General features: G+C 33.2%; 1 protein-coding gene across 3 annotated transcripts; it reads right to left on the reverse strand.

Moving 5' to 3' along the window:
- Nucleotides 1-25801: 25801 nt before the first annotated feature.
- Nucleotides 25802-243499, reverse strand: KCNJ3 (potassium inwardly rectifying channel subfamily J member 3). Of its 3 annotated transcripts, none has more exons than XM_051986369.1 (3): nt 241594-243490; nt 231248-231464; nt 25802-27322 (listed from the first exon to the last, which is right to left on the reverse strand). In XM_051986369.1, exons 1-3 carry the CDS (start codon nt 242302-242304, stop codon nt 26736-26738), a joined length of 1515 nt encoding a protein of 504 aa, XP_051842329.1. In that variant the 5' UTR covers nt 242305-243490; the 3' UTR covers nt 25802-26735. The 3 variants fall into 3 exon arrangements, with proteins under 3 accessions (XP_051842329.1, XP_051842331.1, XP_051842330.1); XM_051986370.1 differs by lacking the exon at nt 25802-27322 and adding an exon at nt 157815-158078 and having other exon boundaries at nt 241594-243492; XM_051986371.1 differs by lacking the exon at nt 231248-231464 and having other exon boundaries at nt 27237-27322; nt 241594-243499.
- Between the last annotated feature and the right edge of the window lie 16586 nt (nt 243500-260085).

Raw genomic sequence — 260085 nt, forward strand, 5'->3', positions numbered from 1 at the left:
AGGATAATTACCCCTCCTAAGTAGATATATTGTATTGTTCACCATAGCTTTTTATAATACCTCATTTTGGAACTTAATTACTTAGTTTCACAATTCTAGTTCCCACATCATTGTGCAATTTCCTTGCAGTTTTTCTTCCAGATGTGCAGAAGATGGAAGAGCAGGAATAACAGAGTTTTGATTTAGCTCACCTAAGAAAAAAATGACATACTTTGAAAAATGATGTGTCTGGAAATACCTGCAGTCCCAATTGTCATTTTTCCCCTTCCTGAGCCATCACATATTTCTCTCAAAATTTATAGTTTTTAAATCTTGTACCTTAGCCTCTCTCTCTCCCTCCCTCCCTCCTTCTTTCTCTCTCTCCCTCTCCTCCCCCATCTCTCTCTCTTCTCTCTCTCTCTCTCTCTCTCTCTCTCTCTCTCTCTGCCTCTCTCCTCTCTCTTCTCTCTTTCTCTTTCTCTCTCTGTGTCTGTCTCTCTGTTTCTCACTAGGTCTCTCTCCATCTCTTTGGGTCTATTTGTCTCTGTCTTTTAGTTATGGGATTTGCTCATGGCCACACCAACCATAAATATTAGAGGCAGGATATGAACCTAAATATTCCTGATTCCAAGTCCAGAAGACTAATATTATACTAGGATTTTCAAAAATGTAATATAGCAGCCAAAAAAGGCATTATGGTTTTAACTGAATTATTAGAAATATAGGTTGTTCCATTCAAATTTATTCAAAGCCTTAATAGCTTAAAAATGCTCTAGGAAAATCTGGATAGCATTAAAAACACTGGACTTTATATTCCTGCCCATAGTAGAGGACATATGGATTAGAACAGGACTTCTTTATGTCATCATCCAGTCAGTTGCAAATCCCATTGATTCCATCTCTGTAACATTACCCCTCAAATCAATCCTCACTATCCATACCATAATACAGAACTCCCTTATTTTTCCCATGAATGATTGTAATACCCAGGTCTTCTGGATCTTTCTAACTCCACTCTTTCTAATCTTATCCATGTATTATGCATTAGAATATCTTTTAGATATAATTGGCCATGTTATTACTCTGCCTAAATGTCTTTAGTCATTTTATAATGATTTCCAGATAAAGATCAAAATCCACTGAATAACTTTATAGGAGCTTTATCACTTAGCACTGCTTGAGCTTTTCATTCATTTCAAATTCAGTCATTCTGTGTCCTAGAAAATAAGACACCTCTATGTCATACAAGGATGCTCAGTGCTTTGCCTTCCTACCCTTGCTTAGATGATTTTCCTATGCCCAAAATCTTGTTGATTCTCATTTTTGTTCCTTCAACTTCTCATTCTCTAAATCTTACTTCAAATACTACTTCCTCCAGAAAGCCTTTCTTACAAATCTTCTTCTCTATTGATCATAACCTTTTTACTTAAATTTCAAGAGTAATTTTGTCTTGTTTTTTATCTTGAAAAATGTGTATAATAACCAGCTTTGTTGGGATCTGATCTCATAATTTTTATAGGAGGACATGATCCCTTGAGAGATCTATTTTATCTAAGCTTCATATATATATTTTAATCTAAGTTATATATCTCCAACATCCAATCATTGAGTAACAAACAATAATTTAACATGATTTTTGTATTTGCAGCCTCAGTCCCAGAGTCCACTGGTATGAAACTTTCTCCTTAAGAGTGTAAATCACTGTCCTATGCTTGTGTCAGAATTGTGGTGATATTGGAAAATCAGGATAGAATTCTTCAATTCTTACCAAATCACTTCTAGTACCCTTCAACCTTCAAGTCACTTCTGACATTTCTGGCTAACCGTTTCAAGACAGAATATAGACAAGATCAACCTCATTTTAGTATGCTGAAGGTAAAGAGTCTAGAAAGATATAAGAGAAACTTGCAGTACCTATTTCCAGTTTATAACACTACAGATTTCAGGGAACTTTCCCTTGGCTCATATATGGGACTCTCTCGATTGAACTAAGTTAACTTGCTCCCAGTTGGATATATTCTCTTTTACATACTCTCTGTTTGGTTTTCTGGACTTTAGGTAAATAAATTTTCTTGGGTAAATGTTATGTGTATTCCTTATAGAATTGGTATTTGATGGGAAAATGGTCAAGATTTGGATATAGAGCTCAGTGTCCTTACTGCCCTCCACTCACAACAATGAAACAGTAATCAGAAGTTAGCTTGAACCAAATCCTCTAGACCAATCATTATTTAAGGAAGCAAATAAATATAATTCTAGCCCAGCACCCCATCTCTCTGAGGAGAGCAAGATTTCCTGTTTCTCTTCCTGATTGAATTAAAATCTCCCTTGGAAAAGGATAAGGGAAGAAGAGAATAGTGATGTTTATGGTGTCTCCATTTGGGCCAAATAGTGACAATCCCATGATACATATAAAGGACAGACATGGATGCATATGAACCTTGGCACAGTAGTACACTGAAACAATTAGAACTTTCAAAAAAAGAGAAAGAGTTTTCTCAAAAGATAGTGAGTTTTCCATCACTGTTGTCTAAATAATGCTTGTCAGGGAGATTGTAGAAGAAAATCATGTTTAAGGTAGCATTTGGGTTAAATGTGACATTTCTAATACATACATACATACATATATACATGTGTGTATCTGCCTTGGAAGAGAAAAGTCAGCTTGGTCAGATTTAGACATATAACTTAAAAAATTAAAAACAAAATTACACTACCCCCAGGCCTTTGGGGTGTAGATAATAGAATTCATATTAATCTGAAACAGACTCATTAACTTTGAAATTTATTTTTAATGCTCTGACTGCCTCTGCTCCTGAAAACAGCATTTTACTCTTAAATTTTCATTTCCTTCTCTATCTCCGATTTTACATTGCTTATTATCCCGCATCTTTCTCCTCCACATCTGATATCAATGAACCATGTTTACTGGAACAAAGGACACAACCTGTCACATGGATCTCATTAGCCAAGCACTCCAAATCAATACCTATATGAATACATCTGCCCCTTTTCAAGCCCTTTATTCTCTAAACACCACCATGCCCTTCCCATCATTATTACATGCTTGCTTTTTTAATACAATGCAATCTTACTCTGCCACTCTTATTACATTTTCTTCTGTTTGAGCTGAATAACAAACATTTCCCCTCTATATTATTGAACCACTTCTTATCTCAACCTGTAGTTTTATTTTTGCCATATCTAGCTTTCTGCTTTTAACTTTCTTCTGTGTTGTGCAAATTTCTCTTCCTTTAGAGAACTAGAAACACCTATATCAGACTTTCTCTTTTACATAGGTAATAAAGTATTCTTTTCTTTGCCATTTAGATGAAAGCACTGGCAACTCAACATAATTAAGTACTGCTTAGTATTCTAAAAAACAGCATTAAACACTACAGGAAATGAATTTTAAGCCATTTCTTAAATGATTTGTAATTAAAGACAAAGCTCAATAATAAACCCTTGCCATTCTTCCTACAATTAAAGTGATCATCTTTAGGATCTGATAGAAAAACTAATCCCGGAGACTGAGCTATTTGTTAAACATTTACACTTGAGAATAACTTGAATCTATAAAAGGTTTGCATTATTTTCTTCAGTCAGGATATCAGGATGAGAAATAAAGCAAAAATTTGTGATTTCTCAACTGAGTGAAATGCACACTGGACATAATTTTTTATTGGACTGCACTCTTCCATAATAGTAGGGAAATAATCAGCAAGTCACTTGTAAAAAAGCTGCCAGAGTGAGAACTATTAAAAAATCAATAATAGAATCCATTACCCTGGATGGGACCAATTATAGTGCTTGGAATTTTCTACAGAAAAAAAAAAAAACATAGGAAGTTGAAATGGAAAGCTTGTGAATATGCAAAGGAATAATTTTCTGATGGAAATATTTCCATTTAATAAGCATACATTTTTTGCTCCTAATTCCTACATAGATGAATAATTAGAAGCAGAAAAAAGAAACAAAGTGGTATCTGTATTGAAATTAGTATACTGGTTATTGTATGAATATGTGTAAAAACTGATATGATTTCATTAGTTTTCTATTTTGTTTTATATTTTGTGCATAATTTCAGCTATTAATAATTCCCCAAAAGTTGGTTGATTTATAATAAGTTCAATTTTATTCCTATATGCATCATATAGTTTATCACAAGATTGGCTACATGCCAAAGGTATTTGTGAAGAAGTTTGGCTATGTAGCTATGTATAGGGTAGAGTTTAGAATCAAGAAAACATAGATTAAAACCTTGGACTATTGACACCTCTTAGTTGTAGCACTATAGGAAAACCACTTAAATTCTCAGTGTCCTGAAACAGTTTAGGACTCAAAGTAACAGGCATGTTACTGGATCTGCATCATTGAAGATAATTTCCCTGCCAATAGTTCCCTAAATTAATGAAATCACAGGTACAAACCATGACAATGACTTTTACTCAAGTATTTTATATTTTACATATGCACATATCTAACATATATACATATATATTTTTTAAATAAACATATATATTCATGTATGTATGTATACAATGGTTTGGTATAGACCTGTAATTTCACCACCCACTTAGGTATCTTCTGGTATGAAAATTCCCTCCACCAGAAGGAAGGAATTTGTGGCCAAAGAAGAACTGGAGTACTTTATTGAATACAAAATGGATAATTTTGATTATATTAAGTTAAATACTTTTTGTACAAACAAAACCAATGCAAGTAAGATTAGAAGAAAAGCAATAAACTGAATAATTTTTTTTATTCAAGGGTTCTAAAATATATAGAAAACTGACTCAAATTTATAAGAATTCAAGCCATTCTTCCACTGATAAATGGTCAAAGGATATGAACAGACAATTTTCTGATGAAGAAATTGAAACCATTTCAAATCATATCAAAAAGTACTCTAGATCTCTACTGCAAATTAAGATAACTCTGAGGAACTACTAGATACCTCTCAGATTGGATAAAGTGACAAGAAAAGATAATGATGAATGTTGTAGGGGATGTGGGAAAACTGGGACACTAATATATTGTTCGTGGAGTTGTGAAAGTGGTTGCATCCAACCATTTTAGAGAGCAATTTGGAGCTATCCTCAAAGGGCTATCAAATTGTCCATACCCTTTAATCCAGCAGTGTTTCTACTGGGCTTATATCCCAAAGAGATCATAAAGGAAGAAAAGGAACATGTGCAAAAATATTTGTGGCAGACCTCTTTGTAGTGTCAAGAAACTAGAAACTGAATGAATGCCCATAGTTGGAGAACACTTGAGTAAGTTATGATATATGAATATTATGAAATATTGTTCTATAAGAAACAATCAGCAGGATGATTTCAGAGACTTACATGAACTGATGCTAAATGAAGTGAGCAGAACCAGGAGATTATATGATGATCAATTCTGATGGACATGGCTCTTTTCAGCAATGAGATGATTCAGGCCAATTCCAATGATCTTCTGATAAAGAGAGTCATCTGCACTCAGAGGACTGTGGGAATTGAGTGTGGATCACAATATAGCATTTTCATCTTTTTGTTGTTGTTTGCTTGTGTTTAGTTTTCTTTCTTAATTTTTTTTTCCTTTTTGACCTGATTTTTTAATGCACCTTGATAATTGTAGAAATATGTATAGAAGAATTGTGTGTGTTTAACAAACATTGGAATACTTGCTATCTAGGGGAGTGGATGGGAGGAAAGGGAGGGAAATTTTTGAAACACAAGGTTTTGCAAGGGTGAATATTGAAAATTATCCATGCATATGTTTTGAAAATAAAAAGCTTTAATAAAAAAATAAAATTTCCTCTATCTACACAATGACAATTCTTTTACTTAGACTGAAGTGTAGGTGCTTGAGACACTACTAATAAGTTAAGTCACTTACTGTTATCTGAGTCTAGGTTTGAACTCAGGATTCCTGCTCCACAATATATTACATAGCACTTCATTTCATCAAAATGTACATGTTGGGGGAAAAAAATTAATTATTCTTTGGGTTAAGTCTTTGGTATGCTCTCTGTTATAAGACAGAATTATTCTATCAACAATTATCAATAATATCAACCAAGAATGTATTTCCTCTAGTGCAGAGTCTGGTACATAGTAGTTGATATATAAACATTAGGCATTATTTTATTATGACTATGGAAAATGTCACCATCACCATCATCATAGTATATCCCAGGTATAATTTCAAAAAAATTCTGCCCAGATTTAGGTATATGTCATTTCTCAGAAAATAATTTACACATCTGAAAAAAGCTGAACTAACTCAGAGGACAATGATGTATCTTCTGGATCATTTATGAGGCATCTTCTTCTTTTGGTACTTTTTTAAATTGTATAAGAGAAACAGAAGGCAGCATGCCTTGATAACTTTACTGAATAACACTATATCATGGGAATTTGCTCACTTGGAATTGTGAAAGCAGTAAGCCCTACTTAAAACAATCTTTTTATGTCACACTTCCAATGGGGGAAAATTCTTTTTTTGCATGCTTACTTCAGTCACGTCCATTGTTGTTTTTCCTACTTTTTTTCTTCTCTTTCCCTGCATAATTGGGTCTATCACAAAACTGATATGTGTTTAACTTTATTTGGCTAATTTTATTTTAGAATCATCAATATATAAATTTAAAATCAGCAAACTATTACAGTCACCCAGTTCAATTTTCTCACCTTACACATGAGGAAACTAAGGTCCTGGGAGTTTAAAGGACTTGTCCAAAATCACACAGCAAGTGAACAAGAAGAGCCTGAAGTTAGACTCATCTTAACTGATTTGTCATTTCTGTTACAATTTTGATATAGCTTTTCTGTGTAATCATCTCTAAATACAGTACCACACATAAAATAGATACTCAGTGAATTTATTTTTAATGAATTTTCTTTCTCATGCATGGAGAAAAATTCAGGTCAATAGAGGAATATAGCTATCCACATTCTCAGACCATGTATTCAGTTAAAACAGATGCAATTGCATCCTCACCTCATTAAACAGCTGATTTGGTCCCACCTGATGCCGAATACTAGCATGCTCTAAATACATTAATTTTCTCTAATAAATAGAATTAGCATTTCCCTCAGTTAATGGTAATTTGTTTAATTTGTTTCTCATTGCTGTACCAATAAGAAGCAGCAGAAGCATAAAAAAAGTTTTAATTGTCCCAGGACTATAAGTATTCAGTAGCAGGATCTCTGCATTTCTAAGTAATGATTCCTACAGAGATGTACTATAATTATTGTTCAAAAATAAACATCCCAACATAATTTTCCACTAAAAAATGAGAAACAAGCAACCAGATTTTACTACTTGACTTCTTTTATAGTAAACAAATACTGGGTATTTGGAAATAGAACATGGTTTGATTTATGCCTATGCTGAAAGTGGGAGGAATATGGTATATGCCTTAGCCAACATCATTGATCAATATATTTCTGGGATGCTATGATTATGCTGAACCAAGTCTTTGAAGTCCCTACTAAATCTAGGGGGCTATAAATAAAAAGTCCCTACTAAATCTAGGGGACTATATGCATACCAATATATTTCTCTGGCCATACATAAGGGATATTTTCACCATGGCATAGTTCTAGAAATTCAAGTGAAACTTGGAATGTGTTTGTGATCGCAGGTATGACAAGACTGATTCTCTTGTGCTTTTGGCTACAATAGCATCTTTTCTTCAACAAATGTGTGTGTGTGTGTGTGTCTGTGTGAATGTGTGTATTTATGAGGCATCAATGATGGTAAATGTAGGTCATGGTGATGAACAAAACAAACTATATTTTCTAAATTGTTGCTCAAATTAAAAAAAAAAGTTGCTAGTTTTGTATAAACTCGACTTCAAAGATTATTTACCCATAAGCCATCATTTTTCTTTGGCTATTCAGTATCAGAGATCATTATGTACACGTTTGTGTCTTAGTAAAGAGCAGTTTATTTATTTTCTTTGTTCTATCCTTCCTTATCCCATCAAATACACACACACAAACACTCACAAACCACATACACATATGCATACAAAGACTTACACCTCTACTAACTCCCAATTCATGAAAAAAGAATTTTGCCCATCTAAGATATCAATTCTGTATTTCTTTCCTTTCTCCCTATTGCACCCTTCTGTTTACATATGAGTTTCTGGGAAGAAGTTTTTCACATAGACTACAATTCTTTGTATTCATAGTTGAATATTTGAAACGATGATTCTGTTTTTGCAAAAATATATATTTAGGAATTACTCAGTATTAATTCAATCATTGTTTGATAGGACTGGATGGAAAGCATATGTATACTAAATGTACTTGCTATTCTTATATATTTTATTTAGTATCCTCCTAATTGCACCTTCCTTTTCAGTTTTCTGTTTTTGTTTTGTCCTTCCCTTCAGTTTTGATGTAATTATTCATTATTTGTAATCTTTCTGATATAACATCTATTTTTGTCTAAATGAAAAGTTTAAAATTGGATAGCTTCTGGATATTCCTGGTACAAGAATAAGATTAATATCTTAAGATGGAAATTTGTAATTTTTTAATTGAAAATGAAAAGATATTAAAACTAAATATTTTCAACAGAGTCAGTCTTCCCAGTGGTTGTTTTGAAGTAATTCATTTGAGTCATGCCACAATTTTATGTGAGGGTTTCATATGCAGACTTTTGAAGATATAAAGTATTCTAAATAGCATCATTGGAATATTAAAATAATTTTAAAATTTTTAAGTTTTGTATGATAGATTCTTATTATGGGCAATACTTTCTTTTGTTCTCCATTACTTGTGATATAATTAGTCTATCTCTCTGAGATTCAAAGGCAAAGAAGTGATTTATGGCTTATATTAAAGGCTGTTCAGATTTTGTTCCAGGGGCATAATCAGAATCAATGTATATAGTCCATCAATTATTGCTGTCAAGTTTGCAAACATTAGGCCATGTCCATTATACATTTATTAGTTACCACAATGAAAGGGTGGACTGAAAGGCAGGTATAAGCATTGAAGCACAGACAGTGAATACTTAGAGGGGATGCTTTCTAATATTGGGTGCCATTCTTAATTGTACATGTCCAATCTGAGAAAAAGCTTCCTTTTGTAAATGCAATATAAAGTCCATGTTTTAATTATTTAAAAAAACTTAAAATAGTGAGCTATCTCTAAAATGTCTAAGATGTGTCAACAGATGACAATGATACCAGGGGACTATCTAATGAAAATTATTCTTTTCTGAGGAATTACAGGAAGAGATACTATTGAGCATTACCACAAATACATGGAAAAAAATAGAGTAAAGGTAAACTATCTTATAGATATTTGATGTATCTATTGTAGTTATAGTGGAGTACAGGTACAAGGGGAAAAGGAGAGGCACTACAAAGATGGTAGAGAAGAAATTAATTCCAAAGAGGGTTGGAGAAAATAATTTGTCTGAGATCAGCTGGAAAGTTAGTGGATACTTTTTTTACTTTTTTTATTAAAGCTTTTTTATTTTTCAAAATATATGCATGAACAATTCTTCAACATTAGCCCTTGCAAAACCCTGTATTTCAATTTCCTCCCTTTCCCCCACACCCTCCTCTAGTTAGCAAGTAGTGCAATATATGTTAAGCATGGTTAATATATGTTAAATCCAATAGATGTATATACAGTTTTTCTTTTCTTTTCTTTTTTTTAATAACTTTTTATTGATAGAACGCATGCCAAGGTAATTTTTTACAGCATTATCCCTTGCATTCACTTCTGTTCTGATTTTTCCCCTCCCTCCCTCCACCCCCTCTCCCCGATGGCAAGCAGTCTTTTACATTTGAATGGGTTACAGTATATCCTAGATACAATATATGTGTGCAGAACCGAACAGTTTTCTTGTTGCACAGGCAGAATTGGATTCAGAAGGTATAAATAACCCGGGAAGAAAAGCAAAAATGGAAGCAGTTTATATTCATTTCCCAGTGTTCTTTCTCTGGGTGTAGCTGCTTTTGTCCATCTTTGATCAATTAAGGCTGTCTTTACCGAAGAGATCCACTTCCATCAGAATACATCCTCAAACAGTATCTTTGTTGAGGTATATAATGATCTCCTGGTTCTGCTCATTTCACTCAGCATCAGTTCATGTAAGTCTCGTCAGTCCGCTCTGTATTCATCCTGCTGGTCATTCCTTACAAAACAATAATATTCCATAACATTCATATACCACAATTTACCCAATCATTCTCCAATTGATGGATATCCTTTCATTTTCCAGCTTCTAGCCACTACAAACAGGGCTGCCACAAACATTTTGGCACATACAGGTCCCTTTCCTTTCTTTAGTATCTCTTTGGGGTATAAGCCCAGTAGTAGCACTGCTGGATCAAAGGGTATGCACAGTTTGATAACTTTTTGAGCATAGTTCCAAATTGCTCTCCAGAATGGCTGGATTCGTTCACAATTCCACCAACAATGTATCAGTGTCCCTGTTTTCCCACATCCCCTCCAACATTCCCCATTATCTTTCCCTGTCATTCTAGCCAATCTGACAGGTGTGTAGTGGTATCTCAGAGTTGTCTTAATTTGCATTTCTCTGATTAATAATGATTTGGAGTATATTTTCATATGTCGATAAATAGTTTCAATTTCTTCGTCTGAGAATTGTCTGTTCATATCCTTTGACCATTTATCAATTGGAGAATGGTTTGATTTTTTATAGATTAGAGTCAATTCTCTATATATTTTGGAGATGAGGCCTTTATCAGAACCTTTGATTGTAAAAATGTTTTCCCAGTTTATTGTTTCCCTTCTAATCTTGTTTGCCTTTGTTTTGTTTGTACAAAAACTTTTCAATTTGATATAATCAAAATTTTCTATGTTGTGGTCAATAGTGATCTCTAGTTCTTCTTTGGTTATAAATTCTGCCCTCTTCCACAGGTCTGTGAGATAAAGTATCCTATGCTCTTCCAATTTATTTATAATCTCATTCTTTATGCCTAGGTCATGAACCCATTTTGACCTTCTTGGTGTATGGTGTTAAGTGTGGGTCAATGCCTATTTTCTGCCATACTGATTTCCAATTTTCCCAGCAATTTTTGTCAAATAATGCATTCTTATCCCAGAAACTGGTGTCTTTGGGTTTGTCAAACACTATATTATTAAAGTTATTGGCTGTTTTGTCCTTTGAACCTAACCTATTCCATTGATCAACTATTTCTTAGCCAATACCAGATGGTTTTAGTAACTGTTGCTTTATAATATAATTTTAGATCTGGTACAGCTAGGCCACCTTCATTTGATTTTTTTTTTTTCATTAATTCCTTTGAAATTCTTGACCTTTTGTTTTTCTATATGAACTTTGTTGTTATTTTTTCTAATTCATCAAAGTAGTTTTTTGGGAGTCTGACTGGTATAGCGCTAAATAAGTAGATTAATTTAGGTAGTATTGTCATCTTTATTATATTTGCTCGCCCAATCCAAGAGCATTTAATATTTTTCCAGTTGGTTAGATCAGAATTAATTTGTGTGGAAAGTGTTTTGTAGTTTTGCTCATAAAGTTTCTGATTTTCCCTTGGCAGATAGATTCCTAAATATTTTATACAATCAGTAGTTACTTTAAATGAAATATCTTTTTGTAACTCTAACTGTTGGGTTTTGTTAGTCATATATAAGAATGCTGATGACTTATGTGGGTTTATTTTATATCCTGCAATTTTGCTGAAGGTGTAGATTGTTTCTAATAAATTTTGGTAGAATCTCTGGGGATCTCTAAGTATACCATCATATCATCAGCAAAGAGTGATAATTTGGTTTCCTCATTGCCTATTCTTATTCCTTTAATCTCTTTCTCAACTCTTATTGCCAAAGCTAGCATTTCTAATACAATATTAAATAGCAATGGTGATAGTGGGCAACTCCTGATCTTATTGGGAATGGTTGCAGTTTGTCCCCATTACATATGATGCTTACTGCTCGTTTTAAATAGATGCTACTGATTATTTTAAGGAAAAGTCAATTTATTCCTATACTCTCAAGAGTTTTTAATAGGAATGGATGTTGGATTTTATCAAATGCTTTTTCTGCCTCTATTGAGATGATCATATGGTTTTTGTTAATTTGATTATTAATATGGCCAATTATATTGATAGTTTTCCTAATATTGAAACAGCCCTGCATTCCTGGTATAAATCCTACTTGATCATGATGTATTATCCTGGGGATGACTTTCTGTAGTCTTTTTTGCTAATATCTTATTTAAGATTTTAGCATCAATATTCATTAGGGAGATTGGTCTATAATTTTCTTTCTCTGTTTTCAACCTACCTGGTTTAGGTATCAGTACCATGTCTGTGTCATAAAAGGAGTTTGGTAGGACTCCTTCATTCCCTATTTTTTCAAATAGTTTATAAAGCATTGGGGCTAATTGTTCTGTGAATGTTTGGTAGAATTCACATGTAAATCCATCTGGTCCTGGGGATTTTTTTTTAGGGAGTTGATTAATAGCTTGTTCTATTTCTTTTTCTGAAATGGGACTATTTAAGCAATTTACTTCCTCCTCTGATAATCTGGGAAGCTTATATTTTTGGAAGTAGTCATCCATTTCGCTTAGGTTATCAAATTTATTGGCATAAAGTTGGGCAAAGTAACCCCTTATTATTTCTTTAATTTCCTCTTCATCAGTGGTAAGTTCTCCTTTTTCATTTTTAAGACTGCCAATTTGATTTCCCTCTCTCCTTTTTCTAATCAGATTTACCAAAGGTTTATCAATTTTATTGGTTTTTTCATAAAACCAACTCTTAGTTTTATTTATTAGTTCAATAGTTTTTTTACTTTCTATATTATTAATTTCTCCTTTTAATTTTAGAATTTCAAGTTTAGTACTTGATTGGGGGTTTTTAATTTGGTCTTTTTCTAACTTTTTAAGTTCCAGGCCCAATTCATTGATCTTCTCTTTTTCTATTTTATTCAAGTAAGCCTCTAAGGATATAAAATTTCCCCTTATTACTGCTTTGGCTGCATCCCATAAATTTTGATATGATGTCTCATTGTTGTCATTATCTTGAGTGAAATTATTAATTGTGTCTATAATTTGCTGTTTCACCCAATCATTCTTTAAGATGAGATTATTTAGTTTCCAATTACTTTTTGGTCTATTTACACCTAACTTTTTGTTGAATGTAGTTTTTATTGCATTGTGGTCTGAAAAGAGAGCATTTACTATTTCTGCCTTCCTGCATTTAATTTTGAGGTCTTTATGTCCTAATATATGGTCAATTTTTGTGTAGGTTCCATGAACTGCTGAGAAGAAAGTATACTCCTTTCTGTCACCATTCAGTTTTCTCCAGAGATCTATCATACCTAATTTTTCTAATATTCTATTTACTTCTTTAATTTCTTCTTATTTGTTTTGTGATTTGATTTATCTAAATCTGAGAGTGCAAGATTGAGATCTCCCACTATTATAGTTTTGCTGTCTATTTCTTCTCGCAACTCTCTTAGCTTCTCTTTAAGGAAGTTAGATGCAATACCACTTGGTGCATATATGTTTAATACTGATATTGCTTCATTCTCTATAGTACCCTTAAGCAAGATATAGTTTCCTTCCTTATCTCTTTTAATTAGATCAATCTTTGCTTTTGCTTGATTTGAGATAAGGATGGCTACCCCTGCTTTTTTGACTTCACCTGAAGCACAATAGATTCTGCCCCAGCCTTTTACCTTTAGTCTGTATGTATCTCCCTGTTTTAAATGTGTTTCCTGTAAACAACAGATTGTAGGGTTCTGACTTTTGATCCAGTCTGCTATCTGCCTCCTCTTTTTGGAAGAGTTCATCCCATTCACATTTGCGGTTAAAATAACCAATTCTGCATTTTCTGCCATCCTAATATCCCCAGATTATACTTTTCTTTTTCTTGCCCTCCTTCCCTTCTTCCCTAGTGGTCCCACTAATGTCACGCAGCTCTCCCTCTTTAGTATCCCTCCCTCCTCCCTTTGAATCCCTTCCCCTTTCTTGTATCCTTCCCTTATTACTCTTTTTCCTTCTCCCTTTTCCTCTCCCACTTTTTAATGAAGTGAGAGAAGAATCTGTGTAAAACAAATATGTCAATTGTTTCCTCTTTGAGCCAACTCTGATGAGAGTAGAATTCACACAATGTTCCTCCCCCTCTCTAAGTTCCCTCATATATGATAGGTTTCCTTTGCCTCATTGTCATGTGTAGTTTCCCTCTTTTTATCTCCCTTCTTCCCTTTTTCTGACACTATCCCCTTTCCATTTCTACTTCCCTTTTTTATGTTATATCGGTAAAATCAAATTATACATATGGTTTTTATGTATATTCACAACAGAAATACAGTTCTCAAGAGTTCCTTTTACCTTTTTCTACTTCTCTTGATTCCTGTTGTTGAAGATCAAATTTTTTGTTTAAGTCTGGTTTTTTCCTTAGAAACAGATGGAATTCCTCTATTTCATTAAATGTCCATCTTCTTCCGTGGAAAAAAATACTCAGCTTAGCTGGATAGTTTATTCTTGGCTGCATTCCAAGTTCTTTTGCCTTTCGGAATATCTGATTCCAGCACCCTTCGATCCTTTAATGTTGAGGCAACCAGATATTGCGTGACTCTTATTGTGGCACCTCGGTATTTGAACTGTTTTTTCCTGGCTGCTTGTAAAATTTTTTCTTTAATCTGGAAGTTCTGAAGTTTGGCCACAATATTCCTTGGAGTCTTTATTTTAGGGTCTTTTTCAGAAGGTGTTCAATGAATTCTTTCAACGCCTATTTTCCCTTCCGATTCTATTACTTCTGGGCAGTTCTCTTTGATGAATTCCTGTAAAATAGTATCTAGGCTCTTTTTTTCATCATAATTTTCGGGTAGTCCGATGATCCTCAGGTTATCTCTCCTAGATCTATTTTCCAGGTCTGTTGTTTTTCCAAGTAAATATTTGACATTTTTTTCCAATCTTTCATTTTTTTGGTTTTGCTTGACTGATTCTTGATGTCTCAATGAATCAGTCATTTCTCCTTTGTTCTCTAATTTTTAGTGAGTTATTTTCTTCATTAGCTTTTTTTACTTCTTTTTGTATATGTCCAATTGAGTTGTTTTGCTCTATGGAATTTTTTTCCATTTCCCTAATTTTTTTTTTTTTTTTTTTTTAGTGAGTCATTTTCTTTTTCCAATTCGCAAACTCTGTTTCCCTGCACTTCTTGGGAGTTTTTTACCTTTTCCAATTCACATTTCAGGAAGTTGTTTTCTTTTTCCACTTTATCAAATTTTTCTTTTAGTGAGTTATATGTCTTTCCCCATTTTTCTTCTAGCTCTCTTTTAAGGTTTTTAATAGTCTCTTCTAGGAGAGCCTTTTATATTGGAGACCAACAATCGTCTGGAGACTGTCTGCTATTAGTCTCTCCAGGGTTGAAAAGCTGTTCTCTTTCTGTGTAGAAACTATCAATTGTTCTTTTGATTTTTTTACTCATTTTGTTAAAGCCTGTTAGGTCTGCCTTCAGAGCCAGGAGGTTACCAGCTTCCTCAGCAGAGCAGTGAAAGGTATATGGACGGGTAGCTGTCCTGCCAGCCAGCTACAAAAAGCAGGGAGGTACAGGAGTGCTCTGGGAAAGAGTTCCCCACCAGAAAGTAACTCAGGCCTGCAGGGCCGAGCTGGGAAAGTGCCTTTCAAAGAACCTCAGAGGTGTGAGATAACAACTGCCCTGGGGCTAGATACTTAGCAGTGAGAGTTTCACTTCCCAAGCCAAACCCTGCCCTGGGGCTGTGGGTGTTAGCAGCTGAGCAGTGAATGGATTTGCAGGGACCAGAAGTGTCTTCCCCGAGAAGTGCAGTCAGCTGGGAAGGTTCTATTGTCCCAGGCCGAGCCCCCCACACTGCCTATTAGAGGCTGCCCAGGCTGTGCCCCACTGTCGTGCAGATTAGTAACTGCCCCCCCAAAAGCCCCGAACTGCCGGATGTGGCCACAGGGCTGCGGTAAAGTCTGCCTGAGTCACTTCCGGGTTTGAGGGAGTACAGCCAGATCTTGTTAGGTTCTGGCGTTTTTTTAGAGGACCCTCTGTTTCAGGCATTAATTTCTCTGCTAGTTTACTGCTTTGTAATCAAGGCAGAGCAGTTAGCCTAGAGCAGAGTGGTCCCTATAACTTCTCTAGCCACAGAGATCACCCCGCCCCTGGTCTGCTCAGGACGCTAGCCTCTCACTGCCTGTGCTGGTCTGTTCCTGGCCCCTCAGGACAAACCTTTCCTGGCGAGCTTCCCGATCGGCTGGTAAGTTGTAGTGCTTCTTATCTTCATGAATTTAAGGAGTGAAGAGCTATTTTTGAGGCTGAATTAAATAGTTGGTTATGAGGGGAAGGAAAGGAGCTTAGAGAGTCGTGTGTGCCTGCTTTGCCATCTTGGCTCCACCCCAGAACCAGTTTTTTCCAAGATACTTTCAAAGGCCAATTGGCAAAGCAAGGAAAATTCTAATGTTTTTTAGCTATATGATTTTAGAGATTCTCAAATGACAAATAGGTGGTGGAACCCTGGACAATGTGCCAAAGAGAAGGAAGTTTGTTCTTCCCTACCTACCTTTTTCTGCTTAGGTGGTAGCTCAAATATCTCTTGTTCCTCTCACTATTATGGGACTCAGTCTGAAACTCAGATTTGAGTTAGGTTTTGGGAAATCAGGAATAAGTGAGTGTAAGCAAAACTTTATCCTAGGACCTGGAAAAATAAAGCTATCCAGTGATTAAAATTCTAATTTTAAAATTCTTCTCCTGCAATGAAAGTTTGCATTTTTTTCCAGCTTTGCCATTAAATGAATATCTGTTTCCAAAAGCAGGACCAAGTATTTTTTCATTAATTCAAAAAGCATTTACTATGTGTTGGGCAAGGACCTCATATTTTAATGGTAAAAACAACATGTATATAATTATGCCAATATTATACAAATGAAGGCAATATGCATTGTATGTATGCACATATACATGAATAAATGTAAACATATCATGTGGTAACCCTCTGCATATATATATGTATTGTACTTCTTATAAATTAAATACTAGCCATGTGTGTTGTCAAGGTGGATCAGAGCAACTAGAAATAGCCTCCTATATTAGATGAGATTTGAGATGAGCCTTGAAGGGAACCAAGAAAGGATAGAGGTAGATGTAAGCAGGGAAAACATTGGAAATAGCTAGTGCCAAGTATTTAGTTCACTCTTCTTAATGGCTTTGTGACAATGCATTCTTATTATCAAAGTATAATCTCATACTGAAGAGTTACTTCTTCATTATTGTTGGTCATTACTTTGTACCATTCAGTTCCATCTCTTAGGGACCTGATACACCTGGTGTTCATGGGATTTTCTTGGCAAAGATATTGAAGTAGTTTGCTGTTTCTTGCTCCATTGGTTAATCAACTTAACTTAAACAGAGGTTAATTGACTTGCCCAGGGTCACACAGCTAGTAAATGTTTGAGGATGGATCTGAACTCAGACCTCCCTAACTCTAGGGTTAGTCCTCTATCCATCAAGTCACCTAACTGTCCTCTTCTTAACTTCATGAAAATTTGGTACACAAGTATAGATGAAGAAAATTACTGTTGTGAGCACTAAAAAAGTCTGTATTCTTCTGAAATTAAAGATTGGACCATATTTTACTTTGATATTTGTTCAATATTATTTCTAAGAATTTTAAAGAAATGTTAATTCAATAAATATTTATTAAATGCCTCTTCTGTTCAGAATGAAGGGGTAGTATGGTGTAATGGAAAATTCCTATGATCCAGAAAGAAATTAGTCTTAAGTCTTGCTTTTAAAATCTTCTGGGACAAGCTTTCAGTTCCTTAGGTATCTCTCTCATTTTCTATAAGTTACCAATCAATTGTGGATCTGATTTAGTAAAATGAATTATCCCAATCCAAAAAATCACAGATCTGATAAAATATATATATATATATATACTAAAAGGTTCAGGAAGACAACTGGAATGCAAGATTTATTTTGTTTATATTTATAGTTCATTTGATTTTCCTTGTTACCTTTCCCCCTTCCATCTTCCCATAAAGCCATTTCTTAGTACAAATCGTTTCATTTTCATTGAAAGAGGCAAACGGGAATTTGCATGAGACTGAACCTACCATGTTTAATGCAATGGTACAATAGGTAAAATCTTTGGTTTAGTGATTCAACTTGTGCCTAAATGATATTTTTTGATTTATCACTTCTATTCTCACAGCCATTGAAACTCAAATTTAATCTAACTTATCATTGAGTCCTCCAAACCATTTTAAATTTTCATAAGTGTTCAAAAATCAATTTTTTGGATAATAACTAGGAATTTATTTTCAGAATGAAATTTTTCTTCTCCCTTATTATTAGGAAAGTAGAACTGATTTTTACTTTCTAGTATTGGCATGCTTCAGGAAAGTTTTAGACTAGTCTATTGAAAGCAAATCCCAGTACTCTCATTTTGGGAGTATTTTCTTTTCTTTTTAAGAGAAGAGCTGAAGAAATATACATTGTGGCTTATACTCACAAAATAGTGAGCCTTAAATATTAATTTATATTTGTTTTGTCTTTAACTAAAGTTCTTCTAGTCTCAACAAATCATACAGATAAATCTTAACTCTTAGATTTTATGAACAGAATAGAAGGTACTGCCCAGATGGAAAAACTTTGTCAACAGGCCCAGGTGCCAACTACGCATTGGTCATCTGAGGACTACTCGTGCAAATCAAGTATGGAGATTATCACAGAAAGGAGACCTCAAATTTGTATTTAGGCATAGCATTTCATAAAGAGAATTTTCCAAGGTGTAGAGAAGTTGCAATGTGGTACTTATATTTTTCCAAACCAGTCTCTCAGAGGAAATAACCCTGATTATTAAATGATGAATCTTAAGGTCTCATGTTTGAACTAACTTGTTTCTAGTAATTCACTCCAGTAGTGCTCCTAACTAACTCTTTATCCTAAAGTCTTTTTCTCCCTTTTCTTGCTGAAATTCTATGTAATAAAAATAATACTAGCTCAGTAGGTGCCAAAAGAAAATGGACGTGAACACCTAAAATGTGTTTGTTATGCACAACTTACGTGACAGGTAGTGAGGGATAAATGAAAGAAAATTACATTGTGAACAGGAAACTTAGGTTCAATTCACTATAAGAACAGAGAGAAGTTGATAATATCTTTGAGCCTCAGTTGCCTTGTCTATAAAATGTGGATAACATTTGCATTATTCATCTCACACAATTACTATAAGGAAAACTCTTTGCAAACTTTAAAGCACTAGAGAGCCATGAGGTGTGAGTTAGTTTCTAAAGGAAAAAACTAAATCAGCCATGAAAATAAGCATTGGGCCATATGCCCAGAATTGAAGAGAATTTAGGATGGCTCTGATTATATATTCTGTCATTTTAATTTTTGTTTTTTATGGATATTTGAAAGGGAAATGCTTAGATTGATGCAGAAAATGGTTTTGAGACCTCTATTTTGCTAATAATAAAAGGGGGGGAGAAGAGGAATGGAAATTAGGTGGAAAGGCAAATATTATAGTAATGACTAGCATTTACATACATTTTAAACTATTTTACATATAAATATATACACATCCCCATCTATTTAATATTTATATCAATTTATCAATCTATTCATCTAATTTGTACCAATTGTACAAGCAAATTTGATTTGGGGGACAAGGAAAGAACAGATTGATATTGCTTGTTTAAAATTATTTCTAATCTAATGTTTCTAATTTGCCCTCAGGTATATAAATATCATGTTAAATAAACATTCTTTAAAATACTTAGTGCAGAGTGCCTGAAAACAACATTAAAAAAAATCTCCATTTGGGAAGGCTATACCTTCCTCAAATTTGTCAGCTACAATTTTGCTTCACTCCAAAATCACTTTAAGACTGGGCCACCATACTGAATAGAGAGAAGTCTGTTTAATTCGCAGCTCGTTTTTTTTTTTTTTTGTTTGTTTGTTTGTTTGTTTGGTTTGATTTGTTTTGTTTTTTAAATTCCCTGAGGCTGAAGAAACAAGGTGGAATGGGACAGAAAACATCAAGGACAGTATTAATTCATGTTGATCTTTTCATCCTTTTACCCATCTACCTTCTTGTCTATATACAACTTTCTCCCTTCGTTTCTTTTCTGCTTTCTCAATCTGATACAGATCCTGGTTGTAGCCATTCTCCATTTAAAGTACTCTCTTCATTAAACTTCCACAAAGATTACAAGAGTGTATGTGAAACTACTAGGAAATGGATAGATGATTCTAAAAGCATGCTTTAAATGCTTTTTACATCTTCATGCATAGAAATCATCTCATTTATTTTCTGGTTTGAATGATTAATAAAAGATTCCTAAATAATCAGGGTCAGATGCCATACAACAGTCTTTTGATTAACTATGTTATGGTGCTAGATATATCGAATTAATGCATTATAGTGTTGTTCTGTTTATGAATGGAAAATCAAGAAAACACCTTTTTGAAATGGGTTACAATACAGGTGAATAAATGTCCAACGTTTCAAGATGGCATTTGGGATTTATTTGGCCAAGATATTGGAGTGGTTTGTCACATCCTTCAGCTAATTTTACAGATGAGAAATCTGAGGCAAACAGGGTTTAAGTGAGTTGCCTAAGGTCACACAGCTAATAAGTGGCTGTAATCACGTTTGAACACAGGAAGATGCATTTTCCAGATTCCAGGCTCAGCATTTTATTCACCATGCCACCTGACTAGCATTTATAGTTATACAGCACATGAAGGTTTGCTAAAAGCTTTTCAAAGATTACCTCATTTTAGCCTCACAACCATCTTGGATTTATTTGGTGATTTCATTATCCCCATTTTACAGATGATGAACTTGAGGTAATCAAGGGTTAAGTGACCTGCCCAGGATCATATTTCTTGAAAATGTCAGAGCATGATTTAAACTCAGATCTTCTTGTTTTCAGTTCTAGTGCTCTATCTATTGCATCACCTGTCTACTTCACAAAAATGCTACAGGATTCAATCTGTCTTCTAAATTCCCTTTACTTCTTCTGTACTATAATACTGAAGCAAAATGTTTGGGGGGAATTGTGTTAAACTTGCAGTCATTTCCACAAAGTACATTAGATTTTTTTCCCCTTTAATATCTTTTTTATATAAAGAAAGACTCTATTGGCAACCAAACAGGAGAGATGAAATATTTAAAGATTGTTCTCAAAAATCTAAGGACCCTGGAATACCAAGATAAGGTTTCAGTATCACTTGATCCTTCAGATCATTTCTATTTTCAGGACACTATAAAATTGTAGGATTCTTCTAAAATGGTCTATCATTCAACAATAATAGATACAATAATAATAACATATCTTAGTCACATTTTAAAAAATTACTTCACCTTCTAGAAAGATTAATTTTAATGAAATTTTAACTTCTTTTGACTTCTCTGTATATCTGTGTGTATGTAGGGGTCCATGAACTTGGATAGTGGAAAATAATACATCTTTATTTTCACTAACTTTTGATTTCATTTGCATTTGGTTTTATTTGTATTTGGTTTCATTTCATTTTATTCATTTGAAAAGTTATTCAGACCAGATGCATGAGCTTCACCAGATTTCCAGAACAATGCATGATGGGGGGTGGGGGTGGGGGAGGAAAGGTTAAGAACCTTTTGTATATAAATCCAATTCCTTAAAGTTATTCATTTCTTCTCTCCTTTAGGTTTAATAAACCTATGCACTTTTACCTTTTTTTTTTTTTTTCTCGCATTGATCTTTCTATTGGATTATTGAATAAAATACAGTTAGGCTACTAGGCTATAACAATATTTTATATTTTTCTAATACTGTAAGTAACAAAGGCAAGGGGGAAAAAGCTCCCAATTTACTTACAGGAAGCAACTTTGATTATATCATTATATCTCAGGGGGATTAAGCCTTACCACAATTAAACTTACCCCAGAGAATCTCAAAATAATCAGCTGATGGAAAGTCCAAAAATGACAAGCACACTGTAAAAAATAAACCCAACAATGTTTTGAAAGTTTAATAAAGCTTTGATAAAACTGAGCTTGCAGTATTGAGTACAAGAGTTTATATTCTGTATTACCCAAATTAACTTGTACATTTATGTAATTAGAGATTGCATGCCAGAAAATGCAATTGTTTTGATTCTAATTTAAATATGTACACTTTACAGTATAATTCAAGCATAGATTCCACAGTAGAGAACACAGACCTGCTGTGCAGTTAATCTGAACCGCCTTTATATTGTTTAGCCCTAAGGCTGGGCAAAACTATAAGAGATGAGACAGTAGTAGTCTTACAAACATATCATAAACCAGCTTTTGGACACTTTCTATGTTATTCCTTGGTAGTAAGCATGCATTAAGTGGCCCTTATGTGCTCTAAAAGAGTAAATTTGCCTAAGTGCCTATCTTACTATCAGGAAGTGAGTGGCTTATGTACTGGGACAATGAAGTACATTGTATTAGTTAACTAGCAACCTTCCATAAGTTAAAAGTTCAAAAAGAATCATGTTCTATTTGCTATTTTCAGTACACTCATCAAAGAATGTGTTTTCATGTCATACCAGATGGCTAAGATATGAATTCACATATGATTTTTTAAAGTTGAAGACACAAATTATCAAAATTATTTTATTTCATTTATTTATTTACAGTGTTTGGATGAATCAGGTTGGAACATGTTCATCTTGAAGGGTTCTGCAACATAGAATTCTATGAAAAGGGAATATTATGTAGTAGCTAACTTAAGTAAGATTACTCAATTCATTGAACATTTTTTAGTGTTGCAGGGTATTATTCCAGTGTCCATTACAATACTGATCACAACATCAATGGGCCAAAGATCATCTTGATGCTCTTTTAATTTTGTTACAGACTCTTTCCTAAGGCTTAAGTCTCACAAAATCTGCCATGTGACAATGCCCAGAAATTTATATTTTATTCAGTCCATAAAAACATATAAGGCCGTTGTGCTAAGGAAGGGCACCATACACAGAGTAAACAAAAATTCCAAAAAATCACTTTGACAAGAGCCTCCAGGTTGAACAATTTGGTAATAAGATGATTTGATTGGACTAGAGGTCAGAGAATGCCAATAATTGGTGAAGTGAGAGAAAAGGACATCATTTCTCTGTTAACTATACTCGGTATAACTGTGAACACAGTTCTGTTTCATATTAATGAATTCATTGAGAATGACAAAACTACCCTGAGTGTCTCTCACCCCCAATCCTAGAAAGCAAAGTGTTATATCACAAAAAGAAACAACAGGGACAAACAAGATTCACTCAGACAAACCCATTTGAAATAGAAAGATCTTAGAAATAAGTCAAATTTAAAAATGTACTTCAGAGAGTACCTTTCTGGAAATGACATCCATTGTTCATATAAGGCAACTTTCACTAATAAACTATAATCCCTTCACCCAACATAACACATAATCTATTCATTTTCTGGAAAAAAAAGGGGGGGGTTTAAATGGTGGGACTGAAATGGGCTTTATACACAATGTTGAGTAATTACTAAAGCATGCCTTTCCTCTGATTTTACCTTCCATTTATACTGTACATTTTATATCCACATTTTTCCCATTAGAATCTGAATTCCTGAGACCAAAGGATAAATTTTTGCCCTTTTTTGTGTAATCAATCTTACCTCATCCCTGATTCATACTAAGTACTTAACAAATTGCTGTTGACTACTTTTTGATCACCTGACTCCAGCAGGATTCATTAAATCCTATTGCATCCTTATTCTTAGATAAATAAATCACATTTTGGATAGGGAAATACTTGAATAAGAGGTGATGCCATTAGGAGACAGAGAAGTAGTAATGGTTCATTCAGAGCAAAATTTGTCCTGATTTTTTAGTCTTAATGTTACGAGTTTCACCATATTCAGTTACTTGTCTCTGTGTGTGTGTTTGTGTGTGTGAGAGAGAGAGAAAGAGAAAGAGAAAAAGAGAGAGAGAGAGAGAGAGAGAGAGAAAGAGAGAGAGACAGAGAGAGACAGAAAGAGAGAAAAAGAGAGCCAGAGAGACAAAAAGAGAGAGAGAGCGCGAGAGAGAGAGAGAGAGAGAGAGAGAGAGAGAGAGAAGACAGAGCCAGAGAGCCAGAGAGAGAGAGTCAGAAACAGAGAAACAAAAAGATAAAGACATAGAAACAAAAAGACAGACAGAAAGCAGGGGTGGAGGGGTAAAGGGTGGTCAGGAAGGGGGGCGAGAGGAAATTCTTCCAGTGATACCTGAGAAGCAAAGCCTCTTCAATCTTCCAATATGAATATGTAATGTTTAAAGACTTGCCTGGAGCCTACAGGGATCAACAAGTGACTTATCACACAGCTAGGCCTCTTTACTCAGCCAGTGATTTTCAAACTATTTGGTCTGAGGACCAAAAATATAGTCTTAAAAATTATTGAGGAATCTCTCCCCTCAAAGACAGTTTTGTTTACGTGGGTTCTAGTTCTGGATATTTACCATATTAGGAATTAAAAGTAAATCAGTTTTATTATGAAAAGTTTTGAACTGTAGGATCTCCTGAACCATTGAGCTAAGATATACTGTTTTTCTACAATATCATTTACTCTACTATATACATTCAAAATAACTACTCTAGTGCTGGAGAAAACATGAATCAATGCCACAGAATTACCAAGCAATAATACATGGCCTAATGTTAAAGAACAGGACCAAAGGTTAGGATGACTTTAATTTGAATCTAATGTGTGACCCTTGGCAAGCTACTTAATCACATCTTTTGTGAATGAGGGGGTTGGATCTGATAATGTTTTCTATGATTCCTCCCAGCCCTAAATCTATGATCCTTAGGAAGTTACTAAGTCAAAGTACACACTCCTCCTATAATAAGGAAAATTAGAAGATAGAGCATTGCTTTTTCTGCCCTTTCCATCACAGATTGCTCTTTATAAAAAGGGCCATAAAAACTATGGTTACCTCTTCAAATGGCCAATTTACTCATGCATTCCATATTACTGTCTCAGGTATTCCATTGATTAGTAACTGCAACTTCATGCTAACTATTCAAATGTTTCAGAAGTGGGGGTTAGGAAAATACTATTGGTCAAATCACAGTTCCTGTGTCAATTCTTATTATTTCATAATCCTGACAATAATTAGTACTTGCCCCTTCCTCCTTCTCAAATGAACATGTATATATTTGTTTAAATATTTACATTCTCCATTATAGTATGTAAGCTCTTGAAGAGCAGAGAATGTTTGTTTTATCTGTATCCATGGTACCAGACATAGTGCGCTGCATATGCTGGGTGCTTTAAGGAAATACATGCGAGACTAGACTAGTTTAGTGCAGGAAGCCTAGTGAATCCAAAAGTTTGCTAATATTTTGTTCTGAATGTTCTGTTACATTAGATTTTCATTTTTTATGTCCTATAAATTTCTTTTATGCAAAAAAGTTCCCTTCCCTTCCAAATCAATAGTATCAAATGAATTGAAAAAAATTGCTAAAGTATGGAAAGAAATGAGGACAATAAACAATAAAACTAGTTAGCAGAGGAAAAGAATACAATTTGAAATCAAATTAGACCTATATATCTCTTATAGTTAGTTCATTATTAAATGGTCATCTTGCTTACAGATAATTTCTTGGTTTAAAAGTGAGAAAAATTTCATACAACAATGTTTATATGGTGTTCAATTGATTCACAGTGCAATAGAAAGTATTCATCACTTAACTTGTAATCATAGTCTAATATATTCAAAGTAACTTGACTCCTAATCGTTAACATAACGATTCAGCATTTGTTCATGTGCTGGGTCCTGTAAGAAGCTGTTTGACAATGTAAGTTTCTTGATATTTTAGAAAACATAATTATTTAAAACTTTTCATTATTTAAAAAATCAAATTTAACTTTTCCAGAAAAGGGACCAAATCCTGCAGACAGCTCAAATCAAGCAACACTTCTTCATTTTTAGCATTTCACAGCATTTGTAAAAACAAACAAAAAACATAAAAGACACTTTATATAGTGATACCACTGCATATTTGTGCCTTGCAATTAAAAACTTGATTCTATAAGGGTTATCATTTGCACAGCCCTAAAATAGTACAAACTTTATGAATGACTCTTATAAAGGATAAATGAAAGCCTCCCATGATCCTAAATGACAGATAAACTTAAACAAACATTGAATCAAAATTTAAGATTACAAATAATTTAAGGCTCAAGGAACTGTTTAGTAATTGTGTAATGCCAATAACCTTAGCATTCTAAGAAAGTAAACATGCAGCAGGACTATTATATTGAACAGAACGATACAATCTCTATTGGAATTATATATGTACATGTATATATGTGTTCATGGGTACACATACATATATGTAAATATGTTAACTTAAAATTGTACTGTGCCCTGAAAGCTATCCACTCATTTTTGCCTACTATACACTTTAGAAATATAGGGGAGGGTAACACCTCCTTAAATATTTTTCAGAATGTACAATATAAATATAGTAAGAATCATGCCATAAAACTAAATGTGAAATTTGCACATTATTGCATGCTTGATGTGATACTACATGCCCATTAAGAATATCGGATTCTTTTTTATTTTTCCCCATTACAATTTCCATTTTCAACATAGTCAGCATTACCTGGGAGGAACAATATTGCCATGAATACATGGAAAATACAGGGAAATGCCATCTTTTTCACAATCTGTCCTATGGAGAAGCTTACTTTGTCAGACAAAATTTGGACTATTACTAACTTCAACTTTAAATAATGCCTAAAAGTCTGCTCTTGTTATGTGAATCGATCAGAGTTCATTTTTCTTAATTTCGCTGGAAGGTTTCCTTCCATTCTGGCTGCACCTCCTGACATCTTTTGAAGCTTTGGTGGCAAATCAGCCACTGATTGGCTTATGGGATCAGACAACATCTTTGTGGTTTTAGATACCAGTTTTTCTTCTGAATTGCCAGGAACTGAGCTTATTCGTTGAAGTTTCATGGGTAAATCTCCCAGACTGTAGGCCTTTTCTGAAGTTGTGGAACTCATTCTTAGGAGTTTTTTGGGAAAGTCTTCCCTTCCAGTAATTTTCTGCAACTTTGATGGGAGTTTGGTACTAATGTCATCTATTCCATCTAAACATTCCACAGAATTATTCCTTTCTTTAGTGTTAGTTATGGCTGGTGCTATTAAAGGGGAGGACATGAGAAGCATTTCCTCCTGTTCTTTCACACTGTAAGGTGGAGTAGGGACTTCAAAGGTTGCATGGAATTGGGAATAATCAACTTTAAAGAATCCTTCCTCTAAGGAAATAACAGGGAAAAAGCGGTGACCCCAAAGAACTTCATCTTCTGTGTATGAAGTCCGAGCTTGACAGGTCATCCCTATAAGCAGAAAAAAAAAAAAAAAAAAAACTTGATAAATAATAGGCAATTCAAAGCACATGTAAAACCAACACAAATCAATAATTCCAATTTACATTATTATTATTATTATTGGAATTGCTTTGGATCACTGAGCCACTGAGAAGAACCAAGCCTTTCATAGTTGATCATCCCACATTCATGCTGTCATTGTGTACAATGTATTATTTCTGCTTGTTTCACTCAGAAATAGCTCATGTAAATATTCCTAGACCTTTCTAAAATCAGCTTGTTCATCATTTTTTATAAAACAATAATATGCCAGTATCTTCTTTATCGCAGCTTGTTCAGCTAGCCATTCCCCAACTGATGGGCATCTACTCATTTTCCAATTGTTTGCTACTACAAAAAGAACTGCTACAAACATTTTTGCACACATGGGCTCTTTTTCCTCCTTTATGATTTTCTTTGGATATAGACCCACTCCTGGGTCAAAGGGTATCCATAGTTTTATATCCCTTTGGGCATAGTTCCAAATTGCTCTCCAGAATGGTTAGATCAGTTCACAACTCCACCAACAATGCATTAGTATCACAGGTTTCCCACATCCCCTCCAACATCTATCATTATCTTTTCCTGTCATCTTAACCAATCTGAGAGGTGTTTCCTCTCCCAGTTAATCCCTCATCTCAAATTCCTAAATAAAAGTGTTGAAAGAATGATGCAAAAATGTAGGGAAATTTGAATTACAATCTGTCCTATTTGATGGAAGGTGAGCTAGCAGCTACAGAGGGCCCTACACTGGCAATGGCCCCAATGGCATCCTGCAGGCCACCCCATAAGCAAGTTTAGAGCCATCACCCAAGTGCAGTACATCCTGCCAACCCTGACTTGGCAAGTGCAAATGGCCCCAGCCCTAGCAACAGCTGGCCCCAAGCTATCCTATCAGATGGTGGGGAGGGGAGAGAGAATATGAGGTCCCATGGCCAGCCTCCACTTTGCCTTTCCATCAGGAACTACCACGAATGGGAAGGTCCTAGCACCAGCCATACCAACCATTAGGCTACAACCAGGACCCTATGCTGCATCCCCACAAAAGTCCAGTCAATATCTCTATTACAGTCCCAGTCATGACAGGCTCTGCTCAGATACTACCTGGGAAAGTAGCCCTGGAAGCACCTAGTATGGCAGTGCAAGGTACAAGAGTGAGGGGAAGGGACTAGCTTCTACCCCTGGTGAGCCCACGCTTCTCTGTTATGTTTGCAGAAATTTATTAGCTATATGATCTTAGGTAAGTTATATTACATTATGGACGCTGTTCACAGTTTATATGGCCTTTGAAGAATAAGTGTTTAATGAAAGGCTTAAGACAGAGCAGAATAATAGAAGGAAAAGTAATTGAAGGAATTAGAGAGGGCAATGACAAAACTATCATTTTTTACAAATCATATGGTGATATTCTATAGAATTCTATAAAATCAACTAAAAAATTACTTGAAATAATTAGCAACATTAGCAAGTTGCAGGATATTAAATAAACCCATATAAATCATCAGCGTTTCTTTATATTACCAAGAAAGCCCATCAATAAGTGTTAGAAAAAGAAATTCCATTTAGAATAACAGTAGAAAATTTAAAAAATATTTGGGAATCTATATTGTCAAGTCTATGTGATAAGAGAAATTTTATGAGTATAATTCAAGAAACATTTCACATAAATGAAGTCATATCTAAACACTTGGAAAAATACCAATTGCTCATGGGTAGGCTGAGCTAATATAATAAAAATGACAATTATATTTAAATTAATCAAATTACTAATGTCACACAAATGAAGTTAGCAAAAAATTATTTTGTAGAGCTACAAAAAATAATGCCCAATTTATTGAAGAATAAAAGGCCAAGAAGACTAAGGGAAGTAATGAAAAAAATACAAAGGAAATGACTCTAGATACCAAATCTAAATTAGATATCAAATCTAAACCTATATCACAAAGCAGCAATCATCAAAATGATTTAGTTTTGACTAAAATGGAAAATAATAGGGTAACATGTGAAACAGATTAGGTACACATGACACAATAGTGTCATATTGCCTATACATAATGGCTATAGTAATGTACTGCTTGATAAACCCAAAGAGTAACTTCTGGGATAATAACGCTATCTGATAAAAAATTGCTGCAAAAACTGAAAAAAAAAAAAAAAATATGGCAGAAACCAGGCACTGACCAACATCTCATCATATATCAAGAAAAGTTCAAAATGGGTACATGATTTAGATATAAAGTGATACCATAAGCAAATCAGTAGAGGAAAGAATAATTTATTTTTTGATCTAAGGATAAATGAATTTATGACCAAAAAAAGAGATAGAGAACATTGTGAAATGCAAAATAGATGACTTTGATTACATCACATTAAAAAAAATTTGCACAAAATAAGCTAATGCCACCAAGATCAGAAGGGAAGCAGAAAGATGAAAAATAATTTATATAGCCAATATTTCTGATAAAGGTTTCATTTCTAAAACATATAGAGAACTGAGTCAAACTGAGTCAAATTCTTAAGAACACAAGTCATTTCCCAATTTTGAAGTGGTCAAAGGACATGACAAGCACTTTTCATTTCATTTTCATTTCATTTCATAAAAAAAAAAAAATGTTCTAAATCAGTATTGAATAGAGAAATGCAAATTAAAAACAACTCTGTGGTATACCTCATTCCTATCAGATTGGCCATTATGACAGGACAGGTAAGTGTTAAATGTTGGAGAGGATGTGGAAAAACTGGAACACTAATGCACTGTTAGTGGATTTGCGAACTGACCCAACTACTTTGTAGAGTAATTTGGAACTATTTCCAAAGGGGTAGAAAACTGTACTTACACTGTAATCCAGCAAATACTACTAATATTTGGAAAGGATCCACATGTACAAAAACAATTCTAGTAGCTCTTTTTGTGGTTCCAAAGAATTTGAAATTAAAGGGACACCCATCAATTGGAGAATGGGTAAAGTAGCTGTGGATGTAGTATTTGAATGTAAAGGAAGATTATTGTTCCATAAGAAATGATGAATATATGAATTTCAGAAAAACCTGTAAAGAATTACATGAATTGAGGCTGAATGAAGACAGCAAAACCAAGAGAACACTGTGCATGGATGTTATGTGATGATAACCTTTTAAAATTTTTTATTAAAGTTTTTTAATTTTCTAAAGAAATGCATGGACAAAAATTTCAAGATTAACCCTTGCAAAACCTTGTGTTTCAAATTTCCCCCCTTTTCCTCCACCCCTGCCCTAGATAGCAAGTAATTCAATATATGTTAAGCATGGTAAAATATATGTTAAATCCAACATATGCATAAATATTCTTGCTGGACAAGAAAAATGAAATCAAAAAGAAAAAAAATGAGAAAAAGTAAAATGCAAGAAAACAACAACAAAAAGAGTGAAAATGCTATGTTGTGATCCACACTCAGTTCCCACAGTCCTCTCTCTTGAGTTTAGATTCATCATAAGATCATTGGAACTGGTCTGAATCATCTCACTGTTGAAAAGAGCCACATCCACCAGATTTGATCACTGCAGAATCTAGTTGTTGCCATGTACAATGATCTCTTGTCCTACTCACTTCATTTAGCATTAGTTCATGTAAGTCTCTCCAGTCCTCTCTGAAATTATCCTGCTGATCATTTCTTATAGAACAATAATATTCCATAACATTCATATGCCACAATTTACTCAGCCATTCTCCAACTGATGGGCATCCACTCAGTTTCCAGTTTCTTACTACTACAAAAAGGGCTGCCACAAACATTTTTTTGCATATGTGGGCCCCTTTCCCTCCTTTAAGTAGAAACACTGTTGGATCAAAGAATATGTACAGTTTGATAGTCCTGTAGGCATAGTTTCAAAATGCTCTCCAGAACAATTAGATCACAACTCTACTAACAATGTATCAATGTCCCAGTTTTCCCACATCCCCTCCAACATTCCGCATTATCTTCCCTGTCATCTTAGCCAATCTGAGAGGTATGCAGTGGTACCTCAGAATTGTCTTAAATTACATTTCTCTTATCAATAGTGATTTAGAGAACCTCTTCATATTACTAGAAATGGTTTTAATTCCTTCATCTAAAAATTGTCTATTCATGTGATGATCAGCTTTGATAGAATTAACTCTTCTCAGTAATGCACTGCAATGTCAGCAAAGACAATTCCAAAAGATTTATGATGGAAATGTCATCCACATCCTGAAGAATAATTATGGAGTTTGAATACAAATTGAAATATACTATTTTCATTTTCATTTTTTTCTTTTCACAACATGACTAATGTAGAAAATATATTTTAAATTATTTTACATGTCTAAAAAGAAACAAAATATGGATCTGATTAAATAGGAACTAATACTGAGAAAGGCAAACTGGGAACAAAGAAAAAAGGTTTTGTTTTTGCATACTTTCTGCTAACTTCTTAAAGAAAGTTTCTCAGCTGAGTTCTGTAAAGACATCATTATACTTCCACTTGACCTTTTATTGATAGGACGAATGAATCATATATAGAGAAGAAAGCAATCATTTCCTAAGATAATTTGGAGACTCTGGCTTAAGTATAGGAATATTTTTATTTTCCAAATTCATTACTTCCACTTTTATTCCTTTTTTGGCTCTCTATCACTACAATCACTGACACAGATGTTCAATCTGGGAGAGAAAATCAGTCCAAGACTCCAACAATTTCTGAACTTTTTCATAACCTTTGGTCTTAATGTTCTTCAATTGTTTGAATGGATGATATACCTGGGAAATAAGATCGGTTAGTGTTAGGGGCATAGGGCAATTCCTCTCTCTGAGATTTGTCAGATAGCCTGTATACCACGTCAGCTTTGGCAGGGTGGGGCCAGGAGATAAAAAGGGGCATGGCCTCTGAGGTGGGAGATTGTACTTTGAAGGAGTTATAGAAACTTTAAATAGGTTCCTTGAGATGATGAAGGGTGTCCTCTTGTTACATCTCCTCCTTGGGTGCAACACCACTCCACATGCCTCCCTTCAGTGTCTCCACCTAGGGCAGTGCTGAGTAGGGTGGGCACAGGTAATCTAGGAAGAGAGAAGCATAAATATCTCTAAGCAGAACTTGCTCTCTTACTTCCTGCTACCCCCAGAGAGGCTGACTGAATAAAGACAGATGGTTTGCCCTTCCTAATTGGCTCATCTGTGTTTATCCAGTAGGTGCTGAAGACTGGTATGTATGGCCCTGGAAGCCTAGAATAGTGTGCCCAGGCAGTCCAGCACATTTAGGGTCAATTCCACTAATATTCTTATTATTGATTTATAAGGTAAACTTTTGCTTACTACTATTCCCAAATACCATAGCTAGCAATTTCCAAAATCCTGTTGTTATAATTTTTTTCTTAATCATTTGTCTGAGTGAAAATAAAAACAAATAAAAAATTATTTTTTTATGTCTTCCCATCATCCTATTTTCTTTTGGACACTGCTCTCTTTTCTAAACTTCTTATTCCCCTATGCCAAGAGTGGATCCTCTTAAAAGTCATACCCTATTATCCCACATAGCTGCCCCAATCCCACTGTATTGGACAGGTTATGAATTTGAGTGACTGTATTCATTCATACTACCAATGACTGGTAGTAGTACCAGAACTGGAAATGGTAGTGGAAATGAATTTAATTTTGAACATACTGATTTTGAGATATCCAGATAGATAAATCCAATAAGTAGCTTGAAATACTGGACTTAAGAGAAGATAAATATTTAATAGGAATATGCATAGATATAATAGTTAAAAGCAAAGGAGTGGGTGAGATCATCATGGGAAAGAGTATAAAGAGGAATTAAAAGATAATCATTCATAGAGCCCTTCTAGACACTTGAATCTAAGAACTGTCAGCAGCCTAACAAGGAAGGAAGGTCAGAAACTTAGTGGTAGAACTTGGAGGATAAAGCATCATAGAAACATGTGAAGTAAGAGGGTGATTTAGTCATAAGAAAGTTATTAGAAGCTTTAGAGAGAGTTTTTAGAGGGCAGAGGTTAAAAATATCAAACTGTGAGCATTCAGTTAAATGTTAAAGTTAAAAGAGGCCTAAGAAATCTGAGTTAAGGTGAGAATGAATGGTAATTAAATAAAAATTGTGAGACTAAATTGTTCTTTTTTGATTTTGGAAGTAAAGGAGAAAGATAGAATCATAGTTTAAGGAGATGACAAAGCCAAAGGAAATTGTTTTTGTTTTAAGGATACCGGGTATCTGAACATGTCTGTAGTCAGCAAGAAAAGAAAGCGTAAAGAGGAGGTATGACTGATACAACAAGGTTAATGGAGTATATAAATAGAGATGGGGCTAAAGGTACAGGTGAAGGTTTTAGCTTTAGCAAGGGGAACCTGTTTTTCCTTCTAAAACTGAAAAGAAGTAGACAAGGATAGGTGATGAAGTGAAATACTTAGTAGAGTGTTAGCCAAAGGTAATGATAATTAGTAGGTAAAATGGTATGTAAAATAATATGGTAAACAGTCATAGAAGAAGAACAGTCAGAACTATCATTTAACAGAAGAACAAAATCAGTTTTAAAAAATATTTAATGAGAAATGAAAAATCCAAAAGAAATTATCTCAAAGTAATTTAAAGATAAAATTGCAAAGCAGATATTAGAAGGAAAAGGGAGAGGAATCTAGATTTATTATTATTTTTTTTATTTTAGGGGGTAATGAAAACTGTGATCATCTTGGGATCAGAATAAATCAAGATAAATATAGCAAACTAGGTTACTTCCGGAAAATTGTAAAGCTCTTTTGATGACTGCTAACTTCTCCCAAAAACAAAACCTATCTTTTAGATACTAACATCCTATTCAAATTGTTCAGCTGCAGGACTAGAAACTACTTTTTCCAAAGAATTAAAAATGAGTTTCAATGAGGTAGCAATGGTAATGGTGAAATGAGCTTTATGATGTAAAACAAAACAAAAAAGACATTTTGAAGAAAACTTTAATAAATTATATCAACTGGGAAATTTATGATTGAAAAATAAGTTTAGCAAGTTGTATGACCAGAGCATGGATAGATTGACAAAAAGCTTGTGTGCCCTACCAGTATCAATATGATATCAAGAAAAGCAGTGACAATCCCAGTAAAATTAATGGAATCTCTGTGACAAATTTATGGAATGACTCTGAAAAGACATACACATATCCATGGTACCACTGGAGAGAAAATCTAAAAAGTGAATATTTGAGTATCCTTTAAAAGCATTCATTTTAGTAAATCTGATTTTTGAATGAAATTTAGTGTAGATGAAAAACAGGAAATGTTTTCAAAGATGGGAACAAGTAGATTTTATCTGAAAAGGATTCCTAAGATAAACGGTACTCAATTAAAATTTAAATGAAAAAAATGGACAGCTATTGATCCAGAGAAAAGAATAATTTTTGCCTTAAACAGTGGATGGATTAAATTCATTTAAAATAATTCCATTGAATAAAGATGTAAAGACATGCATGTATATAAACAATTTGGACATCTCTACTTGTGCATGAACACATTTATGGCATGTGAAAGTCTATACATGAAAAGGAATTATTGGAAAATTGGGCAGTGTACATATATTCATCTGAAAAATCAGGTGAGAGAAAAGGGAATTGGAACACCTAGTAAGAGTTTTACAAAAAGGCTGAATAGAAAAAATATTTTTAGTTCTAGAAACAAATGCTGATTTAAATAGTGGTTATTATGAAGATAAAAGCCAAATTTGTTAAATTTCTAGACCAATGTGAATTTTTTTTACCAAATATAGAACAATTATCTGCATTGGTGGCACGTGGCTTTGATGTAGTACTCATTTCAAAATTTTTTTATAGAATAGTGCATACATAAGAAAATGAATATCAAGTTTCCAAATATATTAATTGTTTTTCTCAAGTAGCCAATGGCATCATGATTCTAGTAGATTGTGGATTCCTAGCTTGTGGTACATGGAACTAGAAGGATCCATGGATAAACCCCAGGGAGTTCTTTTATCCTGGATGAGAAAAAATACATTTTTAAAAACTTTTAACTGTAATTTAGCAATTACTTTAATTTTTAAAAACAAATAAAAAAAAAAAAAAAACTTTATTCTGGAGAGTCCATAGGATTCAGTGGACTGTCAAAAGGGACGATCATCCCCAAAAGGTTAAGAACTCACTGTTTTAAGGTAAAAAAGCAGATTGGGAAGTGAGGATTTACTTACTATAAAACTAACCTAGCAAAGATGCTGATTTCCTTAGCAGTAGCAAATTTTCCCATACTATCCCTTCCCAAGAAAAATGGGTAAAATCCTTGACCTTGACACTGGTTAATTTTGTCCTTTGTGTTCACAGTGACTAAAAATGTATATTTTTCATGTAAGAATTTACTAAATACTGAATTTGATAGAATATATTATTTCAATTATAATTATATGTAAATTCTATACATCCGCTAGAATTCTGTTTTAACACCATATATTTTACATAGAGAAATCTATGGTTAAAAGAGAGTAAGCTTTGGCAGGTTCTCACAAGCTAGAAATGGCTCAAGCAAATCAACTATATAGTTCTATTGTCCAAAAGCCAGACTAGCTAAATACATGGATCTCAGGTTAATGACATTAAAAGAGAGTATATGCTATTTGTGTTTGTACCCCAGACTTAATAAATCCTTGTTTATTTAATAAATGAAAGAACAAATGAATGATTAAATAGACAAAAAATAAAAATAAACATTCTTGAGAGATCACATTTTAGCTATAGTAGCTCTCAAATACAATCTGCTAAATTAAAGACAGATTATATTGATAATGGTAGAGAAAAGACTACAGCACTTAAATTGCAAGTGTGTGGGAAAGGGACAACAAGGTAGGGTCACTTAGTTTTTGAAGACATGTACAGGTGGAAGCAAAGGAAAGAAGTTAGGGGTACAAATGTAATGGTAAGGCTTAATGGTTTCTACCTGAAAAAAAAAAAAAGTCAAATGCCTAAACCAATGTCAAGGGGATAAGGTCAATGTATGTTAAGTTTGTTAATTGCTATATCTCATTAATTGAGAAATGGTTAATTAATCTAATGTTTTGGGGACAAGAGTGGTTGTTATTAATGGCTATAACATATAAGCAACTGAAGGAAATACTAACCATCAAAATTTGCAAAAGAATAAAAACAAACAAACAAAAAAGAAATGTGAAACTTGTATAACAGGATCCTAGAAGTTTCCAGCCTTTTTTCTTGGTGTCTGTTCCCTTTTATCTAAACATTTTAAAATATGACTTAACATATTGCATAAAACAATTATAAGAAATGTAGATCTTGTTAAAATCAATTATGGTATCCTGGTAATTATACTGAGCACTTTCCTCAACCCTGTTCTTCACAGCTGCTCATTAGCTGTAGATACACAGACACCAAATATTTCCAACCAGGGCCCATCAACATCAGGATTTTGAGATCTGATTTCACCTAGGGATCTCATTAGTAAATGAGTGTTTGTAATCAATATATCGCTAATGAATACAGCAGCTTGGAAAATTAGATAAGGCTAAACTGTCTAGAGATGACAAATGATAGTTTGGTAACAAATATATTAAAATGTTCTTTTAAAGAACAGAACTGACTTTCTTGTGATTAAAAAAAACTAAACTAAAAATATTCTCAAAAACACGAATTGTGTTATTTATATAATGAAGCTGCAAAGTTAGATATAGTTCAGGATGAATTTTCTTTAGGGATACAGATTTCAAAATTATATATACAAGCGTGACTCATTTCCTTTAAAAGAACTCATGTTTAAATTCCTAAATATCACCTAAATTTTGAATAAATGCATCTGAATTCTGTTATTCAAGTAACCACATAAAACTTGTCCAAATGGACAATACAGAAAAATACTACCACCGTTTAGTGATAACCATTAAAACATAAGATGTTGCCACTAAAATAGAACTTCTTTATCTCCTGTAATGGGCTGAAACTAAGTTGATGCACTGAGGTCTGAGCACTTAAGGCTAACAATACTCTATTAGCATATGCTTGGAAAAAGAATGGCCCTGCCCACTACTCTGTGCAGGCTTGATCTATAGAGAGATGGAGTGGAGAATTTAGAGGATGAGTAGCATAAGCGAGGTGGCTCTGAGCGGGAGAAGAGGAGATTTCTGTGCCCATGGGCTCTCCTCTCTCTTCGATAAAGAATAAAAATCAAGGACTTCTGCTTATTCTGACTCCAGCTAATTCTAAGGTATCCAGGATGCTAATGAGGTCTTCACATTTGGTGCCCATCGTGGAGCCAAGGACCCTACTTTCACTGAAGAAGTCTCCTGTGATCAGGAAATTGGGTGAGTATTTTAATAGACAAACAGGGAACTTACTTTGTTAAGGGCTAGAATAGTAACCTTTTCTAGCTGAAATGGGGCAGATGTTGGGAAAAGATTCTCCCTCATCCTCAGCCCCACCCCCACCCTCACCCCAAAGGAGCTCTATAGAAGCATGCTTAACTTGGTCAAGGAACAAGGCTTAATTATAACTTGGGAACAGATCGCTAGACTCTTGGGTACATTAGAACCCACGTCCCCTTGGTTCTTAGAGGAAGAAGAAATAGGGCCAGATAAAGTGGAAGCGGAATGGGATAACAACTATGTGAATACTACAATGATAAAGGTCCTGGTTCAATTTCCATCGAGGCATTCTATGTATACAACATAATACAGTTGGCCTTAAAGAATCCTGCAAGTTCTAGAAAAAAGAAAAGTTCTACAAACAGCCAGATGAGGAAGTGTGGGGAAAAAGCCTAAGACAATGAGCAGATTAATGACCATATCCCCACAGGGGAAGGAGATTTAAATGAGGTTCAAGGGTGTGATTTTCCATCCCATGAAGCAGCTTCAACCCCACCTACGGAACAGATAATTGACTCTCCTCCATCAACTTCATCTTCTGGGATGGAGGGGGGAGGAGTAGTGGGAGGGGGCAGTGGTGCCACCAGCACCTCCCCCCCAGCAACCACCTCCTCTTATGAGTAGATTGCAAAAGACAGTACTTAAGGCCACAGAGAAGGGAAGGATATAGGTGAGTTAAAACTATAAATTTATTCTGGAATTCAACAGTTTAACTCTTCAGGTCAAGAAAGTAGAAGATATGCTCCTTCTGATATAGACATCCTCAAAGACCTGAAAAAGGCTTGCACTCTTTATGGGGCTACATCAGCTTATGTTAAGATGTTATTACAGAATTTGGCTTATGAAGTCTTAACCCCTAGGGACTGGAAATCTATAGCAAGGACACGCTTAGAACCTGGACAAAACTTGTTGTGGCTTTCTGAATATGGTGAGCTCTGTAGGCTACAAGCCCAACAAAATAGTCAAAGTAGTGTTAATACTTCATTCACCTATGACCAACTAACAGGTGTAGGTTCTTATGCAGACGTTGCAGCACAAATTAATTATTCCATAGCAGCATATGAGCAAATTGCTGCTAATGCTATCAAAGCGTGGGCTTCTCTCCACAATAAAGATGACAAGGGTGGGGCCTTCACAAAAATAACACAAGGGCCAAATGAACCCTTTGCTGACTTTGTGGAACGTTTGCAGACAACTATCATGCGAACTAATGGTAAAAATACAGTAATAGACATTTTGATAAGGCAACTTACTAAGGAAAATGCTAATGAGGTTTGCAGAAGAATTATACTAGGACTGCACAAGGATGCTCCTTTAGAGGAGATCATAAGACACTGTGCCACAGTGGGCACAGATGCCTTTTATAGCCAGGCTATGATGCAGACTTCCCAAAATCCCAACATGGGAAGACAGAGTCCCTCCTGGCAAGGGACTTCCAGAGAGACTCGTAGATGCTTTCAGTGTGGAAAAATAGGACATCTGAAAGCTCAATGTTGGTATGGAGACAGAATGAGAAAACAGGGTGGGAGAACAAAACCTAATACCCCATGTCCAAAATGCAACAGAGGCTTTCATTGGGCCTCAGAATGTAGACAGATTCAGGGAAACGGGATGAAGGGCCCAGCCCCAGGGCCCAAGGCAAAAAACACTTGGGGCATGATGGCAGCCAATGGTGCACCCAAAGAGTGCCTACAAGTCCAGTACCCAGACATGACCAATCAACCAGAAAGCCATATGATGGGAGAAGGGGATTACACAGTCAACCAGCCAGGAAGCAACCTGATGGCAGAAAGGAATTACAATTGGGGAGAATAGAGCTCTATGCAGCTGGGACAACTGAGATACCCCCTGGAGAGGTGAAATCTGTTCCTCTCCAGCCTATGGATCCTTTGCCTCCAGGCACAGTAGGTTCGACCATTTCACCTCCTAAGAGTACTTACAAACAGTGTGGGAAACTGGGGAATGTGTAGATAATATCCCAGTCACTAATACAGGTAGACAATGTGTGACATCATCCAGGAGAAGTAGAAGCATCAGGTTTACTCATATAGAATCCTAACAACCTGGTGATAGTCACCCAGATTCTGACTTCAGACCACAAAATCCAGAAATATACTGCACAGCAGCTGTAACAGCTGACTGACCTATGCTTATGATCTATATAAATGGCCTACCATTGGAAGGACTGGTAGACACAGGTGCAGATCATACAGTCATTAGAGGTGCCAATTGGCCCAGTCACTGGCCAGAGATTAAAGCAGACACCTATATGTCTGGAGTAGGAGGATCAATAGCAGCTGAAGTCAGTGCTGCCCCTATGAGATGGACTTTTGAAGGCAAAACAGGAGTTTTTACTCCTTTTATAGTTGAAAAAATCCCGATCAATCTGTGGGGAAGAGACGTTTTACAGTAATTAGGGTTAAAAATGACTACTTCGGTTTTTTAAGCAGGGCTGCTGTTGAAGGCCTGCCAACACTTTCACCTGTTCCTATCCAACGGAAAACTGATCCACCAGTGTGGATAGAACAGTGGCCCTTAGGTAGTGATAAAATTCAGGCCTTATTAGATATAGTACAGGAGCAGCTTGAACAAGGGCACTTACAACCTTTTCTAAGTCCTTGGAATTCCCCAGTATTTGTTGTAAGAAAGAAATTGGGAAAATGGAGGACGTTGACTGATTTAAGAAAGATGAATGAATAGATGGAAACTATGGGAACTCTTCCGCCTGGACTTCCATCTCTTACTCAATTGCCTAGAGAATGGCCTCTTTGGGTTATAGACATTAAGGATTGTTTCTATTCTATCCCTCTGGATAAGGAGGATATGAAAAGATTTGCCTTTTCAGTGCCCAGCGTTAACTTAGCTGAGCCTTATAAAAGATATGAATGGACAGTTTTGCCACAGGGAATGAAAAATGTATGTTGCTGCTGCTCTTGCTCCAGTAAGAAAAGCATTTCCAAAAGTTATGCTATTACATTATATGGATGATATATTGGGATGTGCACCTGAGGAACAATTTTAGAAGCATGTCTACAAAAGACCATAGAAACACTAAGGAACTACAAATTGTACAGAGCTCCAGAAAAAAATTCAAAGACATGCTCCTTTTCAATATTTAGGATATAAAGTATATCCTAAGGTGCTTACAGTACAAAAACTGTCCTTACGAACAGAGAAGCTAAACACCTTAAATGACTTTCAGAAATTGATAGGAGATATCCAATGGATGCAACCAATATTAGGCTTGACTACCTATTAATTGCAATTGTTATATGACATTTTAAGGGGAGACAGTGCTTTAAATTCACCATGTCAGCTTACAAAAGAAGTTCAAAAGACTTTGAGAGAGGTTGAACTGGCTTTATCCAATGTGGTTGAAAGAGTCACTCAAAAACCCTTGGAAATAACAGTTTTTGCTACACAAGAGGCACCCACAGCAGTCCTTCATCAAGGAGACAGTGTGATAGAGTGGGTGAACCTCCCAGCACAACCAGAACAAAGCCTTACTCCTTACCCAATGCTTGTGGCTAGAATTTTATTAAAGGCCATTAAGCGAGTAGTACAATTATCTGGGGCAAGACCTGATAAGATATACACCTTTTATACTAATACACAAATTAATGTGTGCTGTGAGACCATTCCAGAGTGGCAAATTTTATTAGTCATGGCTCCAAAATTTACACATGGGTCTCCATTAAAGATAACCAGACTATTACGTAATTGGCGATGGATTCTTGAAGAAAAAGCTTCTAAAACTCTTCTTAAAGGACCAACTATCTTTACAGACGCATCCAAACATAATATTTGTGCTGTATACTCTCATGACTTAACGATAAAGAGAGTAGTCAGAACTCTTTTTCAGTCCACTCAGCAGAACGAATTATATGCAATCATGCTAGTTCTCACTTATTACCCAGGAGACATAAATATAATATCTGATTCAGCCTATTCAGTAGGTGTGGTACAAAGAATTGCCACAGCCCAAATAAAATTCGCAGCTTCTAATATATATCAGCTCTTTAAGGAACTTCAGGAGCAAGTGAGAAAGCATCCACGAAAGATTTATATTTTGCATGTCCACTCACATAGTGGACTTCCAGGTCCTATTTTTGATGGGAATTCAAAGGCAGATAGCCTTCTAACTATGTTAGCCAGTACACCTTTATTTCAGGAGGCCCAGGAATCCCATTCTAAATAGCATCAGGCTGCTTGAGCTTTGCGTTTACAATTTGGGATTACAAAAGAGGAAGCTAGGAGCATAGTAAAAAGCTGTACAGCTTGCCTTTCTTTCCACCCTTCTACGCTCCTTCCAGGGAAGAATCCTCGTTGTTTGAGACCCAATGAAATCTGGCAAATGGATGTGACCCATTATAAATCTTTCAGTCGTCTGTCTTTTATCCATGTTGTGGTAGACACCTTTTCAGGATTCACTTTTGCCATACCAGCAGCAAAAGAGACTGCCCGAGTAGTCACTGAATTCCTCACGTAAGCCTTTGCCATTATGGGAGTGCCACAAGCAATAAAAACAGACAATGGTCCTGCATACACCTCCAAACATTTTGCACACTTTTGTGCACAGTATAAGATTTTACACACCACTGGCATACCCTTTAATCCTCAAGGACAGGCAATAGTAGAGAGGAGAAACAGAGACATTAAGCTGCTGCTCCAAAAACAAAAGAAAGGGGGAGCCACAGGTAACCCTAGAGAACTTCTAAATCTAGCCCTTTATACTATTAACTTCTTGATTTTTGACAAAGATGCACTGGCTCCGGCAGACAGGTTTTTATAACCCATGGGAAAGGCAGTGTCCAGAGTGAGCAGGTCCACTATCTTTAGATAATTGCCAGGTGATGTGGAGAGACCCAGAAAGTGGTGAATGGAAGGGACCAGATAGGCTAACTGCTTGGGGGAGAGGGTTTGCTTGTATCTCTACAGGTGGAGAAGAAATCAGATGAGTGCCAACGAGCTGTATTCGCCTTGTCCATTGCAGAGAGACGGAGCAGACCCTTGAAATGAAGGAGAAGACCCAAGAAACATCGGGTGGTTCTGTTGCTGATTTTGCTCATCATTGAAAGAGTGTGGCAGTTATGGCGTTTGAATCATGGACATCAAAAATTGTTGGACTTTAAAACCCTCGGGAATCACTGGATTTTCTGAGAAATGATAAGACTGTTGCAGGACTTCAAAATTTGCTAAAATCATTGGATTCCCTAACACATAAAAAAGACTTGCAGGACTTCAAAAAGTTGCAGTGATCATTGGATTCCCTGACATGTGAAGCAATGGATAATAGATTGGTTTTGGACTATCTCTTGTCTGCTAAAGAAGGTGTACGTGTGACTGCTGTTTACATACTCCCCTTCTAGGACTTCTGGCAATCTTTTATATTGTTGATTTATATTGTTTGTTATATCATTACTTGCGTGTACAATTCATGTTTGTTGCACCACATTGAGCCTGAACTGACTGTGGGGAGAGTCATCACTAATAGCCTCTGTATTATTGCTATATACTTGTGTAATACCTCCCATGCTGATGGGTTTGTACATACCTGTTTCTAATAAGACCCTTCAGCCCAGAAACCCACTAGCAATCCCCACTTCCCTTTGGTGCTTTTCATCTCCCTTCCTGAGATGTCAGGGAGGCGTGATTATCTCTTTTTTAGTGCTTTCACCTCCCTTCCTGAGAAGTCAGGGAGGGTGTGATACCTGTGTTCTAAAACAAGAAAACAGGAGATATAATGGGCTGAAGCTCTTGAGTCTTTGCACTGAGGTCCAAGCACTTATGGCTAATTACCAGTTGTACATATGCTCAGAGAAAGAATGGCCTGCCCACTAGTCTGTGCAAGCTTGTTTGATCTGTTGGCATACAGAGAAATTGGGTGGAGGATTTAGAGGGTGGAGTAGGACAAGGACAAGCAAGGTGGCTCTAGACAGGAGAAGTAAGAGGAGATTCCTGTGTCCAAGAGCTCTCCTCTCCCTTCGATAAAGAATAAAAATCAAGGACTTTTGCTTATCCTGACTTGGGCTGATTTTAAAGTATCCAGGGTGCTAATGCAGTCTTCACAATCTCCCATTTCATAAACATTTTATTAAATATCTGTAATTCATTGCTTCATGCATATAAAATATTAAATATTGACTGCATTGAAATATTTTACTATTGTTACATACCAAAAGAAATCTATTATTTCCCATTTTTTCTTTTTCTCCCCATATTTACTGTCTACATCACTCTACTAAGATTTTAATTCATTTCTTTCAACAATACTCATTTATTTTCAATGAAGTGACCAAATTAAAAGTATTACATTTGAAGAAATGTAGTCAACAATGACATTTTTTTTATTTTCACAATATATTTTAATCTAGTTATTACATAGTTTCCTCTATAATTATGCATATATAAAGCAGACTTTGAGCAGTCCAGGTTTTCTAACATGGATGCTACAATGCTTAAAAGCTGAGCCCCACAGGGTTTGGATTCGGAACTCAGACTGCTTTAAAGGGAACTGAATTATATTATGAATCTAATCTCCTTTTTTCCCAGAAGCTGAAATGGTGTGGAGGGAGAAGGAGATTATGACTCCTATATGTGGAGGGAGGGAGTATGTCTATATATTTATGATTATCTTTTGAAGTAAATGTTCCTCTTTGAAAAAGTTCCATTGTTACATTAGTAATATATTTACAGTATTTAAAGGAAAAGATAGAGCAATACAAATTTAGTTATCAACCCAATGTTTTTTGCCTATATCATGCTACTCTGTTTAGCTGTGTGCTATCAATGATTTAAAAAAAGAAAAAAAAATTGACCAGTTGTTTAAAATGGTATCAGTTTAACCTCATCATTGAGTTTGTCCTTCAAATTGATTTATATTTTATATTAAGCTCTATTTTCAATTACTATGACATGAGTAAAGATCTACTGAACACAAAAATAGACAATCTTCATTCACCATTTCTATCCTTGTCCAATCATTGTCCAATTAAAACTAATACCATGAATTTTTAATTGGCTGTTTATAGTCCTTTGGGATCCAAGCTATTATTCAGACAGTTCATTTTACTACATGATTTACATGACATCTTTTCAAAAGAAAGGCTTCCTCTATTACATGTCATCTCAATTTTCTTACTGTTCTTTGGCAGTATTTGAGCAATATGTGCAATTTTCTTTCTTAAAAATTAAGAAATATCACCTACTCTCAAGATATAACAAGTGTAAATTCAAATTACTACATTAGGTTTGTTCTTTGCCATGTTTCACTTGGCTGAATTAATAAAGTATGTACATTCTTTAAAGAAGAATCATAATGAGGGAGTCTTAGTGACAGTCAGAGAGTTGTGGAAATCCCCTTTTGGTAGGTGCAGGTCCTTCATAAAATAACTCATGAACCCAAAGAGTTTTAGGTGGCAAAAGAGGATGAGAAGCCAGCTTTGCTAGAAAGACTGACTTCTTCAGTGGCAAAGTCCTGGTAGAGGAATAATAAAAGGTTTTTGACTGAGAAGAAAATATCTTCACATCGGGCAGGGCCTTAACAGCTTTGCCAAAGAGGCAAAAGCATGCTACATTGGACATTCTGCACAGAACTGAGAGCAGCACAGCTGGGAGTGGGGGGTAGGGAGCAGGCTAGGGGCAGTTGGAGCTGATCAGACCAAGATCTCCCAATTGAAATTACTTTGAAGGCTTTTTCAGCCTGAATTTGAATGAAGATCCAGCTATCAATGGAGGTGATTTACCTTAGAAATAGGCCAGCCTGAGAAATGCTCTCTTTCACAGACTCCACAGAACCTGGGAGACCAGGAATCAAAGGGGACAGAATTTCAGAGTGTTAATTTTAAAGATCAAAAGGGAACCCATTTTCACATCCCTGTCATCGTTGTATCGTTGATGCTCTTCCACAACTAAAACAAAACAAAAAAACTCCAAATGTGCATATGAAATATTTAAATAACATTGTATTCTGACAACATTCCCTCTGGAATGGTGGTAGTAAAACAATGAGTAAATGCATTACTCCTATTAGTGATGTTTTTACCTATTGGTAAGAGTTTTTTTTTTTTTTTTTTTTTTATCAAACTTTAGAATATTCTGATTAAGTCAGTGGTTTTAACAAATAAGTTAGTTGAACAATTGTTACAATAAGTTAATTGTTATAAGTTAAACAATAAGTTAAAAACTATAATTTAAATATAAATAAGTATATTGAATTGTATAATAAATGAAAAGCTCCTTCTATGAGGTTGACAAAATACAGAAAGCTTGTATATGAGTATACACTGTAAGACCAATTAAATATAAATAATAGAGCACATGCATTTGGATTGTACAATTTTTAAAATTAAATAAAAAAGCTTTAATTGAAAAGTTTTTATTAGAATTTTCAGTGATGCTATTTCCAGATACACATTTACCAAATTGTTAAGCATGAAACGCAAAAAACTTTCATGAACAATGGCCAGAAGAAAAATAAGGCTGTCTGTTGAGGCAGGTACAGATGGAAGGAGAGATGAGAGATAGTTGAAAATTTTAGCTTCATTACTTATTTAACTAAAAAACAAATTTAAAGTATTTCTCTTTATCTCATTTTCAACTCTGACCTCATTCCTAAGAATCAAATCAAAGCAAATGAAGCTTTTTTCCCCACAATGTTTTGTTTTTAGTTATTCAATATAGCCAGTTTTCCTAAAACTTAAGTTAGATGATGACTAATAATCAATAAACATTTATTAAGGACCTACTATGTGTCAGGCATGGTGCTAAACACTAAGAACACAAAAAAAGGGCCAAAAAATTACTTCTTGCGCTTAAATAGTTTACAATCTAAATAGCAAGAAAGCAAATATATACAAAGTGAATTACAAATACACACTAAATATGAAATAATTAACAAAGGAAAGGCACCAAAGTTCAGAGGGATTTAGCTGGTTCTTTAGAAAACCATGAAGTTCAGTTGGTGAAGTGGAGGAAAGCACATTCAAAGCATGGGGGATAGTCAGAGAAAAATACTGGAATACAGAGATGAAGACTTTTGTTCACATAACAATCAGAAGCCCATTGTCACTAAATTAAAGAATACACGTAGGAAATTAAGGTGTAAGATGACTGGAAACTCAGAAGGAGAGTGGAAATAAGGGACTTTAACTGTCAAACAGCATTTGTATTTGATCCTGAAGACAACAGACAACAAATGAAGTTTGTTGTGGGAAAAGAGAGATGACATTATTGGACTGGCACTTAAGGGAAATCTCTTTGGCAGTTGAATGGAGAATGAAATAGAGCAGGGACAAACTTGAGGTAGGCAGACCTAGCAGCAGGCTATTACTGTAATCTAGATGTGAGATGAGGACGATGATGATGATGACTCTTATCAAAATGATAACAGTGGAACAGGATAGAAGGAGATATATTTGAGAGTTCTGCCAAAATGAAATTGAATAAGGCCTTAGCATCAAACTGAATCTGGAGGTGAGACACAGTGAAAAGTTTAGGATAACTCTTAGATTATGAGCCTATGTGACTGAAAGGAGATGCTGCCTTCTACAGTAATATAGAAGGGAGAAATTCAGGAGGTAGGATGAGTTCTGTTTTGGATCTATTGACTTTAGCATGTATACTGAATAAAGCACATAACATAGCATTCTCACTTTTACTGTTATTTGCTTGCATTTTTTCTTTCTTTTTTTTCCTTCTTGATATTATTTTTCTTGTGTAGCAAGATAACTGCATAAATAAATAAATAAATAGGATTTAACATATATTTTAACATACTTAATATGTTAAAAAAAGAAAAGAAAATATACAGTGGAGAAACAGTAATTAAATCTACTTAAGATGATGAGATTAGCAAGTGAAGTAGTGTAGAGGAAGCAAAGAAAAGGGCCCAGGATAGAAGCCCTAGAACCACCAATGGTTATAGCAGGGCTGGGAAATGGTCTGGCTCACGGAATCATTTGGTGAGACAACCACAGGTAATGATGAGCTGAAATCCAGGTACAACAACTCCCCTCTACCTCAGTTTTATAAGTTGATGATTTTGTACGGCCCACGAATGATTTTATAAATATCCAGATGGCCCTTGGAAGAAAAAAGCTTCCTCACTTCATCTGGCAGAGAATCCAGAAAAAGAGATAGGGATGGAACTGCCAGGTAGGATGAGAATCAAAAGAAAAAGGCCCCTCAAAAACTTAGGAAACAAAAGAGAAGAATGAACAATGTCAAAGGTGGCAAAGAGCTCAAAGATAATTAAGTTTGAGGGAAATACTACTGGATTTAGCAACTAAAACATCATGATAGTATATTGGGCACTACATATAGGACAACTGCACTTAACAGGATACACATTCTGTAGCTAATCCTTCCATTTAAAACTTCTCTGGAATAAAATTTACCTGTATTTCGATAAATATTTCCTAAATTTTATCTGTCCTTGATCATACGGATAGTTCAAATAACCATTTAATGTGCTATTTATTTTTACTACATTGCATCATCCATGTTGCATTGATATTTTAAGTACCAGTTCCCAGAAGTTAGCATATTACCCAGGGGTTAAGAAAGTAGCTGCTGAAGTACTTGACAAAGATGCTTAGCTGATGTTTTTTGATTGATTGACTTTCTAAGAAACATTTTTACAATCTTGTTTTAAAATAAACAAATAAAAAACTACACATAAAGCTATGTAATTTTTAAACTTTTTTTGTTACTTTTGTTGGTCTCATTATGTCTCCATATACTTTTGTCTATTACCACCTTTATGCGAATTAGTAGAGAGTCATTGAGGATTGTTGTGACTGAAAAAATGAATTGTTTTGTAACCAACCTGACAATGAGATCTCTAAATATAGTTTGGATACATCCTTGAAATGAAGCTATGTAGTTAACCTGTAAACTTCAACTTGAAGTTTCTTCCTACCTTGGTAGCATATACCAGAGCTTTCCAATAAGAGAGAATAGACCTCAGAGTCACCTTCTATTATGATGATTTAATATTAATTATATTAATGATTTAAATCATAATCTATATTATGATTTCAAAAACTGTATTTTGGTAAAGATCATAAAGTTGTAAAAAACCTGGAGAGACTTACATCAACTGCTGTTGAGTAAAAAGAGTAGAACCAAGAGAACATTGTACACATCAACAAGATCATGTGATTGATGATCAACTCTGATGGACTTGGCTGTTTTCAACAGTGAGGTTATTTAGGCCAATTACAACAGACGTGTGATAGTCATTTGCATCCAGAGAAACTATGGAGACTGAATATGGACCATAACAGTATTTTCACCTTTATTGTTGTTATTGTTTGCTTGCTTGTTTTTTTCTTTCTCATTTTTTACTTGCTATCTAATGGGAAAGGGGAGATGGGGAGGGAGCAAGAAAAAATTGGATCAAAAAATTTTGCAAGGATGAATGTTAAAAACTATATTTGCATGTATTTTGAAAAATAAAAAGCTATTATAATTTTTTTTTTTTTAAATTTCCACAATAGGCAAATGAAAGACCAGTAAAGTAAGAAATGTAAAATGTAAGCATCGTGGCTTCTTCTAAAATTTACTGAAATTAGCATTTCACCAAAAGTTGTAAAGATATTTAATTTAAACAAACCATCATTTCAATATCTCAGATCATTATGACTTTATTTATTCTGGTCTTTAATTAGTTTTACAACAACATCATAATACTCTTATCACACTTCCAGGGAATATTTCCTTAAGATAGCAATTGGCCTTTTCCCCCTTCCTAAGACCTGATTTATAAAAACTGAAATATCACAATGGTAACAGTTATAACAATTCAATAAGTATGGAGAACTTATTGACAGATAAGTCATGACAGATTTTTTTTCATATAGCAAAAATACAATAATGAATTCCTAGCTTGTAAAAACGGAATCTCTTATCAGCATAGGCTGAAATTCAATTAGCTATAAGGACATTATCCTTAGCCATTTTTAAACTTTGCCACAAGCAAAACCATAAATCTCAATATTTTCTAAGTATTAAAAATAAATTACAATAAATACTTTAGCCTAATATGTGTTTAGTAAAGATTTCTAAAATTGAAATTTTGCAGTATCATCATAAACATCTTCCTATCAGATGAAATGTGGGTATGAAGTAAAAGAGGGAGAAAAATAAGGGGAGAATGAAAAAAATATTCTAGATTTTTGCTTGTTTGAGTTTTACTTTTGATCATGAGCATAAGTAAAGAAAAATGTCCCTGCTCTCATGGCAACGGCTATTGAAAGTAATAACAAAATATGAGAACTGAACATTCAGGTAGGGAGAAGATTGATGAATCAACTGTTTAAAATATACATCATGCCATCTGGAGGTGCTTTAATCTCAGGCATAGTCAAACAAAATTTTGATTTGCTAAAAGAAAATCTATAATAACTTTCTTGCTCATGTATTTAGCCAAACTTTATTTATCCTTTCCTGGGAAATCATTTGGATTGTTACAAGGCAGGGAACAAGGAAAGAAAAGTTGAATAGTAATCACATATTTTATATCATACCATATTTGCCAAAAGACTTTCTACTTAATTTCAGAATGACAATTTAATCTTTTGATTTTCAATGAAATTGGTTCCAATCATCCAACTAGAATTTTATATTTATTTTATTTAATTAATTGATTTTTAAAAATGGTACTTAAATCATCTAGAGGGAGAACACAGACACTCTAAAATTCACTCATTTCAATATTATTTAAATAAACTTTTGAGTGGATTTTGAATATATAATCTAGAATTATATATTGGCTGTCAAACCTTAAAACTGATTTTTAGAGGCACTATCACCTCCATTTTTATAGCTGCAACATCAGCCATAAAAAAAAAAAAAAATCCCTTAATATTATAGTGATAAATAAGAACATCAAATTTGAAAAATATATATAATGCTTACATGCTCTTTTCTCAAAATTTTATACTTATGTTCTATCACAAAGAAGACCTTAAGGTCTCTAGATATTATTTAAAGTCTACCAAAATCACATTGGAGTTTTAAGATGTTTAGGTTTAAAACTGCAGTGAGACTTTTAGGACATAGTATTATTATAGTGGAACTCAAGAGTTGGGAAGTCCTAACAAAATAGAAAAAACTCTGAGTGAAGGTCTGGTGATGGACTGAACATCTGTCATCTGTAGATTAGACTATCCACAGAGAAGCTCAGGATCAGGTTGGCCACAAGATAATAAAGATTTTGCATAACTAACATAATCAAAGTTATTTGAAACAATATACTAAGTGAGGGTGTGTCCATATATCCAAATACACTTGGTTATAATGACCCAATTGCAAATAATTATATGTCCATAAATATGGAAGTATGTATATGTATGCATAGTCATTAAAATTACTTATTGCAAAGAAATATGTATTTCATATATAATAAGTTTTAATTATACATGTGTGCATAATTCAAGTTTGATTTTATTTATACATATATTTTATGAAAATTCTAAAGAAATACACAGAAAAAATCATTTATGTTAATTTTTTCTGTGAAAACACTTCAAAGACAAATATATTTTAAAATGATCTTTTATTTCCTAAAGCTATTCTATAGAAATCTTTCAAATATGAAATTTAATTGTCCCAAAGACAACATGCTTTCTATATTTTCCTATTAGATTCATGTCAGTTTCTAGTTCTAAATGAATAACACTTTCAGTGGAAATGACTTAAGACAAACTTATCCAAAGGTAACATATAACTTTCTTTATGTTTAGGCTGTTTCATTTTTGGCTTTCCACTCCCATTACACGTTGAACTTGATTGAATAGTTAGTTAGAATCAGAAATGCCCTCATCCCACAATTCCTCTTCGTTTAAAAACATGTAAAGACAAAGGGGTTTAAACTGCTTTTAATGCTTGATGGCAGAGATTAAAGGACAATAGTATAAATTTATAATCATTTCAACTCAAATCATAACATATTTAAATAGTAATAAAGATGTTATGTCATAAATTCACTCAATTTTAAAAGATGCTATTTATGATATATACATATAGAGGGCTGAAACTCTGAATAGGTGTACTTGAATGAGACAATGGAGCACTTAAGGCTAATTACCAATTCAATATGAGACAATGACTCTATTAGCATATGTTTGGATAAATGGTTTTTCTCACAGTTGATGCTGGGTGAATGTTTGGTGTGAAGATAATGGTAGGCAAGGATTAGAGAGTGGAGAGACACAGATCAGCTGTCACTCGGGGGCAGAAGGAGGAGAGAAGTTGGTGACTTTGGACTTGAGAATTCAGGATACATCTTTGGCGAGCCTCGTGGTAGTTTGCTTGCTTCTTTCACTTCTCCCTCTAAAGATCAGGGACTTTTACTTATACTGACTCTGGTTGATCCTGAGGCCTCCAGGGAGCTAGCTCGGACTTTACACATACAATATTTTATTACAACTTATCTTCAAATTTTTCATTTGAAAAATATTGCACCAAGATAAATTTCCTGAGCATTTAAAAATGGACTATTTTACAGTGCGTTAGTTATCTTCTGGTTACAAATTATTTATTTCTACAGTATATTAATTGGAAGAATAATAGAGAATCCCTCTCTACATCTTTTCTTATATCCATATTGATTTCTTATCAATAGAGCTAGATGATGATAATGAGAGCTAGTAATTCCCAGAGATACTCACAGCAAAAAATATGCATCTGAAATTTCAGTTTTCTCTATAAATATGAAGCAATAATTTTCTGTTCTGTGTCTCCATGTCTGAGTGTATGCATAAGATTTGCTTGTATTCCCATTTACATAATATGTTTTATTATACAAAATATTTTTCCCACAAAATTATTGAATACTAGGTGATACAATTATTAGTACCTTTTTTTAAAGGCCAGGAAACTAAGGCAGATATTTGTTATATCATATGGAACACGTAAACAGAAGTATATCAGATAGCACTGGACCAAAAGTCAGGAAACATCTGGCTTTAGACAAGTCACTTAACTTGTTTTTTTTCAATTTCCTCAACTGTAAAATAAGGATAATATTGGCAACTACTTACCAAAGGTTGTTATAAGAATCAAATGAGATAACTGTAAAAATGTTAAGCACAGTGCCTGGGACATAGTGTTATATGAATATTTTGTTGTTTTTTGATTGTTTTCAATTCTTTGTGACTCCACTTGGCATTTTCTGGGCAAAGATATTAAAGAAGTTTACATTTTACAGAAAGATGAGTCTTCCTGATTTACTCTCCATTGTTTCACCTGGCTATGCTGTATAAATGTTAGTTCTTTTATTGTTCTTGTTATGTCATTATCATCATCGTCATCATTCATCAGATAATCAGCAAGCAAAGAAGTTGGCATTTAACTCCAGGTTTTCTAACTCATAACCCATTTTTCAAATTCCTCTGCTAGGGACTAAATAGATCATGTTCATTCTCATTATTCTGGAGCAGAAAAATCTGTTACTGTTTAATGACCTGGTTTTATAGTCATTTACCATTGCAAGCACTATAGCTTGAGCTGGTATCTTTTAAGGCCATCCACATCCATCCAAACTATCCATCTCCACTTTACTTTAAGATATAAATTCCCTATTGCTAATATTCTGACCACAATCAGATAAAGATCCGATGAGAAGAGGTTCACTGCATCAGCAAGAGGTGAGAACTCAACACACAGAATGAAACAGATCATCCAATGCCTGTCAGCAGTTTGTTTAACCAGTAGTAAGGAAGGTCAATAAACAAATTTTTATGGGTTATAGGCAATGATGAAATGGATATTTGAAATATGTCCAAGTACATTATTCTCCCTGCTTTAAAAACAAAAATTCCATCAGCTGAAGGAGTGAACAGAGACATGCCCTAGAAACATCAGAGCCTTTAAACACCCAAAATTTCAGTTCAAAATAAATCTTAATTCATAGAGTGAAAGAACTGAAACATACAACAGGGGAAATGATAAAAGGCTCTACAATAAAGCAATAAATAAAGAAAAGTACTAAAAACTCAAGACAAAATATTTTTATTGTTAAAAATTATATTCCATGATTACCAAGTTAGCATAACATCAGTGAGTTCTGACACCCATTTTAGAAAACTCCATGGCAATATAATTTATTCTGACCCATTTGTAGTAATATTTATCTAGATGTTTAAGTTTACCTGGAAGAAATTACTGCAGTTTTTTGTCTAAGGAAAAAAAAATGCTGATCAGAAGACACCCTTATACTTATGAACTAATTAAAAAAAAAAAAAAAAAAAACTTGTCTGTCAAGAAAAGAAACAATTCATGAAGGTACATGTATCCTCTTCCAGCTCTTCTTATGATCTAAAGTTCATTAAATTTTCATTATTTTTTAAAAGCCACTGTTCCTCCCATGAGCATTCCTTAAAAAAAATTTAAAACTTGCTTGTATTCTTATATTCCTTCTGTTTATGTTCAAATGGATTTTCACATTGTTTCAAATCAAAGACAAGAGCAAGATTTACTTAAAAAAATTTTTTTTTTGGAATCTCCTTTGGCAGTCATTCAAATTGTGTGTGGGGAGGTTTGGAAAAGATCTTGAATAAATAACTACAACCCCACATTTTTTCCTACTTCATATATTTATGGTAAAAATTTCATGGACTCTTTCATCCATTCAGGTTTTCTCATTTTACAGTTCTGTTATTTATACATGTTATATCACAAATAAAATGTTTATCACTCTATGGCAGTATTTCTGAATAGTCTTTCATTTTTGGTGTGATAACATCACAGTATATTAAAACTACAAATATATTGTGGGGGCATAAATAACAAACCTGAAGGTTCTTACCTAATTTAAATTTCCATTATTCTAAGAATTTTTAGAGGAGCAATGAAGATATCTAAAAACAAGCCAAATGTTTAAACAAGCCTATAAAAGGAAGTATTTTTTTCTTATGTAATAAAAGGTTGAACTAGCAAAACTTGTTCAAAACTATATATAAATTCACATCTTTTTTAGGAATTATTATAATGTACTTCATAAACCAAGGAAAGTGCTGAAAATTACAAACATCTGAAAACAGAGGTACAAATAGTGACTATCTAATAACTGTTTTTTTCAGAAGGAAAATAATACAGATCATCTGAAAAATTAAGCTAAAACACAACTCAAGTTGTGATGTAGCCTGGATTTTCTCCTAGGGCTTTCAAAGTGACAAAAGATCTGTCTAAAAAAATTTTGGTAATGTAATGAAACAGAATCCAGAAGCAAAATTCTTAAATGTCCTGTGACTTCAAGGGGGAATTTCATCTTTTATACTTTTGAATAAAATTTTTCATATGATACAAATTTTATTAAGGAAAAGCACCAATCTGAACCTGTACATTTCTCTAACGGGTAACTATACAGCAAAACCTTATAAGTAAAGAGGATTGAGAAAGGAAGGGAAGAAAAATATGTACTTGAAGCAGTGGAATCTCATCTACTCAACTGTATAAACCTTATTAAAGAAAAATTAAGTAACCCTTCACTCCCTCAAAAAAGGCAAAACCTAAGGCCAAAATAAAAAGAGCAATATATTTCAGTGAAATTTTAACTTTTAATCAAATATGGGATTTCTTCTTTCTCCCGAAATCCTACTTGCATACAATTTGAATGAATGTTATGATTAGTTTTATTGTTTTGGTCTAATTGATTTTTACTTCTTTCAGTGGAACTCTGAGCTAAATACATTTCCATGAAGCTAGTTATGTGTAGAAATCTCTCCCTTGAAGGGAGAGTATGGGACTTCTCTGGTGGCTAGTGATTGAGAGTGCACCGAGGACGACAAATGAAAAGCTCAAGGGTGAGCATACTTATTGAAGGTCCCTCTCTTCTCTGTGGTCAGTAAGACTAAAATTTGTGAAAAATTCATCCTTCTGAGTCCACACTTCTTTCTGAACACCTTTTCTCCCTTGAACTTCCAGATAAGGGAGTTGGAAAGAACATTTCTTTCCTGATGCCAGCCCACCGCAGAAACAACTTATAACAGAAAGATAGGCAGAAGGAAACATGTGTGAGACTAGAATTCCTATTTGTAGCATTAGCTTTCTACCATCTTCAGCCTTTGTTTCCATTATTCCATACTAGTCAACAACTACCGTGTTTCCCCGATAATAAGACCTATCCCGAAAATAAGCCCTCCCCTTACTGTGCAAGATTCCTCGAAAATAAGCCCTCCCCCGAAAATAAGCCCTATTGAGATTGCTACTGTAGTGAAGGTGATCCCCTGCGCTACACGCTACATTACGGTACCCTCTGTATGCATCATCCCCCCCTGCTCCCCCCCGCCCCCGGGTGAAACGCACGCCGTGCTCCGAACTGCATCCAATCAGAGCTGCAGCAGGGAGCGCATCATCCTGTTCTTCCCCAGTGATTTGCTTGCTGGCACCATTGAGAGCAGTGCCGCGGAGGAGAGCTGAGGCAGGACAGCATAAAAACCTGGTATGTAAGTGGGAGTGAGGGGGCATGATGGAGGATAAAAGAAGAACTCAGGGGGCATGATGGAGGATAAAAGAAGAACTCAGGGGGCATGATGGAGGATGGAAGGAGCACTCAGGGAGCATGATGGGGTTAAAACATTATTGAGAGGCATGATGGAGTGAAAAGAAGGACTGATGGTCATAATTTTATTATTCTGTCTGCACAGGTCACCTGTGTTTTGGCAATTCGTTTGGATGGAAAGAAAGCCACACCTCTAATCATCAGTAAGGGCAAGAAAGATAAGATTGAACGTGTATCAGGCATTTACGTTCTTGAAACCGAAAAAGCCTGGTGTACACAAGTTATTATAAGAAAGTGGGTTGATTTAATGCTGCCACTTGTTATGTGAGGTAACCAAAGAGGTCTGATAATCTGGCATTCAGCCAGCACTCACCGTGCTAAAGAAATGAAGAACTTCCTTGCAGAGAGAAGAATAGATCAAGTAATGATTCCTGCAGGAATGACTGCCTATCTCCAGACCCTTGATATTGCAATAAACAAGCCATTCAAGGACCATTTGCGCATGGAAGTCAATGACTACATTGAAAATAGAATGGAAAGAAATCAGCGTGGAAACTTTGTGAAGCCCTGTCTGCAAGAAGTCGTGACTTGGGTGAAGAAGTCATGGGATAAAATGACTGACAGCTGTGTCGCCAAGGCACTACGAGCAGGTTACCTGGACAAGACAAGTTCGTTTAAAGAGAACTATATTGCTGGACATGACAGATTGGGTCCACTTCTTCTGAAGCAAATAGAGGCGCAAGACATCCAGGACAGAATTCAGGGTATGGACACTTATGACGATGTTGTTGAAGAAGATGACATGATCATTATTGAATAAAGATACTTTTTTTGGTTCACATTTACCTGTTTATTAAAATTGCTGTCAATGTTCATTAAAATAAGCCTTCCCCTGAAAATAAGCCCTCTGGTGTTTTTCTGTCCAAAAAAAAATTAATAAGACAGTGTCTTATTATCGGGGAAACACAGTATTCTTCTGGGCAATGAATATTTCCAAGTTTGGGGGTTTCTTCTTTGGTAATGCTGAGTTTTTGCATGAGGCACAAGTTACTCAAGGTTCAAAGTATCCCAGTCTACTAATAAAATGGAGGCAGTGTTCCTAAATGTAGCTTGATGTTTTTCCTTTTTGACTTTTATATTTGAGCAGAGATTCCCATGGCATAGGGGATAAGGGCACTAGTCCTGGAATCAGGATTACTGAGTTCAAATTCAGACCTCATTCATTTACTAGCTCTATGGCACTAGACTTTACCTTTTCATCTGCAAATGAGCTGGAGAAGGAAATTATAAACCATTCCAATATTTTTGCCAAAAAAATGCCAAATGGGGTCACAAAGAATGACACAAAGAATAAGACATGACTGAGATGATTCAACAGCAGTGACAAAAGGATTCTATTACAAATAAGTATATAATTTAGTGTTAAAAACTCCCAAGATTCTCTCTGGCTTAGTATGCAAATGAATTTGATGCAGAAAAAAACTGAGGAGACAAGATTAACATTTTTTACCTATCTTTCTTTATTATGCCCTGTCAGCTACAAGGCCAAATTTCTTTAATGCTATATTTTACTTAATATAAATTCTGTTTCTCTGCAAAAATAAATCCTTCTCACTCCAATAACCTACTAACTAGAACCCTGCATCTAACACATTGTATATTATTTATGAAAGCATATTAAGTTATAGAACAATGAAGTCAAGCTTTTCAGGTCAAGCAATCATTTATTTTTTCAATAATTATTCTTAATAACAATAAGTTAGATGGTATCACAGAACAATTTTTTAAAAAATGCATACTTCCTTAGGAAAAAATGCAAAGTTTTATAACAATACTGCAATTGCAAAATACACAACCATTTTAAGTGTTCATTATTCATCCCACAAAATCTTGAGTGTTTACCATAAATAAATATGTGTGTGTGTGTATGTGTATGTGAATATATGAAATATATATATATATATATAGATATATAGATATAGATATAGATATAGATATAAATTTATCCATTATCTGGAAAATGCTGGGCAAAAGTTTCAAAAAGGTCAAAGAGCATGATGGCTGAGAAAAGGTATTTAGATTACTCTCCTGTTAGTGGCCTTTGAAAGAATACTTTTGGTTTAATAATCAATGCCAAGATTAAAAGAGGTTAAGAAATGTGTGGGAAATGAGAAAGTAGAGCCAAGGAGTACAGAATTACTTTTTTTTTTTTAATAATAACTTTTTATTGATAGAACCCATGCCAGGGTAATTTTTTACAACATTATCCCTTGAACTCACTTCTGTTATGTTTTTTCCCATCTCTCCCTCCACCCCCTTCCCTAGATGGCAAGCAGTCCTATATATGTTAAATATGTTGCAGTGTATCCTAGATACAATATATGTGTGCAGAACTGAACAGATCTCTTGCTGCACAGGGAGAATTGGATTCAGAAGGTAGAAATAACCCAGGAAGAAAAACAAAAATGCAAACAGTTTGCACAGAATTACTTTTTCTTGGAGTTTGGTTGCAAAACAGAATAGATGTAGGAGAGCAGCCTAAGATAATGACAAAGTTTCATACTTTTGTTTTGTTTTTGATCTAATAAATATCTGAGATAAGATTTGACTGAGGTCTTTCTGATTCTAGACTCAGCTATCTCTGGCATCATCAGTTGGTTCTAGATAGCTAAGATCTTACTGTAGGTTACATTACAAAATTGCTTCCAAAACTCTATATAAATTCAAGTGTGGGATATTTATAATACAGTCAAAATCACTGCAGAAGCCATCAATCAACCAGTCAAGTGATCTCTACAGAGAAGGCCAAAATTATAAGCTAATAAAATCATTATTAAGAATAATCACTTAGTCTGATTTCTCAAAATCAATTTATTTTTCATTAATTTTAAAATATATTGAATTACAGAACTTCAATCTAGATAATATTTGCCTAATAACAAGTTTGTGCAAAGCACCATAATTGGTGCAAAGTGAAACAAAGATCCTTTGTTAAAATGAAGTTTACAATTTATTTGGGAATATAATACATAGCTGACATAACAAGAGATACACACATGAACAAACAAAACAAAACAAAAAATCCTAAATACCAATTCTACATAATGGTAGTCAATGGATTTTAGAGCTAGAAGGTATTTTAAGGGATCATCTAACACAGCTTATTAATTTTAGTATATCAGGAAACTGAGGCCCAAAGAGCTTAATTGATATGTTCAAGGTTTAATAAAGTTAGTCTGGTAGAGTCAGCACTAGGAGCTTAGGTCTTCTGACTCATAAACAAATTCTCTTTCCAGTTTGTATTAGAAGGATTACTCAGATTTCATGAGAGAGATGGAAACCTAGAAGACAGGGATTGACTAGGGAAAAATGTGGGGAAGGGAAAAGTATTATAGGCAGAAGTGCTTGACTGAATCAAAGATTTAAAGATAAGAATGAAAATCACTTATATAATGGTGGTAATAAATATGATCCAAGCAGATATGAACATGCTATCAAAGCTGTATGTTCAGAAAGATACACTGGACTCATAATAAGGAAGAACTTCAATATCAAGCTGAGGAATTTGGACTTTATCAGCACTACTAGTATAACAACATCATCATCAATAACAAGTATGCCATCAACTCCTACTACTATTACTTGTCACTTTGAAGGGTTTTGAACATTCCCCTATTCATTTTGCCTACCCAAAGCTGAAAATATTTTCTTTTTTTTTTCAATTATTTTGAGAGAAATTTAGATATCTTCCTTGTCATACATATATGGGGTGTCTTAAAAATCATAATACTATTTAATTTCAAAAACCATGTAATACAAACAATAGAGTTTGTCAATAGAGAAATCTGAAGTTTTAAACAATTAAAGTCTAAAATTATGGTGAAACTTTAGAGACATTGGGTATTTCCGTGTATATATACAATCTCATCTAAGTAGATAAGATAATAAGATACTTGATGGCCAAGATTATGTCAATTCTCAATTTTGCATTCATAACATCTTACACTGCTTAGTGTCCATAGGGTAGGTGCTTAATAAGTGTTCGTTGAACTGAACTGAATCCTAACAATAGGTCAACAAATAACTAAAATGTTCTGCCCAGTTTACCTCATAGGCTACATTTTAACAATAGGAATGAACACTTGTTTCACTTTAATTGTTTCACAACCTCAAAGTTGTAGAAGCAAAAGAATCATCAAGAAATTCTATGAACACTTATGGAGTATTGAGTTTATGATGGTGGTATAAGACTGATACACAGAAGAACAAAATACAGACCCCTTTTTAGAAAGAGCTTATGCTCTACGATAAGAGATATGACAAAAGCACAAAATGAAATGTTAATTTTACATCTCTATTCTATTGATTCATTCAAATAAAAACCCTTTCTCTGAGGGAAACAACTATGAAAGAAAATTTCACAGAAAAATAAGTATGAAATGAGAGTTTATCTGACTTTTATATCACACAGAAATACACATCATATAATTTTAACAGTTACTTTGGTATCAATGTTTTGCATATAGCAAATACATAATAGATACAAGAGACAAATTGGGAGTTCCTGTTGAAAATGGTTTTTATAATCTGTGATGAAAGGTTTCAGAAATAGAAAGTCAGTATGAATTAGTAGAGTAATTAAACTCTGGAAAATATTTTAGAAAAGCATTATAAGAAAATCCAGACACTTGTTTCCATTCTAATTATGCTAAAGAAAAAATGAGGCACCATGGTTAATGTAAGAGAAATGGTTTCAAACTCAAAAGAACAGAATTCAAGTTCTAGATTCTAACATTTACCAACTATGTAGCCTTATACAACCCCACTGCATATTGTTGAAAAGCAGTTTCTTAATATTTAACATATGGAGACAATTACTTGCACTACCTATTTCACAGAACTGCTCCATGGAAAGTGTTTTGTAAACATTAAAATGCTACATAAATGAGAATATTTTTAACTTAACAGTATTAAATGTGTGTGTGTGTGTGTGTGTGTGTGTGTATTAAAGTCAATTTCTTAGATAATGACAGGAAGCATGATTTATTCAACAAAATAAAAACCTCAGTGCCAAAAATCTAGGTTCATATCTCGCTTGTAATATATACTGCCTGTATACTGAGCATTTAAGTGACTGAGCAAATCACTTAAACTCTAAGTGAGCTAGGCAAAGTTCTAAGATGGTATCTTACAGAGACAATACTGACCTTCATAACTAGAAGTTGTTTTCTTGAACATGAGTTCCTTATATTAAAAAACAACAGGTCTATCTCTTAAGCTATGAGGTATCCAAAAACTATTGGTACAGTTTTATACACGTTAAAAATGTACCAAACTTTGAATAATAAAATATATGACATATTTAATACAGACAATTATTCTAATGTTTAACAATGTAAAAAAGCATGGATAACTCTATTTCCTCCATTTGAGGAAATGAGTTCCATAATAATACTCCATTTGAGTATTAGATTCTTGAGAGCAAGGTTTGAATCCCCAGGGCTTTGTTTTATCTTCATTAATTCACATTATGAAAAAGCATCATGAACAAGAGAGTTTCAAGAACTCTTTAAAACATTTGTTCCAATTTCTTACAATATAAAGGGATTGCTAATTTTAAAAAAATGCTCAGTCTAATTACAAGCTTTTCTGAATAATTTCTGTTAAAAAACTATTAAAAATAAAACACAGTTTTTAACCGTATGTCTATGATTTCCTCTATATAACTTTAAACCATAACTCTTGCTTACACCACCTCCAAGACCCTTTTGCTTCTTTGATCTGACAGTATTCTGATGTTTTTATTTAGTAGTACTTTGTTTTTTCAAATTATATATAAAAATAATTTCAATATTTAATTTTGTAAGATGCGTTCCAATTTTTAAAATTCTGATATCATTAGATTGTTATTGTACTTCTTAATTTGCTTCTATTCCAGAGCTACACATTCAGTTTTCTTAATTTTTTTAGACATCAATCTTAAAAAGTATTTACATCATCTACTATATATTAGAAAAGGAAGTCGTATCACGATCATCTACCAAAATTTAGTGTGAGCTTCTTAAATGCCAATATTAAACAATCTCAGGTATTAAAGAGGAACAGTTTTCAAACTACTACTATAAAGGCAAACAAGCAGAAAACCCTTAAGAGGATCTAAAAGTAATAATTACAAGATGAAGGAATAACATTCCAGACCACAGCAAAATGAAAGCATAGATCTACTAGAACAACAACTACTGTTAATTGGCTCTAAAGAAAAATCTGAACATGCCCCAAGAGTACATGCGCATGCACATGCAAGCACGCGCACACACACACAGACACACAGACACACACACACACTCTTTTTCTGGCAAGGAGTAAAGTAACTTTCCCAGGTCTCCCACCTAGTAAGTGTCAAGTGTCTTAGCAGTGCTCTATCCATTGCATTATTTGGCTGCCTCTCCTAATAATATATTTTCAGTAATGAAGAAAAGTTAAAAGATGTAATGTAAACTTATCCTATTTTGGATGTTTATAGATATTATTTTATGCAACCAAAGTAAAATATCCTTTGACCGCTTTTCAAAATATTTCTCTTCATTTCAGATGGCAACTAAGCTGTTACCACTGACAACAGACTCAACATTTAATTCACCATTACCTCTATCTTCCTTCAAGGAAGAATATATACATGCCACCATATTCTCTCCTTTCCTAGATTTCCCTTTTTACTTTTCATAATGCTCATCCAGATAATTTCTTTCAAATATGTCCTTTATAATTCAATTATTTGTTTCCCAGGTCATTCCAGATACCTCAGAAAAATCTTACTTCATATCTTTTTAGTTGTGCTCAAGGATTAAAATGTTATATCATCTGAACATATATATAGAAAGATATACATATATATGTGTCTATATAAACACATAAATATATGTATACGAAATAAAATAAAGATATATTGCTATTAACATATAAAGTCCATGAAAGGTCCAGATAAAATAAAAATTTCCAAATACTTTCATATTCTCTTCTTATTAAATTTTCGGAAGCACAAGTTTTCAAAATTAAGACAACAAACACAAATTAATTTGTTCAATTGTAGTTTTAATGGCTAGAATTATTTCAGTTTTATTCTAACTGACTTTAACTATACAGAATTCCATCAACATTATGGATAGAATAGAATTTCATAGTTTGAAAACTTTACTATCAGTTTCAATGTAATTCATATATAAATATATTTCCCAAAGAGGCCACTCAGTGGACAAAGGGTCAGGCCTAGAGTCAGGAAGGTGAGGTTTAAATCCAGCCTCAGATATATACCGGCTATGAGTTTGGGCAAATCATCTAATCCTGTTTTCCTCGGTTTCCTCATCAGTAAAATGAGCTAGAAAATGAAAGGTATATCATTCTGGTATCTTTGCCAATAAAACTCCAAAATGGGTCATGATGAGTCATATTTGTCTCAAAATGACTGAATAACAACATATTCCCCAAGTTCTAAATAAGAGACTTGTAAAAAAAAATTTTTTTTAAATTCATTTTTACATGTAGGACTACTTGTACTATTTTTGTGTGTATAGAAAAAACGATTTTCTTGGAAAAGCCCCAATGCCATAATTAAGAATTCTGGTGCTGGGACAAATTCACCTCAAGAGACTTCTGACTATATATAAGGTAAGATATCAGATCTTGGACATAAAACTGCATAAGGGAATTATCATGTTGGGGGAAATACATACTCTAGAGTGTTCTCTATGGATAAAGACAATGGAAAAACAATATTGGAGAGGTCATTACTGAAGCAATGAGAAAGGTAAAATTGGGACAGACAATGGTTATCTGGGGCATGGAAAGACCTTGGAATCTCATGTTAGCATACATTGGTTTTCATCTTCATTGATTTGTCTTCATACTGTCTGTATGTGAAAGACAAATTGCACTGCAATTGGGTATAGTCACATTATAGACAGAGAATCAGGTCCACAAAGATCTAGTACATATTTCTGTGGTATAGCTAATATCTCCTGAACTCATTTAAGAGTTAGAAGTGTGGAAGTGGAATCATAATGGGGGAAAGGCCCTTAGAAAAAGTTACCATTGCAACAGATTCCTATGGGTGAAATCCTACAGTTAGGCAAAAAACAGAAGTGGCCACCTCTGTTTATATTATATGTTATATACAGTATATACAGTATATAAAAAGGTGTAAAATGTAACAGAGAACTGTGATGTTGAAGTGCATCCCTCTTCAAAATTTAGGAAAATAAGTTTTCCTAAATAACAATTGTGCTGAATTTGGCATAATGAACTATTACGAAAAAAATAAAAGAGGGCTTTCATATGAAAAGAAATAAAATTAAAAGTAATGACAGCTGGAATTTATATGGTACTTAAGGTTTGCAAAGCACTTTACAAATATATCATTTGATCTTCATAACAATCCTGGGAGGTAATCATTCAGCCAGGTACTGATTAGTGTGAATAATGAATTCCTGTGAAATGTTCATAATACTTGAATTTGTCCTAAATATTTCCTCTGGAACCAATTACCATATTTTACATAATTATAATGTCAAATACACAAATTTGAATACAGTAGACCATTTTCCCCAATCAGCATCTTGTTATATTATCTCTATTATAGATGAACAAATGAGGACAAATTTAAATTCAGATTTCCGAGCTTCTAGATTGACCTCTCTATTTACAGTGCCACCTACCTTTCTAATGTAAATGTAGAGGCAAGAGAGAAACCATATGTATGCAGAAGTCAGAATTTGCAATAATGTTACATAGAAAAGGAAGAAAAAAGGATTTCTGAAAACTTAGAACAGAAATGAGACATTCAAAAGGTTAGGGAATTCAGGCTCTAAGGAGAATGTAGTAGCTTGTCCTCTAAAACATGGTGATCTAAAATCATGTGAGAGATCTTCCATTAAGATACAGAGGAAGAAAATGTGTACTCTAGTTGGTGACTTCCTGCTACAGATTCCTGAAGCAGCTCTTCCTGTGGTAAAAACAATCAAAAGAACTGCTGTCTCTTTGGAGCTACCTATACCTGGTAATTTACACGGCTCAAATGCTACAGTAGAAGGAGTCAGTAAAGAGTGGTAAGAAGTAGGAAGTCATGGGCAGGATCCTAAAGCTTTTAGGAATATACATAGTTATTATATTTGCCTATCAATGGTAGGCTTTGTAAGTGAAAAATCTGATAATCAAAAAGATCCTTAAGAAAATGGTCAGGGAGAAGAATAGGATTTGGATTACTATTCATACCTACCATGCAATCAAAAATTTTCTTTTGTCTACACATTTCCAAGTCAACCCCTTCCTTCTTTAACAAGTTTTGAACATGGCTCAAATTTGTTTTCTCCCCTCCTCAACTCCTGTTTTAAACAGGGTCTTCAACATTTTTGATTTTCCCTCAAGCCCTCTAATCACTTAATTCTTCAACCTATTCACTTACCATTACTTTTTCCTCCAAACCACCTTAACAACACACAAAAAAGGTTATAAACTTTACCTTAACACTACACACAAATAAACACCCTTCATGTGCAAGAATTCTAAAATCCCTTTATCTGAACATGATTTTCCCCTTTCTCTGTTCTGTCCCTTATGAAAACTACTCTTTATTCTGTGATCTCAAGTCCCTAAAATCTTCTATTCTCTCTGTTAAATTAATTTAAATCTAACCTTGGGAAATCCCTGTCATTTGCTACTTTCACTCCTATACACACAAAGCTAAAGGCTAAAATAAAGTTGAAAATCATCAAACTATTGAAACTTGGTATACTGCAAATTTCTTTATACAATCTCAAAATGGGCCCTTATTTCTTGTAGATAAGTTTTCAAAATCTGCCTTATTATCTTACTCTGCCAGCATCCAATGTCATATTTTCAACTGCTTCAAAGTGAATGTTCAGTAGATATCTTAAAACTTAACATGTTCAAAATGGAACTCCTAATCTTTGCTCCTAAATTCTACCCCTTGCCTGTATTTATTACTTTAGAGCCAGGGGTCCTCAAACTTTTTAAATAGGGGCCAGTTCACTGTCCCTCAGACTGTGGGAGGGCTGGACTATAGTAAAAACAAAAACTTTGTTTTGTAGGCCTTTAAATAAAGAAACTTCATAGCCCTGGGTGAGGGGGATAAATGTCCTCAGCTGCAGCATCTGGCCTGCAGGCCGTAGATTGACACAGTAACACTATTTCCCCATATCTCAGGCTCACAGACTATATAAATCATTCTTAACTCCTCATTCTCACTTCCCATCTGTTGCTAAGGCCTCTTGATTTCCCCTTAGCAACATCTCTCAAATATTCTAACTTTTCTCCTCTGTTACCACTCTGTTGTGGCACTCTATAAGCTCATAGATTATTGAAAAAGTCTACTAATGGGTCTGCCTGTATTTACCAACTCCAATTCATCCTCCATTTAGCTAGTAAAGTGATTTTCTTAAAGTACAGGTCTGACTGTGTCTCTTCCCTATTCAAAAAATTGCAATGTTTCCATATATTCTCTAGGAACAAATACAAAACCCTGTTTGGCATTTACAATCCGTCATAGTCTAGACTTCTCCTACTTTTCCCATTTCTTTATATCTTATTCCCCACCACATAATCTTTGATCCAGTAATATCGGCTTTTTGGATGTTCTATAAATAAGAAACTCCATTTAGTTGTGGTCATTTTCTCTGGCTATCCCTCACACCTGCAATGTTTTACCTCCACCTACAATTTCCCTGGCTTCTTTATGTTCGAATTAAAATCCCATCTGAGAGCTATCTCTAGTCATCCTGATCTATATCTTGCCACTGGACCCTGATGGCTCTTAAGAAGTAAGGCTGGTGACTTTGCACAGCCCTCCCTCACTCAAATCCAATTCATTTGCATGCCGTGACATCACCTTCCTGATATCACGGTTGTCTTAGAGAATTTTAAAGACAAACAGTAACCTCTGTGAGTAAAAGCTAACCCACTGAAGACTAAGTAATAGAAAGAGCTTCCTTCCTTTCTTCTTTGATAAGATGGGATTCAGGGGCTGGATTTCTTTCTTTAAAACCATACATTAAACTCAAATCACTGACTCTGATTGATTATCCAACAAAAAGATCCCAGGAGAAACTTATTATTTTTTTGTTTTGACCTAGAGTGCCTCAGAGTGAATATAAACAGCAATTGTTATTGTTTTAGCCAGAAAGTCTAAAGGTCTTCCCTTCCTAGACAGACTCTTTATTTGTTCATTAATTCATTTACTCTGACTGGATAAAAATGGCCAGTCTGACTTATTTCTTACCTAGCCTTAATCACTGATTGGCCATTGCCGCAACCAAACTAAGACTAGTTAAAGAGTTAAATTTAGAAAGGCCAAAGTCTCTCACTGCATCCAAGGCCATCTCCAGTCATTCTGATTTATCTCTGGACCCAGATGGTTCCTGAGGAGAAAGTAAGTTGGTGATCTTGCATAGACCTTCCTCACTCAATTCCAGCTTCACCTGCATGTCATGGCAGCAAGTCTTTGATGTAATGGTCGAAAGACAAAAAACCATCAATTCCCATCTTTTAAAGGAAGCTTTCCCTAACTCCTCTTAATTCTGAGTCTTCTTCCTTATTTCCTATTCATCTTGTATATAAGTTGTTTGCATATATTTTGTTAGCATGTTGTCTCTCTCCATTATATTGTAAGTTCTTTGAAGGAACTGACTTTTACCTCTTTTTCTATTTCTAGTACTTAATATAGTACCTGGAAATTAGTAGATGCTTAATAAATGTTAATTGATTGATTTCTAGAATATAACTTTTAAGGAGGAAAGGTTCTTGGTCAGTGATACACTATCTTTTCAATGCTAACAAAAAGTTAGTTGCCTTAATTCTTGCAAATCAAAATGGTTTTGCATTGAAAAGTTACAGGGCTTTAAAAAAACTGCCTTCTGTATTCTACTAATCCTGAAGCCAGAAGGCAGAACTTAAGAGTTACAGTAGGAAGCCTTAGAGAAACAGATTTGGACTTGGTGTATTAAGACCTGATCAGAGGTGTTGAAATGTGGAATAGGTTTCCTTGGGAAGCAAAGCCTGGCTCTTCGTTGGAGACCTTTAAATAAGAGCTTCTAGCTCTTCAATAATTTTCCAGTTACTACAGGGCTTCTTCTGCTGCTGCTAGTACTATAAATAACAGGAACACCACTACCAATCAATCAATCAGCATTGATTAAGCACCTACTATATGCTAAAGAAGTAAGAGTCTCTGCCCTCACAGAATTCATGCTCTAATCTTACTGCTACTGTTGCTGATACCATTAGGACTATTAATACAACCAATACCACTAACACTATGACTACTTACTGCTGCTGCTATCAATCAAACCATAAGTACCTTTTGGGTGCCAGGCACTTTGAGAAGTGCTAGATTACAAAAAGAGGCAAGAGAGTCCCTGCCCTCAAGAAGTTTGCAATATAATTTTACTATTCCTCCTCCTCCTCCTAATGCTTCAGCCTCCACATAAAAACCTGTTACTGCTGTTGCTACTGATAATATTACTATCATTTCTCCTCCTGCTGCTACTATTACAATTACCAGTTTCTGCTACTACTACTGCTACAACTATTCCTACCATCACCATAAACATCCTTATTATGTTACTCCAATTATGATGGTGATGACCACAATGATATAAATTCTTTAGGAGAACGGACTATAAATCATTTTTCCTCTTTGAATCCACTGTGCCTTTCACATAGCTGGTACTTTTAAAAGGTTTGTTGAAATATATTGGATAAAATTTTAAAATGATGAATTAGTACCTTTTAAAAGCAACCCTTTGGAAATTGTATTTCTCCTAGATGGCATTTCAGGTTTATGATTAATGTTTTGAAAATATATCCCTATCAACTGTCAAAAATTTTGGGGTGATTTTTAAAGCATAAATTAACATTTTATGTTAACTATGTCACTCAAAAAAAACCCCATACATCTATTTGCCAAATTATGAAAGACTAACTACAGATTATTATATCTAATGAGGTAGAAATTCAGTTTTAAAACAGAAGATCAAAGCTTTTAGTCATGATTGAAAATCCTGATCTAATTACTGCAATCTTACTAGGCAATGGAACTGCCTGAGCTTTTATGTTCTTGCTTAGCTAGTTAAAATTTCATGGGGACTTCCGGTTAAGATGGCGGAGAGGAGGCTCACAGTTGCATAAGCTCCGCGCTTTCTCTCACTATCCACTTCATTACAAGCCTCTGAATCAATGCTTGACTGAAAAAAACCCACAAATAGTTACCAAGAGAAGCCATCCTTGAGATCCGCCAAGAAAGGTCTGTCTTTACTGGAGGGCTGGGGCGGTTTTAGATCGGTGCAGGCTGAGGGCAGCGGCAGTGAGAGCACGGGAGCAGAGCTGAGAGGGGGTGGGGAGTGATCGTAGCCGTCTCTGCGGGGAGAGCTTCGCTACAGGTTTGGAACCTGCAGCAAGTCAACAGCCCAGCAGAGAAGCTAAAAACACCGGGGCTGAAGAACACAACCCCAAACAGCTGGAGTCTCTCAGGACCTGGCCCCCCCCTTTCCCCCCCCTCAGTGACTCAGCACGCTTTGGGATCTCAGAGCGCAGGCGCAGCACAGTCCTGCTAGTGCCTCACTACTGCCACCTGCAGTCTGTAGAGGAAGCTCGATAACACACCCAGCCCCCCCCCAAAGAAAGACTCCAGTTTTTTCTGTTTTTCTTTGGTAGTTTATCTCTGATTAATAGACAGAATGAGCAAGAAGCTGAAGAGGACTTTAACCCTTGACAGCTTCTATACAGATAGAGAGCAGACTCTAAATCCTGAGGAGACTAAAAACAGGCAGTCCCCAGGTGATTCCCCAAAGGAGGAAATCATCTGTTCCTCAGCACAGATGAACCTCATAGAAGTGATTAAAAAGGCTCTCACAAGGGAGCTAGAAGAAAAATGGGAAAAGAGTCTGGAGAAAGTTAAAGAGAGAGTGGATAAAGAAGTAAAATCCTTGAAAAATAGGATTAGTGAACTGGAAACAGAAAACAGCTCTCTAAAAAACAAAATTGGCGAAATGGAAAAAAATTCCACAGAACAAAAGAACTCAATTGGACAATTAGAGAAAGATTTTAAAAAAGTGAGTGAAGAGAATACTTCACTGAAAATCAGAATTGAACAAGTGGAATTGAATGACTCGAGGAGACAAGAAGAATCAGTCAAGCAAATCCAAAAAAATCAAACAATGGAGAAAAATGTGAAATACCTTCTGGGGAAGACAACAGACCTGGAAAACAGATCCAGGAGAGACAATCTGAGAATCATTGGACTCCCAGAAAAACATGATGAAAAAAAAAGCCTGGACACTGTCTTCCAGGAAATCATCAAAGAGAACTGCCCAGAAGTCATAGGAACAGAGGAAAAAATAAACATTGAAAGGATTCATCGATCACCCACTGAAAGGGATCCTAAAATCAAAACACCAAGGAATATAGTGGCCAAATGCCAGAACCCTCAGGTGAAAGAAAAAATATTGCAAGCGGCTAGAAAAACCCAATTCAAGTATCAAGGAGCCACAATAAGGATCACCCAGGATCTGGCAGCATCCACATTAAAAGATCGAAGGGCCTGGAATATGATATTCCGAAAGGCTAAGGAACTTGGTATGCAACCAAAAATAACTTACCCAGCGAGAATGAGCATCTTTTTCCAGGGAAGAAGATGGACATTCAACGAAATAAGCGAATTTCATCTATTTCTGATGAAAAAACCAGAACTTAACAAAAAGTTTGATCTACAAATATAGAACTCAAGAGAAATCTAAAAAGGTAAAGATTAATCTTGGGAACTATATTTTGACTATATAGATGTATAAAGAATACATGTATACCTTGTTCTAGAAATTGATGTGGAAAGGACATTGTACCAGAAAAAGGGTAAAGTGGGGGTAGTACATCTCATGAAGAGGCATAGGAAACCTATTATATCTGAGAGAAAGAATGGAGGGGGATGAATATAGTGGGTATCTTACTGCCTTCAGAATTGGCTTTAAGTGAAAAATCTTAAGACATATTCAATCTATGGTGAAACTTCTCCCATCTCATTGAAAAGTGAGAAGGGAAAAGTGGAAAGGGAAGGAATAAGCTAAGCGGAAGGGAATACGGGAACTGGGAGGGAAAGGGGTAAGATAGGGGGAGGAACTCTAAGGCGGGGGGAGGGACACTAAAAAGGGAGGGCTGTGAGAAGCAAGGGGTGCTCACAAGCTTAATACTTGGAAGGGGGGGAAAGGGGAAAGAAGGGAGGAAAGCATAAACCGGGGTTAACAAGATGGCAAGTAATACAGAATTGGTCATTCTAACCATAAACGTGAACGGGGTAAACTCCCCCATAAAGAGGAAGCGGTTAGCAGAATGGATTAAAAGCCAGAATCCTACAATATGTTGTTTACAGGAAACACACCTGAAGCGGGGAGATACATGCAGGTTAAAGGTAAAAGGTTGGAGCAAAATCTACTATGCTTCAGGTGAAGTCAAAAAAGCAGGGGTAGCCATCCTGATCTCAGATCAAGCTAAAGCAAAAATTGACCTAATTAAAAGAGATAAGGAAGGACACTATATCTTGCTAAAGGGTAGCATGGATAATGAAGCACTATCTATATTAAACATATATGCACCAAGTGGGGTAGCATCTAAATTCTTAAAAGAGAAACTAAGAGAGCTGCAAGAAGAAATAGACAGTAAAACTATAATAGTGGGAGATCTTAACCTTGCACTCTCAGAATTAGATAAATCAAACCAGAAAATAAATAAGAAAGAAGTCAAAGAGGTAAACAGAATACTAGAAAAGCTAGATATGATAGATCTCTGGAGAAAATGTAATGGAGACAGAAAGGAATACACTTTCTTTTCAGCAGTTCATGGAACCTATACAAAAATTGACCATATATTAGGACATAAAAACCTCAAACTCAAATGTAGTAAGGCAGAAATAGTAAATGCATCCTTTTCAGACCACGATGCAATGAAAATTACATTCAACAAAAAAGCAGGGGGAAGTAGACCAAAAAATAATTGGAAACTAAATAATCTCATACTAAAGAATGATTGGGTAAAACAGCAAATCATAGACATAATTAATAACTTCACCCAAGAAAACGATAATAATGAGACATCATACCAAAATGTATGGGATGCAGCCAAAGCGGTAATAAGGGGAAATTTCATATCTCTAGAGGCCTATTTGTATAAAATAGAGAAAGAGAAGGTCAATGAATTGGGTTTGCAATTAAAAATGCTAGAAAAGGAACAAATTAAAAACCCCCAGTCAAACACTAAACTTGAAATTCTAAAAGTAAAAGGTGAGATCAATAAAATTGAAAGTAAAAAAACTATTGAATTGATTAATAAAACTAAGAGTTGGTTCTATGAAAAAACCAACAAAATAGACAAACCCTTAGTAAATCTGATTAAAAAAAGGAAAGAGGAAAATCAAATTGTTAGTCTTAAAAATGAAAAGGGAGAACTCACTACTAACGAAGAGGAAATTAGAGCAATAATTAGGAGTTACTTTGCCCAACTTTATGCCAATAAATTCGACAACTTAAATGAAATAGAAAAATACCTCCAAAAATACAGCTTGCCCAAACTAACAGAGGAAGAAGTAAATATCCTAAACAGTCCCATCTCAGAAAAAGAAATAGAACAAACTATCAATCAACTCCCTAAGAAAAAATCCCCAGGACCAGATGGATTTACATGTGAATTCTACCAAACATTTAAAGAACAATTAACTCCAATGTTATATAAACTATTTGAAAAAATAGGGATTGAAGGAGTCCTACCAAACTCCTTTTATGACACAGATATGGTACTGATACCTAAACCAGGTAGGCTGAAAACAGAGAAAGAAAATTATAGACCAATCTCCCTAATGAATATTGATGCTAAAATCTTAAATAAAATATTAGCAAAAAGATTACAGAAAATCGTCACCAGGATAATACACTATGACCAAGTAGGATTTATACCAGGAATGCAGGGCTGGTTCAATATTAGGAAAACTATTAGCATAATTGACTATATCAATAACCAAACAAACAAAAACCACATGATCATCTCAATAGATGCAGAAAAAGCATTTGATAAAATCCAACATCCATTCCTAATAAAAACACTTGAGAGCATAGGAATAAATGGACTTTTCCTTAAAATAGTCAGGAGCATATATTTAAAACCATCAGTAAGCATCATATGCAATGGGGAAAAACTGGAACCTTTCCCAGTAAGATCTGGAGTGAAGCAAGGTTGCCCACTATCACCATTATTATTTAATATCGTATTAGAAACACTAGCCTCGGCAATAAGAGTCGAGAAAGATATAAAAGGAATTAGAGTAGGCAATGAGGAAACCAAACTATCACTCTTTGCAGATGATATGATGGTATACCTAGAGAACCCCAGAGATTCTACCAAAAAGCTATTGGAAATAATTCATAATTTTAGCAAAGTAGCTGGCTACAAAATAAATCCCCATAAATCCTCAGCATTTTTATACATCACCAACAAAACCCAACAGCAAGAGATACAAAGAGAAATTCCATTCAGAATAACTGTTGATACCATAAAATATTTGGGAATCTATCTACCAAAGGAAAGTCAGGAATTATATGAGCAAAATTATAAAAAAGTCTCCACACAAATAAAGTCAGACTTAAATAATTGGAAAAATATTAAGTGCTCTTGGATCGGCCGAGCGAACATAATAAAGATGACAATACTCCCTAAACTAATCTATTTATTTAGTGCTATACCAATCAGACTTCCAAGAAAATATTTTATTGATCTAGAAAAAATAACAACAAAATTCATATGGAACAATAAAAAGTCGAGAATCTCAAGGGAATTAATGAAAAAAAAATCAAATGAAGGTGGCCTAGCTGTACCTGATCTAAAATTATATTATAAAGCAGCAGTCACCAAAACCATTTGGTATTGGCTAAGAAATAGATTAGTGGATCAGTGGAAAAGGCTAGGCTCACAAGACAGAATAGTCAACTATAGCAATCTAGTGTTTGACAAACCCAAAGCCCCTAACTTCTGGGAAAAGAATTCAATATTTGATAAAAACTGCTGGGATAATTGGAAATTAGTATGGCAGAAATTAGGCATGGACCCACACTTAACACCATATACCAAGATAAGATCAAAATGGGTCTATGACCTAGGCATAAAGAACGAGACTATAAATAAATTAGAGGAACATAGAATAGTTTATCTCTCAGACTTGTGGAGGAGAAAGAAATTTGTGACCAAAGATGAACTAGAGACCATTACTGACCACAGAATAGAAAATTTCGATTACATCAAATTAAAAAGCCTTTGTACAAATAAAACTAATGCAAACAAGATTAGAAGGGAAGCAACAAACTGGGAAAACATTTTCACAGTTAAAGGTTCTGATAAAGGCCTCATTTCCAAAATATATAGAGAACTGACTCAAATTTATAAGAAATCAAGCCATTCTCCAATTGATAAATGGTCAAAGGATATGAACAGACAATTTTCAGAGGATGAGATTGAAACTATTACCACTCATATGAAAGAGTGTTCCAAATCATTATTGATCAGAGAAATGCAAATTAAGACAACTCTGAGATACCACTACACACCTGTCAGATTGGCTAAGATGACAGGAAAAAATAATGATGAATGTTGGAGGGGATGCGGGAAAACTGGGACACTAATGCATTGTTGGTGGAGTTGTGAACGAATCCAACCATTCTGGAGAGCAATCTGGAATTATGCCCAAAAAATTATCAAAATGTGCATATCCTTTGATCCAGCAGTGTTTCTATTGGGCTTATATCCCAAAGAAATACTAAAGAAGGGAAAGGGACCTGTATGTGCCAAAATGTTTGTAGCAGCCCTGTTTGTAGTGGCTAGAAACTGGAAAATGAATGGATGCCCATCAATTGGAGAATGGCTGGGTAAATTGTGGTATATGAATGTTATGGAATATTATTGTTCTGTAAGAAATGACCAGCAGGATGAATACAGAGAGGCTTGGAGAGACCTACATGAACTGATGCTAAGTGAAATGAGCAGAACCAGGAGATCATTATACACTTCGACAACGATATTGTATGAGGACATATTTTGATGGAAGTGGATTTCTTTGACAAAGAGACCTGAGTTTCAATTGATAAATGACGGACAAAAGCAGCTACACCCAAAGAAAGAACACTGGGAAACGAATGTGAACTATCTGCATTTTTGTTTCTCTTCCCGGATTATTTATACCTTCTGAATCCAATTCTCCCTACGCAACAAGAGAACTGTTCGGTTCTGCAAACATATATTGTATCTAGGATATACTGCAACATATCCAACATATAAAGGACTGCTTGCCATCTAGGGGAGGGGGTGGAGGGAGGGAGGGAAAAAAAAAAAAAATCGGAACAGAAATGAGTGTAAATATAATGTAATTATTAAATAAAAAAATTAAAAAAAAAAAAATAAAAAAAAAAAAAATAAAATTTCATGGAAGACTGACATCATTGAGATGCAACATTTTATTTCCCCAGGCTCCTATTAACAACAAGCATGTTAGATTATGCAAATATTCAACTCCAACATATAGATTTTGATTTATGTAACAGGGCATCTTGCCCAAAGGAACTATAAAGTCAATGCTTATCTCTTAGTTGCTAGAGTGCATCACGAAACAGGAAATAACCACCCTAAATAATAAAATCAAACCAAAAAGACACATCCATTTCCATCAGTTTGAATTTTGTTTCTTTTTGCTCCATTCTGATACATATCACTATTTTAAAAATATCAACTTTCATTACATAAAAGTTGAAAGTAGCCTATGCTTAAATTTAAGATCTGTATTGAATCCTCCATGCTCCTTTGACCCAGATATCAATGTACCCACATTTTGATGGTTTCCATTAATTTTATTTAAATGTTTTCTATTTTAGTAATTTCCATAGCATTTCTTTTATATGTTCCCTTATGACTTTTCACAGATCTCATACTACTGCTACCCTAATATGATTTGGGGAGCTTTTTGCTTTTTTTTTTTTTTTCTTGCTTCTAGTCTTTCCACATTCCCATCCATTTTCCACATAATTGCCAAAATGATATTTCCAAAGAAGAGATCTGATCATTCCTGTTAAAGAAGATTCTTTAAATATATAATGTAACTCTAAGATAAAATAAAAAACACCTTTTTGGCTTTTAAAGTCCTTCACAATCTGGCATTAGTTTATCTTTGATTGCAAATTGTTCTCCCCATTACGTGCTATGTTCTGGCAAAAACAGCCTTCTTGCTGTTCCTTATATTGCAATTCCCTTCTCCTGTGTTCCTGTGCTTTTCCACAGGATACATTGTCTTCTCTTTTTGCCTTCTCATCTTAGAAGTTCTAACCTACAAGAAATTACCATTTCATTGATATGGGTATTTCTTTCAAAGATACAGGTCTTATGATTCTTGCCTATGTCCTCCCATAAATTCACCAAGTGGTATACAGCCAACATTTCAGGGGTCTTCCTAATTTTTTCTTGCTTGGGGATGTCAGTGTAAGTCATGAGCTCCTTTTTTTTGATAATATCCTTTACTTTTTTTATTTTTTTTATTTTATAATAACTTTTTATTGACAGAGCCCATGACAGGGTAATTTTTTACATTATCCCTTGTACTCACTTCTGTTCCAATTTTTCTCCTCCCTTCCTCCACCCTCTCCCCTAGATGGCAAGCAGTCCTATATATGTTAAATATGTCGCAGTAAATCCTATGTGTGCAGAACCAAACAGCTCTCTTGTTGCACAGGGAGAATTGGATTCAGAAGGTAAAAATAACCCGCGAAGAAAAACAAAAATGCAAATAGTTTACATTCTTTTCCCAGTGTTCTTTCTTTGAGTGTAGCTGCTTCTGTCAATCATTTATCAAGTGAAACTGAGTTAAGTCTCTTTGTCAAAGAAATCCACTTCCATCAGAATACATCTTTATATAGTATCATTATTGAAGTATATAATGATCTCCTGGTTCTGCTCATTTCACTTAGCATCACTTCATGTAAGTCTCTCCAAGCCTCTCTGTATTCATCTTGCTGGTCATTCCTTATAGAACAATAATATTCCATAACATTCATATACCACAATTTACCCAGCCATTCTCCAATTGATGGGCATCCATTCAATTTCCAGTTTCTAGCCACTACAAACAGGGCTGCCACAAACATTTTGGCACATACAGGTCCCTTTCCCTTTTTTAGTATTTCTTTGGGATATAAGCCCAGAAGTAACACTGCTGGATCAAACTGTATGCACAGTTTGATAACTTTGTGGGCATAATTCCAGATTGCTCTCCAGAATGGTTGGATTCGTTCACAACTCCACCAACGATACATCAGTGTCCCAATTTTCTCATGTCCCCTCCAACATTCATCATTATTTTTTCCTGTCATCTTAGCCAATCTGACAGGTGTGTAGTGGTATCTCAGAGTTGTCTTAATTTGCATTTCTCTGATCAATAGTGATTTGGAACACTCTTTCATATGAGTGGTAATAGTTTCAACTTCATCATCTGAAAATTGTCTGTTCATATCCTTTGACCATTTATCAATTGGAGAATGGCTTGATTTCTTACAAATTTGAGTCAATTCTCTATATATTTTGGAAATGAGGCCTTTATCAGAACCTTTAACTGCAAAGATGTTTTCCCAGTTTGTTGCTTCCCTTCTAATCTTGTTTGCATTAGTTTTGTTTGTACAAAGGCTTTTTAATTTGATATAATCAAAATCTTCTATTTTGTGATCAGTTATAGTCTCTAGTTCATCTTTGGTCACAAATTTCTTTCTCCTCCACAAGTCTGAGAGATAAACTAACCTATGTTCCTCTAATTTATTTACAATCTCGTTCTTTATGCCTAAATCATGGACCCATTTTGATCTTATCTTGGTATGTGGTGTTAAGTGCAGGTCCATGCCTAATTTCTGCCATGCTAATTTCCAGTTATCTGAGCAGTTTTTATCAAATAATGAATTCTTATCCCAAAAGTTAGGATCTTTGGGTTTGTCAAACACTAGATTGCTATAGTTGACTATTCTGTCTTGTGAACCTAACCTATTCCACTGATCAACTAATCTATTTCTTAGCCAATACCAAATGGTTTTGGTGACTGCTGCTTTATAATATAGTTTTAGATCAGGTACAGTTAGGCCACCTTCATTTGATTTTTTTTTTTTTCATTAATTCCCTTGAGATTCTCGATGAATTTTGTTGTTATTTTTTCTAGATCATTAAAATATTTTCTTGGAAGTCTGATTGGTATAGCACTAAATAAATAGATTAGTTTAGGGAGTATTGTCATCTTTATTATATTCGCTCGGCTTATCTAAGAGCACTTAATATTTTCCCAATTATTTGTCTGACTTTATTTGTGTGGAAAGTTTTTTTGTAATTTTGCTCATATAATTCCTGACTTTCCTTTGGTAGATAGATTCCCAAATATTTTATGCTGTCGACAGTTATTTTGAATGGAATTTTTCTTTGTTTCTCTTGCTGATGGATTTCGTTGGTGATGTATAAAAATGCTGAGGATTTATGGGGATTTATTTTGTATCCTGCTACTTTGCTAAAGTTATGAATTATTTCTAATAGCTTTTTAGTAGAATCTCTGGGGTTCTCTAGGTATACTATCACATCATCTGCAAAGAGTAATAATATCCTTTGCTTTTAATAGATATTTTGTTATCGCACAGTCATAAAATAACACTGTGAAAATAGTTTAAAATGTGAGCCTTTGTTTTAGAGAGAAGTTTGGTATTATTTATTGTTTCCCAAAGAAAACCCAACCATTCTGGGTTCTTTAATTCTAGATCCAACTGACTATGCACTCACAGTGACTATATCTACATTCACAGAAGTAAATACACTATGGATTAGCTAAGTATTTTGTAAATATAAGTATTATAATATAATAAGTATTCTTTATCAATTTTTTATGGGAATCATTTATGGGAGCACCTTTGAGTAGCTATGGATTTTATTTGGTCTAGGTTTTAATGCAATCAGCACACTATATCTGTAAGCAGAAGTATCTAGGTTACTTCAACATCTATTGGAAATCCTTTCTTCAAATTTGCCATAGTATTATATATGTAACTAATATTTATATGTAGTTTTCTGAATTAGAATAGAGTTTCTTGAGGATGAGGACTGTTTTTATGTTTTCGCTTTTCTTTGTTTCTCTAGTTCTTAGAACATTTCCAGGAAAACAAATATGCTTAAGAAAAATATGTTGAATGACTAGTTGATCATTAAAATAGAGAGGGAGAAAACAGATAAATCTTAAACAAAAATACTTGCTATAGTTATGGAGAAGACAAAACAGAGTATAAAGTGACGAATTCAATAAATAAGGTGATTTATTAAGATATTCCTGCTGTCTGCTCCTTAATGCAATAGCGTTCTGAAACATTGCTGAGCACACTAAATGAGATTTGTAATCACTCAAAAGATGTTAATCTAAGTATCCACAGTGGGAAAAAAAAAAGTGAATGAAGAATGCTTATATTCTTGACTAGAATGTATGGATAAGCACTGAATGGAATAAGAGAGAGAGAGAGCTGATAGCCTCTGGACAACTATAATGTTCTTTTATTGACTGATAATTTTTTATGAACATTGCCATCACTTTTAATATGTTTCCAATATATGGCTGAAACTCCCAGCACACTAAGTTAAACCAAAGAACAGCCCAAAGTACAGTGAAAAAGATTTGTGAGCTTAAGGTAAATTTTACAAAGGATGAAGTGATAATCTTATAGAATATTAAATCTTAAATGTAATCTTAAAGAAGCTTATGGTGAAAAAAGAGATGAATTGATTAGGTGGTACATGCAAGAGATAACTGATAGACAACAGGTCTATCTGGCAATCTATTGGAATGTTTGTGGTATCAGGAAAAAGCAAGAAAAGTCCACATCACAGTGGTAACAGTTATACTAAATAAAGTTTATGGAAGTTATATATTTGTATGTATGTATGTATGTATGTATGTATGTAAAAGTTGTGAAGGAAATAAGGTCATGAACAAGTTATAATCTGCAATTTCAAGAAATATTTAAACTGAAAGAAATCAGACCCATTTGATATCTGAGGAAGAATTATTTATTTAATTAAAACCTAAAAATGTATCATTTATGGACTTCTAGAATCACATTCATTTGATTTACAGAGAAGATCTTATGTACTCACTTAAAAAGGGATATTAATTCTTATGATAGATATACATAACAGTAATAATCATTGACCTCTATCATCATCTAAATCAAAGCATTGTAGTAGATGAATAAAGAGGCTTTTAAATTGGTACTAGGAAAGTTCTCTTCCTGGGGACTACACTAAAAATAATTGATTCTGGTAATTATTTTAGCAGAGTCATGAACATACCAATAAATTCATAAACACTAGCCCTGATCAACAACTTAATACACTAATTGTAAATCACTGTATGAGAGCTGTCTGGGGTTACCCCACCAAAAAAATAGCCAAGAGGTCAATGAAATTTACCAATAGTCATTAAATTACATTAGAAAACATACCATAGAAATATGTAAAATGACATAACTTAGTCCAACTAGATGAATGTTAGAATTGCCAGAAAGTATGATACATTCAAAGGCCTTACTCTAAGAAGAAATAAGAAGTGGGAGAGAGCCAAGGGAAAACATAGCTTCTCTTCCTTTTTGAACTCCCTACTCAGATTTTTAAGATAGCCTGTACACTGTATGTCAGCTAATCTGTATTCTTCTTAACAGTCAGTTACATTAGGAAACATAACCATCCTCATCTAATCATGTGCCATTAAGCTAAGAACAATTACTTTCAACTAAACTGCCTTTCCATTCTGTCAACCTCAAAAGGAAATGTTATGACCGAAATGTCACCTCATATCTCAAGTTTCTATTCCTGGCATTAATTTCATTAATTATAGCCTTTTTGTTTTACTACCTAGCTGCTGACAGAGCACTGGCTTTGTTTCAGCCAACTAATCAGATTAAATAAATTTAGATTGAAATACTCGGGGCACATAGAGAAACAACTGCCTTCCAAGGATCTTTTCTGGCTAAAAAGGTTATCAGAGTAATGTCATGATGACTTGATGATCCTGAAATATAGGTTTACTGGAAGTATTATCTTTGCCTAATCAATAGAAATGAGATAGAGAAGTGATTTCAACTGCAGAGAAATTGGCAATATCTCCTATGAGTAGAGAATTATTTTCTTTATAATTATATGATCTCTTTTGGGTATAAAAAAGTTAGGTAAGAGAGATAAAGAGATAGAAAAACAGAAAGACAGAGGCAGAAAGAAGAAAAAGAAACAGAGAGAGACAAAGAGAAGAATTGTGAAGTCACAATAATTTTTAGGGCTTAAAACCAAGACTACTAGATACAATATAGCCCTTTGATTTTATAAGATGAGAAAACTGAAGATTCAAGAGATTGAATCGACTTAAAAGATTTGGATCTGACTCTTGATTGTGCTATCTTGTGTCCATAATTTGGCACCCAGGTTCTTATCTGTAAAAGAGGTATAGTACTACTTGCCTTATAGGATTCTGTTAGTATCAAATAGATATAGTATTTGTAAAAGTACTTTGTAATTGTGGTATAAATAGGAGTTTTCCAAGATCCCACTTCACTAACTTTCACTAACACACAAACACAGGAATATAGTTAAATTATAATAAAAGTTACACTGTCAAACAAAGTTGAAGAATTAGGACAGTTATCCCAATTATTAGGATAGAGTAAGATTAGGAAGAATTGGGATAACTGTCCAGCTAATTCTGGCAACAACTAAGTTTCTTGAAGAAAACTCATACTTTGTTAGTTTTCAGGCAAGCAGCACAAATAGAGACCTGTATGAATGACAAATTAGAGAGAGACTTTAGACATAGCTACAAGGCTAAAATAGTTCAGAAAATCAATCAATAAGTATTAAGTTACCACTTTGTGTCAGACATAGTGCTAAGTACTAAGAATACAAAAACAAAAGATACAGCCCTGTTATCAAAGACTCTGAAGTCTAATGGAAAAAAATAAGATGTAATTATGTGCAAATAAATTACAGATAATACAAACTGAAAATACTCAGTAGAGGAAAGGGACAAGCATTAAGAGAGATTAACAAAGGCTTTCAATAACATGTAAGAATTTAGGTGGGACCTGAAGAAAGTGAGGGAAGCCAGGAGGCAGAGAAGAGGAGGAAAAGCAATCCAGATTTGCAGATCAGCCAATGAAAATACCTGAAATCAAAAGGCAGAGTGTCAAGGCCACTAGATTGCAGAATATTGGGGAGGGAGTGAAGGAAGTGTGTGCTAATGTGTAAGTAAAACAAGAAGGTAGAAAGTCAATTTGTTTTGAAGGGTTTTAAAAGTAAAACCAACTGTTTATATATTTAATTCTGGGGTAAAAGGGAGTTTAGTAGTTAGAGTGTGTATATAACAAGGTTAGAGGTGCAGTTCAGAAAGTTCACTGTGCCAGTGGAGTTAAGGGGGGAGAGAAAAAAAGTAAGAGAAAGAGACACAGACAGACAGACAGACAGATTCAAAGACAGAGATAGAAAAAAAAGAGTGAGAGAGACAGAGAAGAAGGAAGAAGAGGAGGAGAAGGAGTAGGAGGAGGAGGAGGAGGAGGAGGGGAGGAAGAGGAGAGGAGGAGGGGAAGAGGAGGGGGAGAAGGAGGGGAAAGACGAGGGGAAGAGGAGGGAGAGGAGGAAGGGGAGGAGGAAGGGAAGGAGGAGGAGGGGGAGGAGGAGAGGGAGGGAGGAGGGGAAGAGAGAGAAGAGAGAGAGAGAGAGAGAGAGAGAAGAGAGAGAGAGAGAGAGAGAGAGAGAAAGTGAGAGAAAGAAAATGAGAGAAAGAGAGAAAGAGTGTGAGGGAGAAAAGGAGACCAGTTAAGGATGACAATAAAATTTTGAGCCAGGACCACTGGAAGAATGATGGTTCCCTTGACAAGAGACAATAAGGGGGACTTCCGGCCAAGATGGCGGAGAGGAGGCACACAGCTGTGTAAGCTCCGTGTTTTTCTCTCAGAATCCATTTCATTACAAGCCTCTGGATTAATGCTTGACTGAAAAAAACCCACAAATAGTTACAAAGAGAAGACATCCTTGAAACTCACCAAGAAAGGTCTGTTTTTGCTCGTGGGTGGGGACGGTTTATAGCGGCAGCGAGAGCACAGGAGCAGACCAGAGAGGGGGGTAGGGCGTGATCGCAGCGGGGAGAGCTTTGCTACAGGATTGCATACTTTGCACCAGCAGCAAGTCAGCAGCCCAGCAGTGAAGCTAAAAACACCGGGAGGGTGGGGGTGGGTGGTAAAAAACACAACCCCAAACAGCTGGAGTCTCTCGGGACCAGGCCACCCCTCCCCCACAGTGTCTCAGCACGCTCTGGGATCTCAGAGCTCAGGCGCAGCACAGACCTGCTAGTGCCTCACTGCTGCCCCCGCATTCTATAGAGGAAGCTCGGTAACACCACCCAGCCCCTCTCCCAAAGAAAGCAGCCTCCATTCAGGGTTTTTTTCTTTTTTTTCTTTGCTAGTTTGTCTTTGATTCTTCTCTGACAAAATGAGCAAAAAACTGAAGAGGACTTTAACCCTTGACAGCTTCTATACAGAAAGAGAGCAGACTCTAAACCCTGAGGAGACTAAAAGCAGACAGTCTCCAGGTGAATCCCCAAAGGAGGAGATCATTTGTTCCTCAGCACAGATGAATCACATAGAAGAAATTAAAAAGGCTCTCACAAGGGAGCTAGAAGAAAAATGGGGAAAGGAGAGGGAGGCTTGGCAAGAGAGTCTGGAGAAGTCATCCTACTCATTTGAAGAGAGACTGGATAAAGAAATCAAATTCTTGAAAAATAGGATTGGTGAACTGGAAACAGAAAATAGCTCTCTAAAAAACAAAATTGGCGAAATGGAAAAAAATTCCATAGAACAAAAGAACTCAATGGGACAATTAGAAAAAGATATAAAAAAAGTGAGTGAAGAAAATACTTCATTGAAAATCAGATTCGAACAAATGAAATTGAATGACTCAAGGAGACAAGAAGAATCAGTCAAACAAATTCAAAAAAATCAAACAATGGAAAAGAATGTGAAATACCTTCTGGGGAAGACAACAGACCTGGAAAACAGATCCAGGAGAGACAATCTGAGAATCATTGGACTCCCAGAAAAGCATGATGAAAAAAAGAGCCTGGGCACAATTTTCCAGGAAATTATCAAAGAGAACTGCCCAGAAGTCATAGAAACAGAGGGTAAAATAAACATTGAAAGGATTCATCGATCACCCACTGAAAGGGATCCTAAAATCAAAACATCAAGAAATATAGTGGCCAAATGCCAGAACCCTCAGACGAACGAAAAAATACTGCAAGCGGCTAGAAAAACCCAATTCAAGTATCAAGGAGCCACAATAAGGATCACCCAGGATCTGGCAGCATCCACATTAAAGGATCGAAGGGCCTGGAATATGATATTCCGAAAGGCTAAGGAACTTGGTATGCAACCAAAAATAACTTACCCAGCGAGAATGAGCATCTTTTTTCCAGGGAAGAAGATGGACATTCAACGAAGTAAGCGAATTTCACCTATTTTTGATGAAAAAGCCAGAACTTACAAAAAGTTTGATCCTTAAATATAGAACTCAAGAGAAATCTAAAAAGGTAAAGATTAATCTTGGGAACTACATTTCTGCTATAAAGATGTATAAAGAATACATGTATACCTTGTTCTAGAGATTAGATGTGGAAAGGACATTGTACCAGAAAAAGGGTAAAGTGGGGGTAGTACATCTCATGAAGAGGCAAAGGAAACTTATTATATCTGAGAGAAAGAATGGAGGGGGATGAATATAGTGGGTATCTTACTGCCTTCAGAATTGGCTTTAAGAGAAAAATTCTAGACATATTCAATTTATGGTGAAACTTCTCCCACCTCATTGAAAAGTGAGAAGGGAAAAGTGAAAAGGGAAGGAATAAGCTAAGCGGAAGGGAATACGGGAACTGGGAGGGAAAGGGGTAAGATAAGGGGGGGAACTCTAAGGGTTCCCTTATCCGGTGGAGGGATACTAAAAAGGGAGGGCTGTGAGAAGCAAGTGGTGCTCACAAGCCTAATACTGGGAAGGGGGGTAAGGCGGAAAGAAAGGAGAAAAGCATAAACAGGGGTTAACAAGATGGCAAGTAATATAGAATTGGTCATTTTAACCATAAATGTGAACGGGGTAAACTCCCCCATAAAGAGGAAGCGGTTAGCAAAATGGATTAAAAACCAGAATCCTACAATATGTTGTTTACAGGAAACAGACCTGAAGCAAGGAGATACATGCAGGTTAAAGGTAAAAGGTTGGAGAAAAATCTACCATGCTTCAGGTGAAGTCAAAAAAGCAGGAGTAGCCATCGTGATCTCAAATCAAGCTAAAGCAAAAATTGATCTAATTAAAAGAGATAAGGAAGGGCACTATATCTTGCTAAAGGGTAGCATGGATAATGAAGCAATATCAATATTAAACATATATGCACCAAGTGGTGTAGCATCTAAATTCTTAAAAGAGAAATTAAGAGAGCTGCAAGAAGAAATAGACAGCAAAACTATAATAGTGGGAGATCTTAACCTTGCACTCTCAGAATTAGATAAATTAAACCACAAAATGAATAAGAAAGAAGTCAAAGAGGTAAATAGAATACTAGAAAAATTAGATATGATAGCTCTCTGGAGAAAATGTAATGGAGACAGAAAGGAGTACACTTTCTTTTCAGCAGTTCATGGAACCTACACAAAAATTGACCATATATTAGGACATAAAAACCTCAAACTCAAATGCAGTAAGGCAGAAATAGTAAATGCATCCTTTTCAGACCACGATGCAATGAAAATTACATTCAACAAAAAGCCAGGGGAAAGTAGACCAAAAAATAATTGGAAACTAAATAATCTCATACAAAAGAATGATTGGGTGAAACAGCAAATCATAGACATAATTAATAACTTCACCCAAGAAAACGATAATAATGAGACATCATACCAAAATGTATGGGATGCAGCCAAAACGGTAATAAGGGGAAATTTCATATATCTAGAGGGCTATTTGTATAAAATCGAGAAAGAAAAGATCAATGAATTGGGCTTGCAACTGAAAATGCTAGAAAAGGAACAAATTAAAAAACCCCAGTCAAATACTAAACTTGAAATTCTAAAAATAAAAGGAGAGATCAATAAAATTGAAAGTAAAAAAAAAAAAAACTATTGAATTAATTAATAAAACTAAGAGTTGGTTCTATGAAAAAACCAACAAAATAGACAAACCCTTAGTAAATCTGATTAAAAAAAGGAAAGAGGAAAATCAAATTGTTAGTCTTAAAAATGAAAAGGGAGAACTTGCCACTAACGAAGAGGAAATTAGAGCAATAATTAGGAGTTACTTTGCCCAACTTTATGCCAATAAATCCAACAACTTAAATGAAATAGAAGAATACCTCCAAAAATATAGCTTGCCCAAACTAACAGAGGAAGAAGTAAATATCCTAAACAGTCCCATCTCAGAAAAAGAAATAGAACAAACTCTCAATCAACTCCCTAAGAAAAAATATATATTTTATATTATATTATACATTATATATATATATATATACATATAATAGCAAGAACCTTAGGCAAGCAGCAAACTGTAATGGCCATTGCTACAAAGATTGCCCTTCAGATGAATTGCAAGATGGGAGGAGAACTTTGGAGGGTTGATATGCCTTTAAAGCTAGCCATGATTATTGGTATTGATTGTTACCATGACACTACAGCTGGGCGAAGGTCAATTGCAGGATTTGTTGCTAGTATCAATGAAGGAATGACACGCTGGTTTTCTCGCTGTGTCTTTCAAGATAGAGGGCAAGAACTAGTCGATGGTCTCAAAGTCTGCTTGCAAGCTGCCTTGAGGGCTTGGAACAGCTACAATGAATATATGCCTAGTCGCATTGTTGTATATCGGGATGGTGTAGGTGATGGCCAGCTAAAAACGTTGGTTAACTATGAAGTTATATTATATTTTCTTATAATACCATGTATATCTGTTATAAAGTTCTAAGAAAAAATCCCCAGGACCAGATGGATTTACATGTGAATGCTATCAAACATTTAAAGAACAATTAACTCCAATACTATATAAACTATTTGAAAAAATAGGGATTGAAGGAGTCCTATGGAAAGTGTTTTGTAGTTTTGCTCATATAGTTTCTGATTTTCCTTTGACAGATTCCTAAAAATTTTATACTATTAGTAGTTACTTTAAATGGAATTTCTCTTTGTAACTCTCTAACTGTTGGATTTTGTTAGTGATATATAAGAATGCTGATGACGTATGTGAGTTTATTTTGTATCCTGCAATTTTGCTAAAGATGTGGATTATTTCTAATAACTTTTTAGTAGAATCTCTGGGGTTCTCTAAGTATACCATCATATCATCAGCAAAAAGTTTCCTCATTATCTATTCCAATTCCTTACTCTCTTTCTCAACTCTTATTGCTGAAGCTAGCACTTCTAATACAATATTGAATAGTAATGGGAATAGTGGACAACCTTGTTTCACTCCTGATCTTATTGGGAATGGTTGCAGTTTGTGCCCATTACATATTATGTTTATAATGGTTTTAAATAGATGTTACTGATTATTTTATAGAAAAGTCTATTTATATCTATACTCTCAAGTGTTTTTAATAGGAATGGATGTTGGATTTTATCAAATGCTTTTTTCTGCATCTATTGAGATAATCATATGATTTTTGTTAATTTGGTTATTGATATAGTCAATTATGCTAATAGTTTTCCTAATATTGAACCAGCCCTCCATTCCTGGTATAAATCCTATTTGGTCATGGTGTATTATCCTGGGAGTGATTTTCTGTAATCTTTTTGCTAATATTTTATTCAACATTTTAGCATCAATATTCATTAGGGAGATTGGCCTATAATTTTCTTTCTGTTTTCAACCTACCTGGCTTAGGTATCAATACCATGTCTGTGTCATAAAGTGAATTTGGTGGGAGTCCTTTATTCCCTATCTTTTCAAATAGTTTATATAACACTGATGTTAATTATTCTTTAAATGTTTGGTAGAATTCACATGTAAATCCATCTGGTCCTGGGAATTTTTTTCTTAGGGAGTTGATTAATATAGCTTGTTCTATTTCTTTTTCTGAGATGGGACTGTTTAGTAAATTTACTTCCTCCTTTGTTAATCTGGGAAGCCTATATTTTTGAAAGTAGTCATCCATTTCACTTAGGTTATCAAATTTATTGGCATAGAGCTGGGCAAAGTAACTTCTAATAATTGCTCTAATTTCCTCTTCATTGGTGGAAAGTTCTCGCTTTTCATTTTTAAGACTAATTTGATTTTCCTCTTTCCTTTTTCTAATCAGATTTACCAAAGGTTTATCAATTTTATTGTTTTTTTCATAAAACCAAGTTTTAGTTTTATTGATTAATTCAATAATTTTCTTTTTACTTTCAATTTTATCCATTTCTCCCTTTAATTTTAGAATTCCCAGTTTAGTTTTTGATTGGGGGCTTTTAATTTGTTCTTTTTCTAGCTTTTCAAGTTGCAAGCTCAATTCATTGATCTTCTCTTTCTCTATTTTATTCAAGTAAGCCTCTACAGACATACAGTTTCTTCTTATTATTGCTTAGACTGCATCCCACAAATTTTGGTATGTTGTCTCATTGTTGTCATTCTCTTGGGTGACTATTAATTGTGTCTATGATTTGCTGTTTCACCCAATCATTCTTTAGGATGAGATAATAAACTAAATATAGTTTCCAATTTCTTTTTGGTCTATTTACCCCTAACTTTTTGTCGAATGTAGTTTTTATTGCATTGTGATCTGAAAAGAAAGCATTTACTATTTCTGCCTTCTTGTATCTAATTTTGAGATCTTTATGTTATAATATATGGTCTATTTTTGAATAGGTTCCATGAACTGCTGAGAAAAAAGTGTACTCCTTTCTGTGTCCATTCAGTTTTCTCCAAAGATCCCTCATACCTAACTTTTCTAATATTCAATTTACCTCTTTAACTTCTTATTTGTTTTGTGGTTTGATTTATCTAATTCTGAGAGTGCAAGGTTGAGATTTTCCATTATTATAGTTTTGCACTCTATTTCTTTTTGCAGCTCTCTCAACTTCTCCCTGAGGAAGTTAGATGCTATACCACACAGTACATATATGCTTAGTATTGATATTGCTTCATTGTCTGTGCTACCCTTTAACAAGATATAGTTTCCTTCCTTATCTAGATTAATTAGATCAATTTTTGTTTTTACTTGATCTGAGATAAGGATGGCTACCCCTGCTTTTTTGATTTCATCTGAAGTATAATAGATTCTGCTCCAGCCTTTTACCTTTACTCTGTATGTATCTCCCTGCTTTAAATGTGTTTCCTGTAAACAACCTACTGTAGAGTTTTTGCTTTTGATCCAGTCTGCTATCTGCCTCTGCTTTATGGGAGAGTTCATCCCATTCATATTTATGGTTAATATTACTAATTTTCTATCTCTTGCCATCTTATTATCCCCAGATTATGCTTTTCTTTTTCTTACCCTCCTTACCCCACTCCCCAGTATTAAACTTATGGGCACCATTTGCCTATCACAGATCTCCCTCTTTAGAATCCCTTCCATACCCTTTGAGTCCCTTCCCCTTTCTTATACCTTTCTCTTATTACTCTTTTCCTTTTCCCTTTTCCTCTCCTACTTTTTAATGGGGTGAAAGAACTTTCTCTGTAAACAAAATATGTCAATTATTTTCTCTTTAAACCAAATATGATGGGAATAAGATTCACACAATGGTCCTCCCCTTCTCTAATTTCCCTCAGATATGATAGATTTCCTTTGCTTCTTCAAGGGATGTAGTTTCCCTCTTTTTATCTCCCCTTTCCCCTTTTTCTGATACTATCCCCTTTCCACTTCTACTTTTCTTTTTTATATCAGTAAAATCAAATTATACATACACTCTTTATGTATGTCCATAATAGAAATACAGTTCTCAATAATTCTTTTTACCTTTTTCTGATTCTTTTGAGTCCTAAAGTTAGAGGACTAATTTTTTGTTTAGCTCTGGTTTTTTCATTAGAAACAAATGGAAGTCACCTGTTTCATTAAATGTCCATCTTCTTTTCTGGAAGAAAATGCTCAACTTATATGGGTAGTTTACTTATGACTGTATTCCAAGTTCTTCTGCCTTTTGGAATATCAGATTCTAGGCCCTTCCTTTAATGTGGAAGCAGCTAGATCCTGACTTATCCTTATTGTGGCTCCTCAGTATTTGAATTATTTTTGTCTGATTTCTTGTAATATTTTTTCCTTAGTCTGAAGTTCTGAAATTTTGCCACAATATTCCTTGGAGTTTTAATTTTAGGGTCTTTTTCAGAAGATGTTTGATGAATTCTTTTAATGCCTATTTTACCTTCTGAATCTATTGCATCTGGGAAGTTCTCTTTGATGATTTTCTGTAAAATAGTGTCTAAGCTTTTTTTTCATCATAATTTTCAGGAAGTCCAATAATCCTCAGATTAACTCTCCTAGATCTATTTTCCAGGTCTGTTGTTTTTCTAAGTAGATATTTAACATTTTTTTCTATTTTTAATTTTTTTTTTGTTTTGTTTGATTGATTCTTGATGTCTCAATGAATCATTTATTTCTATTTGTTCAGTTCTGATTTTTAATGAGTTCTTTTCTTCATTAGCTTTTTAAACTTCTTTTTGTATATGTCCAATCTTAAATAAGTTGTTTTGCTCTAGGGAATTTTTTTCCATTTCACTATTTTTTTTTTTTAACTGTGTTATTTTCTTTTTCCACATTCACAAATCCTACTTTCCTGGGAGTTTTTTTTTTATCTTTTTCCAATTCACATTTCAGGTAATTATTTTCTTTTTCCACTTTATCAAATTTTTCTTTTAGTGAATTATATGCCTTTTCTGTACTCTCTTGCAGAGCTTCTTTTTCCTTTCCCTCTTTTCCTTCTAGCTCTTTTTAAAGATCTTTTATAATTTCTTCTAGGAGAGCCTTGTGTGATGGGGATCAGGTTACATCCTCCTTTGGGATTTTGTTTGGAGACTGTCTGCTATGAATCTTCTCGGGGTTGAAAACCTGCTCTCTTTCTATATAGAAGGTATCAATGGTTAGAGTACGCTTGGCTTTTTTACTCATTTTAAAAAGCCCTTAGGGTCTGCCTTCGGGGTAAGGAGGTTAATTGCTTCCTCTGCAGAGCTAGGATAGATATATGGACAGTAGCTGTTCTGCAAATGGGCTGCTAAGAGCAGCCAAGCTATGGGAGTGTCTCTACCCTGGGAAGCAGAGCAGGAAATTTTATTGCCCCGGGCAGAGTCCACCCTTGCGCTCCCCCCTCCCCCCCCAGAAGAAGTGAGTGCCCTGGGCAAAAGCTCCGTACTGCAGAATGTAGCTGCATGCCTGTTCTGTGGTCTGTGCTGAGTCACTTCTAGTGCTGGGTGGGTCCTGTTATATTCTGGCATTTTTTTGAGTACACTCTACCTTTGGCTTTTTTGTAACTTCTCTGCTGATCTACTGCTTTGCAACTAAAGCAGAGCAGCCAACCTGTAACAGAGTTATCCTTGAAAATTTTCTACCTGTGGAGACTGCCCTCTAGCCCCGATCCACTCAGTGTGCTAGCCTCTGTGTTCTGCCTTCCTGCCTGAGCTGGTCTTCTCCCACTGATCAGGACAAACCTTTTCTGGTGATCTTCCAGATTATCTTCACAATATTTGTGGATTTTACCAGTCAAACACTATTTCTAAGGCTGAATTTGGTAATTATTAATGAGGGTAGAAAGGGAGCTTAGAATGACACGTGTGTCTTCTATGCCATCTTGGTTCTACCCTCCAGATTATTTTTTTTTAAATGCAACAGTAACAAAAGAAATGTAAGCAAAGTAAACACATAGCTTTATGATCTTGGGCAAGTCACTTAACTACTTTGTAACTCACTATTTCCTTTTTTTATTTATTTAACTAACTGCTCTAGTGACTGCAACTCACTTTTTTCCTTTTTTTATTTCTGTTTATTTTTAGCTTTAATTTTAAAAAATGGTAATTTCAAATTTTCTTTCTCTCACCTCTTGTACACCTTTTCCTAGTGAAAAGATAAGGAATATGATATCAATTCTGTATGTGAAGCTCTTAAAAAACATATTTCCACATTAGCCATGATCCAAAATAAATAAATAAATGAAGCAAAACACAAAGCAAGAAATAAAAAGAAAAGGGCAAAGTATGTTTCAATCTTCACCCAAAGTTCATCACTTCTGTCTCTGGAAGATGATGCTATTTTTCATGTGTAAAATGGGAATAATAATAGCATCAATATCCCATGGCTGTTGTGAGGATAAAAACAGATAACATTTGTAAATGGTATGAAACTGCTACCTATTATTAAAAAATTTTAATTCTAAAATTTAGAAAGGAAGGCCGTTATTTATTGTCTATTCATACCACTATATCAGTCTTCCTTTCTAAATCTAGTTAAGAGTAAAGTTAATAAAATTCCCAAGATTCTTTCCCCAACCCCCAACATCTCTATTTTAATATTCATTTCTCATTTAATTACATTAAAATAAAACAAAAATATAACTGTGGGTAATCATATCACAAACACAGTAATATTATGCAAAGCAATCTTTAAATGAAAACAAACTGTAGGGTACAGTTAGGTTCCTTACCCATAATTCCTAGCTAAATTATTGATATTTTATATTTACATTCATAAATCTGATTAAGTATTTACTCCTAACTTAAGCAAAATTCTTTAACAGTCAAAAGCCCTTACTTATTTTTATAAAACATGCAACTGATACTACAAGCTCAACATACCAGAATACCTTGTAGCTAGCATCTGTGATTTAAATAACTTTTACTTGTCTTTCTTCTTCCATAGACTTCCAAAGCAACTTACAGAAAATTTAAGTCCCTTCTCTTCATATTCTGTTTCATCTCCCTTTTCAAATGAAAGTGCCTAAAAAGCAATTTTTTGCAAAGTGCATTTCTATATTATTAGAGAACTTCAATAACCTCATTTTAAATAAAAAGGTCTCTGGGTTACTTACTATTATTTTTTTTCCTTTTTTGAGACTACCTGACTGAAAGACCTCTTCAGATAGCTATTTGCTTTAAATTATCACAGAACATTCCTTTTAGCAAGCAGTTCTCAAGAAGGCTTAGCTATAAATTGTTTTATGATCCAGGCTGCCTTATTGTTACAGATCAGTGTTCAAACAGAAAGGACACATTTTCACACAACGCATTCTTGGAAGCTGCTTCCAACAATTCAATCATATTTTCTTTTGAGAATAATGTTAAAATTGGGGAATTCAGTCTTGATCAGCACCAAATAAATAAAGGACATAACTGAAAATGTCATCAAAGCAAAAAAATGAAAAGAAATCAAAAGAAATTAACTTTTCTAATGAAAACATTGCATAGTAGGAAGAATATGTGTTTGAAATCAAAAGATCTGGTTTCAAATCCTAGATTAAGATGTTACAGGGTAATCCTGGAAAAGTCATTTAAATCTTGTAAGCCTCACTTTCCTTTCTTGCAACCGATATCAATCTATATCTACTTACATGCATCTATATCAAAATCTATATTTTTTGAGTAGAAAAAAGAGCAAGAATATAATGTTTAAATTTACTAAAAAATAGTAATAATACTACAGTTTAACGACTAAGTAACTGATGATCTCAATTAATTAGACATATCAAATTGTATCCTCACATGATACTTTGCCTGACAATTTTGCCTTATATTTAAATCATTATACCTAGATTTAGGTATAAATATAATTTACTTTAAAGATACTGATTCCAAGTTAATAGATATTTCATATGATGAACTGGTAGACACTGTAATTGAATATTCTTTTGACATAGTAATTAGGTAACACAATAAAACATTCTCTATTAAAGCACAATAAGTTATTACTCTTCTTATTATGGAGAAGAAATTAGCTATACTGTAAAGCTGATTATATATTTATTTTTATATATAATTTTATATTTAAATCTCACTGGACTATGGAAACAGAGGGGATGACATTTTCACATAATTGAGGAAAAACACAAACTGTTAGGATTTGGCAGAGGACTTAGACTCAACTTAAGGTTCTTGGGTTAACTGTTCTATTTTTCGTTTCACTTTATCCTCATAGAAATAACTTAAATTGCATTTGAAAGCTTTATCTTAGGAGTTATAAAGTTCCTGTAATCCATACATTCATGCAGTGCCAAGAGCTGGGATTCAAAGTACCATGGCAGCTTTTTTCTGTATTTCTTCATTTAATATATTACTAATTTAGAAAAAAAAAAATAAAATTGAGAATTCCATGATGACTCATAGCACCTTAAATGTTTGAAATGCTCAGTCCCATTTGCAAGCATATGAAAATGCCATAAATCTACACTTAAGAGTTAGAATCAGAAATCTATTTTATTACAAGTACTATGCTTCCTAGTTTGCAGCATCATTAAAGTTGACAATTTGCTCTGCAGGTAGCGAAGGCTACAGTGGCATGTTATAATGCTCTGACTCCATAAATATGAAGCTAAAACAACGAAACATTTTTTTAATGTTTCTCTGCTGTCAGACAGATGCACTTTATAAAATTAGCAAGTTTTTTTTTCTCTCCCTTCCTTCTTAGAAAGGTTTATGTACTAGTACTTTCCATCATCTCTGTAGGACTGAAAGGAATTCACTTTGTTTTCTTCAGAAAAGAAAACCATTCTGAGCAAGACATGAGGGATAGTTAATGAAAGCTCACTTAAACACTATCAGAGATCATGATCTGGGGATGCATCAGCTATTAAAAAAGTATAAACAGAGGATCAGAAAATGAAAGGCTACAGGTATCAACCCTGTAATTTATCTTTGAAGCAAAATTCTTTTAAATGGTTACCAGTACAATATGTTGATTTTCTATTTATTTCTCAAATTATCAAATCTATATATCCATAGGTCACAGCCCCTTGAAAATATAGCCATTTATGTATTTATATACACACACATATATACACATGTATACACACATATATACACGCATACATCACCTCCCTTTCACCCATATTTATTTATTTATGCATTCATTCATTCACTTATTTATAATGGCCCTTGTTTCACTAGCAGACCTATTGAAAGTCTTGGCCATATTTTTGGTTTCTCTACAATTCATGACTTGCCTAACTCAATAGCTGACTGATTTTTTTTCTTCCATGAATAATCTCTATATCCTTTTTGATGGTATGCAGAGAAACTTGGCAAGATCAAAAAGAAAGGCTTTCGCAGCTAAAGACAAAAGCCTATGGGACTTCTTTTTCTATGTAGAATTACATTTGAGTTCTGATATGAAAGAAAAATGCCAAATAAATTTGTTGGGCTAAGACTAAGATTCTTCTTAAAATCTCATCAATATATAAAGAGGTAACAGGAAGAAATCTTTTTTTTTTAACTCAAACTATGATTAATCATAAAATTAAAGAAAAGAATTCATAGAAAGAAAGCCAGCTTGAATTATATTTATGCTTCTATTTCAGGAAAAGAGGGGATAATCTGGATATTACAACAGACTTTGCTAGGAAAATAAAGAGCCATTTGGAATCCATTGCTTTTTAATGTACATCAATGAACCCAGCATTTAGTTTCCAACTTGAAAGTCTTGCCTGTAAATGTAGTTTTTTCCCCCCCTGAATTGGTATAAAACAATAATTCTGGGAGTATTTAAACATATCAAAACTGGCCTATACTATGATACTGGGAATGTATATTTCTGTGAAAACCTGAAGCAAGTAGAAATTAGGCAATAATAAGGTCCATCAAATTTTCTGTTCATTTTGGTAACATTGCTCCCATAAGGAAAGACAAATTTTTTATTCCTCTCAAAGGAACCAAAGAATCTACTCAGTATGCAAATAAATTTGTGGCATACAGTTGGCTGTGGAGCATTTACAAGAGAGATTTTCCTACCAAAGAAATCAAAAAAGTACAATAAACTTCTATTTTTAAAGACTATAAATGTTTCCTGGCATATAATAGGTACTTAATGAATTTTTACTGACTGAAATTAGCATGAAAATGATCATCCCACTTCTTAGTGTTCCATACAAAAATGTAATTTGAAAATTAATTTCACTGATGTTCTTGTATTACATAGCAGGCCCTGAGATGAAAAACTTAGAATATGAAAGCATAGCCAATATGTAATATCGTGGTAGGGTGATGAAGGGATAGTTTAAGTCACAAAGGATATGGTAGGCAATTAAACAAAGGAAAATGTGGGTTAGCAATTAGGAAGCATTTCTACATAATGTTATCTATTAGACCAGAAAAAGTTCTCCTAGGGGAAGCAGTCAAAGCCTTATTGCCAAAGTCACTTCAAGCCAACTAGACAAAACAATCAAAACCATTTTAAAGGGAACATTCACTCAGGAGCTGGAAGGTTCGATTAGATAACCTAATAGATCTTCCTATCTTTATATTTTCATGATTTTACAATTCTAGGAGATTTGCCAGAAGGTTGATGGCTCAGTAGAGAGGCTTTAATTTTACTTTTTATGTCATATCTAATAGGTGAATGGCAGTAATTTTGAAAGCTTGGACTAGCTTTCTCTCCAGGGTTCAAATTTCTGGCAGGAACTTCAATACAGATCTAACATAAACCTCAATGAAAACAATAATTGCATAGTGTTCGCTATGTAAAATTCCTAGTAGACATCTAAGACTCATTTAGCTGGTGCCAATGTAGAATTATTGAAATTCAGATCAAATATGTTTACTGAAAAAAAGTATTAAGACAGTTTTGAGAACCCTTATAATGATTAAGGCTGCAAAGTGTCTATTATTATTAAGAGTATAAAAGGAATAAAAAATGTGCTGAAATCTTGATGAAGCTCTGAATGTTAAATGTAGAGAAATCTTGATTATTGAGAGGGAGAAAAGTAGATCTTTATTTGAAATACAATGAATTCACTCCAATGAGAATGGCTTACTTTTGTTTTTCTAACATGAATCAGTTTTCAGTATGTGACTGAGAGCTGATATAACATGGGGACTAAGGCTCAAACAGTTTTTTTAAAAGAAAAGAAAATGGAAGTCCCAAGTTATTTGAAATCTAATGCCACAGCTTTATCTTTTTGATAAAAATACATGTAATTTTGATGCCTAAAGCAAAGATCAGGAAAATCAATGTTATGCTGAAGTTCCCACTTATATTTCAAGAAATTGTCACAGAACAATAACACTTAAATCTAAATGTCTAATGAGTTTTTTTTTTTTTTTAATTTACAGCCTACAGAAACTTTTATGGTTACTATTTTGTTGAATATAACTAAATACTTCCACTTTTGTCTCAGAAGCAATGAATTTTCCCTAGAGTGATAAGTGATTTGTGTACAGAAAGGATTCTATTGACCTAACCTATCCAGATCAAATTAGGCATTGTAAAGATCATTTGTATTATTCACTAAAGCCAACTGGTCTAGTCTTTATGAAACTAAAGAAATTCAGTATAATTATTAACAAAGAACAAATAGGAATATTTCATTCTTTTTTAAGACTCCTTTATAAATACAATAAGAAAAGAAAAAAAAATAAGTTCTAATTCATTTGCTTTGAATTTAAACTAGCAATTTGCAGGATTAGGCAAACCTGACTCTGTATACCCTAAGTCAGTGGTTCTCAAACTTTTGTTCTCAGTATCTTTATACTATTACAAATTATTGAGGATCTGTCCAAAGAGTTTTTGTTTATGTGGGTTATATTGATAGATATTTACCATATTAGAAATAAAAGCTAATTTTGAATTTGTAGACACTCTGAAAAGGTTTCAGAGATCCCCAGATTCTCTGGGGCACACTTTGAGAATCACTGCCCTAAGTCCTCTCAACATCAAATATAACACCACAGTAGGAATTTTAGAAAAAAGAAAGTTGTATCAATTCAAATATCATAACTTATATTTCTTCAATTTCATTCCCTTTTATTCTACTAAACTGAATGTGATAAAAGGGAAATCTCAAAATTTTCCTTCTGAATCAACCCTAAAGCTAAAAATCCTTTTGATATTGAATTATAAATCCTATTTTTTTTGCATTTCTAGAGATTATAAAATAATTTTCCTTTCTTTCCAAGTCACATCTTTGTTTTCATTAGTTGTTAATTTCATTATAATTAGAATTAGAGGAATGGACAAACACTTGAACACATCGAGTTTTAAATGTCTCCTTTTACAATTCATTTGTTATGTTTAGTACTTGTTGGAATCCTTACAAAGTGTTAACTCATTAGAGTTGATAGACAATAATTATCTAATTTAGGGTTAGTATGTTAGTTCAATATGATTGATCTGATCTTACAAGGAGATGTTATGGGCCAGAAGAAACAAGGTACTAAGTAGAATTGATAGAAACAATGCTTGTGTTCACACCTTTAGAGAGCTCATATAAGCAAGAAGCTCTTAGGGCCAGAGATCACTCTGGGACAGACACAGAACACTCTGGGAGAGCCAGAAGCCTTCTCTCTGAGGCAAGATAGATTCATTCCAACTTTCACCTTGATGCTGGCTGGAGATATTTGGAATGGTGGCTGGCCTCCAGCATTTCCCCAACTGAGACCAAGGCTGGTCTGAAAGGGTCTCCAGAAAGCTGCCCAGCTCCAGGCGAGGAGACAAGAGATTTATCCCATTTTCCACCTTTGTGCTGGCTGGAGGGTGAAGGACAAACCTTTAGATTTGGAGTTCGGAGGGAACTCTTGGAGAACCAAGCAGAGACATAGGCCACCAAGAAAACTAACCAGGCTATTTTGGAGGAAGCAATAAAAGATCTGAACTTTTAACACCTGGCTGCATTTGGAGTGATTATTACTTTCAACTGAAATTAAGACTGCCTCCAGAAAACTTCCCCAAGAAACCTGCTCCCAGAGAGAACCATTATATTTTAAAGAAAAAGAACACCACAAGTACTGATACCCAGAATGAATAAATATTTTGTGTATAGTGAAAAAAAATTTCTGAGAATAGTAATGAAAAAAAAAATTAAGTAAACACATAGCTCAAGTATAGTGATTAAAACTGAATTATAGAAATATTTAAAATGTCTATACATTTATATATTCATTCAATAGTTCTCTATCTATGCATCATCTCTAATTCTTTATATAATATATATCAATCCTAATGGATTTTTTATAAATGTGTTTGATTTCTAATTCAGATATCAACTTTATACAATGTAAGGATAAGCTAAAACAAATTCAGGTTGCTAATTCAAACTCCCCTCTGATGAATATATTACATATATTGGATATGAAAATGTGTTAATAGATATCTAGTAGTTATCAATTATATTTTTTAAATAGTCATTTATCTGATTTTAAATGTGTTATTTCTAAAATATTATTCTTTGAGACATATCTAAATATGATGAAACTAGACCATGTAATAAATAAAATGACCAAAAAAAAAAAAAAAAAAGATGATTATTTCTCAAAAGTGGAAGAAATATATAACAGTAATTTAAAAAAAAAACACACTTTAAAATAGAGGCTAAAAAACTGACAAACCAATAACTAAACTGATTAAGAAAAAGAAAATTAAGACATCAAAAATAAAACAACGAATAGAGTGAATTCATAACAAACAAGAAATAATAGGCATTAACAGGAATAACTATGCACAGTTAATAAATCTTGGGTATTCTCAAACTGAATACCAGTTGAGCCTAAGAGTTCAAATCCAAAATGAGGAATTATGTGCCCACAGTCAAGACAAGTAAACTACAAAGTTGGCAGTTCTTAAACAAAAAATGTCTGAAATCTCAAATGTGCTCATTTAGAAAGTATATAAACTACAGAATTAAGACAAATGGAGAAATCTCACTCATGGATGTGCTGTATTTATTTTAAAGCATAACAAAACAAAATCTCAAGGGTTTTTTATATCATTGAAATATTACAAATACATGCTTTGTAAAAACTCACAATATAACAAGAAACCAGATCAAATAAAAAAAAAATCAATCAAAATTGAAATATAACTTTTTCTTCCTTATGGATCCTTAAAGAACCAAATATCAGTTCACACATACAAAATATGTTAGACTAAACATATCCATATTATTGAGGTGAAAGTAGTATCTAAATTAATGGAACAACCAGTCTACCATATCTTGTAATTTTCTAGAGGCAAATCCTATTTGAATATGATGAGTCTCCTTGACAAACTACACTATTACAGAAAAGAATTGACCTGTGTAATAAAATCATATTTTAAGAACATAGTAAATTTCTTTAAAACATCCACACAAGAAAATTAGTAAATTTCAGAAAAAAATATAAACACTATTATTCAAAATCTCACAGATTAATAATAAAATTATAATATAATATTACATTAGAATCTCAAAATAATTAATCATCTGGCCCCATTCATTATAGATAACATTTTCATTACAAAAACACGGAACAAATATCTTTATAGTGATTTGTTTTTGTTGTTTTACGAATGTTAACTATTCTACTAAGCTTTTCTTCCTCCCTTTCTTCTTTCTTTTCTTCCTTCTTCCTTTAAATTTTCTTAACCTTGAACTCACTGATCTCTTTCAAAAAAATCTTCTAAAAAGGCTGTTACATTAAAAAATGGGAAGAGACAGGATTTAAAATTAAATATTAAATTGATATCCCTAAAGAACAAGTTTTGATAATGTCAATCTCCTGTTCAGCTTCAGTGGTTTCTTATTACCACTAAGATATAATACAAATTCTTCTGTTTAGTGTATAAAGCCATTCACAATATAGCTCTAGCTCTCTATCCAGGACATTTACACATGTGCAATCTATGCTGCAGCTAAACTGATTTTACCTGACATTCTTTATGCATGTTATTTCATATCCCATTTTAATATCTTACACAGACTGTATCTACCATTCCAGAAATGTTTTACCTTCTCATCTCCATGTATCAGAGGTCCTAGCTCCCTTTAGGCTTCATTTCCATGTGTCATTTTATTCAAAAGGCCTTTCTTGATGCCTTTAGGTATTAGTACTTCCCAGCAGTACCTGAAGAAATCATGAAACATACAATACATCCCACAAAGGGATTTGTATTTGTCCTGCTATCAAGTAATTCAATACAAACCTCTTTTTGGAGATAAGTTTACTTTCCTTTGTAAGTCTTCTCTCTTCATCAATAGCTCACTCCATGTCACTCTCCCTTTCCTCTCATCCTTCATATATGTGTGCATCTCTAATTCTAGGGGAATGAAGACGAGAGGCAGGAGGCCACATACCAACAAAGGGAGGGGACCAGCACAAAGTTTAAGGACACAGGGACAGATTTGCAGTACCAAAGCCCATACTGATTGAAGATAAGCAGGGTAGAATTAGTAGAGCAAAGATCTTTCTTAGTGATCCAGGTCTCAAGCAGTGATCTTCCTTACTTTAATTCTTTTTCTTTCTCTTATAGGGTTCTTTTCTTTTCTTTGGGTAGAAGACATTAAGGTCAGAGCCAGGAGCAGGGATGAAAAGGGAGAGATCATAGTAATATTAGTACAGGAAAGCTAACATAGGTGTTTTTTGGAAGGCAGATTTATTTTAGAATTCTTTACATAAAGTTTAATTTTCATAATGACAGTTTGTTTAAAGCAAGAACTATCTGTATAGCGTTTAAGACTCTCTGAGGTTTCAGAATTTTAGAATATATCCTCTGCAGACAAAAAGGGCTGCTACAATTAGATGGCACTGATATTCAAATCCAACATTTTATGTATATAAATATGATTTCATATTGCCAATGATGGAAAAATTAGAATGATAAAGATTTTAGTACACAACATAAATGCTACATTTCATTTTTCTATCCTAAATTTTGATTCTGTCCAAAAATATTACTCTAATACAAAAGCATAATTCCATTGACTTAAATTTTATATGTAATTGATATAATTCTAAGTTTTTGTTTGCCTGCATTAATACATCGCAATTAAACATTTTTGACCACTTAGTAGCATTTATATCTCATTCACATATGGAACAAACCAGTACAATTTTAAAGCACTTTCCCACTGTAGTATTTTCCCCAAATGAATTGTTTGGTAACTAGGAACTGGTAAAAAGCATTAAATCAAAGCGTTTCGAACAAAATAGAACCTAATGATAATATGTTGCTTTAACCTTATCAGCTAAATATCTCTATTTGATTATCTAAATATGTAATTCAAATATCTCATAAACACAATGAGCTTATATTAAAGATCAAAGGAATCTAAAATAAAATCAACTCTACTATGTTAACTTTTTATTTTAGTTATAAACTTAAGTTAATTATGTTAACTAAGATACTATATTTAATTATGAACTTGGAAAAGTTAATTAGAATAACATTCTAAATGATCTTGACATAGATTAAGTTTTCTTACCTTTTTTATAGTGAACATTCTTTTTAGCATTTTAAATAATCCATGATATGTTCCTATGCATCAAAACTTTCTTGATCAAGAAAACAATTTGACTATAGCAAGTGGCCTCTGTTAAATACTGAACAAAAACAATTCTATCTGATTGCATAATTCCTGCAAACACATAATTATAAAGATAATTTTATAACCAACTTTGATCATTTACCATTTAGTTAAAACTTCCAGAAGTTTTGTCCTAATATAAAATAGAAGAGACTCTAAATGTGAAGTTTTGAGAAAAGGTGAAATCTGTTGAAGAGTGAAATTGACAGTACTTGACAACAGACTGTATGGAATAAATGGATGAGAGAGAGAGAGTGAATAGTAAAGTTTTCATCAATGTTGCAAGAGTGGGAGGATGGTGGTGCAGGGGGATAGAAAGAGGGGAAGATTTCAGGAAAAATATACTGAGTTCAGTTTTGGACATGTTGAGTTTAAGATATTTATTAGATTCAACATGCTTGAAATGCATCTTGAGATATGAAACTGACTAGAAGTCATTAAAGAGGTTAGGACAGAAGATGGATCTGAGAATCATTTGCACAGAGATGACAAATGAAATTAATGGAAATTGATGAGACCACCAAGTTGTATATAGAAAGAAGGCAAGAGGCCACAGGATAGAGCCCTGTGGGATACCTATAGTTAGAGGCCACAACCTGGATGAGAAACCAACAAATGAGATTTAAAAGGCATAGTTTAATAGGCAAATCAGGAGGAAATAATGTTTAGAAACTCTAGAAAGAAGAGAATATTAAGGAAGAAAAAGTGTCAAAGTGTCAGTGGTTGCAGAAAAGTCAAGAAGAATGAAAACTCAAGACTATGCCATTGGATTTAGCAATGAACAGATAAATGATTACTGAAGAGAACAATTTCAGTAGAAGAATATTAGAAGTCAGATTGCAGGAGTATAAGATAAAATGGAGATACATATTGTAGATACCTTTTTCAAGGAGTTTCGTCACAAAGGGCAGAAGAGTTGTAAGATGACATTAGGGATCAAAAGAGGGCTTTGTGAAAATGAGAGACATAGGTATGTTTGTATGGTTTATAATGGTAAGGAAGTGGCCGGTTGACATGGAGAGATAAAAGGCTGAATAAAGATGAAAGAGAGGGTAATTGGTTAAAGAAGGGTAGAATAAGATCATTTATGCAGGTAGAGGGATTTGCCTTGGTAAGGGGAGGGCTACTTCTTCCTATGAGACAAAGGTGAAGGCATCTCAGTGGTATTAGAAGAAGAAGAGAGAAGAGACATCTCATCGCAAATGGTCACTACTTTTTTCTGTAAAATGTGTTTGAATATGGACTGAAGCACACTATTTTTCACTTTTATTTTTTTATTTCACTTGAGTCTTGTATAATATGACCGATACGGAAATGTTTTACGTGATTGCACATATATAATCTATATCTCATTGCTTACCACCTCAGGGATATTTTGTGCTTAATAAATACTTGTTGGCTTTTGACTTGGAGAAGAAGATGGGAAACCCTGGAATTTTTTGAGGAAGAATAAAAGGTTTGGGAGAACTGCTGAGAAAATTATAATAATGAGTTGATAAAAGAGATATTGGAGGATTTTCTGCCAATTATGAGGACATAACTGAAGTTGTGTAACATCAATGTGCAGTGGATCTAGTCAGGACAGCTGCATAATTTTTACAACTTTGGCCCAGCAGGATATGTGTAAGAGTAAAAGTGGCAGACAGTGGGATGCTACATGGCTAATGTTTGCCAGTGTACAACATGTTAAAAGGGGCCAGACACTCAAGAAATGAGAACAGTAAAGAGTTGAACTATTTCACTAAGAGATCAAGTTGGGAGAAAGAGTAGCTAGTGCAGAGTGGTACTCTGGGACAGAACTAAGAGACTGAGGAATTGGAGGTCTTGAGGCAAAGAGTAGGCTTTCATAAGGGAGGGCACAGAGAAAGAGAGCCAATAGATTTATGGCAAGATAAGGAGATTTCAGAATTCTTCAACATTTATTAGTGCTAATGACTGCAGAGATATAAGAGTAAGTCACAGGAAGTTAGTAATTTGAGCAACTGAGGAGTTAGTATGCTTGAGGGAGAGTCAATATATATGTTGAAGCCTACTCAGATAAGAGCAGGAGTTGGAAGGAGAGAAAAATTGTTAGCCAAGTATTGGACTCACTGAAGAAGAAAAGGGAGTGACTTGTAATTCAGTAGACAAATAACTAGGATTTTGATGGTGTGGTAGAGAGAGATTATATGAACCTCAGAGAAAGAGGCATTAGTGCATGAAAAAGTTAGGGGGAAGAATCTGAATGTAGTCATGTGGATCAAAGAATATTCCAGTTCCCCTGCCTCAACCAGTTAGTCAAAGGGAAAGAGTAAAGGTGTAGCCTGTATTGACTGAAAAGGGTGGGCAAAGAAGCAGTGTTATTTGGGAGAGCCAGGTCTAGGTGACTGCTAAATTAAATGATTTAGGATGAAGGGAAGTTTGTTGCAAGCATTCTAGAGAACATATTGGAAGTATTTAGTTGGGACTATGTGGTGGGAAGATTAAGGAATATATCAATAATTAGGTGATGAAGGATGTGATAAAGATGACCTACAGAAATTCAAGATCACTGGGATATGTAGGATAGGAAAAATTTTGAGTATATTAATCACTAAGTGAAGAGAGTCATTGTTCTTCCTAGAAGAGGCTGGAGATTATGTAGGAGATAAGTATAACATGAAATGGGAAGTATATGGTCATATTGAAGGCCCCTTTTTACTTCCCCTCTGCTGAAAAGGTCGTAGATTAGTCAGTAGATACTCCAGCAAAAGAAGGAAGTCAAATCTGTACAACAGGAGATGAAAGACCCACAATTAGAATGAAGATCTTCTTTGTATAAATCATTTTCTTTATCATAGTAGAACTAGAGTAGAAGATGAGAGATCAGGCAGAAGCTGGAAATCAAGTCTGGTGGTAAAAGTCACACCGAGAGCAGCAAATGGAAATGTTGTTAGAGCAGACAGAAGACAGATCCACTAGCAATGAGATTATATCTACTCTCATTTTCTGCTGGAGATTATCCAGGCATAGCAGTAGATAGAAATATTTTGTGAAGGTGGAGGTAGCCTCTTGCCACCTTCTCTTAGAGGATAAGTAATATGTGAGATGAAAACGTGTTCAAATAAATGGAAGTTTGCTTCACTTATGTTGGATTTGGATTTAAATGACTAGGGTTCAAATCCCAGCTCTATCATTTACTACCTATATGTCCTTTCTTCTGTAAAATTTGGGGCTTGGGCTGAACGACCTCTCAGGTCATTCTCTCTTAGGTTTTTAAACTCTCTCTATATGATAATAATGAAATTAAAGCCCCGAAATTACTGTATTTAATATGAATAAACTTACAAAATTCTAAAATCTCAAATCATTAACATCAATATATTATTTTAGGAAACACTATATTTACAAATTTGGTCTTAGATTTTATTCTGAAATTAATTTTTCTAATGCATTTTATATTTTGGTACTCTCACAAAATATGAAGGCACACATATGTATATACACATATATGTATGTACACACATAATTGCTTTTTGCTAATTTTTTTTTACTATATTTATTTCTTTGATGAACTTTTATCTAGCCAATAAAGCTATATGAGATAACTTTGTGAACGAATGAGATAATGTTTCCTCATTAAAAGTACTTTAAAAAACTCATTTTGAACAAATCAAAGTTTCCTTTTTATCAACTTTACCCACTTAAGACTTCTGCTTTTCAGTCATCCAACAATTTGACAAGGAACTAAGAAATCTGCTTAGATTTCCTTGCATGAAAAGTGCTCTCTTGACTATGAAAAGTAAAAGAAGCCAGAGTTATGATACTAGCACATAAATCTGAGAGTTCTTATTGATATGAGAAATAAAAGAAAGTCAGGACAAAATTGTCAGGATTGCCATGATTTTCCCTTTGAGGGCCTAAATTTAAGTATATTTAAAAAGTTCATTTTCCACAGAATGATAATGCTATATACCCCCTGTGGAATGGGTTTTGAACAGTGGATCCTAAAAGACTATTAATAATAGATCCAAAACTTGAGCAAGCTGAAAATGTTTTGATGCATACATTCATATACATCCATAACATCCATAACTTGGGAGATGCTCATTCATAGTACTCTCTCTATATATAAAATGTAATCATTAATATATATCCCTTATATATAAACTAAAGAAAACAAAATTCTTCTTAAAAAGGCATTAGAAACCTAGAAGAATTTTATTCCTTAATAATTATTTATTTCACATGATTTCAGAAGAAGTTGAAGTATAAAATGTTTACTTTTTAGTACCCATTGAAGAATACATAATATTGGAAATGTCAATTTATAGGCTCACAGTTGAAAGGATCACAGATACAGAGATAAAAGGAACCTTAAATGTACTGAGGTTGATTAAAGGATTTTAATCAAATATAGTACCTGGAGAACTTGGCATTTTATAACTGAATTTTTCTGTTAAATCTTTCTAACAAAATCCAAAATTTTGGCCCAGCAGCTGGAAAGGTATACCTCCCTCTGACAAAGTGAAATAATTCATATAGATCATTAGGGTCTATTTGTATTAGCAGAGTGATAATCTAACAACTCCCAGATGCAAGAAATAACATAAGTATTGCCAGAGTAGTCTCAAATAATTGGCATAACTCAGTTCTTGGTCTTTTGTGTTTTATTTCTGAGGAGCTCTAAGTACATTAGTGATTTCTAAAGTCTAGTTTGTCTTTACAAGAATCTATAAAGTCAAGAGAGAATAGTCATTATCATCTCTGCTTTACAGAGGAGCTCTTCTTAGTTCTGTATAGAGTATAGATAACCTCTAAATACTAAAAAAAAAAAAAAAAAGAGCATCTCTAAGTTGTCTCCCTATAAAATAACTGATTTGCTGGTATAATCCTGTTGGCAAAAAATTTTTTTTCTCATGAATTATGTATCAAACAAAACAAAACAAAACCTAATCTTGGAAAACTTGAAGTAATGAAATTGAGAAATCAAAGTTCAGTTAGACTCTGATTGTAATATTATAATTGGGAAACAAAACTTTTCTCAATAAATAACAAAAATACTTTAAAACATTCAGTAAAGGGAAGGGTATGGAAAATCAGGGGAAAAAAGAAGTAAAGGAAGGAAGAACAATAAAAAAATGGTAAAAGAGGAAAGAAAGGAAGAACAAAGAGAGAAACTATTTATCTATCTATCTTTCTGTGGAGAGCAATAAAGAGAAAAAGTAGAATTCAGCAATCTACCTTGAAAGTGATGATAGAAATTTGTATTAATTTTAGGCCATTAATCTACTTCATTATTCTTTTAAATTTTATTTCCCTTCACAAAAATTGGCCATTTGTTTCTTTAGTTTAAGTTCTTCAAGATTATAGATAACCTCTATTATCAGTGACTAGTTTTTTTTACCTGATCAAATGATATTTGTTAAATCTTTCCATACAACTAAAATTTATACCGTGCAAACCTAAAACACTGATATCATATGACATTTTATTCCTTCCAGGGAACTAACTTCCAGGAAGCTAACCCGACAGCTCAAAGTACTCAAGCTGCTTAGCATTGACTTTAAAAAAAAGACATCAAAAGGATACAGTACTATTCACTCACTTATTTCTCTACAGTTTTAAATTAGAATATCAAGATAAATATAGAAATATTCAATCATTCAAGGCAAGTCAAGTTAATAAGTATTTATTGAGCATTTTGTGATTACCATATACTGTGTTAAGAATTGAGCACAAAGAGGCAGCTAGGTAGCCAATGGATAGAGCACCACCCTGAAGCCAGGAGGAACTGAGTTCAAATCCATCCTGAGACACTGAACACTTCTTAGCTGCATGACCCTGAGCAACTTAACTTAACCGCAATTATCTCAGCCAAAAAAAAAAAAGAAAAAAAAAAGAAAGAAAAGAATTGGAGACACAAAAGCAAAAGCAACTCCTGATTTCAATGTGCTCACAATTTAATGAAGGGTATTACCTCTCTACTTCAAGTGTACAGAAAGACCATCTACTATGTACCAAGAACTATGCTAAGCATTTCATAAAATAATGTTATTTGATTCTATATTATAACAACTCTGTAAAGTTTATGTGCCTATTTTATATTAGAAGAAACTGAGATAAAGAGATTATGTGACTTGCCCAAGAAAATACAACTAACCAGCATCTGAGGCTGGATTGCTGCTTAAGACTTCCTGACTCTAAGAACAACATTCTATCTGGCAATTAATTATATAGTGCCACCTTAAGGTAAAGGGTATTATCTCTTTCTTACTACAACCTGTGAGCTTTGTTTTTGCCTTTCTCCTCTCCCTTTAGTTCCATAGGAGATGAAAAGATGTTGGAGTGTGGCAAAGAACCACAGGACCTCCAGAGTTTCTTTAACAAAACACCTCCATAAGTTTAAGGATAGTATACTTTTAAGAATAAAGTTGTTTCAAGGGAATTAATGAAAACAAAATCAAATGAAGGTGGCCTAGCTGTACCAGATCTAAAATTATATTATAAAGCAGGAGTTACCAAAACCATCTGGTATTGGCTAAGAAATAGACTAGTTGATCAGTGGAATAGTTTAGGTTCAAAGGACAAAACAGTCAATAACTTTAACATTTTAGTATTGACAAACTCAAAGACCCCAGCTTTTGGGATAAGAACTCATTGTTTGGCAAAAATTGCTGGGAAAATTGGAAACTAGTATGGCAGAAACTAGGCGTTGACCCACACTTAACACCATACACCAAGGTACGGTCAAAATTGGTCCATGATTAAGGCATAAAGAATGAGATTATAAATAAATTAGAGGAACATAGGATAGTTTACCTCTCAGACCTGTGGAGGAGGAAGGAATTTGTGACCAAAGAAAAACTAGAGATCATTATTGATCACAAAATAGAAAATTTTGATTATATCTAATTGAAAAGTTTTTTGTACAAACAAAACTAATGCAGACAAAATTAGAAGGAAAGCAATAAACTGGGAAAATATTTTTACAATCAAAGGTTCTGATAAAGGCTTCATTTCCAAAATATATAGAGAATTGACTCTAATTTATAAGAAATCAAGCCATTCTCCAATTGATAAATGGTCAAAGGATATGAACAGACAATTTTCAGATGAAGAAATTGAAACTATTTTTAGCCATATGAAAAGATGCTCCAAGTCATTATTAATCAAAGAAATGCAAATTAAGACAAATCTGAGATACCACTACACACCTATCAGATTGGCTAGAATGACAAGGAAAGACAATGCAAAATGTTGGAGGGGATGTGGGAAAACAGGGACACTGATATTGTTGGTGGAATTGTGAACACATCCTGCCATTCTGAAGAGCAATTTGGAACTATGCTCAAAAAGTTATCAAACTGTGCATACCCTTTGATTCAGTAGTGTTTCTACTGGGCTTATATCCCAAAGAGATTTTAAAGAAGGGAAAGGGACCTGTATGTGCACGAATGTTTGTGGCAGGTCTCTTTGTAGTGCCCAGAAACCGGAAACTGAGTAGATGCCCATCAATTGGAGAATGGCTGAATAAATTGTGGTATATGAATATTATGGAATATTATTGTTCTATAAGAAATGACCAGCAGGATGATTTTAGTAAGGCCTGGAGAGACTTACATGAACTGATGCTGAATGAAATGAGCAGGGCCAAGAGATCATTATACACTTCAACAACAATACTAAATGATGATCAATTCTGATGGACCTGGCCATCTTCAGCAAATCAGATGATGAACCAAATCAGTTCCAATGGAACAGTAATGAATTGAACCAGCTACACCCAGCGAAAGAACTCTGGGAGATGACTAAGAACCATTACATAGAGTTCCCAATTCCTATATTTTTGTCTGTCTGCATTTTTGATTTCCTTCACAGGCTAATTGTACACTATTTCAGAGTCCAATTCTTTTTTGTACAGCAAAATAACTGTTTGGATATGTATACTTACTTTGTATTTAATTTATACTTTAATATATTTAACATGTATTGGTCATCCTGTCATCTGGGAGAGACAGGGGGGAAGGAGGGGAAAAATTGGAACAAAAGGTTTGGCCATTGACAATGCTGTAAAATTACACATTCATAGAACTTGTAAATAAAAGGCTATAATAAAAAAAAAAAAGAATAAAGTTGGAATTATGAAGAGACTTTCTAAACCTAAATCAAAAAGACTTGGAAGAAGGTAGGTCTTCCAAGCTGAAGAAAATAAATTCAGAGGCAGATTAAATGGCTGTCACCTCTGTGTAACTGACTGATTATTCTGTGTTTGCTCTGGGGATTAACAACTCTTCTGGGTGAAAGGGAAAAAAGTGCCAATAGCTAAAACTTTAGGAAATGACAAATCCCCCTTTCCTCAAAAAGAGAAGAGCTAGTAAGGGGTTTTCCCTGGTGATATCAGTTGCATGATTAGCATTTTCTGCTAAGACACCTAAAACTTACCAACCTCTGAAGCTCAAAGATCAAAGAAATGTTCTGAAATGAGGAAAGGGGGAGAATGAGAAAAGAAATAAATTCTACAACTATGTATCTTTAGAAGAGAACTCTATTAGAAGAGAGCTATCAAACAGTAATCCTGAAAATACCCAACAGACCATCCAGGAAGTAACTGAGAACAATGTAAAGACCTTGATGGCTTTGCTCCTCCCCATGTATAGGTTCAGTATACATTGTACCTATTATCTGGCTAGGTAGTTAAAAAAAAAAAAAAAAAAGAACCCCATCATGCTTTGAAATAAGAGTAACTATAGAAGAATATATTTAAGGTGGATTATATCCTAATTTAATAACCATTTTCTTTCAAGGGCATTGATATTTATTATTAGAAAAGTGTCATTTTAATAAAATTGACATAAATTCTTTACTTTTACCTATTTGTCATATACACATACACCCCATCCATCCCAAAGTCTTTGAAACAAATCCAAACTACAAAGAAAGGCAGTAGTGTGATTTATTAGATTTGATAAGAACTGAAAATAGATGGAGAGCACAAAAGAATATAAATTGAATATTTTCATATATTATGATATTTTTAAATTTTAATTTTGTACTAAAAAATAACAAGAATGCCATTCAAGAGGGAAGAAGCAAAAGTCTGAGTTTTAATGAAATATTACATCTATTTTAAGATGACACATTTGCAAGGAGAAATGGATATACTGGTGAAAATTCAAAGAATAAAAAAGCTTACAGATTTGGAAAATAGGATTTGCAAAGAAAGGCTAATATAATTATCATAAAAAAGAGATATCTGGATGTTGATTAGATCAGTTCCATATAAGAGCACAGGATAAGGATCTTGTTGATTTCTCCTGAAAAACTAGAACAAAGGCAAAAATCAAACAATATCAACAATAAAAATAATAACAAAAACCACATACCTCTAAAAATATTTAAAGTTCACCATCAAGAAACAAAGAATTTCAGAAATAGAAGGAGCCTTATATATCATCTATGAGGCAGCATGAGAGCAGAAAGAATCTGGGACTTAGACTCAGGAGAGACCTGATAACATTTTCTAGTTAGGTGAAAATGGAATGGGCAAGTCTATTCTTTCATACAATATTTCTTCAATTGGAACAATACAGGTGCTACCTGTAGTTTTTAACTCAAAAAAAATTTGTATGATAAAGCACATAATATATATAAAGGACTTTACTACTTTCAAATTACTGAACAAGTTTACCTAATATTATTATTACACCATGAAATATCTAATTGTGTAAAGCGGGACAATAATATCATATGATACTTTCGTGCCATATTCACAAAAAAAGCAGTATTATTTATAATTCTTAACGAATCTAGATGCTGGAAATCTAAGACATAAAAACTACTTTTATCTGAAGCATCATCCTTCTTTATTTAAGGAGCTCATTGGTCTTCACTTTCAGAAACTGACTCTAACATTGATTGAAGAATATTTGAAGCCCATATTTGGAGAAGTCTTTGTTCTGATAAATTGGATATGAAACCTCAAATCTGACAGATACACTTGAATGAATCAGGAGTCTCATCATAATGTGTCCTTTATACTTCATAAATCATACTTCTTGCACAACATTCTTATTCGGCTATATCATTACTTTATTTCCTGGACTAATGAATCTGAACTATGATTACTTTTCATTAATTTGTTTTTGTTTTTTTTTTGTTAGGGGGGGCTAAATGTTTCTTCTCCTGGTTCAGTTACATTTCTTTTTCTCTGCCTGAGAATCACAGATGTATTTCACATTATTTCTCTTTGACATGTATGTCTCCTTAGAGAGGATTGAATCTTGAGATAACTTCTTCATTGGACATATTTTTTCCATTCTTCAGATGTGCTAGGCCATATTCTTTAAAGCATTTTTGACAGGAAAAGAAAATCTACACTCTTGAAGTAAATTTTTAAAAATTTTTAAGTAAATCAATATCAAGCAAGGAAACTTGTTATGAAGAACTGTCATGAAGAATGTCCTATACTAAGTTTATATTGAAGAAATCCCCTAGATGTTTCTATTTGCCCAGCCTCTTCCCCAAAGCTTTCCAAATTCCTTTAAATAATGACAAAATTAAGAGTGTTAGAACACCCAAAAAGATAAAGTAGAACATTTTCCAGCCAAAAACAACTTAGTATTCTCAGCAGAAAAAGTCTGTGACATCAGGATGGGAGTCCAGTGTGTAGTCCTGGAGCAGGGTGCACCAGTGCAGCCCTGGTCACAATTCCAACCCAGAGTGGCCTGTTCTAGCCCAGCCCAGCCCAGCCCAGCCCAGCCCAGCCCAGCCCTAGCCCCAGCCCCAGCCTGGCCCTAGTGTCAGCAAATCATTTCTGAAGCAGCCATACTATTGGTGGCTTCCAGACTTTTCAGGCAAGAGACACTAAAGAGAACTTGGAACTTCAGAAGAAAAGGTCTGGGCTAGCAGAGTAGGAACCAGCATGGAATCATAGCACAGGCTTTATCAGTACAGCTCCTTGCCCATCCCAGACTCCAGGGTCAACAAAGCAGGATTCTGTTGCTTTAGCACACTAAATCTTACAATTATAATGAGGGGCAAGGACACTACTAACAGTTTCAGGGTAGAAAAGAATGCTTGTGGTCAGGTCCCTAAAAGGATGTCTGAAAACTGATGTACAAAACCTCTGAAGTTTAGGACACTACACCCTCCATTCTGGAAAGACAGCCCTACTTTAATGGAGAATTAGAAGCTGAGTAATAAGCTAGGAAAATGAGCAGAAAACAAAAAAAAAAAAAATTGACCATTGAAAATTATTATGATGACAAGGAAGAACAAAACACACTCAGAAGATGATAACAAAATCAAAACTCCTACATCCAAACTCTCCAAGAAAAATAAGAATTGAGTTCAGGCCACAGAAGAGTTAAAAAGGGATTTTGAAAATCAAGAGAGATAAGGAAAAATTAGAAAAAGAATTGAGAGTGGTGCAAAGAAAATAAAAAAGCTAATGAGAAGAAAAATGGCTTAAAAAGCAATATTGGCCAATTGGGAAAGGAAGTACAAAAAGCTCATTGAGAAAGATAATTCCTTAAAAATTACAATTGAGAAAGGAAAGCTAATAACTTTATGAAAAATCAAGATACAATAATGGAAAATCAAAAAATAGAAAAAATGAAAAATATCTCATTGGAAAAAACTGACTTAGAAAACAGATCAAGGGAAGAAAATTTAAAAATTATTGGTCTTTAAAAAAGTATTGTTTTACCTGAAAATCATGATCAAAAAAGGAGCCTGGACATCATCTTTCAAGAAATTATTAAGGAAACCTCTTCTCATATTCTAGAACCAGAAAGTAAAATAGAAATTGAAAGAACTCACTGATCTTCTGAAAGAGATCCCAAAATGAAAAGTTCCAGGAATATTATAGTCAAATTCCAGAACTGCTAGGTCAAGGAGAAAATATTTCAAGCATCCAGAAAGAAAAACAAGTATAGTGGAGCCACAGTCAGGATAAAACAAGACTTAACATATTCTATATTAAAGGATGGACAGACTTAGAATATTATATTCCAGAGAGCAATGGAGCTAAGATTACAATGAACAATCACCTACCCAGCAAAACTGATTAGTCTTTCAGAGGAAAAGGGGAACATTCAGTGAAATAGGATTTTCAAACATTTGTGATGAAAAGACGAGAACTGAAGAGAAATTATGATATTATAACAATGATATCAATAAAGTAACATCATAATGAACTTAATTAGGTTTATCTGTTTACATTCCTACATGGGAGGATGATACTTGTAACTTATTAGAACTTTCTCATTATTATGGCAGTTTGAAGGAATAGATATACACATACATATGCATATATATAGAGGGGGGGGCGTGGGTGTGACTTAAATATGAAGGAATAATATCTAAAAATGATGAAATTAAGGGGTGAGAGAGCAATGTATTGGGACAAAGGGAAACTATCTGACAGAAAAAAGAGGGAAGAAAAAGCTTTTACAGTTAAGGGGAAGAGGGGGAAGAAAAGGGAAATAAGTAAACCTTACTTTCACCAGAATTAGCTCCAAGAGGAAAAAAACATACACATTCAATATAGGTACAAAAAACTATCTTATCCTGAAGGATAAAGGGAAGGAAATGGGATATGGCAAGCGAAGACAGTGATTAAAAAAAAAGAATGCATATTGGGGGAAGAGGGGGTCAGTAGCAAAACACTTTTGAGGATGGAAAGGGTGAAAGGAGAGAGAAAATAGAATAAATAGGGGGAAATAAAGTTAGCAATAGTAACTATAAAATTATTTTGAAGCAACTTTATATGATAATGATATTTCTCAAGCATAAGAGGGAATTGCGTCAAATTTACAAAAAAGTAAGAGCCATGCTCCAATTGATAAATGATCAAAAGTCATGATCTATGCCCAGAGGGCTATAAGTTTATACATATCCTTTGGCCTAACAATACTACTCTTAAGCATGAACACCAAAAGCGATTTTAAAAAGTAAGGGCGGGGGAGAGGGAAGGAAAAGAATCTATAAATACAAAAATATTTGTAGCAGCTCTCTTCTCAGGGCAAAGAATTGGGAATTAGGAAGGATCAGCCAATAATTGAGGAATGGCTGAATTAATTATGCTGTATGGTTGTCATGGAATACTGTTGTTCTATCAGAAGTGATGAACAGAATGCACTTAGAAAAAACCTGAAAAGTCCTCCATGAACTCAAGCAAAGTGAAATAAGTAATAGCAATGTTCTGAGATGACCAGATGTAAATGATTTTGCTATTCTCAGCAGCACAATGATCCACAACTATTTTGAAGGACATATGATGAAAAATCCTACCCATACCCAGAGAACAAATTGATTATGTCTGAATACAGATTGTATCATGCTCACTCTTGTATTCTTTTTTAACTACATTTTTCTTGAGGGTTTTTCTTTTAGGATGGGACATCATCTGATTTTCACAACATGACTTTTATAGAAATGTTTTGCATAAATTCATGTGTGTTTTCTTAATGAGGGCTGGAGGCAGGAATAAAGGAAAGAATCTGGAACTCAAAAATTTTTTAATGTAAATGTTATTTTAAATGTTACTGGAGAAAATATTAAGTAAATAACACCAATCATTCCTAATCATGAAAACCAGGTAACATCATCCCAATTTTGATTCTCAGAAGAATAAAAACTGCAGTGACTTAAAGCACAAAGGAAAAACATATAGTGGTTGTAAACAACCATATTAGAAAAACAATAGTTATGCTGATTTGAATATCATTCCCTGAGTGAGTTATAGAAATGGGTCAGGGGTAAGGGTGACTTGGTCAATAATAGGGCATTCAAGAGAATATGGTGGTCAAGGCAGTAATTTATGAAGTTTTAAGGGCCTGGATGAGTATAGAGGGATTTAGTTTATTTGAGAAATTAATCTTTCAATCTGTTTTTTTTTTTTTTTTTTTTTTTGGGGGGGGGAGGGTAGGAAGTCAGCGCAAATTTAGAGAGAGAGAGAGAGAGAGAAGGGGAGGGGGAGGGAGGGAAAGAGACTGATAGCATAGTAGTTCTTTTTGTAGTAGCCAAAAACTAGAAATTAAGATGGTGTTCATCTTTTGGGGAATAGCTAAACAGATTATACTGTAAGACTGTAACAGAATATCCTGAGCCATGAGAAATAATGAAATAAACAGTTTCAGAAGAAACTGTGAAGAAGTCTATTAACTGTTATAGAATAGAGTAAGCAGAATCAGAACAACATTATACAGTAAAGCAATTCTAATCAAATATAACGATAAATCAGTTCTGGAAAAGATGGAATTTGAAGCACATAAACTATCTCCTACCAAAAACAACATATTTAAAATTAAAAAAAAAAAATTGAGATATATTTTTGAGCATGAACAACATGGGAATTTGTTTTGTTGTACAATTAATATTTATGATGAGGGATTTTTCTTTTTTTTAATTGTTCGGTGAAAATATATAGAATTAAAAAAAAAAAAAGGGAAGTGTTAGGAAACATGTTATCATTGTGACAATACAGGAGTAAGAAGCTTGGGTTATCAAATTGGCCATAAGACTTCACACTTTTATGATCTTTTCCTCCATTTAAGTAATATTTAAGTAATCCCAAACTTTATTAGCTCATAAATAACAGTATTAATTAAATATAAACATAATGATGCTATTTTTTTCCTATGGATATTTATTAAATTCCAAGGAAATAACCACACATTAATTTTTTTGTAAAATTACTAGAAATTTTGGATTGTACAACTTCCCATGACATGCTTTCCCACATAAGTTTAATGTTTTGTGTAATTTTATTAATAGAATCTTTTTCTAATTTCAAAAGGTTAATAAAATATTACTCAAGTCATATAAATGATAATTTTATACTTTATACTTAAGCAAACTGATTCACTCTTTAAATAGGTACAAAGACTCCAGTAACCTCACTATGCAGAAACAGCCCCCATCAGCAGCCAAAGACTGCTGGCTGGAAAGCTGAGATGCCCTGTCTGAGTAAGACCAGCAGTGAAGTATGTTTTCCTGATGGAATAAGAAATTTGTCCCCCGTTTTTCAAAAGGTCTTTCCTTCATCTCAGTAATATTGGTGCCCAAGCTTCTTACTCCTATATTGTCTGGTCCTGTCAGACCCAGATAAAAAGGCATCAGATTTTACTTGTTTGGGATAAGACTGCATCATTCTATCCAGGCCCTTAGCAGAGTGCCCAATCTTACCCAGATGAGCCAAGAAGATATGGATAGTTATTTTAATTAGACCATATGTTATCAAATCTTCCCAGAAAAATTGTTTGAGTATTTGTTTTTTACTTCCAAGTGGATCTTGAAGTCTTTTCTCCTTTGGAGCAAATAATTAATTCTATTAATATATTGCTATACTGAAAAGCAGAATTCTTTCCAGGTTACAGAAATTCCCTAAAGGAGATTGATCACTACTATATAACTAAACGTTAAGAAATGTATACATGAATTGGGAGATTAGCATCCATTAAAATGCTGGGAACTTGTTCAACTTAAACCCATTCAAAACTTAAACATATAATCTTAGCTACTCTTGTAAAAATGAATTGTTTGTCAAAGGTATATAATATCCATTATGATAAAAATCTGGTTTAAGGATGAAGAATTAAATACAATTTTAAAAAATTTGTGAACCAAACCCCATATGTTAGGGGGGTTTTCCTCTACCTGGGAATTTCCTGTACCAGTGAAATCAACTAATATTCCAAGAAGAAAAATAACTAGTAGTGAAAAAGAACATTTAATATTTGGAAATAACTGAAAGCCTCTCAAAAGTTATTTAGCCTCAAGATTGCTTTCCTTTCCTTGCAGGAATCAAATTTCCTTCTCAGAAAATGAGTATCAGGTCAGAATTATAACTATCTGTCTCTTCTCGCCTCCTTCAACACAAACATATTTAAAACTGTTTAAAAACCTCTCTTTTAAAACTGTTAGTCTAGGGAAAATAATTTTTAGTTTTAAATTGTGTTCCTGATATTTATTTTTATTTAATAAAAAAGGATTGTCTCAAGACATATCTCCAAGACTTAACTCCCTTTCTCCAAATTACACACACACACACACACACACACACACACACACACACACACACACACTACATGGATTAATATCAAACAGAGTTGATAGTTGATAGCAAAAAGAATCAGGACTACAGACAAGAAGATATACAGATAGATAAGAAAATATGTCAGAAAGTATACAGAATAAATCAACTCTCACACTGAGAGTGAGATACCTCAGCTCAACAAAAAGAAAGAGCCAGATGTAACTCAAGGGAAAATTCCTTTAGGTTTCTAGTGTAGTAAGCTGGAGACAAGAGTATGAAAAGGTCATCTCTAGGCTTGTTCCCAATCTTTCTCTTCCTTTGGGTACCTTAACTGAATATTTCAACCATGTACTTTCCCTCTCAAAGACAGAACACAGAATATTGGAGTCATTCTTCCAAACTCCCTCCAACTTCAATTAATATACAGGCACAGAACACTGAACAATTAACTCCACCAAAGAGAATGGTTTCAAACAAATAACCTTTAAGATATAGATTACATGTATATTTAAGATGGGAGAAATTTTCCATTCTGGGACAAATGGCAGGTCCAACTAAAATTTCTGATTGTCTTATAAGGAAAAAATGAAATATTTTGCTTTAATGATAATAAGCATTCACTTAAGTTTCATTTTGAATGACAATTCAAAACTGAATGACTTAATGGTAACTGAATGACAAATTATTGACTGAATCAAGTGTCAATTACTTTGAAGTTTTTTAGAAATAAACAAATAATCTAAATAGGACATATTGTTACTAGCACCAACGTTTACATCTTAAATTCAGGATTTGTTGTTATTGGGATGGGACAAGGTATCCTATGATGCCAAAGAAATTTTGGAGTGTCATAGTCTGATTCAGGTCCTGTTTAAGACTGGCATAAGCTGGCTATTTGATTACCGGCAAGTAACTTGGTCTTTCAATACCTCAGGTATCTCTAATAAAGCTTTAAGTTACTGACAGGTTGCCTAGAAATGAAACAAGTTTCTATTCCAGAAATTCTGTAAATCAATTAAGTCAGAGTTCTGAAATAAATATAAAAATAAAAAATAAAAAATTATTAAAGGCATAATTAAATTCAATATTGCTCAAGGTGTCACAGCTAATGGAATTAGTTAATTTTTTAGTCACTGAATTCAGGTCTGTTTTGAAGGTTCTTTTTGTGAATAAACTTTACAAAGGTACTAAAAATTAATAAAGGAAATCCTGATGACTAATAACATTTAACTGAGGAAAAGTCTATTAAACAAATAAAAAAAAAAAAAAACAATTTTCTTCCTTTATTAGTTTGTAGTATAAAATTACTTTGTATTCACCAAGGATTTTTTGGGGGGGAGGGAAGAAAACCAAAAGTTCCATATACTTCATCATAATGACAGCCAAGGAGACATACTTAGGTTTTCAGCAAGGGGCTATTTGAAAAGGGTACCAAGATGCCTCTATCATATAAAGGTAGCAAAGAGTCTTAAACTATGAGACTTTGGTTTTAGAACATCTCTATTCTGATGTTATATCTTTCTGGTGTTTAGTTTATTTTCTGTAAAATATTTGTATTAATAATCCTATCTACTTCTGAGTTTTGTGATATTCAAAGGAGATAAGGAATATGAAAGTGCTTTGGAATTTTAAAAAAATAACAAGAGTGACTGTGATATTATACTGAGTGATATACAGAGGTTAAACTCAAAATTTGTACATGAATCATCCTATTCCTAAGAAGCAATACTGGATTCCCAAAACATTCTTTGGAGCTACAAGGACATCACATTCTCTCAAGCAAGAAGATAGGAGTCATATGTTGTCTTCAATGAAGATATGAAATTAATATAAAGAGAAGTTAGTTCTTAAAATAGAATCTCCCATTAATGACAGAATTTAAATTCATTCTCTTAACCCTAAACTGCTTTTAATACATGCCAAGAAGCCATGTTTATCCATATCATAACTGCAACCTCCAAATAAACTAACATGTTAAATTACTAGATTATGTGGATTTCATATGAAGTGCATCCATTATCTTCCCTTATGAAAGCAAAATGACCACTCAACATTAATATTCTGCTTTCCTTATTTGTTTACTGGAAATTTAAAGTCTATAAAATCTTGGTTATATCTTAATGCTTGGTCTCTTTCTTTCTCACATTTTTGAATAATAATCATTTATTAAATGTTTTATCCAAGATTCTGATAAACATATGACTTTGGGGAAAAAAAATCTGAAAAGTAATTTGTACTGCAAATTTGTTGAGGTAACATTGTATGAGCTTTATTGATGGGAATGGGGAAGAAATTTCCTCAGCATAACTTAATTTTTTAAAAAAACAATAAAATATAATCCTTCATGAAATTTGAAATTGGGCTTCATTTGCCCTAATGCTAATGGATATATCATCAATGAAGTCCCTAAGACTAATATCATATGACATAATTCCTCTACTAGAATTAATGAGGAAAAAAGAGATTATAGTATAGGATATGCAGTATTCTCTCTATTGGGATGCATTAATAATTTGGTCATTTTCAAAATTATTCAGGTTTGCTGAAGGGTTGGAGCAAACTTAGTCATCCTACAGATGTACAATATAACCCACTAAAATAAACATGATTGTAATATTCTTCTCTAAAATGTAATCTTCTCTTGCTGGGGTTTTCTTGGGGTCTCTGGAGGCAACCTTAGTTTCAGTTCAGTAATCACCCCAAATGCAGCCAGGTATTAAAATCCAAATACTTTATTGTCTCTTTCCAAGTCTTGTCTCCTTTTCTGTGGCCCAGTTAGACTTTTTTAGAGGCCTTCTATAGTCTTGGTTCCGAGAGCTTGAGCTCTGGCTTCTGAATCTCTCTGAATGAATCCTGGTTGAGGCTCCAGTTTATATACGCTCTCTTAAAGGTGTGAAATGTGGAACTACTGTAAGTACTAAGTACATGTACTGAACTAGAAAACTGTTAAATACCATGCTAAACAACCATTGTCTCTATCAATTCCACTGACTTAGCACCTTGTTTCAAGTTCTGGCCCATAAAATGTGATCACTCAATTTCTCTATATACCTAAATGTGACAGTGGCTATATCACTCAGAAAGGGAAAAAAGAATGATGAAGAAATAAATAAATATTATTAATAGTGATTATTATTAGTAGTAGCATAAATAATCTTTTGCATCTCATTATATAAACATAATTCTGTGGTGTTGTTTTTCTTTTAAAATCATATAATGGTTTTCTCAGGGGGAGAGCAGGTTTCTCGAGGAGGTTTTCTGGAGGCAGCCTTAGTATCAGCTCAGATCAATAATTACCCCAAACACAGCCAGGTGATAAAAGTTCAGATCTTTTATTGTCTCCAATATAGCCCAGTTAGCTTAGAGGCCTATCTCTCTGCTTGGTTCCAAGAGCTCTTGCAGCTTTGTCCTTTGCTTCTGCCTCTGCCTCCAGCCAGCACCAAGGAAAAAGTTGTAATGCATCTTTCTTGCCCCCGAGAGAGGGCTTCTGGCTCTCCCAGAGTGCTCTGTGTCTGACCCCAGTCAATGTTCCGAAGTAAAACTCCTCACTCAGAGAGGGCTTCTGGCTGAACTCACTTGATGCTCCCCTCTCAATCTAAATTCAGCTGAACTCTCCCCCCAAGTAACTAACTAAGCAATCCGAAGCTAACTAAGAGCCTCTTTATATATGATTTCCCAAAGGTTGACTCCTCCTTCTGAAGGAAGGGATTAAGAGAGGTGTGAATTTACAAAGTTACAAAGTTTACTTTGTGAATCTCCCATACTTGTGAACTCCAATGAGTAAAGGTGTGAATACAAGCATTGTATCAATTAGTTCTACTTAGTACCTTGTTTCAGGTTTTAGCCCAAAACATCTCCTTGTAAGATTTGATCAAGGATACTGAACCATGCTAATTTAGATAATTATTGTTTCTATCAACTCTAATGACAACAATTTGTAAAGATTTCAATATGAGTTTGATGAGTCATAGAATTAGAATTGAATTAAGCAAGCATCAATACTAATTAAAAACAAGCTGCTTTTGTTCTTTAAAGGAAAGAAGGCCAAAATAAATAAATGAATGAATGAATGAATGAATGAATGAATAAACAACTCATAAGAGGGAATCTGCTTTCAACAACCTTACTTCATCAAAAATACACATGCCTTTGGTTTTATATATACCAAAAACCTCTCCTACTCCTGGAATCAAACATGGACATGCTTACCCTATAAGTTTAACCATCAATTTTATAAGACCAAGATTCTTATAACATGTAGAACTGCAAAGACATGGCAAAAAGATAAAGGAAGGAAAGCAAATGTAGTTAACTCTTAATGAATAGAACTAATTGGGATCTATTGAGGAAATACAGGTGGATTTGTGAAACAAAAAACAAAGGAAAGCATATCCCAAACAAATGTGAGGTTTAATATTCACCAACTGATAACTGGTCAAAGGATAATAAAGTGGCCAAAAGTGGTTTTCAGAAGAACTCAAAACTGTCAATGGTCATATGGAAAAATGCTCTAAATCACTACTGATTAAAGTAATGTGAATTATAACAGGTCTAAGATACCAACATACTGCCTCACACTTGTCAGATTAGCTAACATTACAGAAAAAGAAAATGGCAAAAGCTGAGGGGATATGGAAAAATAGGTATATTAATGTACTATTGATAGAATTATGAAGCAGTCTGACTAGCTGTATAACAATTCAGAAACTACAGCCAAAGGGATATAAAAGTGTATTATCTTTAACCCAACAATACCACTACTAGATCTGTATCCTAAGGAGATAAAAAAAGAAATACAATCTATATATACAAAAATACTTGTAGCAGTTCTGATTGTGGTGGCAAAGAATTAAACTGAGGGGATGCTAATGAATTGGGGAATAGCTAGACAAGTCGATATATTATTGTGATAGGATGTTACTGGGCTATATAATATATGACAGAGAACATTTCTGAAAAACCTGGTAAGACCTATTTAAACTGATGCAAAACATAATGAGAAGAATCAGAAGGTCATTGTATACAATAACTATATCATATATTCTCAACTGCAAAAGATTTAGCTACTCTAATCAATCCAATGATGTAAAATAATCCCAAAGGACTCATAATAAAAAATAGTATCTACCTTCAGAGACAGAAACTATGAATCTGGGTACAGATTGAAGCATACTTTTTTCCACTTCATTTTTCTTCCTTTTAATTTTGCAATATGGCTAATGGTTTTGCATAACTTCACATATATAACTAATATCATACTGTCTTCTCACTGAGTGAGAGAGAGACTGGGAAAAGAAAAAGAATTGGTTACTATTTTTTTTAATGTTAAAATAAAGTATTACTAATTTAAAAATCCTATAAGAAAATTGAAGCTTAAAATAACTTTCAATCTCACCTCAAACTATTTTGTCATCTTTTATTTTTCAATTACCACATGGAAAAACCTTTTCTGAATCTCGATTATTTGATTTTGTTGTTTAGTAATTTTGAGTTATATCTAATTTTGTGAACTCATTCATGTCTTTCTCTTGGCAAAGACACTGCAGTGCTTTGCTGCTTCCTTCTCCAGCTCATTTTTAACAAATGAGGAAACTGAGGCAAAGAGGATTGAGTGATTTGCTCAGGGTCATACAGCTAGAAAGTGTCTAAGGCTAGATTTAAAATCAGAAAGATGAGTCTACCTGAATCCAAACTGAGCACTCTTTCCACTGTTCCAAATAGCTATCCTGAATCTCAATTATTTATTTTATTTTATTACATATATAAAACTACATAGAAAGAACAACAGGAGAAAAGAACAAAGACACTCTCAATCCCAACCCATTCTTTCTTTCCTTTAAGGTTTCCTGTATCTTTTCCTTTGTATTATCTACTATATATTTTTCTTCATCATAAACATAAAAAGAACTACATTATCAAGAAAAAAATTGGGAGGAAATAGCTACTATTTGCCTGACACTGTACTAAGCAATTTACAAATACTACCTCATTTGTATCTCACAAGAATCCTGGGAGATAAGTATTATTGTTATCCCTATTTTACAAGAAAGGAAACAGAGGCTGAGAGAATTTAAATGACTTACTCAGGGATCACACAGTAAGTCATTTGAATACAGCTTTCTCTGACTTGGATCCAGTACTTTGTCCATTGTGACACTTAGCTGTTTTTATAGGAGTAGTAAAATAATAGACATTTTATTAGCACACTTAAAAAAACAAAGACTAAGCGAATGCAAGCCACTGATGTATCCAAGTCATCCATATTATTCATTTAGAAAATTCCAGGAAAATTCTAATCAAGAGCAGAGGCTAGCATCCCAAAATCTTGGCTATATTTGTAATTACAAAATCTATAGCTCTTCTTCTCTGGTAATGTATGTGCATTGATTTTTCCCCTTCATTGAATACAAACTAGCACTATCATAGATGATTTGTTGGGAATCTTAGAAAAGGAGGCAGTTACTATTCTCTGAACAGTATTTTTTCATTTTGGAAATATTGGGGATTTACAGGTAAACAGGTTCTTATTCTATTTCTGCATTTATAGAAGGAGACAAAGCAGGTTTAGTAATAATAATAATTACATCCATTTATCAAACATTTTATTAAACAAGATGATTTCCTTTTAACAAGAATGCAATTAAGGTGGCAAAAAGCTTGTCACTTCAAATTTATAAATGATGAAGTGAGGCTTAGAAAAATAAAAATATTATAAATTTATATTACATATATTAGATTATAACATTACTATGGGTTCATTACTATATGAAATATCATATCTAGGATTGAACTTAAATCTATCAGTGGACCCCAAGGTATGTAAATCATGAAGAGTGTATTTAATAGCAAAATCTTATGGAAGAACTTCCATGCTTCTAAAAAAAAAAGCTTTCATATTTTAGGTATTATGTGGTTTCTTACTCCATGACAGAGGATTACAAAGATTTTTTTAATCTGTCTTAGAATGCTATGTTGATTAATTATTTATGCTCTTTAAAGAGATTTGAAATATTTAAAATGTTTACATAAGCATTAAGTAATGGAATTGCTTTACTCTTGTTTTTATTGGTGTTAATTTTATTAATTCCATAAACATGTATTTTTCAGTTTTAAAGATACAACAGAAAACAATAATGGAGCAGGCGATCTATATTACATAATGTTCTAATTTTTCAATTTTCTATTCAGCAATCTAAAATTATATAAGTTTTTCAAAGTATGTTTGGAAGATAAAGATGGGAAAATGTTAGAAAGAAAAGAAGTTTTTGCCAAGGAGAGTTCAGTTTTGGATATGATGAGTTAAAGATGTTTTTGAGACAACCAATTTGAGATTTCTAATAGACCACTGGAGATGGGAGGCTAGAGGTCAGGAAAAAAAGACAAGGATTTTACAAATTATTTGAGAATCATTAGCACGCAGGTAATACTAGTTGAATCTATGGAAGCTTAGTTGACCATCAAGCAAAACAGCATAAAAGGGAGAAGAATTCCCAGGACAGAAGTTGGAAAATATTCATGGTTAGTATGACTTGAAAATCCAGAAAAGGAGACTAGGAAATAATAAACAGACAGTTAGAGGAGAACTAGGAGAGGGAAAAATCACAAAAGCCTAGAAATAAGTATATAGAATAGGGTAATGAACCATATATCAAAGGCTGTAGAAAAATAAAAAAGGATGATTATTGAAAAATACTCATTATACTGTATTTGGAATTTGAGGGCAATTTGCCATTATCTAATAATGTGAAGCTCTACTTTGAACTCCACGGAACAATATACCCCCACACCATGCATCCCCTGCCTCCCCTTCTTCCCTATTCCAGGTTTCTAGCTGCTTAATAAACATTAATTAAATTGATTTTTTTTTTTAAGCAAGAGATATTCTCTTGTAGGAAATCATTCTGAACATAAATTCTAATCCAGTCTAGATGACAGAACCAAATATGAGGAAAAAAAATACAGTTCTTGAAAGGAAATTTTCTCTCTGTCTCTGTCTGTCTGTCTGTCTGTCTCCTTTCGGATAGAAGAAATTTCTTTCTCTTGTTCCTTTCCCAGTCATGCAGCAGAACTTTCCACCCAGGTAGGAGATACTGCATACAGAAAGGTATGTAAGCCAAGTGAATTATGAGGAGCTCATCAATGTGAACTATTTAGGGGAGAAGCCCAAGCACGTGAGAACACAACAAAGAAAGGATACTAGGTTCTTCAAGAAGTGGAGCTGTGAATTATCTGAGACACATATATTCCCAACCTGTAAATTTCACTGCTGCTATAGTACATGTGTGGGCTGAAAATTCCTATTGATTTTATGTTTATTTTCAGAAGAGGGCACCCCAAATTTATGTTTTGCTGCTATCGTTATTATGATATCATTTCTGAAAAGTGCCTTTGCTTTAAATCCAATTGTGCCTTCTTGATAATTCTTATAGGCAAATCCACTACTGAGAAATTGAGTTATACTTTGAGAAACAGACCCAACAAATTCTGTGGATATCTATTCTGAAAAGAAATGATCAAACAGGGTCATGAATCTTTAGATGTAAAGAACTTCATGTGTCCTCTAATTCAAAGACATTATTTTATAGATGAAGAAAACAGAAATTTGGAGAGTTTTTACAAATTATCCAAGGTTATTCCTGTAATGTAAGACAGAGCCAAATTATAAAATTGGGTTTTCTGAATCCAAATCCATAACCTATTAAGTTATACCACATAGCTCTGATTACTTCACCAGTGTTATAATTTGATATGTCAAGAAGGCCATTGGTGTTACCAAATTTCTTATTTCTTTTTAATGAAAATAATTAAAGGCTACAAGTCATTATAGTTGTAACATTCTGACTGACCAGAGGACTTTAGAATTTCATATTCAAGTATCAGTTTTTTTATAGAGAAAGGAGAAACTCCTTACAATGAAGTATCATAAATTAATATATGCACACAGAACCAAAGTATTCCACTCAAATTTCCTGTGCAAAAGAAAGCTGATATTAAAAGAACTGTCTATTCTTTGGCTTATTAAGCTAAAGGATAACTATACCTTGGTACTAACATGTCAAGAATCGTTTCTACTTTAGAATAAGTATAACTGAAATATAAAATGTGTAGAAATAACCATGTTCACAGTGAAATGAAATTTCAATAGTAATGAGTAATAGTGTTGATTTCAATTAAATTAAACTAATTTAAAATCTCTATTTAAATTTAAATCATTATTCTGAAAGATTACATTTAACTAGTTCCTTTTCTTCAAGGTTATATTCTTGTCTGGTATGATCTTAATATAGATTCTTGACAATTCAGATTTAGAGGTAGTTTAGTTTCAGAGGTTATGATTATAAATTTTAAAGCAGTGATTTATCTTTATACTTTTTTATCTTGCTATTTTTCAGACAAATTTTTTTTACAGGTATAATGTAAAAACAAATGATACAATATTTTATTTATCAGAGCTATGTGATGGAGATAATTGTGAATTGACTGGGAAGTGAACTGTCTTCAAATTACAAATAAATCATAGATATTTGGGGAATAGTTTTTCCTTGCTAAATCATAATAATGATTACACAAACAACAAAAATATTTTGGAAAAATAAAGTATTCTACATAATTTTACTCAACATGATGTAATTATAAGAATATTATGTCTATTTATTCAAATAAAAATTATTACTATATTTGTCATTTCTATATTCGCAATATCTTTCATATATATCTCCTCTACCTTAAACAGTCACCACTTGAGTTCAGGCAATTGTTTTCTTTCACCTTAACTACCGCAAAAGCCTTCTACCTGCAGGCCTCATGTCCCTTTTCACTCTAATCTATCCTCTACTCAGGTATCAAGGTGATTTTTCCAAAATGAAGGCTGATCACATCAAACCCACTATATTCATGGAGATTTACTGGCTCTTGAAAATTTCGAGGTTCAAATTTTTAAAAAGTCCTCAGTTTGTCACTTAAAGCTCTTCATAATGTCTTCCCTTCCCTTTTTTTGCCATCTCTACACACTCATCACTCTACTATCCATAAAATGCTAAGTTCAGTTCCTCAGACAAGACATTCTTCCATATCTGTGCTTGGCTCTACCACAGGCACAGAATGTTTTGGCCCTTTTCCCTCAGTTTTACTTAAAGTTTCAGTTAAAACTCTAATTTTATGAAAAAAAAAACTGTACTTTTTCTTCCCAGTTTCAAATGTTCTTCCATCATTCAAATTATCTTTACCTATTCTACCCATCTTCTATGTACCCCATTAGTTATTTGTATTATTTTCTTCATTAGAATGTATTCTCTATAATTAGATAGCTAATATTTGTTTTGTTTTGTTTGCTTTCATTTGTATAATCAGTCACAACACCATGCCTAGGCTTAATAAGAGCTTATTAAATGCTAAAAATAGCTTTGTTTCAAATTTTTATTCTTTTAATTATAAGCATAAGATTCTTTACAATGTAAATTTAAAAATTAAATAGTATTTCAGTCATGTTATCAGATGAAAATCTAAATCTAAAAATATAAAAAATATAAGATTACATAGGTAGCAATCTTCAACTTCTTTTTTTCCTGTTTCCTTGTAGACTTGGTAAAGAAAGTTGAAATAGTTAGGTTTTTTAAATTATCAAATAATTTCTCTACTTTTGACTAGATCATCTTATTTCAAAGAGACAACTCTCTATACATTTGAAATCTTTCTGATTGTTACCACAGTAATTGGACCTTTGGGTTTAACACTGTATTTTTTGTTTTGTTTTGCTTCTGTATGTTATACTCATCTCTACAACTAGTTAATCTATTTTTTTTAACAAATAACATTTAAAAAATAATTATTATTTTGTTAATGTAATTGTGTTGTGCCACCGTTCCCTTTTATTGTCCTGACTCTATGTCCCCAATTGTCTTGACTCAGTTTCCCTAAATTGTTTTGCCTCAGTTTCCCTGAGTTGTTCTGCCTCAGTTCCTAATTGTTCTGTTCAATCTTGCAATACCACTCTCCCTCCTAATCATGATGATCTAGCTAAGGAGGAAGACCTTCTATCTTAGACATCATCAGAATGTTGTGTGCCTCTCCCCATCCCAACTTATCAGAATGTCCTGCCCATTTTGTAAGCCCAAATAATCAAAACGTCATGTGCCTCCTCCTACCCTGTCAGAACTGGATTGATAGTCCATTCAAACTCTCAGTGCTCTGACTCCGCCCCTCACTTGGTCCACCCCTGTAGCTGGGCCACCTGCATATATATGTTATTGAGAACTCACATTGGTTGCTAGATGCTTTGGGATTCAGCCCCGGGAGCAGCATGCCCCCCAGCACAATCTCTCCCTTTCAAATAAAATATTAAAACTCCCTAATCTCTATCTTGCCTCAGTTTCTCCAGCATTACAATTAGAGATTTAGTATTCTAAGACCCCTTTTCACCCCGACTCCCTCTCATTATTTCCCTTTAGATTCTTGACTTTTTGTTCTTCCCGATGAATTTTGTCATTATTTTGTCTGGCTCTATAAAGTAATCCTTTGATAGTTGAATTGAAATGGTATTTACTAAATAAGTGAATACTGGCTTTTAAAATATTATTATATTGGCTCAGCTTATATATGAATACTTAATTTTTTCCATTCATTTAGGTTATTTCCATAAATACTGTTTTTCAGTTGTATCATATAGTTCACAAGTATAACTTAATAAAAATATTTCCAGGTATTTTATTCATTATCTAGTTATTTTAAATATAATTCCTTAGTCTGTTCTTATTGGATTTTTTGGTATTATAGGAAAAAAGTTGGTTATTTGTATGTATATAGATCTTGCAATATTGCTGAAATTGTTTTAAATTAATTTTAGTTGACTTCCTAGAGTTTTCTAAATATACTATATTATCTGCACAAAACAATCATTTAAATTCTTTGTTTCCATGCTTAATCACAATTACTTTTTCTTGTCTTATTGCTAAAGCTAGAATTTCTAGTACTATGCCAAACAGAAATGACAGTGGACATCACTTCTTTCCTCCAGAACTAATTGGAAAGGAATTTAGATTATCTCTGTGCCATATAATGCTGGCTCTTGATTTCAGATATATACATTTTAGCATTTAAGGAAAGGTCTATTTATTCTCAGATTTTCTTGTGATTTTAATACAAATTATTTTATCAAAAGCTTTTTTCAAAATTTATAAATATAATTATGATTTTGTTTGTTATAAGATCAATTTTATTGAATATTAATATTAGCAGAAAAAACCTGAACTCCTTATGAATTCATTCCAGTCAGTTTATGATCTTTGTAGAATATTGCTTGCAATCATTTTTCTCACAGAATACTCCATATTTTTGCCTTTGTGATTATTAGCTGTGTTAATCTATCAATTTTTTTCTTGGTTTTGAATATTCCTGGTTTAGGTTTCATGAAAAAATTTGTATCATGAAAAAAATTTTATAGGATCCTTCAACAGTTTGTATAATAATGAAAATTTTGAAATGTTAATAGAATGCGTTTTTAGAACCATTTGGTCCTAGACCTTTCCTCTCCAACCCGTCCCCCACTTTTGGAGTTTATTTTTCATTTGTTCAATTTCTTTTTTCCCCTTGAGACTAAATTATTTAAATTCTTCATTTACTGTGACAAGAAAAAATGGCAAATGTTGGAAACATTAAAAGAAAATCAGTATATTGCTATACTGGTGATAGAATTGTGGATTTGATTTAGCCATTCTGAAAAGTAATTCAGAATTATATACAAAATATTACTAAACTCTGCATGTCCTATTATCCAGGAACACCACTAATAGGAATATACCTCACTCAAGGAAAAGAAAGTATGAGGAAAACGTCCCATATGTACAAAAATAATTATAGTAGCTATTTTTATAATGTAAAAGAACTAGAAAATAAGTAGGTATCCCTTAACAGGAGAATGGCTGAATAAATTAGAGTTTATGAAATGATATGCACTTGTGCTATAAGAAATGAAGGAAGAATTTTTGGTGAAATTGGAAGACATATCATGTGATTCAGAGTAAAGTAAATATAAATTCATAATCTAATTTCAATATAATAAATTCATAATCTAATATCAATATAATAAAAATGAACAATTCTAAAATACTTAAGAACTTCTCAATATAATAATCAACAATGAATGATTACAGAAGATTGATGATGAAAAGGATGCTGCCCACATAGATCTGTCCATGTGAGAATTTATTTGCTTCATTATGATGTTTATGACGAAAACATTTTATATTTCTATTTTTCTGACAGTAGGAGGAGATGTAGAAAAAAAATGCACGATAATTTTAAAAAACAATTACTGCTTCTAAAAACTGGATTACATTTCAGTTGCTGCTGACAAGTTCAGATTTTTTGAAAAAAATTATTCTATCAGTTCATTAACATAACTGTATTTTAAAATTTCATCAGCAAAAATAGTCTGTGGATAGTTAACCATGAGAATATAAATTTATTTTATTTGCTCTTAAGAAGAATAAGAATAACTACTTATTAGTAATGTGTAATACCAATATTTTAGGAAATTAAGGTATGGTATAAAGTAAAGAAAATATTTCTGCAGTGATGTGTAACCATTGTTTTTATTTCCATATAATTTTTTGAAGAACAGTTTAGGTAAACATTTATTTATTAAACACAGGTCTTCCTATTTTATGTCTGCTTCACAATAATATTCCAAAAGCTGTAAATCAAAGTTATTTATTTGTTTTACATCTTTGGAATCTTTTATCATTGTAATCTATGTCCATGGGTGTGCTTATACATGTTTAACAACTAACATTTTTGTTGTATACATACATGTGTATATGCATATATATATATATATAATGTATCTTATAAACTAAAACTACAATATTATATTTTTCCATAACTTTACATCTAGATAATCAAGAAACCAAACCCATGACTTGTAATATTTGTTAATTTCTGAGGTTTAATGCTCATACAGAAAATTTAACAATTTTCTCTCATGCCAATTAATAATGACCCCAGCACACAGCTGCATATGTTGTCTTACTGAATTAAATGCTTCTGTATAATCAATAAACATCAAGATCAGTGAGAACATGTCCTCTACATTTTCAGTTTTGAGGTTATAAACTTCTTGTTCTCTGTGGAATATTAAGCCACCTAATTGGTGACATGAAATGCAAAGTCCATGAGGTCTTTCTAATATTCCTGTTTGCTGATGACATTGGACTGATTGCAGTAAGCCATAAAATACCTCAGAAACTCCTAAATGAAATTCATTACCATTCAAATGTTATCTGCACCCTTGGAAGAAATAGTCAATTTGATGAGATTGCAGATCCATTAATAAAATATCAATATTAACATAGCATAAATATTACAACATTACTACTTTCTAATTGCATGCTATTTTCACTGTCCTTTAATGTACTTTAAAACTAAGGAAGATTCTAATATACAAATATATGGTTTTCAAAACGAATGAAAATATTGGTTATTTTAAAATTCATTTCAGTTTCCAAATAACTAATATTTTCATTAGCTTTTAAAATATCTTCCCCAGTTGGCCCCAAAGGTCTAATTCACAGAACAATAGACATGTAATCACCAAGAACTGAGTTTTAAGGAGGTTAAGCATTTTGTTCAACACTTGCACCAGTTGAAAAATCATCATCAAGATTTAAACCTGACTTCAGAATAAGTACCCTTTTCCACAATAGTTTTAATTAAAAACATAACTAAAAATGGGCAAGTAATATCAGTGGCACAATGGAAGTATTGCTTCAATATCTGCAGACTTTCTGTGTCTCAGAAAAATGTCTTTATAAACTGGAGTAGTTCCTCATCTATAAAAAAGGGGGTTGAACTAGTTGGGGTCTGATGTTACTGTAAAGACAAACAACATTAAAAGGCTTTTGTAAATTTTGAATGCGGGTAAAATAGAAATATCCAGTTTTTAAAAAAGCAAAAAAAAAAAAAAAAAGAAAGAAAGAAAGAAAGAAAAGAAACCAAGAAAAGGGAATTTTTATATCCAGGATTCAATGGGAAAAACCTAATTTAATCCTTGTAAAAATGAATATTCATTTATCATGATAGTAGGCTTAGATCTAAATCTATTAAAAAGTAAATTGTTTAATGGCTTGGTAAAAGTTGAATACAAAGTTATCACAGCTGGTGTTCTTGCCAATATACTTCCTGGGGGCATTTTCACTGCATCAAATTTATAACTTTTACTAAAATGCATAGGACTTTTCAGAAGGAAGAAAAACCATGGTGAAATTTAAATTGCATTATATAGAGGAATTAAGTTTGGATTTTGAGGAATAAAGTACTTTTTAAATATTGAAAAATTGTATGAACATTAGCTGTTATTGTTGTCAAGAAACAGTATTATGTGAATTTTATACAAATAAATTTATATAAAATTGTTTGCTGACTATAAAATAATTAGACTAGAGTAAGCAATGGAAAAATATGAAAATCTATGATGAATAGGCCCAATTTTTAACTTTTCTTTTTTTCTTCTTCAGGACATCTTTTGAATAAGACATTGCTGGTCATTAGAATGTTCACCAGGTGGTTCTAATTGATGGGGTCAGAATTTCTATTTTGTTTTCTCAAAAGCTTTAAGTTTCAAACTTAAAAATGGAAATATTTTTTCAGAATCTCTATTGTCTAGAAATACAATACAAATACATATTGTCTATTGGCATATCAAGCAATTTGTTTTTTATTAGACAAATATAGGAATTAAATCTTATCTGTATCCAAACAGCCGAGACTGACATTACATCAACCCTAATTAAGTGAAATGTGTTTTGTTCTTAATGAAATATATACAACTAAAATTTTAAGAAGTTATAATCGTGTTGCTTCTATGTGTTGTTGAGTGAAACTACCTATTTTACTCATCCTAAATGGAAATTCAGAGTACAGCAGCAGAATGGAGTCAAAAAAAGTCATGAAATCATGCTGGCTGGGACCACTATAAATTTATATTTTATACCTAACTGGGTCCTCACACATGCAAGGAAAACCTTTTATACTCTTCTAATTAACTCATTATTTTACTCACTATAGCACTTTTTTCAACCATTCCCATCTCTATTACACTTTCTCTTTCTCTGTTGAAAGACTATGTTTAATAATATACCAGACAAAAAAAAAAAAAGAGGCTTTTTATTAAAAGCTCCCTCTTTTTTCCGATTCCTCATCACTATCTCCTCCTTCACCCCATCCCACATAAATGGAAGCTCTTCACACCTTGCTAATGTAAACTCTATATGTACAAGTGATCTCTTAACTTTTGCATCCTATTATTTCCATATCTCACACTTATCTTTAGTTTCTTCTTCTCTATTGCTTTTTTCTCTATTGTCCACAAGCATGCCCATGTCTCTCCCATCCACAAAATCATACACACACACACCACTTGATTTGTCTTTCCCCATTACATATTGTTCCATCTCTCTCCTTTTTACAGCTGATCACCTTGTAAGGGTCATATTCAATCTATGCCTCCACTTTCCTCTCTCTTCTTAATATAGACTAACTTCCAACTTCATAATTCAATTGAAACTGCTTCTTCAAAATGAACAATAATTGTATAATTGTCAAAACTAATAAACTTTTCTCAAATTCATCTTTTTGTCCTCTTTGCTGCTTTTGATTCTGTTGATCAAACTTATTTAATATTCTATGCTTTTTAGATGATGTTGTTCTTATCTGGTTCTCTTTCTACTTGTCTGTTTTTTGTCGATCTTTTTTACCAGATCTTTATTCATCCAGGTCATGAATAACAATCATGCTTTATTCTTGATAATATAACTATTATCTAATTCTGGGTTAGATAATAACTAACTTGCTAACTCTGGGTATCTTTCAGAGTTTTCTCATAGTCCTTTTTCTCTTCTATTTCTATATTATTTCATTTGGTGATCTCATTAGACCCCATGGATTTAATTATCATCTCTATGATATTAATCTCAAATCTATTTATACAATCCTAATATTTCTGCTCACCTCCAGTTTCATATCTCCAACTTTCTACTAGACATGTTGAATTGGATATCTTATGGACATTTTAAATCAAAATGTCCCAAACTGAACTCATTATCTTTTTCTTTCCCCCCTCCCAAAATTCACTGTTACTGTTGAGGATATTACAATTCTCTCAGTCACCTAGGCTTGTAACCAAGATATGTCATCTTTTGACTCCACAATCTCTCTCATTCCCAATTTCCAATTTAATATCATGTCCTACTGATTTTACCTTTACAACATCTGCTCTATACTTCCCTTTCTCTCCTTTTTATACTAAAACCATTCTGTTTCAGGCCCGTAAAACCTCATGACTGGAATACAACAATAACATTCTGGCTAGTCTTCCCCCCTCAAGTCTCTGCAAATCCTAGTTCATCCTCCATTGAACTGTCAAAGCAATCTTCTTAAAATCTATGTCTAGCCTTGTCACCATCTTTTCTCAGCCCCCATTTAAAAAATTCTAGCAGCTCATTATCAGCTCCAAGATCGAGCAAAAAAAAAAATAATTCATATTAATATTCAACTTAATTAGCAATTATAACAATTTGCTCTTACCTTTCCAGCTTTCCTAAACTACTAAATCTTTTAAGTACTTTGTGATTTAGGTATACTCTGGTCTTTTTGCTGCTACACACACCTCTCTCCCTCTTTCCTTCCTTCCCCCTTTCTTTCTCTCTCCTCTCCTCTTCCCTTCATCTTCTGACTCTGGACATTTTTGATACTGCCCCCTATATCGGCATGATATTCTCTCTCTCTCTCTCTCTCTCTCTCTCTCTCTCTCTCTCTCTCTCTCTCTCTCTCTCTCTCTTTCTCTCTCTCTCTCTCCCTCCTCATTAATGCCTCCAAACTTTTCTGGCTTCTTTCAAGTCCCAGCTAAAATTATATTTTATACTGTGGGCAGAGCATTGTGCTAGGCTCTGGGGAGATAGCACACTCAGTTAAGACAAAATTTCTCCTTTCAAACAGCTTATAGTTTAGCGGGGTGAGGTAGGAGGGTGAAGGTGACAAATCAACCCAGGTAGTAGCTAAAACATCAGCAAGTAGAGATATTACAATAAATACATAAGAATAACAAAATAAGAATAACAAAAATGCCTTTAGGCTTATCTTTTCTTAAAATTATTCTTCCCAACAGAATTCTCCAGATTTCAGGCTTCTTTCTATCAAGTAGTTGGGTAGAATGAGAAAAAGGCACCCACATAGAAGGCTACAGCAATACCCAAAGGTCAGTTCTCTTTTATCTAACAAAATGTCAGGTCTTTCATAGGCACATAAGGTCAAAGTCTGAAAGGGATTTCCCATTACTCCATTTTTTAGTGTGTGTATCAATATATCCAGCAATTTTAAAAGAAACTATTTGGATATTTTAGAGAAATTTCTAAGTCAGTGGTTATCTAAATAATTGCTTTACTTCTCTATTTCATTTTGCTACTATAGGTTAGGTAATAGGCAGGGAATAGTTGTTATATCATCTACACATACTTTTGTTATGTGCCAGAACTCTTGTACTTAAAGATTCTTACAAGGTGCTAAGTCAGTGGAATTGATAAGACAATAGTTATCTAGTTTAGCATGGTGCTTAATAGTTCTCTAGTTCAGTACATGTACTTAGTACTTAATATAGTTCTACAAGATTCACACCTATAATAACATAATTATAAGAGAGCATATATAAGCCTCAGCCAGAGGCAGAGACAGATTCATTCCATTGTCCACCTTTGTGGTGACTGGAGGCTGAAGCACAAGCCCTTGGATTCATTCATTTCCATCTTCATCAGCCTTGTGCATTTTCTCCACTGCCTTGTGCATTTTCTCCACTGAAACCAAGTCCACTCTGAAGGCCAAGAGAAATTTAGCTGAGCACCAGGTGAAGGAGACAATAAAGGATTTGGATTTTAACACCTGGCTATTCTTGTGGAGATTACTGAAAAGAAGGCTGCCCCAAAGACTTCCAGAAAACCAAAGAACATCACATACCTTAAACATTACAATTTTTGCTTTTGATTTATAAAAAAATTCTCATTTATCTAAAATGAAATTAATTAATTCTTAAGTGGATGAGTAATAACTACCCATTTAATTGATAGGCTCAAATGAGCTTCATTTTACAGAGGAAACTACCATTGAAAGATTTTATACAAACATGAATAGTAATACCTGATCCTTATTTCATAAAACTTGCAAGAGCTGCTTGGGGGAGTGTCATTGAACAACTAAGTAAAAGCGGCAATGGTATTATTAAATCTGACACCTGCGTAGGGGGAAATCATACTAAGAGGAAGTTCTCTGATATCAACGACAGATGATTAAGGAAAAAAGCAGGTTTTCAGGTAATGAAGTGGGAAGTTATAACTGATCTAAAACCCAAAATTATATCACAAAAGTAATATTATTAGAATTAAAAATGTCCAGATACATTTTTTCTTTAATAATAAGAAAAAAATGGATTTTTTTCAACTTAGCTAAGAAGCTTCATCTCAAAAGAAAACAATGAGGATGCCAGAAATCTAGCACAAATAAAGAATACTTTAGAAGCATAGAGAAATTGATTGTTGCCTTTAATCTTTTTAAAAAACAACAAATTTTAAACATCATCACTTTATGTTCAGCAGCTATTTGGTGATCAAATGAAAAATGTATAATTTTCCTAAAGTGATCATTATGATCAGGTCAGCAGAGTTGTGAGATATAAAACAAAAAGTTTCAACTGAAGAAAGCAGAACCATAAGACAATTTTCCCCCACCTATATTCTTGGAAGAGATCTCTGTCACATTTTTCTCCCCCAAAACCACATCTGGAATATGTAGAGTCACAGAAGGCATCTAAAAATACATTATAACAATTAACAGCTGTTTCAAAAATTGATAATATTCCTGGAGAAATGAGATAACTTGGAGTCTACCTTTTACAAAAGGAATTTTTTTTTTTTAAAGAAAAAGGTCATATAAAATAAGATAATATTTGTAAAGTGCTTAGCACAGGGTCTGATAAATATAGGTGCTATATAAATGCTAATTCATTTACTTTAAAAAGCATGCAGGCATACCTACTGGTTCACATATAATACATAAAGATATCTGCAACTTCAAATAAAGTACAGTCATGTAGAAAAATATTTCTTAGAAAGCAAGAGAAAAGATATGGTTAGTTCTGCATCCATGGGGAGCTAAAATTATATTCTGCTCTAAAATTATCTGTGGCAAGACATTCTGTGTCAAAGCTAATGTTTTGTCACATCACTGTTGTACATTAATAATGAGAATTATTCAGAGATGAAACTGTTTGGTAACACCCTGAGTTCTTTTTCTTTAAGATGAAGACTTTGTCAATGTAAATTTTGGAGCAGCATTGTTTGGATCTTGTTCCAAATATTAACACTGAGCCAAATTTACCTTGATTTGTGATCCAGGATCATCAAAACTAATTTTAAATTCCAATAGAAACTTTTAGTATTTTAATTTAATTTACCTCAATTTCTCATTGGAGAAAGACTTGAAGATTTTTAAATGAAATATAGCTTTAAAATCTTTAGTCTGATATATTTGTATTCTGGTGGTATAACAGTGAAAAAAGAATGCTGAATTTGGAATCATACATATATATACAGACACATAGATACAGATATAGATATATTTTTTTAACAGATGTGGGTTTTTGGTTTGTTTGTTTTATACTCAACTTCTAGACACATCCTGCCAAAATCTATTTCAAAAACTATGAAGAATGGCTTGTCCTTATTTCTTGTAATAGCCAGATGAAAAAAAAAAAGAGACATTATTAAAAGGAAATCACCTTTTTTTTAACATGTTCTGCTTTTTTGAAGGAGTAGCAAATAATGTAATTTAAATAAATAAGAATTCTTTTGGAGGTGGGAAAAGAGAAGAAAAAAGAAATAGCATTTATATCCTTTTACAATGTGCTTCTACATAGTGCTAAGCTATTTTTTACAAAGATTATTTCATTGTATAGTCTAATTGCTTAATAAAAATGTTTATTGATGACTGGGACGGATGCTAGACCCCTTTACCCAGATTATTTAAGCAGAGACATCTTCAGATACAAAGAGAAAGCATTTATTTAGTCCTTACAAGGAGAGGTCCAAGAATTCACGTCAGAGATAGAGCCTCCCAGCTACTATCTTCCAACATGTGCCTGGCCTGGAAATAGTAAAGCTGGTTAAATAGCAAAAGACCCAAGTCTTTTCATTGGATGTATTTAAAAGGAAGTAACCATTATTGACAAATGATCACCAATGTTGTCTGCTTCCTGTGGGTCATGTCACTTCTTGTCACTTCTGAAGCGAAAACCTAGGGTCTGACCTTTCTTGCCCTAAATAACTCTAGACCTAGCAATCATGTGACTCCCCGCAACTTGAGCCTAAAATCTGACCTGCTCTATCTCATAGACTTTTTGAGAAAATTTGATCTGGTCCCATTCAATGATTGATTGATTTGATATTTTTAATAATACTTCAAAGTAAGTGTAGGAGACCTGAGGCAGGGATTGGACATGATGTAGGTTCCAGGATTTTGGAAACTGCTGAGCTCAGTCCCCAAACCAAGCCACTACTTACTTCCCCAGGCCAACTTTTCACCGAGAATTGAAGTGGAATATTCATCCTGAGGTACTTTGATGACACAATGAATAGAATATTGAACTCTAAAGGGAGGAAGATCTGAAATTAAATACTACCTCATACAATAGCTGTTGGATTCCCAAAAGTCACAAACTCTATATGCTTCAGTTTCCTCACTTTCAAAATGGAAACAAGGATAATAAACTGTACTTCCCAGGGTTTTGTGAGGAACAAATGAAATAACATAGGTAAAGAGCTTTGCAAACCTTTAAACACATTATAATGCTAGTTATTATTATTTTTACTTGCCTTTAAGAGGTAGAATTATTGTTCAGTACCAAAACTACATGATTCCATTTAAGGTTTTCTTGGCAAAGATACTAGAGTTTTGTCACTTAGCAATAAAATCCTTAATGGCTGAGATGTTTTATTTTAGTCTTGTTATCTTTAGCACTTTAGTAGGGTGTCTAACACACAGAAGGTGTTTAATAAATGATTGTTGATTTTTTATACCTAGTTTTGTGACTGCCCCCCTATGCTTCAGCACATTATTAGATGTTTTAAGTTCCTTGAGGGCAGAGACTGTTTCATTTTTTTTTTTTGGGGGGGGGGAGTATAACCAGGATTTAGCCTACTGACTGGCACATAGTAGGCTCTTATTAATAAAAGTATTTTGAATAATTGATTGATGAGTGCTCAATAAATCCCTGACAATAAAAAACTAAATAAAATTTGCAGACTGATGATTATAATAAAATGAGATGGAAGAGGAAGAACTGACACAAAGGAAGTAGCTAAGGGAGAAGGGTAAAAAAGGAGGTATGGAATAAAGTTTGATTAAGGGGACTGTGATAAAAAGGGATGCAAAGAGTAGAAGGAATGGATAAGCAAGAGATCCTTGCAGGATGAGGGATTGAGAAGTAAGAGCAAGGCAAAGAAACCTATACAAGTAAAGCAGAAGAGTCAGCAGGCATGAGCATTGAGATATACTCAAACAAAATAATATTAATAAGGAATAGAATTTGAAGTGGGATAGTAATCATTAATCTCAGACAAAGTTAAAGCTAAAATAGATTCGATGAAAAAAGAAAAATATGAAAACGACATTGTTTATAAGCCACATTAATCAATAATTAATCAATATTGTTTTAGACTATTTAAAATAAGAACACTGCTGTGGTATAGGAAATGATGAGTTGATGGGATTTAGAAAAATATGGAAAGATTTGGAGTTATAAAAGATGACATTATTCACTTTCAGAGAAAGAGAGGACAAAAAATATAGTACAATCTTATAGAGGTGTATATGGATGTATATATGATTATAGATAACTATGTTATATTTACATATAAATTTATATGTACTTAATTGTAGCCTTCTTGGGAGAGGTAGGGAGAGAAAAGAAGAAAAAAGAATGAATTAAAAAGGCATACAAGTAGAGAACAAAAGAAAACCTACTAGGAAGCAAAGAAAAGAGAAAGCAAAGAGAAAGCAAAAAAGGGTAGAATTTATAATAAAGGCTTTCTTGAAATGGAAATCTATTATTTCATACTTTGAATTGTCTGTTATGTTCTACTGTGCACACATAAATGTTTCTTTTTCCTATTTTGCATTTAAATTTCAAATAATTTTTAATGGAATAAAATTGTTTTTTCATATTTCAGAGATAGAAGATCAACTTATTGTTTTATGTGCTTTTATTATTAATACAAATTATTATTATGAATAAAAAATGGTTTGGTCATAAGTTAAGGGCAGGGACTAATTCATGAAAACCTCCAGTTCTCATGGCTATCATCATGATTTTTGAAGAACTAGAGATACATTGGACAGACACACTCTATGATGAACTTTTCAGAATATAGATACCCACATACAATGGGCAGGAATGAATGGATTAAAATCTTCATTTTTAGGGCAAGTCTCTGATCTTACTGATATAATTGAATAATACTATATATTAACTAACAGAGGAGGGATCAGTCTAATCCAATAGGAATGTTGAATTTTATTGAATTTTGAAATTTTCTGGAAAATGATAACTCATTGGGTAGACTATTAGATTCAGTGCCAGTTTACAATGCTGTTTACCAAGGTTTTTAATGGTTAGAAGTAGAAAACATTCCATCTGTGTCCCTTATTCTACATTCCAACACACACACACACACACACACACACACACACACACACACTTAAGAATATGCCTAACTAAAAAGCAACTTATAAAATTTGCCCAGAAACAAAGATAATTCTCCAAAACCACTATGCTATGATTACATTAAAGCTAGTATACTGACTCATAACATTTCACATTCCTCTTATCTCTCACCTAAAGTTCCTATGCTCAATGAATCTAATATAATTATACAATAAACGTAATACCTTATGTACTTAAAATTCCTTTCAAAATTTAAAGACAGATTATTAGAAACAAAAGGGAAAGAAAAAATATGAGGGTATCAGAACACTCACTGGTAGGCTACAAAATAGAAAAAAAACAGTTTTATCTCCTATATTCCTACTATATTTTCAAATTTTCTCAGATAATTCAAGAAGAAGGCAAACAATAATTCCAGAATGATATTTTGTATTCTAGAACAAGCTATAAAAATTGACTACAAGTCATACATTTCTTATAACTCATTTCATTGCAATAACTCTCTAGTCAAAGAACCCTATCTTTTATTAGCTTCTTGTTTATAGTAGCAGACTTGCAGTCTGGGGACCTAGGTTTTATTACTTATTTGTTATTCATTCTAACACTGACTCATGCTGTGACTTCATACAAGTAATCTGATTTAACTATTCATCTTATTTTCTAATCTATAAAATGTATAATGTTTACAGTTATAATATGGGAAAAGTTCTCCCTTTGCATTCTAAATTTGTTTCTTTTATTTTAATAGTAGTAACCTCATAATATTGTACTTTGGCTTATATTTTGTAGTGATTGATAGGAAAAATAATCAAAATACCTAATTTTTTAAATGTGAAAAAACTTGAGTATATTATTAAAAGCCTGCCTATATCATACCTGACAGCAACCACAAAAGAAAGCTAGCAGCTGAACAAACAAAGAATTATTTCCCCACTCAAATAAGCACATTTCCCTCCTCTATTTCATGCTACTGACTATTCTGCCTAGCAAGACTGAAAATCTTACTCAGAAGCTGGATAAAAGCATTGATTAATCAAAAATTACTGGCAATTCTGTTAACATAATCTTATTATAGTATCTACATATTTAAATATTGCTAAAATAAAATGAAAATTATCTTTCAAAATATAGTTATAGTAGTAAGATTATTAAGGAAACAGTGGTAAAAGGTAGACTATTTTGTTATGGATTATTTCAATCTTTCTTTTGAGAAGTTTTCATTAGTCACTGGTCTATTCATACAGATTAATATATAATTAAACAAGATGCACTTAAAATCTTTAACTGTCCCAGTTTTATCAACATAAAATGAAAAGAATGCACAATTCCCACCCCAGACTCAAAATGACTTAGCACACTATACATAGTTTCCAAATGTATGTACTTGTGAGTTTTCTGTCTGTTAGCTCATCAAAGTTTTCAGATTCCAGATTTCCTAAGATTGTCTGATGATGTGTGGTTAGAGCATGCAAGTGCCACTTTTAATTAAGCCACATGAGAATTCACTAAATACAGTGGAATTCATGATATTAGAAGGGAAAAAGTTTTGCTCATATTAAAGATTTTTAAATAGGCTGATTTTCCTTACAACTCAGTATGATACAGTCAAAAGATCACTGTATCTAGAGTTCAAATTTGAAATCCTGACTTATTCTTACTATTTCTGTGTCTTCAAAAACGTCACTTCACTTCCTGAGCTCTTAGTATTTTCATCTACAAAATGAGTGGATTGGACCACATGCTCTAGTTTAGAGGTATCAGACTCCCTATAGTCAAAATTCTCATGTGAAATAAATAAAGTAGAATAAATTATTACAGGAAATGTTTAACAAAATACATAAAAATATATGCCACATAGATAATGTTAATTTGTGATTTTCTAAGCCAACTTTGAGAAGTAGGGATCCTTTCAGGTACAGATATATGATCTTACTCATTATTCAATTCAGGCCTGCCTTCAGAGATAAATGCTTTAAGAAAATAAATAGCTTTGTAATCTAGAGTTTTCCAGCACTTGTCTTTATATAAAAACAACTCAAGAAGAAATTAAAAAACAATCTCCTTCTGATATGTTATTTATATTAAAGGCATAAAAATTTTCATGGATTTTTTTTTTAAACAAAGCAGTACTTCACCATAGAGATTTTTTCTTGAATTTAATGACATCCAGGTCCTTAATTATCAATAATAAAAGAGAAAGCATGATGTATTGGAATGGTAACTCTCCACAGAATACAGAAGACCTGGGAATCAAGTCCCATAGGTGATACAAACTGAATGTGCCTGAGGCCATATTCAAACTCAACACATTCCAAGCTGAATTGAAGTTCTTTAACTGTCTTACAAATTGCTTCTTAGTGCTCATAACAATCTCTCTTACCCATGAAAATTTCCTTAAAAGATATTCTTTGAGACTTGGTTGGCTGATGGGATTAAAAGGTTTGCCCTACAGAATTCACTTTCTCATTGTCTAAACTTTAAATAGTCTCAAGAAGTTCTAGGGTCTCTCAGATGTTTGTCAAGATCATGATGGTTCAGGCAGGGGAGCTTTACTTAACTAACTCAACTCAAGGTATCCTCCACAGCTATTCTATCCTAACTGAATATCCTTCTCTATGATCAAGTAAACTAATTTGTGCCTGCTTTTGGATGAAGTATTCATGTCTTATTTTTGTGCTATTACATAGTTTAAACAAATGGGGAGCTGGCCTGAGTAAGGCTGATTCCCAAAATTTATTACAAAGGAAATCAGAGATTCAAACCAAGTAATAGCAATATTACTCACTGCTAGAATATCCCAAAGAGATCTATTGCACAAGTATAATTATAGCAACTCTTTGTGGTGGCTAAGAATGGGAAATAAAGGGAATGCCCATCAATTGGGGAATAGGTCTAACAAAGTATGGTATATGATTGTGATAGAATATTATTGTGCTACAAAGACAAGCAACATATAATATCAGAAACACCTAGAAAGACTAACGTGAACTGACACAAAAAGTGAACAGAACAGGAAAACATTATACACAGTAACAGCAATATTATATAGTGAAGAACTATGTATGACAGCAATAATCCTATTACAATCCCAAAAGGCTCTTAAAGAATAGAGAAAGAACTGATATTGCTTGAATATGAACTGAAAAATAATTTATCTTTTTCTTTTTAACTTTGTTTTATTTGAATCCTCTTGTACAAAATGACTAAAATGGAAATGTTTCACATGACTGCATGTGTATAACACTGTTTGCTGTTGGAGGGAGGGGAGCATGGGGAAAAAAGATAGATTTTGACATTCAAAACTTTAAAAATGTTAAGAAGTATTTTAACAAATAATTAGGAGAAATATTTTTAAAAGAAAAAATGTCACAAGCAGGCCACATACATAGAAAACTAGAGATAATTTTACAAGGACCAGATCGATTACGAATTTTACTTTTTTTCTTTAAAATTAGTGATTCTGCTTGAGTTATAAGGGATTTTCTAATGTTTCTTTTCTGTCACATAGTTGGCCAAAAATGCCATGATGTTAACAATAGTAAGAGTAATGCCAGCAGTAATATATGCCAGCACTTCTATATAGTAGAAGTATGTGTGAGGTGGGTGGGTTCCCCTTATCAATAGAATTACAAATATATGCAAAACACTAATACCAACTGATATTTATATAATTTCTTAAAGTTTACAAAGCATGTATAAAGTGTGCCAAAGTCTTAGTACAATTTTAAGCTTTAGTAGCTTCAAATTTTAAGTTTTAATTCCTTAAAATTAGACTAAACCTTTTGGGATACTCTGTACTATTATGTCACTTATTTCTGTGGACAGCTACTTGATCCTATACCTACTTGATCCTATTTGTGACAATATAGTTAGGGGAAAAGATGTAATCAGAGACTAAAACTAAGAATTCAAAAATACTGACCATGTCTTGGGAGTTACACAAGTTGTCATGGAATTAACTTCAGTGTGCGGCTAGAGAACAGAATAGTAATGGAACATTTCTAATAGTATTTAGATGATTAAGCATAATAACATTTCATGGAAGACATTTTATATAGTTAATTCAGTAAAGCCTTCTGTTTCCACTCATATATTATTTAGTATTACTGAATACCTACAAGATAGAAATTCTATAATTGCAATGAAAAAGAGAAAGACTTCAGTCACCAGGGATATCTTACTAAACAACAAATAATTTATACTGAAAAGAAGCCTTAGAAATGTAATGAATTAGAGAAGGCATTTAGCAATAAGGAGTACCTAATTAAATATGAGCACTTATACATAATGTTTATAGGAAAATCTTCAACCAAACCACAAAAAATTATTAAACATTTGAGAATATACACTGAAAGCAACATTATAAATATAAGGAATGAGGCAACTCTTTATTCAAATAGATACATTACTTAATATCAAGTAATTGACTGGAATTGTAACTCTATAAATGCTAAGAAAAGTGAGAAATTTTTCAGCCAGAATTAATCCCTTATTACTAAGTGATCATCTAAGAATTAATTCTGATGGAAAAAAAATAAAGAAACCCTATAACTGAATTAATTCATCAGAATAAAAGCCTTTTTATGTCAGAAAATCAAACTTGAGAGAAATCATATATATTTAAGAAATTTAGAAAAATTGGCAACAATTTTGCATTTACTCAAAATCAAATAATCTATTTTGCAGAGGAACCTCATAAGTGAAAGGAATATGCAACAGTGTTCAGTGGCATCTAATCTTCAGTGACTATCTCATCTAAAATCAGAAATTTCAAAATGGAAAGTAATGTTGATCTTTGGTGATGTGTACATCATGGGCTCTCTAGACCAACCTTATTAATCCACTCTAAAACTATACTCATTAAGCCAAGTGAGAAAACATAAGACTACAGGATTTGTTTTTATAATTAAATGATCTATAATGCTCCTCCCCCTGCACAGAAGAAAGGGAATAGAAAGAATTATTAGATACAATTAAAGTTTATCACCATTAATAAAATACACTTTTTTGAAGGGTCAGAAAAGTTAAATTCAAAGATTACAATCTTCCACATTGGATTAAAAATGCTAGCATAATCTGGAATTATGCCCAAAAAATTATCAAATTGTGCATACCCTTTGATCCAGCAGTGTTTCTATTGGGCTTATATCCCAAAGAAATACTAAAGAAGGGAAAGGGACTTGTATGTGCCAAAATGTTTGTAGCAGCCCTGTTTGTAGTGGCTAGAAACTGGAAAATGAATGGATGCCCATCAATTGGAGAATGGCTGGGTAAATTATGGTATATGAATGTTATGGAATATTATTGTTCTGTAAGAAATGACCAGCAGGATGAATACAGAGAGGACTGGCGAGACTTACATGAACTGATGCTAAGTGAAATGAGCAGAACCAGGAGATCATTATACACTTCGACAACGATATTGTATGAGGACATATTCTGATGGAAGGGGATTTCTTTGACAAAGAGATCTGAGTTTCAATTGATAAATGACGGACAAAAGCAGCTACACCCAAAGAAAGAACACTGGGAAACGAATGTGAACTATCTGCATTTTTGTTTTTCTTCCCGGGTTATTTATACCTTCTGAATCCAATTCTCCCTATGCAACAAGAGAACTGTTCGGTTCTGCAAACATATATTGTATCTAGGATATACTGCAACATATCCAACATATAAAGGACTGCTTGCCATCTAGGGGAGGGGGTGGAGGGAGGGAGGGAAAAAAAATTGGAACAGAAACGAGTGTCAATATAAAGTAATTATTAAATAAAAATTTAAAAAAAAAATGCTAGCATGAGTTTTTGGTTAAGCTATTAGGAGTTTTTGATATCAACTCACTATCATTACCAAAATACCTTCCCCCACCCTCACTCCAACCAAAAAGGAAGGAAGAAAGAAAGGAAGAATAGGAAAAAAGGAAGAAAGAAACAAGAAAGAGAGGCAGACAGAGAGAGAAAAAGACAGAGGAGGGAGGAAGGGAGGAAGAAAGGAAGGGAGGAGAGGGAAAAGGATTTGACAATATCAAATAATGATCAAGAAATCCTATGAGCAATGTAATAAATATCATATACTCTAGAATTTAGATAAAAGCCCTCGGGCATTCAAAAAGATCTGTTAGAAAAATAAGCAACATTTCAGGAAAACAAGGTAGAAATATCCCAGAAATGGCCACATGACTCAATAACCTATACAGTCTGCAAGGTTTTTTATCTAGAGGCAACAAATGCACAGAATTCCCACAGACTTTGTAAGTAACTGGGAGGAGCAAGTATAGAATCACTCAGACTACAGTACTTCAGGCTCTGGGTTCCCAAGATCTCCTACAATTTATCATAGAGGGATGACTGTCAGGAAGGAGAAAATCATGAAGAGAGGAAATGGAAAAACAAGGGAGAAAGTTATTGTTCAGTCATTTGGATTTTCTTGACAAAAATACTGGACTGGTTTTCCATTTCCTTCTCTGGCTCATTTTACAGATGAGAAGATGAAAACTGAAGGGTTAAGTGAGTTGTCTAGGGTCCATAGCTAATAAATGTCTGAGGTCAAATTTGAACTCAAAAAGATGAATCTTCCTGAGTTCAGGCCCACCATTCTATCCATTGTGCCACCTAACTGCTCTTGTACCACTTGGCCACTCCCATGATAATAGATATGTTTAAATCTTAAGAAAGTAGGAATGTAGTTTTCTTTGTCATATTCAGGAAAAGCAATAAAATTACATAACTTCAATAAAAATAGTTTTCTTTCAATGAGAGCATTAATAAATTTGGAAGAGACTAAAATATTATAAATATCTAACAACCAAACATACCAACAAAATCTAAAGCTTCCCTTTGTGTGAAATAACTGGATTGAAAATTGCTTCCATTAAACATACACTAAATAATATACATTTGGAATATTACATAAATTTAAAAATGAGAGAGAAAATTGCCTCAATTACTGAAGTTAATAAATAGTTTACAATACACTTAATTTTTCTGAGAATAGTTTCTCCACATAAATCTTTATTATGAATCTCATCAAAATGCAATTAGCCTGAGCCTAAGAGGATGAAAGGAAATTGGTGAGTGAACACAGAAACTCACTCTGGCATCATATGTTTATTTAATATTCATATATCTCAGGCAATAAAAAGAGTTCCTATATATCAGCTTTAATATCTTTCTTTTAGAAGGCAGATCATTTTACATATCTTTGGCAGAGGCAAATGGAGAAAATGAGAGAAGAAACAGAAAAGCAACGTATTTTTACTTTATATGAGAGGCAGAAAATACAATCCAAAACCAACTGTCTTAAAAAGTTCTTTACTAGGATGAAAGAAACTGATATGGCTGGAAAAAAGGCCCAAGATAATAATCTAATCCAGAATCCCATACCATTGAAGGTAGCAGAAAGATGTCCTGAAATTCAGTTGCTCTGACTATTGTCTCCAATATCACCTTTGCAAAGGATGAAGAAGAATAACACAAAGAAATACACAAAAAACAAAAGTCAAGTAAAAAGTATTAGCTAAGTTATGAGTTTCACATAAAGGCCATTTGTTAATAGCTTACCCTGGACCTCTTAATTCTTAGTTTAGAAATCTAGGCAAACAAGACCAAAATTTCCACTGTTCTCTACAAATGGAAATTTTGAAAAAAAGTTGACTTTTCCACTGTTCTCTACAAATGGAAATTTTGAAAAAAAGTTGACTTACTTTCATTGTGTACTTTCCCATGTGACCAGTGTACTACCTAGCATAATTGTAAATGTCTTCAAAAAGCAAAAGCGAAAAACTGTAATTGCTATTTCTAGAACGGCTCAAAATGGTAAATGATACATCTTGATAAAATTAAAATTCTTAAAAATACTCACAACTTAGTTTTTTATAAATATTGTGTATATGTGTATATGTGTTTATATATATATGTATGTATAGGTGATACCCACATAAGTATGATAGAGTGTGTGTGTACCATTTTGAACCAACAGACAAATTTAGCTTGTTTTTCTATTGGAATTTCAACTTTAGTACAGTTTTCAATACTGAAATTTCATACTGATGTTTCAATTTAGACTTAAATTTTTCATATATCTCTGGGTGAAAATTGAGTGGATAGATTTCTAGAAGTATATCGTAGCACAAAAATTTCTGGAAAATATTTAGAGATTGGATAACTGATTATTTACACTATCACTTAAAAATAAAACATTATTATCTCTAAGAAATAGTATGATTGACATCTCACAGTGGCACATTTTAAAAATCTCATTACTAGTAGCAATATTATTTAACTGTAGCAATTTTTGTACTTAGTTTATAATTCTCTTTTACTGGATTAGGAGATTAATTCAATATCATAATAAGAATTAACATAAAATACTTATTCATTTCCTGACAGAATGGTCTGCCAACGTTCAAAACCAATCAAAATTTTCAAGTACCTTTTGTTACATATAATATAATGTGATCTCAGAAATGTAAAGATATTCTTTCTCGAGAGTTTTGAAAATTAAAATGAATATGGCAAAAAATTTTGGCACTTCATGCAAATAGAAAAAGATTTGTAAATTATTTTTTCCTCCTTATTTATCTATATATTCCCCCACTTTTGCTAATTCTTAAAATAGGCACCAGAGGAATTTATCTTTTTATAATGTAAGGTCTTTGAGAGCAGGGGCTGACATTTTGTTCTTGTGTTTCCAGGGCCAGTTCAGATCCTTAAGATAGCAGAAAGATAATAAATGTTCGTTCAACTATATGGAACTGAAGTGGAAAGAACACAGAACAACGAATAAGAAGTCCTGGGTTTTAATCCTAATATTATCAATTAATATTGTTAGGTTTCAGCTTGCTCATCTGGAAAATGTGGGAGTTGGATTTAATTATTAATGTGTTCTCAGACAGGAAGGAGATGGTAGTAGTGCTTGAATGTAGTCTGGGGTAAAGAATGGAAGTGAGGTAAGAAGTAGAAGTTAATAGATGATATCACAGTCCCAGACATGACACTTCTAAATAGCTTCTTTGGGAAGATGGTGAAGACCCTAAAAAGGCAAATGATTTCCCCATTCTTAGTTAGCTGTCTGTGAAGGAGGGAGAAAAATACTTGCATTATCAATCTCACAAAATTGTTGTTAAAAAAAAAATTATAGAACCTAATTCAGTAGAGAAAGAATCATTAATAATTTTAACTAGATGATTTCTAAAATTTCTTTTAGCTCTAACAATCTATGATTCTATTTGGTGACCACAATAAGTTTCCTTCTTCCCTGTCCTATAATAAAAGAGAACACTTGGAAAGTGGTTGTAAGCCAACTTCAAATATTTGAAAAGATATTATATAAAACAGAGATCAGACTTCTTTGCTTGGATTCAAAGGTCAAAACTAGGAGCAATATAATGTGAAACAAATGAAAAAATAAAAAACAAAAACAAATAAAAGAAAAACCCTTCTTAATCCCAAAATAGAAGGAATTTCCCCAGATTATTCTTCACTGGAGATATTTAAGCAATAGTTAGAAGATTATTGTTTGAAACGTAGAAAACTATTCATGAGAGGTAACATATCAAACTCACCACTCTATAATTTATGGTTTTCATGAGGAATTTGCTTTTTTTTTTTTTTTTGAGTATGAAATCATTGTTCCAGATGACAATTGTTCTTTCCAAATCTAGGGTATTTAGATATGGTAATGAATATTTGTGTGAATAATAACTAACAAGTACTATTTGTCCATTTACATAAATACTTTAGAAGCAGCACAGTCTAATGAACTACACTCTGAATATATTTAAGGATTAGGACAGAGTTGGTTGGTGGATCCCCTTAATCTCATGCCTCAGAACCAAGATCTTCACTTTACAGTTGACATTTCATTAAAATGAGAAAGCAAACTTCTTGTTCCTGACTTCTGGTGCAGCAAGATATGAGTTCAAATCTTGCCTCAAATATTATCTGTATAATCCTGAGAATGTCACTTAATATGTCAGGCTCAGTACTTTTATCTGTTAAATAAGGAAATAATAGCACCTACCTCCCTGGTTGTCATGACAATAAAATAAAAGTGTTGCAAAATACTTACATGTTTTATAAATAGGCTATCATGCTCATCATTTTTCTCTTCCACCACCAAATTCAGGAAGATAAACTTTCCTATCTTCAACAGACATTCCCAGCAGTATTGTCACATTATGCTTCAGGACTAGAATTTTCTAATAAATAAATACATAAATTTAAAATATGAGCTTCCAACAGGCATAGGGGAAAAAGGCCTCTTAAAATTCTGTTAATTTCCTGGGGTTTTGATTTTCTTTGTTGTGGTAGAAGAGAAGTAGTAAGGAGAAAAAGATATTTATTGATTAAAAAGCAATTAATTTTAAAGATAATGGATTAGCTTCAAATTAATCAGGTACCTAATATAGAAGAAACCCTTCCTATTATAATGCTTTTTCTTTCAGAATGCCTCCTAAGCTACATTCATGTAACTGAATTCTATCTTAATAAATTTATCCAATAATATAGAACATTCCTTGACCATTCTAACCTGTACATAGATATCTAAGTATACATGCTCTCTGAACTGTCAGATCATTTATTTTCTATACAATTTAGATATAAACATTTTGTGTATAAATCATTATTTGGACTTTATCTGCCTACTCCCCATAAAACTATAAGCTTTAAGACAGGGAACAGAAGTAATGAATTATCTTTTGTATCACTCCTTAACTTTAACAAAATATTGTGCACCTAACATAAAGCATATATTTATTGAATTGAATATAACTAGTATTTGTCCCTTCCTACAATTTTTGAAAATGGCAAATTTTAACATAAGTAAATTCAAATCAATAATAAATATTATTCCTAGGGATGTGCTTTATTTATTTCATTTTCATAGAATAACTTACTAGCCTTTATACTTAAAAATTTGAGAGTAAAATCAGCACTCAGCAATCTAAGTAGGATTTCTAGGAAAAGAATAACTTTTTCAATAAAGTTTGATTTTCAATCAATCTTACATGGAATGCCACTGTAATTTCCAACTTAAGCATAAGGCAACATATTTACCACTTATTTCTAAAATGTCTATCATTGTCTAAATTGTCAACTAAAGCTCAATTTCTTAAAATTGGTTCGCCTATGGGGGTCTTGTAACTGAAACAGGGATTGCAAAATGATTTATTATCAGTATATACCTGGGACTGTGTAAAAATTTAAAGGGCAAAAAGGGGTTATAAGGGGAAAGAGTTAAAGAAGCTCTGCATTAAAGGTATGTTCCTGGGGAAATTTGCATTAATTAATTTCCTCATAATTAATCATATTTCCATTTATTTTCGGTAAATTCTGAAATGAGATCAGTTTATTCATCTAGGAATTCCTGCTAATAATGAAATTTTAGGCCCAATTCCTATTTTGATAATTTGAAAAATGTTTATCTTTATAAAATGAAATGGGAAAAAATCACTAGAGTTGCTGTAAAAATAGCGAGGCTTCCTTTCCAATTTTGCTATATATTATCCCTGCTATCTGAAACAACTCATAATCTCTGTACCTTGTTCCTCAACTTTAAAATGATGACAATACTATTTGTGTATCAATGGGGTTCTTATGAAGAAAAAAAAGCAATTATATAATATGACAGCATTATTGTTATTTGTTTGATGTCAAATAATCAAAGATTTCTGGTACTAAAAACTCAAGATGTCTTTCTGCTTTTCCCTCTTTTCCCCACTCTGATGTAGCCAATGATCTGTAAACAGATGTTATCAAGTACTGGAAGGGACTGACTGTTTAAAAGAACCCTGTGAGTCTTTCTAAAAATGAGGAATCCTTCTGTAATGCAAACAATCAACACACAAATTAGTATTTTATATATATGCATTTATAAATCAGACTTTAATAAAAGAAGTACCCCCTGTGATGTACTTGCTAATTAGCAACCAATAAAATCTACTGGAATCCTGCTTCAGACACTTCAAAATTACATGACCCTGAGTAATTTAATCTTTCTAATTCTCAGTTTCCTCATCTGTTAAATAACAATAGCAACTACTTTACTGATAAAATTAAATGAGACAATATCAGTATGCTGCTTTGCAAATCTTAAAGCACTATATAAATTCTATTATTATCATTATTAATTTTATAATGATGTATTATATTGCTTATAAGAATGTAGTATATGTTTCATACTTCATGATAAAAAGATCTGGTTTGATTTGCACCAGGGTAATTAAGTTTTATTCTATTCCATATAGGTAATATTCATATAACTAAAGAGAAAGGCCAAGAGTAGCATAATACTACCAAGAAAAGCATTAGGAAACTCAGCTGATATTTATTAAGCACAGGCAGGAAGGAAGGAAAGATTACATCAAGGAGTTTATTTCTATTGGTCTTTTGAGTCAGTTGCTATAGAATTGTTAATTATCATTATTACAGAGACTAGAAAGATCTGGCCTACATATTAAAATTCAGATTAAGTAAAGATTCTGTGTGTGTGCTTTCTCCCTAGCAGCTTTAATCATGTTAAGAATGCTAAATCTTTTCCTTATATTGGGGGAATTGCTTCCACACATTGCTTAATTAAAACTGTTAATTGTAAGTAGTGTTGTTGGCTTCCATCAACTGTTAATTATAGTGTTTCTAACTGATTTAGCTATCTCATCAAAATACTTTTTTTTTAGCCTCAACATTGTCATTAGTCTTTGAACCAATGATAATATGTTACACTTTTAAGAGCTACACTGAAAAGTGTGCCACAGTAGTGAGTTTAATGAACTCTCCAGAAAAATTTACAGTAAGTCTGAACTGTTGGAAGAAGCAGCAACAGCAGCCTCTGAATACAGAAGACTAAATGGATCAATTACTCTCATTCCTCTATTTGTATGATTGAGTATAATGAAGATATTTATTTAGCAGTGGCTTCCCAATTATTTCAAGTGTGGTGCTGAATTTGCTGATTCATATATATGAGTACAAATTGCTGTATTAAATGTGCTTAAACAGCTTGCTACAGTGAAGAGATTTTCTTTTGGAGAAAAAAAATAGATTTGAATTCTAACTCCTAGTCTTTACTAATTAAGTGATCTTGGGCAAATCATTTAATCTATTTAAACCTCACTTTCCTCTGTATTGAAATGGAAGTTGCAATACCTTAGTACTTACTACCTGCCTTACAAGATTATTGTGAGAAAATTATTTTGGAGAATGTGAAGCTCTTTACAAACTATTAATAAGGGTTAAGCTAGATGGCTCAGTGGATAAAGCATAGGCCCTGAAGTCAGAAGAACCTGAGTTCAAATTGGCCACAAACACTTAATACTTTCCATCTGTGTGACCTTGAACAAGTCACTTAACTCAACTGCCATGCCAAAATAAAATAAATACCTATTAGCTTATTTTAAGACACATTTAATGTCATATGCTAAATGTGGACATTCTTCAAGTCTTTATAGAAGATGAAATTGAATAATCATACATGTAAAAAGTCAGGTGGTTGGGTTTAAGCAATCTATTTCACAAGTTCAAGATGGGGGAAGAGATTATTTTCTCTGAACTGCAAGTTCAATATCAGTCAACATTGTTATACAACAGCACTCTTATTCTTTTCTATCCCATATCTGTCCAAAAGGGGAAAAAAAAGGGGGGGGGAGGGGGCTCAAGAAGACAAGGTTGCACTGAGAATCATAGCATCTAAGAAAAGGGTAGTTGTGATCGTTCCCTGAATTCTTCCTAATGAAATGCTATCTGGCATACTATGTTCAACTTATGAAAGTCATTTTCAGAAATACCAGATAAATCTATATATCAGCTCAAGATTACCAAGAAGACAACCGAACTAGTCTCCAAATTATGCATATAAGAAGTGGTTGAAGAAATTGGGGATGTTTATCCTAGAGAAAAAAATACATAAAAAGGACATGAAAACTATATTCAAGTAACTGAAGAATTATGATAAAGAAGAGTTAGTCCTAGTTGGCCCTATGAATGGAAGATACAAAGACACAGGTAGGAAAATACTTCTTAGCAATCAGTGCTATCTAAAAGAACAGAACTGGCTATAGTGTGTTCCCCCAACTGGAGATCTTTAAGCAAAAGCTAAATAATTCCTCATTGAGCTTGTTCATGAGATTTTAATTTTTGTATGGTGATGATTTATCTGACATATGAAGTTCTTTCCAAAATTTATGTAATGTCATGTGTAAATTAATTTTTAAAAAAATCTGATTTCAGAAAGTATGGCCTAGTGCTAACTGGCAGGGACTCTAGTTTCTTAATGAGAACACTAAGCCTAACCTATAAAAATTCCATAAAAACTTTTTTTTAAGCTAAGAGTAGGCCATCTTCCTTTCTTTCTTCCAGTTCATTTGAGCTGCTTTATCAACAGGAGTAAACAATATGGATGTAGCAATAGGCATGTAATATTGGATTATGAATGGAAAAGAATATAATTTATAACATTCTTGATCCAATTTTATAAAATGATTTTTTTAAGTAGATTGCTTTAATATTTCTTGTAAATGAAGAAAATTTACATCACTTGTCACAAACTTTTTTGCACTATTAATATAAGAAATTATATTAAGGAAATAGATAGTTTTTAGTACTACATGTTTATATTATTGTATTCCATTTTGGGTCTTGGGGAAAAAAATAGAAAATAAATTATTTTGTCAGAAATAAAAATGCCGTATTAAATGTATTAAATAAAAATTCTCTATTGTCAATGGAGCAAATATGGAGTCTATGGAACAAAAATTAGCAAGAACATTTCATTTAAAGGATAAAGTGTTCGTTTGGCTGAATATTTTTAAGGCTTACTTTTATTAGGATTTTAAATAAAAGCATACATCTACAACTAAGGATGCCCTTGTATAAATTCATCATTTTTTAATAAAAATGCTCATTTCTTTTTACTTCATTGATGTCTAGGGAAGAAATTGAAATGGCTAAGTTTGAGAAGGTGAAAAGAAGTATGGAATGAATTAAAGTTCAGGGTGAGCATACTATACTGCATATGTAGCATTTCTGCTACATAGCAGTGAATGTAATGTGGAAGTAGTGTAACTCCTGAACATTCTTGATCACCTATGGAAATAAGAAATCAGGATGGCATTGTTATTAAAACTTCTAAACATCATTTTATTCAACATTTTCAAACTCCTTTTACAAAAATACTTAAAAAGAAAAGAGAAAGAGAAAGAAAGAAAGAAAGAAAGAAAGAAAGAAAGAAAGAAAGAAAGAAAGAAAGAAAGAAAGAAAGAAAGAAAGAAAGAAAGAAAGAAAGAAAGAAAGAAAGAAAGAAAAAAGTCAAGCTCTCCCACTGCATACAGAACTATTTCCAGTCATCTTGATCTATAGCTTGCCATTGAATCCATATGGCTCCAGAAGACAAATTAATTCTGGTGACTTTGCACAGGCCGCTCTCATTTAAATTCAATTCACTAATCTGTCACGGCATCACCTTCATGATGTCATAATTCTCTTCAAGAACAAAGGATAAACAACAATTATCAGAATAGCAATTAATAATTTGGTTATTCGATAATAGTTGGAGATCATTAAATTCAGTCATATTTTTATTTTGAGGAGTCTTTTAACAAGTTTTACTGATGCTTTTGTACTTATATCCATTTGTGTACATATTCCCTCCATTTCAACTCACTAGTAAACATAAAAATAATAAATAAATAAATCCAATGCTATTTTTACTCACAAAGTATTAGTTACCATAATGAATGAAATAATGAAAATTGTGAAAATTTTCTTTGGGGGCATTATTCACCCAAAATATTTGGATAAATAACTGTAGGATTAGGAAGGATTTTCAATTATGGAAAAATTTCTCCCTTCAAAATCAATCCATGTTTTGTTGAGAATAAATGTTTGCCAATATCCTTGGGTTAACCAGTCATACATTCATATTTTAAAATGATCATGAGTGACCTGTGGAAGAGGAAGGAATTTATGACCAAAGAGGAACTAGAAATCATTATTGATCACAAAATAGAAAATTTTGATTTATGTCAAATTGAAAAGTTTTTGTACAAACAAAATTAATGCAGACAATTTTAGAAGGGAAGCAATAAACTGGAAAAACATTTTTACAGTCAAAGGTTCTGATAAAGGCCTCATTTCCAAAATATATAGAGAATTGACTCTAATTTATAAGAAATCAAGCCATTCTTCAATTGATAAATGGTCAAAGGATATGAACAGACAATTCTCAGATGAAGAAATTGAAACTATTTCTAGCCATATGAAAAGATGCTCCAAGTCATTATTAATAAGAGAAATGTAAATTAAGACAACTCTGAGATACCACTACACACCTGTCAGATTGGCTAGAGTGACAGGGAAAGATAATGCAGAGTGTTGGAGGGGATGTGGGAAAACAGGGATACTGATACATTGTTGGTGGAATTGTGAACACATCCAGCCATTCTGGAGAGCAATTTTGAATTATGCTCAAAAAGTTATCAAACTGTGCATACCCTTTGATCCAGCAGTATTACTACTGGGCTTATATTCCAAAGAGATTTTAAAGAAGGGAAAAAGACCTGTATGTGCAAGAATGTTTGTAGCAGCCCTCTTTGTAGTGGCCAGAATCTGGAAACTGAGTGGATGCCCATCAATTGCAGAATGGCTGAATAAATTATAATATATGAATATCATGGAATATTATTGTTCTATAAGAAATGACCAGCAGGATGATTTCAGAGAGGCCTAGAGAGACTTACATGAACTGATGCTGAGTGAAATGAGCAGGACTAGGAAATCATTATATACTTCAACAACAATACTATATGATGATCAATTCTGATGGACATGGTTCTCTTCAACAATGAGATGAACCAAATCAATTCCAATGGAGCAGTAATGAATTGAACCAGCTACACCCAGCAAAAGAACTCTGGGAGATGACTATGAACCACTACATAGAATTCTCAATCCCTCTTATTTTTGTTTGCCTGCATTTTTGATTTCCTTCAGAGAATAATTGTACATTCTTTCAAAGTCCAATTCTTTTTGTACAGCAAAATAACTGTATGGACATGTACATATATATTACATTTAACTTATACTCTAACATATTTAACATGCATTGGTCAACCTGACATCTGGGGGAAGGGGTGATAGAAGGAATGGAAAAGTTGGAACAAAAAGTTTTGCAGTTGTCAATGCTGAAAAATAACCCATGCATATATCTTGTAAATAAAAAGCTATAATAAAGAATAAAAAATAAATAAAATGATCATGAGTAAAGGATTCTGAAGCTTGAAAACAGAGATAAGCAAATATCATACTGCTAGAAAAGATGTCATGTAATAAGTATTTACTTTTCATTTTAAGTCTGTAAAAATATGAAGTTTTAGCATTTACCAAAAGATTCTTAATCCTGAGATAACTATAATTGTCTGAAGTGGAATTTTCATGTTCACAACAAATTTAGCATTTAGACACTGTTCTTTTTGCTAAAATTATACCCTTATAACAAAAGTTTAGAAAGAACAGGCATAATCAGTAGTTATATTCACCATGCAGGATTTGGATGCCAACAGGAAGATTCTTAAAGGGGGCGGGGTACTGTTAATGTATATTTCCAATACTAAATAGAATCTCCCACACTACAAGGTCCATGATGAAGTATTTTAATATCTGCAAATTCATTTTGGAAGAATTTAAGTAATGCCAATAGCATCTGACAAATTAAGAATTAATTAAGGTAGGAAGGATCCTCTGGGATACAGTCTTTTTGTTTGTTTTTTCCCATCTCTCCATATTGTTTTTACTCATCCCAAAGACAAAATAAAGAACAAGAATGAGGCTAACTGATCTACTGAGAGCTAAACATTCTGTCTAACTATTAGAAAGCCAGAAGAGAAATAAATTGTTTTTTGGAGTGTTGAAAGATCTGTTCACATAGCTAAGAAGAAACAGTACCTTAAATGGTAGCTTATTGAAATACTCTACATAATTAACACCTAACAATTTATCTCTAACAATATCAAATAATATTTCCTGAGAACTTGGAATCAAGACAAAGACAAACCTAACCTTCCCACCAGCAGGATACTAGGGAACTGAATGTGTAGGTAGTGGAAGCCAGGCTATCAGGATTTTGACAAGGATTATGGAAAACATAAGGAAAAAAAAAAAATATCTGTGACTCCCTTCTAACCTGGTAGTCGTGCTTTGAGGTCATGGGGACAAGTATAATATAGTAGGCACAAAAAGGCCATAAGCTACCTCACTCAATAAAATTCAGAATTCCAATCAATCTATGATCTCATTTATACTCTGTCCAACAGTAGAGATTGCAACCAATCCATACCTGCCAACTCCAACTCAATCACTTTATCTGTTTCCAATGAATGAAAATTTTCTTTCTTCTAGCTGCTAATATCAAAGTGGCAAAACAAGTCATACTCAATCAGTTTTATATCATAATCATGGTACATTTCCATGATCAATTGTGTTCGATAGTTTTCATAATAAGAGTATACTTATGTTACCAAATGCTTTGGGGAATCAATAAATATAATTTGGAAGTTTTGATCTGTTCTCTAACTTTCCAGGTTTTTTTAAATTACAAAGATGTATTTATATGACCACAAGTCACATTATAATTTTTGTAGCACACTGTTGACAAAGGTGGCCTGTGAATCCTGCCCTCCAAGAATACATTACTATTGCAATAACTTTCTAACCTTTTTTATTGAGAATTACCTCAGACTGTTTAATTTTGTGGAACCTCCTCAGCAATCTCAGAGAATAGAAGAGTAAGCAGTTGTTTGAACAAGACTAACTATATTTTTTCTAAGAAATGACTAGGTTAGAATTGTGAATTATGCATTAATCTTCATAACTACCTGTTTTGATTAATGAACAGTTATTTCCCCAAATCTTCAAACTCTCCCTCCTCTACATCTTAACATGGCTCGTTAGCACATCTTTTCTAGATTTCTTATAAAATTCTGATCCCATCCTTCTTGAGTTATACTTGGATGTCAAATATGCAAATGTAGTCCAAACTGGAGTAGGATATAATAGGGAAATGGTTAATAAAAATACAACAAAACATAACATTAATATTTAGTTTCCTAAGACAACATTGCTTGCTACTTATGTAGGATTTAGTGGTTCTTATCATTATTTCAACTTGATATCACAGCTCTTTAGCTACTGTTATATTTAATGCAATGGGAATGGGTGAATATGGAAAGAAGAGAATTGCTAATTATTTTCTATCCCTACACATCCCATTAGGATCTTACAGATGAATCAATTTTAAAATAACACTGGTTGAAAACAGTATCTTTTATTATTTTTCCTCCAATCAAATTCATTCATTTTTCATATCCAGCCAATACAATCAGGCCCTTTCAGGTTCATCAGCTTCCACACTAAACCTAATTTTTTTTTTCATTCTCACTTAATAATAACCTCTTAGTTGATCAACCAATCTTCAACTTCAAGAAATTATATCAGGTTAATCTTCCAGCAAAACTTTAGGAATGTAATTTTACTGATTAAAAAATGGTCAATAAAAATTTTTTAAACGGTCAATAGCTAGAAATTCTTTGTTATTTTTGTTTTATTTTTTAGAGCTTATTATTTACAAAACATATGCATGGGTAATTTTTCAACATTGACCCTTGCAAAACCTTGTATTCCAAATTTTCCCCTCCTTCCCCCTACTCCCTCTTCTAGATAGCATGTACTCTAATACATGTCAAATATGTAAAAATATATGAATAACTAGAATTTCTTAAATGAATATTTAAGATACTGATACAAGTGGTTATCAATGACACAGTCTATGACACTTATAGGCAACTCAAACACGATTAAAATATAAGTGGGAAATATTTAACAAAATAAATAAATATTCAACAAAATACAATAACATAGAATATAGACAATATTAATGTAAGGTTTTCTAAGTCATTATGCATAGGCAGGAATGCTTATGTATTAATTAATGTCTTTCCTATTTGAGTTTGATGTCTCTACTCCATCTCATGACCCTAACAACTTTCTCATACTAACCAAACTGAACTGCCTTTTTCCATAAATGTGTTGTGAACTTACCCTGTTTCTATATTCTTCACCTAGAATATATCCTATTCTGCACTTCCCATGCATCTCTCAAAATTCTATCTATTTCTAATTAAAGGCTCTTTTTTCCATGAAGATTTCCTTGATCTTTCTGGCTATGTGTAATTCAATTCAATGAATATTTATTGTCCCTTATGTTGTCAAGTACAATACTAGCACAGGACTTACAAAAATTTAAACTGATAATCAGTGCATTCAAGGAGTTCGCAGTTTCTTAGAGATATAAGGAATGTGCAAAAATAATAATAGAAATTAAAATGCTAATCCTATAGTAAAGATCAAATAGAAAGGAATGAGAAATGTGAGGAGGTATTATAGAATGCTTAATACAAAGACTGATATCAAAGCTGAACCAAAAGAAAATGGAACAACTTTTTTTTTTCTTTTAAAAAATTCTGAATTTTACAATGCCAAAGAAAATGAGCATTTTTATAAATCTATAGAACAGAAAAAGGAAATTGTATAGAAAGCATAAAACTCAGAATGTGTTCTTAAGAAGAGTTATGAAGAGTTTTTAAAATAAATAACTTGCATTGAGCAGTAAGAGGCTTATTGGTGTTATTGGTTATAAATGTATCCATTTATTTATTTAGTTTTCTTTTTAGAATAAAATTTAACATGTAACTTTCAAAGCTATCTTGCTTGTCAATGATTCTAGGCTTCTGTTCCTTTTTGTTTGTAGACCCTATCACTAGCCTTCTTTTCTCATTAAAGAAAAAAAAGAAAGCAAGAGAGAGGGGAAAAAAGTAGAGAGGACAATAAAGGAAAGAAGAAAAGATCTTTGTTCATCTAACAAATTTGTAATCAAGCAAAATAAAATAACTTATTCATCATCTCCATAAATATGTCTAATTCTGCATCTTGAGTCAGTCTCTCTCTCTCTCTCTCTCTCTCAGTGAATAACATGCTTAACCAGCAGTACTCTGGAATCATGGTTGAGGAATATGCTTTCTAAATTCCTAAGTATTTTGAATTGTTTTCTTTTTACATAGCTGTTATTATTTATATGATTGTTCCAATTCTGCTTAACTGCTCTTTAACAGTTCATATAATTCTTCCTATATATCTCTGAAACTGTCCTTTTATCATTTGTACTTGTTGTGATAACAAGGGAAGGAAAAATATTTCAACAAAAATACCAAAACATTTTTGTCAAGCTTTGCAAATTTCTGGAGATAGAAGAGAACATGATGAACAGTAGACACAACAAATAATCTAGTTTGTCTATAATAAAGAATCTTAATGAAAGCAGAGTAAAGTAACATTAGGAAGACAGTGGAAAGGTTCTAAGACTTTTGAGGAAGGAATAATGATCAAATCTATACACAGGATTAGATGAAAAATGTATTTCAGAGGGAAGATAAGCAGGATAACAAGAGCTTTTTACAATAAGCCCAGTGAAAGAAAATCTGAATACAAGTGTTAGGAATCAGAATGGAAAGGAGGGAAGAAATGGGAGAAAGATTTAAAGGTAGATTTATGATGGCTTGACAGTTAATCGAATATGATTTTTAAAAAAAGGTGGGGGGGGGGGGAGGGAGGGGGAACAGTCAAATTATGCCTTCAAACTGCTGAATGCCAAAATAGGAAGAATATTGATGTTATCAACAGAACTACGAAAGAGGTACTCCAATGTTGGGAGAAAGGTGTTAATTTGTTTTTTATTCACTCTATAGTTTTCTTACTACACTATATTATATATACTATACCATACTATACTATACTATACTATACTATACTATACTATACTATACTATACTATACTATACTACTGAATCACTTTATGACCTGTAGTAGTTACTTCAGTACTTGATTGCTCCCTTATAATACTGTAATATCCTTACAGAGAGCAAGCAAATTTTATTTATTTCTGCATTTCACAAATATCTATGCCTTGTATATATCTGGAACTCCACAGATATGCCAAAATAACTGATGAGTTAAAAATAATTTCTTAAACCCTTTGAAATGTTAATAAAGAGAAAAATGGAAGAAAATGTAGATTTATTTTATTAAGAGTTGCCACGTAAGGATTATAGTCAAGAATGAAATTACTAATTTAAGTTAGGTTTTCCAAGATATGCTTTGCCACAAGCTTGTAAATGTGGTCATAGATTTTTAGACCTGGACGTATCCTAAATCCAAACTTTTAATTTTACTTATATAGAAACAAAGTTTCTGTTTAGTTACTTATCTAAAGTCACTCAGTAAATTAATAGTAGTTTTGGAATTAGAATTCAATTTGAATTAGAAATTAGGATTCAAATCTCATGATTCCCAGTTTCAAGATTTAAGATTCATTTTCACTGCCCATACTTTACTTATCTTCCCATGCTCTACAAAGAAACATTACCAGAAAATACCAAAATGGAAAAGAAAATAGCTCAGTAACAGATCTAATATCATTACCTGTAACTGGAACAGAACAAAACAATAAAAACAATAATAATAATAATAGTGCATCTTTAGAAATACTGCAAAAATGGAGAAGACAGAAAGTGTGGATTTTTTTTTTTCAAATGCACGATCAAGTATGATATTTCCCAGGAAACAGTTTTGGAACAAAAATCTACCTAAGCAGATTCTATCAACATGAGTTTTCTATTCATTTTTAAAGAGAAATTTTGGTGGCAAGAAGTAGACCTCTGAATATAAAATTAAAACTGAATTAAGAAAAGAGAATTAGATGGAATGATAATTATATATCATTGGTTAAAAAAAAAAAACTTAATCAATGGTAGATATTGAAGACTGAAAAAAAGTCTAAAATAACATTTCACTTTTTTTAATTTGCAGATGCAATAATATATATGTATTATATATTTACACATATGTAATGTATGCTTATATTAACAACATTATAATTGTACTCTAATAGTTGTATGAATGTCTAAAACTCACCATCTAGTTATAAGTCTTTTTTAAGTACTTTTTATATACACACAAATACATACACATATATAAAAATATATATTTATACATATACCTATATGCATATGTATGCATATAAAGATAAATGCAAATATTTATATCTCTATATAGATATAAGAATATATACAGATATAGATGTACTTATAGATATCTTTGAAATGCACTACAATTGGAAAGAGGGTAGCTAGGTGGTACAATGATTAGCATTCTAGGCCTGGAGTCAGAAAGATTCATCATTTTGAGTTTAAATTCAGCCTTTTTTATATACATTAGTTGTGTGACCCTGGGTGAGTCATTTAACCCTGTTTGCCTCAGTTTCTTCTGTAAAAAGAGCTGAAGAAGGAAATGGTAAAACACTCCAATATCTTTACCAAAACAACAACAAAAATAAACAAACAGGAAGAATTAGATTGACTGACGTGACTGAAATGACTGAACAAAAACAATACAACAGGAAAAAAGGTAAGACTCAGAACTGTGTAATGTAAGATTAGACTAGACTGTTTTTAAGAAATTATGCACATATTTTAATGATTCTACACTATTCAATAGTGTACCACTCAGCTCCTTAACATCAATACTTTACAGTAATGTTATAAATCTAAATTAAGCGTAACAATGAAGATTAGAGATAAAATAACTGAAAAAGACAAAAGACTTCAAAATAATAACAATGATGAAAGAGGATATGCTTGACATACAGTTCAGGTTTAATAAATACATATTGATTGAGGAAATAATGTATGATCAGAAAAGGATATAGATCTAAAATGTAACAAAAATGAGAGGTCTCAATTAGATGGCAAAAGTAGAATTTTGTTATATCCAAGAGATTCACATTGGGCAAATCCTCCCATAAAGATTTGTGACAAGGCAGAGACAAATTAAAAAGGGTTAAATGTAATAAAGTTTGGAATCTACATTAGTAGAGGAAGTACCTAGAATAATGAAATCTTGATCAATCCATGTATCAAAAGGTTGCATACAAAAGCTGATTCAAGCTATGCAATTTTCCCTCTGTTCTACACAAAAAAGTTCAAATTGTATTTTTTGTTATATAACAGCACTCCTAATTTTGAGAAAAAATAAACTACATTTTTAACAATAAAAATAATTGTAATGATGATAATGGGAAATATATGTTTTGACCTGAAATGAATTTATTCTACTCTATCTTAATAGCATTTATTAAATCTACCTTAAAGCTCTTTGAAACTCACTGGGAAAAAGTAAAGTGATAGAGATTTCTTTAACTTAAATTAAAAACAATTGCTGAGATACTATAGATTACTTGAAATTCATTCAAAATGGATTCTTATGAAAGAATTATCTTTGTAGAATCAAGTTATTACAAATCCATGAATAAGTACTCCAGCAATGTTTCAGGAAAATCTATGATAAGATTTATATATGATTAAGATAATAAAATGTCATCTTGGTACTTAAACAGTATTATAAACTAATTTATTATATATTATAAATTATAAAACAAAATATATTTTATAATTATTGTATTTTTATATTATATTATAAAACAAAAATTATATTATATTATTATTATAAAACAAAATAATACTATTGAAATTTGTATCTATGACATTAATTAATTTAAGATGATTTCTGATTTCATCTGTATGGGTCTTTTCTGCCACAAATGCAGATAAGATCCCGTCTTTCACACAGTTTTATGTGCTTGATATGGCCAAAAAACCAACAACAACAACAAATGCCTTATTACTTAATAGCTAATGTTGTTATGATAAGACTTTCCAAATTTAGCAAAATTGTTCTTCAGATACTTGCCCATTATTGGAGCGCTATTTGAGATCTTTACACCATAGTAAAATCTGTCATGGCTTTTATCCTGCTGTCCCAGTCAGTCTTCAAATACAAGAGAATGACTTTCACAAAATTTCGGGAAAAAAAGGCTTCTATCTATTTCAACTGAAATTACCTCCTGCTTACTTTTTGTGGATGACCTCAAAAGTCCTTTCTTTTTTCTAAAGCTACATTTAACCTAAAGATCATTCCTATAAGTAAATTACCATTCAAATTTGGTTTTATTTTCATATCATCTTCTGTTATGAAACAGTAATTTATTAACTTGGAAAGCATATTACAGGAAGAACTATTAAAACACATTACTGCCTGAATAAGGGATGTGAAAACAGTGTCTATAAAAGGAAACGGCTCAGAATGGAAAGAGATTCATTTGGCTAAATGGCAAGAAAAATCATGTAGGAAAGGGAAAGACTTTATTAAATTCAGCATTAGGATAGTGCATCATTACTTTAAATAAAAATAAAAAAACTTAATTCTATAAATGAAACAAAACCCAATTCCATATAACCTTAACTTCTGAAGGAATTCAAGTATTAAAAACATTCAGAGGACATGGATATTATAAGTAAATAGGAACCACAAAGCTAATTTCCAATATTCTATACTCTGTAATTTAGCATATCAATACACATGGATATCCACCTTGTCATTTCTTGGAATCATTTCTTGTTTTATGCTTGTATTCCCCAGGTAATCCAGATAAAACTACACTTAAAAAGAGCTGATGCCTAAAACAGTGACTATCCAGTCTATAATTCACCCTAATTTATTTATTTATAACACAATTAGAAAGCAATTCCCTTTCTGGTGGATCCATGAGAGATTCTATAATACTTGCCTATGATTAGAGTATTCTAAAATATTTTTCTTTATTATGTATCACAAAAAAACTGATTGGTACACCAAGATAAGGTCAAAATGGGTTCATGACCTAGGCATAAAGAATGAGATGATAAATAAATTGGAAGAGCATAGGATAGTTTACCTCACAGACCTGTGGAAGAGGGAGGAATTTATGACCAAAGAAGAACTAGAGATCACTATTGATCACAACATAGAAAATTTTGATTATATCAAATTGAAAAGTTTTTGTACAAACAAAACAAATGCAAACAAGATTAGAAGGGAAACAATAAACTGGGAAAACATTTTTACAATCAAAGGTTCTGATAAAGGCCTCATTTCCAAAATATATAGAGAATTGACTCTAATCTATAAGAAATCAAACCATTCTCCAATTGATATATGGTCAAAGGATATGAACAGACAATTCTCAGACGAAGAAATTGAAGCTATTTATAGACATATGAAAATATGCTCCAAATCATTATTAACCAGAGAAATGCAAATTAAGACAACTCTGAGATACCACTACACACCTGTCAGATCGGCTAGAATGACAGGGAAAGATAATGGGGAATGTTGGAGGGGATGTGGGAAAACAGGGACACTGATACATTGTTGGTGGAATTGTGAACACATCCAGCCATTCTGGAGAGCAATTTGGAACTATGCTCAAAAAGTTATCAAACTGTGCATACCCTTTGATCCAGCAGTGTTTCTACTGGGCTTATACCCCAAAGAGATACTAAAGAAGGGAAAGGGACCTGTATGTGCCAAAATGTTTGTGGCAGCCCTGTTTGTAGTGGCTAGAAGCTGGAAAATGAAAGGATGTCCATCAATTGGAGAATGGTTGAGTAAATTGTGGTATTTGGATGTTATGGAATATTATTGTTCTGTAAGGAATGACCAGCAGGATGAATACAGAGAGGACTGGCGAGACTTACATGAACTGATGCTGAGTGAAATGAGCAGAATCAGGAGATCATTATATACCTCAACAACGATACTGTTTGAGGATGTATACTGATGGAAGTGGATCTCTTCGATAAAGAGAGCCTTAATTGATCAAAGATGGACAGAAGCAGCTACACCCAGAGAAAGAACACTGGGAAATGAATATAAACTGCTTGCATTTTTGTTTTTCTTCCCGGGTTATTTATACCTTCTAAATTCAATTCTCCCTGTGTAACAAGAAAACTGTTCGGTTCTGCACACATATATTGTATCTAGGATATACTGAAACCCATTCAACATGTAAAGGACTGCTTGCCATCTGGGGGAAGGGGTGGAGGGAGGGAGGGGAAAAATCGGAACAGAAGTGAATGCAAGGGATAATGCTGTAAAAAATTACCCTGGCATGCGTTCTATCAATAAAAAGTTATTAAAAAAAAAAAACTGATTGGTTTGGGCTAATTGTTGCAGAAGAAGTCCATTCAGCAGCAATTGTTAAGAGCCCACATTAACAGTAAGGATCTATGTCAGGCACTGCTTATGATTTTATTTTAACAGAGAAACATTATTCCAGTAATAATGAAATGGTCAGGTATGTATTTTACAAATCTTCATTTTTCTGTTATTCAGAGAATGAATTAAACAGCAGAAAGATTAGAAGGAAAGAGATGAATGAAGAAGGCATAGAAGAATAGTACAAAGAGTCAGCTAACATTTATTAAGCACCACTTAATTAACAGAGTATTTGTTATACATTGTAGATATAAATCTCTCAGGGACCTCATAGTCCAAGGGAATTAGGAGAGAACATAAGAGTAATGACAGATGACAGTTACTGACACACAGTGCTAAATAAATCTGTTATTCTAATGCCTTCTCTCTGTTGAAGTTCTCTGTTTTCTATGTCTGTTATATATGTTTATAAATCTTTGCACACAACTATTTACATGTTATCTCTCATTAGACTGTGAACTCCAAGTCTTTTGACTTTCTTTGCTTAATAAATGCTTACTGACTGACTCCCTAATTGTTAATTGATTGAGTGTTCTGTTATCAGAATAGAGGTTGTAAGAAGGGAGAAAGGAACAGATATGAGATATGTTATCAAAGCAGTATCATCATGATTTGGGACTGATTGCAACATAGATAGTAAGGGAAAAGGAAGAGTTGTTAAGGTCTTTTATAAAATCAGAAAAACATTAGTACTCTCAACAGAATGAGGCAAGTTTGGAAGAGAAATTTTGGGAAAGAAATACTATATTTCTTTTTGGAAATATATACTTTATTTTATTTTGGCGAAGTATTTATGTAGCACCTATTACAAGCCAGGCATTGTGTTCAGCCTTCTCAAATATTACCTCATTTGATCCATAAGATGCTGTTATAACCCTCATTTTGTAATTGGGGAAACCAAGAAAAATAGAGATTAAGTGATTTTTCCAAGGCCATAAAGTTAGTTACGTTTCTAATGTAGGCAGTATCTGAATTCTGGTCTACTTTATTCCAGACTCAACTCCAGTTGATAATTCTATCAACTGCACCATATAACTGCCTCAATAAGTTAATTTTAAGGTGTCCATAGAATATCCAAGTGGTGATAGCTAGCCGGCAGTTGGTAGTGTAAATCAGAGATCAAGAGAGAAATTATAACTATATGTAATATATGTCAGCAAGGGGAAAAGCATAGAAAAAATTAGAAACTTTCTAAAAGTCTGCCTATTAAGACAATCTACTGCCTCCTTACCTCACTCCCCTTGAATGATGGGAACTGAATCAAAGCAAAGAGAAAACCACAAAGTTGGTGGATTACATATGAACATTAATACTAAAAACCCTGTCTCCTAAACAATGAAAATAACGTTCTGCCACTCACCTCTAGCTTCCATTTGGAGTAAATACCTGAATATTCAAAATATCCAGGAATCAGAGATGATGTGACACCAAGTATACTTATTCTTGCTGAGTAAGTCTGATAATAAATAACCTTAATATAGACCAGCTCCTAATTGGGGGTTTCTTCCTTAGCTCAAAGTTAAAACTTAAGCAAGAGTGTGGGTTGAGTCAGCATTTACTGGCACAATTATATACTTTTAATTGTATAATGACAAACATTCTAAATAGCTTTTGCAAGTTTTATTCAGGTGCAGACCAATTTTCCCTTCTTTCCTTTTGCTATGTAAACCTTCCCTTGGCATAAAGACAGCATAATAGCTGTCTCAAAGCTCCTCATTAAATGACAATTCAATATTTTTCCTTGGTTCCTGAGTATCTGAGTCTCCACGTTGGCCAACACACCCGTCACTGACCCAGAAAATAAAGAAGAAAAGATGAGGCATTTTAGAAAATCATTTTTTCTCCCAATAGTCTTAATTTTTACAATTCTCTCAATATTTCATTAGGGCCTAGAATCAAAAAGCAATTGCAACACTACCATTCATGCTAAAGTTACTTCATAAGAAATGATAAATTGAAAACAAAGATGAGCTTCCACAACTGTGATTTAATCAAAATGAAGAAAAGCTCCTTGTATCATCTGAATATTAACTTTTGGTAGGATATTTTCAAGATATTAAAAAAAAAAAAAAAAAAAAAAAAACACTAGACTTGGAATCGGAATTGGGTTTTTGTCCTAACCAAAAAAAATAAAAAGCTAAGTGACCTTAATCCAATTCCCTTTGGACTTCAATTTTTCCTCTGAGAAATATAGAAGCTGAACCGATGACACCCCTCTCCCCACCCTCCCTGGTCTTTACTGCTCTGACTAGAATATGGATTTCCTTCCCACTGAACTCATCAGAGCACTCTATCTTTCCCCTTTAGTTTTGAACAGATGATATAAGCTACAGCTTTCTCATCCATTATAGTGTGCCCTGACAGCTCCTTAAAGCAAGCCTGATATGGCTATGACTTAAAGTAATGATTCTCTTCTTCTCAGATGACAATACCTGTGCTGTCTATGAAAATAGTCTTCTCTTCATTGGAGCCTTGGTCCTGGTTCATCTTCGAGAAAGTTTTACTTGAAAAAGTATAAATATTACTTCAAATGCCACTACTGACCTATTACTGAGAAGAATGAAACATCACTCTTCTGCATAACCAATTACTGGTCAAAATATTCTTATACTATGATGATTTATTCATTCATTTTCTCATTATAATAGGATCAAACAACACAAGTCAGATTCATCTGGGAAATCAAAAATAGATAATATAGATAAGCACCCATCAGAACAAAAAGCACTTAAATCAAACTTTAAAGCTCAGAATTTTGTATTCTAAGACAGCATAGGGATTTTTCTAAAGCACTTCTAAATACCCTGAGATATAAGGTAGTTCCAGGGGAGAAAAGCGGGGAATCAGCAGTTATACAGAATCCTAGATTAGTTACTCTGTTCTAAAGCATAACAAAATCACAGATTTTACAGTATAATAATTGAATACAACTACCTAACAAAACACAAAAACAAAATTCTACTGCTTTGATCATTTTACCCTTGTGCCAGAAGACAAACTAAGTTCTTAGTTCTGGAAACACTTTGACAGACTCAGACACTCAGAGTTACAATGAGCATGCATCAGTTGAAATACTAATTGGATTGAATGCAGGCATAAACATTCTAAATAGGACATTTAATAAAAAAGAAAGGGACACACCATCTGTTCCTGAGTCAGCAAGTCAGAGAATTTGAGATCAACTATTTTATTTGCTTATATTGTGAAACATGTTTTTAGTTGTTGTTGCTACTGCTGCTGCTGCTGCTATTGTTGTTGTAAAAGGCCCTTGGGGCAAAACTAAATAGCAGAATCAAGATGAATGTAGGATATGAATTTCAAATCCTAAGTCATAATGACTTAAAGAAATAATGGATGATCACTGTCAGAACTTTTACCTGAGAAGCATTCATTTACTTAAAACTAGGTTCTAACTGGTCAGATTACCCTTCTAAGTAAAAATAAGTTAAGTGGTCAATTTAATGGTGTTGGTGACTCATTTTCCACTTTCTTAATGTTCACAAGATGCTCTCCAAATTCATGCCTCTGAACACTGAACACCTCAACCATTTTCAGCAACACTTAGGGATCACTAGAAGACATTATATACATTCTTTAATATTGCTGTGTTCTATGTTATCAAGCCTTTATATATGTATTTATCCTATTCTTATAATTGACTTCCAATTCTTATCTTATCCTTGGAAGTACTACCCATAACTGTACTCTATGAGATGAGGATTCTCACTTAAGTTACAGATATTCCATTTGAATTACACTCTAGGCCACCTCCAAAAAAGAAAAGCAGTTTTAAGATTCTAGGAGATGCCCAACTCTTTAAGACCTGCAGAAAATTTAAGGAGCTTAGTTGAATTAATGACAAAAATACCTACAAGACCTGAACTCTGCTTAAACTGAAAAAGAAAATCAAAAATCCCAAGCTTCAACTTAAAAAAAGTGTTTGAAACTAAGGAACTTAGAATTATTCAACATACAGCTGCCTTAATGAATTTGTGTTACTAAGTATTTCTGCCAAGCTAAGCATAACATTTTGTAGCAATGCCATCAAAAAATAGCAAAGACTAAAACTAAGCTTCCAAAATATATTGAAGTAGTTGGTTTTGCCTCTCCTTAACTAATTCTTTATCCTCTCTGGAAGATGAAAACATCATGTGCATTTGTGAGAGGCTCAGAGGTGGGGGGAAGGTATGGAATGGAAGCAGGGAGAATAATATACTTTTACAAGAAAAACAATTGCATTTTAAGCTCTTCTTCCCACATTCCATAGACTTACAGCACTATTTCTGATAAGGGAATAGTTTCAGCCAGCTGTCTCAATGCTATATCTTTCTCCAAAAAGACTCATTTCACTTATTATACCACTCTGTTGCTCACAAATACAGAATCAGCAGCTTTGCTTAGTTGCTGTTCTTAAAATGAGCCAAAAATGGAAGGGAGGAAACCTCACAGATTTTCTGTGACATTCAATATGTCTAGATTAGTCCTGCTCAGTGACCACTTTCAGTTATGTCTTTATCCATACTGGAATGAATAGCTGTAACAATGTAACAGCTATTAGATTTTTCCTATCCAAAAAATATTTATATCCCAAATGTAGTTTTAAAAATTGGACTGCAAACAAAATGTCTCATCTTACCAACCTTCTGCCAGAATGGCATTTTGTTGTTGTTGTCCATTGGGACTATATGTTAAAATAATTTTTAACGTTTTAAAACTGTATTAATGAGATTTTGAAACCTCCATTAACCTTTTAATCTTATATTGCTTCAAAGTCTCGAGTTGGTATATGAAGGAGGACTAAAGTTACAGCACTTTGTAGAAAGATTTTGATTACAGACTCAGTGTTAAGAATGTGTGTCACTCACTGATGGTCAATAATCTCAGGACTACCATGTAGAATTTGAGAGACTCATCTCCACAAGTCTGACTACTAAGTGAACCTCTCCCACCACACATAGATATTTCATAAACTATCTGCCAACATGTGAAGGGATTTTGTACAGAGTAGGTCATGCTGATGAAATCTGTGATTTTTTCAAAGTAATAAAGATTCTGAAAAGCTCACTTCCCTATGGAGTGTCATTTTCACAAGTCATCAAAGATTATGTGGTAAAGTGGGCAGAGCTTCTAAGGAAAGCCAGGAAAGGTAACATCCTTCATTTGGCAAATGCATGTTTATTATAGGGCTCTGTGCTGAGCATTGTTATATGGAGATGCATAAAACATAGTACCTACCCTAAGAATAATTTACAGTGTTGGAGTACAAATAAGAAAGGTTCACAAGTAACAAAATAAAAATTTTTATCTGATATATGTGGAGGAGAGGTATAAAAGCGTCTTCTAGCTGGATGGGAATGGGAAAATTACTAGGAAATCTTCATGAAGAATGTAATATTGGAGCTGCCCTTTGACATAATGTACAGCTCCAATTTTAACAAGTGAATTTTTGTCTTCTTTCTAATTAATATCATTTTAATAGGATATTTCTAGCATAGGAGAATGCAGAGACAACAACTAAAAAGACAAGAAAAAAATGACAATAAATTTGATGAATTTTAAGAAGCCCATTGAGCAGAGTATTTAAAAGTATTTAGAGAAGAGTATTTAAAAAGAGGGAATAAATGTGATGAGACTTTAAAGCAGGCATCATTTCTTTGTTTTTTTGCCATGGGCCCTTTTGCAGTCTTAGAATAACATTGTTACAAAAAAAAAATTAATAGGATTACAAAGAATACCAATTATAAAGAAATATAAATATATATGTGTATATTTCAATTCACAGATTCCATGTTAAGAAGACCTGCTTTAAAGTAAATATGAAGGCAGGTTTTAGAGGTTTATAATCCCAGCCTAAGGGAATATAACTTTATTCTTTAGGCAAAAGCCAATATAGATTTTTGAGTCAAGGAGTGCCATGATTAGAACAGTGTATTAAATAGATTACTTGCGCACCAGTGTGTCTGATAAGGTTAAGGGAGGAAAAAAGTGGAAGAGAGATATCCTTTTCAAGTGTACATGATGATAATGATGATAATGATGATGTGATGAGTGCCGAAACGAGGATAGCCGTTATGCGAACACTGAGAAAGAGAGGGATTCTAAAGTGCTGAGAATTATCAAGCAGTTGATAGGATATGGAAGAGGAAGAAAAGGAAGAAGAGAAAGGTAACAAAAATTTTAGCCTAGATGATTAAGAGAACAGTTGTGTGACTAAAGAAATAGGGAGAGATTTAGAAGGAAATTTTTAATTTCAATTGTTGAACACAATAGTATAGGGAAAATAATATTGCATTTAAAGTCAGATTATCTAAATTTGAATCCTGGTTCTGTTATTTAGGATCACATCATTGAAAGTTTTGATCTTAGAGGCCACTGAGTCCATTCTTCTCATAGGTCTGGACCCCATGGCACAGTGTGGTTAAGTGATTTTCTCCAAGTCATCCAGCGAAGTATCATTTGAAATCAGGTCTTCCTGAATACCAATCCACTACCCTATCTACTCATTCATATTGTTTTTGAAAAATCTTGGACACATCAATAGCTCTCACAGTCATAATTTTCCTGCATGTACCCTGAAGGGTATTGAGTTAGTTAAGGGAGATCTTAACCTGTGGCTAGAGATACCCAAGGGGTCCCTGAATTTGCACTGGAAGAAATAATATTCCTATTTTAATATAATTTGTGTCTGTTATGATTCTGTATATTTTATTCATTTAGAGCATTATTTTACAAAGGTTTCACCAGACCACCCTTGGGTTCTGACATTAAAAAAAATTCTGTTCTAAATTTTTTAATTGTCACTTTTAACTTAAAATTCTAACACTGTGATAACGTTCAGATGTAGAATTCACTCTTAATCTCAAGAGTATAGCCAACATGAATAAGAAAGTAACTTGTAAACATGTTTCAAGCAAAAAGGACACAAAAGCAGGTCATGGATTGGACAGAACTCTTAGGAATTCCAGTATGAAGCCTTAATAATGTACAGTATTTATGTCTTTTACATGAATTGTATGAATACAATTAAACTCAAAGATTTAGCTTGAGCAGCTACTGAATGCAAAGCATGTTTAGTGTTCTAGAAAGATACAAAGTATATGGGGCTTAGTCTCCTGGAAGATAATAATCCAAAGGAATTTAATCTAAAAAAAGACTTGTTTTTTAGATGAAGTTTTAATGCAGTAGAAGTTGAATGTAAATCAAAACACAGCAACAGACTATAATGCGTACTGATTTCTGAAGGCACTATTACCACTTGCAGGAATTATCCAAAGGGCAACAAAAAGAATCGGTGAAAAGAGACCCAATCTGAATCATCACCAGCTTCCAACTTAGCAGTGCCTGTCTGAATTAAAGACTTCTTCCTAAACTTGCAAAGAAGCTGCCATGATGGAATGGTGTGCATTGATTCTAAAGGGGGTGAATAAGCTAGATATGGGAAGATGTTGAATAAAGCTACCATTTTTAATTTTGCTGAAAACGAGGTACCAAAATTTAACAAATGCCTAAAACAGTGATCAACTTTCAAGTTAGAATAGAAGAAATGACTTCCCTCATTTATAATTCCTAAGTAATTTGAAAAAAAAGTGAAGACTACCTAACATAAAAATAACTTGCTAAGTGGACAACATCAGACTGTTACCAGTCATTTTTCCATACTAGAAAATTCTATAGAATTTATATTTATATAGATATACATATTTATGTGATCTATTTAAAGGATAAAGTCACATCCAAATACACACACACACACACACACACACATGCAAATCATTTGCAAAAAAAGGGTAACAATTGACCAAAAAAAAAAAAAAAATCTCAACAAAACAAAATCCTAAAACATGAAAACTCTGAAGTTTGTATCTCAATAAATGGCCCAAAGTTGGGAGGAATAGTTAACATATTGGCTAAAAGCATCTAAATTCCCCTTTCCCCAAAAAGTATTTCAACAAGAACACTGGCAAAATCCAAAGAAGATAAAATTCAATAAAGATCTACTTAAAATTTGGATTTAAAATAATAAACCAAAGATGGACACAGTGTACAATTAATCCACAGTTAACCTGAAAAAGGGCTAGGATTTCAAGTGGCCTCATTTAAGTAAATGAGTTAACAATAATATGTACATTGGAACATTATTATAACCTTAGTTTATATTACAATCTGCCTGGTCCAATCACATCTGGAGCATTGGGTTTAGTTCTAAGCATCATATCTGAGAAGGGATATTAATAATCTCTTTCATGTTCAGAAGAGTGTGACCAAAGTGAAGAAAGGCCAGGAGATCATGTTCTATGATAATCAGTTGAAAGAACTAGTGGTGGTAAGGGGTGGGTTGAAAATACATCTCTCTTAAGAAGTATTTCAAAGACCTTTCTGTGGAGTAATAAATTGATTTATTTAATCTGGTTCTAGAGAACAGAACTAGGGAAAATGGATGGAAGGTAGGGAGAGAATGACTTACTTCTGAGTAAAGGAAAATTTCCCAAGAACTAAAAATATCCAGAAGTAGAATGATTTCTCTTAAGATATGGCATTTCCATTCATTCTTAAAAGGTAGGATCATAAATTGCTGCATATTTATTAAAGGAGATGTTTATTCAAGTATGGTTTGAATTGCATGGTATCTCAATTCCCTTCTAACCCAGATATTACGTAATTTTTTATTCTAATATAATAGCCAAATAAATTAATGCAAAATTTAATTACATTAATAGGGCTAAATGTTTCAGAACATATAAAGTAATCAATATGAATATATACAAATGCATATGCATACACACACATATTACTCACTATACCTGTAATATTCTGTTTAATTATATGTACTATATTTTAGGAAGGATATACACCTACTGAAGAATAAAAGGAACAAATAGTGTGCTTGAATCATCTTGCAGCAACTCATGAAGAGTCAAATGTTAATTTTTTAGCACATCTCAGAAATTAATAAACATTCTAAATCAATGCTTCATTAATTGTTTTACTGATTGCCTGGACTTAAGAAAGTTATATGGAAAATATTAATAATTTAGATTAAAACTACAAGAATACTGTGCATTTTGTTTAAAGAGGGCCAGTTGCTAAACATTGATCAGTATACTTCCTCTTAGGAGCATGACAAGAATGGCAAGAGGCTGAGAAGTCGCACAAATTTTTTTTTTACAAATAATAAGGAAATTTTACCTGAAGAATAGTCTTAGAGAGGACCTGGTATTCTCCCCCCACAATCTGAATGACTCATACAAAGTCTTTAAGATTACTTTTAGCTAAAAATTCTATCATCCTGATGTTAAGTTTGAAGTGAAAATGTCAATTCTTTCCAAGAATAGAGGATCAAAACATGAAAAAAAGATATTAGAATTGCACTTCTAGGCCTCAGGAGGCAAAAGAAGAGAGGAAGGAATGAAAAAGAGATAAATTTAAGCTAGAGGCAAGAAAAAAAAATACAACAAACATTCCTTATAATTACAGTACATAAGTATAAGCATATATATATGTATACACACACACACACACACACACACACACACACAAATATGTTGTATATAATATTTATTAGACTACCTTGCATTAGATTTCTTTCTCAATTGAGATTTTCAAGTGCAAGTCCCTTTTTGGGAATGTTGTAAATAAGATTTGTATAGTTATATAATATAATTCATATTACATAAATCTGCAAGTATTTCCCTTCTAGGTAACAATGTAATCTTTTAAGTTTCCAGAATATTAGAGCCAAAAGTTCCTTAAAATTCATCTAGTGTTTATAACTTAAGCTCAATGAACTTGGGGGATGGAGACAAGATGATGGAAACAACACACATTTCTTTCTGACATATAGTTCTCCTATAATCCTCAGACAAATTAGCAAATCCAGCCTCTGAATTATCTCTAGACTGGCAGAACCCACAAATATGGGGAGTGCAACAAATTATCAGCAGAAGATAATTTCGAAGATCACTAGAAGATGTCTGTTTCAAATGGAAATTGGAGGGAGGCAGCCAAACACAAGCAGGCTGAACACAGACGCCAGTGCAGAGCATGCGGAGTTCCATGTTGATGCTGACTCTGAAATGGTGCAGACTCCTCCTGGCAGAGAATCTATAGGGAAGAAACAGAACCAGAAAAGGTCTGTTTCAATCGTAGATGGGAAGGAAACAATCAAAGCAAGCAGCTGAGCACAAACGCCAGTGCAGACAACACAGAGTCCCAGGGCCATGATGACTCTGCGGGTGGTGTGCACTCTGTGGGACAGTGCGGACTCCTAGTGGCAGAGAATCTATGGGGAAGAATCTACAGGAATTTACTGCAATGTTGGCCACTCTACCCTGGTTGCAAGCCAGTAAATCAGCAGAGAAGTTAAAAAACATCCAACACAAATACAAAAGATCAATAGTGAATCTTGGAATGCCAGAATAAAATGGGACCTGGCCATGCCCACTCTGCAGCAGGACTGAATCAGCACTGACCTAGCACAGCCACAGCACTTATAGAGGAAGCCACTGCATGTAAAGGAAACTTGGAAAATCTCCCCCACCTAAAAGCAGACCTTAACTTAAAAAAAAAAAATTAATAAAAAACTAAAGAGGATTATGAAAATAGACAATTTTTATGATGAAAGAGAAGAACGGATTTCAAACCCTGAGGAGACTAAAGGCAGATTGTCTCCAGATGAAGCCCCAAAAGATGATATAAGCTGGTCCCCATCACACAAGACTCTCTGAGAAGAAATAAAAAGGATCTTAAAAGAGAGCTAGAAGAGAAATGGGGAAAGAAAATGAAAACTTTGCAAGAGGGTTTAGAAAAAGCATGTAACTCATTAAAAGGTAAATTTGATAAAATAGAAAAAGAAAGCTACTCCCAGAAAAACAGAATTTGTGAAACAGAAAAAGAAAATAACTCCTAAAAAAAAAAAAAAAAACTCCATTCTGAAATGGAAAAAGAAAATAACTCTTAAAAAAACAGAATTTGTGAAATAGAAAAAAATTCCACAGAATAAAACAACTTATTTAAAAGTTCAATTGGACAAATAAAAAAAGAAGTAAAAAAAAGTAAATGAAGAAAATAATTCACTAAATTTCAGAACTGAACAAATGGAAATGAAGACTCAATGAGACAAGAATCAGTCAAGCAAAATCAGAAGAAGAAGAAGAAGAAGAAGAAGAAGAAGAAGAAGAAGAAGGAAGAAGAAGAAGAAGAAGAAGAAGAAGAAGAAGAAGGAAGAAGAAGAAGAAGAAGAAGAAGAAGAAGAAGAAGAAGAAGAAGAAGAAGGAAGAAGAAGAAGAAGAAGAAGAAGAAGAAGAAGAAGAAGAAGAAGAAGAAGAAGAAGAAGAAGAAGAAGAAGAAGAAGAAGAAGAAGAAAGAAAAAATAGAAAAAAATATAAAATACCTAAATGGGAAAACAACAGACCTGGAAAAAGGATCTAGGAGAGATGATTTAAGAATTATTGGGCTCCCTAAAATACATGATGAAAAAAAGAGCCCAAATACTATTTTTCAGGAAATCATCAAAGAAAACTAACCAGATATCATAGAATCAGAAGATTAAATGACCACTGAAAGAATTCACCAAACACCTCTTAAAAGAGATCCCAAAATTAAAACCCCAAGTAATATAATATTCCAAAGGGCAAGGGAACTTGGAATGAAGCCAAGGATAAATTACCCTACTAAAATGAGCATTTTTCTTTCAGGGAAGTAAATGCATCCTTTTTAGATCACGCCGCAATGAAAATTACATCCAATAAAAAAGAGAAAATAGACCAAAAAAGAATTGGAAATTAAATAATCTCATCCAAAGAATGATTGGGTAAAACAGCAAATCATAGACACAATTAATAATTTTACTCAAGAAAATGACAATAATGAGACACAATATCAAAATGTGTGGGATGCAGTGAGCATAAGGGGAAATTTTATATCTCTAGAGGCCTAATTGCATAAAATAGAGAAAGAGAAGGTCAATGAATTGGGTTTGCAACTAAAAAAAGCTAGAAAAGGTGCAAGTTAAAAATCCCCAAACACTAAACTTGAAATTCTAAAAATAAAATTGAAAGTAAAAAAAAAAAACAAAACAAAACAAAAAAAACTATTGAATTAATAAATAAAACTAAGAGTTGGTTCTATGAAAAAAAAAAAAAAACAACAAAATAGATAAACCCTTGGTAAATTTGATTAGAAAAAGGAAAGAGGAAAATCAAATTGTTAGTCTTAAAAATTAAAAGGGAAAACTTGCCAGTAATGAAGAGGAAATTAAAGCAATAATTAAAAGTTACTTTGCCCAACTTTATGCCAATAAATGTGATAACCTAAGTGAAATGGATGACTACCTTCAAAAATATAGCTTGCCCAGATGAACAGAGGAAGATGTAAATTGGGTAAATAATCCCATTTTAGAAAAAGAAGAACAAGCTACTAATCAACTCCCTAAGAAAAAATCCCTAGGACCAGATGGATTTACATGTGAATTCTACCAAACATTTAAAGAACAATTAGCTCCAATATTATATAAACTATTTTTTAAAAATAGGTAATGAAGAACTCCTACCAAATTCCTTTCATGACACAAACATAGTACTGATAACCAGGTAGGACAAAAACAGAGAAAGAAAATTATAGACCAATCTTCCTAACGGATATTGATGCAAAAATATTAAAAAAAAATATTAGCAAATAGATTACAAGGAATCATCCCCAGGATAATACACCCCGACCAAGTAGAATTTATACCAGAAATGCAGAGCTGGTTCAATATTAGGAAAACTATTAGCATAATTGACTATATCAATAACCAAACTAATGAAAACCATGTGATTATCTCAATAGATGCAAAAAAAGAATTTGATAAAATCCAACACCCATTCCTAATAAAAACACTAAAGAGTATAAGAATAAATGGACTTTTCCTTAAAACAGTCAGTAGCATCTATTTAAAACCATCAGCAAGCATCATATGTAATGGGGATAAACTGGAACAATTTGCAAAAAAAGATTAGGGGTCAAACAAGGTTGCCCACTCTCATCATTACTATTCCATATTGTATTAGAAATGTTAGCTTTAGCTATAAGAAAAAGTTAAAGGAATTAGAGTAGGTAGTGAAGAAACAAAATTATCACTCTTTTCAGATGATATGATGTTATACTTAGATAACCCTAGAGAATCAATTAAAAAACTATAAAAGCAATCCACAACTTTAGCAAAGTTACAGTATACAAAATAAATCCACATAAATCCTCAGCATTTTTATACATCACTAACAAAATTCAACAACAAGAGATACAAAGAGAAATTCCATTTAAAATAACTGTCGGTAGTATAAAATATTTGGGAATCTATCTGCCAAGGCAAAGTCAGTAAGTATATAAGCAAAACTACAAAACACTTTCCACACAAATAAAGTCAGATCTAAGCAATTGGAAAAATATCAAGCGCTCATGAATAGATCAAGCAAATATAACAAAGATGACAATACTCCCTAAACTAATTTATTTATTTAGTGTTATACCAATCAAACTCCCAAGAAACTATTTTACTGACCTAGAAACAATAACAACAAAATTTATCTGGAAGAACAAAAGATCAAGAATTTCAAAGGACTCAATGAAGAGAAAAGCAAATGAAGGTGGCCTAGCTGTATCAGATCTAAAACTGAAGTATAAAACAATAGTCATCAAAACCATTTGTTACTGGCTAAGAAATAGAGAAGTTGATTAGTGGAACAAGTTTGGTTCACAGACTAAAATAGTCAATGACTATAGCAATCTAGTATTTGATAAACCCTAAGGCTCCAGTTTTGGGGAAAAGAATTCACTATTTGACAAAAACTACTGGGAAAATTGGAAACTAGTATGACAGAAAGTAAGCATAGACCCACACCTAACATTGTATACCAAGATAAGGTTGAAATGGTTTCATATTCTAGACTATAATATAGAATTATATTATAAACAAATTACAAGAACATAGGATCATATCTCTCAGATTTGTGGAGGAGGAAGGAATATGTAACCAAATAAGAACTAGAGATCATTATTTGTAATGTCTGCACTAGGTTTCTGGAGGACTTTGGGATCAGCCCAAGTCCTTGGTCTTAGTGAAGAAGTGATGCAGGCAGGACAGCCACCACAAGGCTGATCAAAGATGGAGTATGGAATACTCCAGAGTATGGAATCTGTAGTCTCGAATTTTCTCTGTGTCTGTGGCTGAGAGTCTTCTGTGTCTGAGATTCCCTTAAATATCTCAGGTACAATTACCTTATTACAACACACTGAGTATGCACAATCATTTTATCATCATATAACATTAAGAATATGTTTATATTTATCTCATACTGAGTAGTGCTTAACTATAAGCACCCTGCTGTCCTTGATTCAAGTATATCTTTTCAGAGTTCTGGCCCTCTACAATTATTGATCACAAAATAAGTAATTTTGATTATATTAAGTAAAAAAAAAAAATTGTACAAACAAAACTAATGCAGACAAGATTAGAAGGGAAGCAATAAACTGGAAAAACATTTTTACATCTAAAGGATCTGATAAAAGCCTCATTTCTAATATATATAGAGAACTGACTCTAATATATAAGAATTCAAGCCATTCTCCAAGTAATAAATGGTCAAAAGATATGAACAGACAATTTTCAGATGAAAACTATTTGTAGCTACATGAAAAGGTGCTCCAAATCACTACTGATCAGAGAAATGCAAATTAAGACAACTCTGAGATACCACTACACACCTGTCAGATTAGCTAGGATGACAGGAAAAGATAATGATGAATGCTGGATGGGATGTGGGAAAACTGGGACACTGATACATTGTTGGTGGAACTGTGAACAAATCCAACCATTCTGGAGAGCAGTTTGGAACTATGCTCAAAAAGGTAGCAAACTGTGCATACCTTTGATCCAGCAGTGTTACTACTGGGATTATATCCCAAAGAGATCTTCAAGGAGGGAAACCCACATGTACAAAAATGTTTGTGGCAGCCATTTTTGTAGGGGCAAGAAACTGGAAACTGAGTGGATGCCCATCAATTTGAGAATAGCTGAATAAATTATAGTATATGAATGCTATGGAATACTATTGTTCTGTAAAAAACAACCAGTAGGATGATTTCAGAAAGGCTTAGAGAGACCTACATGAACTGATGCTTAGTGAAATAAGCAGAACCAGGAAATCATTATACACAGGAACAGCAAGACTATACAATAATCAATTCAGGATGTGGCTCTCTTCAACACTGAGATGATTCAAATTAGTTCTACTCATTCAATGATGAATAGAGCCATCTACACCCAGAGCGAGAACCATGGGAACAGAGTGTGGAATACAACATAGCATTTTCATTCTCTCTGTTATTTGCTTGCATTTTTTTTCTTTCTCAGTTTCTCTTTTTCTTCCTTCTCGATCTGATTTTTCTTGTGCAGCAAGATAACTGTATAAATATGTATACATATATTGGATTTAACATTATTTCAACATATTTAACATGTACTGCACTTTCTGCCAGGTAGGGGAGGTAGGGAAAATTTGGAACAAAAAGTTTTGCAAGGGTCAAATTTTCGAAAAATTACCCATGGATATGCTTTGTAAATAAAAAGTTTTAGTTAAAAAAATGTATCAATGAACTTTTTTTTTTGTTTTAAAACACTTTGATAACTGTTTTCCCAATACAATTGGATACTAGGCATTTATTTTACAATACAGACATTTATTTTATACATTTAAAATACTTTTTTTGTTACAGGCAATATTATTTAATCATATCAAATAACTCCCCTTAGTCTTCTGCAAACCACATTGTTATAGCAATAATTTCATTGAGGATAAAAGAAATATTGCCCAAGTATCATCTTTGAATATAAAATAATTGATATTATTTTAATCTAACAATTTCATAGTAATTGCTTGGTGTTAATGTTTATAGAATTCATATTAGGTTATTAATTGGTCAGTGATATATGATAACATGCTAAACCACAATAAGTGTGGAAAAAACTAATTCACACAGATGCTTTCTGCAGTAAAACTTGGGTGGAGGATAAGATATTTATGCATCAGTGCTAAAATCTGGAACAACCTGTGCTAACAAGTTCTTTTCCTTCAAGCTGGAACTGGAATACAAGCTATTTTAAACATGAATTATCTCACCTAATGTTAATGTTAACCCTGTTTTATTAAGCCAATATAACAGACAGTCAATAAGTGGCCTCAAATCAGACAACCAATTATTAAGCATCAAATAAGAAATCAGATGATATAGGGTGGTAGAGTTAAAATGAAGGAAAACCTTTTTAACATTTAGAACTATGCAAAAAAATAAATAAATAAATGGAATGATCTCTCCCATCCCTTCACAATCTGTTTCAAAAAAAAAAAAAACAAAAAAAAAACACTTAGCATTATGTGATTCTATTTCTATAGTATTATTCTGTGCAAGATATTGTGTACTGTATGCTGTGTACTGTAATTACTTTAAGTCTGCATTAAAGTATTGTGTTATATGTTTAAGTGCCATGTTAATTTTCATACGATTAGATTTATAACTAAAATATAGCTAAAATTCTGGCTAAAGCAACTGGAATTAGAAAGCTACTTATAGAAGTGGTTCTGGTTGCTAAGGGGGCTATCATATGCAACTTCAAATTAGATAAGACCTAGCTAAGGAAATTTTTAAAAATCTTTTAGGAAATTAAAACTATCTGCTATTTTAAGGAGAAAAATGAAATATTAGTCATTTTTCTTTGGAAAGGGACAGCAAAAGGATTCAAGAAAAATAAACATGAACATGTATGTATGTATAACCATACATGATATACATAAATGTGTATTTTTAGAATATTATTTTATAAAAATCTATGAAAATAAAATGATTTAATCTATGTAAAACACTTGATACTAACTATCATTCTTATTACTGAAAGAGATCAGGTGAGATCTTTCAAGACAGTTGTGAAAATTGAGTAAGGCTTCATCTATTTCAAAGTTTGAGTAGGCCTGAAGGACTTTAAGCATTAAGTCAGGGGCATACTTAAAGTCTCCTCCCTGTTATCCCCTTAAGGGTATACTTAAGTCCCCTTCTTGTCATTCTCCCTATTTCAGTCAAATATGGGCAACTATGTACTTATTGGTCAAGTTCAATTTCTTGGATAGTTCCCGCGTTTAGAATGTAAGATCCTCAGCCAATAAGGATGAGGGTCAGTGGTGGGAGGGGAATTTGCATTAGCGATTAAAAGTGTTGACCCTGCTCCCTACGGTGCTTCCTCCCTTCCTCTGCTCGATGCGGGGGACCCCCGATTCTCCAGAGATGTATAATAAACTTTGCTTCTAGAGATCTCTCCAGTTTTTTTTTTTTATTAAATGGTTTCTAACCCACCCATTACTATCATTCTTATTATTTCATTCTTGTCTTCTTTTTGATGGTATTCAGTTAAGAAGGATCCCTTCTTCTTTTAATTTTAAAGATCTGTAGACTATTGCACAGGTGGATAAATTAGATGTTTCCTCTTTCCAACCCTAACACTAACCCCCAAATAAAAGTATTGGATATGCGCTCATTTTATATAAATTCACTCAAAATATCATCAGTAAAACTCCAGCAATGCACAAGATAACAAGGAAGACAAAGACATTTTATTCCTACGATATTTTTATTTCTTCCTCTAAGTTTTCATATTTTGAAAGCTTTTCATTCCACAAATTTTGGAGATTACAAGTTTTATTAGTATTCCCTTTCTCATATTTTTCAATGATGTTCATATAAACAGTCCTAAGCCAAGTAATCATGCTGTTACTCTTGTTATATATTCAATATCCTATGGATTATGCAGAGGTAAATAAAAAACTGGACTGTTTAGTTGAATAGATTTCTGTATACTTAGTAAAAAAAAATCTTTAATGCAAATCTATTTGGAGACAGGATATTAAAGATGACCTTTATGTACTTTATCCTTTTTCTGTCTCCCTGCTCAGGCCTCTATACATTCAAAGCTTTTGATTCCATATAACTTACAGAATGTGAATTATCTATTTTTAAATATTTTTCTTATGATTTTGTGACTCAGAATATTCTAATTTTAGCTATTATCATCATCATTACATATGTTTAGAATAGAAGGATTACATTTGGTACATTAATAATTTTATTACAATAATAATTAATAATCAGAAGATAAAACATATTACCAAAATGTCATCTCTGAATATAAAATTATTGATATTATTAGTTGAATTTAAGGTAACATTTTCCTGGTAGCTGTCTGAAGTTAATATTTATAAGTACTCTTAGGGTTCTAATGTGAATCTTAATATTGACATTAGAACATTTAAAACAGAATGTAAAGTCCTTTCTCTTTAATAAGAAACATTTAATAATAATAAGGTGAAGCTTAATATTCACATTAGAAGACTTAAAACAGAATGTATAGGTCTTTCTCTTTAATAAGAAAAGCTAACTATTAATATTCATTTAAATTAACTCCATCCATCTAGCCTCTACCTGCCTTAAAAGAAAACTATAAGCAGCTGGAAGGTTAAAAATGATTTGGTAGAGGGGTATCTGAAGTTAAATTGAGCTCTTTGAATCATAAAAGGGAACTGAGAGACAAACTGGTCCAATGCTCAGATTTTACAGATGAAGGATCTATGCCCCAGAGAATGACGTTTGCAAAGCCCTACAAGTAGAATAAGAAGCAGAATTTGAACCCAGGCATTTCAACTTCAATTTCATATTTCCCATTACAACACTGCCTCTTTTATAGGGCTAAATCAAGAAAGGATGTGATTCTAAGACACAGATACAGAACAAATTAGAAAGAAGGAAGAAAATGAAATAAGGATAAAGACTAGAAGCTCTGCTTTTATTAATAGGGAACTATAGTTGTAGGGAAACTACTAGGTAAATAAACTCCCTCTTCCAAGGTTGGCCTTATTTCGACAATTTAGAGAATACAACTCTCTAAGCACTCTAATGACTTGCTCACTATCACAAAGACATTAAGTGACATGAGGCAGAACTTGAACCCAGATCTTCTTGGATTTTCAAACAACTATGAATTCACTTCATCATGCTGCTTTTTGGAGTCAGGAAAATGAGTCTCCCTCCTGAGTTCAAATCTGATTTCAACTAACTGTGTGACCTTGGGCAAATAACCTAAACCTGTTTGCCTCAATTTCTCCTTAGTAAAAGAAAGTAAAGAAAGAAATTAAAAACCATCCAGTATCTTTGCCAAGAAAACTCTAAATGGAATCATGAAGAGTTGGACACAATTAAAACAAGTGAAAAACAACACAAAGAAGCTAGAATTACTTGGTTAAATTACAGTGAAAAAGGTATGAACTTTCCTACTTTTAAAAGATGCTTGTATTCTGTAGCTGAGTAAAACCCTGTTAAGAAAAGTTCTGAGCTTGTAAGAGTATTTGAGATCTTGATTATATTTTATTCATTAGGAATTCAGAAGGGAAAGAGAACTTGTCCCTTTGTGATCACAGGCAAATCACTTCCCCAGGCAAATTCAGTTACTAATTTGTTTCTCCCCCAGGCTTCTCCAGGTTATGATTCATCATCCAAATTGTTTTTCCTCAGGTATAGACCTAAATACATCACTCCTTTGTCATTAGGGCCCTACAAAATATGACTTCAATTGAATTAGTAAGATTTATTTCACATTAATCTATTTCATACACTATCTTCAAGCAATGTTGGCTATTTTTCATACACAACATTTGACCTCTTGCTTCTGAGTCTGTGACGCATCTCATCATCCTTCTAAATTCCTCCAAATTGAAACAAAAGTCATCTCCTACATCTGGTCCTTACCGATCCCCTCAGTTATCAATGCTTTCCATTCCATGAAATTGTTCTGTACTTACTTTGTGTATATTTTGTATTTATTTAACTATGTATATATGTCTACCACAATTGAATCTAAATTTTCTTAGGATATGACTCCCTTCTATTTTTGTCTGTTTTCCCAGAACCCAGCACAATTCTTGGATCTTAATAAATGTTTAATACTTGTTGAAAGGTTGAATGAGTGACTGCCTTGTAATGATTGAATGAGTGAATGAATAAGATAGAAAGATTCAGTCTTCTAGAGAGAAGGGGAGTGTATAGACAGTTCCAAGATTCCTGTTGCCTGTCTAGCAAACCCAAGATTGCCCATCTGAGAACCCAGTCTCTTAGTGACAAAGAAAAGAAACTTCCTGGGATATACTCAATACTTGGGAGGAAAAGAGGTTTATACAACTGGTCCCTAGACTTGAAAGTGCAATAAGAAACTAAGACACATTAAGGGAAAGCAGAAGACCTAATTCCTGTTATTATCTATCATTAGTTATTTGGGTAGTATTCCATGGTACAATGGAAAAGATGGTGGATTTGAAGTTAAGAGGTAAACAAGGTTCACTCTTGACACTTCCACTTACCTGAATAATCTTTGCTAAGTCCTCTGTGGAATCCATTTTCCTCATCTACAAAATGAGGAAGATGCTTTTGGTAACCTCAAACATCCTTTCCATGTCCGGGTTCCAAAATGGAAAAAAAAAAAATTATCTCTCTAGACACTCTCAAATGTATCCATTCCAGGATATCCAATGCCCTCAAGGTATTATTTAGGTGTCTGTATAAATCTCTCTAGGATAAAAGGGGTTTGATGAATTATCAGGGTTTGCCCTTCTAGCATTGCCACATCCCTTTCAAAAAAGAATGCAAACAAGAGGATTATGTTACTAGATAGATAGATACAAGGAGGTTACATTTGTTGTACCAAAGTTCCCTTTTAATGCCGTGATCCATTTTCTCCAATTGTCCCATTTAGTTATTCAGCCTCAGGTTATAACCTTTCCCTCTTAATGTTTGATGAGATAAAGGTCTACCTCAGTTGCTCTGCCCCAAAACCCAGGCTATAATCATTCCCTCTTAAATGGTTGATGAGATAAACGTTTCATATCTTTAGGTTATAGACACTCCTTCTTAATGTTTGATAGGATAAAGGTTTATCCATTTTAGATGTCATTACAATATCAATAACCTCCCTCCATTGTTTAATCCTAGGGGCCTCGCCCCATTAGGTTATCCCCACCCAGGTACCTCCCCCATTGTGTCAGTGTTCTTGTTATCCCATAAAAGGCTTGCCTTCTGAATACTTCATGGCTGGATTCTTTGAGATGCTAATCTCGGCCAGCCCTGGGACCAAGATCCATCTGGTCCCAGTATCTCTCTCCATTTAATAAACTATTGAATTGGTCTCTAACCTCTGTCTTGCTCAGTTTCTTTAGCATTACACATTAAGTTCTTGAGGAAAGGTAAAGCTCACTGAAGGGGGAAGAAAATTATATTGATTACATTTAGAAGCTACAATGAGTCCTTTATATGTTCCTACATTTTCTGTGGGATGAAATAAAAGCTATCCTGTATCTATTGTATGTCACGTGTTCAAATTTGTTCTCAGACACTTATTAGCTATGTGATTCTGGACAAGGCTCAGTTTTTTAATCTGTAAAGTGGGCTAGAGAACAAAATGACAAATCAGTACCTTTGCTATGAAAATCCCAAAAGGTATCACAAAGACTTGGGACTCAACTGAATAACAACAATCTATTTGTGTGTGTGTGTGTGTGTGTGTGTGTGTGTGTGTGTGTGTGTGTGTGTGTATGTATGAAATGGAAGTCCTTGTTCTATAATTGTGTACACCTAGCATGAGTTGTTTTGGATGTACATGTGGAGATTTCCAAGAGGCAAATCTGAGAAAAAATGAGATGATGAAACTAGAGTGGGGGGACAATTAGAGGGGAAAAGAAAGTGTTTCCAATATTAAAAATAATTAACAGAAGCTTGGAGCCTGTGTTGCTGAACCAGTGCAGATGGATAGTTATAGACAGAAAAATAGATAGAAAGATAGAAAGATGGATGGATGGATGGAGATAGAGAAATGGAGAGAGATAACAGACGAAAAAGACAGGCAGATATAGCTTAATAACATGATCAATTCATATCTCTTAATTTTTTTTTTTCGAAAATGAATGATGTGTGTAGCCTCAGTTAACTACAAATATGATTAAAGCTCACATATTAGGGCTGCAGGACTATAACTCAATTCAGCAAATATTTAATTCCTAACAAAATGCATCTCCACTAAATTGCAAGGGGAATACAAAGACAATCTCTCCCCTTAACTATCTTGGAAGTTAACAGAAAAGATTCAAGTGAAATAAAATCAGTGACTGTTTATTAAACCTTCATTATATGCCAGGTACTGTGCTAAGTGCTAGGGATAAGAATTAATTTTTTTTAAAAAGTTAGTTTCTATCACTCTTTGCAGATGATATAATGGTATACACCTAGAGAACCCCAGAGATTCTACTAAAAAGCTATTAGAAATAATTCATAATTTTAGCAAAGTAGCAGGATACAAAATAAATCCCCATAAATCCTCAGCATTTTTATACATCACCAACAAAATTCAACAGCAAGAGATACAAAGAGAAATTCCATTCAAAATAACTGTTGATAGCATAAAATATTTGGGAATCTATCTACCAAAGGAAAGTCAGGAATTATAACAGCAAAATTATAAAAAAGTTTCCACACAAATAAAGTCAGACTTAAATAATTGGAAAAATATTAAGTGCTCTTGGATAGGCCGAGTGAATATAATAAAGATGACAATACTCCCTAACTAATCTATTTATTTAGTGCTATACCAATCAGACTTCCAAGAAAATATTTTAATGATCTAGAAAAAATAACAACAAAATTCTATGGAACAACAAAAAGTCGAGAATCTCAAGGGAATTAATGAAAAAAAAAAAATCAAATGAAGGTGGCCTAGCTGTACCTGATCTAAAATTATATTATAAAGCAGCAGTCACCAAAACCATTTGGTATTGGCTAAGAAATAGATTAGTTGCTCAGTGGAAAAGGTTAGGTTCACAAGACAGAATAGTTAACTATAGCAATCTAGTGTTTGACAAACCCAAAGATCCTAACTTTTGGGATAAGAATTCATTATTTGATAAAAACTGCTGGGATAACTGGAAATTAGTATGGCAGAAATTAGGCATGGACCCACACTTAACACCATATACTAAGGTAAGATCAAAATGGGTCATGACCTAGGCATAAAGAATGAGATTATAAATAAATTAGAGGAACATAGGCTAGTTTATCTCTCAGACTTGTGGAGGAGAAAGAAATTTGTGACCAAAGATGAATTAGAGATCATAACTGATCACAAAATAGAAAATTTTGATTACATCAAATTAAAAAGCCTTTGTACAAACAAAACAAATGCAGACAAGATTAGAAGGGAAGCAATAAACTGGGAAAACATCTTTACAGTTAAAGGTTCTGATAAAGGCCTCATTTCCAAAATATATAGAGAACTGACTCTAATTTATAAGAAATCAAGCCATTCTCCAATTGATAAATGGTCAAAGGATATGAACAGACAATTTTCAGATGATGAAATTGAAACTATTACCACTCATATGAAAGTGTTCCAAATCACTATTGATCAGAGAAATGCAAATTAAGACAACTCTGAGATACCACTACACACCTGTCAGATTGGCTAAGATGACAGGAAAAAATAATGATGAATGTTGGAGGGGATGCGGGAAAATTGGGACACTGATGCATTGTTGGTGGAGTTGTGAACGAATCCAACCATTCTGGAGAGCAATCTGGAATTATGCCCAAAAAGTTATCAAACTGTGCATACCCTTTGATCCAGCAGTGCTACTACTGGACTTATATCCCAAAGAGATATTAAAGAAGGGAAAGGGACCTGTATGTGCCAAAATGTTTGTGGCAGCCCTGTTTGTAGTGGCTAGAAACTGGAAACTGAATGGATGCCCATCAATTGGAGAATGGCTGGGTAAATTGTGGTATATGAATGTTATGGAATATTACTGTTTTGTAAGAAATGACCAGCAGAATGAATACAGAGAGGCTTGGAGAGACTTACATAAACTGATGCTAAGTGAAATGAGCAGAACCAGGAGATCATTATACACTTCGATAATGATATTGTATGAGGATGTATTCTGATGGAAGTGGATTTCTTTGACAAAGAGACCTGAGTTTCAATTGATAAATGATGGACAGAAGCAGCTACACCCAAAGAAAGAATACTGGGAAACGAATGTGAACTATTTGCATTTTTGTTTTTCTTCCCGGGTTATTTTTACCTTCTGAATCCAATTCTCCCTGTGCAACAAGAGAACTGTTCAATTCTGCAAACATATATTGTATCTAGGATATACTGCAACATATCTAACATATATAGGACTGCTTGCCATCTAGGGGATGGGGTGGAGGGAGGGAAGGGAAAAATTAGAACAGAAGCAAGTGCAAGCAATAATGTTGTAAAAAAAATTACCCTGGCATGGATTCTGTCAATATAAAGTTGTTATTAAATAAAATTTAAAAAAAAAGTTAGTTTCCTCAAAGAACTGACAATCAGATATTTTGATCTGCCCCTAATCTCTCTTATCTTCTTACAATCTGGCTTCCATTCATATGTATCAGGTTATTTACTGTTATGTGAATGATGTAAGAAGTAATGAAGCATGAGTTGTTAAAAGCTGTTCCCTTCTAGATTACCAAGGTTATAGTGAAATCCAATGGTCATTTCTCAGCTCTTGTCCTTTTTTTTAAAAAAAACTTCTCTGAAGTGTTTTATACTATCTGTCACTCCTTCTTCTTTGGATATTCTCTCATCATTGTGTTTGTATGACTGCACTGTGCCAACAACAGCCTCTAGTAAAGCCAAATGAATGGAAATAAAGAATGAATTCCAGGAAGTTTTAATTTAAAAAAAAAAAAAAAGTAATGAAATATGAGTTGTTAAAAGCTGTTCTCTTCAAGATTACCAAGGTTATAGTGAAATCCAATGGTCATTTCTCAGCTCTTGTCCTTTTTTTTAAAAAAAAAACTTCTCTGAAGTGTTTTATACTATCTGTCACTCCTTCTTTGGATATTCTCTCATCATTGTGTTTGTATGACTGCACTGTGCCAACAACAGCCTCTAGTAAAGTCAAATGAAGGGAAATAAAGAATGAATTCCAGGAAGTTTTAATTTAAAAAAAAAAAACTTAGACACTTATTTCTACTTTATAGATCCTCTTTCAGTGAATATTCACACTAAATTAAAGCTCATTATGAATTTTTATGTTGTCACTATATTCAGATACTAAATGAAAAATTAAATCAACTTTTCCGTGAAATATTTGGCAACATTCTCCTACCATGTAAACTATTCCCTGAGGCTAGTAATATTTGCAACACACTGGATATGACTGAAAGTTTTGTCAATACAATTCTCTATGGCTCATCCATATGACTGTCAGTGATAGAAAACTCAAAAAGACCAATCATGAAAAATCAAACAGTCTTTTGGTCACATTTGTATCTCTCATCATCAGATTATCTTAGTATAAATTTAAATCCTTGAGGTTCTTACATTAAGCTTTTTCAGGTCACTAAGGTATCTTCTAATGCACTAAACTACAAGTTTGACCATTACTCTTTCCAAAGGATAGACTAATTGGTTATTTCAAAGTCTGAAATCTCTGACATTTCTATATATTAAGATACTGGATTCCAATTGCTAAATGATATTTTATATCCATATAAAAAAATTGATGTGGTTTTCCCAAAAGCCAAATTTACCCTAAGGAAACAACTAAGACGCTTGAGTTTCTATCTGAATAGCATCAAGGTTCTAAGATCATAATTCCTTTTTAAGAAAAAAGAAAATGAATTCATTAGTAAAATATCAGTGATGCTAGTCAACTGAAGCTATTTTGCAAGCAACAACCTTTTATTTTTTAATATTAGAAAAAAATAATGTGATATACTGAACAGATTTCCTTAAATGAAATTTACTTCTGTTCTTACTTTTTAGCAGGTGCCTAATTATCTGACATCAATGAATACAGAATATGCTTCTCAATATGTATTTTTTTCATTTTTTTCCATGTTAGGTTCATAGATTTAATTTCTTTTGTGAGGTATATGACTTGGGGTCATTTCAAAGAACATATAAATTCATTTCATTACACATATTTTCTCCAAATGGTTTTGTTCTCTAGAATGGTTATATGAATTAGTAATGCCATTAACAATTTGTGAATTTGACACTTTATCTTTTCCCTGTTTTTGCACAGTAATAATATAGCACTCTATAATAACTTGAAGGGAGAAAAAACTATTCTCTTTTTAGGAAGAGACAAAGAATTCACACATTTATTTCTCTGTTTTACAATACTTGTAAAAAGGACACTGTGGATTATCCTTTATATGCTTCAGATCAAAAGTTTTGATTCAATAACTGGATTCAATTTTAATTTCTTAAATGTTCCTAGACTGAAAAAACATTCCCAATCTATTCACTTGTTTTCTCAGACTGCAATCTTATTGATGTGACTATTTCCTTCAATGATACTGATTCATAGCCTATCTATCTGCACCTTTTATACTCCAAGCAAGTTACTTTATCACATCCTAAACTAAATCTTCTATGATGTCTAACAAACATGCTTGGGACAGTCCTCTAGATTTCTTATCATTACATAGGTAGTAATGTATTTTTCAAGTTGTCCATCTATTAGCTCTCAGTCTCACTATATGACTAACCAGCTAAATTTTATAGCTATTTATCTCATTGAAGTAAAAAAAGATACCAAGGGTTTATCATCGGCAAAATGTTGGCGCCTAAATGACAACCATCACCACTGACATTGACAGACTGCTTTAAAAATCACAAAATACTCTATATATACTATTTTCTTTGTGTCTACCAATAACTAAATAATGTTTGATTACCTATTATCACAGTGCTAGTAAGTGGCAGAAGCAGGGTATTAAGGTCTTTCTGGCTACTCATCCAGATTACTAACCACATCAATCTACCATTAGAAGTCTATACATTTCCTTTGAAGGGGCTTATAACCTATTCCCTACCACTTCACAATTATAGTATACCACTATTTGTAAGCTTATAATAAAACATCACAAGAAAAAATTGGGGCAAAGCTTGAGTCAATTGAAAGTATTACATAATTTCATAAATGTTCATTTGGGGCCTAGTTCACTATCCATCTGCTCCATCTGTCCAAAATATATGTACTTATGGAACATGTCAATGTGTTGTTCATCCAACTGAAAGTATAGTCTAGACAGCAGGTTTCTACATTCACTTGTTAAGCCAAACTCTTGTGAATATTTGTTAATCTCATTTAGGAGATCTGGCAATCATCCAGAGATTGATACAATCAGCACAATGTCATTTACAAAAGAGAACATCTGCAAGACTTTAGCAACTTTAGGGAATTCTACAATTTGGATATTACACTGGACACCTGCTATGACAGTGGAAAACATCAGGCAAATGGGCAATCCTGTTTTATCCCTTGATTGATATTCATACCCAGAAGAGTAAAGTTAGTTATCTTTGTTGTTGCATCTATCATGCAAGCTTATATGATTCTGGCATAAGTATAAGAAATGTATATTTGGGGGGTATTTTTTAAAGTTTTGTTTTTTACCTATTGAATTATATATTTTATAACAAACAATAAACACAGTGATCTATTTTATTCTCAATACTATTTAGTTAACTATGAGAATATACAGATATAGTCTGCTATATTACATAATTTGTGAAAACCTATTGAACAATTTTTATTTTCTTGTGTTTTATCATGTAAGATAGACCAAAGAACAAAATTTATTTTAAAATACAAATAATTTTATTGTTAATGGACTAAAGTTCTTACTTATATTTTCAACAATAATGCTATATATAATATATAAATATATACACATAAAAATTTGTGTATGTATATCGAGAGAGAAAAGAAAGAAAGAGAAAGAGAAATGAAGAGAGAGGAAAGAGTGGGAGGGAGAGAGAAGAGTGCACTAAATAAATATATAAGTGTGTGTATATATACATACACACATACATATAAACAAAGATATTTAGGGTGAAGTTTGGGTCCTTTCCTTTATAACTATAAAGTTTGTCTCTGAATCTATTTATATTGAGCATATCAGTCTCCTACTCGGTCTCCATCATGATAAGAATAAATCCCCCAGTTCTAAAAGCCAAATTCGGTAGGAAGTTTAGGTATTAGCTGCCACATTTGAAAGGTTTTGAAATGTGGGGTACAGAAAAAATCATGTATGCTTTCCAAGTTGAGCCATCCTAGGATAGTATGAACAGTCTTACACCAATGGGCTAGCTAGTAAGTTATGAGATTCTTTGGCTATTACAGCCCACAAAAATTGGAGAAAATACATAATGGCTTTTAATCCAGAATAGTCCCTTTTCTACTTCTTCAGAGATGGAAACAAAGCAACTAAAATGGAATCAGAGATATAAAAAATAACCAAGTTCTCAAACCATCAATACATGTTAATTTGTCTAAATATGGTGTTCAATATTCAACAAGCCTACATAGTAAAAAAACCTGAATCTTTTCGATTACTAGAAATAAAATAAAATTAATCAGTTGGTACACATCAGCTTTATAAAAGATCTTAGAAAATAAAGTAGAATACGAAACATGATATATTTATGTTTCCTTCGTGTTTTCTCTGCTTTAAATATTTCAACCTTCTTATACACTAGAAAAAAGTTCTACAAAGAAATACAAAAATCTTAAGAATACATACAAGAAATAATTGCTATATCAATCAAAAGGTATTTCTTATGTCAAGTACACATTTGTTTTCACTAGAAAATTATTATTTCTAATTCATTCCTTATTAGATTGTAAGGCAAAACTCTGAAATGCTTTATGCCATAAGAAAATACCAGATTATTTGCCTGGCTCTACTATTAAAAGAACCAAAATTTCATTTTCTCAATGAAATATATATTCTACATGCAATATTTTTTAAAAGATATATTTCTTTTTCCCTCTCTCACTCCCCCAAAAACTTTTCCAAGCATTCAAAATGATTCAAACTATCTTTTACTGCTAACTTCCAAAAAAAAGTTACACATTCAATTTTCTAAAATATTCACATAGAATTACTTTGGTGTGACTTTTTATATATTTCAATATTTATTTTCTAAGAAAATTAATATGATATTCAAGTAGCAATATGTTACTAATAAATTGCTGTCATAGTTTTATTTTAAAAGTCTAGAAGTTTTCTAAAAGACTCACTATAATTTTTCTTTTTACAAAATAACAACTTCAAATGCCCTATTAGTTATGTTATGAATGAAGTAAAAAATTATCTTCTTAAAAAAAAGTAATGGCATTTTTTCCTAAGTAAAGCATTTCTTGAAGTCAATGAGAAAATGTAGCCTACTGCATAAATTTTAGAAAATTTTAGAAAAGTTTAACAGATCTAAAAGTATGTTGGAATAGTTCCGTTAGTACTCTCCTGCTAAATTACAATAATTATGACAAACTTGGAAATATGTGTAGAAGAACTGTACATGTTTAACATATATTAGATTATTAACTATCTAGAGGAGGGAGTGGAAGAAGGGAGGGAGAAAAATTTAGAAGACAAAGTTTTGCAAGAGTGAATACTGAAAACTGTCTTTGCATATATTTTAAAAATAAAAAGCTATTACTTAAAGAAAAAGAAAAAGATAGCATTAATAAGGATTCAAGATTTTTTTACATTTAAATGATTATAATAAAAAGTGCCATGTAGTAACAAGATATTGTTTTTCCCATATTCCACTTTGATTTCTACTTGTCCTTCAAACAGACAGGTTTCATGCTGTTTTTGTTATTAGTTTGATTTTCTTTAAATTTAAAAGAGATTTCAATAATATGTCAGACTTGAAATTTTGAGTGGGGAAATAAATGTTTTTGTTTTGTTGTAATGCCTCACTTTACCTGAATTATTAAGCCCTGAATAAAATTATGCCATCCTTTCCTCCCTTCCTATCCATTAAGAGAGAATTAAAACCTCAAAGCTCTGGTCACTTTACATCCCATTGAATCATAAAACTCCAGGAGTCTTATCTCAAATGCTTACTGGGATAATTCCCCCTTCTTGTGAATACTGTCCCTTGCCTAGCTGTCTCCTGCCCTGTACTTTTTTATCTTGATCCCCATCCTGGATTGAGTTATGATCCTTTCCTGGAACTATGGCTTGTCTGCTCTCCCAGGATCCTCCACCTCCTGCCTTTGTTTCCCCTAGCTATAAAAGTCTCCTGAATTAATTGCTCACTGCTGAATGCTTTGAGACAAGAGTTCCCATACCAGCTGGCTTCGGCTAATCTAAATTCTCCAATTAATCTCTCTGTCTTGCCTCAGTTGCTCCAGCATTACACTTTAAAACCTTAAAAGATAAATAAATAAATTACTATGACTAGATGAATCTGAGAAAAAGAATATCATAAAAAATGAAAACTAAATTTTCATTCCTGGAGGAATTTGTCTGGAGACAAATGAGAAATTAAGATCTAGTTGCATTCAAAATACAGAGATAAAAATCTGAGGTGACCTTATTTATGTATCTTAAACATTTTGAAGACAGAAATTAACAGTGAGACTTTTTTTTTTCAAAAGTTAGGAGAATCAATAAAAGAAAATGTTCTTTTAGAATGGATTTTGATGAATTAAAAAAAAAAATGGTTACTAAAGTAGAAATGATGAGAATTTTAGGAAGTATCATCCGTGTTTTTTCTTGGAAGTCATGAAACAGAAGAAAAAAAGAAGAACCCAACCACAGAAAGTTGTGGGCTCACCTTTAGAGGAGGATATTGAAGTAAAAAAAGTCTCTCATACAACAAAGATCAATATCAAATGGTCACTTTCCCAAAAAGAATTCACAGAAAACCTCCAAAAAGACTTTAAAAATCAAATGAGAAATGTTGAGCAGTCTAAAATAAACCCTATACTTTGGGAGAGTCGTTTTTAAAGAATTCAAAGGAACCAAAAAGATAAACAGATTCTGATAGGGAAAGTTACATCCAGAGGCCAAAAATGCATTTCAATTATTAAATTATAAGTACAGGCACAAAGGATTCTGGGAAGTTAACAAAATAGGTCAAAAAATTCCAAGTTCTCTAAGTTTCCCTCACAAAAGAAATAAAACTGCTTAGGGCAAAGGTAGAACAGTTAAAAAAAAAAAAAAAAAAAAAAAAAAAAAAAAAAAGTTGGAGCAAAACAATGGTCATCTTGGGACAATTAGAGAAAATCCAAAGAAAGATGTCAGGACTATTATTTAGCCCTCTTGAAGTGTAAACATCTCAAAGTTAGTTCCATTGAAATAGTAGGCAGTGAGCAAGGGAGGTTAGCTGGGTGGAGAGGCAGGCTTGGCCCTGGTCATAGGAAGCTTCATCTCCCAGACAGTTTGGAGACCCAGGCATCTGAATTGAAGAAGTCTTAGGCAAACTCAGTTAAAGAAGGCCGGGCCCAGCTGTGCTGCCAAGACTTAGAGCTGGGTAAGAAGGAACCAGCACAGGCCTGCTTAGTGCCAAAGCAGTGGGGTACTTACAGGAGGATGGAGATCTTGGCTGAAGGGGAGAACTGAAAGAAAACCTAAAGCCAAAGGTACCATCACCCATATTCCAAGACTAGAGAAGATTAGAACAGTTTTATTTAAAACATAAGTTCTTATTTAAAAAAAATAAATAATAAGCTGGCAAAGGAGAAAGAACCCAACCACAGAAAGTTGTGGGCTCATCTTCAGATAAGGATATTGAAGTAAAAAAGTCTCTCATACAACAAAGATCAATATCAAATGGTCACTTTCCCAAAAAGACTTCACAGAAAACCTCCAAAAAGACTTTAAAAATCAAATGAGAAATGTCGAGGGGGAAAAAAATCCAAGAAAAACAAGAACACTACAAAAACAAAGTCTACTAAGTAGAAGAGGGGATCCAGAATTTTAAAAAGAAAATGACTCCTTGAAAAGTAGAACTGGGCCAGGAGAAGTTAGTGAAGTTACAACACAACAAGAAATAAAAAAACAAAATACAAAGAATGAAAAAAATAGAAAAGAATGAGAAATATAAAAAAACAACAGATCTAAAGAGATCAAAAAGAAAAAATATAAGAACCATAAGACTATCTGATAGCTAAAATTTTTTAAAAGAATATTGGTACAATAATAAAAGAAATAATTAAAGAAAAATTTCCCGAATTGTTAGTACTAGAGAAGGTAGAAATAGGAAAAAACAAAACAAAACACGTATCACCTCCTGAAAACGATCCCATGAGGAAAATCTACAGAAACATCATTGCCAAATTCCAAAGCCCCCAGATCAAGGAGAAAAATTTTATAAGCAACAAGGAAAAAAAAAATTCAAATACAGAAGAGTCATAATTAGAAGTACACAAGGATAGCAGTGGTTATAGCAAAAGACCACAAGTCTTGGAACACAATAGAAGAGCAAAAAAACTAGCGTTGCATACAACACAACAAAGTTAGGCATAACCCTGAACAACAAATAACAAACCACAAAAATATATATTCAATTGCCAGACTTTCAGGATTTTGTTGCTTCCCCCCCCCAAAAAAAAAAGTAAAAACCTGAATTTAATAGAAAATTTGATATGTAATATCCAAGGGAAACAAAAGGGAAACATCAAAGCCTAATTTCAAAATTAGCCTAATTTCAAAAGCCTCTTTAGAGATTAATCTAAAGTCTCTTTAGATACCTCATTTAGAGACTTGATGAGGACAGATCATTTATGTTTTATATGTGGAAAGGTAAACCATATGTCTGTCATTAGTAATTGGCTAGTTAGGAAGAAAAATTGGGATAGAGTTGAGTATGATGTGATTCTAAAAAGTAAAACCCCCAAGGAAAAAGTGGAAAAGAATATTTATACTATACAAATGAGGTATGAGAGCCAGAACTGATCCAAAGGGATTAGATGGGATGGGGGAAGGGAGTTCTGGGATCGTATTCACATCAGGAACGGATTAAAGAGGGGACTATATATATATGGGTATCAAAGACTTTTAAATGTATAAAGAAATAGAGTGAAAGGAAGGGGAGGGATAAAAGAGTGTGTAGGAAATATGAGTGGAATAACAGATGTAGTTTAACAGGAATGGGATAAAGATGAAGACAAAAGATAGGGGGAGGATAATGGAAGAATCTTGTGGGGTGGGGAGAGGAGGTTAAGTAATAGCAAGAAAAGGTAGAGGTGAAAGTAAAGTACAGAAGTTAAGTAGGGACAACAAATACACAAACAGAAAAAGAGATACATGCAAATGTAATAACAATACTCAAAAAGCAGGGCTAGCAATCATTGATCTCAGACAAAATTAAAGTTAAAATAGACTTAAATGAAAAAGAAAAATAGGGAAACTGTACTACATAACAGCCATGTGAATCAATATTGTTTCACACTATTTAAAATAACTAAACAGTGTATGGTTGGAATATTGTTATGGCATAGAAATACTATAAATGGATTTAGAAAAATATGGAAAGACTTGGACTTCTGAAGGATGATGTCATCTACCCCACCTTCAGCAAATGAAAAGAGAAACTGGCATAGTACTGCCTTACATGTATGTATGACTGTACTTATATGCTTAGAGATATTTGTGTACATGTATATGTGATGTAATAGGACTCTATATCCCCCTGATTTTTTTGGGGGGGTGGGCCTACATTAGAAAAACCCTTAATCTGAATCCCACCCAGTCTCTGGGAAAATTCCTAAAATGATCCTACCTGGTTCCCATAGAAAACTCCCACCTCCAATTTATCTGGAAATCAGTTTGGCCTGGGCCACAACACTTTATTGATTTGGAAATTAGTCCCTCAAACTGCTCCCCAGCCCCAAGCCACAGAAAGCCAAATAAAATCAAACTACTATAACCCAATCTTTGCTATTGTGTGGGTCAGAAACCATTTAATAAAAAAAGCTGGAGAGATCTCTAGAAGCAAAGCAAAGTTTTATTATATGTTCTCTTGAGAATCCGAGTCCCACTCATGGAGCAGACAATGGAAGGGAGGAAGCACCATAGGGGCCAGAGTCAACGCTTTTAATCCCTAACCACTACTGACCCTCATCCTTATTGGCTGAGGATCTTACATTCTAAATGCGGGAACTACCCAAGAAATTGAACTTGACCAATAAGTACATAGTTGCCCATATTTGGTTGAAATAGGGAGGATAACAAGAAGGGGGCTTAAGTATGCCCTTAGGGAGATAACAGGGAGGAGACTTTAAGTATGTCCTTAGGAGGATAGCAGGGAGGAGATTTTAAGTATGCTCTTGACATTAAAGTCCTTCAGGCCTACTCAAACTTTGAAATAGATGAAGCTTTACTTGATTTTCACAACTGTCTTGAAAGATCTCACCTTATTGTGTTCATTACCTTCCTAATCAAGAAGGGGCCCACTGAGAGAAAGAGCTTCTTAGTGAAAACAAACCCATTTTTGCCAAAGTTCGCTTGGAGTATGGAACTGAGAATTCTTTCGCATAACCTGAGACATTGGCCTGGAGACTCCCATCACTATTAGAGTATCTCATCCCATAACATGTGTAACTATACACACACACATACATATATATATGCACATATGCATGTGTGTATGTTCGTGTGTGTGTATGTATGTATCCATGCTTACTTGTAGCTTTCTTCCATGAAATGGAGAAGAAAGGCAAAAAATAATAAAGCAAAAAGTGTAGAGCAGAGAATAAAAGAAAACCTACAAGAAAGTAAAAGAGATATGGACAGCTTTGAAAAGAATGTAAATATTTATATAGGCTTTTTTGAAATGGAAATTTATTGTCTCAAGTTTTAAATTCACTCTCATGCTCTGATATATACATAGCAACATTTTTCCCCTCTCTTTTTTTCTTTTCCTATTTTTTTCTATTTTGAAATAAAAATTTTAAAGTTTCAGAAAATAAAATTTAAGCATAAAAGAACAAAAATTCTTAGATAAAGAAGAAAAAGGAGATTTCATTAAAGAGGATAATCTAGATACACCAGATGTTTAATCCAGTCAGTCAGTCAAAAAAAAATACACATTTATTAAAATTCATGTGCTAAAAGCACTATTCCAACCCAGAAATACAAAGAAAAGCAAAAACCGTTTTGCCCTTAAGGGGCATGCATTCTAGCTGAATACAGAACATATAAATAGCTATGTACATATAAGAAATATAGGGAATAGATGACCATTTTAAGATTTAAAAAATACACACATAGACTGAAGAGAGATTGGATTCAGACAAAAGAATGGCATTTTTATCTAAGAACAGGATCAGAACTACTAAAGATCAAAAAAGCCTGATGCTGAAAATTAATGATAAAAGGGAAAAGAAGCTTTCTCAACTAAGTTGAGGTCATTTGGAGTATTAAATTAGGCATAAAACCACTGAGGTTAGGTGGTGCATGGGAAGTAGATGGGTTATGAGAAGGCTAAACTACAAAAAAAAATTTTTTTTTCCTCTTAAGATGAATGGTGTTCAATTATAAAGAGAGAACAAAATTGGTTAACAAGGAATTGAAATTAAATATATGTAAGATGGAAAGATGGGGCCTACCTCCCCTCATTGAGTAACTTGAATATCCTAGGGCTCAAACAATCTACAAATCAAAATAGTAAAAATGATAAATATGTTTAAGCTGCTGTCAGTTATCTATAACAGAGAATGGAAGATGATGATGCACTGAAAACATGTTCCCATAAAAAAGGTAGACTTTTCAAAATCTATTCCAAAGATCTTGATATTAATTCCCAGCAAAACTTGAAAATGAGTGATTAAAGAATTTTTTTTTCCCTAAAAGACACAATAACTAAAAGCTAATAATGTTTTAAGAGAACATGATACTAAACACTCCTCATTTTCTTTTTTGAAAGGTTTACTAAGTAGTAGATTAGGGGCAATGTATTTGGATTTTAATAAAGCATTTAGCAATGTAATTTATGTGGTTTTTATGAATGAGATAAAGACATGTAGGTAAAAATTAACATATATTTTGCAATTAAAGACAATTGAATGGCGTGATCCAGAGTTGCTATCAAATAGGAAATGTTGCTGATTTTAGTGAAGTCTCTCTAAGCACCTGTGTTTGTGGTCTTATGCTACTCAACATTTTATCTGCTATTAAATTAATACATAAAAAGAATATTCATTTAAAGATGATATGAAACTTGAGAGATATTGATAAGGTGCTGGACAATGGATTCAGGATCCAAAAAGACCCTGAAAGACTATTAAAAAGTCAATGAGAATAATAAAGAATTGACTAATCTGATTGATTTGTTGGGTATAGAAAGAATTCTTATTCAGATAAAGGTCAAATTCAAGATTCCCTTCCAACTCTTGAGATTCTGTGATTCTTTAGATATTTGTAGAAAATCATCCAAATCTTTTAAAAAATGTAACTCCAATTAAATGTTTCAATTATGCATAAGAATGCTTTGTGCAATCAGGGATTTCTGTAGCAAATCTTATTTCCAGCTGCTTCTTGACATTATCAAATACTGTGCTTATTTTACATGTTAACATTATTACCATCTCTATTTACTATTATTCTCTGAATGCAATTAGAGAGACTAGAAAAGTAATCCTTTTAAATCAAAATAATTAGCCTTGCTACCTCCAAGACCCAGATATAGGAGATTTAAAGCAAGAGTAGAGAGCTGCTAAGAAATAATGTTAAAGGGTGGGAAGTGGGAAGGAATTAAGAGATGTTGGAATTACCCATTCTTGGATCATCTATTTGCTAATTATCATTCCAAATTGTGGCTAATCCAGAGATGATTACAATTTCAGAAACACATATGCAATAACTTAAAATAAGTAGATGCTCTCATTGACATTTTAAATTCAGATTACAAATAATTCATATTGGTATAACTAGTTTTTTACATATTACAAGAAATCAGTCTTCAGACACTAAGGAGATGAAAATTTAGTTAAAGATATTTAAACATGTTTAAAAAATATAATAGTCTATCCTTACCAAAACTAGCAAAGGACTCTAGACAGAAAAGTTTTTGTTCATATATATTAAAATTCTAAATTTAATCAAGCATCAAAAAGATTCTAGAGACATCTTCACTACAGATGATCTCCAGAGACTCCTAGAGTATATAATAAATATCTATGATAACCTGAGTCCTGTTTAAAGTTTTGTTTTCAAATTACTTTCATCACCATAATTTTTAATATCTTATCCCCCTGAGCTCTCTAAATCTTGACTTCAACTCCCCCATCCCCGCCCAAAAAGGCATATCAACTCAAAAACTTTCATTCAGTTTTAATTATAATGGGAAACCTGTAATTGGAGGTGAATTTTTCAAAAAGCTGTCTCTAACAGATCTGAATGAGAAAATGGCACTGTTTAAAATTACAAAAATGATTCTTTTTCAAAATTTAGCCTGAAGCAATTTTGAGAGGTCATCTGGATCATTCTTCTGCCTTTGGTTAAATTCTATTATCCTCTTCCTTCATCTGGTATACCAAAATGGAAGATTTGGCACAAGAATTTTCAAGAAAATTTTTCCTTCAAAGAAAACAGAAGAACAATATCAAAAACAAAACAAACGAATGTATACTTTATAATTCAAGAAGGCATCATTCAAGTAGAATAAAGTCTGCTGAGCTTAAGATCCATCTTGCCACTAGCAGATTTTTGTAAGAATAGAAAAATTCCTTGGATCAAGAATTCTTAAGTCTAGAAGTAGAAATTGGAGAAAAAATAGAAAGCAGATGACAAGTAAAAGATGAAGAAATTTCATAAACACTCTCAGACATGCCCAGATTTTTGTACTTTCCAAAGCAGATTTGAGCCTACACATATCAGGAAATTTCATTGCTTTATGTCAGGAAAGAAATAAAAATTTAAAGATATTAGATATGTGGCGACAACATCACTAAAAACTTAAGAAGATAGTGCCTCATTACAGTGTTTTTATTAAAATGCACACTGGATCAATCTCTTTAGAAAGATTTTGGAGACAATCCCAACAGAACCATTCCATTTGAGACAAAAAATAAAGAATACAATAAGTTTTTTTAAAAAGTCAATATAAAATAATTGGAATTCAGCATTAATCCAGAGAAAGATTGGAATTATAAATTCTAGGATTATAGATTTAGAGCTGCAGACAATTTAGAAGTTAGCCATTTAATTCCATCCATTCTATCCATTTGACAGATAAGGAAGCTAAAGCATTTGTAGATTTTTTTTTTTTTAAACTTCCCAAGATTACACAGAATTTTTTTGTTGTTCAGTCATGGCCAACTCTTTCTGACCCTGTATTGTTATGCTACAGTTTCCTTTAATTGTCCTAATTCAGTTTCCTAAATTGCTCTGCCTCAGTCCCCCCTGGTTGCAATTCCCATTGCTGACCATTAGAACTGATATAAATTAGGGCTGGAGCCCTGATTATTAGCATTCCATAGAGCCATAAATTGCGAATGGGTTATTTAGAGATAGGTAATCATATCTCCTTTCTCAGACTCAGTGGCTCCTAGCCTCTCCCTCTTATTAGAATTTATGGTCCTTACCCCCAACCTGTCAGAACAGAATTCATGGTCTGCTCACCAGTGCTCTATCAGCACTCCCCCACCCTCCCACCTTTGTTTCTCCTGATTGCTGGAGCCCTTTAAGAATTCCTGCATTCTCACATTCAGTGCTGGATACTTTGACACTTATTCAGCCCTGGGGGCAACATGGATCCTGTTTTGCCCCCAGCACAATCTCTCCCTCTCAAATAAAATATTAAAAACTCTCTAATCTCTATCTTGGCTTAGTTCTTATGGCATTACAGTATACTGAAGTAGTTTTAATCAATGGATTAAGGCAATCTAGAGATTAAGTGGCCCTTGCCCAGGGTTTACACAGCTAATAAGTGTTTTGAGGATGGATTTGAACTCTGGTCTTTCTAAATCCTCATCCAGTGCTTCATCCATTGAGCCACACAGCTGCCTCTAACACAGCCAATTAAGTAATAAAGCTGAGGTTTAGATTAGGATTATATTCTGACTCCAAATTTAAAACGGTTTCCATTAGATTATGCTAATTTTTAAAGTAATCTCTATGGGGTTTAGTCTGAACTCAATGATATCCAATAGTAAACGAATGGCCCAGATGTCCTCTCAAGATATCTTCAGGCTCACATGACAGCTTCTGTAGAAAATGAAAATTTTGGTGGTCAAAATCTACCTATCAACAAATATAAAAAAAAAGAAACCATGACCAAACAGTCTCTTTTTATGAATAATATTATTATTAACACTGCTGAAGCAAATACAAAGTAAGAAAAGATAAATTCTGTAGATATGTGGGTTTGGAAGCATACCATGTGTCACCATCAAAATGCTTTCTACACAGATTTTACAGAGACATTGCTAGAGATGCAAACATCTTTCATGGGGAAAAGTAAAGATTTTTAAAGGGTAACAATACTAAAGAAAAGCCTATCATCTGCAACAGGAGAACTACACAAAACTCAAGGATCCTTTCTTATCCAATCAACTACCTAATGCCTCTGCCAAAGGGACAGATGCTCAAAGTGAAAGGGTCTCATTCAGGGCTCAGCATCAAGGTTTTGTAATAACTACCTTGGAACAGGAGGCCTCAGGAAAAATAAAAACTTCCTCTAAAGATTTTTTTCTCCTTCATAAACAGGAAGAGCTAACTAAAATTCGACAAATGGAAATTAACTCTAGTAATTTTATATGATTTTCAGTAATGTGAACATGCAAAAATAAAGCAAAGAAATGACCCTAGGGATTTCCAAAAGAGGAGATAAAGTAACCACTGAAAATACCTAGCAAAATCATACAGGATAGTAGAGATGGGGGAAGAGAATGGAAATAAATTAAAGTTTTTGTTTTCTGTACTTGTTTGGTTTTTACTGAAAATAGTTTTCAGTGACAGAAAGGGTTAACATAAAATTAATTCACAAGCTAAACTCCTCCATCTGACCTTAAAGGATATTGGGGGAAAAGGAAAGTTTCAGTTGGGGAAAATTACAGATTTGTGACATTCAAAACCTCCATGTATAGGATTTAAGAAAAAAAAAAAATCACAGTCATCACTGTACTAGACAACCATAACACATTATTCACTATATTAAAAGTTTAGTTATCTTTGGATTTCATTTTTAACACAGAAGATATACATCCTTTGGGATTTCAGAATATGCTTTCAGGCCTTTTGGAAGAAGGATGGATTTGGGGATTGTAGCTACTGAGAAGGGGCTTTCCATGTAGTCCAGGTGAACTTTACGGTAGCAGGAGTATAAAAATGCATGGATTTGAAGGGATATGGTGGTAAAGTGAAAGGAAGGCTAGTAGAGATCTAGGCTAAAGCTTTGCCTCTGACACTTACTAGTTTATGATCATCATAATCTGAATAAACTATCCGTGCCCCCAAGCAATTCTCTAAAATTATAATTCCAGATGAGTTGCTAACCAACAGTGAAAGAAAAAATTTCTACACCAAAAGTTCCCCACTCCCCAAAAATTGTAAGTCCAATTAAATAAATGAATAAGTAAAAAACAAACAAAAAATAACAAATCAATTAACCTCTCAGTGCTCAAGGCAATTTTATAAGACTAAATAGAAGAGAAGGTTGTAACCTATTTTGATAGAAATTTCTCCAGTAGGTTGTGCCTGTAACAATGAAATTTCAGGCCTGGTTACCTACCAATGTCTAAGAAGAATTTAAAACTTAAATGCAATTAAATTAGATGTAATTAAAAATAGTCACTTTTTTTTTTTTTACACAAAGGCCATTTCATGATGTGCATTTTCAGTTTGACAATAATCACCCCTTAAACATTCATTACTCACTCTTTCCCTTGTCCTTACAGAGAACAGTTTAATCATTTATTTCCATGCAGTCTATCCAACATTTTGTTAATTTTTCTTCTTAACAAAATAGTCCCTTCATTTGCATTCTATTGGCGTCAATGGTCATCTTGGAAAGATTATATTATAAAATTGTCTTAGTATATAGCTTTGGCAAAAATGGAAACAAAGCAAGATCCTCTAAGATAATCAGAAGAAAAAGAGACTTTCTAACATTTGTTTCAAAAAGATGAGTGAAGAAGTATGAAATTAAGTTCTCTAAATCTGTTATAACAAAAAAACGATGAGAGAAGAAAAAAAAATCTATACTAATTTCTTACCTCTGTTACATTCATCATTTTAGAAATAGTTTCAAAATAGAATGGGGGTAAAGAAAATGACTCCTCGGTGGAATTGTGAACACATCCAGCCATTCTGGAGAGCAATTTGGAACTATGCTCAAAAAGTTATCAAACTGTGCATACCCTTTGATCCAGCACTGTTTCTACTGGCTTATGCCCCAAAGAGATACTAAAGAAGGGAAAGGGACCTGTATGTGCCAAAATATTTGTGGCAGCCCTGTTTGTAGTGGCTAGAAGCTGGAAAATGAATGGATGCCCATCAATTGGAGAATGGTTGAGTAAATTGTGGTATATGAACGTTATGGAATATTATTGTTCTGTAAGGAATGACCAGCAGGATGAATACAGAGAGGCTTGGAGAGACTTACATGAACTGATGCTAAGTGAAATGAGCAGAACCAGGAGATCATTATATACTTCAACAATGATACTGTTTGATTCTGATGGAAGTGGATCTCTTCGATAAAGAGAGAGAATTCAGTTTCAATTGATCAAAGATGGGCAGAAGCAGCTACTCCCAAAGAAAGAACACTGGGAAATGAACATAAACTGCTTGCATTTTTGTTTTTCTTCCCGGATTATTTATACTTTCTGAATTCAATTCTCCCTATGCAATAAGAAAACTGTTTGGTTCTGCACACGTATATTGTATCCAGGATATACTGTAACCTATTCAACATGTAAAGGATTGCTTGCCATCGGGGGGAGGGGGTGGAGGGAGGGAGGGGAAAAATCGGAACAGAAGTGAATGCAAGGGATAATGTTGTAAAAAATTACCCTGGCATGAGTTCTATCAATAAAAAGTTATTTTAAAAAAATAATTGAGATCTAAAAAAAAAGAAAAAGAAAAAGAAAAAAAGAAAAAAAAAAAGAAAATGACTCCTCTCCACCTCTCTTCAACAATTCCATTTCTGTCTCTGTCTCTGTCTCTCTTCTTCAATCCCCAAGAATCACACTAAGGACAAAAATCACTCTGCTAAAAGAGAGTATAATTGTAATTTTGAAAAAATATTCTGAGTAACCAGAAGGAATAATTAATAAAGGCCCCAAATCCAGGACCTCTTGATCAGCTTTTGTTTTCACTTCTGTCAGAAACACCTGGTTATCCATTTTTAAAATTTTGTTTTATTCTGAGATAAATTGCTCAAGGGGATCATGAATTTTTATCTGTTAAGGAAAAGGTAATAAAGGTTGGCAATAAACATTTTCCCCCTTCAGCTAGCTTTTTATTTCCTCATGCCAGATTGCTTTACACTTCTACTTATATTCAAAAAATACTAAATAAGCTAAATTTAAAAGTCGCAATACCCTGTTGAAAACACATTGGAAGACATTAAATGATTATACAAGTAATAATAAATGTACTGTCAAAGCACAAGTATGAAGCTAATACAATACAGTCAAGAAGCAATAAAGTAATAAAAGAAATAATAATGGAGTTGAAATAAGCAAGACTTGAGTGGCAATACTTCCTCTGCCACTTAATTGTGTGATCTTGGGCAAGTCACAAAGCCTCCGAGTTTCACTTTCTTTAAATATAAAATGGGAATAATAATAATAATACTTATCCTATTTTTTAGTTTTCCTATGATTCAAGTGAAAATAATAATACATTCACTCCCTTATAGTTATCATATAACTCAAGTAATAATAATACTTACGTGACCTTATAACTGACATATGATTCAAGTATTAACAATAATTTATAATAGTTGACATTAAAATATTACCTTAATATTTGCAAAACATTTTACACACATCACATCTGATTACTACACCTACTCTATGAAAAAGTTATTATTCTCATTTTATAATAATGTTACTTCCAAGATTTTCCAAAGCTCAATACAATGATAAAGATAAACCATTATAGAATTAATTAAATGAATACAATGGGTCTTCTTAGTCATAAAATAGAAATTTCTCATTTTACACAGCAAAATTATTTTGTTAAATTATTTTACTCTCAAATCCCAGAATTTAATAAGCAAGATACTGTACAATGAATGCCTACTAAAGAAAATATAAATTCTTTAGCCTGTAATTCTGCCATGCTTCTCTAACCTGCCTGTTCAAATTTTATTTCATAATTTACCCTATTGCCTCCCCTGAACTACAGCTCCCCAATTTTGATTTGAGGTATACATTGTTCACCTGGCCAAGAATGGATTTCGCTGCCTACAAAAAATGCTTTCCCCCCTTAATGCCTGTGCCTTTAGTATCAAAGCCTCCACAATGCCTTTCCTGATCTTGCCAGTTCAAACTGTTTCTCTTCTTTTTAAATCTCTCAAAACTCTTACTTGTACATGAACGAGATGAGGTGAGATCTCTCAGGACAGTTGTGAAAATTGAGTAAGGCTTCATCTACTCCAGAGTTGGAGTAGGCCGGAAGGTCTTTGAGCATTGATTCAAGGACATACTTAAGTCGCTTTCCTGTTATGCTCCCATGACATCATTTTCTCCCTATTTAAATCAACTATGGGCAACTATATACTTATTGGTCAAGTTCAATTTCTTGGGTAGTTCCTACATTTAGAATGTTAAGACCCTCAGCCAATAAGGATGAAGGTCAGTGGAGGGAGGGGTATTTGCATTAGGGATTTAAGTGTCAAACCTATCCTGAAAGGTGCCTCTTTCCTTTCTTCGATTGCCTGCTCGACTGGTGGGAAGCCCAATTCTCGCAAGAACGTACAATAAAGTTTTGTTTTGCTCCTAGAGATCTCTCCAGTTTTTTTTTTTTAATGATGACTCATCATTTCTGAGCCACACACACACTTGTTTGCATGTTCTCACTAATTATTATAGTTATGTGTACATAGGTCATTTCTCCCATTATGTTATAATTTACTGTAAGTCAGATAATATGTCCTTTGACCATTATAGTTCAAGTCCCTAGCACAATTTATGATATACAGGGAGCCACTTACTAGGTATTTGCTGAATAGAGCTAAATAATTTCTAAAAGTCAAAAAGCAAACTGAGATAATATCTATTAATTTCATTAAATTATGTATTTCATATTTCCTAGCTCTATTAAACACTATATAGTGAAATTAATATTATTAAAATAGATAATTTGGTTAGGGATTTTAAAAATAATAATCCTTTTAGAAAATAAGGCGGTACATCCCCCACTGTTTCCTTTTCTGTTGGTTTTCCTTTCTCTTCTCAAAGCTCTAATTCAAGAGCTTAGCTTCCTATAGGCCAATTATTGTCACCCTCAATGTGAGACTATGTCCCTTGAGAGGAAAGAAGTATTCTTTTCTCTTCCCTCAGGGCTTTATTTTCCGGTTTCTACCACTTCATTATGTTACTATACCCTACAGGATAAATAATATTATATATCAAAGGAAAGTAAAATCCAAGTAGATCCATGCAAATTCCAGATCCATTTTGAGGGCAGCTTAAGTACTTTGCCTCTAAGATTCCTTACAGCTCATAATCCTATGACCTCTCATGACAGCTTATTCCATTTTTTGAAAACTTTTAATTAGTATCCATTTTTTTTCTTACATTAAGCTAAATTCATTTCTCTGTAACTTTCATCCACAGTTCCTAGTTCTGTTCTCTGAGGCTAAACAGAACTCTCATCAACTGCGCCTTTAAAAACACTAGAAGGCAGATATAGTGCAGTCATCCTCCCCCTTAAGGCAGTAAGCAATTATTAACCACCTACAATATGCCAGGAACAGCTAAGCATTTGATCCTCACAACCACAATTTGTGAAGCAGAGGATATTATTATCCTTGTTTACAATTGAGAGAAAATTGAGAAAAGCAGGCAGAAGTTAACTGACTTTCTTGAAGTTGCATAACTACTAAGTAAGGAATGATTTAAAATCAGGTCTCCAGCTGCCTCTCCCCCAAGCCACATCCAGTTTTCAACTTTCATGTTTTCCTTTACCCCAAGCAGACATACAGAATCTCAAATCAGTCAAGATCTTTTTCTTTCACTGCTTCAAAAATAAATACAAAAAAGTCATCAGAAGTAAAAGTAAATGATAGGCTTACTTTAGGTTACCTTAAATGACTTCAAAGCAATTAAAATAAAAACAGCAAATAAATTAACCTAATATGAAAAAGAGGGAAAGGAAAAAAAAAAGTTTTTTTTTTTTTTTTTTTACCCAAATCCAATCTTATTTTAAGATACTGAATAATTGATACAAATTTTAAGTACAATAACAACAACAACAACAACAAAAATCCTCATTCAATTAGACTAGAGCTATATCTCACAATGTCATGGGGAAAGTTACCCAATGTATTTTGCCTATGCAAATAACCAGTTCAAAATAATTCAAACAACAGGGTCTTTCCTGTTAATCAACACTGAAAGAACAAACAAGATATACATATAGACTGAATTCTACAATCCCAATAAAATACTTATCACAGATGAACAAATTAATCTTTACAGCTAAACATAAAATAATTTTAAAAGTTAATCAATTTTTTTTACTATTCTTTACTTATAATTTTCTCAGCTGGCTGAGCACAAAGTCCAAATCAATGGAGAATCGCCAGGTGTCTACTTTAAATTGCATGCATGTGGTCCAACTTAGCCAGAAATATTCTAAATATATCTTCCTCCACAAGTTTTTTGAAAAATCACTGTTTTAAAAAAAAACTAAATTTATTTTTGTGCTCTATTTCTCTTCAGTGTATAATACTTAGTATTTTTTTCAAATGATTTGAAAACAATACATTATCCCATTAAGTCTTTGCCCAATTGCCTTTGGCAGTTCTAAAGGCACATAGTGAAATTTTATAAGCGATTAGTCAATCAATGACTAAAGAAAGCAAAAATGACCAATTAATTGATATGCTTGTGATGTTGGCTTGGAATAAATTTCCTAAGAAATGCTGTGATAAAATTGCATCTTCTTTTGGCCACCCTGACTACCCTCCCCCCTACCCTTCTAATTAATATAAGTAAAATTATGAGGATCCAATATAAAGCAGCAATGGTGGAAAGTAAAATTGGAAAGGGAAATCTAGACGGCATGGACCAACCATCCCAAATATTAAAGAAAAATAATTTAAAATTTACCAATAATATTTACCTCAAAAAACATAAGTTATACTGAATCAGGTGAAGCCATCAAGAATTTGTTATCAAGATCTTTTGGTCCTATTCTTTGTGAATCTTGGACAAATTCCAGATACTGGCAGTAAATGCAGCAGATCACCAAAAGGTGCTGATAATTTTGTAATGATGTGGACATACTAACTTGAAAGTTCTGAAAACTTTGAAATGTTTTGGATACTTTAATGAACTAAACTCAAAGTGAAACTGATACAAATTAGTCTATTCACCCCTTAAAAAAACCTATAAAAATGAAACCTTTACTTCCTGGCTCCCCAGACACTCTTCTTTCTCAACTTCAATTTTCAGTTAAATAAGTGACTCACTTCCACTCCATTGGCTTTCTCTTTACAGTCTGCCTTCCTTTGCCACCCCATCCTTTGTCCCCATATCCTCTGTCTGTATACCACTTTCATCAATTGTCTCTATATTGTTTGCCCCATACCTTTTACCTTTTATTAAAATGACTGCTGTCTTGCTTCCCATTAATTACCACCTTGATATTTCCCGGCAAGTACCTAAAGAATTGGGCATGCCTGCTTCGTTTCATAACTTAATTATCAACTCAAATTTAATGCCAGGTACTATGAAATTTCCCTTCTATCCATCTTGCATAAAGAGTATTCTGAGATACTAGGCTTTTTGTTCCTCAGCTTTTGCATATTTGTGGCAAACATAGTCCTGTCTCTAGATTGCTTTCATATTTTTAAAAAAGTCAATATAAATGTGTAATTTGTTCTTTTTCCTTTCTAAAAACTGATTCAAATTTCAGAGACACAAAAAATTACCCATTGCCCACAGAGAGGGGATTCATTCTAATGAGAAAACAATATAGTTTTCACAGGCTCCAAACTATCCGGGGATGCTATAACAATAAGAAACCATATATGTATGAGTATGAAATTTAAGTCAGATACAAAAAAAGTCTTTATTATTTCATTGGTTTCCCCAATTAATACTTTCAAAATTCCATTTTTTATAATGAAGTAAGTATTTAAACAATGGATATGTTCTTTCTTAAACAATTATGGATATGTCTTCAATAGATTATTTCATTCATCTCAAGATGATGATCAAGAACAAGGACAAAAGTCGTCATATTTGAATATGGCAGTTTTCCTCTGACTTGGTTTATATATGCGAAATAGCTAACCAAAGTAATTACATAGAAAATTAATCAAATATCAAAGTATTTCAGGCATTTTGCTTTCATTTCCTTAAAGTTACTCAAACAGTTCCATCTCTCTACTTCAAAATATTATGTTTTTTCACAGCTTCTTTTTACAAAGGGAAAAAAGATTGTTAATTAATTCATCTTATTGTAGTAATTCACTATTAAGTTACAGTTGTCATACTGTTCAAAATACCAATGAAATGTCAAAGATATGCTAAGAAATATGTCTGGGCATCTTCCAACATACTCAACATAATCAATAATACATTCTTTAGTTCTACAAAAGAAAAATAAAAGATACATGCTGAATTGCTTTTTAGTTTACCATTTTCCCCTCAAATGGTGTTGCCTCACTAAACCACACTTTACAAGGGAAGCAGTAATAGTCTCCTGCAGGGCCTGAATTAACAATCTGACAGAATAGGTAAATAATATCTTTTGGGCTGTGATAAGAGCACTTCTTTTAAAAATCTTCTTTTAAGAAGATTCACAATCCTAATTCTAACAATAATAAAATATAAAATTTAATTTTTTTTCATTCAGTATTTGGTAGCAGCTTTGGCTCAAAATCCAATGGTAAAAATGAAAGGATGGAGGCTACACTGTTATTCATTCACATCAGGAATAACTGTGAAGTAAATTTAAGAAAGAAAAAGAATTGAATATTATCAAGTGATCTTTAGAATTTACTGTAAATCTGAAAATAGCATGTAAATATGAATATCATAATTAGAGTTCATTCTAGCAAGCAAAGTGAAGTACAATGAAGTGACTTCAGAATTAAACATCTAAATAGTAACATCTAAACATCTAAATAGTTGGATTTAGATAATACTTTGTGCCACTCATGTTAGGCAACAAAGGTTTTAGAAAATCAAAGAATTAAAAGGGAACTAAAAATATTAAGTATTCTCAATTTAAGAAATGAAACCTAAGAAAATCCAGGAAGATTTCTAAATTTAATTTCTATTCTTCTCATTAGTATACAATAAAACCATTTTTGACTGAAAAATCACCTGATAAAATTCCTTCTCAAACCTTAAGTTTAGATAGGTAAATTAATCTGTTCAAGGTTACAAAAGCAGGAAATTATATACATGGAATTTAAGCCTCTTTTCCCCAATACATATCCAATGTTCTTTCTACTACATCATGCAGCCTCTTACTTTTCCAAGCTGAGAAGTCTCCCAAGAGAAAAACACACACAAAATATGATTTATTTAAAACAAAATATGATGAACTAGGGGAAAATGGACAATGAAAGAAGAGTTCACTTTTGCCCAAAATTCACTTCTTTAACATTTGTCTGTTAGTCCCTTGTGTTTTCTTTGCATATTCTTATATCTTTTAATTAACATCATAAATCTTGGGGGAAAGTATTAATGTATTGTCTTCATTATAGTCAATGAAGTTTTTATTCATAGGATTATCTATGTACTATATGTAGTCATTATCTAAAAATACTTGTCAGCTGATTACAAACTAATTAGATATTTCCACTGAGACTTCACTATTTATGGCTAATGAATACCAATAAGCTATAATTACCAAATGCCTAATACATAAAGGCCACTATATTAGGCACTATTAGACAATACTATCCAAAATACAGAAAATGTGAAACTGTCTTCTGACAGCCTAAAATCTAAATGGAAAGAAGTAATGTATTTATGTGCAATGAAGGGAGAGAGAGAGAAAAGAATAATGGGGAAGGAGAGAGGGAGGGAAGGAAGAGAGAGGGAAAGAAAGGGAAATAGATGAAGAGAAAGGGACAAGGAGGGAGAGGAGAGAGGGAGAAACAGAGAGGAAAAAAAAAGGAAAGGGAAAGGGAGAGAAAGGGAGAGAGAGAGGAAAGAGGAGAAGGAGGAGACCAGATAAATATGCAAATATATCTGTATATGGGTAGCTAGATGGCAGAATGGACAGAATACTGGGCTTAGAATCATGAAGAATCATCTTCCTGATTTCAACTCATACCTCAGACATTTATTATGTGACCTTGAGCAAGTCACTTAGCCTAGTTTTTTCATCTATAAAATAATTTGGAGAAATAAATGGAAAATAACTCTAGTATTTTTTTTCTTTTTGCCAAGAAAACCACAAATAGGGTCAGGAAAAGTGGACACAACTGAAACCAACTAAAAATGACAACAACAGTATGTCTCTCTGTGTGTAGAAGCATTCAACTTTTGTGATAAGTTGAAAATATAATAAAAGAGTAGAGTCATAGATCATTAGAGTTTGAATCTTAGGAATCATATAATTTGAACTTTTAATTTTTTATATTAGGAAACTGAATTCAAAAGAGGGAAATTGACTTGGACAAGTAAGGTCAAAGAAGGGAGTTTAAATGATTTCTGATTCTAAGTCTGGAACTCTTTTTGCTACAAAACTACAAAAATAATATTTAGACTAAGACTAGAGAATCTGAGTAAGGGCTAAATTATCTACTGACTTATTGAAATGACTACATATGAGGTTTTGTAGGAGGCAAAGGACCATTAGGAGGCAAAGATCATTAAAGGCTAAAGTAGGGGTAAAGGACAGTCTGAATAAATCAAACAAGGACTGGATTCTTTCTAACCCATTATAAATGCTATTATAATATCACAAAGATCAGATTATGGTGTCCTGGCAGTTTAGATTGTCACTATTTCTAGTTATGTATAACTCAGTTTAAGCATTCATTCCTTGGATATTAGCATCATAGGGGTGGAGGTTTAGAGCTGGAAGACACACTGAGACTATATAATTCAATAACCTCATTTTACAGCTGAAAAACAAAGAGTTAACAAGTTAAGTAAATTGCCCAAGAACATAACAGTAGTAAAATATCTCTGCTATGAACCCAGGTCTTTCCAGAGTACTATGTCCATGCTTAACCTATTCCAGAGATAAATCTACATTGGTTTGGCCTCCAACTGCATTTGCTCCAAGAGCAAAAGAAGAGAAAAAACACACAAGGGTGAGGACATTAAAAACTTCAACACAAACAATGTAACCAGTGAAAACTATTTTTCTTAATTAGAAGGAGGTGGATTTCTATTGCAGTCTTTAGAATAATGAAATATTTTCCTCTCCTTTTGGCCATGTGCATTTAATTGAAGTTGATAGTGACCTACAGCACCAGTGAGGGGGCACAATGGAGAGAGTCTTCTCTAGATTCAGGAGGACTTGAGTTCAAATGTGACCTAAGTTTACTAGCTGTATGACCTTAGGCAAATCACTTAACCCAACTGCCTTACAAAAAAAGAAAGGAAAAAAAAGTAACTAATATCCTATAGGCAGCATAATCTCGTAAAAACTCGTCACTTTTACAATAAAGTTATTTTCTCAAAAAACTGTTTGCTATAAAAACAGGCTATTATTTTAATAGTATTTTATTATTCCAGATACATTCAAAGATAGTCTCAACATTCATCTTTTACTCTTCTATTCCATATTGTGCCTCATAATTTCTATGTATATGCTTCATCTCGCCTATTAATTATAATCTTCATGAGAGCAGAGATCGTGTCTTTGTATCTCCAAAATGCCTGGTAACTCTACTGAACATATGATAGTTTAAATATATAAATATATAAACAAACAAATGAACAAATGAATAAAAACTATTCAGTGAAAAGTTAGCCAATAAGAACTTAGATCTAGATTTTTTAAAATCTGAGGGCAAAATGGGTCTCTCATTCCTATCCAATATGAATTATGCATTCAAACATTTCTTACAATGTCATATTATAAATATCCAAGTTAATGACTGAATATTCTTCTTCTTGTATGTCCAACTACTATATTTACAAATATGCCAAAAGACAGTCACTTAAGGTCAATGTACATTGAACTAAAAAACCTATTTGTTACTATCCATTTTTCTTTTTTAACATAAAGTCTAAAGAAATAGTCAAACATCACTGATCCACATAGCAGGGAACCAGTAAGGATTTACTCTGAACCTGACAAGACCAGAAAAACTGAAATTATAAAACATTCCCTAAAAAGTGGATTGGCCTAATCTTTTATTAAGGGGATTAAATGTAGCAAACATAATACTATTTAAAGACAGACAGACAAACAGGGATAGGAATTTATGTTATACAAATATCGGCATGATAGGAGTTTATGTTATATGAATATCGGCATAATATGATGCATGACAAAATAGTGAATATTCAGATAATGACTACAAAATGATTTAAAAGAAAAACCTATTAATTTTCTTTTTTGTCACCAGAAGAGTTTTCAAAGGAAACAGGAATTTAGACAAGTTTTTTAGGATGCTAAGAATATATATAAGCCTAACCCAGCAACATGACTATACTGGAAAAAACAAAGAAATAACAGTGAATAGAAAGGAGTAACAAAATTATTGAGATCGTTAAGATTCCAGAAGAAGAAACAGAGGGAGCAGGGAAGTATTAGAAAAATATGAGAATGTACATATTCAATATATTTTGTTTATTTTTTATTATTATTGAGATTAATATAATATATTCCAAACCCTCAAATTTTCATTCCATTAACCCTTCAGCTAATAATATTCACTTAAAGCAGTGAATCTAAGAAGATAAGCACATTGAACAAGCTCGAAAGAATGAAAAAAATCCAGATTATTCTCAATATCCTAAATAGGAAATCAATGTGCAATAATATGAAACATATGTTCTTGAGTAGTTTAAAATTATTTTTTCTCTTAAGTCAGATAAGCTTAGTGAACTTGGATGAATTCCAAAGCCATTTTTCTATATTTTGACCTCAAATCTTTATAACAATGTTTTCAAGGATGATACTCAAAAGTACATTTACAAAAATATTCTTTCTTCAGTACAAAAATATGACGCACCAAAAAAATTCTGAGTTTCTCCCCATTAGCAATAACATGTATTCCTTTATATTCTCTTATTCCTTGTCTCCATGACAAATTTAAGATGTCATATAAATTTGATATTTGGATATGTGATTCCACTGCTGTAAGCTTGATAGGCTGTCTCTCGAAATGTTAATTATTGTTAACAAAATAAGAGTCAATGAGACTGATACTTGTTGGAAAATATATAAGAAAGATTTCTATGTACTTAAAGCTTTGAAAACAGTTGAAAAAGCATGAGGTTGGTCATCAAGGAAGGGAGTTCTGTTCCTCCATTAATTAGTGGTATGATCTTAGATGAGTCAACCTCTCTGAGTCTTGGCTTCATCATCTATAAAACAATGATGGTGAACTATATGACCTTTAAGGTTCCTTCTACCTCTCAAATTTTATGATTATTTAGTTCCTCCATTCTAGTTGTATAGCAAAAAAAATACCAAAACAACAGAATTTTAAATTGTTCATTCCTATTGCTTCTCCTGCTTCTGACGATATTATTGTTCTTATTTTATAGATTGAGTATTATTATACAGAGAGATTAAGATTATACATGGTGACAAAAGTGGTGATAGAAGGATTCAAACTCAATTCTCAACTAAGACCAAGTTCAGTGATCCATCTGTTCTTTGTGATTTGTCCTTCATTTTGAAGAGGACCAATGACATCACTTAGGCATCAACTGGATTTAAGTGAGGCAGAGTTGTACAAACTCTTCAGCCTTTCTCTCTTTAAGAGTCATTGAAGTCCAGTAGCAAGACAAAAGTTACAATGACAATACTTAAAGATGTAGTGGATGATGATATCATCTGAGATGTCTGGCCAAGCTTCAAGTAATCCTGCTTCATGGTCATTGGAACAAATTGTCCTCATCTGTTCATTCTGCTGGAGGAAATCTTCACATGCTTAGGATAGGCATCTCCCTAGATCACCAACAGTTTTGAGACCTCTTTGTTACCCTCAGCTTGGTTTAGTTCATCTGCTGAGATAGTTTTACCAGAAAGTGGCTGCTATGCAAACTACAGCTTCTTGAAGCCACAGGATGGGTAACAGGAAGACACCAAAGATGGATGAACAGCCCAGAAGAGGGCTCAGCAAGCCCTCACACCAAAAGTAATAATCTTCTCCAAACAGTCTTTAAATATACATACTCTACAAATATTGTGTCTTAAAATTAAGTTTTAAATTAAAATGATAGTCTCTATTTTGTTAGAAAAATAGTTTGAATTTACTGGGGCAAAAAAAAGAGAAAAAATTAAATTTAACTTTTTTTTATTCAAGACATTGGGTTGGGTGGGCAGGTCGAGTGGGATAATTCAAAAGGTAGCTTCATGAGTAGGAGAAAACAATATAACACACCTGGAAAGATGTAAATATATTACGTATAAAGTGGGCATATGTTTGCTTTAAAGTATTATTACAAAAAACCCAAATAAAAATGATTTCTTAAAACCTATGTGAAAAGGAGAATGATTTGATAAATTATGCTTTAAAACTTTGGAGAAACACAAAATATGACAGTTACCTAAGCTAATGGTAAATAATTGTTCCAGGAAAATTAGTGGATACCCATCAATTATAGAATGGCTGAACAAGTTATGGTACATGAATGTTACAGAATATTATTGTTCTATAAGAAATGACCAGCAGGATGATTTCAGAGAGGTAAGACAACACCAAGATTATATGACAGTCAATTCTAAATGGACTCTCTTCAGCAATGAGGTGATTCAAATCAGTTCCAATGGTCTTGTGATGAAGAAAGCCATCTGCACCCAGAGAAATCAGTGGGAACTTAATGTGGACTACAACATAGTATTTTTACTCTCTTTGTTGTTGTTTGCTTACATTTTGTTTTTTCTCATTTTTTTTTTCTTTTTGATATGATTTTTCTTGTGCAGCATATTTGTGGAAATATTAAAGAGGAAATATATATGTTTAACACATATTAGATCATTTGCAAATTAGAGCACAGTTTTTTATAAGGTTCAATGTCAAAAATTATCCATTTATATATTTTAAAATAAAAAGCTAAAATTTAAAAAAAAAGAAAAAATAATTGTTTCCAAGACCTGTGCCCAGAGGGTTCCTTATTACAAGTATAATAACTGATTACCTTAGAGAGCTTAGAAAGCAGACTCTAAGGATTTTACTAGTTTTTTCAAATAACAACAGCAATAGGAACCTGAGGTTCAAATAAAAATATATGCCTACATGTGTGTATACATAATTTTACTTGTGTTTTTTTTTTAAGAATAATCAAGAACTATGTGCATATTGGAGAACAAAATACACAAAGTTTTAATTATTCCCTCACAATAATAGTCTTAAATCTGAAAGTTATAGATTCTTGGGAGTAGGGTAGGTAGACCAGAGAGAAAAAAGTTTCAAATGTTATTTGCTTAACTACTAGTTGGTACTTGATACCAAACTTGGTACCAAAATGAAGAAACAGTCTATATTTGGATGTAATTCTTTAAAACAAGGAGATTATGAAAGTTTCAGTATTACATTTTATGAAAAGAACCACAATTCTCCAGTTTGTATTCACCCAATAAATAATTCAAATTATATATTCCTATTTTTTTCTACTGACTTTCTCTTGGGGGTTTTAAAGTAAGATTCAATAGTGTTTCTAAGTTCATTAAATCTGGCTTGAAATGTTTTCAAAATAACATCTAAAAATGTCAGTTCATAAAATTTATTATCATTAATTTAGCACTTTACATTTGGGAAAGCTGCCTGTTAGTTCTCTCAACAGTCCTGTGAAGTAAAATTAAGGTTTTTAGTTTTTTCCAGTCAAAGAGACTGGAACATAAAAGAAATTCAGTGATAACTAGAATCAGAGTGAAGTAGTATCAGATCAAGATTTAAAGCCTAGCTTTGCCATATAAATTTACTGGATCCACTTTTCAAAAATTTCCCGAATCAAAGTTACCTAATACTAATCTCACAGTATTCTATTTAATCTCTATCAATTTGGCATCTGCTCTAAGAATAATTCTTTTAAAAAATTCCTTTTTATAGAGAATATATTAGAATGGTTTGTCTCAAAGACTAATAATATCTAGCAGTAACTTCAGCCTGAAACTCTCTGCATTATCCTTTTCTGAACTTTATCATGAGAATTATATCTATTAAATCATCATCTATTAAATAGTAAATAAGTGGAACACAGTGTCCCAGCCGGAGTCTAATACATGGGCAGAAATTCTAATGATCTGTGGTCTATCCATCAGTTAACAACACCAGCATCCTTATTTGGCACTTATTACATCTTCACAAAATGTTCCACGATAATTATCACATCCTGTTCCTGGTTATGATGATGAATGACAATACTTCTTAATTCATACTCCTGATTGATACTGGTTTTTTAACCCATGTTCATTTGCATTTGGTTTCTTTGATTAGGATAGCCTATATTTGTACAAATCTCCTCTTCAAGCTCTTAAGTGTATTTTGTGGGGTACATATCCCCCACTGCCTTTAATCCCTGACAAGGTCACAAAATAAATTGGTGAACTTTTAAAAACTAGAACATCTAGTCACCTGAACCCTCTAATGTCTACCCTTCTTTCACACAAAGGTTCCACTAATTTCCTCTTATTTTTCTGCCATTATATTCAAGACCTTTAAGAGTTTTTCAGTTTTTTCAAAGCTAGTAGCATTGGGGCAGTGGGTGTGAGTTGGTTCTACAAACAACATAATTTGTAAGAAGAATAATCAGGTACAAAGTCTTAATTATATAACTACATAAAGGAATGTTTACAATCTTCAGATTTTTGAAGAGAGAATGAATAAATATATGTGTAAGTGTTTTTACAAATATTATCTTAATACTGCAACATATCCAACATATAAAGAACTGCTTGCCATCTAGGGGAGGGGGTGGAGGGAGGGAGGGAAAAAAAAAAATCGGAACAGAAACGAGTGTCAATATAAAGTAATTATTAAATAAAAATTAAAAAAAAAACAAATATTATCTTATTTAATTCTCACAACAATCCTTTGAAATAAGTGCTATTATTAACCCCATTTTATAGTTGAGGAAACTAAAGCTAAAGATTAAAGTGAGCTGGTAAGGGATATACCAGCTATTAAGTATCTGAGACTATATTTGAATTACCCTTTGATGTGATTATTTTAGCTATGTCAATAATCTTCCTCTCCCCACAGTATCACCTTCATTGTCACTTTATCTCATTATATTTTGGTTATGTCTTCTTTATCACCCTTTTTTTCTCTCAACCTATTATTAGCTGTTTTGGGGGTTTTTTTGCTTCGCTGTTCTAAATCAGATCTGAAATACCCAGGAAAAAAGAACCTTCTTTAGTATTCTCTTCCCTAATCACAACAAACAACAAATATCCACAAGAACCTGACAAAATATACATGAAATACTTCGGGTTAGGCAGTATGATGAAATAATAGGTAGCTGTGAGTGAATAGGGAAGTAGAGAATAAAAGTCATGGGATAAAAATGTTTGAGAATAATGAAAACTTTATGTACATAAAAGATAAGAAAATTATTTTACAGATTTCATTGATTTCAAGGAATTGTTGGAACTCTCTACACAGAAAAATCTGATCATCTTGGACAAGTAGCAAATTGTGTGAGGGATGTGTGTGTAGGGATGTATATACATATTTTATTAAATTATTTACTCCTTGAGGGAAAAGATTCATCTTGGTATCAGTACAGTACTTTACTCACAGGAAGTACCCATTGAATATATGTTGATGTTAAATATCTGAATCACAGTAAAACAAAAGTATATGCTACAACTACAAAACAATGTATTGATGAGAAAATATTAAAGCCTATATTGGTTAATTATAAATTACTTAATAATGAGAGCAGAACAGTTTCATCCATTCCTACAGACATAGAATGTGAATAAAAAGAATCAAGAAAATGTTTTCTCAGCGCCCAAGAGAAGAAAATGCTGCTAAAGTCTTACCTATTAAAAAAAATAATTGAGAATTTTTTAAAAAATAGAATGTCCAAAGAGTCTCAATAAAAGAATAAGAATAGCTAAAGTTATAATAGGTCAAATGTAAGAAAATGGATTGAAAGGAAAATTAAAGACCATTTTTTAACACAGAAGAAATTGCCAGAAGCAATGAAAGAAAAGGTAGAAACCAAATATTATTAAAATGACTATTATGTGCATTATCTGATTTGTTTTAATCTGTCACTAGGGACAGGTTGAGACTGTACCTAAGATTTCATTGTTATGAAGACCTTTTGATAAGAGGCTCCCTGTACCAATTTAGGTCAACAAATCTAGTGCTACTCAGTCTTAGCCAGTTGCTTCAGGTACTTAAAAAATTAAATTTTTTGTGTAGATCCCATAACCAGTGTGTAAAAAAGGTCACATGAGAATCTAAGTCTTCAGAGTCTGGCTCTCTATCCAGCATGCCATAGTACTCCTCAAACTGTCTCAAAAGAAAAATAAAACAATGAAGTATTATGAAATTAGAAAGAAACAGAAATTGTAATTTGTAATTTGTTAGGAGATAATTTTGAGATTTTCAATATATAAACAAATTAGCCTATTTACTGGATTTGCCAGCAAAGATGTTAAAGCAATGACAATTCCAATGATCTTTATTCTGAAAAGTTACAGCAACCTGAGGAAGTACAATGAGGAGTCAAGCCATTGACTTTTAACTGATACTGGTTAAGTAGGTATAAAGATCTGAGGTTTTAGTTAAAGCTAAACTGAGCATATTCCAAATTATAAAATTACTAGCACATACCATGTTAAATTAACTCTAAATAATGATGACTATCAGGGAAAAAAATAAATTAAGACAGAGAATTATAAAATTAAAATGGCATGCAGCTCTCAATTAACCAAATTAGCATGTGTTAGATGAAGTTCATTTTTTCCTAATTTTCTTTCACTAGTAAAGTAAGCAAGAGCACATTAACAATGCTTGTTTCCTTTCATTTGCTAATCATAATCACATTTGTCAGTACCTTGGATACCTATATATAAATAGACAATAATCTGGCAAGAAGTAAAAATGGAAAGAATTTTAAGAGATCTTAGTTTAATCTAGATTTACTTAATTTCCCTACCACTACAGTCAAAATTTCAACCCATTTTCCCCATGGAAATTTGTATATTATGAAAAAATATGTCTCAGATTTAAAAGATGAATGTTTTTGAACCTACTATTCTTACTATGCCATTTTGGATATATGTCTTTGCTATGTGATGATTGTATGTTAACTTAATAGAAAGCATACTTATATGGGTTTATGAATTTTATGGTGAAAGGAGTAGTAGCCACCCACTGGGAAAACTTAAAACCTAAAACAATAGTTACCCAATGAAATGCCAACCCAAATGTGAAAGTGTGGGTTATGTGAATATCCTAGGGGAAAATATTGGGAAATATCCAGAAACAAGGGGAAAAATAAAATACCTTTGGCTTTTAATCAAATTATAAAGTTTCCAGTTCACTCAGTAAACTAAAATTTAAATATCTCAATCTGAGGAATTAAGGAATTTAAGGAATTAAAGATATTGAACTGTCTGGGGAAATGCCTAACTAAAGTTAAGTGAGAAGAATCTGGCATCTAACAATATAAAAAATGGACCATCATTCAAGAATGATTTCAGACTATGAAAAAGCAATGAAATTTCTCCTCATTCTAGTTAATGCATTGTTTCTAAAACTATGTTATAAAATTCATAAGTGGGGCAGTCTTAAATTTTCTCTTTAAAATATTGAGTTTCTTGAAAAAAAAGTTTCAGCTGAATAATGACTGAAACAATTTAGAAATTTTGCACAAAAATTTTTTTCAGATTAACTAAACTCTGGTATAATAAAAAAAAATTTACAGAAAAAAAAAGTTTGAATAATATATGTTCATTTTTAGAGGATATTCTGAAACATGCTCTAAATGTATTTTTCCTTAAACTTAAATCTCTCACCAACTGCAAAAAATAAAATTAAAAAATTAAAAAAAAAATCCCTAAATAAGAAATTCAGGCTTGTCAAATACTTTTTTTATCATTTAAGTTTAGAAAGGGAGAAAAGTTGCCAATCTGACATCCTAAAAGATTCTTATTACCACAAGCTCCTTGATGGCTTCATGCAAAACAATAAAGTACTCACCTCTGATAGCCTAATGTAAAAGATGACAACTAATTAGTTAATGAAAAAATAGGCAGAACATAAATACTGTATATAGTCTCATTCCTAATCTAGTCACATATATTCAAGAATCAGAATTACTAATTAAAGTTTCTTTAGACTGATAAAAAAAAATCTCACGTTTAACTCACATTCCAGATCAATACACTCATTAATAATGAACACTTGCTAATCTATTAACAGGTGTGCTGGTGATGTCCTGTGCCTTGAATTCAACTTTCATTTGTCATTCTTTGGAGCTATGAAACCATAAACCACAAGAGAACAATTAAAAAAAAAACTTATCTGATATTTGTTCTCTAAACTCTGATAACTGTGATAAGCTGTGATCACTATCATTTGAACAAATGAATTAAAAGCAACTTGAAATTTATCTCAAAAGTTTTAATGAATAAAACACATCTAAAAAAAGCATTTGATCAAAAGTGAGATAACAGATCAATGTCTGGCTATGCAATCAGTAAAACCTGAGATCAAATTATACCTCTGATGCTCATCATCTGTTTAACCAAAGACAAATCATTTAACCCATTAATTCCCCTCAGGCAACTCTCATAATATACAAGTTACAGAGAACATATATGAGGGGAAGAGGTTGCAGAATAAGGAGTTCCCCAAACCAATAAAATAATGGATCTAAATGTGTTATTACTGAAAAAAAAAAAAAAAAAACTTTAGTTATGCTAAAAACTAAATTATCTAACTTGTCAAATGCATCATTTCAAGAAAGAAAACCCAAATAGAAACTATAAATTAAAAATTTTAGAAAGTTCATATTGCTCCAAAAGTAAAATCCAAATATAAATGAATAGAAATCTTTACTTATGAAGTATTTTAAACCGCGTTTTTGTTTCCTGAAGCAGTGACAGCCTAGATGGACCTCTAGTGGGAAATGATACATGATCAAAGATCTTAACTCTTTGCACAAATCAGCATTTATTTGTTTTTGCAAGTCTTCAAGTTTCCTTAATTCTGTTTCATTCACAAGTAATCACAAGTAATGCATCTTTATGATGCATGCAGTGCTACCTCAAGGGCCAATATTATCATTTCTTTATAGGTAATGAAATGACAGGGTGACTGTCCAGAGGGCAAATACCAAGTCATCCAGACAGCTACAATTTAGAGCTGTCTAACCAACAATTCTCACTTCAATTGATCCTTAGAATTAGCGTTTTGAAGAGGTAGAAAGAGAAGCAAGAGAAGGACATCTTTCTTTAAACTTAAATAACTTAAGGTTATAAGGAAATGATAAATCTTGGTTCAGTGAATAAACTTGGAGATTACCTTATATAGTAAGAAAAGGTAGAAGATATACTTTGTTTTTAAAAAAACAATGATGTATGGTAAAACAACTTCTCTGATGCCCTTTTGCTGATTCTCATCCTTCAATAAAATAACTTAAACAAGGCATAAGTATATTGTTTTAAAGGCAACTTGGACAATAACTATATGACAATACTAATGTATACTATTGTTTTAAAAAATTAACTTCATATATATTTTTCAAGGACAATCAAGTACAAAGCACAAAGGCAATTTTCCATGGAACTTAAGTACAAATTAATATATACTTTTCTATCTCAAAGAAATAAAGTTGTAGAGAACAGACTTATTTGCAAGATATTCCACATTTACATTTTAAAATGAACAATAAAACACCTTGTAAGGATCTTATCAAATAAGCTATCTTACATCAATATTTTGATATATGTATATATGTGTGTGTATGTGTGTATATATATATATGTATATGTATATGTATATGTATATGTATATATGTATATACACACTTCATTTTCATTATTTCACCTTAATTTTCCAAATAGCATTCAAGGGAAGTATAATTTAAATGAAAACAAGTTACAAGTTATTATTTTCATTTATACTAACCATTTGAGACTCAGTAGGTTTTGGGATCCAATTTTTAGCAAGCAATATCAAGTACAAAAAAACTGGAAGAAATAAAATGTTGATATGGATACAATGATATTTTATCATATATCTATTTTTTACTCACCAGTTGTTTCCACAATGCCTTCTAGGATGACGACAATCTCGAACTGTTCAGCTTGCATGCTTCTCTGGGATAGGTCATAGAAGGGGCTTTTGGCATCGATCACGTGGCAAATTGTGAGGGGGGAAACAAGAAAAAGTTGATCTGCCCCTGTACTAAAACCTACATCCAGTTCAAGTTGGTCAAGGGGGAGGAACTCACCCTCAGGTGTCTGTCGAGACTAGACAAGCACACAGAAAAAGAGAAGAAATCACCACTAGTACTGCAATGTTCAAAGTAGTCTAACAACAATTCACATCTCTGCCAACATTCTGCCCTATCAATCATCTACAACACCACCAAACAAATCATTATATGACTACATGATAGCAAATGGGCAGAAGCTACATACTGTTCATGTAGAAAATATATGCAATATTTATGATATGATAAAATAAAAATAGGCTCTGGTCAGTAATTGCATCTGGTTACAAGGCTAATTACAAGATCATGTCTGTCTTGTGGAATTAAGCCTAATGTAATTACAGCTCCCTTACTCATGAACTTTGGGATGAAAAAAAAATATATGTCCCCAAAATGGTTCTTGATAAAAAAAAAAAAAAAAAAAAAAAAACACAACATGGGCTAATATAAAACATAAAATTGCATGGCTCCTCACTGTCACAAGAGTTTTTGTTTTTGTTTTTTGAGGGGGAGGTGTTGCAATTAAATATATAACTCCTATCCAATATTTCAAAGCTGAAAAGTTATTAGATTATGACATTATGACAATACTTCAATAAAATTCAGTAAAATCACCAATTTAAAGTCCAAAAATAATCAGAAAACTGATGGAAACCAAAAGTGATGTTCTAACATATTTGATGATAAAAAAAAGCAATGAAAATGATACATAGTAATAGAGAAATGAGGAAAGATTTGTTTTTTCTCTTAAAAGTTGTTTTATATACATTGTGGGGTGTCCAATATAAAAAAAAAAAACAGGTTAATTTTGCTAGGGGCTTTCAGAACAATTACAAACTTGTTTCAGAGCTTTTAAATTTACTATTTGAAAATGTTAAGAAAGGAAATTCACTTGTGAAGATCTTTATTCATTTGAAATCTACTCAACCAAAACATAATTTTGATAGTGCTACATTACTTAAATGAGAAATCAGTTAACAGTAGATTTCTATACAACAATCATTACAAAATAAAATAAATTCCAGTGAAAGAAATAGTTCATAATGACAAATGATCATAATTCATTTGTCCACACTCAAAAATTGTCATGAGAAGTCTAGCAAAAATAAATGCAACATAAAGATGTCAACAGATTCAAAACAGAAGATACTGTCTCTTCCATTTCATTTTACTTTCTTTATTAAGGGGAAGAGAAGGGAGTTTAACAAAAGGCAGAAACTTTTGTTTACTTACTGAGAAGGGATGATGGCTAAGAGGAAGGAATGACATGGTAGTCACTCATTTTTTAAAAAGTTTTTCATCCCCCACTAACTCTGAGAGTTTTTTTGAGAGAAGAGGGGGTACACATCATACGTAGTGAACAGAATGGTAGAAAGAATGTTTTTCTCTTGAGTTAAGAATCAAAAGATGTAACTCATTTTCTAGATACCCAACTGATATATTTCCATCATATATGATCAAAACAAATTTGAAAATTTTTTTAAAAATATGACTATATAAGAACTCATCCTAGAAACAAGGCAGTGTTTCAAACTGGTGATGGCCTATTGTGGCAGAGAGCATCAGGATTAACATGGGCCACAAAAGAAGTACAGTGCTCCAATATAGTGTGATTGCTGCCCATTGACAGTAGATAACACAATTGTAAAGAAAGTACTCAAGAAATGGATTAGATTTGCCTAATTAGCCTTTGACATTCAATAGCTAGACTGATTGAGAATGAAAACTCATAACAAAGCCTGTTTATCCAAAAAATATGAATCAAAGTATTAAGCATTCTTTAAAAAAAAAAAATTGTTCATTCTGTCACTTTAGAAATTCACCAATTCCTTATCCTCAATTTTCATAAAATTAGTACTAACAAAAATATTTTTTTCTAAAAAAAATTCTGATATATTAAAAAAGAGGTGCTATACAAACACAAGGCATCATTATTATTACTAGTGGTACCAGATAACACTAAGTTAGGGAAACTAAGGTTGACTACATAAAAAATTAAAGAGTTTCCTGACAGTTCTATTCTCTTAAAAACATGTCTGGTCCCTCAGAATATTGCCAATCTTCTATATATATTTTTGTAGACAACCTTATCCATGATATACAACCTTTAAAAAAATCTGCAATAATACTTCATTTATCTGGCATACTGGAAAATGAAATGTTGCAAAAAGGGAACAATTCAAATGAATGAAGAAGTTGGGCTTGGTGATCCCTAAGGCCCTTTGAGTTCTAAGTTAAGGTTCTCTAACTGGATTTTTAAAATTGAATTATTCCCCATCTTTTTAAAACAGATGTCATGGAACAGGATTTCCTTTCATTCCATTTATCTGCTCAAAAACTTTCAAAAGTACTTCTATTATGCAGAGAAAAAATGACAAACTCTTCAGTCTAAACATTTAATATCTTCCATAATCTACCTTTTTCACCTACCAATCTCCTTCAACCTATTTTTTTCTATTTTATCTCACACTACTTATAAATTCATAAATATAAAAACAGAAGAAAATATCACATCCAATCCCCTATTTTATAGATAAGTAAGATCAATGGAAGTTAAATGACACATTATGGTCACAAAAAGATCAAAGATAGGATTTGAATCCAGGCCTTCTGACTCCAAAGCAGGAGGTTTTCCCTCTCATTATTCATTCTATATTCATGAATTATCCTGATTTTTGTCCTGGTTTATCTTGCTTCTATGCTTTTATGTACATCATGTTGCATGCCTCATATCCCACTTGCTGAAATCCCTCTTTTGTTTCAAGATCCATCATATGGGGGAAGTAAATAGCCCCCAACTGAAAGTAATCCCTCTTGTGGTCATGATTGCTTTTGTTATTTTAAATTTTTTTATTGTTTTAACACTTTTCCTCGGTGTTCATCACATTCTATCTTGTCTCTTACTCATATGCATATCTTATTTTTCTTATTTTCCATTCCTCATCTTTGAAGATAAGGATTCTAGCATTTAAAAAATCTTGTATCTCAAGTACTTAGTGCAATGTTCTGCTCATTTAACCTTTTCTTTATCAGTCATCATTTTATACATCTATTATTTTCAAATGCAGTCATATCTTATTTTTAGTTTGGTTATTTCCTCTCTTCTTATCAGGCTGTCAAATAAGCTTAGTATAAGATTAGTCTCTTCTTTTTATTTTGTTATTTGTAGAGAAAGTCAAGCTTATTAAGAATAATTTATTAAGATAATCAAGCTTATTAAGATTCATACTAAGAAAGGAGGAGAATAAGATGATTTTGTTTTTATGATAACTTTATGATATAGAACTTTTGCATGAGGATAAAAATAATTTCTACCACTATGAATTTATTTGTATTAATATTCAATCACATATTAATTTTTGTACTGATCTAAACAAAACCATTCCAAATAAACTGATTTTAGTTGATGTTAATGCTAATTTCTACTCTCTTATGTATGCTATTTTAATTCTTATAATAAAGATGTCATTGATTTTTTGCTGGGCTATATTATCTTATTTGTTGTAGCTTTACTGACTTCCCAATTTGAAAAGAAAAGTAGAATTTAAAACTGAATGTTTATATTTTTGTGTACTTCAAGATTATAATGATAAATGTAAAATGGTTGAAAAGTTAGAAAATTTAGAATTTTCAATGTTAAATAACTAGGTTTTTTTCACTTAATTGATCACCTAAAGGCATGTGGATTCAGTACGAGACTGAAAGAGAAGAGTTAAGATAGAAATTTGTGACCTTGCAAGTTCTAAGACTTTATAAAAATATTCAATTAATTAAAAATCAATATAGTAACTGGCTCACATAGGATTATAAATCATAAAATATTAAGTCTGGAAGAAATCTCAGAATTAAATTAGGATCAGAGCTTTCCTCAAATGGTATAAGAAGCTGAGTCCAGAAAGGTGATGATTTGAGGTGGCCTAAGTAGATATCCTTGCCTCTAAGACCTGAACCCATGCCTTCAATGCTTTTTCCATTATACTTTGGCTCCTGCCAACATACCACATGAATTTTCTTTACAAATGTTCATTCCCAGTGATATGTTTGCAGACAGATTATGTAAACAGAGAAGAAAATACTAACTTCTTAAAAATTAAGGTTATTTTATTGTCACAGATTAGGAATGACTATGACAATAATTAGATTGTATCCATCAAGAATAACTGTACAAATTACCAGGGATAATGAAAATTGAATTCTTTAGGGTTTTAAATAGAAGTCCTTAAAAGTGACCTTTAGTTATGATTTCTTTAATTTTCCAATTAAAAATTATCGCCACCTATTTACAGGGATACCCACATTTTATTTTATGTGTGGGTCGATGTGTCAGTATTAATTTAGCATCACTTTTTTATGTAATCAAAATTAAGTTGCAATGAACACAGATATAAACTACAGCAACACTTTAAATTTTCAAAGGAGCAACAAAACAACATATAGGTAAATTCATGCCACCAAACCCTTGTTTCTATCGGGGCAAAAACGAAGGCACCAAAGATAAAGAAAATGTTGAGAGGCCAACTCTAAAGATAACCTTGCTTAACTCTTCATTTTAGAAACAAAACTTAAAAGATGTCGAGTAAGTACTAAAGGGAAAACAACAAAATTGGAGGGAAATATGCCTCATCCTTTCCTGTTTGTGCTTTTCTTCTGGGAACCACAGAACAATGAATCAAACCATGCTTTATCTGCAAGACTACTCTCTGTCATAGTGTCTGTTCATCTAAGAGGTCAGGTTACTCAGCTTTTGCCAATAATGATATATCTAAAATACATTATTGCTATTTGTAAAGATCTCCAACAAAAATTAATTTGTCAATTTAATGTACATTCGATATAATGTAAGGTAAATTAGAAATGTGCTGCCTTCCAACCACCCATTTCTCCATTTCTCATCTATAACTGCTATACTATATCTTTAATCTAGTTACTACTATTCTTCCTCCTCTATAAAAAATGTCAAGAACAGATCCCTTCATCTTTTTTGTTATGTGTATATTCTTCCTCATGGCAATAACTCTGTCATAATGAGTGGCCTAGGGAGAGAGGACTTCCTACTCTTTCATTTGTCATTATACTTTTCCATCCTTAAAACATTTAATAGGTTCAAGGAGAAGCTCAGGTAAGGAGCGAAAAGGAGCTACTTTGGGCTGGGATTTTAATTATGAGCAATCGTTAGAAATAAAGAATGAAATATAATAGGGCAAGAACTAAGATAAGAATAAATAAGTAATATACCAATAAGGCTGAAAGTAGACATGGAACTAGGATAGCACCAAGAAGAAAATAAACTAGGAAAAAATTTGAAGTATATTATTTTATTCATTAGAACATAAATGTGCATGGCATTATATGGTTCTGTATGTCATTTATCTGTTTATACTAAGAATGTCATACATATATTTTCTATTATATCTTTAACCTAGTTACTACTGTAAGGAAATATTTTATGTCTCATCAAAGATAAAGACATATTAATTTCAATTAATTAATTTAATTAATTAGTGTATTGACCTCAACAAATAATCTGTACTTTATATCTTATCTCCATATACTTGAAAACATATACCATGTATTATGACTCCAAAGGTCACATGAAATTTCAGAGAAAACAACCTAGATTATCTTTTTAAAAAAATATCAAGAAGAGTAGGTTTTCTTTCTCTCTTACCACATCACCCTGCTGCTGACTAAATACATTTCCACTCCTGCTGCTTAATTTATGCTTTTTTCTTTTCTTTCCTTTTTTCGCCTTTCATTTTTAGCTCTTTTTGTGGAGGTAGGGATCTTTATTTCCCTTTTTTTAGCTCAGACTTTATGCTAGGATTACAAGGTCTTGTCTTCCTAATATCTACTTTTGAAAAGCTTACTGTTTAAAAACAAAACAAAACAAAACTCTTCAATTTAAAAAGTAAAATCTTGCTTTCTCATGCACACATGTAGAGGTAATGAAAATGAATCCTGATCACATAAGAACCAATCTACTTCATGTAGATAATATAACTTATTGGATAATTCAAGATCAGATCATTACTAACCCCCTTTCCCAGGGTCCTTGATCATTAAACAATACTTTTACTGATAATTTGAATGATGATACCCAGGTATGGTAAACCAATCTAAAATTGAGTTAAATTCTCTCAGCATATTAAAAGAAAGAGAGAAAGATCCTATTTGTGATCTACTGAAGAAAATGTGTTTAAGGACAAAAAATAAAAGCCCTTTTATGAAGTAAAGAACATTAAGATAACCAGGAACAGATAAACTGAATGAGTTAGAAATTATTTCAAACTAGCATGATGTTAGAATCATAAAAGAAGGTGCATGATATAGAAATACTACTGATATAATTAAACTGAAATTGACTTGATACTGTTTTAGATTTCTATATTATAATAAAATAAAGCTCTGCCTCTAGAGTTAAAGGATCTGAGCTTATTATTATCTTTGTGACTCTAAAAATGACTTAACCTTGGTGGGTTTCAGTTTTTTTTTTCCAACTGTAACATTACAAGATAGACTAGGTGACTTCCAAAGTCCCTTCCATCTTTTAAAGTAAGATACAATGAATGACTTTCAAAAAGTACATTTGCTAAATGCTGAAACAAGTTACCAAAGAAGGGCACTGAAATTATTCTTCTGATAATCATTAATAATGCAACAACCATTAAAAATAATAGCCCAAGGTGTTGCCTTGCTCTTAAGAGATTTGACTAGGGGATCATATGAGGTTCTTTAGTTTCAACACAAAAATATCATGGTCCAATTACTTATCACTGCATAGGTGCACTTTTCTTCCTTTATTCCCTTCATCAGAATAACCCCTTTTCATAACTTCCAGTGACTGGCTAAATTCGGTTGATATAGTTTTGGACCTTGCCTTCTGCTAGAAGTAAAAATCAACCATGTTATTCTAGGGCAACTGGAAAGGGATGAAAGTGTAGAAAATCCTATGGATTAGAGTAAAATAGTTTTTCCCCTTAGCAGATGATTTTCAGATATAGTAAAATAGAATGATCCAGATAATTAAATGAAAGATCTACATTTGAAAGGGGTAGAGAATGCATTTTTATTCTTCAGATAAATTAAGACACTTTTGGGACAAGTGAAAAAAGAAACAGACCAAAAAAAAAAAAAAAAAAAAAGGAAAAGGAGTTGAAATTAGCTTCCATAAAGAACCAGGGAAGGCCAAGGAAAAATTTCCAGCTGGCAAAGATAAAAATCTTTTTATAGTTGGGGTTTTTCTTCTCTGAATTCTAAAATTCTCTACAACAGGATCAATTCCCAAAACAGAACCAGGCATTTAGCAAATAACAAAATTATAAAGAAGAAAGTGGTTTGGTTTAGGTAAAATCAAGGATATATATTTATCACAAAAATATATATATTTTTTTGCTTTCTCGTCTTTAGAATCTGCATCTTTTCTCTTCAAAGTGTAAACTAATACACATTTCCAAATATAGAGATTCAAAGTTGGCTATAAACTTTGAAATAACTTTGGGTTATATTTAAACCACAATTCACTGCTTGAATCTTTATAGAAACAAAATTTGACCTAAATCATAAGTTTAAACATTTAGTATGGTATATTTTTAAAATGCAGTTAAGTCCTTAAAGGTCATTTCCAGTACAACTTTGAGAAAATTAGTCCAAAAACTGACAACTACTTATTAAAGCACAAGTCCACTTTCAGTTCTGAGAGAGAAATGTTATCCCATTTTAATAAAATATAAGACTAATTTAAAATTTTCAAATTGCATTTAAATTAGGGCAATTACAGTAAACCTTGACCTCAAATAAACTGCTATTATTTTGGCTGGGTGAAATGCTGCCATTGGTCACCATTTTAGTAAACATTCTTCCCATAATTCTGCTAAAACTTCATCCCCTATATAAATTTTTCCCCTTTTTCTGCATAACATATCTCTCCATTCTTCAGCATCTCAACAATCAAAAGGATATAAAAAGAAAATGGCATAAGAAATTTTAACCACTGAATTATATGACCTTGTATTTATACAGCACCTTGTTCCAAGTTGTAAAAATTCTTAAAAATTAGGTCCTCAAACAAGGCACTGCTACTGTATTATAAAACTTGGTGATCTAAAGTAGAGTTGCCTAAGATCTCAGATGCACTTCAAAAAAGAACACACTTCTACCTGAGGAAGCAGAAATAAGCAATAAACTGACCATATACAGATTTCAGTGTATTGTTTACTTTTAAAAAACTTATACATTTATTTACAGTAATGTTCCAAATCCCTTTCTTATAATCATTTTATCAGTAATTTGTTTTTTTTACAAAATGTTTAAATGAAATCATTTGAATAAAACTGGGAAATGTGCATAAATGTTTAATACACGTTTTTCGTTTCAGTGAGGCCCAGATAAGATAGAACTGTGCTTCAACTACTGTAAGGAAGATTTAGGTGGCACAGAAAACAAAATTATTGCCTAAAAGACAAATACGTTAAACATTATTCACTTTTATCCAGTGTAACAAGACTCTTCTCTGCAATTCTTTAATATAAGAGTTCTATTTTCTGCCTGGGAATTACCTTATCACACAGTACATAAAGCGAAGGAATTGGAGGAGATGGCCACTCAAGGGACTAAGGGACTATCTATGATTATTTTTGAGGGTGTATGAAGATAAATAAATGTATTAATATAAATGTTTATATTATCCACATACATATGTCAAACCAAGTTACAATTATAATAAAATAAAAAGATTCAAAAGCCACAAGAAATGGCTCACTTATTCAAGCAAGAATCAATAAAACAAAATTTCCAGGTCCTTTAAAAATATGGACAAGCTGAGAAGCACATCCTGAATTGCAGCCCAGATTAATGAGCAACACATAAGATATGACTTTTACATATTACAATTAAAATGACTAAAAATCTTTTCAATGTTCACTAGGTGAACTTTTTGATAAAAATTTAGAGAGGCTTAGGGAAAACAATGTCTCCTTAAGATAAGGTGAGTGTTTAATCTGTAGAGGCAAATATTCAAATTAAGTGATTAATATATTTTATTTTATTACATTTAATTCTGAAACTGGCTTCAGCTAACCATCTTTTTTTAATTAACTATTACACCGAGGTTCAACTAATTTTTTTCAACTTTATTATATCTGAAAACTACCTTTTGGAAACAATGAATTTAAAATCACTCACACAGATTAAATTGATTTGAATTCTAGTGTTCCAGACCTTAATTGGGCGACTGCCATAAAAGGACAGCTGTGTCTCTTGTTTGCTCTAGTGCCCTCTAAAGACAAAATGGGCATAATCATAATCACTCCATAGGCAATTTATTTTAGTCATTTAAGATGCTGATGTTAGGAAGCTTCTTTAATCGATAAATAAAAGCTTCAACTACAAATTGTAATTGGCAAAGCTTCATGGAAACACTCAATTTAAAATCTACTTTACAGAGGCACTGATAGGAGGTGGGTAGTCAAAGTTTCAAAAAAGTCTTTCAATTTTACTCTGAAAGAACTTCTAAAACTTAAAATAGAGACTGGAAAAAGCTAACAGGTTCAGGTAGAGGGGAAAGGAGACTTTTTTGTTGTTGTTTTGGGGGGTTTTTTGTTTATTTTTGCTTAGTTGTTCCTCTCCACCACCCTCTCCCGTCCTCCCTTCTAGGAAAAGAAGATCAAAAGATTTTTTTTTCTTCTTTTTTAAGGGAAAATGCCAGCCCCAAATAAAAGTGATACCAACACCAGTTTTTCAAAACTAAAAGCTGTGGCCAGTTTAACAACTCAAATTTAGTGGGACAAGGTATAGAAAACAAATCTAAAGTGTTGTGAAGGAAACCAATTAAAAAGGAAAAGAAAACAAACAACAAACCAAGCATACAATTGCCTCTGAGTTTCGGAAAAGGGGACCAAAAGATGCTCAGATAAAGTATTATTATTTCAAACTAGGATACATCCTCCCAAACTGATGAATTTAACTAAAGGTGTGAGAAACGGCGAAATGTGAAATGAATCGGGCGCCTGCACTAGCTTTCCTAGGACACAAAGTGAGTTTACCTGTTGGGATAGCGAACTTGAAGTAAGACTTGTAGGGGAAAGCTAAGGTCCTCCTTGCCAAGGAATTAGGGTAAGGGTGAGTATGAAGGTGAGGATTCAGCAAGAGTGGGAGAGTATCTCACTTACTTTGAGCAGCTTGCAGCGGATTTGAGCGGAGACCATATGGCTGTTTCGCAGGTTGCCCACTCTGAACATGAGAGTCAGCTTCCCGTCTCTCATAGAGATCACCGAGTGCTCGCTGAACATAAGGGTCTCCGCCCGCTTCTTGGGCTGGGACATCTTAATGAACATGCAGCCGATCAGAAAGGCGTCCACGATGGAACCTAAGATCGACTGGAAGAGGAAGAGGATGATTCCCTCAGGGCACTTGTCGGTGATGTAGCGGTAACCGTAACCTATGGTGGCTTCAGTCTCGATGAAGAAGAGAAAAGCAGAGGGGAAGTTGTAGACATTGGCCACACAGGGCGTGTAGTTGCCGACGTGGGCTTTGTTCAGGTCTCCCCGGGTGTAGGCGATCACCCACCACATGGACGCCATAAAGAGCCACGCCACGGTGTAAGTGAGGATGAAAATGAACAGGTTCCAGCGCCACTTGAGGTCCACCAGGGTGGTGAAGAGGTCGGAGAGGTAGCGGCTAGTTTCACTGCCCAGGTTGCCGTGCTGCACATTGCACCTCCCGTTCTTGTCCACAAACCGCTGCCGCTTCTTCCTGGGGACCAGCTGCTGCTGCTGCTGCTGCTGCTGCTGTTGGGGTCCCTGGCCCTGCAAGCCCGCACTGCTGGACGAGGTGGTCACTACCTGGTAATCGTCCCCAAATTTCCTGCGGAGCGCAGACATAATACGAGGGAGCGGGCCAGATTCAAAAAGGAAGGAGGCGCAGGAGCGAAGCGCTGCAAACCAATACCAACAAGGGGGAGGGGTGGGTAGGAAACGAGAGGAGAAGCAAACGGAGAGGAAAGGGAGGAGGGAGGACACCCAAGCAGGTATCCTAAGTCTCTCAGTTCCCCCCCTCCTCCCTCTTCCTTTCCTCTTCAGGTACGACGGCTTGGAACCTCCCCTGGGACAAATTTCTTCTTTCTGATTTGAGTCCTAAAGGGGGGAGGGGGAATTGTTCTCCCACACTTAACAGCAGGAGAAATGCATACAAGAACAGAAAGCCCAGTATTTACCTTTGTACCATTAAAGCTCTTTTCTCCCTTATTTCCTCTTCATTTCCCCTTACCTTCCACCTCTTTTCTTCACTTCTCCCTCCCTTCAGTTGCACCCACAAGTTGCAATAAAAACAAAACATTAAAAAACAAAAACAAAAACCTATTCCTTCTCCACCTGCAAATTAGCTGAGCTGCTAAGGGCTGAACTACCTCCCTGGACCCTCCCCCCTCCCCCCAAAGCCTCCCTCTTCCCCTACAGCCCGTGTCAGTCTCACTGTTACCCTCCACTCTGCTATCCTTCCGCCAAAATTGGATACAAAGGCATATCTGACCCGTTATGGTGCAACACCCAGTAAAACGCCCCCCTTCCTTCGGTCTCAGAAGATAAAGCAGAGCAGTCCCCCTCTCGTTGGCAAATCCGAGACTACCCCCAATTCGACGTCCGGTCAGGCTTTCACTACACAGTCAAAGCTCTTCGGCTGGACCCAAGAGTGGCACACGGGCTGCCCCCTGCGAAGAGAAGACGGGACTGGCAGTACCAAGCGCCCAGATCTGGGAGAGGGAACGCCAATGTGAGGGGGGAGGGTGTTTAAGAGGGGGAAGAAAGCAGCAGCAGCGGCAGTGGCTTCCCTTCACAAGAGCCTCTCTTACTCCTAGGTTGTTTTCATCCTCGCCCCCACTTTTCCTGGTTTACCAAGTCGGGTGCCAATGCAGCTCCCCCATAGCTAGCTTGCTCCAGTGCGTACCAAAGAGCCCCTTCCTCCCCCCTCCCCTCTTCCCTCCCCTCTCAAAGGAATCCTGGTGAGCTGGGCACAGCGGGACTTGAGAACTGAGCTCCTGGTTTCACCGATTCTCTCCTCCTACCCCCCCCCCCCCGCCCACCCCTTTTTCCTAGCAAATCGTGGTGATTTCTCAGCTAGGAGGTTAAAGCTGGGAGCTGGCGATCAGACTTTGAGGTCAAAGGGGAATGCTGTTCGACTGTTTACTCTTCAGAGTAAGATTTACCCTTCTCCTCCAACCTACCCTTTACCCTTTAACACGTGTGTGTGTGTGTGCGTGTGTGTGTGTGTGTGTGTGTGTGTGTGTGTGTGTAAGAAAGAAAGAGGAAAAAAAAGAGGAAGGAGCAGAGGGTCTGTGGGAGTGTGGTGTTGGTGCGTGTGATCAGCTGCAGAGCTCAGCTAGCCCCGCCTGTCCCAGCCTTCCCCCACTGTTCCAACAGCCTGAATTGCACCTCCGCTCCGGAGTTGAGCCTGCAGTGTCTCGCAGCACAAGAAAAGGCAAGCCCCTGGCATCAGTAGCGTCTCAAAATCTGTTTGCCCAAACCAGCTAAGTCTCCTTCTTTGCCCCATCAGCTAGAAACCACCCCAGCAAACAAGTACTGCTAGTCTGAAGGAAAAGCATTGCACTCTGTGGTTATAATAACTATGGCTCTAACTCAAAAATGATGGCTAGTTGTGTTGCTCCATCATTAACAGCAGAGGTCCCTTTATGTAGAAAACAACAGTTTATGAGATAAGGAAGCAAGAGCTAGGGCTGTAAGAACTCCGAGGTGCATGAGGCAGAGGGGCTTTAGGAGAACCGTACTAGGTCTATAAAGATTCCCAACTTCACCTATCAACAATTGCTATACTATGAAAGAATTCAGTATTCTAGATGTTGATTCATTCCCTTTAAGAAAAGCTGGGTAAATGGGACGGCTCAACTGACATAAGAAAGTAGAGGGGTATAGTACTGAGGAAAAGGATTTAAGGAAAGTAACATTTTTATCTCTTTTTCTGCTTCTATAAAAATAAAAATTTAAAAAGGGGGCAGACAAATAAGAGAATCAATTTGGGAAGTAATAGAGTCATAGCAATGTAAATATAAAAGATATTAATTTGACTGATTTATCCAAAAGGGTATATATCCAAAATGTATAGAGTACTCCTTTTTATCCCTTCTCATCTGTAAATTGTATTCAAACAATATATGTGTGTGAATGTATGTATATGTGTGTGTGTGTACACATACTGAAACACTAGTATGACAGACACAAGAAGACAACAGGGAACTTTTCATTGCTTACATTCTAAGACAAAATATATTGTTCATTTAAGTTTTTTTGATAAGAGATAAATGGCTGGATTCACTACCAAAGGTTTACTACCATTGTTTTTGTTAAGATTATATAATAGCACTGTGCTCTTACTGTGCTTGTCTATATTCTGATAGCTATGCTCTAGAGATATACTTGTCACTGAGATAGCACAAGACATTTTAAAGAGTTACTCTGATGTTATAGACTAAGTCAAAAGGCAGCAGAGGTTATATAGAAGCTGTCTTAAGAGGTTCTCATCTCCCCAAGCCCTCCTCCAACATTCATCAAAATCTTTCAGAGCTGTAATATAATGGAAAGCTATCACTAAATTAATGCAGAACAATATCACAGAACAAAGGAAAAAGAATAATTATAAAAACAGGATCAACAAAGCATTAAACTCCAGAAGAAGTTAAGAGTGTGGCTCTGTTACCCTTAATATAAGGATGAATCTTTGACCTGCTGTAGCTATCTCATCCAACTTTTTGAAGGGTTTCACTGATGAACCAGAGAGAATAGTGGCAGCATGCACAATAGAGACCTGGAGGACAGGTAGCTTACAAATATTGAATCATTCTTTCAGCACTTTGAACCAGGACAGGTAGAAAACAAATGACTGACTGTTGGATACTAAAACAATTGCTTTCTGATGAGTAGAAGTACAGCACTAAAAGCAAAAAAAAGGCGGGGGAGGGGAGGCAAAAGCAGTAGTAGAGCAGAGAGCTCTGTATAATTCTGGAAAACTACCAACAGTGCAACAACAAAAAATAGGGGTAGGAGGAGGAGGCTGATTCGTAGCCAGTTAGCCCAGAATGTGAAAAGGCAAAACCACAAATAATAGTTATTTACAGGATTCTGCAGAGGATTACTGCTACTGTGTCCCTTTTTTTGCTAAGCTTACAGATAGCATTATCAATAGCAGCATCTTCAAAACTGAAAAACTATGAATTTATGCTTCATATTAAATAAGGGTGATAGAGTCACCCTCATGGTCCTTTAATTACCTAATTGTAATGAATATCAAAGCAAAAGTCTTTGCTCTTCGAAAACATACTTTAAAGAATTATCAAATAGAAAAATTTTAAATGGTAATTGCTTTATTATTTCAGTATTTTATGATATATACTTTATAGTACACCTATTTCACCATTCACTGGATAGTCATAGTGAGTTATGGTACATATCTTGGCTATGAGCTCTAACACATTATCTAGACAGGAAAGCATGCTTTATATCCTCACTCACCCACCTCCTTCCTTGTTCTAACATGGATAACAATTTGTTGTTAAGGAAAAGAAGGCATGGGAAACTAAATCCTTATTGTTTTATCTGGGGCACTTGCCTTGGGTTTTGTAACTATTTGTTCCTTACCACTTAGGGAAGAAACCCTAAGAACTTTCTGTATGTAGTATGGGGAAACAGCATAGTTTGCCATTTTTACTCTCCTGTAAAAGAACATTGGTTATTTCCTCTGTAGAGAAAAAAAAAAAAACTGTTTGGGGTATGAGTGCTCAGATTTGGGAAAAAGATTCATTTTCTTACCAGAACAGATAATTAATCCGATTCCATCTTTAATCTCAGCTCCAAACTGTGGCCTCTTCCAAAGGATTCAGGGAAAAGCAAAAATGTCACTATCCATAATCTGTTTGTTTTCAACTCTCAAAGCTTTTGATAACTTAGAATCAAGCCTTATAAGTCCTTTAAAAATGGATAAATGTATAACAAGAAGTAAGCTTCTAGCGCAAAGAAAATCACTTATATCGAATAATGTTTTTTCATGTTTGTTGTCAGGGCTTCATTAATGAATAACAGTAGAATGTAGAACTCATTGAGGGCAAGAATTATTTTTAATTTTTTTTCAGAGTACAGTGCCTATCTTATGAAAGTTACTTAATAATTGGTTACTGAATTAGCTTGAACAAAGAATCTCAAAATGTCTTTCCTATTTCAATAAAAGATCAGGACCTTTTCTTCTGAAAGCATTAAAAAGTTGCAGCATTTCAAAATTTGCATCTGATGAAAGGGTCTTTATTAATAAATATAACTATGTATTAAGTATAAATATTACATAAAATGTTACATAAAATAGCATTTTGAAATCTTTAGCAGATTAAATGAATACCACTTTCATGTCAATATTCCTTCCTTTATCTCAGAGTACAAATGTCCAAATGGAGTTCTTAACTCCAACTACTTCCCTAAAGTTTTTAATCTTTAATTCCCATGCATCTGGTATATATTTCACCATCACTCTTCCACTTCTTTTTTTTTAGCCAAAGATATTAACCAGCAGCAAGGAAGAAGTTCAGCACAACACGAAAAAATAATTCTCTAGCGACTGAGGATTCTTAACTTTTTTCTATCATGGACTCCTTTGGTCTGCTAAAGTTAGGGACTTGCTATCTCAGAATAATGTTTTTAAATACATGTGGTAAAATTCATAAGACTACAAAGAATGTAGTAAATAACTATGATTATTAAAATATAGTTATCAAAAATTTTAAGTTCATGGACTTTTAATTAAGAATAATTATAGATGATCTTGTTCTCCTAATGTTTCCATTTACAGATGATGTACTGATTAAATAAATTAAATAAATAAAATTAATTAAATTCTAGAACATTGCAGGAACTCTGAAATGATATACCTACTCAAAGGCCTAACTACACAGAAAAAAATAATTAATGTAGGAAGGTGGAATATTGAACAAACTTTTATTACATATTAGTATATATAACTTGGACAGACACTACAAATCTACAATGAGCTAGACTCAGAATTTACAGAAGTTAAGGCTGCATTGCCTATAGAAAATTATAAATTATTTAGTAACTCAAGCATCTTCTTAAAATAATCATCTAATTTGTTAACACCAATTTCCTTCCAGTGCTTAGAATTGGTACTTCCATGACTGCAATTCCTGAAAAACTGTCCTCCAAAAGATTGACAAAGATAAAAATATGAATAGACCAGTGAAAAGTCACATGATGAGCATGTTGTTATCGTTCAGTCATATCTAATTGTTTGTGACCCCATTTTGGATTTTCTTGGTAAAGGTACTATAGTAGTTTGCCATTTCCTTGTCTAGCTCATTTTACAGATGAAAAAAACTAAGGCAAATAGGATGAAGTTATTTGTCCAGGACCACACAGCTATTAAGTGTCTCAGATCACATTTGAATTCAAGAAGTTAAACTGACTTTGGGCCCGATCTATTCACTGTACCATCTAGCTGTCCATACAATGGGTATGATCACTTTGTAACACATTACAAATATGCAATTATATAGCAAAAGTACCCTAAAGTATTTCATAAAGAAACATATGATCATTTTAAAAATGGGCCAGTTATCACACAGCAAGATCAAAGTACAACAATGGCAGGTGAAGTCTGTGCTCCATTAGTATATATTCTATATGAAGTAAAGTAAAAGAATAAACTCAGTTCAACAAGATTTGTAAGTTACATTGTAAGCAATGCTAGTCACTAAGCTGGGTATTGAAAATACAAAGAAAAAAACGAAGCTGTATCCCAACTTAAATTATATTCTAGTGATAATAAATAAAATGTACTCATAGAAGAAAGTATTAAATATACACAAATTAAGCATCAAGTAATTCTTTCCATGGTGAAAGTGCTAGTAACTTAGGATATCAAGAAAGAATATTTTTGGATGTGTCATTTGAATCTTGAAAGAAGCTCAATGGCTGATTTCAGAAAAGCTTGCAAAGACTTTCATGAACTGATGCTGAATGAAGTAAATAGAACTAGGAAAACATTGTACGAAATAACAGCAACATTATGTAATGATCATCTCTGATCAACTTATTCAGCAACATGATATTCCAAGACCATTCCAATAGACAGAATGGAAAATGCCATCTGTGAACAAAAAGAAAACTATGGACACGGAATGCACATCAAAGCACTTTTTTTACCTTTTTTGTTGCTTCTTCTTTCTCATGTTATTTTTTCCTTTTGTTCTGATTTTTCTTTCACAACATGATAAATATGGAAATGTTTAAAATTATTGTACATGTATTATGTATATCAGATTGTTTGCTTTCTTGGGAAGGAGGAGGTAAAGAAAGAAGGAAGAAAAAATTTGGAATTCAGAATTTTAGAAAAATGAATGTTGAAAACCATCTTATATATAACTAAAAAAACAAAATACTATTTTAAAAGTTTAAAAGAAGGAAAGAAAGAAACTCAAGATTCCAAGACTCAAAAGTGAGGAGGAAGAGAATTCTAAAAATTGGAGATTGCTTGTGAGAAGGCTCAAAAATGGGAGATAGTACATTGAGGGAAGTAACATATAGATTAGAAACTGATTATAAAAAGCTTTAAATGTTCAACTTAAGAGTTTGTGTTTTTTCCTAAAAAGGCATTGAAGCTTCTTGAGCAAAGAAGTGACATGGTCAGACCTATGAGATCCCAGCATATAGGATAGACCCTTTATGGTGGCCTTATAAAATGACACAAAGAATTGCACAAGACAACCAGGTATGGATGGCTTATAATTTATACTGTTTAAATAAAAGTGCACATCAATGAAATCATAGATTAGTTAGAATATTTATGAATAGTACAGTGCCCATGAGAGCATTACACATAAGTGGACAGCTATTTGATAATTGTACTATTTCTAACCATTTTCTTTCAAGGGGAAAGTTTTTAATCATGCCATGGATAATGGGGATTGGAAAAAGTTAAACCATTTCAACAACCTACACAACCATAAATAAGTGAACTTAAGGGAGGAGAACCATGACCTTTGAATTGTAAAATCCTTAAATGTCTTAAGGACTTTCCTTAATAATGTCACATCTATTTAGTATATTTTTAAAAACTGCCTGCTTAATAATTTTTTTCTGAAGCAGTTTTTCATAGTAACTTTAAAAATGTATATATTTTGTTTAAAAGGATTGCACATATTTAATTTATATCGGATTACTTGCTATTCTGGGGAAGAGAAAAGGTAGGGAAGGAGAAAAATTTGGAACACAAAATCTTGCAAAAACAAATGTTGAAAACTATCTTTATATATATTTGGAAAATAAAATACTATGGAAAATTTTTTCAAAGAAAAAAGTACATATTTTAAGATTCGGGGCCCTGAATATAATAAAACAGACGTGTACACTGGTGCCTTTCTATTTCATATGTGTCAGTAGTAGATATTAAACTTAAGCCCCTGTGGCAGGAGTGACAAAGAGGGAAAAGATTGCATTTGATGAGTTGTAATTCTGGGCATTTAAATGAGAGGATCTTGCCTTCTGATATTGAATGAGATGATCAATTTCCAAAAAGCCTATGAAGAATGTCAAATGGATTCTAAGCTCGTGTTTTATATACATTTTAGAAGATTCCAACCCCTAAATTCTCTAATCATGGAGGACTCCCAGTGACTTTTCCTTTACAGAAATGCAGTAAAAACATACTCTCTTCATTGCTTGAGATTCCAAAATCCTTTCCCTATAATTAGACTGTCAGGATCTGGAAATTTAAGTTGTGTTTTTGTTATTGTTTCTTAAAATGGTGAAAAATATTTAAGTGTCAGATATTCCTTAAATATCACCTTCTCCCAGTTACCAATATTGATAGCTTATTTTTTATTCATTTTCATTCAGAGTTCAATGAATGGACAGTAAATATTTTCAAAAATTCATCTGAACAAAAAAAATAAAATATGATTAGTATATAGGAAATTTATAGATATTTTTATCCCTCTGACACATGCTGCTTGTAACTCCAGAAACAATTAAAATAATGAAATAATTCCCTTCTCCCTGTCCTTTTCCAACCTTTCCTCATCTAACTGTTAATCTAGTGATTATGAATCCTGTTCTCTCTGCACAACTTAAATGAATTTCAGAGTAGACCAAGATGAGAGAATTTCTTTCTTTGTTACTAATCCAAATGGGCCAAAAGGACTTTTAATAGCAACTGTTTGGATATTAACTTTGCATTGAAGATCTAGCCTAAAGCATATCTTTGAGCTTTTAGATTTCTTGTTTGCTTTTGCTTTATTTTGAGTGAAATGAAAGGTACAAAGAAAGATTGAAAAATCTTCTATAAAAGTATCAAATAAATAATGAATTGCCTTGCTGTGTGTGTGAACAGAAGTGTCTTTCAGGAGGAAGTTCACTTTATGATAAGCCAGAGAATAAGAATGTAGTACTCAGAAAAGCTAAATGAAAGAAAAATAGATGGGAAAATGAGAGTTCAAAAACCCAGTTCTAATAACCAGTGGACAGAATCATTTCCTTGCATTCTATAAGACAGGAGTTGGCTGCTGATGAAATGTCCTCACATATTCTGTCAATGTCAGAATGCAAACTCATGTCAAAATGTCACACAATGATTATTTATGCTTCTCTACAATACTGATGAGTGACAAAGCAGCTCTAGAGCTGTGAAAGGTTGCATACCAATTGTTAGAGGCTAATATAGCTAAAGGATAATACTATCATCGGAAATAATTTAATTTATACAATTTAAACAAATCTACAATATAGCCAGTATCTGTAGTCGTATTGTAAGTCAACTTCTTGAGAAAAGTATATGCTCTTAATTTTTCATACTAACATGTACAGGTGCTAAACATATAATAATTAACACCTATTTTGCAACTGTAGTTTTTATCTAGCAGAGTTGTTTTTTTTTTTTTTTTCTTGTTGCTTTTTTAAGGAAGTGCTTATTTTATTTCTCCTAGGTAGAAGGTGAAGAGGCAGGATCAAATGTGAAAAGAGAATTGACATCAGAGTCAAGAAAACCTGGATTCAAGGCATAACTTCTGACTTATTGGCTATGTGACCCTAGAAAACAGATTTAACTTCCCCCAGTATTCTAGGGAACTTTCTAACCCTAAAAGTTGGAGATTTACACATCTGCATTGGTCAGATCCTCCAATGGAAATCCCCTGTAGCAAAGAAAACACACAGCTGGGACAGGGACAGGGAAAGGAATCAAACCTATAGTGTCACTGATACAGAGAACTTTCAAATAAGGAAAATTTCTCTACCAGAGCAGTCAGCATCTGCTGTAACTTAGAGTCTAGAATGTTAGTTATCTAGAGGCTAAATAGCTTGATATGATTCACACAGCCAAGATATAGTCAAGAAAAAAATTTTTTTTTTTCTCTCTTTTTTTTAATATGGAGAATTATTTAAGAAAGTCTGGTTCATTTGCTAAGTTAACCTTAAAACATGAAGAACCTTGATTCTGTGAAATGACTCAGTGCCTCCTGGATAAATATAAACATCTCTATAAAGTGATTAGGTCTTCCATTTCCATGAATGAATACACTTATATAAAGAGTGGTTTCCTAAACTTTTTCCTTTCATGATCTCTTTTCACCTGAGAAATTTTTATGTGACCCTGGGCATATAGATATACAAAATAGGTATACAAATCAAACATTTACTACTAATAAATCAAAATTTCCTAACCCTCACATTTAATTATGTAACTTCATATGAGGTTATGACTAACAATTTAAGAAACTTCCATATTAAGGATTTTTATTGCATTTCCCTGTGAACAGTATGAACATGTCTATTGCATGTCACAGAAAGAATGTCATAAATTTTAGTAAGTGTTATTTGAACTCCCAGGTCTTCCTTATTTCCAATAAAAATCTATCCTGTTTATGATCAATTAACATGATTGAGATTCTGAAGGAACAATACTAACCAGGATTGATGGAATCTAAATTACAAGAATTCTTGTGGGTCCAGTTGAAATGATATTTTTCCTATAGTACAAATATTATTTAGAAATTATTAGAAAAATTGTTTCTATGAAGATAGGAATTATGACCAAACAATGCAGAATGTCCACATATATAATCCAAATATGAATTCCTAATGGATACATTATAAATTAATGGTCTTTTACATTGCCTCACATTAAATAGATTGATACTTTCTGCAATTATTAACACTTTAAAGTAGATATAAAGCCTAGTTCTCAGTAACATTTACAAGGAAGTTCCTTCATCCTAAGCACCTTTGCAAATACTCTGTTCTGTATCTGCTTCCATTGTTACAGACATTTATAGCTTCAATTTGAAATGTACATTGTTAAAAATAAGTAATGAATTTCCTTCTGAAATATGAAATTATGTTAGAAATAACTTTGAAATGAACAATTTCACTTTAGGAGTTTATATTCCAAGGCAAAAATATTAACAAGGAAAAAAGCCATAAAACATAAAATATATGTCATTAAAGTATAGTAAAACAGACTACTAAGAAAAGTTTAACCTAAAAAGCAAAAACAGAAAAGGGTTTTCAGCATGTTAAATAAATTCTTTATGGAGAATCTATGAAAAAATATAGAAATTCTGCAGTATAAGAAGGCTTGGAGGAATTGCTATATATACTAGTGAAAAAAATATACATGATACCACAGAACAGACGTTTTTTTAAAGCAAAAACTGTTCCATTGTATTCTTTGCATTCCATATACCTACCAGTGCTTGGCACATACTAGGTGCTTAGTCAGTGTCTGTTAATTTCTTACTTGATGAAATCATAGCTGCTTCAGAATACCAAAATAATCTCTCATTTAAATTCTGGAAAAGCAGCTATATAATGGAGTTTTCTAAATAATAAAACTATACTAATAATATACAACTTGTATTATTCTACTTGCTTAAATGCAGATCTTAAATCTGTCACATGCTGCCTTGTCTTCATAAACAGAATACACAGAAAAAACTTTCACATTTTCTATATGATTCAGCATGATCATTATCAACATCCATTCTGTTCTATAACATAATGTTGCCCTCAAGGACTTTGAAGTATGTACAACTATCTGCTGCTATGAATTTTGAGATTTCTTGTATATTTTCTTCCTTTTTTTTTTCTTTGAAACAGAAGACCCAGCTCAGTTCTAATGGTTTTAGTCAGAGAATTGCAAATATCATCACAAATTTAAAGAAATAAAAGCAGGTTGGGGAAGAGGAGAATCAAATCACATTTCTATTCCAAGCAACATTCTAAGATGCATTATTAAAGAGAAGGTTTGTGAACATTTAGAAAAGAGAATAAGATAATCATTAAAAGCCAGCATAGCTTCTTTAAAAACAGGTCATGTCAGTATAATGTCGTTACCTCTGCTCTTCCCCCACTCCCCCCAGGAAAACTGTTCTGGTAGATCAGAGGAGTGCTAAGGACATGACAGAAAGATTTCATTGAAGTATTTGTCAAAGATACTCATTTTAGCTAGCCTTGTTACTGAGAAGTAGAGTTACTGGTAAGAAGGTAATATATGCTAGTGACTTTAGTATTAATGGAACCATCATACCCAAAAACATAATTCTTAAATAGATTGACATCAATTAAGAAGGTGTTCTTTCATGAAGTATACCAGAGAAATGTCCTTGGTACTGTCCATGCTATGAAGTTTGGTAATATATTGGTTAACTGAAAACATATCCAGATATATCTTAACAAGTCATGGCAATGAGATTAATTGAAACAGATGAAATTTAATAGGAAATATATGTATTTATGGTTTAAAATATTTCAATATATTATGCAAAGGGAAAGGGTTTTGGCTAAATAACAGTTCCTGTGAAAAAGATCTAATGGTAGTATTGGACTTCAACTTCACTATTAGTCAATATTAATGTCTGGAAACCCCAAACCTAATATTATTTTAGGCCACATTAAGATTGGTATGATATCTAGTATAATAATTCTCCTATATTCTTCTTAAGTTAGGTCACATCTGTATTGTGTTCATTTTTGGGAGCAATATTTTAGGAAACTCAGACAAACATCCAGAAGAAAATAAAAAGATTGAGAAGATTACTGAAGACAGTCCCATAAACAAATTGGCCAAAAGAATTGTTTACCTTCAGAGAGGGTTTAGGGAGAACTTCATGAAGATCTTCAAATATGTGAAAGATCATTATGTAGAAAAGAGATCAAACTTTTTCTGCTTGGTTTTAGTGGACAGAGCTTAAGATAAGAGGCAGATATTGTAGGGGAAGAATATTTAGCCTTGTTATAAGGAAAAATGTCATAAGACTGGAATCTGTCTAAAAGTGGAGTGAACTCATTTGGGAAGTTGTGTGTTCTCATTCTTTGTAGAAAATTGATGATTACTTAGTAAAGATGTTGTAAAAGAGACACTTAAGGCCTTTTCAACTCATATATTCTGCCAATCTATATAAACAAAATTGTGGCATTTTGAAAAAAATGAAAAGGTGGAAGAAAAAAAGACTTAAATATGAAAATAACATTTTTGTTCTTTTCAAATTATGATCTAGTAAATCCCAAAAGGTTTTGAAATGTTTTGTTGGTGCTCTTTTTTTTTTTTAAACATTCTTTTTACTTCCTAATGATTTTCTGCTTTGGCGGGAAACCCTGAGGATCTTTCCCTCCTAGGTTTATTTACTTACTTACTTATCTATCTATCTATTTATTTTTGGGCTAGGTGAAAGAAGAGATTTTTTTTTTTGCCTCAATTGCTATCTATCATTAATCACTGAATGGGTGCAGCCTCAATCAAACAGAAACCTGTTGAAGATCTTAGCTTAAAAAGGCTATCTCCAGTCTTCTTGATGATATTTGGTCACTGGACCCAGATGGTCCTGGAGGGGAAAGTGAGGCAGGTAAATTTGCACAGTTCTCCCTTACTTAAGTCTATTCACTTATATGTCATGGTATCACCTTTCTGTTGTTATGATCCTTTTGATTATGTGATTTGGAGTTGGAAAGGACTTAAGATATCATCAAAGTGAAAAATACTTCTAGATTTCAGTTAGGAGAGATATTAAAGATCATCCAGTTCAGATGCATTTCTTTTTACAAATGAGAGAAATAAAGCTCAGAGAGTTTAAAGAGTTTGCCCAAGGTTACAAAGGCAATAAGTAGCTGAGCTATTGTTCAAATTCAAATCCTATGAATCTAAGTATATACTCTTTCAAATGTGTCTTGATATCTCCCCCTCCTTTTATATATGAACATAAACATGGATAATTCATCCATCTCTTAGAAGGCAGCATTCATTTCCATTAAAAGGAGAGTACAGTTGAAACTTAGAAATTTAAAGAGATGCAAGATTCTTGGTTCAGTAAAAAGGCAGATGAAATTCAGTTTTATGCTGATTATAAAAATCCAAAGCATTTTTATGATGCATTGAAGACTATTTATCGGCCAAAAACCTATGGGGCATCTCAACTACTCAGTGTCGATAGTGCCACACTGATTAGTGATTAGGACATGATTCCATACAGATGGGCAGAAGACTTCCATAGTGTTTTCAACAGACCATCAATCAATGCTGAAGCTATCGACCATTTACTTTGAATTGAAATCAATCATTCCCTAGCTGAAGTTCCTACTGAAGAAGGGGTTTTGAATGTCATTAGGCTAACTTTCATATAGTAAAGCACCAGGTGCTGACATTTACAAGGTGGGCTCATATAAAAGTTATCTGAAAGTTTCCAGATTATATGGCAAGGGAAAGTTATGCCCCAGGAGTTCAAGAATGCTTCCATTATTCATCTTTCTAAAATTAAATGGAATAGATTGTCCTGTGACAATCACAGGGTTGGGGATGGGAGAGGGGGTTCCTTTCTCTTAGTCATGGCTGACATGATTCTTGTCAGAGTTCTCCTTAATAGGCTATCTCTACACTTAGAAAAAGTTTGTCTATTTGAGAGCCAATGTGACTTCAGAAGAAACTAAGGAACAGTAGATACGATGTTTACAATCTGACAACTCCAGGGAAAATTCCAGGGGGAGAACAGAGAGAGGTCTGTATACAATATTTGTAGCTCTGACCAATGCCTTTGATATTGTCAGTTGTGAGAACTTATGGAAAATTATGTCAATATTTGGTTGCCTATAGAAGTTTATTTAAGTATTATATGTCCTTTCATGATAGCATGCTTGCCCAGATTCTGGACAATGAGCAATATTGTTGAGCTTTCTCAGTCACTAATAGAGTGAATGAAGGCTGTGTGCTTGCTTCCATGCTTTTTAGCATGATGTTTTTAGCCATGTTGTCAGACATCTTCAAAGAGTACAAATATGGAATCAGCTACAAACTCATGGTAAATTCTTCAACCTGAAAAGGTTACAAGCCAAATCTAAAGTGGAGGGAGTTTTGGCATATGATTTTTGTTTGCAGATAATTGTGCATTTAATGAAGCCTTTGAAGCTGAGATACAACAAAGTAGCATCAATATTCTGCTGCTTGTGCTAATTTTGGCCAAACAACACCAAGAAAACACAGATCCCCCATGAGCCAGTTCTACACCATCCATATGTGTTACAGTAAGTTTTGAATATTGTGGTTATACAGACTCAATAACCATAGCACTTACTTATAGGTCTCTGACATGGATATACTTCCTGTATCCAATTAGTTGTCAAATTCTGTCCATCCTAATATGATAACAATTTTTGTATGTCTTTTTTTTTTTTCTCTGACCCTATCACTATATTAGAACAAGCCCTCATCACTTCAAACTTGGGCTACTATATAAAATAGCTGCCTTCTTGATCTCTGTACCTCTAGTCTTTGTCCATTCCTGTATTCACTTGTCAAAGTAACCTTCCAAAACCATGAGTCTGACTGTGTCATCATTATCCCATACACTGAATAAACTCTAGTGACTTTCTGTTAGCTCCAGGATCAATAACATATAAAATCTTCTGCTTAGCTTTTAAAATCTGGCTCCTTTAAAATCTGGCCACATGCAATCTTTCCTTCCAATCTTCTTACTCTCCTCAACATATTCATTTTCACTGGGAAGGTTAGTCTTGATTATATTCCTAAATCCTTTGCCTTTCAGAATATTATATTCTCTTCTACTCCTTTAATGTAGTAGCTATTCAATATTATGTGATCCTGACTGTGGATTCATGATAATTGAATGATTTCTTTCTAACTACTTACAATATTTTCTCTTTGGCATAGGAACTCTGAATTTGATTATAATATTTCAGGGAGTTTTTCATTTTAAGATCTCTTTCAGGAGATATGTGGTAGATTTTTTCAATTTCTGTTTTATTCTCTGGTTCTAAAATATTGATAGTACTTTTCCATCATAATTTCATGAAATATGATGTCTAAGCTCTTTTTTAAAGTGATAATTTTCAGGTAGTACAACAATTCTAATATTATCTCTCCTCAATCTATTTTCTAGGTCAATTGTTTTCCTAATGAGAAATTTCACTTTTTTTTTCATTCATTTGACTTTGTTTTATTGTTTCTTGATACTTCGTGGAATTATTAGCTTCAACTTGCTCAATTCTAGTTTTTGAATAATATTTTTTCTTTATTTAGCTTTTGTACCTCTTTTTCCTTTTGATCAATTCTGTTTTTAAAAGATTTTTCATCAGTTTTCTATCTCTTTTTTTTAATTTATCCAATTCTATTTTTAAGAGGTTGTTTTCTTCAATATCTTATTGTATTTTCTAGTATTTTTCAACCTATTTTTTCACTTTTAATGTTACAACTGGGCCCTGCTTCTCTGTCAGGGGTGAGGTGAAATGGGACTGTCTAAAATTTCAAAGGTGTGTATTCGTGTGTTTGTGTGTGTGTGTGTGTGTGTGTGTGTGTGTGTGTGTGTGTGGTGATGGTGTTATTGCTGCTGTTGTTATTGTTTCTGCTGCTGATGCCATTGTTGATGTGTCGTGAGTTTTTAGTGCTTCTAAGGTGGTATGATCCAGAGAGAGATGTGGTCACTGTTTTCCTGGTCTGTATTGTAGTCACTACCCAGGAAGGTTTTCTGATCCCTTGTAGCCACATTAGTGTGCCTCTCCTCCCTATAATTAGATATGGGCAATTCCAATATAGCAGTTTTTCAGTGTCCCTATTATATCCTCATATAATTTACTGCTGTTTTTCATGATGCCTCTTGCTCTCCTCTTTTATTCAGTGACAACTTCTTATCTTTCAATGACTTATTTTTTGCTTAAAAAGTCACAATTTTCCAAATTTCTCTACCAAACCAACAATCCTATTAAAAAAAAAAAACAAAAAAAAACAGCATATCTTATTCTTCCCATAGTTTTTTTTTTTTTTCTTTCCTTTTCATCTTTACTTGCTCTAGAATTGCTCTAGAAAAGAACCTTAAAGAAAAAATGTATTTTATGACAGTAAGAGAAATCAAAAATTGAATGCAGGTCTTTGGATCCTTTTAAAATTGAGTTTTACGGACATTAATTAGGTTATGATGTTTACTCTGAAGAGGTAAGAGAGACTTTGAATAAAAGGAAAATTGTAGACAGTTTTTGCAAGTGACTTAAAATAAAACTTTGTTAGGAGTGGGGGGCATGGGGGAAGAGAAGGGAGAAGGGGAAACACATTTTCATTTTCTTCAAAGTTTCTAGCTCTATGAATTTTGCCATTATGAATTGGATATCTTATTTTACTGGAACTTTCCTCAATGTCTAGAGCATACTCAGCCTTGAATATTCCTCTTTAGTGCTGGGCCTCCTTCTCTTATTGGTGATTTCTTTTGGAACCTTCATTTTGAAGACTGATTCTGGTCAACCAAACTTTATTCCTCTCCCAGTTGTTTGACTTTATGGTCTTAACCTTAGTATTTCTCCTCCATTCCTTCTCTCCTTCCCAGACCCCCTCCCACTCTCATCCCTAGCAGCTATCTTTTATACAATCTTTTATATCTTGTATAAAAGTTACATTAGAATGCAAACTCCTTATGGGGTGAGGCAGGGACTGTTTTCTTTTAGTATATATTTGTATACTTAATACTCTGCACAACTCAGGAATACAGTAGTCACTTAATAAATGCTATTGCTCTGCCTTGCCCTACCACATCTGTTTCCTCTTAATGGTTAATATAGAAATGATTACAGGAACTAAAAATCATACGACAGACATATCTGTGGACTTGGATATTGCTAATGTAAGAAGCACCAATAGCAATTCCATTTTTTCCTTTTCTTTATAAAAATAGTTTTTCTAAGTGGTCCCTATTAATCTATGGATCCTTTTTAGGCCTGCACTATATACCTTTGATGGGCCATATAACAACTAGTCAATCCAAATCAAGGCCACTAGTTACTATTATTGCATGATTTTACTTTTGTGGGGACAAACTGAAGAGAAAATTTTTAATAGGAAGATCTCAGGGACACCGAGGAGGACATCAGTTGTCATCCAGAAGGATCCACACTACTTGCACAGAAATTGTTAACAATGCCTCACTGAGCAAAGGTAAGATGGGTTTCCCTGGGAAATCTCTTTCCTCTCCAGTGTGACATCTCAGGTGTGGGCTTTGCAATCAAACAATCCTGTCCTGGACTGCTGAGACACAGCAGGATAAACAGCCATTTGGTGGGCAGCAATCAGAGCCCAGGCAGTTTTTTGATTCCCTTGAGACAAATAGGGAT

Source organism: Antechinus flavipes, chromosome 3, assembly GCF_016432865.1.
Source record: "Antechinus flavipes isolate AdamAnt ecotype Samford, QLD, Australia chromosome 3, AdamAnt_v2, whole genome shotgun sequence".
In the NCBI taxonomy this organism is placed as follows: Eukaryota; Metazoa; Chordata; class Mammalia; order Dasyuromorphia; family Dasyuridae; genus Antechinus; species Antechinus flavipes.

Coding starts and splice junctions, on each gene's coding strand:
- KCNJ3 (XM_051986369.1), bottom strand. CDS start 242,304: ATGTCTGCGCTCCGCAGGAAATTTGGGGACGATTACCAGGTAGTGACC. Junction 231,465..241,593: donor TCCGCTGCAAGCTGCTCAAA/GTAAGTGAGATA, acceptor GTGCTTGTCTAG/TCTCGACAGACACCTGAGGG. Junction 27,323..231,247: donor AGGCATTGTGGAAACAACTG/GTGAGTAAAAAA, acceptor TTCTGCTTATAG/GGATGACCTGTCAAGCTCGG.